This window comes from Podarcis tiliguerta (assembly GCF_965153285.1).
Source record: "Podarcis tiliguerta genome assembly, chromosome: 3".
Lineage (NCBI taxonomy): Eukaryota > Metazoa > Chordata > Lepidosauria > Squamata > Lacertidae > Podarcis > Podarcis tiliguerta.
The window spans coordinates 33,951,216-34,239,573 of record NC_139536.1 but is presented as its reverse complement, the minus strand read 5'-3'; the positions used below and the strand labels follow the sequence as shown (position 1 = coordinate 34,239,573).

The 288,358-nt window shown below is 44.4% G+C and overlaps 3 protein-coding genes and 4 long non-coding RNA genes across 20 annotated transcripts; 3 read left to right on the top strand and 4 right to left on the bottom strand.

Moving 5' to 3' along the window:
* Positions 1-159,635: 159,635 nt before the first annotated feature.
* Positions 159,636-206,179, bottom strand: SUPT7L (SPT7 like, STAGA complex subunit gamma). 7 transcript variants are annotated; one of them, XM_083434528.1, is made up of 7 exons: positions 172,796-173,288; positions 170,621-170,838; positions 169,556-169,864; positions 168,490-169,008; positions 163,974-164,298; positions 161,867-162,104; positions 159,636-160,163 (listed from the first exon to the last, which is right to left on the bottom strand). In XM_083434528.1, the coding sequence occupies exons 4-7, from the start codon at positions 168,900-168,902 to the stop codon at positions 159,901-159,903; spliced, it is 1,239 nt and encodes a 412-aa protein (XP_083290654.1). In that variant the 5' UTR covers positions 168,903-169,008; positions 169,556-169,864; positions 170,621-170,838; positions 172,796-173,288; the 3' UTR covers positions 159,636-159,900. The 7 variants fall into 7 exon arrangements, with proteins under 7 accessions (XP_083290654.1, XP_083290657.1, XP_083290653.1 ...); XM_083434531.1 differs by lacking the exons at positions 169,556-169,864; positions 170,621-170,838; positions 172,796-173,288 and adding exons at positions 191,844-191,968; positions 206,085-206,179; XM_083434527.1 differs by lacking the exon at positions 170,621-170,838 and having other exon boundaries at positions 172,796-172,921.
* Positions 172,915-192,627, top strand: SLC4A1AP (solute carrier family 4 member 1 adaptor protein; the record flags this gene model as incomplete). Of its 3 annotated transcripts, none has more annotated exons than XM_083434471.1 (14): positions 172,915-173,526; positions 174,977-175,166; positions 175,498-175,620; positions 177,707-177,767; positions 181,175-181,314; positions 181,691-181,851; positions 183,149-183,218; positions 183,713-183,902; positions 184,398-184,509; positions 185,033-185,258; positions 186,963-187,061; positions 187,906-187,961; positions 189,900-189,969; positions 192,300-192,627. In XM_083434471.1, the coding sequence occupies 14 exons, from the start codon at positions 172,915-172,917 to the stop codon at positions 192,347-192,349; spliced, it is 2,160 nt and encodes a 719-aa protein (XP_083290597.1). In that variant the 3' UTR covers positions 192,350-192,627. The 3 variants fall into 3 exon arrangements, with proteins under 3 accessions (XP_083290597.1, XP_083290598.1, XP_083290596.1); XM_083434472.1 differs by having other exon boundaries at positions 185,030-185,258; positions 186,963-187,052; XM_083434470.1 differs by having other exon boundaries at positions 185,030-185,258.
* A 156-nt stretch (positions 206,180-206,335) lies between the features above and the next one.
* On the top strand, positions 206,336-218,648 carry LOC310674842. 2 transcript variants are annotated; one of them, XR_014509784.1, is made up of 4 exons: positions 206,336-206,685; positions 213,668-213,756; positions 215,794-215,944; positions 218,491-218,648. It is a non-coding gene; the product is annotated as an uncharacterized lncRNA (long non-coding RNA). The 2 variants fall into 2 exon arrangements; XR_014509785.1 differs by lacking the exons at positions 206,336-206,685; positions 213,668-213,756 and adding exons at positions 208,235-210,636; positions 213,823-214,046.
* On the bottom strand, positions 211,392-212,782 carry LOC310674844. Its single transcript, XR_014509788.1, has 2 exons — positions 212,359-212,782; positions 211,392-211,536 (listed from the first exon to the last, which is right to left on the bottom strand). It is a non-coding gene; the product is annotated as an uncharacterized lncRNA (long non-coding RNA).
* Positions 218,649-220,551: 1,903 nt separating the features above from the next.
* On the bottom strand, positions 220,552-276,902 carry LOC310674818 (uncharacterized protein). Of its 4 annotated transcripts, XM_083434578.1 has the most exons (7): positions 276,029-276,740; positions 266,793-266,871; positions 264,725-264,769; positions 264,590-264,631; positions 263,910-264,398; positions 242,972-243,025; positions 220,552-223,367 (listed from the first exon to the last, which is right to left on the bottom strand). In XM_083434578.1, exons 2-7 carry the CDS (start codon positions 266,850-266,852, stop codon positions 223,239-223,241), a joined length of 819 nt encoding a protein of 272 aa, XP_083290704.1. In that variant the 5' UTR covers positions 266,853-266,871; positions 276,029-276,740; the 3' UTR covers positions 220,552-223,238. The 4 variants fall into 4 exon arrangements, with proteins under 4 accessions (XP_083290704.1, XP_083290702.1, XP_083290705.1 ...); XM_083434576.1 differs by lacking the exons at positions 264,590-264,631; positions 264,725-264,769 and having other exon boundaries at positions 263,910-264,400; positions 276,029-276,902; XM_083434579.1 differs by lacking the exons at positions 264,590-264,631; positions 264,725-264,769 and having other exon boundaries at positions 263,910-264,518; positions 276,029-276,757.
* On the bottom strand, positions 257,108-259,281 carry LOC310674856. The gene is made up of 2 exons (XR_014509803.1): positions 258,572-259,281; positions 257,108-257,265 (listed from the first exon to the last, which is right to left on the bottom strand). It is a non-coding gene; the product is annotated as an uncharacterized lncRNA (long non-coding RNA).
* A 5,675-nt stretch (positions 276,903-282,577) lies between the features above and the next one.
* Positions 282,578-287,669, top strand: LOC310674843. 2 transcript variants are annotated; one of them, XR_014509786.1, is made up of 2 exons: positions 282,578-283,032; positions 287,428-287,669. It is a non-coding gene; the product is annotated as an uncharacterized lncRNA (long non-coding RNA). The 2 variants fall into 2 exon arrangements; XR_014509787.1 differs by lacking the exon at positions 282,578-283,032 and adding an exon at positions 284,501-286,034.
* The last annotated feature ends 689 nt before the right edge of the window (positions 287,670-288,358 follow it).

Below are 288,358 nucleotides of genomic sequence, written 5' to 3'. Positions count from 1 at the left end.
TGTCCAAGGATTATTTATGTATTTGTTTATTTTGCATAGATCACAATACAAAATCTGCAAAGAGGTAGTCATTTTGCCAAGCAATTCTAAATATAGGAAACCACTGGAACTTACACCAGATTCATGCAAACTGGAATGCTCTCCCCAGGGAAGTTCACCTGGCGCCTTCATTATACACCTTTAGGAGCCAGGCAAAAACATTCCTTTTTACCCAGGCCTTTGGTTGATCCAATTTATATCCTATGCCCGTTTAAAATGTGATTTGTTTGGGGGGTGCAATTGGATTGCTGGTTTTATTTTTATTAGGTGTTTTGTGGTATGTTGTTGTTTAGTCGTTTAGTTGTGTCCGATTCTTCATGACCCCATGGACCAGAGCACGCCAGGCACTCCTGTCTTCCACTGCCTCCCGCAGCTTGATCAAACTCATGCTGGTAGCCTCGAGAACACTGTCCAACCATCTTGTCCTCTGTCGTCCCCTTCTCCTTGTGCTCTCCATCTTTCCCAACATCAGGGTCTTTTCCAGGGAGTCTTAAATTCAATGAAGAAGAAGAAGAAGGAGGAGGAGGAGGAGGAGGAGGAGGAGGAGGAGGAGGAGGAGGAGGAGGTACCCCCCATTCCACACTCCATTCAGGAGCTGGGCTGTTACTAGCTAAGCCAGACTAAACCTGGCAGAGGGAAAATGAGCCATTAAAATAGAGTTTGACTTGCACCATGCTTTTAGTTAATGTAAGGAACCGCCAGGTTGGCAAGTCACATGAGCTGAAATAGGTCTGGAAGAGATGTAAGCCTCAGATTAGCCAGGACACCTCAAGGTACACCTGTGGCAAGTTTGCCCAAGTTTGCTGCACTCTGTCACAGCAAAAAGAACAAAGCATCTTATAGCACCTAAAAAGACTAGCATATTCATTTAATTTATTTTCAATATGGCAGAACCTCGGGTTGCGAACATGATCCATGCAGGAGGCACGTTCGCAACCTGCAGCGCCATGTCTGTGCACGCACGGGCTGCGATTTGGTGCTTCTGCACATGCACGAGCGCAGAAACCCAGAAGTAACCCGTTCTGGTACTTCTGGGTTCAGTGCAGTGCGCAGCCCAAAAACATGTAACCTGAAGCATCTGTAACCCGAGGTACCACTGTATTACTAACCCACTCGTCATCTATACAGATACGATGGTGGGGTACAACTCATACATTAATAAATAAATAAACTGTAATACACAATGATAAACCCATTTTTTTATCATTTTCATACCATTTTTTATCATTTTCATACCATTTTCTTCATCAAGCAGAACCAAGCTAAACACCACAAAGCAAACATAAAGCAGCGCCAACTAGTTGACATGCCCGATCAAAGAAACAGATCTTAGCAAGACACTAAAGATGGCACAAGGTTTTATGAACCTAAATTCTCTTCATCAGGTGCATGAAGGTATCTGTGTGTGTGTGTGTGTGTGTGTGTGTGTGTGTGTGTGAGACGAGGTGACCAGAGGTGATCGTGAAGGAACTGGCGCTCTCTAAGATCATCTTTTCCACAGGAAACTTTGCATATGCTCTGAAACCAAGATTCTAGTTATGCAGTTGAAACGTAACTTTCTAAGTTAGCTTAGAAGTCAGCTTTTGATTTCATTTAAAGGCCTGTGCATGGGCTGTTGTTGTCTTGCCTTCCCTTTTTCATCCTCTGACTCCTTTTCCCAAATTAACTTCTTTATATATAATGAAAGTTGGCTTTACCAATTTCAAAAAAGCAATTCTATGGCATTGCTCATAAAAGAAATCTCCCCATGCCTGCTACAGCACAGTTATTATGCTAAGGCTAGTTCACAAGATTCCATAAGATTTGGCATCCTCTGGGCTTTAGGAAATGAAATCTAAAGCTCTTTGCTTTCCTTTACTTTTTAAACTATTTCTTTAGCTGCGGTTACAGGAGGGATCCTTGTCAGAATGCACCCCTCTCCGAATGATCAAATTGCCTGGGGTGTTTTCTTTTTCTTTTTCAGGCTAGGTTCAGTTTGCCAGAGCAGAGAATCTTTTTAGGAAATGCTTACCAGAAGAGAAATGGGGAGCCCACCTGTTAGGAAAAGATTGCAATAGTCCATAGTCCACCTATGGGTTATAAATGATCTATGATGTCTTCAGCAAATCCTAGGAAGGTGGGATTATGAAGAGGTTTGAAATAAATAAACAACGGGCCGACAACAATGCTGGCAAAGGAATAAAGAATGATGTATGAAGTGCCAGACCCACACAGAGTACCTTGAACAAGAGGAACTGAACACCACTAGGCCAGCTTGCTAATGCTGTGGGGATTAAATGCCTTTTGAATTAGTTCAGAAGGGCCTCAGGGGCATGATACCAGGAAGGAGGAACGCTGTGCAGAACGCGATTGTCTGTGCGTGTCTAACAGCATCCGTCTTCCTCGAAGCAAAAGACAAAAGAGATTGGGCCCTGGCTCAATTTCAGTAAATGAGAGCATCCAGTGAGCAGCTTTGGGCATGCTTGAGGCGTCTTCGGTTTCCATCATGCATACACTCACACAAACAAACACACAAAAGCAAATCCTTTCTCTTGAACAAGTGGGGTCTTCATCTGAGAGGCTTGATGTAGCAGCAGAAGGATGTGAGTGGGGTGATTTGAAATACCTGGAATTCAGATCTCTACAATACCACCTGGCCCCCAACATACGTAAACAAGTTTCTCTAGAGCCAAGCAGAGAAGAGCCTCATTGCCTTTGCAAACACAGTTATTTTGCTTAAGTTTCTGGGTCGACACTGCCAATAAAGATGACATTAATGCCACTGCAAGCAGAGGAGGGAGGGGAGCTGTCATCTTAGCAAGGTCATCGTTTGTGGCTGGCATCATCTACAGTCTGTACTGGGCTTCTTGTTTCAGAAAGGGGTTTTTTATTTTTTATTTTTTTAAATTATACTGCTATAGTAGCTAGTAGCTAGCAACTTTTTCTCCAAATATAAAAAAGGAAAGGGTCCCCACACTCCAAGTCAAGATCATATTGTCAAATGGCAGCTACAAGGAAGAAATATAATCATTGCACATTTGAACCTGATCTTTGATTTGGGTGTGTTTCGATAAGCCTTTAAACTTTAAGGACTGGAGCTAGGTGGAGACAGACAATAGTATTTAAGGGAGCTGAAAGTGGTACAAAAGAGGCACTGCTGAACATGATGTACACCATGGGTAGGCAAACTAAGGCCTGGGGGCTGGATCTGGCCCAATCGCCTTCTAAATCCGGCCCACGGATGGTCCGGGAATCAGCATGTTTTTACATGAGTAGAATGTGTGCTTTTATTTAAAATGCATCTCTGAGTTATTTGTGGGGCATAGAAATTCATTCATTTATTTATTTTTCAAAATAAAGTCTGAGGGACAGTGGACCGGCCCCCTGCTGAAGAAGTTTGTTGACCCCTGATGTACACGTTTCTTTGGCCCCACTGTTAAACTGCAGTGAAATTGTTTCAGTGCTTCATTTCAGGTTAAACATGGTGTGCATTTCATTTCTGGTTAAACAGGGCTTGTGGATTCAACCCCCACATTGGGCAAAAGATTTCTGCATTGCAGGAGGTTGTACTAGATGACCCTCATGGTCCCTTCCAACTTTGCAGTTGTGTTATTCTACTTTCCAGCAGGTGAGTTCAGATATTAGCTAGCAGGCCTGCCTCAGTATCTTAAGAAGTCGCAAGCTCTGAAAAGGGTGTAGATAGGCCATCTCTAGGAGCTCAACCAATCAGCAGAAGCTTGTGATGTCACAAACTTGCTCTAAGGTTTGCACAGAATAAGGGGAGGGAAGGAAGTAGATTCCATCCACATTTAAAGGTGAACTTCCCTAATTTGCAAATTCTGAAACAATACAAGAACCAAAACACAACCCTCCTTCAAAATTCACACAGCTGAATTTTGCAATGCTCTTGTCCAGTGTACAAAGCTGCACATAAAGTGTGGATTAAAATTATTTTAGTGAAAATAAAATGTCCTATATTAAGGGAAATTGCCTTGCCCCCCCAAAAATAGCATATAGAAATTTGCATATTAGGCAAAATTTGCACTGAGGCACTGATGAATTTTCATGAAGACAAAGAAAGCACCTCCAATGTGGAGAACTTTAGTGGGAAACGAAAGTTGACATATCAGTCCACCCCAATGCATAATCCTGTGTGCCTTTTTTTAAAGGAAATGTCAAAGCACTGAAAACAATGCCAGTAAGACTTGGCTAGCAAAGCCTTTTTCTTTTAAGAGGGTGAAAGGCATTTTGCTCTCATACTGCCACCTGTTGGCTACTGTTTCTTTATCAGCCTTGAAGATGTGCAGATCTGGTTGTCTATTCAGATTTCTAGAGAAAAGCTCTGAAAAATGCATGAAGGTACATTTTGAAATACATGCTATAAATCAGTTTTTTTAATTATAATTTGAATGTCTATAATGTATGGTTTTCAAGTTCAATATTGAGTGTTTGATCTAGTAATAATTGCTAAAAATAGAATATTTGTATGGTTAATTGCAAATGTTATTCTAGCGGGGGTAGAACTTTAATGTTCATATCTATGAATACTGAGCTGGTGTTTGATAATGTGCACTCATTATTTTATAAATGTGAATTGTTTTACTCAAAAGAGGAGCCCTGTACTTGTGATGAAATTCACAGCACTTAAGGCTTTTGGAGAGAGAAGGAGGGAGAGGGGAGCATGTGTAGGAGAGAAAATGGGTATTCACACATTACATTCAATGAGTGTACAATGTGTGTACACAGCTAGTTGAACTGTACATATCAACAAGTGTGTACTCTTTCATAGTGCTCTTTTTCTAGAAAAAGACATACCAGAACTCACCATGAACACCTCCTTCATTCTCTTATAATGGCAATGGTGCCCACCTGAGAGGTGCTGGAACTGAGTTCCAGTGAGTTCTGGCTGAAAAATGTCCACACAATCTCATGTACATGTGTAGAGACAGCTTGTACAGTGGTACCTCGGGTTGCAGACGCTTCAGGTTACAGACTCCGCTAACCCTGAAATAGTACCTTGGGTTAAGAACTTTGCTTCAGGATGAGAAAAGAAATTGCATGGCGGCAGTGCAGCAGCGGTGGGAGGCCCCATTAGCTAAAGTTGTATCTCAGGTTAAGAACAGTTTCAGGTTAAGAATGGACCTCCAGAACGAATTAAGTTTTTAACCCGAAGTACTATTGTACATATGTTCACTGCAGCATGTGAACAAGCCTAGAGAGAGTACCAATTGTGCATATATACATCAAAGGTGTTCCTCTTAAAGAGGAGAATGTGTCATTCAGGCTGTGTGTTTAAGATTGAAAGCTGAAATTGGTACTAGTGATCAGGAAAGGTTAAGACCAGAATTTCAGTGAGTACAGAAGCAGGGCTGTCTTACCCATAGGCCCTAGGGGTGCAGGGCACCCGGGCACCGGGCTCTCAGGGGCGCCAGACCGAAAGTCCGGGGCCCGAGTGTTGAGTCCGGGGAAGAGCCCATCTGCCTGTCGGTCGGAGCGCCATGGTGGGCTCTTCTGCGGGCAAGTTCAGGGGCGACCGAGCAAGCAAGATGATGAGGTGGCCGGCCAGCTCTGCCCTCCTGCGCACCTGGGACTGGGCAACCTTGGGTGGGTCGCCGGGCGGATCTTTGCACCCCGGTGCCACATATGCTTAGGACAGCCCTGTGCAGAAGGCACGGCTTCACAAGTCCTTTTCAGGCATTGTGTCCCATGTCACCACCAAGGAGAAAGAGTGACTGCCAGCCAGGGATGGGATGTTCAGCATGCAGCCAATCTGAACATGAGAAGAGACTGCTATATCAGGCCAACAGTCCATCTAGCATCCTATTCTTACAGTGGCCAAACAGATGCCTGTGGGAAGCCTGCAAACACAGGAGCAGTCTCCCCTGTTGTGGTTTCCAGCAACTGGTATTCAGAAGCATTTCTGCCTCCAATTGTGGAGGCAGAGCATAGCCATCATGGCTAGTCGCTTCCCAGATGAATGCACAGATCAGAACGTGTTTCGAATCTCATAGTTCCTTGAATTTTGCAAGGCAGTTCTAAGCTCAAGCATTATACCCAAATGCATTAAAATGTTCATTTTAGGATAAATAAATGTGAACGCTGAGATAAAATGCTTTTTTAACTTCTAAAAAAGCATGCATACTTAAAAAATCATCATCATCACTGATTGATGCAAAAAGGAGCCCAACACAAAGCCTGCATAGGCATTTCATATACGAAATTGACCTGCAGCAGAAATAGACTGACGTGTGTGTTTGTTCTGTCAGCAAAACTGCAAGTAAGAGGACTGGAGGGGCTCACTTGAGAGGCGACGAGGAGCTCACAGATTATGGGTCAATTTAGCAACTCCTTTCCCCAAGCATTCTTCAATTTGGCTGGGCCCGATCCAACTCAGCCTTGGTGGAATTTGCCCATCAGCAGACCAGGTGATTCTGTGTGAAATGGCATTTTTCTCTCCTTGTCCCCCCTCCCCCTCACCTGCACATGCTGCCCTTAGAGCTTGAAGATCCAGACAGCCTCTGCCCTTGCCATAGTCCACTGACTGATTATTGCTGCAAACAAGAAGCCTGTACCATCCATTGTCGTTCAGAGCTGAATTGACTTTAATAGCATTTTGATTTTCAACTGTGTCGGTGAGATGGGCAACTTGGAATGAGATTGTTATTAGTCTCTGTTTTGCAGGAAAGACATTAAAAAGCCATTTCAGGAGGAGCGATACACCTGTGTCGAGCAGCATGCTCAAGTTGCAAGGGAGACATTAGCCCGTACAACTTCCCCTCGGCCAAGCTGACAATTTAGTTGCATCAGTCTGTCTTCTATGTTGCTTTACCAGGGGGTGGGGTGGAGGGGAATAGCCTAAACAAGGCCTGAAATGGGACTATATTAGCTGTGACAGAGTAACATGCACTCTCAGGTTCCCAGATTCCATCCAGGCAAGAATTCTTGGCCTTAAATAGCTGTACAGAAGGAAGACGTTTGGTGAATGCTGCTTCTCCCAACAATGGTGGGAATCCCAAGAGCCTATTGCTCAAGCAGATATCATGCAGAAGGTGGGCTCTTGATTCCCTGATTCTCCCCTTTGGCTTCAATTTAAGCCACAAACAGCATGATTCTATTGGCATAGAAGGTCCCCTTGTAGTCAAGGGATGATTTGTTTATTTAAATGGGGATATGGTGGCAGTAAGAATAATGGCAGACCCTCCAAGTGTTCCTATTTTCCAGTGATTTCCCTGATTTAGAGAAGCCATACCGGTTTCTGATTTGATCCCAGAATGTCCCAGTTTTCCTTAGGATGTCCCTATTTCCACTGGAGAAAAGTTGGAGGGTATGGAGTTATCCAGTCTCCATGCCATCTGAAGGCAATCCTGTACAGTCATACCTCGGGTTGAAGTAGCTTCAGGATGAATAATTTCAGGTTGCGCTCTGTGGTGACCCGGAAGTAACTTCCAGGTTTCGCAGCTTGCGCATGTGCAGACGCTCAAAATGACATCACGCGCATGCGCGGAAGTGGCGAATCGCAACCTGCGGACGCTGGTTGCGTTCACTTCAGGATGCGAACGGGTCTCAGGAACAGATCCCGTTCACATCCAGAGGTACCACTGTATAGGGAAGGTGGTTTTTTTAATGTTTAATGTTTTATTATGTTTTTATATATGTTGGAAGCTGCCCAGAGTGCTGGGGCAACCCAATAAGATGTGTGGGGTATAAATAGTAAAATTATCATTATGGAATGGGACGTCCCTATTTTCATTGGAGAAATGTTGGAGCGTATGTAATGGTGGCCAGATCAGAGAGGTTAGCTGCTGATGTAGTCGAGGAAGGACATAAGAACATTATAAGAGCCTGCATCCTGTTCTCACTGTGGCCAACCAGATGCCTGTGGGAAACCGGCAAGCAGGATCCATGCACAAGAGCATACCTCTCTCCTAATGTTTCCAGCAAATGGCAGGGCATTGCAACTACGCCAATTCTGCAAATTGAGCAGAATGGAAGGCGAGAGGTGGAGTGATGAATTTTGGCCTTGCACAGGGCACCACTGAAATTTGAAAGAAAAGACCAAAGTCCGCCCCTGTTCCTGTTATATGGGGCTTCTTAAGCATGGGAAATGTTGGACCCGAGCTGTCTGTTTGCACCTGTGCTGGAGTCTCCTTAATATTTGTGATGTATGTTCAAGAAAGGTATGTCAAATCACGCAAAAGGAGTCTGATTTGTCTTGAATTAGAAGCATCCCCCAGAGGAAATGGGAATGACAAAGAGGCTTACATTCTGTATTGGGAACCTGGCCCTCCAGAACTACCACTTCCAGCAGCCCCAACAAGCATGGCCAATGGCCAGGAATTATGGGATTTGTAGTTCAGCAACATCTGGAGGGCCAAAGTTTCCCTATGTATAATTCCTTTCCGATATCTCCTTTTCTCCATGAGTCTTATTCCTCTGGGAATCTCTCTAAGTCTGTTTGCATGAAGCCGTAATGTTTTTAATAAATCCTTTTACCTGCGCACATGAACCAAAGCAGCATTATTCCATTAGAGACACGTGTTTCTGTATTTAATGTATACTGCAACGATGTTGCCACAACCAGGATGCTGTTGTCTCTCCGGCCGGAGTGAACACAGAAAAGGAATCAAGAACATTTACTGCCTGTGGCTCACTTGCTCCCTGCCAAAGGAGGACGCAATGGTCAATTCTATTGTGACAAGCTATGCATTCATCTTCTTTATAGGACAGAGAAAGGGTCATAAGATGCCCGAGACTGTCAGCCTCTGGCTACAGAGCACATGCACAGTTTATAAGAAGTTAGGCTCTTTTGCTTCGGATCATTCACTAGTTTGTCACAGCTGAAGTCATAAAATGCCACTCCAAACTGCAACCCATTACAAGTCTGGGTCTTTTTCATCTCCAAGTCAGGGTCAGTGCATATAACTGCATTACTCATGCCGGCTGCTTGTTTTCTCTGCCTGCAAGGTAGCATGCACTTCATTTGAGAGAAAGTTTGTGGGGTGCTGTGAGAAGTCCAGATCTCTGGCCATGGCAAATGAGCTGAATACCATCCCAGTTGTCTTACAAAATGTTCTACACAACAGTCAGCTGATCAGAGGTGGTAGAGAGTGGTGTGCAGCACTTTGAAGTCCCAACTATCAGCTGATCATTGGAGCTTCAAAGAACTATGCACAGACATTGTGACATCAGGTGATGGACAGGTAGGTTGCCCTGCCCACTAGTCAAATTTTGCCTGCAGCGGTGCACCAGCTGGGTCCAGTTCCCAACCTTCGGTGAGCATCAAGCAGGCACCGGAAATGCAAGTGATTTTTTTGAGATCCTAACACAGGGGTCAGCAAACTTTTTCAGCAGGGGGCCGGTCCACTGTCCCTCAGACCTTGTGAGGGGCTGGACTATATTTTGAAAAAAATAATGAACGAATTCCTGTGCCCCACAAATAACCCAGAGATGCATTTTAAATAAAAGCACTCATTCTACTCATGTAGAAACACCAGGCAGGCCCCACAAATAACCCAGAAATGCATTTTAAATAGAAAGACACATTCTACTCATGTAAAAACAAGCTGATTCCTGGACTGTCCACAGGCCGGATTTAGAAGGCGATTGGGCCGGATCTGGCCCCCGGGCCTTAGTTTGCCTACCCATGTCCTAACATGTCTAGCAGTGCAATCTGGTGTAACTTTACTCCTAATTTCAGTGGAACGTACTTTTGAGTAAGTGTACATGCAGCCTGAGATTCTTCCTAGCAACAGCTATTTCACTACATCTGCTAGGGCAGGCCCAAGACATTTTGCTGGCTGAGGCAAAGACAAGACAGCACCTTTTCAGACACTTCCTTATATAGAAGTTGACCAGACTGGCAGCTGAATCCTAGCTGGACATTGCCATGACACCCGAGGGCCTCCAGCCAGTTTAAGAGATGCAGGACATGCCCCGTGGCCCACATCTCTGTCCTCCAACACTGCAGGGCCACTCCTCACTGCCTGAGGTGGCTGCCTCACTCTGCCTAATGATAGGGCCAGGTGTGGTATAGTGCCAACGTGGTCCAAAAATGGCTGTCATTGAGGTACTGTGCTCCCTAGCACACATAAATACATTGTGCCTGTGAAGTGGAGTTGTTATTAGCTGGCTCTAGGCTTTCTTTCAAGGCAAGGAGATACATTAGCTCACCAGAAACACATGTGAATCCCATCAGTGGAGGATACAGACATTTCTAAGCCAGTGACCTCCAGATGATGTTGGACTCCAGCTCCTATCAACCCCAGCCACCATATCCAGTGGCAAGGGATGATGGGAGTTGTAGTTCAACAACCCCTGAAGGACCACAGGGTCCCCATCCCTGTTCTAAGGAACAATTGCTGCTGTTGTTATTGTTAGATTAGATTTCTAACCCTCTGTTCCTTGTAAAGTCCCAGGGTGGGTTTAAACCATTTTTTTTTTAAAGGACTGTATTAAAATCCATTAAAACAATTTACAATCAGAAGACTAAGAGGGTGTGTCAGATAGATAGATAGATAGATGATAGATAGACAGACAGACAGACAGATAGATAGATAGATAGATAGATAGATGATAGATAGATAGATGATAAGTAGATAGTCAAAGGCCAGGGCAAATGTGTAGAATGCTCTTCCTTGCCAGTGTATTTGGCCACCCCTGCACTAACAGATTGGTGCTGGCATTGATTATAATGTTTTTGTGCTACATCAGAGCTGGTCTTCAATTTAATCCTCCTATTCCTGTGACTTTTCCAGCAGACCAATTATCAAGGAGCCAGAATGTTGCTTCGTGTGGATTTGATTTATTCTCGTGCATTCATATATAGATGATTTATTCCTCAACAGAGAGGTCCCCATAAGGCCTATGGGTAAAAAAATTTAAATTAAATAAATCCCATCACAAGCACTTTGAAAAGAACCTACGCTGCCCCCCCCCCCCATTTCCCTGGCAATTAACAATATAAAGATGTGTGTAAGCAGAGTGTCTGGGGCTTGGTAACAGAAAGACACTTTGGAGTATTTATAAGTTCTGAAGGCAGGAGCATATGAATTTTTTAATAATTGTGCCATTCATGTTCTCACCACTGCATGATGAACTCGGCTCATTGAGAAGCCAATGATTAATCATTCATTACTGATTGCACTTCACAATAGCTTTCTGTATTGCTCCTGTGCTCGCTGCAGTAAACATGTCATGTCAGCCCATTGTTTCGTATCTGGGAGCCCAGCTCATCAGCTACGTCTAATAGTTCATTATTCACCAAGGAGTGCCACTTTTCCTTTTTATTACTGCACTGGTGCCAAGGCACAAATCTTGATATGTCTATGGCATATTGCTGTTCTGGCAGATTCAGCTGCAATAGTCACTCCTGTGAGTCTAATGGTGCTAACAACCCAACTGCTTGGATTCAACAACATCCCATGCAAAGGACTTTGGGCCTCATCCTGGGGCTATTTTTGATGGTACCTTTGTGCTGAATTACTCCCCCCTCCCCCGTCTGCATAGGACTGGTCTGTATGAAGTCAGCTTACAGATGTGAAATCAAAATGCAGTGTTGATCTCTTGGATGTGCCTCTCCTTCACAGATAATAATAATAATAATAATAATAATAATAATAATAATAATAATAATAATTTATACCCCACCCATCTCCCCAGCCACTCTGGGCGGTTCCCAACAGAATATTAAAACACGATAAAACATCAAACATTAAAAACTTCCCCAAACAGGGCTGTGTTCAGATGTCTTCTAAAAGTCAGATAGTTGTTTGTTTCCTTGACATCTGATGGGAGGGTGTTCCACAGGGCGGGTGCCACCACCAAGAAGGCCCTCCTCTTGGTTCCTTCTCACAGTGAGAAAACCGCCAGAAGGCCCTTGGAGCTGGACCTGGGACTGGGGGGGAGGGAAGCCAACAGCAAGTGAAGCCAGAACCAATGGCAACCAGAGCCAACTAATATGAGTTTTGTCCCCCAAGATCTACAAGGGCAACACTGAGACTAAGAGTGAGGGTGCTGACAGCCAGTGCCATCCTTGGGCCAGCTGTAAGTATGAAGGCAGGCAGAAAGGCTGACCGAAGGCAGGTTAAGGTTGATTGGGCACCAAGCATTTGCCCCACCAACCACCACTGCTGTGGAGGTAATATTGACAAGGAGAAAGGGAGGGGGCATTCTCATTCTTCTCCATAGGATAGGTGAGATCCGCCCAGAGGTATCACCTCCCTCTGAGGCAAAAAGATACCATAATCTGTTATCTTCATAACCATTTTCTTTGGAAGATGAGGTCATGGATCCAGAGGAAGTATCAGAAGAAGAGAGAAAACTGCCCTCACAGCACTGGACACCCCTCCTGCCCTGAAATGTCCACAGAAAGATAAGCTCACGTGCACCTTATGAAAAACTACACCATTGTGGGCTTTTGCTGGCATTTTCACCTTAAATACATAAATGATCACCTTTAAAGGCATCTGTGGGCTGTCATTTCTTCCAGATATACAGCAAACACGACTTTTTATATCTTCAAAATAATTTCTCTCCATTTGACACTTGAAATTTCTTCACGGATCTTTTCCTTATTCTTGTTAATCTACAGAAAATGTCCATCTCTTTTCCCTTCGCGTATGTGAAATCTTTATTAATTCATTTCAGTTCCATGGCAAATTGACAAGAGTTCTTTTCAGAGTCAACGGAGGTTCCTCTAATCGCATCTTAATATGATTGTCCTTCATCCAAAAGACTATTTGATCTGTTATAATGGATTCAGTCAGATCTGTATAATTGCATGCCTTATTTTTACCAGTCTCTGTTTAAGAATAATCCAAAAACACCCACCATTTTCATATCTTCAGCAAAAAACTGTTCTGCTACATTATATCCCAGCAAACAATATGCCTCACACTTAGCAATTATTGGTTCTTAACTTTTCCTACGGAAGCTTAGATTAATTTAAAACATGAATAGCTTCTATTCCAACAATGTTTAGTACTGTTGATTTTTTTGGGTCATTATATTGACTTACTATTGCAAGGAACCCTCCATCATCAATGACACGCAACAGAATTATTTGAAAAGTCAATTATAATCTGTTTAAGGCACCATTTGTTTATATTTCTTGCACTTACCGCTTGTCCTTTTGTTGTTCCCTCAGCTTTTTCAGTACCTTCCTCCTGAGATCATATTTGCTTCATAAGAAAACTACTAGCTAATAAATATTCGGTGAAGAAATAGATACTACGTTTGAACTAAGCCATGGATTAGCTGCAAGAGGTATTGCTTATGTGTCTAGCATTGCAGTCCTAGTTTCGTACTCATTTTTCAATAATTAATAATTACCCTAGCCCTTTGCAGCTGTTCAAAAGCATGTATTTAGCATGCAAAAAGACTCAGAGGGACAAATGTGCTAGATCCAGGTCTATCTACATTCTACTTACCTCCTAAATTGCTTTGATCATCCTGAAAGTTGCCTTCCACAAGTTGGAAGATGATCAGAACGGTAACTGAGCAGCAGGCAGGGGGCAGGGCAGAGCTACTGTGCTTGTTCCCCCTCATATTAAGTAATCGTGCTTTTGAAGAACCACATAGGACTTATTTCAACACAGGGGACCACTCTATCTTACAATGCTCATTCATACCCGCTTCTCCCATCACCATAATAACTGCTTGTTCGGATAAGCCTCATTTGAGGACATTCAATCTTCCTTGGCTTTGCATCTCAGTTTGTCTCATTCACTTCCATTTCAGAGGCCTCCCAAGCAGGGCTTTTCATTCTTCTCCCTACAATGTCTTTAATACCACCATTTTCAGTAAATGATAGCATATATTATCTTGCATTATTTAACTGAAGCACCCCAAGACAGAGCAGATGGCAAGATGAAAGGGGTAATGAACTTGTCTCCTGTTAAAGAGAATCTTGGTCACCGAGACCGAAAGATTATGAATAGCTTATTAGCCGTTGTCTCCCTCATCTACGAAGGTTTTTTGTCCACCCCGACCTCACTCCCCGCCGGCTCATCATCTCTTTGGTGTATCTATTCTAAACATGCCACACAAACAAAAGAACCTTGGAGGACTGGCAGGTAGTTCCTCCTTCATGTTCATGAACTCCATGCAAAATCTTGGCTCACTAGAACATAGCCACGTGACAGGAAACTCAGCAGTTGTGGCAGCGAGGCAGCCATGGATGAACCGTTCAGGGAAACTGAAAATATTGTGTTGGTTAGCATGGTTTCAAGACAGGGATGCAAAATAAGAACTGGGGCTGCATCCATCAAAGTAGCCATCTATCCAAGCTAAGCTAAATCATAAGAACATAAGAAGAGGTCTGCTGGAAAAGGCCAAAACTCCCTCTATTCCAGCACCCTGTTCTCACTGTGGCAGCAACAGGTTGTCCCGTGAGGTCACCAAAAGTGCTATAAAGGCTTCGCAGGGGTCGTGTGCTTTAAAAACGAATGCCTCTGCTTATAAATTTCAGCCTGTTGGTTACCATCTGTTGATCTGGCTTGGAGAGCTTGTTACAGATGACTTAAACTGTGTCTCTGAATGACTCCATTGAAAGTTTGTCTTCCCAGAATCGGGGAGAGAACCTTTAATTAATGAATATTTCCTTTCACATTTTTTTCATTTTTTTTAAATAAAGAACTAGCGCTTTTTCATCATTAAAAAGAAACAATGAAGGAAAATCAGTCATTAAACCCTCCTCACCCCCATCTCTGAAACTTACATTGGAACCATTATTCAAAACTATTCCTTCAACTCAGATCAACAGGAATACATAGGACTTATGGCATACTTTCAGTTAGTATCTGAAAAGGAGATTCCTGCATTGCAGGAACCAGTGAAGGCAGTGAAGGTCCTGTGTGAGTGTCTGGAGGCGGTTGGAGAATGGATAGTGGCTAACAGATTGAGGTTGAATCCTGACAAGAAAGACAGAAGTACTGTTTTGGGGGGACAGGGGCGGGCAGGTGTGGGGGACTGCCTGGTCCTGAATGGGGTAACTGTGCCCCTGAAGGACCAGGTGCACAGCCTGGGAATCATTTTGGACTCACAGCTGTCCATGGAGGCACAGGTCAATTCTGCATCCAGGGCTCCATCTGGTATGCCAGCTGAGACCCTACCTGCCTGCAGACTGTCTCACTAGAGTGGTGCATGCTCTGGTTATCTCCCGTTTGGACTACTGCAATGCGCTCTATGTGGGACTATCTTTGACGGTGACCCAGAGACTACAACTAATCCAGAATGCGGCAGCTAGACTGGTAACTGGGAGTGGCCCCTGGGACCATATAACACTGGTCCTAAAGGATCTTCATTGGCTTCCAGTGAGTTTCCTGGCACAATTCAAAGTATTGGTGCTGACCTTTAAAGCCCTAAATTGCCTCGGCCCAGTGTACCTGAAGGAGCGTCTCCTTCCCCATCATTTAGCCCAGACACTGAAGTCCAGCTCCAAGGGCCTTCTACAAGAAGTGAGGTTACAGGGAAGCAGGCAGAGGGCCTTCTTCGTAGTGTCAAGGTTATAAACAACTATCTGACTTTTAGAAGACACCTGAAGGCAGTCCTGTATCAGGAAGTTTTTAATGTTTGATGTTTTAGTACATACTGATGTATGCTGTGAGCCACCCAGAAAGGCTGGAGGTATACTGTAAATAATAAAATTATTATTATTATTATTATTATTATTATTATTTGGATTAGATGACACTTGGGATCCCTTTCAACTCTACAGTTGTATGAGTCTATGACATTGTTAAGCAGACCTTAAAAGGTAAAGGTAAAGGTACCCCTGCCCGTACGGGCCAGTCTTGACAGACTCTAGGGTTGTGCGCCCATCTCACTCAAAGAGGCCAAGGGCCAGCGCTGTCCGAGGACACTTCCGGGTCACGTGGCCAGCATGACATCACTGCTCTGGCGAGCCAGAGCTGCACACGGAAACGCCGTTTACCTTCCCGCTAGTAAGCGGTCCCTATTTATCTACTTGCACCCAGGAGTGCTTTCGAACTGCTAGGTTGGCAGGCGCTGGGACCGAACAGCGGGAGCGCACCCCGCCGCGGGGATTCGAACCGCCGACCTTTCGATCGGAAAGCGCTAGGCACTGAGGCTTTAACCCACAGCGCCACCCGCGTCAAGCAGACCTTACCTGTGAATAAAAGGACTTGACTGGTGGAGCACTAGCGGATAATCTAGCAGTGCATTATGCTGTGTGGGATTTTATTTAAATCTCACTTCTAGCTAATTGGATATCTATAGATATATAGATATATAGATATATAGATATGCTGCACCAAAGGCATTGCAGTGAGGAGGATCCCAGGCCAATAAAATACCCATGGAGCTTTGCCTGTAAAGTCTTTCCATTCCTGGCAGGAAAAAGAAAAAGAAACTTCTTTGTTCGGTGCAGTCTCTGCAAATTCATCACTTTCAATTTACTGTGAGGATGTAGCATGTGCTAGTGAATGAATGGAGGCAACGGTAAGGAGCAGCTGATGGGCTTAAGAACCTGCCCTATCTGTAAATTCAATCAATCATAGGAAGTGACTCAGGCTCAGAAAGAAAAATGGATATTGAAAATGCAAATGTGTTGACAAAATTCAGAGTATTGATGCAAGCAAAGAGAAGAAAAAACGCACAGAAAACCATATTGGTTTTGCTCCAGTCATAGCACACTTTCTGATCTCTAGGCCTTTATGCTCGCTTTGCTGCTGGGTATGATTCAACAGCAGTGGAATATTGTTAGGACCTAGCTTTAAGAAAGGTAGGACTAGGCACCAATGGGAATACCACCAAAGCAAGTTTATACAATCTTTTACCCAAACAAACCATAGGAGAAAACCCCTAGCTCTGTGGCAGAGCATCTGCCTTGCATGTAGAAGGCCCCAGATTCAATTCCAAGTATGTCCAGGTATGGTTGGGAAGAACTCCTGCCAGCAGGCTTGGAGAGTTGATACCAGTCAGTGTAGGCAGTACTGAGCTAGATTATTAATGGTCCAGAGAATCATAGAGCTGGAAGGGACCCTGAGGGCCATCTAGTCCAACCCCCTGCAATGCAGGAATCTCAGCTAAAGCATCAACAACAGATGGACATCCAACCTCTGCTTAAATACCTCCAAGGAAGAAGAGTCCATAACCTCCCAAGGGAGACTGTGTTAGGATCGTCTTACTCTCGTGTAGGACCCTGGTAGAGACACATGCCCGACTGGCAAGTTCTCGTCCTCCTGGTCTGTCGTTCGGGAGCTTCAAAAGCTTTCTTCAGCCTGAACATCACAGCAACTGATACCAAGAAGCATCAGCACACTTAGGATCCTGCAGAGTATTGGCAGTTCACGTAACAGAACTCAGTAGCACAGCATTTTGACTAATCTACTTTATTTAAATATAATACACTCAGAGCCTTCTGCCTTAGCTCCTTCCTCTTTCTCATCAGACAGCAAAGAGAGAAAGAACAAAGGACAATAGTCCCACTTCATGGAACACAGTAACATAAACATCCTGTCTCTGTCACTTCCCACACTGTGGAATGAAAACATACACCATCATGTGATAGACAACAATCTCATGACTGCAAACACGGAGCGGGAATCCTAACAGACTGTTCCACTGTCGAACAGTTCTTACTGTCAGAAAGTTTTTCAAAATGTTGAGTCAGAATCTCCTTTCTTGTAACTTGAAACCATTGGCTCAAGTCTTACCCTCTAGAGCAGGAGAAAACAATCTTGTTCCCTCTTCCTTGTGACAACCTTTAAGATATTTGAAGATGGCTATCGTATCTCCTCTCAGTTTCCTCTTTTCCAGGCTCAACATACCCAGCTCCTTCAAGCGCTCCTCATAAGGCTTGGTTTCCAAACCCTTGATCATCTTGGTTGCCCTCCTTTGTGCACATTCCAGCTAGTCATCATCCTTCTTAAATTGTGGCACCCAGACTCAGTATAAGGTAGCTTCCTATGTTCAGGAAAGACTAGGAATTCGAACTCTGGTCTCCCAACACTCTAATCTAGTCAATACAGCACACTGGTTCTGTACATACATATGCAATCTCATGACTTCTATCCCACAATTACAGGAGCATGCTAGCAACTAGGCACTCCTCTGGTACATGCAGTACTCACAGCAGTGCTCCATTTGAGGAGTGATGTTACTGAGCAGGAATATAAGGGGTGAGGCGGTCCCTTTGGAGTCACTGCATTGGTGGCAACCCACCAGCTAATCCAGTAAAAAATAAGCCCCTCTGGAATGCATTTATCACACTTCTCAAGGAAACAGGATTTGCACTCACCATGCTGCCGATCTCACATTGTACAAGTTATGGGTAGCAGAAGCAGCAAAGGAGTTTGACTGGAGGTATGGGGAGAGAACAATGGTAAGAGTTCTCTCTTATCCCAGCCAAGATATCTCAGCTACATTGCTACAGATCTCTCTCTGCTGGCTGCAGCTCTAGAGCCCTATTAAGAAATAACTATCGTCCAGTGCCTTAAACAGATTGTGGAAAATATGTTGAAATGAGGAACCTGCACATGAGCCAAATTGAAATAGCATTGCAGGGTAGAGAAACAGCAAGATTCAAGAGCAGCAGAATAGCCTAGCGTCGCTTTGCTTATTGGCTTTCTTAAATCAGACTAGGCATCTCATCTCTGGTTGTTCAATAGATAACAGGGACTTTACTCTCTCTCTCTCTCTCTCTCTCTTTTGTCAAATCAATGTGTTCTATCGATAGCGTGCCTGGATTAACCCTCAAAACCTGGGAGAATTGCTCCCTCTATTAGCAAAGAGTGGCTGAGTACCAACAAGATTGCACCAAAACAGTCTACTGGGAAGCACTGGCACATAGGAAGCTGCGTTATACTGAAATGTTCTATCTAGCATTGTCTACACCAGAGCTTTCCAAACTGTTTGCCACAACACGTATGTGTGTCAGCTGCGGTGTGTAGGTGTGTCCTGGGGCTTGAAAGGGGTTAGTTTAACCTCTGGTTGGCTAATAAAGCTAAATTACTGTGTTGCGAAGTGATGCATTTCTAAAAAGTGTGTCACCAGCATGGAAAGTTCAGAAAGAAGAAGAAGAGAAGAAGAAGAAGAAGAAGAAGAAGAAGAAGAAGAAGAAGAAGAGGAAGAAGAAGAGGAGGAGGAGGAGTTTGGAATTGATATCCTACTTTATCACTACCCTAGGGAGCCTCAAAGCGGCTAACATTCTCCTTTCCGTTCCTCCCCCACAACAAACACTCTGTGAGGTGAGTGTGGTTGAGAGACTTCAAAGAAGTGTGACTAGCCCAAGGTGACCAGCTGCATGTGGAGGAGCGGAGATGCGAACCCGGTTCCCCAGATTACGAGTCTATCAATTAACCACTACACCACACTGGCTCTGGTCTACATCAACTGTAAGTGAGCATCTGCAATGCCAGACTGGGGACCCTCCCAGGACCACGTAGAGATGCCAAGAATTGTTCAAAAACCTCAGAGTAGTGGAGGGATCCAAAACAATCCCATGAGGACTGAACATATTCAGTGGCAACAGGATGCTGTGTTGGGGTGGTGCAGAAATGAAAAACCAGGGGATGGAGAGCAGAAGAGAGTATCTTGGGAAAGGGTGTGGCTGGCTGGAATTCTGACATGAAAGGTTCTACACCCCAGCACACTGCTGCAGCAAGTCCCACTTGTCATTTCTTATTAAGGTTGTTGTTATTGTTATGTCTCACCTATCTGACTGGCTTAGCCAACCAGATGCCTGTGGGAAACCTGAAAGCAGGATTTGACCACCGCAGCGCTCTCTGCTGCTGTGGTTCCAAGCAACTATTCCTCAGAATTGCTGCTGCCTCCTGTTGTAGAGGCACGGCATAGCCATCCTTGATAGTAGCTATAAATAGCCTTTGCCAAATCCTCTTTTAGAGTCATCTAGGCTGGTGGCCAACACTGCTTCTTGTGTGGCGATTTCCTGCTTCCCCCCAGAGAAATAAAGACACAGGACACAAGAATTCAGGTTAATGGGTCGAATTAGGCCACAACTTTGTTGATTACAGGAATTGAGCGGTATTGGCCTTAGGCATTGGTCCTAACTACTAACCGGCTAAAAGCCGGAAGGGTTAATTACCGGGGGGAGGAGTCCTGCTGAGGCACGTCAACTAGGACCTCCCCCGATGTCACCGCATGGGGGCGTGCCGGGGGCCCACACCTCCCTAGGCTTAGGACAAGGCCACTCCCCCCAGAATCCTTTACCGGACTACCATTGTTTGGGGAAGGTGATGGCGCTCCTCCCCCCTTCATCTGCATAACAATAGGTCTGTACCCCGACCAATGCCTAACCGCCAAGACCGAAGAGTTGTGACGGTTTGCTACGAGGTAGGCGAAAACCAAATGGCTGGTGCCAATTTGCCAAGAGAGACCTCTCTCTTTGCTAGTGTTCCTACACTGCTGTTTCTGCTGTTTCAATAAGACACTGTTCTTAATTTAGCAAGAATTCACAAAATGCCTAATCATCATTTTAAAAGCAGCCACTATCCCGTTTGTATCCATAAGAAACTACCCATATGGCGTAACACATAAGGAATGGATCCTGGCATAAAGGCTGCTACAATCCGGAAGACCATTTCCAGCATGGTGACATTACATTGCCATTGATGTAACAAACTAAGAGACACAGGGTACTAATAGATGATTAGCAAAAACAACTGAAAGCTTTGTTCCTGAACCCTACCTGATGGAACGTTCACCCACCAGTGAGAGAAAGCCTGATATTTCCCATTTTCTGATGTTTTTATCTCGCTGTTCGCAGGAGAAAAACAGTATTTAAAAAACACTGCTCAGGCTGAGACTTTCCTTCCCTCCCCTTTGTGGCATAGGAGGAGGTTGTTGTTGCTGAAACACAGACTGAGGGGAGGAGAAGGAAGAAGATGCATCACCTTTTGTTAAGCTGTTCTACTTGCTGGACATCTTTCTGAATATGGAGCCCATATGTGCTTGGATTTAAGTGGCTCATTGAATGGAGGAGCGAGCAATCCACAGCAAAACAATTATTCCCATCTACTGTTTTGTCAAGGCCTTCAAATTATTAACTACAAGCAGCCTGCAGGAGGAGTGGTGGGGAGGGGGTTCTCTTTGCCACAGAGAAATAAAGAGCCCACCTTCGTTCGCAATAAAATACGGGTTGTTCAACTCCTTGGCGTTTGGTTCTTAAAGTGTTGGTGATTTCATTATTGAGAATCTATTAGAGATCACGGGAGACACAAAAACACTTTGGAGCATGTGTGGAGGATATTAGAGCTGCATTGCAAAGCACATGCTTGGGGTGCAGAAAATCATTAGGGTCCAATCCCTTCCCTTGCCTTAAAAAACATAAATTCTCACCTTTGAGATGGCAAAGGCTGATAATAAGTAGCTGAGGGGGTCTGGGCATTAGTGGCAGTCAACAAGAATGGCATTCTGGAGTTTTGTTTTGTTTTTTTTCCCAAGGCAGTTACATCAGCTGCTGGAATGAAAGCCTGCCTTGTTCCTTGTCAGCTCAGGAGCTCTGCCTTAGGAGATGTTCATCTTTATTCCATTTGCAAACCTGTAGATAGGGATGGGGCAGAAAGCTGAACCATCTCGTACCTCATTTGCACTTGCCAGAACAAGACGCAGACTGAAATGCAGCCATTCTTCCAAATTCGCATTTATCTAAATGTTGCAGAGCAGTTCCCCCAGCCTAGTAATTTGTAGGAAAAAATGCATATACAAGGAAAAAGTCTGAACAATATATGTGTGCATGTGTGTGTTAGTTTACCTACAAGATTGCCTTACTCCATATACACCCACTGAACTGCTTCAGTTGGCAGAACAGCGCTGTTACAGACGTCACATAATACTCATTCTGCCTTTGTAAGAAATTGGCGTTTTAGTATGGCAGCACCTACACTTGGGAACTCCCTGCCTATGGATATCAGGCAGGTGTCTTCACTGTACTCTTTTTGATGCCTGCTCAATGCATATTTTTTTTCAATAAGCTTACCCAGATATTTCAAAAGATTATGCAAGGGGTTTTTAAAATTCATTTTCCAAATTATTACAAATCAAACCAAATTACCTTAATTTAATACAATTTCTTAAAATCAGGTTTCCCGCTTCCATTGTGTCATGTGTCCAAGATATTTCTCCATATTTGCCTCATTTCTTATTTAGTCTCTAGTTGACATCACTTCACTTGCCATTAAACCACTCTTTCATCTGCCCCTTGTCACCTTACAAACAGCAACCTCAGTTTCATCGTTTGTATATATAATCCATATTACGTGTGTAGTCCTTTGTTTACATTTTTGTTCCAGACCTAGTGTGTTAAAAGAGTTCAGTTCTGTCTCTCGTCGTTCAATTCTTTGCAGTGTTTGTCTGAGTGGTACAAGGTCACATTTTACTCTGTCCTGCTGTTATCTAACTTGCGAACCACAGCCATATATAACTCACAGAGCGAACTTGCCAGACTTCTGCCATTTAATTCCCCTTTGCAATTCTTTCTCGGAACAAAATCTTTTCTCAGATTCAGCCTCTCCTCGACAACTGTCTAGATGTAGGCCATTTTTTCTTTTTCCCACTGCATTCCTCCAACAACACCCCCGTCCAGAAGTAGTGGCAAATAAAATCCATTCACCCTCGGTCAAGGTGGAGGGGAGGAGCATAGCAAAGCCTTATTAAATTCCTTGTAAAGAATAAATCAAAAGCCCACCTCCCTCTGTTTCGAAGTATCAAACAGAGTAGCAACTACACACGGTGGAGCAAGTTTTAATCTGTTTTTTGTTTATTGTTGTTTTAACTTTTTGTAAATTTTGATTGCAAATTCTTCTTAATGCTAATTTTGTTTTATATTTTTGCAAACTGTCTTGAGGGGGTTTACAATCAAGCGGTATATAAATATCATGAAAAATGAAGAAATAAGAATGACATAGAAAATGTGTTCTATCTGGCAAAACAGCATACAGGTGTGTATTAGGGGAAATCCACACAGAAATGTTTGTATATGTGTTTTAAAAGAATTTTAGACTGATGTGGAAAGGCAGAGAGCTGCGCTTAAGGCTGGGGAAATGAGGAATTAAAATTGCCAGGATTGCCCATCCCTACCTGGAGGAGAATCTTGAGAGTCCCATTGACTGCAAGAAGAACAAACCTATCCATTCTGAAGGAAATCAGCCCTGGGTGCTTACTGGAAGGACAGATCCTGAAGCTGAGGCTCCAGTACTTTGCCCACCTCATGAGAAGAGAAGACTCCCTGGAAAAGACTCTGATGTTGGGAAAGATGGAGGGCACAAGGAGAAGGGGATGACAGAGGACGAGATGGTTGGATAGTGTTCTCAAAACTACCAGCATGAATTTGACCAAACTGCGGGAGGCAGTGGAAGACAGGAGTGCCTGGCGTGCTCTGGTCCATGGGGTCACGAAGAGTCGGACACGACTAAACGACTAAACAACACCACCTGTAGGGGGAGATGGCATGAAGACAGTTACCTTTTAAAGTGCCAGATATACTGTCCATTCCTGGTGTGTATGTATAATATCCACCTCTACATATGTACATTCATTTGTATGCATCTCCCTCCCCCCCCCCCGCCCTTAATGTCTGAACTGTCTCCTATCATTTCTTCTTTTTTTTGCCTTGGTGAGTAGAACTTGTAAAGGAGGGTTTTTTAAAATTTTCATTTTGGCTACTACAATATGCTTTTTCTAAATGCATCTCACAGCCCAAGTCTCTCAACAAATGCAAAGTGGTGTATCTTGTGGCACCATTTGCGCGCTTCCAGCCTGATGGATGAGGCATGCTAATGGAATATAAACCATCAAATTAAAAACGTGCCTATTAGGGATTCCAGCCGTGTTTGCCATACCTGTGAATTGCAGAGGCAGCTTGCCATTTCTCCCTGCTCCTTAATGTGATGCAATATTCCCCCTGCGCGTGTGTTGCTTCTTGAAGAATGGAGAACTTAACATTTTGATCAGCAGGAGTTTTACACCAACTCCTGTACTTGAGCTCCAAGCGGCTTCATTATGCAGTCCAGGAAAGAGACCTATTAGGCTTTAAACACACACACACACACACACACACACACACACGGGAAGTGGGAGGCTTGCTGCAATCTTAACTGCTACTGTGAATTTATACCATACCTTTAATTTTGAAGTATTTCCTCTGGACTTCTTCTGCTGTAAAAGAGGAGGAAGAATTTAGCCCTGAAGTTTCTAATAAGACTGGGGGAGCTAGAACTGGCAGTTCTACAGAGGCTTCCAACCCTTCGCCGTTTCTTTTTGACCGTACGAGTGACACAGAGTCCTTACTCCACATTTGTACAAATTGACATCATTATGCAAATACTGTTGAAATGTCAGGATATCGTATGCATCCCCACAAGCAAGAAAAAATTCAAATCTTTGGCAATTTTGTTAAATCACTTGTCATCAAGGGCTGCGAAGAATTGTGGAAAAGTCAACTATGTACAGATTTGAGGATGGGTGCTGGAATAGAGTGAGTGTGGCTGGACAAAACAGTTTAACACAAGCATGGGCTATCTACTATGAGCAATAGGGAGCACTGAGAGGTAGCGATCCTGATATATGTGGCTTTGGGGGAAACTAGCTCTCGAAGGGGCTACTCATATCATTTATTTATATGTTGCTTCTATGCCAAAATGGCTTCAAAGTGGTTTACAATGACAAAATCAATCCGTACTTTAAAAAATGGAACCTTAATTAAAACATACAATAAAACCAACAGTAAAAAGTATAACAATTCAAACTGTTAAAAGAGTAAAACCAGAAGTTCAGTTCAGGAGAATGTGTGCCTAAACAGGTATGTCTTCAGAAGTTGGTGGAATGCCAACATCATATTTCAGCAGTGACGGCATTCCATAGGACTGGTGCCACCAGGGAAAAAGCCCACCTCTTTGTTGCCACAAGCTGATACTGATCAGGATGTGGCAAAACTCACAGGGGTCCATTAGCTGATCATAGTGCTCATACCAGGCACAGAGAAGGAAGACAGGTGGTTGGTTGTTGTTGTTTTCAGGTAACCTGGTCCAGAGTTATTTTGGGCTTTGTAAGTAGCAGATCCTCAGCAGTGGTCCAAAGGAGCACTACTCACTCCCCTGACCCTTCTGCACCAGCTGCAAGGGAAGCTCAAGAAAAACCACCTTACAACAGTGTAGACAGGAGTTGTGTCGTTGTGACCATATTATCCCTGTCTAGAAAAGGCCCCAGTTGACATACGAGCTGAAGCTGATGACAAGGATGCTTTGCCACAGAGGCCACCTGGGCCTCAATGAACAAATATGGTTACAAGAATACCCCTAAACTGTATGCCTGTTCTTTCAGAGGGAGTGTAGCCCTATCTAGAACAGACTCCCCAGTTTTCAGACCCGAGAACTACGTACCCACAGGATCTCTTTCTTAGCAGGATTCAGATTCAGTCTGTTGGCCACCATCTAGTCCACCACTGCATCCTGGCACTGGTTCAGCTTCTGCACAGTCTCTCCTGACTCAGTTTTATTGGGAAAGTAGAGTGATCAGCATGACTTTTTGTTTATCATTTCCCAAGAGTTTTAAAAATATGTTTGAGTAATTGGATGTGTCAGGGGACTGCCGTTGGAACAGGGGAGGGAGGGAGGGGGATACAGAGAGCCTCTGACGCTTCTGAGGAGCAGCTCCTCGTCCAGCGGTGGGGAAAGCCACACCTCCAGTGGAGAGAAGAGGGAAGGAGCCAGCCAAGCAAGGAGAGGGCTCAAAGATGCTGCTGAAAGCCCAAGCGCCTCACCTAGCCCGGCTGGCCAGGAGGCACACACTGTTTCGTCGCCCAGCTTGCGCAGAGGGGTGAAACGTAAGGAGGGGAGGCGGAGATTTGGGGTGTCTAAGTTCTTATGTTGGGGGTGGACCGGAAGGGGCCACTCCCAGATTCTGCAAGTGACTAAGATGGACATGAACTTTGTGGTTCTGCACTGTAAATAGTTTGCACCAATAAAACCTGTAAAAGACAGGTCGGAGTCCTGCCTGGTTACTCAGAAGCAACCACCAACAGCATCTGACAGGATGCTACTTGTTATGTACTAAACTTGGATCCTAGAACAATAGGCAGGTAGGATCCTAGAATGCAACAACTGATTGGCTTGCAGAAGAAGACCAATCAGGCTCCAGGAGGAAGTTAATCAGCCTATTAGGCTGGTAGGATCCTAGAATGCAACAACTGATTGGCCTGCAGAAGAAGACCAGTCAGGCTCCAGAAGGGAAGCAGAATCAGCCAATCAGACGGGACTCATTGTGTAAATAATGTATATAAAAGCCTGAGGTTTAGGGGGAAATTCAATCACTATTTTACAAGCTGCAACAAAGATCATGAAATCACTGCAGGACTCTGAGTATATTTTACAACTCTTTTCCCTGTTGCTGCTTTCAGTCTGCTGTTTTGCTCAGTTCTTGTTTTAAATGTTATATTCACATTATATTTTGACAGAACACATTGAGGAAGGAAGGAAGGAAGGAAGGAAGGAAGGAAGGAAGGAAGTCATAGGGTTGGACAGAGGATTTTAGTTTTTCAGTTCCTACACATGGTCACATATCCTGCCTGTTAATGGACTAGGTGGGGGGAAATAGCTGGTCATTATAGAAACCTGTGGTGCATTAGGCAACCTGCCACTTTTTGGTCTAGTTTTCATGAAAAAGCATTTGCAGCCCATGGTCCACATCATTAGAATGACAGTACCATTCTCTACTATATAAATTGGAACATGAACACCCAAGTGGAACAAGGAGAAAAATTTACTTGCCTCTTATCACTCTCCTGTGTAATTAGTTTTCAGAAGAGGTTTTCAAACATTGCCACAGTAAGCATTCACAAGATCCCCCAAGGCGCTAAAAAAAAGCAGTCCAAATACTTGAAATAGCAGCTCTCTCTATTATCTGCTGGTCCAGGCTTTGAGATCTGTCGTGGAGGCACGGCTTGTGCTCATGCCAATGGGAGATGCCAGGGAAGAGTCTTCTTGCTGTTGATTCTCTAACTGTCATAGAATGATAGAACTGTAGAGTTGGAAGGGACCCTGAGGGTCGTCTAGTCCAGTCCCCTGCAATGCAGAAATCTCAACTTAAGCATCCATGGCAGGTGGCCATCCAAGCTCTGCTTATACACCTCCAAGGAAGGCAAGTCTGCCACTTTCTGAGGTAGCCCGTTCCACTGTCGAGCAGCTCTTAGCATCAGAAAGTTGTTCCTGATGTTTAGTCTGAATCTCCATTCCTTTAACTTGAATCCATTGTTTTGGGTCCCTCCCTCCAGAGCAGGAGCAAGCAAGCATGTCCCATCTTTCATGTGAAAGTCCCTCCTCCTGGAGTCCTTCCTTACTGAGCCTTTGATGGCATCTTATCAATACATGCGTACCAGCTCTATATACAGCACACTTCTTTCCATTAGCAGTTTTGCAGATTTCAGCTGTTTTGTTGCTAATTTTATTATGTACTGTATGCCACTCAAGAGAGCATTGTGATTAAACAGTCTATTAGTCCTAAACAAACCAATAAAATAGCTTCGCTGTCCCACACTGTCAGATGATCACTATTCAAGCTGTCACCACTAAGCAATACAGAAGCAAGTTTTAGCATCAAAAACCGTCTCCGTTTCCCCTTCATAGCCTGGAACATGCTCACTCAACAGGCATTTTGAGAGCTGCCCCCAAAAGACAAGCCACCAGAAACTTTTACTTAATTATATATTTTTGATGTTTTTTAAAAATTGCACTTCTAAAGTGCCCTGCATTCAAACAAATCCCAGAGTTTAGTTTACAAACAAATCAATGAAATGCAGATACATGAGTATAAACGGTCATTAAAGCAACCATTTAAAACATTAGGACCAAAAAGTAAACTGCAAGTGCAGTTTAAAAATACAGCAGCAGATAATAATATTCCCCAACTTTCTGAAACTTTAGAAATCATATATGATTACTATACCGCATTACCTCCTGTTTATTGGGGCTCCATAATTGTGAAACTGTATCTTAGGATCTGCTAATGTAATCATTAAATGAATAATCACACTGAAGTCGTGACGATATAAAAGGAATCCTTGATTGCTAATGAGGTTAGATTTTGGAATTTCTGCCCATTTCCCTCTTGTGGATGTGTTTTGCTTTTCAGTGCAATATATATAGGTGTGTATACACACACACACAAACACACACACACACACAAATATATATATATATATATATATATATATATATATATATATATCCCTACCTTCATTAAATTCACAATATCAGGGTTCTGAGCTATGCACCACATGCAGGAGATGGAATCTGACATTGAGGAATCATTTAATTGCTCTTAGCCCAGTTTTATCAAGTAGCAGTTGGAAGGGGTCAATGAGGAACTTGCATTGGTCTCAGCAATGGTTTGCACTTCCATGGAGAAGTCCACCTCACACATGAAGCATCCTCTGAGTGCTGGATGTACAAGGCTTTAGCAGCGGCATTCTGTATGTTGCAGATACACACACACACACACACACAGAGAGAGAGAGAGAGAGAGAGAGAGAGAGAGAGAATCCCTTTACAAAGGGGTGGGGCATATTTCCACCAGGGGCCATATTTCCTCAGAGGTAATCTTCTGAGGGCCACATGCTCCTGGTCAGTGGGGGCTGGAGGAAATAGTGGGTGGGGCCAGAGCACTTCCTATTCTCTCTCTTTACCTGCTGCTCCTCCCTCTTGCCGCCTACGTGAAATAAGGCCGAGGGCTCCATGTGGTTCTCAGGACACAAGCGACCCACGGCAGAATATAAATAGATTTTGTGCTAGTGAGGGGAACGAACTAAAGAGGTGGACACCACAAGATAGGATTAAGCAGGGAACAATTTAATGAAAGGAACAGAGTATAAGATGTTAGCAATGTGTGGAGGGGGTGGTAAAATGACCCATATTGTTGATGTATCCAGAGAGTCTGGCCTGAAAAGCTAGCTGAGACGTTTCTCCAACACAGTTCAGCTCAACGTAAATCTGTACCAGAGAAACTGTCAATCAGAGCTGTTTTGTTATAGCTTCCCTTGTTATAGAAGGAACACTGGTGACCCCAAAGCACGTTGGGCATCCTACGCTGATTTGTCTGGATGTGTGTGTTGGGATTTGGCTACGCTTTTGATCAATCTGTTTCTTTGCCGTTCTATAAACTGTTCCTTTGGCTGAACTACATACATGCAATTAATTTCTAAAAACCACTTCAAAGAGAGAAGCCCGATGTCAAGGAGAAGAGATGGTAACAGAAGTTTCTTTGTTACCTGATCGTTCTTCGGCTCTCTTATCCTAGCAGTTTATTACATGAGGAAATGGATAATCAGATTTCAGGCACACTGCTGCCTTTGCTTATGAAAAGGTAAATGAAAGCAGATAATAATGGAACATGAGCACTTTGGTGGGTGGCTGGGTTTTATTGATGAGCAACGCACAAAGGAGAATTGTACTCCAGATTGTTTTTATGGAGTGGTATGTTCTGCGCAAGAGCATTTGAGGGATTAGAGCGCCACAGACTCCACAACGGGGAGAGAAAATAATGGTGCTGGCATGAGGAGGGCTGCCTCGAGGCAGTTGTGCCTTCAGCTGCCACTCAGAATAGCAGTGCAATTTTGTGGAGCTGGGGAGCTAAGTGCAAGATTAATGGAGCTGTTCAAATATTTGATCCTATAAAGGCACTGTCGTGGCATGTCGACAATAAGGCACATGCTTCCCCCTGCATGCTTGCCGAACATTTCTGAGCAGAAGAGAAGGCAGGTTGCTCTACAGAGAGGTCTCAGCGTGGGGCTTTGCTGCAGTTTTGACCAAGTTAGAAGAGTGTGGAAGGACTGTGAACCATGCCCCTGGTGTGAATGCTGCTGCTGTCCCCCATCCCTCTCCCCCCCCCCCCATTTCTTTTCAAAGCTGGATACTGGGTAGGGACTCAAGTCACAATGCATCAGAAATAGAGTTCGGATGTTGAGGATTAAGATTTGTATTTAAAATCCACTTAAAAGCCAAATGATTAACAAACCATGTGCAGTACAAAATTCCTAAAATGCTCATCCAACCAAATAACAGGAAGGACAAGTTTTACTCTATTATTTTTAATAATAATAATAATAATTCCCATACAGCTTTATATCTTTAAGGGGGGGGGATCTCAAAGCTGTTTACAACCTACATTAAAACATCAAATAAAACAACCCAAAATAAAACATCACCTAAGAAAGCCAGCTATAAAGTATACATTCAAAGCAGCTTAATTAACAGGAAACTAAAATCTTATATAAAAAAAAATCAAAATAACTAAAGGTCAACCACAGAATGCACATTTAATTCAGCAAAGCTAACAGAAATAAAAGCATCTTAAACATTTCAAAAGAAAAGGAAGTTTAATATAAAGTGCATATTTAAAACATCATAATTAGCAAGAAAATAAAATATTATAATAAGCAGAATGTATCTGCTGCTGTTGCTGCCAATAGTGGTTCACGGTGGGCAGTGGCTGTGGGAGCTCAGGCTCAATGACCTGTGTCTGTGCTAAGAGAAAGCCAAGATGGTCTCTGGCCTCTTCAGCAGCCTCAGCTTTTGTAGCTGGAGTCAGTCAGGGCCTACCTTCCTAAGCAGGCAGAGAAAGGCCAACAAGACAGGGAGGAGGTCTTCCAAGATTCACAGCCAAGATGGTTTAATCCACAAAGAAATGAGTAGCACAGTAGAACCTGACTTAACTACCAAAGGGCCAGCTAAATAAAGATGCCTTTGCCTGGCACCTAACAACCAACCATGACGGTGCCAGGCACATTTCCCTGGGGAGAGCATTCTACAACCCCTTTAAAAGTATGTTATCATGTTGCCATGAATTGATTGTTTTACCTATGCATCTTTGATCCGTCCGTTTCTGCTGACATTGCAGTTTATTTTCGTTAACTTACAAAACATGTCCCAAGTAACCTTCCAGGACATGGACACGGTCATCGCTGTTGAAGACTGTAGCAAAAGAAGGGCAAAGCCTTCTTAAAAGGAAGATTTTTAAAGAGGAGTAGGGAGTTCTAGAGCCTTAGGAGAGCCACAGAAAAGGTTGTCTCCTCTCTGTAGGTGGGCAGGCTCATACAGGAGATGGCAATCTTCCAGATACTCTGGTCTTAAACCTTTTTAGGACGGGGTAGTCAAGATGATGCTCTCTAGATATGGCTGGACTACAACTCTCAACGTTGTCAGGGGCTGATGGGAGTTGAAGTCCCACAACATATGGAGGGCACTGTAATGTACACATTATCACTTAAGTATCTGGCACATGACACCTTTAAGAGAAACAGCTGTGGCCCAGGAGGCCATCTCCTAGAGAGTTGACTCAGAGATGTGGCCTGGCTGTTGAGGTTAGTTACTCCTCTATGCAGGCTTCCAGGCCTCATGGGTAATAAAGGTTGTTAGCCACTAATCAGATTGTGCTCAGTTTCTGCATGAACACCTGAAGACAGCATAGGCACCTGTCTCCTAGCCCTGAATTGAAACTTGGACGTTCATCACCAGCACTTTTAATTGTTCACAGAAACATGTTGTCTTCATCTTTCATGGCATGAGCTGGAATCAACCCTACTCAGATGATATCCATCCACTTACTCACAAGTAAGGGGAGCCTAGCTCAATCAAAGACTCCATTTTAAAGTTTGTAGCTGTGAAATGAGTGTGTTCAATGTTATTATTCTATTTGGCTTTGCCTTCCCTTTATGTATGTACCCTTTATGTACCTGGAAGGGGTTGGAGAATGGATGGCTGCTAACAGATTGAGGTTGAATCCTGACAAGACAGAAGAACTGTTTTGGGGGGATAGGGGCCGAGCGGGTGTGGAGGACTCCCTGGTCCTGAATGGGGTAACTGTGCCCCTGAAGGACCAAGTGTGCAGCCTGGGAATCATTTTGGACTCACAGCTGTCCATAGAGGCACAGGTCAATTCTGTGTCTACCAGCTCCATCTGGTACGTGGGCTGAGACCCTACCTGCTTGCAGACTGTCCCATCCTGTGGAACACCGTCCCATCAGATGTTAAGGAAACAAGCAACTATCTGAAGGCAGCCCTGTTTAGGTAAGTTTTTAATGTTTGATGTTTTATCATGTTTTTAATATTTTGTTGGGAGCTGTCCAGAGTGGCTGGGGAAACAAAGCCAGATGGGTGGGGTATAAAAATATATGTTGTTGTTGTTGCTATCATCAAGAGATACTTGCTAGAGGCCACACCAGCTTCCCATACATTATTTGAGACACCCCAAGCCCCCAAAGCAGATTCTATGAGGGCAAAGAGGAAAACCAAGGGGGGAAAGCAGTTGCAGATAACAGAAGAAAAAACCTGCAATATCACAAATGGCTTTGCTCCGACCGAAATAACAATGGTGTGGCTGTCATCAGTGTAACAGGAATAATGTACTGTATGAGAAATTCATTGTATGTTTGGACATTATAGGGTACAAAAATACCACAAGTGAAGAGAGTTCAAACTCTCTCTCTCTCTCTCACTCACTCACACACACACACACACACACACAACCTTGTATTAATACTAAGAAAATAAATCCATTCAGGCAGAAATGTTCAGGAAAGCGAGAGGCAGCAGGGGCTTTCCATGAAGGGCAAAGCAAGGACAGCTGATAATAATAATGGATCTCTTCCAGGTGGGCTTATGTATGCCTAGCAAGAAGGCTGTATGCAGTATGGAAAGATAAGGTGCTATGCCTACAGCCTGTTCCAATTTCCCAGGTAATTGATAGCTGGTACTATCCACAGAGGATCAGTAGGGAAGCAGAAACTGGGAAATATAATGGCTACTATATTCATTCCTCTGAGGCTGATTCCTCACTCACACCTATGCAAAGTAACTCGAAGGGAGTCAATGCACAGCGGTCAAATAGCAGGTCCTGCCCCTCCTCCCAGCTCCCCAAAAAATCTGAACTGGGACCTGCATATCCCAACTCTCAGTGAAAGTGCTGTAAGTCCCCTTCTGGCCTGAGCTACATAAATATGTCCAATGGCTGTGAAATAACTGAAAACTTGATTTAACCCTGAGGAAGGAAATGTATGGGCTCCTAGAGCTGTATTTCATGCTTTTCAGAGAGGCTTCCTTGAAAGAGATTTGGAGCGCTGGAGGAGAAAAACAGCTAAACGAATATAAGACTTCACTCCCTTTAAAGGGTGAACACATGGGAAATATTTCCCAAGGGAGAGATGGAAAGAGAGGAGCAGCAGCCCCTGAAGGTCATTTGCTCACTATTCACTAGCCAACTCGTGAATAGTAATTACATAATGCCTTTCAGTCATAATAGCTCTCGAGGCGCATTCTGATGAAATCACATCAAAGCAATTCACAGTAAAAGGAAACCGAGAGGCAAATAGCCTATTCAAACAGCAACAATAGGACGATCTGTACACAGTGTTGGAGTAAATGCAGCAACAAAACTAAAACAAGGCCTCAGGCTATGTGTGGAAGGCGCCAGGAGAAAGGTAAGAGTCTGTTTTATGCTTTAACAGCACCACACCATTCCATGAGTGAGAGGCTTGCAAGGAATTGATGTGAGTGCCCTACCCCATATAAGCCTATTTGACTGCTTCAATTGTCCAAATTTACAACTGCTGCAAAATGTCCACTCCACATTTTCAGGGAGTCAGTCCTTTACTGTGGCAGCCCCTCAACCTTGGAGCTCCCTTGCCTATTGAGGTGTCCTCACTTGTTGGAAACTTTTATTTTGTTTTGGCAAACCTATTCCATCATATTTAGTCACCTATATTTGTTTTCAAAGTTTTGCTGATTGCATTTGTGTTTCGATGATGGTGGTTTTGTGTATATCTGTTTTTATCTGTTTTGTGTTTTCTATACAGTCTTACTTGTATACCCCTTAGAGAGCTCTTTGGTTAAATCTTCTACATAAAGTTAAATCTTCTACAGAAATAAAGTAAAATAACCTTTAGTCAAATTGATCCCACAACTCTCATGAGCCTGGACCTTGAGTCGGATTCAGTCCTACCTATGTGTCAGAAGCGAGTCGGCAGTAAATCACACCGTGCAAGTTGGAGTTAACTATTAGAAAGAACATGGTCTGCACAGACTTGGTGGAGTGTCAGGCCTAATGAGGACAGCAGCTCATGCCCAGTAGGTCTTGCCACATGGATCAGTTGCCAAGACTGAAAGGCCTCACCTCCCCACAACTGTCTAAGTCACCTCCTCTCTATGGTTTTCCCTAAGCAATCGGAGATGATGACTACATGAAGCCAATCTCTCCGCCACCCTCTTCATACCTCTTCTGGTTCTGGGAGACAAGGGGGAGGGAGCTTATCAAAGCAGAAAGGGGGATATACTCGTACCTCTTCACCAGCTTGACTCATCTCTGCCTCTTTGTCTTCTCTCATCCTACTCTCCTGCTTCAGCTTCTGATTCTGATTCTGGAACTTCTCTCTGCCACAGCTCACTGAGCTCTGTTACCTCCTCAGCTTCCAACACCTTCTCTTCTCAGTGTTCTCCTTCTGACCAATCATCTTCATCCCACCACCAGTCCCCCAGGCTCTGAGCCTTCTTCCCTTGGTGGTTCTCCAGCTGGTTCCTCCCACCATTCCTTTGTGTCCAACCAATCCATGACCCTATGTTTATCCAATTTTGTACCACACACTTTGGGCGATTTCTCATGTGAAAAAGGATGGTGCCCACACATTAGCTTGTGGTGGCAGCAAAACATCACAGTGTTGATTCTCGGGTCCTTGTGTGCCATCATAACTTTTAGAAGTCAGTCCACACAAGTTTACAAAAACTGTAAAGGCAGCCGTTGCAGGAAAGCCGTAGAATCTATCCTTGCAGAAATATTTGGCAATATTCATCATCTAAGAAGGGGCCAACAACCCTGCAAATTTCATCCAATTCTTCAAAAAGAAAGAGAAAATTATAGATAATTCCCTTTTTTTTTAAAAAAAAAAAAACCTTCAAAGGTGTCCAACACACACACACAACAAAACTTTGAACTCTTTGCAATTTAACAGTCTTTATCCTTGAAGGAGGGGGACACTATGCCCGCAAATTCCATCCTATTTGTCAATAAGAAAAATATTTTGCTCGATTCTTGTGGCCATGAACACCCATAACCACTAGAGTAGCTCTTTTGATTGAGTTGCAAATTACATTGCTCTGATTCATTTCACAAACAGGTTTTAAACAACTTTATTATGCAAACGTTTGCTTTAATTTAAAAAGAAAAAGTTTGATGAAGTATTTACGCAACCAATTTCATCCATTCCAAGCGCTTTACACATTATCCCTTCAAAGAATATTTCTATGTTGGGCCCATAGCTTGTCTTTCCAGCAGTGGGAATTTGCTGACTCGCTTCTCTGGCTGTGGGAATTTGCTTCATCAAAAATTAGTATGGCCTACTTCTGGAGTATAGCCTGGTTTTGCATCTCTCTCACCTGGATGCAGCAACAATCCTCCGGTGCCAATCTAGGTGAGGCAAAGGAGCAGACGGGCTAACATTTGCCCCTCCCCTACCTTGCCATACATCAAAATACAACAGGCTTCCCCTTTTGTGATCTTTCTTTTATGCTGTAAATATTCCTGTAGGAAGATAAACCTCTGGCAGCTAATAGCAGCAGAGATATTCTTATCTCAACTATTTGGTTTTTTGTTGTTGTTTTTTAATCCTCTTAACCATGTTCAATAATTCAGCTTTTAATCATAAGCCTATTTACGTAGATACTTCGCCCTGCCCCCATCCCCTTCACTAATCTATCTCCAGGCCTCTGAAATACCTTCGTACTTGGCTTAAGTAAATCTCTAACTTCCTAATGACTTCAATCTCTCCTGCTTAGTTTTTTTTAAGAAAAAACGTTATTATTAACTGAGAGGAGAGTTTTGCGCCTGTTCCAATCTGAAACTCTTTTCTTCCAAGCGCCAGTGTACTGGAACTCATTGGTTGTGGAGTAGTTGTTGAAAACACTTCTATAGACCAGTTAAATTGCCTATGCTCTGTGGCTCCTGCAGAAGAGGCTGCAATGTACCCACTCGCCTTCTCTTTTCAAGGTTCCAAAACAGGGATATACTTCTGCATCCAATTGCACAATGCCATACTGCTCCCACCTAGCCATTCTGTTAGAAGATTACATTTTAAATTGTGTGGCATCGCATTCTTTATTCACACTTGCTTAAGGGGCAACAGGGCAGTTCCTCCACAGGGGCTACTGTTCTCTTCTGTATACACGTCAGTCAGAAAACAAATTCCTCTCTGTTTCAGGAGTGCTTCCCACGTTCCATTTTGTGGTGTTATTATAATCATCATTGTCCAATCAACGTACTTTACAGAGTAACATACAGTAAGGCAAAAAGTATGCCCTGTCGGTAGGAGGCAAGAAAGAGAGGGAATAATATGTCTGTATTGCAATGCAAGCTTCTACATGGTATCCACTTTTGGACACAGCTGCTTTTTGAAATTCACACTTCTCTGAATATTGCAATTCAGTTCTCCAGCCAAATAATTGATACAAAAATGCACAATTAAAAACTCTAAGGTATAAAGTGCATATAAATCTGATCCACTTCCCCCCGGGGGTGGGTGACGAAGCCCTGCATCCCTTGGAGGTTCCCAGCCATGTCATTCGCCTGCCAGCCAATCCGCTGGCTGGGGGGCATGGCCGGGCCCCATTTAAACTGATGTGTGAGCCAGAGAGCGTCTTCTTGGCTCACTTCCTTGATCTTATGATGGGGGAGGGGAGGTGTGGCCATCACCTGCCCCTCCAAGCTTAAGGGTATTCCGTTAAAGGAATCCAGGGGTGTGGATATTGACCGAAGTCCGGGGCTGGGCTAGAGCCATGCCACGACCCCATCGGGAACCCAGGGGGAGCTCAAGTTGGTTTGCATTGATGGGGCTCCCCCTACCAGTGGTTGACCCTTACTGGACTCCCTGCGTGACAGGCAGGAGTCACATATAGTTGGGTCAATTCCAGTGCCTAAGCCAATACTTCCCACATTATGTAACCAATGAAGTTGTGGCCTAAATTTGCCCAAGAACATTAACCTGATATCTGTGTCCTTTTGTCTTATTCATCAACGAGGGGGTGGTCTCAGGGTCTCGACACTCAGTAGTGAAGACAACAGACAAAATTGCATTATATTGGGAGAAATTGCTTTGCCAGAAAAGTGTTTTGAAGGAGAAATTTGCAAGGCTGGATCACCACTTTCTGGGGCCAATGGCTCTTAGGAAGATTCTCCAAATTTTTAGCCCAAATTTTATTCACTGAAGTTGCCATACATCAGTCCTAGGCCCGCCCTTTGGAGCAACAGAGACCAAGTCTGCTCCAACGTCTGTGTTGTGACAACCTTTCAGATGTCTGAAGACAGCTATCATGCCCTCCCCTCCATCTTCCCTCCTTCTGAGCTAGGGAGTGCAGCCACCCATTAGGCACACTAATGGCATTCATTGGAGCATTTCTGCACAGCATTCAAAACCATAATGAATGCTCTTGATGAAGTGGGGTATGGTACACACACCCCAATAACAAAATATTTCTATGTAAGTGCCGGGGGGGGGGAGAGAGAGAGAACCGTGATACTCCTACAACAGAAACACTACCCTGAAGGAAGATGTCTGCATCCTGTGCATCAAATGAGTAATTTTAATAGCACCCACAATAGCGTGAAAAGGTATTTAGCTACTCCAAAGCACTGAATGAAAATGCTTGCATTAGCCTTTATAATGTAACTCAGTTCATATTTTAAAAAGGAGCATGATGCTTTTGCTCCTGCAGCTGTTGTCAGGAAACTGCTCTAGGGAAGCAGTTGTTTCATAATTTCCAAATCCTAAAAGAGACACACGAAGTGTGCAAAAGGAACACGTGGACATACATTGCTTTTTATTATTATTCTCAAGGGCATTTTCCAGGCATGTGTACAGCTCCAGTCTCAATCTTGCTTTGTTTGCTGCATTGATCCTTCTAATAAAGCCTGACCGTTATTTGGTATCTAACAATAAGCAAAACAATAAACAAAAATATGTAATGTGTTTCCTCTCAGACTGAACTTGCGAATACAATAATCAGAAAACTGTAGTGATACTCATTTATAACTCTCTTTGATGGAAATCTGGGGTGGTCACCCCTTCAACTTGCCTTGGAGTAAGTGTGCTCCACCCACAAAGAAAGGAGGACATTCAAGGCTTATACCTATGCCCAAGAATTATGCATGTTTTCAGGTCTGGGTGAGATATGCCTTAAAACAGGCGTCAGCAAACTTTTTCAGCAGGGGGCCGGTCCACTGTCCCTTAGACCTTGTGGGGGCCTGAACTATATTTTTTTTGGGGGGGATGAACGAATTCCTATGCCCCACAAATAACCCAGAGATGCATTTTTAATGAAAGGGCACATTCTACTCATGTAAAAACACGCTGATTCCCCGAACCGTCCACGGGCTGGACTTAGAAGGCGATTGGGCTGGATCTTGCCCCTGGGCTTGCCTTTGCCTACCCATGCCTTAAAAAGCAGCTCAGCCCATAGGTGTAGTGGTCTGGGGTCAGGCCCATGACTATTTCTGCAGCAGCGCCCCAGAACGGTGCCTGTCTCTAGCATCCTGGAGCCATCCAATCAGCATGAAAGGGGAGCCAATGAGAAAAAAGTCTTCTTACCTTTTGTGCTGATTAGAGCCAATCAGAGTGAATGGAGATGATTCTGCTATTGAGAATTGACTCCTAGGGTCACTCTGGAGGAGGTGCACAGGAGGAACATGGAGAACGAGTTGTTCCCTATCTCTAAAGCTAACCATTTAGGAACACTGAAAACATAAGGTGCTTCATTTTGTAGGTTATATTTTTGTTTTCTGGTTAGTGTATATTAATAAATAACAGCTCCGTGATGACAGGCAGGCTAGTAATGGGTGTGTGGGAGACCCAGAAAACTGGGACAGAGATTGCAATGTCACAATTTGTTTCCTTAGCTACCTTAATGATACATTTATTGGAAAATATTCCCATGCCAAGCTTGTTTCTTTAACTGGATTGGGTTGCTAGTTTTCCAGTAAGAAAGTAAAACTCTGCAGCCGGTTCAAATTAAGCAAATGTGGATATATTTGCCTATTAAACATAATTTCTTCTGCTTTTGCAAACTATGGGGGCCTTTTGTGAATGAATACGGTTTGTAGCGGCCAGGGCAGAGTGCTTCAGGGTACTGCAGGGTCCCCTCCAATGACTGAGTAAAGAGGCTGGATAAATTATGCAAGATATGCAAATTATCTTTCACGCTTTTTACAGATAATGGCATTCAGCTTTGTTTTGGCATTTGCTTTGAGTTACAGTGCCACTGAATTTACATTTTATTTTTTTATTTCTTTAGTGCCGAAAATCAGATAGGAGGCTTCATTCAAGAAAGGATTTGGAAATCATCAAAGACCCATTTAAACATTACCTCTGTCATGTGAGAGTAGCTTGCCCTTGAAAAGTGCAAAGGGTCGGGGGCAGTGGTGCCAACAGGATTTCCTGGGCCCAGTACACTGTATTTGGATTGGGGCCCCTACACACACACACACACACACACACCAATCTGTTAGCTATAACTGCTGTTTATATACTTATCAGGGACGCATGGTTGGCAGTTCGAATCCCCGCGTCGGGGTGCGCTCCCGTTGCTCGGTACCAGCGCCTGCCAACCTAGCAGTTCGTAAGCACCCCCGGGTGCAAGTAGATAAATAGGGACCGCTTTATAGCGGGAAGGTAAACGGCGTTCCGTGTGCTGCTCTGGTGCCAGAGCAGCTTCGTCACGCTGGCCACGTGACCCAGAAGTGTCTGCGGACAGCGCTGGCTCCCGGCCTTTAGAGTGAGATGAGCGCACAACCCTAGAGTCTGTCAAGACTGGCCCGTACAGGCAGGGGTACCTTTACCTTTACCTTTATATACTTATCTTCATTTAGCCTGGCCTGCCTCACAGGGCTCTTGCAAAGATAAAAGGATGGAGGGATGGGGTAATGTACATAGTCTTCAGCTACTGGGAGGAAACCTTCAGCTCATTGAGGATATGGTGGTTTCTGTTGCTAGCTCATTGTGACTAAGACCATGGAACTGAGATTTCAGCACATGCAAGAAAGACTCACAAGATCAAGCTCTACCCAGTAAGTATCTCCCATATGATTATAGTAATGTTTAAAGGACCCCTTTAAATAATTGTGAAATTATTTCACAAGGACCCCTTCAAATAATTTGTGAAATTATTATTCTTACATTGCTAAGAAATGGGCTTTCATCATTATATTATGCCACAGGCAAACAGTAGGTTGAAACACTTTAAAATGATCTCAGGAACAAACAGAGAGCCACTGGCGATATTTTAGTCTTGGGCTCATATGTTGACTGGTCAGTTCCAGTAAGCGACTGAATCCCCTGCCTTCTTCACTATGCATATGGAGTTGGAATTGTGCCTACCTGAGGTTAGCTCTTTTCTCTTTTTTATGGAAAAGATGATGCTTTATCATTAGCCCCTGCCGCTTTCACTTTGTCAATTCAGCCATCTCTGGTTATTACTTAAGCAAACACTCTTATATATTTTCTGTCACCCTCTGAAAAATATAGGCTAAGCAAGCTGTTGGAAATTCTCCCAGACTGTGACCATTTTGAAAAATGCATAAAGGTGGCAAAAGAACAGATGGACTTTTTAAGTATTATTCAGTACGTTTGCAGACTGCTTTGCCTCAAGGCATCAGCCAAGCTAGGCTCTATCGGGCTGACTAAATCCATATAAAAGATGCCTACGCAGCTCTGCAAACACTTAACTCTTACTTGCTTTTCTGTAGTTTTCATTTCCTGGCAGACTGAGACAGAGATGGGGGGGCAGGAAAATCAGCATAGGGTTAGTATTGATAGTGCTGCTGGGAGGCCAGGGGTGTTTGGTCCAAGTGCCATGTTTATTTCTACAATTGACTGAATTGACTGAATTTGGCACTGAGTACAATACAGCTTGGAACAGGCCCCCCGGGGCATAATCGAAGAAGTTCTCCTGTGCATAATTTACTGAAACCAATTGATGTTGTGCAACAGTACGGTAGTGTACTGAAGTCCTCTTCAGGTGTTATGTGAATGTGTGCAACATCAAGGGAACATGGTCAGCAGGAATATCTGCCTATGAACAGGGAACCTCACTGATAGAAGACATTCCCTGCTGCAGCCAACTTCAAACTCATGGAAGGCAATGAAAATGGGGGTGGAGGTGAAAAAGCTTGTGTGCTCATCCTTGCTACTACCCTTCACATGATGGCTTGCATATTTACATGACGTGTAACATGGCTTCATTTCCAATGCTTTTGTTAGGGATTAGGATAGGAGATGATAACCTCTGTAATAACAAAGCTTGCAAATATCAGATAGGCTTAGGATTTAAATATGTAATGTGATGAATTAATATGTTTAATGCCAAATTTGAAAGAAAGAAAGATGTTAAGCGATTAAGTTAATTTTCTAAGAATATTGGTTTTGGAAAACTGTTACAGTGATATACATTGAAATTCAACCAGGGGGATATGAGGAAGTCACTTAGCAATGTTACTAAGATTGGTTTAAATAAGGCTGAGATTTATGTTTGTTTGTTCATTTGTTTGTGTATCTAAAAAACTTTTTGGAAAATTAATTGAAAAAATAGGAAAAAATAGAATGTCACCCATGTCAATGTATTCTTAAGTTGTTAGAACATTTTGGTTAAGAAGAAGAGACATTTAAGTTAACAGAAGACACAAAAGCTTTTTTATAAAATGTTTAAGGATGGGAAGAGTCAAAACAGTTTAGGAGTCAGGCTTATCCAGTGGAATTGATTGGCAGCAGGTTCCATCATGCATGCTGTGGTGTAAACCTATGTTATCCAATGGTTACAATTGCAGGAGTTCATTCTGGGTAGCTGTGGCTGCATCCATTCAGCCTTTCATGACGTAGCCCCATGTTTCATTATCAATGAGAGTGTGTTTCAGGACACAGTTGTGCTTCCTTGCCTAGAACCAGTGCTTTTTTATTGGGAGCACTCAACGGCACCTCCACCCTGCCCCCCCCCTTGTTAAAAATGTAGCACTTAGTGTAACAACTTCATGGTGAATACTGGCACTGCCTAGAGCAATGTGGTGCCCTCTGGATATTGTTATGTCCAAACTATCTGAAACACGATTTCCTTACACAAACCTGCCCAGGTTCTGAGATCTTCAGGGGAGGCCCTTCTTGTTGCCTTCCCCTGGCAAGTGAAGACCTTCATATTCCAACAGGCTTGTGGGAACTGATTGCTTTTAATGCTGTTTTTATTGTAATTATCTGTATGTTTGTATGTATGTATGTATGTATGTATGTATGTAGATAGATTTAATTTGATTACTGTTTAATTCTTTTTAATGATCCCCTATGTTTTTAGCTTTCTCTATTTTATCCATAAACTGATTTAAGTCCATGTCAGGAGAAAAGGCAGGGTATAAATAAATATATAATAATAATGTTGTTGAAACTACAACTCATATCAGTCCCATCTAGGCCAATGGTCAGGGATGATGGAAGTTGTAATCCAGCAACTGGCCTAAAGGATGTAAGGCATGACCTTCCCTGGAGAACCCAAACCACATGCCTTCCTTCTGAACTTTAGCTGTGGTTTCATTAGTAACTTGAAGCCAGCCACTTAAAGTTAAAAGCAGGTCATCAATTAAACGCAGCGCCCAACCAACAGCATGAAGTTGCCTGCGGTTTCCACCGTATCAGCTCTGGACAGATTTTTCGGCAATCTTAGCACCCGCTGGGGGGAAATGGGATGTTTTTGCTCTTCACTGATACATCAGCCAATCACTGAGAACAGAGTGATTAAATTCAAGCCAATTGCAAGTTCAGAATGCAAGCAAAAGTTTTGTTTTTTTATTTTGTGTGTGTGCTTTTCCTACATAACCGTCAGATTTGCCTTGACATTTATATAGCTGCAGGAGACTATTATCTTGTCAACCATGTTCTATTGCACTGACATTATCTCTTAATTATGCAATTACTTCTCTGTGTACCATAGTATGAGCAATAAAATGTTTGAAGTACTTTAAGCAAAGCTAGGTATAACAGTTTTTCTATTTTTCTTATTCAAAATTATTTGGTAAATTTTTAAAAAAATGTGCTAAGGGAGTGAATTGTACAACGGATTAATAACATTTCACAGCAGCTGTTATACATCTGACCCTTTATCAAGGAGCATATGCCAATGGGCACTAGACGCCTAATCACATCCTATTATGCCAACAGATCGGTCAGTCTGTTTTGGACACACTTTCCTACTGCTGAACTAACAGGGGGATTATATGAAGATCGTTGACAGTGGCAGTTCATGGACCACAGTATACTTACATGAGGAAGGGGGAGAGATTGTAGCTCAGTTGTAGAGCACATGTTCATATGCAAAAAGTTCTGGGCTCAATCTCCAGACAGGGCTGGTAAAGATTTCTGTCTGAAACTTTGGAGAACTGCTGTCAGTCTGAAAATATAGAACCACTTAGGAAGCTGCCTTATACAAAGGCAGACCATTCTAGCTCCATATTGCCTATCTGTGTAATGGCATGTGCCAATCTGGACTTTTTACATGGTTCATTTCAATTTATCACGGCATCAGTGTAGTTGGCATCAGTGGGTATAAAAAGAGACACACACACACCCCATTATGAATTATCTTGACCCTGGTACTAGTCTTCATCTTAGACATGCCCTTGAAGGTATGAGTATCCTGGTCACCTAATATTTAATGTCAAGATCAGCACACTCATCCTCTGTTGCTGACAAAGTTTAATCATCACCTCCTATAAGAAAGAAGTGGGTTCCACATAGTCGACACAATCTTCCTCCAGCAGTAAGCTCGTGATTCAGGAAACATACAGATAACCAGATAGCCATTTCTCACTAGGGTCATGTCCTTCCAAATTGAAACTTTACTTTGCTAAGTTGGATTGTAAATGGAGAGGAACTTGTAGGAAATAAACAATGGCTATGGACACTATGACCCTAGGTATACTTCTCACTCTGTTCTCCAAAAGTAAAATGGGCCTGTCTTTAAAAAAGGGGGGGGGCTTATAAAAATGAATGAGATCAGGATCACAGAGTGCTTCAAACACTCTTAGCTGCTATGCAGCATCCAGCAATAAGTAACAGGTGGGAAATCATTGTGGAGGGTTCCCAGGATTCTTTGGGGGAAGCCGTGACTGCTTAAAGTTGTATGCTACTGTTTTAAAAGTGTAGTGCAGATGGGGCCTAACACAGTCCCTCACTCAGCAATTCATTTTTCTCCAATGCTATTTAACATATGAAGCCTTTAGCAGCAGAAATGCTGATGATACCCTACTCTAATTGTCTATAGCATCTGAATCGGGAATTGCTGTGGAGGTCCTGGCCTGGTGTCAGGATGCAGTGGTTGGCTGGATGGAGGCTAATAAACTAAGCTTGAATCACAGCAGTGGCGTAGCGTGGGGGGTGCAGGGGGGGCCGGCCGCACCAGGCGCAACATCTGGGGGGGGGCGCACTCGCACTCGCAGCTCTCTGCCCCTACCTGGCTCACTCACTCTAGGGGGCGCAAATTACTTGCCTTGCCCCAGGTGCTGACAACCCACGCTACACCACTGAATCACAGTAAGACAGGAGTCTTGTGGGTGATTGGTTCTCAGTTCCAGGAAGTCAGCCACTTGCTTGCCCTGGATGGGGTTGCACTCGCCCTAAAGAAACAGGTGCATAGTCTGGGTATCTAGCTTTGTCGCTGGAGGTGCAACTGTCCTTGGTGACTAGAAGGGTCTTTTACCAGCAGATAAGACAGATGCAACTATTTCTGGATCAAGATAGCTTGTCCACATTTGTCCATACATTGATCAACTCTATTTTTGTTTACTGCAATGCATTCTATGTGAGGATATGCTTGAGGATAGTCCAGAGGCTACAACGTTTGCAGGATGTGATGTCTAGGTTGCATTTGGTGAGCAAACCACCAGCAGCAGCAGCATATAACACATTGTTTGCAGGATTTGCAGTGGCTGCCATCATCTACTAGGTCAAGTTCAAGGATTTGCTACTAAAATATGCAGCTCAGAACCAGGTTACTTGAGAGACCCCTTTTCATGCATATACCTGGTAGGTCCCTGTGTTCTTCAGGAAACTTTCTCTTTAAAGTCCTAAAAACATCAGAAGTCCTCTTCTCAGAAATTCAGAGCAGAGATTTCCATGTGATTACCCCTGTTCTGCGAAACAGTATTATCTATGCAGATGTAACACACACCCATCTGTACTTTTTGGAAACAATTGAAAACATTTTTGCTTTGACAAGCTTTCCCAGGTACGTGATATTATTTCTACCTAATTCAGTCAGCTGGCCTCTCAGACATCCTCTCAGTCACATGCTCATCCGATTCATTAACTTAATCAGCAGAAGCACCGTTCCTGGGGGCTGAGGCACTCCCCCCCCCCAATCTGTTTTGTGGGGGCTGGGCCTCCTCAATGTTCAAAGGGCATTTGGCTCCACTTCCTGGCTTCTCGTAACATTGCATGTGTGATGTCAGTACATTGCATTGACCCCTCTCAATCATCTTGAGAAGATGGCACCTCAACCATTCACTCAGTCAGTTTGTCAGTCACTCAGACATTCACTCTGCTGCTCCCTCAACTGGCCGCTCCTCCAATCAGTCAGCCCCTTGGTTGCTCCCTCTGCCACTTGGACATCCCATTGGTTGCCCACACAGTTGGCTGCTCAGCCACCCATTCCCGCTACTTGGTTGTCCACTAATTTGCTCACTCTACTGCTCAATGGACCGTTCAGAAAACTGCTCAACTGCTCAGTGGGTCAGTCACTTGGTCAGCTACTCTGTTGCTCAGTCAATCTGCGGCTCACTTGGTCAGTCACTCCATCACTTGCTCTGCAACTTAGTTGTTAGTCAGGTATGTGGTGAATTGGACCTCAGTTGGTCAGTCACTCTACTGTTTATTCACCCATGCAGTTGGTTACTCTGCATGTTGGTCACTCATGCCAGTTGGCTGCCTGGCAAGTTGCTCTATCGCTTGTTTGGTCACTCTGTCTGTCAGTCACTCTGCCATTCTGTCAATCAGTGTGCTTGTTTAGTCACTCTGCTGTTCTGTCAGTCTACCACTCATTTGGTTGGTTGCTCAGTCAGACCCCAGTTGGCCAACCCTGGTTGGTTGCCTGGGCACTTGGTCACCACCCCCACCACCCCCTCGCAGTTGGTAATTGGATCACTCTACCTCCCTTGGTTACTTCCTCTCACTAAGTCTCTGACTTGCCTCTAAAAGCTGCTTTTAGTAAAAGCCTTAGGCAGCCCATCCAAAATAGAACATGTCACAATGTAGGATATGTCACAGTTACTTTAGCAAGCTTGCCCAAACTAAATTATTGTTCCATATCAGCTTAGCTTCTATGGCCTTTAATCTGTTAAGCATGTGTGCTACATATGTATTTTACAGGGGTCTACAAGGATTTTGCTGGCCTTGATAGCAAAGCCTATTATCAGTGTTATTCGCTTTTTCAGGAAGGTGAACTCAAAACTTCTTACAAAAGCAAAACATTTTTAAATAAAATGTAAGAACGAGAACAAAAACAACCTAAAATGTTTAGCAATAATATGCATAAAAGAGCAATTCCAGTGTTATTGTTGCTGCCCAAGCTATCCCTTCTTTTCAAGGAAGCCATCCTGCACTAACTTTTGGTAGGGGCTTTTGCTTCTGCTGGGCAAAATGGTTGCTTAGAGGAGAGGTGTGCCAGATGCCAATGTTTTGTGCTTTGAAAATGATTTCTGTGACCTCTGTTGATGTTGGAGTCATGCCCTCCTGCGCCATATGAACCAGGAAGCAAACTCACCATATTGCCGCCAGAATTATTGCCATCGTGATATTCACTTACTACGTGGCTACCATCATTATCATATGTTTGGGGGGGTTTTCCCCACCCCTGGTGGGATTTGAATAAGTCACTTGGGGAACCTTTTTGGCTGAACAGTGGGGTACAAATGCTTTAAATAAATGTGTTTAAAAGAACAGCATTTACATCATACAACAGAGGTAACAATCTTATCTTCTGTCCACCATCCCCCTGGAAGAATCCCCCCTCATCACATTTTAGAAGTGTTTGTGGAATGTTTTGTTGGAAACTCCAGGCACCTGTTTGCTCTTCTGGGGTGGCATTGACAAAGTGCTTCCATTCTTATTAGCAACAGGACCAGAGCTCCATTCATCTTTATTTCTCCTTGGCAAGCCCAGACACCTGTGATTTGCCTGATGGAGAGAAAATGTGGCAAAGACTCTTTAATTCGCATCAGCTTGTGCAGAAGAAAATGGGGTCCTGACAGTCATCCACTACAGGGAACATGCCTGACAGTCATTCTGAATATCTACAGAGGCAGGCATCATAATAAACACAGTACTCTGCAAGCAAATGCTTGTAATTGCTTTCTTAATGGCTGTTTACATTACAAAGCCCCTTTTGACTGCTCAAATGCTCCAGATTTTCTTACAGTTAAAGCCATGATCAAATAAACTATCTTTGGCTTTTCTGCTGAATATTGATGTGAGTGAACAGCTCCACATTCCCAGACCAATATCAAGTTAGTTCACGGTGACCTTTTCTCTCTTTCTTTCTTTCTTTCTTTCTTTCTTTCTTTTTCAACAAAACTGTCACCAGGAAGTTCACCTTGCAATTAAGTTCAAAATCTGTGTGATAGAAAGCCCATCCCCATTGCATGAAACCTTCTTCTGGTGGAAGAATGAAGAGCCTTAACCAAAGAAGGGGAATTGCATCCAACTGTTACATAAAATATCCCAAGAGGTGAGAGATACCCTATTCTTGTTGGCCAGAGCTGAATGGGAGAAGCTTGCAAAGTGTGTACAATTGCCAAACTGGTAGTATCTACAAAAATGCAAGCGCAACACACAGGCTAATAACTGTTAATGAATATATAATCAGTTACGACGTCATTCAAAATATACAAATAAGCCACTTTAAAACAATATATATATCATACAACACATTTCACAAAATATACAAGTGACTACAAGTTGTTATATGTATCAGAGTCAAACAAGAATCAAACAAATCAATGAATCACAAGGAACGCCAAGCCGCCTCTCAAAGGAAGATGTCTCACAAAAGTCTCAAAGGAAGACGTCTCTCAGAAATCTCAAAAGGACAGTATATTCGGAATAGTTCAACTGTTTCGGAATTAAGTCTTCATCAGCTGGAAATTGAATGTAAGGCATTGCAAACGATGAATGACAACTCTGTGACGTAGGTTAGCTTGAGAGGCAGTGACTGGCCCGAGGGCATTCAGTGAGTGGGGCTGAGTGGGGATCTGGACACTAACCACACTGGTTAAATATTGCTAGACATGCGAAAGAAATGGCAGGAGCAACCATTAGCACAGGCTTCAAGAAACAAGATGAAGGTTCGAGGACATATTGGGTAGTGTGATATATAGTGACTGGCTGCACAACTTAAGACCCCGACAGGGGAGTGGAGAGGGCATAGCTAGCACTCCAGAATGCAGGAACAAAATTCCAAGTGACCTTTATGGATTGGGAAAGTGAGGTGAAACTAACAAAAAGAAATTCAACAGACACAAATGTGATGTTCTGCATTTGGGGGGGGGGGAGAATGCAAATGCAAAAGTATATGAAAGAGGATATCTAGCTTGGCAGTTATGCATGTGAAAAGGATCTCATGACAGCTGTCAATCACCTGCTGAACTTGAGTCAACAGTGTGATGCAACTAAAAAAAAGGCTAATTCTAAAAATGTAAAGCATATCTATGAATTGGAAAAGAGAAGAGATAAAAGAAATACAAATAATGATATGCAAAGATAAGAGAAAGAGAATGCAAAGATAAAGGTGGAAATAGAGATTCAAAGAAGTCGAATTGTGGCGGAGGGAAGCTGCGGGTGGGGGAGGAGCATTATATGATAAGTATGTAATATTTGTTTTCAATGTTTTTGGATTGTTTTCAGTCTTTTTTTGTTTCATTTTTGTTGTTGTTTTGTTTTTTCTGTATTATTTAAACAAAAAATAAATAAACATGTACTTGCCTGTAAAAAAAATGCTAATTTGATTTTAGGCTGCATTAATAAAGTTTCTAAGTCATGGGAATTAATCATTCCACTTGATTCCACAGCAGTCAGACTCAGACCTCATCTGGATTTCTGTGACCATACCTGGGAAGCACACTTAGGCAAAGTGGAACAGGTTCAGAGGAAGTCAATGAAGACTGTGAGTTGTACATAAAACACTGCCGAGACTTATTTTCAATATACACATGTGTTGTGCTTTTATCTATTTTCCCCTCTAACTTTTATTGAACATTATTGTTGTTTTTATGTAAGCCTCTTGGAGATTTTTCTTGAATTAAGCAGTATAAAAACTAGTAGTTGGGGGGGGGGTTGTATGTACACAAGTCTTATGAGGAATGGTTGAATGAACTAGGTATGTTTAGCCTGCAGAAAAGACTGGGGGCAAGGTGTCTTCAGATACCAGAAGAAGAAGAAGAAGAAGAAGAAGAAGAAGAAGAAGAAGAAGAAGAAGAAGAAGGAAGGAGGAGGAGGAGGAGTTTGGATTTGATATCCTGCTTTATCACTACCCAAAGGAGTCTCAAAGCGGCTAACATTCTCCTTTCCCTTCCTCCCCCACAACAAACACTCTGTGAGGTGAGTGGGGCTGAGAGACTTCAGAGAAGTGTGACTAACCCAAGGTCACCCAGCAGCTGCAGGTGGAGGAGCGGAGACGCGAACCCAGTTCCCCAGATTACGAGTCTACCACTCTTAACCACTACACCACACTGGCTGTCACATCAGAAGTGCCTGCTGACTCAGGCCAATGGCCCATCTAATGCAGCATCCTGTTTTCACAGTGGCCAACCAGATGCCCACAGGAAGCCCATGAGCAGGATCTGAGCACAAGAGCACACTCACCTCCTGCAGTTTGCAGCAATTGCTATTCAGAAGCATACTGCTTCAACCAGTGGAGGCAGAGCATAGCCATTGTTATCCAATCTTGTTCTAAAACCATCCAAGTTGATGGTCATCACCACCATAGAAGAATGGGGCTTGATCTCGGACACCCCAGAGAGCAGAAATAGATCTAATAGGCTTTATGCTGTAGAAGGATAGATTTCAGTTCAACGCTGTGAGTGATTCATATAGTGTAGATGTGCACTACGTCTGCCATGCCCAGATCTGAACCGTTGGCGAGCCTCTTCATCTGTCACCAAGATATTATATAGCACACACTTTTTAATCAATGCAGAGTTCAAATTCCCACCCAGTTACAATGCACTGCTTTTTAATACCTGCAACTATTTTGTAATCATCATTGACCTGAGTGAGCCACAGGTGCCCTATGGCAGGGAGTATCTTTCAAACAGGAGTTATTTCCTGCAGACGGTCGCAGGATCAGCGATGCAGACTGAGGCACATTATTCCAGTTTATTGAGCAACAAGACATTCCCACTGTTCGTCACAAAGACAGAAGTGGAAGGATTATCCAGCTCTGACTCAATAAACTAAAAAGAACACAATAGCGGCTTTCTTAATATGTGCCACCTGCCTGTATGGGAGCTCCCCAGCGGATTCATTATTTGACATTTCCATTGGCTTTGCTTAGGGATTTCTAAAAAAATAACCAGGCATACCAGGTTTCAACTATAGCTCAATACTGCCACCACTCATACTTAGGTCCATAAGGAAGTGTTTCCTCACCCACAACCCAAGTCCTTTCAAGGCTACATTGCCTGGAACTCAGCTCCCAGGAAAAATATCTGGTTACTCAATAAACTGAATTAGGTATTCATGGTCTTTGCATTTCAGAGCCGATGTTGGCTGTGAATATGAGATGTGAGCCAGGAAGTCCCAAGATAAAAATAATCAGCTTTCATAGCATAATAGTTAATCCACCCCAGCTTCTCACCCTTTCCAATGTTTCTGCTTGATATGGAATTGATTATTGGTTTATTTGTATCCCGCCTTGCCACACACCCAGAATGGTAACTCAACAATTGGTTAAATATAACTAAGAATGATTGGAAAATATGGGGTGAGTGTTGTTCAGGAGTTTTTGTTGGGGATCAAGATGTAATTTTTGGAGATGAGTTATTTTTGCTTTTATTGGCAATCTGTTGTTGTTGGGAAGCAGTTCGGCAGTTTTGAACATAGCTAGGGCAGATCTACTATGAAACTAATGAAGCTTAGTTTGGGGGGCCCTAATCCTGGAGTGGCCCCAGGAAGCAACTTTAGCCATGCATGTTTATAACATTTCCCTAATTTTTAAACATGCACCCGCCATAACTTGAAAGCTGAAAAGCATAGGATTTTTTTTATTCACACCACTGACTTTGATGTATGAGATAATCCAATACAGCAATCTAATCAAAATCTGAGATATAGAAGTTGTTTTTTATTTATTTAAAAAATGTGGTGATCTGCCATGGAACAACCCCACTGAAGAAGATAACAGTGGTTACCCAGAGCTCATTGCTGGTTGTGAAGGGCCCCCCATAACAGTTCAAGCTTCAGGACCCCCAAAATGTAGGTCCACCACTGACCATGAAATAGAAATAGTTCTGAAAATAGCTGACAAGATGGGGCCTTCTGAAACTCCAAGAATATGATGGTACTGGAGGCAGTGGATGGGAGAAACTTTAAAGAGTAGCATAGATCATCCAGATACTTGCTTGTTCTTCTCTGCTCCATAAATTTGACATCTTTAAGTGCCCAAGGCTCTCTCCTTTCAAGGAATCTGCTCCTGGCACTTCCCCAGTAAACACGGAAGCAGGTGGGATCTTGTGGAAATGGGAAAGGTTCAGAAAAGGGCAGCCAAAATGATGAAGGGGGTGGAGCAACACACACACACAGCATGAGGAAAGGTTACAACAGTAGGGGCTTTATGGTTTAGAGAAATGGTAAGTAGGCAAGGACATGAAGGAAGTCATAACATTATCCATGGTGCAGAGAAAAGTGGGCAGGGAGAAGTTTTTTTCCTTTTTCTCCTAATACTAACACTTGAAGTCATCCTGTGAGGCTGAATGTTGGAAGATTCCGGAAATACAAAAGAAAGTATAGTGGTACCTCAGTTCCCAAACACCCCCGTTGTCAAACGTTTTAGAAGCCAAACGCCGAAAACCCGAAAGTAAAAGGCTTCCGTTTTCGAACTTTTTTGGAACCCGAACACGCAGCGCGGCTTCCACTGAGTGCAAGAAGCTCTTCCAACCAATGGGAAGCCGCACCTCAGTTTTTGAACATTTCGGAACGGTTTTCCGGAACGGATTACGTTCAAGAACCGAGGTACCACTATATTCCTTCATGCAGAGCACAGTTGGAACTTGCTTCTGCAAGAGGCAATGATGGCCACCAACTTGGGTGACTTTAAAAGAGGATAAGGCTATCAATAGCTACCAGCCACGAGGACAATGTTCAGTGGCAGAAGCAGTATGTCTCCAAATATCAGTTGCTGCTCATCAAAAGTGGAGAAACTATCACTTCCCTCATATCCTGCTGCTTGTTGGACTTCCCATAGGCCTTTGGTTGGCCACTGTGAAAACAAGATGCTGAACTGGATGGGTCTTTGGCCTGACCCAACAGCGAACTTCTTATGTAGTATAAAAAAAATGCATTCATGCCTGTAATGCATATGATTCAAAGAAGGGTCCCTGTTTGGTAACCTTCTTTAACTGACAACATTCAATGACTATCAGGAACGGAAGCTCTGACTTGAGAAGCAGAAACACTGACAAGTGGCATTTTAGACTGTTCTTTGTCTGGCATGTTGACCATTGACATACACAATCCCTACCTCAAATCAAAGAGACCCAATAAGTGGGTGCTATTTCAGCCAAGAGAATCCTTGCACTTCAGGAGGTGGGGACCTATTTTCCTTGTTCTCCACACCTCTTACAGTCACACGAAGCTTTAGCACAAGTTTCCTGACAGCTACTTCAGACACCAATTTAAAGGCCTTAATGATGTGCATTCATCTTGTTTATTGACCCTCTTGACACAGCCAACTACACTAGTTTGTATTCTACAATCAGAAAATGTTCTGGGTAAAAGAAAGCCAGCCACAGATAATATAGCTAAAGTAATAATAAGAACCGTTGCTGTTGGTCTTGCAGATGAGGGGAGTGGAAATATATGTGGCTGCATGGATATTTCCCTTTTATACATCAGTTCCCAGTTATTGGTATATACTTATGGAAAGGAATAGGACTGCATTCAAACACATAATGTGTAAGTTCAGTGCGCCCATGCTATAACTACAGACGGTAACTGTGACAAACAGTAATTAAATGTGGAGGAAGTAGGCATGAGCAATAGGTTCAGTAGATTCTATGAACTCTAAATGAGGCCGGACCTTTGGTTAGTTTGGAAATTAACCTTTGGTGCCATTACCATCGTTCAAACCCTTTCAGAGAAGCTTGGAGAGATGCATGGCCAAAAGATGTGGCCCAGCTGCTTGCAAAACCTATCATTTATTCTGTTATAGTGTATTAATTTAGTACACATGCAAGATTTATGTCCTTATGTATATTTGAACACTCCCACAGGATTGGTCTCTCCTTACTCGTAACAATAAATAACACAGGACAATTATAGTTCTGTTATTTCCCAACTCAAAAGTCCTGAACTGTAAAATGCATATTGTTATGAGTTTGGGGTGTTGAGTTGGGTGCCAGGGCCCCTAATCCCTGGATCCAGCAAGTGTTAGAATTTAATCAAGGCTTTTAATTCTTGGAAGAGCCAGGTTAGCTTCAGGGTGAAGCGATAGCCTGGGTGATGATCCATTAAGGAGGATTAAGGGGCCTGGTGCAAGATGGAAAATGGTTGGGACCCCTTTCTAGAGTTGATTAACAAACATACAAAAAGGAGAGATTTGGTAGTCATGGGAGACTTCAACCACCCTGATACCTTTTGGAACACAAAATATGCCAAGAATGTAAGGTCCGACAAACTCCTCCTTTTCCTCACTGACAATTTCATTTCACAGAAGGTGAAGAATCCACAATGGGATACTTTATATTGGACCTGGTCCTCGCCAACAGGGAGTAACTTGATCAACTAAGTGGAAGTACTGGGAACCTCAGGAGGAAGTGATCATGTTACAAGCAAGGAGATTCCAACTAAAGGTCAGGAAGAACTTTCTGTCAATAAGAGCTGTTTAGCAGTGGAACAGACTTCCTCAGAAGGTTGTGGCCTCTCCTTCATTGAAGATTTTAAGCAGAGGTTGGATGGCTTCAGTTGAAATTTCTGCATTGCAGACGTTGGACTAGATGAGTCTCCCTTCCAACTCTACAGTCTTATGTTTCTACTTCTTGTTCATCTGGGTAAACACGGTAATGGAATATTTAAATCTCAAAATGCATATACATCCTCGTCGTTATTGTTGTTTAGTCGTTTAGTCGTGTCCGACTCTTCGTGACCCCATGGACCAGAGCACGCCAGGCACTATTGCCCTTCATGGATCACTGCCTTGCTGTGGCGAAGGGGCTTGAATAACTCAGAGAAGCTCTGAGCTATACCGTCCAGGGCCACCCGAGATGGACAGGTCATAGTGGAGAGTTTTGACCAAACGTGATATACATCCTCAGAGACCACTTATTAGGGTTTTTTTTAAAAAAAAAATGATTTTCTCATGTTGATTGATATGAGAGATTAATACTGACATTTTAAAAAGAGAGTGGTATGCTAGCTTTTGTAAATATAAGGAAGAGGAAGTTTTCTGTGCCAGCAGGTAGAAATACACAGCTTTGATCTGCTAAAGTCTAAGATCCACCTCCCGCATGGTTTCCTGCGTGATTTATATTATAATGCTGTTATACAAGTTATACAAGTTTTTAGTGCAACTGCATCTGGAATGCTGTGCACAATTCTGGTTGCCTTACCTTAGAAAGATTCAGCTGGAAAAGGTTCAGAAAATGGCATCCAAAGTGATCGAGGAGATGGAGCTTCCTGCAGCCAATCAGAAGCCACGCTTTGGTTTCCAAATGTTTTTGAAGTTGAATGGGCTTCTGGAATAGATTCCATTCGACTTTCAAGGTACGACTGTAATTCACGCCCACAAGTGTCAGTGATGGCCACCAACTTGGATGGCTTCAAAATTCATGAAGGATAAGGCTATCAATGGCTAATAACCCTGATGGCTATGTTCTGTCTGCACCGTTGGAAGTGGTATGTTTGAGAATACCAGTTCCTAGAAGCTGCGGAAGGGGAAAGTCCCATGGCACTCAGGTCCTGCTTGCAGGCTGGCCACTGTGAAGATAGGATGTTGAGCTAGATGGCCCATGGGACAGATCTAGCAGGCTCTTCTCATGTTGCTATATTCTTACACAGGTGCATGTCCAAAAGAGCCATTTCTAGTAACACAGGAATAACATTTCAGCATCAACATGTTGCCCCGTATGTGCTACTCAGTGGCCTAGCATTGCTTTCATATTGCCAGAAATTGTTCCTTTCCTGATGACACAAGGCACCATGTTCATTGGGAGCAGGGGGGCATAGACTTTGCTGTTACAGTGGAACCCAGTTGGGATCAATGGGGTTTAAGCATGTAGTGAATTACCTACCTTCTCTGGATCGTATTTCTAACGTCAGTAACCACTTCCAACAAAATAGGTCTTTCCATTTGTCATTCAGTATTACAGATGTCTGGCTTCTTTTCTGTTGCACGAACAATCAATCATGTGTCATTTTATGTTAGCCTTGGGGATTTCATGGCCATGAAGGTTTACATTAAGCAATCAAAAGTGTTCGAAACTAAAAAGAATGGAGAAGTATTAGTCAATTTCCTCTCAAGAAATAGAGATTCAAATGACTAAGCAAATCTAAGTGGGCAGGGGAAAGTACTGTATATTCCACCCCCCTGTCTTCTCTCTTATTATTCCATCATCTGTTTACCTTTTGCTGGATCTGCAACTTCATTTCCATTTAGTCCTCTTCCTCTCTCTTGGCCAAATACCAAATTTGTGTGTGTCGACTATTTGCAGTAATCTTTGAAATAACCTTCCCCTCTCTTATTATTCCAGACCTTGATTTGATCAGCTCGACAATTGCTATAGCAACCCTCACAATCAAGTTCTACCTGAAACCACTGGAAAAGTAATATCAACTCTTCTCAAAATTGAGTTTGAAATGCAAAAAGTCTCGGCATTCAGTTTGAAGAGATTGCTCTGCCATAGCAGGCGATACTACGCAGGAACCTGCTTGATAGTCAGAGACATGCTATTCAGCATGGGTTTTGTTATTATTTCCAGTGCTTACGTTTCACACAGAGATCAGCTACTAAACTTATTTGGCATGTCAGAGCTCAGGCCCAGGACAAAAGAGTGTCTGAGGCTGCCCAGAGAGCACAGGTCCCAAACTAGAAATTGTAGAAGTGCCTGGGAATTAGGATTTAGGCAGATGTAGAGAACTGTTGGTCCTTCAGATGTTGCTGAACTACAGCTTCCCTTATTCCTGGCCATTGGCCTTACTTGCTAGGGATGATGGGAATTGTAGTTATGCCACAACTGGAGAACCTAACTCCTAGACTAGGGCAGCATTTTGGGACCTTTGCCAGTCAGCCTAACAGTAACAAAAATCTATTAAGGCTGTGCAATGTTATTAAATTTATTACAATTCTATTCTGGCCTCACTCTATCCCCTCCATGAGGATCACAGGTTCCATGTCAAAGTACTCTTGTGTATCACTTGTTATGAAAAGTTGGACCGCCCTGATCTGAACCCTTATATCCCAGGTTGATGATTGAGGTCCTCTGTAGGAATGTTGCTGATCATCCCTGAATTGGTGAGGCTCATTTGACAATGACTGAGTTTTTAGTGTCATCAGCTCAGTCCTTTGGAATGCTCTCCCAACAGAGATTCAGCTGACATCTTCTATATTAACTTTTAAATATTTGCTAAAAACTTTTCTATGCCATTTTCTGTAATAGTTAGCTGATGTCCTCTGTAATATTAAGTCTTTTTTATTGTATATAATGGTTGTAAACAGCTTTGGGATTTTATTATGAAATTGCAGTATGAAAGTATTTTTCTTAATAAAGGAATAAACTAAAATGTCCATCATAAAGAGACAACCAGAAACCAAGAAAATATAACAAAATGTGTAACTGGAACAAGTTTACATTCTACAGTCAACAGTCATAACTGTACTCTATGCTCAGTTTGAACTGTTTATGGCTGTTGGTGTTACAGGAAAAAATAATTATTTTATTTCATTTTTTAAAAGCAAAACACAGACAGCATTCCACTATGTGGCTCAGAAAGAAGAAATTTGATTCAACTTTCTGTTGACTGTTTTGATCACAGAGGCACTGGGATGGCTGATAAAGGACACTGTGGCTGGCAGGCAGGGGGTTCTAAACCCCTGCTGTGCCTGTAGAATGGAGGTTGAGGCCTTATGGTCTTCTAGATCTTGCTGGACTACAACTCCCATCATTTGTGATCGTTGGCCATACTATCTGGGGCTGAACAAATGTCCGTATAGTTAAAGCTATGGTTTTCCCAGTAGTGATATATGGAAGTGAGAGCTGGACCATAAAGAAGGCTGATTGCCGAAAAATTGATGCTTTTGAATTATGGTGCTGGAGGAGACTCTTGAGAGTCCCATGGACTGCAAGAAGATCAAACCTACCCATTCTTAAGGAAATCAGCCCTGAGTGCTCACTGGAAGGACAGATTCTGAAGCTGAGGCTCCAATACTTTGGCCACCTCATGAGAAGAGAAGACTCCCTGGAAAAGACCCTAATGTTGGGAAAGATGGAGGGCACAAGGAGAAGGGGACAACAGAGGACGAGATGGTTGGACAGTGTTCTCGAAGCTACCAGCATGAGTTTGACCAAACTGCGGGAGGCAGTGGAAGACAGGAATGCCTGGCGTGCTCTGGTCCATGGGGTCACGAAGAGTCGGACACGACTAAATGACTAAACAACAACAACAATTAAGATCCATGTGGAGGGATGACTAAACAACAACAAATCTGGGGCTGATGTCCAACAACACCTGGAGGACCACAGATTCCAAAATCTAGAAGTTCCTTGTGCCATGGATTGGAATCTGGCCATTAACTCCCAACAGAACCCTTGCTCTCCATGTTAAAAATAAAATAAGCTTAGGTTCCTCTGCTAGTCCTTTTATTTTCCCAGCCTTTCATCCTTCCCCACCTCCCACCATGCAACCAAATTAATTAGCACCGCTTCTGATTTTGTGATTAATAGAATGATTAGGCAACAGCAAGTCAGCAACAACCAGCCTGTGTTTCTCTCACCAGCCGTCTCCCGCTGGGCCACTTCATCAAATGCTGTCAGGTTTTTTACCTTCCCCAAAGTTTAGCTAATCACACTCTCCAAGGAGCTCAGGTCTGTCCACTGGTGATGAAGGCATTTAGAGGTGCAAACAAATAAAATCAGGGCAGTGTAAAGAAAAAGGCTTTTTTCTTTCCCTCCTGCTGATTAGTATATGGTCTGCCAGGTAAAAGGACTAGTGTGGAAGAATATGGTTTGCTATGGAAGGAGGAGAAGGTTGGTTTGGATTTTCCTACCTCACAAGAACGTACTGTTGTATGAATCCCAATTTCTGACTGGCAAGAGACTCCAAGGATGCCTGCAGTTTCCCAGGGTTTTGTTTCCTTGGAATGGTTGTCAGTAGAGACTGTGGTGTCTTTTGGATCTTCTTCTTCTTCTTTGGCAATCAATTGTACCCACGTAAAATTGTCTTCCATGAACACAGTCTTAACAATGAGTCTGTAAGTGACTGTGGAGGCCAATTCTGGATCCACACGTCCTTCCACAGTGGGGACATAAGTTTCCAGGCAGGAGTTGACCATGGTGAGGGTTTGCCAAATGTGCCTTCCTCTTAATGTGTTTCTCCCTTTTGTCCTGAATTTGAGTGTCTTCAAAGTCCATGACACCTTTGGTAAAAAGCTGTTCTCCAATTGGAGCACTCCCAGGCCAGTGTTTCCCAGTTGTCAGTGTTTATCCTACTTTTTAAAGATTTGCCTTGAATCTTTAAACCTCTTTTGTTGGCCACCAGCATTACGCTTTCCATTTTTAAGTTCGGAATAGAATAGTTGCTTTGGAAGACGATAATCAGGTATCTGAACAACATGGCCAGTCCAACAAAGTTTATGTTGAAGAATCATTGCTTTGACGCTGGTGATCTTTGTTTCTTCCAGTACACTGGCATTAGTTCACCTGTCTTCCCAAGTGATATGTAACATTTTTTGGAGACACCATTATACAACCTAAAGTTGTATAATGAAGGTGCCAGGCGAACTTCCCTGGGGAGACCATTCCACAGATGGGGAGCCACTGCAGCGAAGGCCCGTTCTCATGTTGCCACCCTCTGAACCTCACGAGGAGGAGGCACACAAAGAAGGGCCTCAGAAGATGATCTCAGGGTCTGGGTAGGTTCATATGGAAAGAGGCACACCCACTTATTTGAATGTTTAGACAGAACTAGTATAAGACAGCTTCTTCTGTGCTGGTGGTGGTGTTTAGTCGTTTAGTCGTGTCCGACTCTTCGTGACCCCATGGACCAGAGCACACCAGGCAGCCCTGTCTTCCACTGCCTCCCACAGTTTGGTCAAACTCATGTTAGTAGCTTCGAGAACACTGTCCAACCATCTCATCCTCTGTCATCCCCTTCTCCTTGTGCCCTCAATCTTTCTCAACATCAGGGTCTTTTCCAGGGAGTCTTCTCTTCTCAGCAGTCATTACATTTTACCACTTACATTTGATGGAGTTCGCAATTATAATAAAGTGCATAATATACCTTATGATTTTATAGGGTACACCTTTTAAACTGTGGGGCCTACTTCTGAGTATTCATGCATAGGCTTATGATGTAGATGCCTTCCAGTTGTGCTACACTTAGGGTGATAAGCCAAGGTGTGGGTGGTGGTGGTTTTTTCCACATTATGCAGTTTCCTGAAATCTCCAGTACTATTGACAAGAAAGCCTTTTCATGACTCAGATTTGCAAACCATTATGTTATCAGCCAGCGCTCTCTCTCTCTCTCTCTCTCTCTCTCTCTCTGTCGCTCTCTTTCTCTTTCAAAAAAAAAGAAGAAAGCGTGGTGGGAGGTGCAATAATAAAGAAACTTGTCAGCATCCAGCTTTTGGACCATGACACAGGTAATACAAAATTAGATTCATTAGTTCCCAAGCTTCAAGTGGGTTCCTGACTACCCTTTTTAGCAGGAAAAATTATGACACCATTATATGATTCCCCCCTCCTCCCCCCCAAAAAATCAATGTTGATTAATAAAAGTAATTTCAGGAAACTGTACCGAAGAATATTCAATTTCGAATTCATTTCCCATGCTTAATTGTCTGAGAATATCTGAGCGGTGATACAGTAATAGGAAAGCTTTCTCATCTAAGGCCTAGGTAGCAAATGGCTCCTCTGTACAATACCTAATTGAGGGCACATGATGGCAAATCAAAAGTGGCTTAAGGGAGACATGTGAAGAAAAGAAAACATGAGAAAACACTGCCTTGGGTGGGTGGGTTTTTTAAAGTGTGTATTAAATTTGTTTAATTTTGACTTACTAAACTTCTCCAGTTGCCAGTGTTTGCTGGATAGAATTAATTCATTTGAGGCAGAGTCAGGGAAACTCTGGTCCTGCAAATATATCTACTCAGCAGAGGAGCCATTTGTGAAAGAGTACCCTATAGAATTCTCCAAAATCTCGAGTTGGAGCTTGTGGGCTTGTGGTGGCACTAAAAAGGCAATATTTTACCAACGTGGAGGATCAAGGGCATCCAAGTAATGGCAATCTTGTATTTGATCTGGGGGACTCTTCTGATCTCGTCACATTGAGTAAGTTTCTAATGTGGATCAAATTGCCAAACTTGAACCACTCAGCCTTCCAGAAACTGGTTGTTTTCCAATGACAAGCCACCTCCAATCTAGCTCCACCTAAGAAAACAATCGAAGCCCTATGCACCAGTTTGCCCTTTGGGATGTCATCATTTATTTGACAAAACAAAGGGAGTCAGTTCATCCATTAGCTTAGCATTCCAGCTGATCATCATTGCTCCTGCTCAGAGGGGGGGTGGGTTCCCTGATCTGTGCTTCTCCATGTTCTCACTCCACCAGACCATTGTTTATAAGATGGTTTAGTTTATCAACCTGCTTTGAGGGTTTTTGATTGTTGTTTTTACAATCAAGTGGTGTATAATTTTTATGAAACAAATAGTAGTAGTAGTTGTAGTTTGGATTTGATATCCCACTTTATCACTACCCTAAAGAGCCTTAAAGCAGCTAACATTCTCCTTTCCCTTCCTCCCCCACAACAAACACTCTGTGAGGTGAGTGGGGCTGAGAGACTTCAGAAAAGTATGACTAGCCCAAGGTCACTGAGCAGCTGCATGTGGAAGAGCGGGGAAGCGAACCCAGTTCACCAGATTATGAGTCCACCACTCTTAACCACTACACCACACTGGCTCTCTGGTAAGATACATTGGTAAACATCCCAAACAATTCTGGCTGAACTATTTCTGAAGGGCAATACATCCATACATCTGATCAAGGCCACTTTCACCCTTCCATACTATACTGCTTTAGATGTGTGGGGTCCAAATCAAGTGTCACTGCTATAAAAATGGAGGGGGAAAACAAATGAGTTGCAGACAGAAGCAGAAGCTGCAATGGAGTGAGTCCACTTCAGTTGTGGAATTAATGTTTAGAAATTCTCCTAATGGAACTACAATTCAAGATAAAATGGAAAGCAGGGTAGAGTAAAGTCAGGGAATAATGAAGGAATAGAACAGGATAAATCAACCTCAGTGTTGCTGCTATCAATGTCTCAGCTGGCATGGGACAACTCGCTCTCAACCCTGTTTCCTAATTGGTAAAATGAGGACTATAATGGCAACCTTTCTATGGTTGCTGTGAGACAAGATGAGATAAAGCCTCTTGACAAATGTGGAATTTGCAATACACATGATTGAGATGGGAAACAAAGAGGCCAGCCAAGTCAATATGAATTTCTGCAGCATCCTTGACACAGAAGAACATAATGTTTCATATGCAAATACAAAAGGAGCTTATCATGAAAGGAAAGAGCAAAGGCAAGTGCTGGGAAGAGAACAGCCAGCAGGGTGAAACAATTCTCAAAATAGCCTTGAAATACCAAGAAACCTGGAGGTGGGAGAGAGGAGAGGCCACGGCCACCATCACAACAGAAGATGAATGGGTGAACAAAAGCAGATGGTTCTGTGTTAAGATGTGAACTATGCTCCATTCTCCTCCTCCTCCTCTTCTTCTTCTTTTATTCCGCCCCCTAAGGATTATTATCTACGTAGTAAAATGCATCCAATGTTTACTCTATTTTTATCTTCAGAATTTCCACCAAAGGGTGGATCTGCCAACTGATGGAGGTGTCAGCTAACAGAAGAGGACAGAGGAGCTGCCTCGCACCCAAGACTGATGGGGCCCGGCACGTGGCACATGTCTGTGACATTGCATCATTGTGAGGAGATAAAGCAGGGAGCCTAGCGTGGCATGGCTTCAGAGGCCGGCGGCTCCTCCTCTCTCATGCTCAGGAGGAGCCTGTGCCATGCTCAGCTCCGTAATCTGCCTCCTCTACCCCCTCGACTTTGAGGGGGCCAGCACCCTGCCAAAAGGGGAGAGAAATCCAATCCCATTCCTATGCAAAGGTAGCCCTATCTAATGTGCACTTTCCAAACCAATCTGCCAACCGAAACACGGCCATCCTTTGAAACTGGCAATTCTCTCTGAATTTTGCAAGGCAGTTTTTCAGTCAAGCATATAAATGAGTACATTAGCAATGACTAACACAAACCTGCATTATATCAGGGTGAATCACTTCGCAAAAATGTGTATATTAGGGGAAATTGCATATAATAATGTATATTATTATTGGGACGCGGGTGGCGCTGTGGGTTAAAGCCTCAGTGCCTAGGGCTTGCCAATCGAAAGGTCGGCGGTTCGAATCCCCGCGGCGGGGTGCGCTCCCGCTGTTCGGTCCCAGCGTCTGCCAACCTAGCAGTTCGAAAGCACCCCTGGGTGCAAGTAGATAAATAGGGACCGCTTACTAGCGGGAAGGTAAACGGCGTTTCCGTGTGCGGCTCTGGCTCGCCAGAGCAGCGATGTCACGCTGGCCACGTGACCCGGAAGTGTCTTCGGACAGTGCTGGCCCTTGGCCTCTTTGAGTGAGATGGGCGCACAACCCTAGAGTCTGTCAAGACTGGCCCGTACGGGCAGGGGTACCTTTACCTTTACCTTTAATGTATATAATGCTGGTGGATTTTCATGAGGATGTTTTTAATTTTTAAAAATCACAAAATGGTGTGGAAATGTGGAGTGCTGAATTTAAGATGGGGAGGGTGATAGGAGAAAACACTGTGCTGAGAATAATTATTGCAGGGTTCTTCTTTTGCAACAAAAGGCAACTATTCAAGGTGGGTGAAGTATCATTTAAATAAAAATAAAAATGCAGAAGTCCCTGGAGAACCTGTCTCAATTTACAGGCCTAGCAAACTGAAGGGTGCTTTACAAATAAAATGTTGGCCTTTTTATTGACAAAGCAGCTTATTCATTTGCAACTGAATCTTCAAGCTCAAAAATACTAGAAAAAGACCTGAATCTGTGGAGATGGGGCTTGGCTCCCCCAAGAGGCATTGCAGGGTAAGCGGAAGCCAAGAAAAGGCATTTGTTATTTTTTCTTCCGGAGATGCAGGTTCATTAATGTGTGTGTCAGTCAAGAAAATGTAGAGGCTCGTTCCACAATTGGCCATGAGCATTGGGTACCTGGAAATTCTGGTCTTTTGCGTAGCAGGTGCCACTGTCTGGTGCAGGCTTTCAAACCCAATGGACATGCAAGCTGATTTGTGACGGCAAATCTCCTGTTCGTGCCACTTCTTGCTTAGATAGATTTCCAAAGAGATTCGGACATCTGTGGGTGTATGAAGAACATATGCTCTTCCAGCGCACCTAAAGCTCTGGAGCTTAAAGGCATCATCTGCAGTTAAAAAGTATTTCCATCCATCTCGGTGATATAATACTACAGAGTTGCCGGGGTGCATTATGTTTTCCAGCTACTCTCTGAAGCATCCATCACCGGGCATTAGCTGGGAGAGATAAGCCACTGTCACTTCTGAGAACTGCAAGGCTCAATTTCCTAAGAAACGGGCAGGTCTGCAGTTGACAATTACACTGAGCAGACAAAAGCCAAACTGTCTGTTAGGTAGTTTAAAGAGATACCCCAGGCTTCAGGCTTAAAAGAACCCTGTGCTACTGGCTGTTGTGACAGCCATATGTACAGGTGGAAGGGAGGTAGCAGCTGAGCTATGAGCCAGGATGCCCCTCATTCAAGATCTCTGCTCTGCCACCAACTTTACGCAAGCTGTCCTTTCTCAGCTTCAGCCTATTCACCCACCACCCTCAACGTGAAGAAAAAAGGATAAAAAAATAGTGTCTGGCTAGAATGGGAAAGGGTTTTCTGCCCAAGCACCATATTTTCTTGTGTGGCATTATATGGCTTGCCAGGGCAATTCCTCTGTTTTATGGTCCAGGTGCAGGGATATAAGATGTACATTAAGGGAGGAATTCAATCTTACCCTAAGGAGATCATACCATCAGGGAGTGCAGGACCAATTGCATAGAGACACAGGGGACACTACAACCGAAAAGGCCTGCTTTCAAGATGTCATAAGCTGGCATTCCACCAGTGGTGGTATGATCAGAAAGGCCTACCAGGAAGATCTCAGAAATCTATCAGGGAGGCAGTCTGCTAGGTATCTTGTCCCAAGTTGTTTAGGGAGATGTTAGCAATAAAACCTTGAGCAAAAGTTGGGAGCAAGGACAAAGATATTTAGAGGCGTGGCAATTGCTGTTCTAAAGGCGCAGCCACAAATGGCTTGAGACCAAGCTACTTGTCTCTGCCTTACTATAACCTTCTTGGCATGTGCCAAGCCCTTTTGATATACACCTGGGAGCAATGCTGGAGAGTCTTTTATTTCCACAGCACCCTGTATGTGGAACTCCCTGCCTCATGAACTTCAATTATATTTTTTGCAGTTTACTGCCATTGTTTGAAACACTTTCATAAGTGTTTCGATTCTGCTGCTCTTCAAGTGTTATGCACTACCTATTGAAGGAATACATAAGTTGTCATTTTTCTTAGGCTGTTTGTGGTTACTGTCGTGTGATGTAGTTTATCATTTTACTGGTGTGGATTTCTGTTTTAATGCTAACTCCTTGCTGGATTCTGCTAGCCACTTTGAGCCCCTCCATAAGCAGGGGGGAAGCGGGGTTTTAATATTTAATATAAATAAAATGGTTGGGGAAATCTCAGCCCTAGAACTGAAACGTGGCCCTCTAGGCTTCCCTATTTGGCCCTTGGGACTCTCCCTAGCCACACCCTCTCTCCAAAAGCCACACCTCCTTTCCACAAACCACACCCCTTGCTGGTCCTGCTTTGCATCTTTCTTGAATGTTGTTGCCTGGCTGTTCCCTTGAACTCTGATACTGCTTCTTGCTGGCCTGGATAGAGAGAGAAGTTGAACTTTGTGTGACGCAGTCTATACCACAAAGGTATCTTTTAATTTCATTGCTCTGCCCACTTTTGCTTCTGACCCTGTCCACCACAGGTAAGAGGCCCCCGTGAGATTAACAAGAAAAGAATCTGGCCCTCAGACTAAAAAAGGTGCACAACATCTTCCGACCCCTCTTTTGGCTTTCCACGGATTCCAAGAGGTGACTGCAATCCTTCCAAACACCAGCCATGCACAGCACTCCCTGAGTCAACATCTTGGTACCATTGCCTTTATGTGAGAAGCTAACATTTTGCATCAGGGAAAGAAGGACAAAAGCCACAATCTCAAGAACATGGTAGACAGTCACTCTGCATGAAAAGAAAACCTAAATCTACCACTGACGCCATAGTTATTTGTTTATATTTATTTTACGCATGAAATCATTTTTATCCTGCACCTTTCATCTCAGTGGGAATCTCAGCATGCTTAACTATTGACAAGTTTGACTCTGAAAGCAGCAACTATTTTGTGGCGAAAAGCATCCTTCGTCCCTAGAGAGTACAGCTCTTTTAGAGAAAACTTGGCAGCCTCCCACAGACACCACTGTTTGCTAGGAAATGCCACCCCCATGATTAAAAAAATTCCAAAGTAGTTTATGTACAAGCATCAACAGATTCTGCTTCATTATTTCTAGGTAGTTTTCCACCTCCTCTCCCCCTGTCCCAACCTTTTTATTTTGTGGTAAACACATAAATCAGCATCATCTATATTCATTAAAATGCATGCCTTCTTCGGTGCAAAATTACCCCTGCTTTGCATGATTTTATCCCTCTTCTGATTAATATAAATGACTTGTTAATTATGTTTCCCTTAATAGAAAAATGTATTTGTCACGCTGTAAAAACATCAATACACATAAACCTATTGATTTTGAAATGGGGCTAGATTTGCAAACAAAACCAAAAGGAGCCTCTTGCCAGCTTTAACAGAGACAATTGTCTAGCTACATCATCTGTGGCAGACAACCGTGTTGTGAATTGCCAAAACACCACAATGAGCAGAATTTATCTTTTGTAAAATGAAAGATGCTTAACCATATAACCAGGGATTCTGTGATTAAAAATCCTTGATTCTGTGCGGGTTAATTGGTTGTATGTATGCTTTTTTTCTTCATTTCTTACATTTAGACTCTCTTGACTCCCCCAGACAGCACAAGGAAACACACACAATGCTCTAAGAGCGTTTTCTGCCTTCATTACCTTCATACCAGTATCTGAGCCTAATTTGTAACCCCCCTTGTTCAGTCTGCGTTCAAATAGCACAATCTACTGTGGTTTGTTTGTTTTTTATCATGATAGGAATGAACCTAACTTCCCCCTGGGCCATGGAATCCCATTTTCTCCTCTGGCTTGAATGTGAGAAGTTCAGAAGCTTTCACTCATGTGTTCAGTTAACCACAGTTTAGCATTGTATGTGGACCCTAAACTGTGGTTAACCTTCACTATGATTAGTTGAAACAAGGCAGCTTCTCAAACTATGATTTGAAGTTGGATTGTTTCAAACAAGCCATAGTTAATGTCAACCATGGTTTCAGTTTCAACCACTGGGTTCAGGTGAACACAGCAAGCTGCAGTTAATTAAAAAAATTTTGAAGTGATCCTTGTGATTGTGTCAGAGCAGGGGAAAACATATGATTCAGGAGGGGAGACTCAACATGTTCTAGTCACAATAAACCATGATGTATTATGATGTCCAAACACAGCCATTGTCTCAAGCTAAGCATCTGTAAACTTTTCCAATGATTTAAAGTTCAGAACCTAGAAAGGCCCTATAAAATGTTGCAAGGAATCTTTGCTCCTGGTGCAAAGGCAAGTCAAATGCAACACAGAAGAGATGAGGAAAGAAAATACTTACTAAGGTTCTACATTAACCAGTGGATAACATCCTTCTTCAGCCCTAGTTATACCACAGGTAGAATTGATACAGAGACATTTTATAACTTAGCTTCAGTAGCATTCAGTGGCTAAAATTCTACTGCAAATATCTGGGTAGAGAAGCTCCTGGTGGAGCAGGTCATGATGGGGAATGGATAGAAAACAGAATTTCCCTTCCTGCAAAGGTTTTATTTATTGGATTCTTCCTAATCAACAGGAAGCTAACTAATGAAAAGCAGAAAGTAACTCATTTCTCTATTGAACACATTCTTAAAAGGGATGAGTGCCTGGTGGTCATTTGTTTGAACTTGTGAATGCACACGAAATATCAAGAGCTTCCAAACAGCAGCAATATTGTCTGCATGATATTCACACAATGCTTTTCCATTATTCAAATGACTCTGCCCACACATCTACAAATAGTCTACCCACTACATCCCAGTGTCAGATGCCTTGTTGATTAACAATCCAAGCCTCGCCTTAAGAAGCTGTTGAGATTTGTCAGAGATAATAAGCCCAATTCTCTGTACTGTGGCACCTGCATTAAGTTGTCAGTTATTGGTATCCCATTGGAGGGGGGGGGGGAGAAGAGAAGTCTACACTGCAGCCAAATATTAAAAAAATGTCCTTCAGCTAAGTTTGTGTAGCCACACTTTCACAGCTAACATCAAGGAAGGACCAGATTCAGTGCTTAATCATAGCCAGCGATATTTCATTTCACATTCTAGTACCTGGCAGTATCCATGGCCACATCAAGATACCTGGCAGTATCCATGGCCACATCCATGGCCACATGGCTGCATTTGGTCCCCAAATATGAGGTTCCCCACCCCATGCTGTAAACAAAAACAAAAACCCAGATTCAGCTACCTTTAGAAGAGAACATATACAGTTGTTGCAATATGTTTACAAATCGGCAAGTGGAGCAAAAATAGAAGCAAGCAAGTCCACTGTCTCCCATCAGAACCCTAGAGAAAGAGACCCTGTACCACAAGGTCCTCCCATCATCGATATCTCTCTGTGTGACTCTCTCTCTCTCTTAAATACATACACACACAGTTTTCCTTAAGTTAGGGTGGGGTGGGGTGGTCTTTTAACTTTCCCCAAGCTCTGATAATTTTATCATAGAGAGAATGCCATATCGAGAAACTATCTTCTAACAATTAGCAATCATAAAGCGATGTGACCATCAGCTGGCCCTGCTAAGCCCTGTAGAGATGCTAACATTTTTCTCTTGAACTCCAAACTCTGATCAGGCATTTGTGAGATATTGAACGTGGTCACCAAACAAGACAAGGAAACCTTGGATATAAGGATAACCCTTTTATTTGTAACGCGTTTGCAAAGGCGGCCCCCCCCGCACTCAAGAGTACGAAGGGGCCCCGAGCAAGCTTCAGGTCGTGACTTTTGTTCCTATTGCTGCCGCCCCTCCCTTAGAGGCTTGGCTTACAATCTACCTATTGCAATTTAACACGATTCTAATACATAGACCAATCTACACTCACTATTTGGGTTTTTCCTAATATGGGAGCTATACATTCTGAAGCTCCTTGTGGTCTTTTGTGGTCTAACTGACAGGAAGCACGCTCAAGCTGCTGACTCTGCCTGCATACAGGGTCTTCTGTAAATTTCCACTGGGTTTGAGGCACAATTGATTACTCCTTCTCACAATCCCCCCTCTTGTTGTACCCTGCCTCAAATTCACATAACAATTCCCAATGTTCTCCTTCTTCGCCCTCCGTAGGCACAGGGGCATACCGCATGGACATTAGCTGGGTTTGGACCTGCCTTTGCGCTAGTAGAGAAAGAGAATTATTGATTGCCCTTACAAATATGGGCAAAACACATGGAATTAACACACACCCAGCAGCTATGAGTCCAATAAGGGCCACTATTGCCTGTAGCCCGGGCAATTTTGGAAACCAGGATCCAAACATATCTTTAAAGTTTAACCCTTCCCATGTTTGCACCGGGACGTGTGCTAGCCTAATCATACGGTCTGCTATATCCTTAACTACTTTTCCACTATCATCTATTTCAATACAACAATTAGTCAGGTTAAATTTACCACAAACCCCTCCTTCCTTGGCCAATAAATAATGAGCGCTAATCTATTTTGCATAATATAAGTGCGGCTCTTGGCACTTTCTTTAGCCAGTTTAGTTCAAGCAGAAGCAGTTTCATTAGTAATTATCTCTACCACAGCTTGTAAGCGTATTATTCGGTTTAGCAAATAAATAGGATCCCGTCCGAATGACCCTGCAGTCCCATCATTAGCCCATGTCGCTGGCCCATAATACTGTATTATTCGTTCTGGGGGCCATTCGGTGTCTTTCCAATTCCCTATATGAGTAGCCCGCTTTTTCCTGGGCCCTATTTCATCGTAGACAGGCATTCCCAATTTGGATTTTACTTCTAAGGGGAGCAAGAAAAAGCTAGGCCGCAAGGTGGCCAACACGCATGATCCTGTCCATTTTAAAGGGAGCCGGTTATATGCATAGGACCCACATGCCCAATAAAATCCATCTGGGGTTGTCCATTCTAAAGTGGTATTTTGGGGGTCCTGCAGAAAGGTCATGTTAGTCATGTTGGCTAAAGGTGAGGGCCACTTTTTGGAGGAATTATCCGAGCTCCACCATTCTTTACCATTCCATTGCCCTAGGCAGGGCATATTCCCTTTGCTATGGCGGTGCATGCATCGAAACATACATGGACTGCTTCCCCTCCCCTCGTTACATTGTGTGCTGTGTACCCCTGCCTGTCTTGGGCTATAGAGAACATTGTCTTCCTTTCCCCCCCTTTGTTTGCAGTTCCCCCTTTGTATCCATATACATATATACTTGAAGTGATCGGCCCCACCGCCAGAGGTTCATAGCATTCTGTCTTATTTTCTTTGGTCTGACACCTATAATACTGAGTTTGATTATATATACACGGTCTTAATTGTGTGAGGCACTCCGGGGCCACATTGTAATACATTAAAGTCCTGGTGACTTTATTCCCTGTCTTTGTGGTCTGAATACACTCTGTACATTCCTGGTCCTGGGTGCCCGAACAAATCCGGGCAATGCCCAGACCCAGGAAAAGGAGCATTAACCCTCTCATGGCTCAGGGAAAATGTCTCGGATCTGGCGTTTTCCTCAAATATCTCAAGGTTAGAGTCACCGTGGGGTCTCTAGTAACTCACAATGGACCACCCCCTGCAGAGTGACTCTACAATATTGAATTATTATGTCCTCTACAAAGACTATAGAGCATTCTTCAGTACAATGCACGCAACAAACACATGCTTCACAGTGAGCGCAGCAACAACATTCGTAGAAACACTTGCAAGTACAAAATAAACACATCAGGAAAGCATTCACTGTCCTTAATCTCCTCCCTGGTTCCTGGTCCCTGATCTGGTGAGTTTCACCTTCAACGGATTGTCTGGGCTCGGTGTTGCCGTCCAACTCTCAGGCGGGGCCCTTTTTACCCGGTGATAGTGAGTCCATCCGTGTTCTCGGGTCCGTACTGCTGACTCAGTGGTGAGCAGGACCTGGAAAGGACCATCCCAACTCGGGCTGAGCTCCTCCGCCTTTCACGTTTTGATCAGGACCAAGTCGCCAGGCTGGGAAAGGTGTTGTTGTTCCAACAACGGGGGTCTTTGTGCCAAGACTCCCTGCCTATGGAGAGATAATAAGGACTGGGACAGTGACTGCAAATATTTCCTCAGAAACAAGTCTTTGAATACTATCTGGGGGTTTCCCAACTGTGTCAAATAAGGCCGTCCCATCATCATTTCAAAAGGGGACAATCCTGTGTCTTTCCTAGGAGCTACCCGCATTCGCAACAAAGCCAGGGGTAGATTTTTCGTCCAAGGTAGTCCATTTTCCAGATATAATTTAGTCAAATGTTTTTTTTAATTTCTGCGTTTGCACGCTCCACCTTCCCGCTACTTTCGGGGTGCCAAGGAGTATGAAAGTCCCATTTTATTCCTACCAACCCCATGACTTCCTGCAGCACCTTTTGGGTAAAATGAGTTCCTCGGTCTGAGTCCAATGTCTCGATCATTCCATACCTAGGAATGAGGCTTTCTAGTATGTTTTTGGTGACTACTTGAGCTGTGGCCTTTCTACTGGGTATGCTTCCACCCATCCCGTCAGGTGGTCTTTAAAGACCAATAAGTACTTCTGCCCTCCCCTCTCCGGTAGTTCAGTGAAGTCTACTTGCACTCGTTGAAAAGGCCATACTGCGAGGGGTCTCCCCCCTCTTTCTGTCTTCTTTGCCCGCGTTTTATTAACCTTCTGACAAATTAAACATTTCCAGGCGATGGCATGAGCCATTGGCCACATGTCACGGCTCCAATACAGGGGCTTAACTAGGTTAATCATTCCTTCAGTCCCAAAATGTCCACTCTCGTGCACTTTCTCCAAGATTCCCATCATAGTTGTTTTGGGGAGTACCATTTGTCCCTCTGGGGTCTCCCAACCACCCTCCTTTTCTATTGGACAACCCAATATACTTAGGTTCGTCCTGGGGGACTGGCTTATATTCCTTCATCAGGGCAATCACCGTAGGATTCATCATCTTTGTCATTAAACGTTATACCATATTTTGCAAGCATTGCAATAAGCAGGGAATACACAAGCAGAGGAGCAAAAGAATTAGCAGGGGCCCTATTAACATTGCAAAGAGTCCCTGAACCCAACCACGTGGTAGGAGTCTGTCCAACCCGGACATGTCCCAGCCCTCCCAGGTCTATTATAGGGATTGTGGGCTCCCCAAACACGCATCTGGTTAGTGAGATTGAGGCCCCATACCAGAGAAGGGGGAACTCCGGCAGCTGTGGGCTCCCCTACTAGAAAAAGCAATAGAACAACTAGGGGAAATAATTGCAGGGCTCTTTCCCCACAAATTCTATGGCGTTCATGCCAGCAGAAATAAATGGCCATCCAGGAGCACAGGGTTCCCACTGCAATTCCCAGCCACCAACCCCAATGACTCCAAGGCTCCTGCATTTGGTCAAGCTCGGGCGTATCCCACCCAAAACACAGCAGGGGGTTGAGATGAACGTACTAGGGTCCCTGAAGGGGTATGTTGGGAGATATTCCGGTCAGCACATGCTGGCTGTAAGTGGTAAGGCTGGCTAAATCAGCCTGCTCCTGATAATTCCACCGTGGAGTGGTGGGGGGGGGGTAGACCTGGTCAAGTTGGCCCCCGTCCACTCCCTGGTTCCTTAAAAAGGCTCTCGCCTCGGCATGTACTCTTCTAGTCTCCTCAGTGGTCAGGATGGAGTCTAGAAGGTACTGCACGTCGTCAAAAGGTGGGGTTATAGGTTTTAAAAATGCCTTCAAACAATTTAATAATTTTTTGCTGAGTTTTCCTCAAAGGATGGATTTTGGTTTCTCCAATTACATACATCAGCACTGGAAAATGGCACATGTTGCACTGTGTAAGTGCACTCAGGGACCACTCCATTGGCGTCTGGCACCCCGGGAGAATCATAAACCACCCTCAAAGGCATGGTTGCCACAGCTTGTTCTCCTGAGCCTCTTCTCTTTCTGCGCTCAAGCTTAATGTGAGAGTGAGCCTGCCTTGCTGCTTTCAGCCACTCCCTTTGGAACTTAGCGGTCTGATTTTGGCCACGTTGCCCTGCTTCCAACAGATGGGGTGCCACGTCCAGTGCGGACTTATAGGGTGACACAAAAGTCTTCCAAGTAGAAATATAGGGGATTTGGTCTGGGTGGATATTAATGATGTTCCTCCAGAGGGGGTTGATTAATTGCAAATCAAGAGTCCCCTCGGAGGGCTATCCTGTCTTCAATTTGAATCCCCAATCATCATTTTTAGTAGCCGCTTTCCAGTTGTTCAGAAAGCATTGTAAAGGGGTGCATTTACTCCCTCCCGACCCCATCTTAATTTTCCTCAACAAAGTAAAAGTAATCCGCTCCTAGAGACAATTTTATTCAGGCAAGCAGCTCTCACTCCAGACTGTGACTTCAAGAAAATGCACAGTCCCACATACGCTTAGCCAAGGGGAAACGCTAAGCCCCGACCACTCAAACATTCATCCTTTCACTGGATTACTTTGGCACACTTCACACACTTTCCTTTTTTTTATTCTAGTTCAAATTAGCTAATTCAGCAAATCCTTTCCCTCTTTCTCAATCCTTGTTCTATAATTTATCTTAACACAGTCTAAGTTTTCCACTTTAGCCCATTAACAGTCAGTTTTTGCTTAATCCTTTATAACATTTTTCAATTTTGCAATATTTCTGTAAATATACTTTATTTTTATTTTTTATTTTTTTCATCGACTCTTCTCCCTGGTCTCAGATTCTGCCAGTCATTTTTGCCATTTCAAACAATACATCAAAACACCAAGAGAAAAAAAAAACAAAAACATCTAAAAACACATCCAATTTCCATATCTTTATCTTTCATTTACTTATTTCCTCGACTTCCTCACATCTCCCTTTCCCTTATTTTCCCAATTTCCTCCCTTCCCTTCTTTGGGCATCGGGTGGGGAGGTTTCCTTGCATTTCCTTACATGCGCAACAGCCTTGTTTATCTCAACTTGCACAGCCCCTTGCACAACAACCCTATCTTGCCCCACCAGTAACTGCTTCACCCGTTACTGACAAGTCAGTCTCTCTTCCCCCTCCCTTCTCAGGAGGCATGCTCCTGGTCACGTACACTCTTTCCTTCAATATGTATCAGTTTCCCCTTCTGGATTCCAATTATAACCTCCCTCAGGTCCTATTGGATATTGGGGCCAAACTACCCTAAAAATTAATCATTTTTACTTTTGACAGGCCCCTGGTATACTGTCTCACCCCATCTTCATCCCATTCTAGTAGGACCTGCCCCAAGGGACTATTCGGATCAATGGGATCCTGCTTTCCTCCATTAGACCCTTTTCTACACGTACTCTGTCCCTTGCCCATTGTTACAATGTCTCACAACCGCTCACTCACAGATTCACGCGGACTCGCCTGGCCGTTTCCCTCGCGGGACCACGGAACCGCAAGCTAATCCTCTCGTCAGGACTAGGTCCTGATCCACACTCACGCGTCCGTATGGAACCTCTCTTTCACTCAGGAGACGAGTCTCTCACCCCCGTCCCTCTTACAAATCCCAGGATTTACTCACCCAATGCAGTTCAGCGCCGTTTCCCACGACTAGTGAACAGGCGGGCGTCCCCGCTGGGTACTCACGGTCCCCGACCGCGATATCTCTCCCTCTCAGTCTCGGATTCAGCTCCCTATATCAGGTTTCCGTCAATCAGCCCTCGTGAACCGTCACAGACACGCCCGGGTCAGGTTTCTCCGAAAAATCGGAGTGGCGCCTACCCGTTCACCGGGGGTCGCTGCACAGCTCGTCGAGGGCCCCACGTTGGGCGCCAATTTGTGAGATATTGAACGTGGTCACCAAACAAGACAAGGAAACCTTGGATATAAGGATAACCCTTTTATTTGTAACGCGTTTGCAAAGGCGGCCCCCCCCCGCACTCAAGAGTACGAAGGGGCCCCGAGCAAGCTTCAGGTCGTGACTTTTGTTCCTATTGCTGCCGCCCCTCCCTTAGAGGCTTGGCTTACAATCTACCTATTGCAATTTAACACGATTCTAATACATAGACCAATCTACACTCACTATTTGGGTTTTTCCTAATATGGGAGCTATACATTCTGAAGCTCCTTGTGGTCTTTTGTGGTCTAACTGACAGGAAGCACGCTCAAGCTGCTGACTCTGCCTGCATACAGGGTCTTCTGTAAATTTCCACTGGGTTTGAGGCACAATTGATTACTCCTTCTCACACATTGCATTAGGGCAAAACCACACCTATCTGCAGTGATCAAACCACAAAACTAGTACCATATGTTTGATAGTGTATGGGCTGAAATCTCAAAGGCTACTAAAGCTGCTAATAACATTTCCAGTTGTTTGGAGCAAAGCTTCAGTACCCTAGATAGCTCCCTGGCCCTACCTCTCACTAGCAAAACATTTCTACTGAGAGAGAAATACAGTTTAAAAAAGCATTAATTAAGCTAAATAAGAACTATGCAAATTTACAGAATTTATCCCGGTTGCAAAATCCAAGTTTTCTCCATGCAGGCAGAATTTTTATTGTCCAGGTACAAAATCTAAAGAATTTGAGCACTGTTATACACATAACCTAGACTGTAACAGAATGCAAAAATACAAAGCTGCATTTATTAAATATGGATACCTCCTGATGGTCACCACTTCACAGGAGGGATTCAAGTGGGAAATTTAAGTCTGCACAATGAAAGTGAAATAAAGCGCTCTGTCTCCCAAGTGCAGCAGTACTATTTTTTTTAAAAAAAGAAATGGATGACTTGTGCTTAGGAAAGTGATGAATAAATGCATTGAAAAGTGTGGTGTGAACCAATGATTAACAGAAAGACATATAAAAGCCCTACAGAAATAAGGGGAAATGCTCATTGTAGAACCTCTCCACTCAATAAAGACTGGATACAGATATAATATAGATGCTCAGCATTATAGCCTGTGAGAGAGAGAGAGAGAGAGAGAGAGAGTGCACAACAATACTTTGGTGTGTAATACTATTCCCTGTTTTGATTTTGCAGACCTCAAACATGAAATCTAGTTCTGGCACCAGAGTCAAACTAACCACTTTGTATGTCATTTGGCAGCCTTTTATCACATATACAAATGAAACAAGACTGAAATACATGCTTTAACCAGTGAATCAGCAAATATGGACGTCCAGACCTACAAAAGAGACTAGTTCATGTTCTTGGGATATCATATAGATTATTGCTGGATTGCAAAATGGACATTCTGCTCTTGTTTAGATGGTAACACCAAACAGGGCAGTACAAATATAGTAATATTAATAAATTAGCATTGGTGTGGGGGGTATACTATATGGCATCTTTGGTTTAAATTGTCTTAGTTTTTTGCCTACATGACAACAAAACGTTTAAACAGATAAAGACCAGATACAATTTAAGCTCCATGTAAGCTTTATGGAAGCAAATCGGGGTAATAGAATCACAGAATTGTCGAGCCGGAAGGGACCCAAAGGGTCATCTAGTCCAACCCTCTGCAATGCAGGATGAAGACTCAATAAACAGATTGTCTGGAGGAGTAGGAGCATTCTGAAGGGCAAGACAGCATTGGCAACCTTAGGAACTGTCCTTGTCCATATGTAACGCTGGATAATAGAGATTATTTTCAAAGTTTGTCAGTCTGACGTGTATTAGGCGCTGTAAATTCATTCAGTGTTAAAGAGGAAGAAGAAGAAGAGTTTGGATTTGATATCCCGTCTTTCACTCCCTTTAAGGAATCTCAAAGCAGCTAACAATCTCCTTTCCCTTCCTCCCCCACAACAAACACTCTGTGAGGTGAGTGGGGCTGAGAGACTTCAAAGAAGTGTGACTGGCCCAAGGTCACCCAGCAGCTGCATGTGGAGGAGCAGAGACGCGAACCCGGTTCCCCAGATTATGAGAGTACCGCTCATAACCACTACACCACACTGGCAGGAAAATAATTGGAAGAGGAAAACTTAATTTAGCCATTCAGAATTGCTAATAAAGAAGGCTGATCGCCGAAGAATTGATGCTTTTGAATTATGGTGCTGGAGGAGACTCTTGAGAGTCCCATGGACTGCAAGAAGATCAAACGCATCCATTCTTAAGGAAATCAGCCCTGAGTGCTCACTGGAAGGACAGACTATGAAGCTGAGGCTCCAATACTTTGGCCACCTCATGAGAAGAGAAGACTCCCTGGAAAAGACCCTGATGCTGGGAAAGATTGAGGGCACAAGGAGAAGGGGACGGCAGAGGATGAGATGGTTGGACAGTGTTCTTGAAGCTACAAACATGAATCTGACCCAACTGCGGGAGGCAGTGGAAGACAGGAGTGCCTGGTGTGCTCTGGTCCATGGGGTCACGAAGAGTCGGACACGACTGAACGACTAAACAACAACAACAATGTCCTCTTGAGTGTGGTACCACAGCAGCAAGCAAAGTAAATGAGCAGAGAGCAGGAAGCTGCCTTCTGGCACCTTGTTCCATATTCCAATACATTATCTGCAGAAAGGGTCCGGGGCGGGGGGGGGGTGGCAATCCGAGAAAGAGGAACCTGAAATTTGTCATCAGAAGCAGAAGCTTGGCTGGTTGTTTTTTATTTTTATTTTTGTTCTTGTTTCCTACAGGGAAAGAAAAAGAAAGGAGAATTGGTGTCAGCAAAAAAAAAAACCCCAACTTGAATCTACTTCAGCTTGAATAGCATAAATGTCATTGCAAAATGAAACGGTGAGGGCAGTGTTTGGGGGAACTGTAAAATCGGAAAGAGACTCTGTTAGTGAGTGCTGTGGGCATCTGTCACCATTAACATCACCCGGCGCTTCGCAATATATGAAATATTCCTGCCTTTAGGGTCATTTGGATGACTTTGTTCCCTCCTCCTTTTGATTTTCTGATCTCCTCCCTCAATAATTTGACTTCTTGGTTCTTCTCTTTTCCTCCAGCTTTTTCTATTTTCAGGGCCAGGCTTGACAGGACGACAGAGATGGATGAATGCATCTCGGGCTCTTTCAACATGAGGCAAAAAGCAGTCCCCAGGTGGAGGTGCAAAGCAATTCAGATCAGGGCCACGGCATCAGGGGAGGGGGTGTTAACTCCTTTCTTCCACCCTGATTCTCTGACGAAAATCCTTATGCCATCCCCCTGCAAAGATGCTATTTTCCCGGAAACAAAAATATGCTTTTGCATGTATTCCTATTGGTAAACGCAGCAGCATTAAGGAGGCAATTTTCATTTGGGGGAAAACAGTGCAGGGGAGAAACGTTAGTCTCATCTCAAGGGTGGAACCCCATGATTGCTATTTCAAAAAACAAAATTACATGTGAGAAGACCAGAGACACACTAGATCACCACACTCCACTTCTTTTGTCAAATCTCCATCACCTGATTTCACTACCTTCCACATGGGAGGCCTGCTGTACTCATGAAGTCTCCCAGAACCTGACAGGAATGTGATTAAGGCAGCAGATCCAGCAAGCATGTCCCAACGTTCTCCTCATTGCATAAACCTTTTAATAGGCCTGCCTTCAGCATTGCATCTCATCTTATTATTATGAGTTACTTGCCCTTCACCCGAAGGTCCCAGGCCAGAATACAACTACTAAAACACAATAATAATAAAAACAATTTAAAGCCACTTACAGAGATGAATCGGTTCTTAAAATATAAACCTCAAGTGTCAAAAGCCTTCCTCAACCAGTTTCCCCAGCCACTCTGGACAGCTCTCAACAGAAAATTAAAAACACGATAAAACATCAAACATTAAAAACTTCCCTAAACAGGGCTGCCTTCAGATGTCTTCTAAAAGTCAGATAGTTGTTTGTTTCCTTGACATCTGATGGGAGGGCGTTCCACAGGGCAGGCGCCACCACCGAGAAGGCCCTCTGCCTGGTTCCCTGTAACTTCACTTCTGGTAGTGAAGGAACCACCAGAAGGCCCTTGGCGCTGGACCTCAGTGTCTGGGCTGAACAATGGTGGTGGAGATGCTTCTTTAGGTATACTGGGCCAAGGCCAATGTAGGAGCTTCTGCAGAGAATGCCTTCCTGGGTCACCACCATCCATGCTTCTGAGGGGCTCCTCTGCCAGTTTTAGCACTTGTGGTCTTTGAGGTCTTTGGGGCTTGAGGCATTTAGGGCTTTGAACACCAATGCAAGCACCTGGAACCAAAGCAGCAAGCAGCACAGCTATTTTAAATGGGGATTAGAATCTCAACTAAAACATCCATGACAGGTGGCCATCCCACTTCTGCTTAGAAACCTCCAAGAAAGGAGAGTCTACAAACTTCATGAGGGAGTCTGCTCCACTGATAACCAGCTCTTACTGTCATAAAGTTCTTACTGATGTTTCTATGAGTTGTACGAGATCTAAACTGAAGCCCAGCTAGCAATCTGGAAGGTTAACAACAAGGCTATGTGGCCCATAGGCTGAAAAATGCCCCCTGTGCCTAGTATAAATAAAACCATGGCACCAAGTTGAAACATAACTCCAGTTAGCATCAGGCCTTGCAGTGGGGGTTGAGGAGACAGAAGTCTGTGGAGACTGCTTATTTGGGAGCCCAAAGTCCCATACAAGTAAAGACAATGGCCAGTTCAAATCATAAGCTCACTGGTTAGCCCTGGGCAGTATGCCTCAATATGCAATATGGCATTATATTAGGGGAAATTGTGTGTGTGTACACACTTTAGTCAAAGCTGCATACAAAAATTCACACTAAAATGGTGGCAGATTTTCATGAGGTGTTTTTCTAAAAGGAAGAAACCCTAGTTGCTGCCAATTATGGAGAGCTGAATTTAAGTATGAAAGAATGAGAACATGAGACAATCAAAAGCAACAGATCCTTCCATCCCTGATAGCAGCCAAGCTGGGAGACATCCGCTTCTTGGCAACAGTTATTTGCCTTTGTTGATTCCTCCACATGCCAAAATAAATCAATAAAAACACCAGCATCTATACAAGAAATGAGGGACCTCACCCCACCAGGTGTTGTTAAGGCACAACTCCCATCCCATCAGTCCCAGGCCACCTAGCCAACATGGCTAATGGTTAGGGGTGATGGGGGAGTTGTAGTCCAAAACTTGTTTCCCATCTCATATTTGTAGCTTCCCTATGCTGTCTATATATCAGCCCATACACAATGAATACTCTGTACTGTGATTAAAATGCATGACTGCACCTCCCCTTTGTGCAAGATCTCACCACAAAACATGAGAATACCTAAGACAATGGGCTTTATTTCCATTCCTTTTTTGTTTTATTAATGACAGCACTGACTCCCTCAGCACAGGGAATGACAGGAAGCAAGCCCTCCATCAGTCAGGTGTTTCAAAAGACATTGTCAACATCATGTTGTATTTCTGATTTTTGTTCCCTTCTCATACTCTCTTAGGCAGAAGCAAACCCTGCAATCCTCTTTCGGTTAAATCCGGGACACTTGTTTCGCATTGTGTGAAAGGAGAACTCGTAGGCTCAATGGCAGAACATCTGATTGGCATCCAGAAGGTTCAGTCCCCAGTATCTCCTGGTAGGGCTGGGAGAGAAGCCTGCCTGAAATCTTGGAGAACCGCTGCCCGCCAGTGTAGACAACACTGTGTTAACTGAACCAATGGTCTGACTCTTGTCAGCTTCCGCTGTTGCCAGTGTGGTGTAGTGGTTAAGAGCGGTGGACTCCTAATCTGGTGAACCGGGTTTGATTCCCCGCTCCTCCACATGCAGCTGCTGGGTGACCTTGGGCTAGTCACACTTTTCTGAAGTCTCTCAGCCCCACTCACCTCACAGAGTGTTTGTTGTGGGGGAGGAAGGGAAAGGAGATTGTTAGCCGCTTTGAGACTCCTTAAGGGTAGTGATAAAGCGGGATATCAAATCCAAACTCCTCCTCCTCCTCTTCTTCTTCTTCTTCTTCTTCTTCCACTAGACATGAAATTGCTACCTGAGCGAGGGCAAAGGGAGTAACAGCCTGGTCTCTTCCTGCACCACCACCAACAGCTTGATCAACAGCAACCTCCCCCCCAACTTGGTATCCTCCAAATGTTTTGGACTACAAGTCCCATGAGCCCTAACAAGCACAGCCAGTGGTCAGGGATGATGGGAGTTGTAGTCCAACAACATCTGGAGGGCACTAGGTTGCAAAAGGCTAATTTACAGGTGAATGCTGCCTAGCACAGAGATAGGTAATGGAAGTTGCACATAATGGCAGGGAACAGGAAAAAACAGTTGGCATTTCTAATTGGGAAATGTGAACAAAACTTTGGTTTATGACTACAGTGGTACCTCGAGTTAAGTACTTAATTTGTTCCAGAGGTCCGTTCTTAACCTGAAATTGTTCTTAACCTGAAGCACCGCTTTAGCTAATGGGGCCTCCTGCTGCCGGTGCGCCGCCAGAGCACGATTTCTGTTCTCATCCTGAAGCAAAGTTCTTAACCCGAGGTACTATTTCTGGGTTAGCGGAGTCTGTAACCTGAAGTGTATGTAACCTGAAGCGTATTTAACCCGAGGTACCACTGTAGTATAAATGGGGAAGCCTTAGACAGCTGTATCTAACACTGGGGGGAGGGGGAGGCAGAGAACATAAACAGATCAATGATGCACACATTTTACACGGAAGAAAACCCTGCTAAATTGGTGGAACCAATTTCTAAGCCTGTCCAGAGTTTCAGTCTTCATTTCATAGTCAGTAAAAATTTAACAATCCTTAAACCTGGCTCCAGAGCAGAAACTGTGGAAATCTACCAGCCTGGTAGCTTCACCTGGATAATGGACTCCAGTGTTAGGTACAAATTGCTACACAACAGTAATTAGTGCACACTATTCAGAAAATAGGTAGTGTATTCTGAAAAGTATGTAGAAGCAATTTCCAGAAGATAATGCCACTACTTATAATCCCAGTAACAGACATGACTGTGTTGTGCTTGTAGATCGAAGGGATGTACTGCATTTCCACAAATAATTGCTACAATGCTGTTCATTCAGTTCTTACCATGAAAGTGGGGACGCTTTAAGAGCTAGTCTGAGGAGGAGATTGTTTTGAGTCCCAATCCCTGGATGCTTTCATGCATTACTTGTGTAATGTCCTTAATTGAGCAAGAGCTGACTCAGTTTAGGATACCTGGTGGCAAGTTCTCTCTCTCTCTCTCTCTCTCTCTCTCTCTCTCTCACACACACACACACACACCCCACATGCTGACCACAACATGAAGGGAAGAGTTGCCCATGGGAAATATTTACTGCACGCAGCTCAGCCTCAAGCATCCCAGGCAGGGCTTATGTTCTCACCCTGCATCACTTCAAACCTAACACTTCTTGTTTTTAAAATGTATTCAGTCCCTCTCCGCTCAGAGACCCAGGGCAATGTGCAAGAATATATATATATATATATATATATATATATATATATATATATGCCTTGGTGCTGGATGAGACTCTTGAGAGTCCCATGGACTGCAAGGAGATCAAACCTCTCCATTCTTAAGGAAATCAGCCCTGAGTGCTCACTGGAAGGACAGATCGTGAAGCTGAGGCTCCAGTACTTTGGCCACCTCATGAGAAGAGAAGACTCCCTGGAAAAGACCCTGATGTTGGGAAAGATGGAGGGCACAAGGAGAAGCGGACGGCAGAGGACGAGATGGTTGGACAGTGTTCTCGAAGATACCAGCATGAGTTTGACCAAACTGCGGGAGGCAGTGGAAGACAGGAGGGCCTGGCATGGGGTGAAGAAGAGTCGGACTCGACTAAACGACTAAACAACAACATATATATGCCTAAAACACATCAAGAAACGGAAGTCAGAAAGCAGGCATTAATTCAAAACAGGAACTGGAGAATGAAGACCTACGTCTTGTCGCGTTTGCTAATTTCTGGACAAGGCTAAATGGCTGGATCTAGATATCTGCCCATGGAAGGTGGTGGGGGTGACTCTCCCTAACAGGTTGGAGGCCCTGCTGAACGGGGCCAGGCTCCGGAGGGGGCTGAGGGGCCAGAAAGAGATAGTGGAAATTGAAGTGCAGGAACCTTCTGTGAGCAGAGCCCACAAAAGATGCCTTCAGCTGATTTCTGCCATTCCCCCTTGCCCCTCAGGGAGCACCCACACCACATCGTATCCCATTTAGCATGGTCTCCCTAACCCCAGGTGAGTCTTGGGGCGTGGGGATGTCAGGGTGAGGATGAGAAAGAAAGTGCCCTTGCCTCCAGCCACTTTGACGTCTCTGGATCCAACCCACTGTGATCTTCATCCTCCATCATTACACTTTCCCCACGACAAAGGATACCTGGTGGCAAGTTCTCTCTCTCTCTCTCTCTCTCTCTCTCTCAGTGTGGTGTAGTGGTTGAGAGCGGTAGTCTTGTAATCTGGGGAACCGGGTTCGCGTCTCCGCTCCTCCACATGCAGCTGCTGGGTGACCTTGGGCTAGTCACACTTCCTTGAAGTCTCTCAGCCCCACTCACCTCACAGAGTGTTTGTTGTGGGGGAGGAAGGGAAAGGAGAATGTTAGCCGCTTTGAGACTCCTTAAAGGGAGTGAAAAGGCGGGATATCAAATCCAAACTCTTCTTCTTCAAAGAGCAAGATAGTTATTTTCCTGGGTAAAGTCATCACAATCAACAACCACCTCAGTTAGTTAGCAACCAGTGTCAATCTCAAGTTTGCAGTCCCCTCCCCTCCTTGCAACTGCCCAATTGCTTGCCTCTCTTTCCAGCTCCATTCGGTACCAGGCTTTTTCCAAAGCGAAGCCAGGCTGAATTTTTACAGCTTTGTGGCTAATGCATCCTGATAAAAATAAAAAAGGCTCAAAGCAGAGTGCTTGGCATAGTGGTCTACAAACACTGACTACACATGACTGACAGACCTCTAGAACTGCTGGAGCAGAGAAAGTCTTTGATTTTCCATCTCTAGTTCAGAAGCACAGTGAGGGGAAATGAGCATGAGAGTGACTTAGCATATATTCTAGGAAAAATGGACTGTGGGGGAGAGAAATTGAGAAAGCAAAAATGAGACAGAAGAATGGGTGTTGGGAATAAATCACACAGAGTAAGTGAAGATAACTCTTTACTAGAAGAAACTGTGCCAGGCCTAATGAGCACATTAACTCTTCTCAGCCAATCTTGCCTGCATGAGGCAGTTGTGGAGCCTAAAGGTGCTTAAGTCTCCTCCTCTCCAGGACCTTTCCCAAGCAATCTGAGTCTCTGCCAGTGTGCCTGTCTTTGCTGCTCCCTCTTCATACCTCTTCTGGTTCTCAGAGATCAGGGGAAGGGGAGCTTATTTCAGCAGGAGGGGGAGACACCCTGGCTTCTTCACCAGCCTGACTCATCTCTGCCTCTCCTGCGTCTGCTTCCAGACTTCTCTCTGCCACAGAATCTCCCTGCTCACTAAACCCTGTTACTTCCTTCAGCTTCTGACACCTCCTCCTCCCAGGCTTCTTGCTCTTCTCTCTCTGACCGCTCATTGTCATCTCACCACCAGTGCCGGGGCTCTGAGCCTTTGTCCCTTTGGGGTTCCCCAGCTGGTGCCTTCCACCTTTCCTCTGTGTCCAGCCAGTCCATAGCATTGACCAGGCTTCCTCAAACTCAGCCCTCCAGATGTTTTGAGACTACAGTTCCCATCATCCCTGACCACTGGTCCTGCTAGCTAGGGATCATGGGAGTTGGAGGCCAAAAACATCTGGAGGGCCAAGTTTGAGGAAGCCTGGCATTGACTATTAAAGTAGTTAAGTTTTTATTTCTTTAGAAAGATTTATCAACCACTGAATCAAAAAGTTCTCTCAGTGATGTGCATAATAACAATTGTAAATAAAACATAGCTAAGATTCACAAAACTATTTTTTAAAATGAAATATACATCAAATAATTACCATTAAAAACAAAATAAAAATCATTAAAACTTTAAAAACAAATATTGTTAACTAAATTGAATATCTAGGTAGACTATAACAATATAAAGAGTACGCTTGCCCAGGTAAGTTATGCCCCTAGAGGTCAGCAGGTGGGTACTTATTATTCACATATCTTCCAGGGATGCTAAGAGTCATCCTGGTTCTAGCAGGTTAGAGTCAACAGCTGCTATAATAAGATAAGGCCTTGCATTGTTTTGGAACCAAAGTTCTCAGAAGCATTGAGTGCCTAATTCCCTCATATGGAGAGCCCTGTGTCCTGGAGTGCCCTCAAGAGCCGATTGAACTCCAAATGCGTCATTTCCTATTGCCTAGTTCTTTGTCGAGCATCCAGTAGCCTCCTAGCAAGAAACAGGTTCTATCAAAATCATTTACCAGGCAGATCGTAAAGCCAGATGCTTTTGCTGGGCAAACAAGTGCAGACATTTCAAAGCTTTCTTTTTAAAGAGATATGCCAGGGGCCTATGGGCCGAGAGTAACTAAAATCTCAAACTGCAGGTATATATCCTCTGATCTACCAGTTTCCTTCTTGCTTTTCCACTGCCAGGCCTCCTCAAAGGAATGCTAGTTATTGTTCTTTTACTGTTGATAAAGGTGAGACACATAGATTTTAGAACAAATGTAAATGCTAAAATATCCTTTTTTAAAGGGGAGGGAGCTGAGGAAATTTCAATGCATAAAATGGCTTTAAAAGAGGATTGGACACATTTGTGAGTGATAATCCACTAACGGAGGCATCGTGCTTCTGAATATACCAGTTGCTGGTAATCACAATTGAGGTGAGTGTTGTTGTGCTCAGGTCCTGCTTATGGGTTTCTGCCAGGTATTTGGTTGGCTGCTGTGAGAAAAGGTTGTAGAACTAAACAGACAACTGGCCTGGTCCAGCAGGCTGTTCCTAACGTACAATAACGTCTAAAACAAATAGTATAGTAATAGGGAACCATGACTGGCCATGTGCCATGTGAATTGCATTTTTATTCTATTTATAGAATTGCCTTTTGGAATCCTCCGTTCTGTCCATTTCTTCCTGTAAACACTAATACAGACACATATTCTCACTCACTCTCACACACAGTGGATAAATTGGTTTAGGGAATAATTTCGGAGGATATTAATTCGAGGAAGGACATTAATTTGATGAAATTAAGAGGAAATTCTTTAGAGGTTATCTGAGGTGGAGGTAATAATGGAGTAATTAATTGAAGGCAACTTGATCTGGAGCAGACTTGGGGAATTTATTTAAGAAAAACTGATTTGGGGTGATCTTGGCAAGGTAATAATTTGGGACAGGGTGTAAATCAGCTGAAAAATGTATTTGAGGTGATGTTAGTGAGGATTGGATAGGGAATTAATTGGGTATTCTGTTGAAGCAGGAAAATGTGGGCTCAAGTGAGTGGTTTGGTGTTTGGGGGGTTCAGATCCCACCTCTGCCTTGTACTCAGTTTTTGGAGAAGTTTAATTGTATGTCAGCCACACCAGTTCAACTTCGGTGGTGTGGGTGTTTTGTTGCAGTAGCTTCTTCTTATTTGGCGATCACTTGTACCCAAGTAAAATTGTCTTCCATGAACACAGTCTTAACAGTAAGTCTGTAAGTGACTGTGTAGGCCAATTCTGGATCCACACGTCCTTCCACAGTGGGGACATGGGTTTCCAGGCAGGAGTTGACCATGGTGAGGGCTTGCCAAATGTGCCTTCCTCTTAGTGTGTTTATCCCTTTTGTCCTGAGTTTGAGTGTCTTCAAAGTCCATGACACCTTTGGTAAAAACTCTTCTCCAATTGGAGCATTACCAAGCCAGTGTTTCCCAGTTGTCAGTGTTTATCCTACTTTTTAAAGATTTGCTTGAATCTTTAAACCTCTTTTGTTGGCCACCAGCATTACGCTTTCCATTTTTAAGTTCGGAGTAGAGTACTTGCTTTGGAAGACGATAATCAGGTATCTGAACAACATGGCCAGTCCAATGAAGCTGATGTTGAAGAATCATTGCTTTGACGCTGGTGATCTTTGTTTCTTCCAGTACACTGGCATTAATTCACCTGTCTTCCCAAGTGATATGTAACATTTTTTGGAGACACTATTGAAGTGGTCCATGTTTCACAAACATACAGTAAGGCTGGTAGTACAATAGCTTTGTAAACAAGCATTTTGGTTTCCCTGTGAATGTCCTGGTCCTCAAACACTATGCACTTCAGTAGGGAGAAAGCTGCACTCACAGAGCTCAGGTGATGTTGGATTTTGGCATCAATGTCGGCCCTTGTGGAAATAAAACTGCCCAGGTAGGAGAAGTGATCAACACACACCATTGAGTTGGATTTGTGGCACTGCCAAAGGGTTGTTTTGTGCTTGTTGGTGCAGCACTTTGGGGGTTTTTGAATGTTGAGCGATAGGCCAAGCTTTTTGAAAGCTTCTGCAAAGATATTTAGGGTGGTTTGGAGGTCATCCTCTGAGCATGCACACACTACGTTGTCATCAGTATATTGAAGCTCTGTGATGGAAGCTATGGTAACCTTACTCTTTGCTTTCAGCCTATTCAAGTTAAAGAGCTTTCCACCTGTTAAACATATGATTTCTACCCTGGTGGAGAATTTTGTTGTGGTAGCAAATGTGGGGTCAACGATGCAAGTTTGGTTTTGAGGTTCAGACCCAGCCTCTGCCTTGTACTTAGCTCATGGTTGCAGGGACTCTTTGCAGTGGCTGGTCAAATGCCTTTGGGAAAGTTTTAAAGAAGCAGGGCATGAAGGCAAGAACATTCCCCACTATTCTGAGCTATATTGTATCTCTATTTAACTTACAGCAAAGTCCTTTCTAAAGTTGCATCTGTGATAGACAGGCCCTAGGCTAGCCTCCAAGTCATCCAGAAACCAATCAAGGCTGGATGGAGTGTCCTCCAGTCTGGTGAGAGAGAGTGAACCTGGCATCCTAACTGTCAAATAGGGCTTGACTGTGAGAGCTGAAATGGGGCTGGCCTGTCAGTGAGCGCTAGTTAGAGCTTGGAAAGCGTCTAGATAAGGATCAGTTTAGAACTTAGAGCTGAATTAAGGGTTAGCTAGGCAAGGCAAGGCAAGCCAGGTTGTTTCCCTGAGGGGAAGGTAAAGATCCTGGAAACGGCCAGGAGAGTGTTTTACTGGCAGTGTAAAGAGCATTTGCCATTCAGAGACAGGTTTAAACAGAGAATTATCTCTCTGCCAAAAAAGCTGAAAAACATCTTCATGTATGCGACAACGGCTGCAAGAGTTTTAATAGCACAAGGATGGAAGACTGAAGAAACCCCAACTAAAGAATCATGGCAAGAAAAATTGACGGACTATGCAGAACTGGCAAAACTGACATACAAGCTACAGGACAAGGATAACTGTGACTTTAAAGATGAATTTCGCAACAAAGCGAACTGGACTCCTTGGCTGGTTTTGAATTCACAAACTTTTTATTGATAATAATCAGCTAAATAGTTTGAGGATCTATACAACTGTGTAACATGCAGAAAACAGCATTTTTAGAGAAATCAAAGACTGGAACTGAGGGAAGTCGGTTTCTGTGGGTGGAGGGAGGGGGGAGGAAAAATGGGGGGCAATAAGGATGATATGTTTCTGGATAATATGTTTTGTTTTAATTTTGAATTTAAAAGTTTTTTTTAAAAAAAAAAAAAAAAAGAGAATTATCTCTGTAAAGAGCATATGTTGGCAACAAAGGGTTGTGCCTTATTAGAGTAACCTTAAGCTATAACCCTCAGTGAGTGTATGTAAATAAAAGTTTAGTTTTGTTCCAAAAGGGTCACATCCTTCCCTTGATCCCTTGTGTGAGGGATGAGCGGTCACAAGTTTCCCTTTTCACACAACTGCCATACTTTGCTGCTAAACAGGTAATCGGCATCCAGGGCATGGCTATTGGTTGCAATCCCATTCAACGCTCTCACATGCCTTGGACAGACCGATTCATGGCATACACTCCACCGACCTGTTCTGAGCTCTGTCTTGTTTCAAATCCTGCCTATGCACCAGTCTAGACAGAACAGTGCTTTCACTTTTGAAGGGCACTTTAACTCTGAGCTCCTTTGTTGCTGCTTTGAAATTGTTTTAATCGAATTTGCCTTTGCTCTGGTTAGATTCACCTAAGCCTTCAGTTCTAAGGCCATGTCTTTCCTGAATGCCTAAGCTAGTTTAACAATCATTCTCTCTTTCTCTCAAGGGAACCCAGTGAACTTCAGTTATGTAAAGATTTCTAACAAGAAAGTATAACCATGTTCGCCAACCTACACTAGGATTCTATCATGGAAATTATGACAGCTAAACTGATTATGACAAAGGTAAACCCTAAGTGTAAACATAACTGTATTATTATTATTATTATTATTATTATTATTATTATTATTATTATTATCTTATACCCCAGCAACTCTAGGTGACTTCCAACATAATAAAAACACAGCAAATGTGTTTTTAAAGAGGTTGTTTTTAAAATAAAAATTACTTAGTAGTATTGGCAATAATGTGAGCTGAGCATTCTAGGGCAAAGCAAAACTCGTTGCTAGACTGTCCCCCGGCAGCTAATTAAAAGAGGCTTTGCAAAACCTGAGCTGCTAGATCAAACGGGACTTCCATAAAAGTTCTTGGCACCTTTGCAAATTAATTTTTGATTAAGATTGATAGATGTGTTTGCTTTGGCTTAAATTTTGCATTCGATACTTGCAAGATTTCCTTCACTCTCTCCATTGCAAACTGAATGGGGTTCTTCACTCTCTCCGTTGTAAATTGAATGGGGTTCTTAAATTAGAATTGACTAGCAAAGTAGAAGCATAGAGAGGTAGTATGGCAGTGGGGCACCATGTAATATACTCGCTCTTAGCATATATTTAGGAAGGAATATAATCCAAAAACAATGTGCAACATTACAAGTCAATTAGAATGCAAGGGTTCTCCAACAATGCTCATAATTGCTGAACCAATTCAAGCTGAGTGGAGTTTGCCTGTAACTAATTAATATATTTACCTTGGTTTTCTTGTATTTTCAGTGCTTTCATCTCTGGTCACGTGGTTGGATAGGAAGGGAGGAAGGAGGCTCCATCCCTTCCTGTGGATTTTAAAAACCTGGCAGGTATAAATACACTATAGGATATCTATGCCCTGAGAAGCTGTCTCACAGAATCTACCACCCTTGACTTCAATCATTCATCAACTGCGCACATAATGGGTATACAAAAAGCCTGCCAATATGCCAATTCCAAGTTAGAAAAATGTTACGATGACCCAGATCAAATGAGCTCCATGCAAAAAAAGGGGGGGTCTCGTAAGGATAAAAACCTTGGAAACAAAATTTGCACCGGGTCATGCTTGTCTAAGCATCATGTTTGATGCTCAACTGAGGAACAAGAGATGATGCTGGGTTCATTTCACTTGCATTGATGAGAGCCAAACCTGTTTCTAACATCAGCAACCACAGTGATGAATTGTCCTAACTAATACAGTATTATTCTAGCTGCTTGTTACCGTATCATTAGGCAAATAGCCCAGAATGCACAACGGACCTCTCTCAGTATGAGAACAAATAGGTAGGAGATGGTAGCTTCCAGTAGCCAAAGATCTTGACTGTTTTGAAAGGGACTCCACTCACTCATACAGCGAAGAGGGAGAGATGTCGGGACAAAATTGCTAAGAGTCTCCCAGTTGCACATTACCAAAAAACAACACAGAGAGAGAATGCTGATTTTTGTAGTATGCTAATTTATACAGAGATGTGAATGTAGAAAAAAATTACTCTTTAAGTTGGCATACATCTCACTGTAGATTGTGATCTGTTGACCTGTGTACCTGATCAGTCTGCTTTCAGGTGCTACTGATAACTGGTGGATAATTAGGCGGATAACTTCAAGATCCTCCTGTGCCCCTTTCTATGGCTTCATCTTTAAACCTGACTTGAAACATGGTGGGAGTGCTCACTGGTAAAATCATTTCAGGCCTAAACAGGTGTTGTCACCTACCCTAGAGACTCCCATACATATAATTCTGTAACTTTCATTTCTAAATATATGGGGTGGTCCTATGCAAAGAACTGGTAATATGACTGCTGGTAGCAGCTGGGTTATCCTTAGCAAAACAAAAACAAAAACCGGAAGACTTTGTAGTTGTAAAAATGTAGAGTCTGGCAATTGCAGAAAAGACAAGCCAGAACAGAAAGGCTTTGAAGATCCAAAACATTTTTATAATGTGTGGCGGGACTCTATATCATTTATATCAGTTATCAATTATTTTGTGGTTTTTATGTTGTAATTTTATGTTGAGAACCACTCTGAGATCTATGGATGAAGGGCAGTATACAAATTTTTAAAAATAAATTAAATTTAAAAATACCAATACAACTAACCACAATGCAAATATTTCCCTAACCTCTGGTTTCATATATAGATTCAGCACCAAACTATGCAGGGTGGCAGGTAAATTCTTTGGTACTACCAATGCAAGAAATATGGACCTTGTAATATTTCCACTAACAGGTGTCTCCTCACACCTTCACACTTGTTTGATGACAAATTAAGAGAATGGTTATGCTGTCCCCTTTGTCATTTCTGATACAGTGGTACCTCAGGTTAAGAACTTAATTCGTTCTGGAGGTCAGTTCTTAACCTGAAACTGTTCTTAACCTGAAGTACCACTTTAGCTAATGGGGCCTCCCACTGCCACTGCGCTACCGCACGATTTCGGTTCTCATCCTGAAGCAAAGTTCTTAATCTGAGGTACTATTTCTGGGTTAGTGGAGTCTGTAACCTGAAGCATCTGTAACCTGAAGCATCTGTAACCTAAAGCTTCTGTAACCCAAGGTACCACTGTATTTCTGTGTTGGTTGTTGTTCTTGTTTGTGTTTCGATCTCATGTATAATGTAATAATAATAAAAATTTTAAAGGAAAAATAACAAAAGAAGAGATCTTGCCCCCAAAGAACTTAACATCTAAACTTAGACAGTTGGTAAAGTGACAGATGGAGAGGAGAGGAGGCTAGCAGGGGATGAATGTGAGCAAATGTGCTTTCAGTTCTGGCCTGTCCTTTGACCAGGCTGTCAAGTTCCAAGCCAGTGAAAGAACTGGTAGATCAAGTAGCTAAAAAATGAGACCGTTTCTTAAAGGCAATTCAGAATCTTATCAGATGATGAATATTAAATTCAGGTGCTACATGGGCAATTTCACATTTGCTGTGAGATAATGCAGATTTATGCTCACACACAACAATGGCTTTTGAATATTCATAGGCTTGCACCTGGACATTATCTGACAGAGCCATGCATATTCATGAATCCATCATCTGCAGGAAAGAAAAAGAGCTTCACCTGAAGTGTGAACCACAGGCATGAGAAATTAATATAATGAGTGGCCACTTATGGTTCAGGCACAGAGTCCCTTTGAAAGATATCAGATTGGGCACGCTTGAAGATGTGGGTTGAAGGGTTATAAAGCAAGTGCCTCTGGCAAAAATAGATAATGCATTCTTTTCCGAGAGGATTTGTGCCATCATCTGCAAGGCACCTGTGTCAGCCAGAGCAAGTGCAGCACCAGCAAATGTGCCAGAAAGGGAATTGCAGCCTGCTGTAATGGGCAGAGCAACTTCTCAGGGCTTGCACCAGCTTCTCAGTCAAACCCAACAGAAGCAAGCTCTGGGGGGTGTCTCAGAAAGAAGCATCAAATGTGTGCAACAACTCAGCCACACTAATGGTGGCTCTCATCTTTGAGATGGATGCTTAAAGACCTTGGCTGCATGCATGCCACACATTAAAAGCACACACATCCCAAAAGAATCTCGGAAACTGGGAACACTACAATTCCCAGCACATATAACAAATGACAGTTCCCAGGATTACTTGGCTGTGAGTACTGCCTGCCTTGCAGGCCTTTATCCGCCTGGCATGGGGGACCCAGGTCCTGACTGACTCCAGCGACAAACGCTGCGACTGCTGAACTTGAGCTGGGGTGTTGCTGTTGTTGGTTTTTTGCATCCTTATTTTGCATCCTCACTGAACGTAGAGATTATGGGGAGTCTGCCCCACCCCCACCCATAGCTGTCAAGCGTCCCTTACTTGGCGGGACAGTCCCTTATCCCAGTGCCATCGCCCGCTGCTGTCCCTTATTGATGATGTCCCTTAAATAAGCTACTGAAGGTAATGGGGCCCTTTCTATGTCCAGCTGTCCTTTGTCAACAACAAATTGTTGCTTTTTTGTGTTGAATATATGCTATATGGTAATTTATGGACCTAATAGGTATCTAAAGCCACTTGCATGCAACAAAATATGTGTTTTATCAAAGTAATTGTTGATCCCTTATTTTGGCTGCTGATCCCTTATTTTCGAGGCTGCTGGTCCCTTATTTTCAAATCTGTAAGTTGACAGCTATGCCCCCACCCCTTAGAAATCTGTGTGTGTGTGTGTGTGTGTTTGTGTGTGTGCGTGCACACACATTTTATTGCATCTGTGATCATGTGGTGAAGGTGCAGGATAAAACTGAATCCCTTAATCCTGCAGAAAAATGAGGTAACCGCCATTTGTCTGGGTAACCATAAGTGGCAGCATGAAATCTGGAAGAATGAGTTACAAAAGGCAAAGAAGTCTTCTCCCAAGAGAGCAAAGGCATTCAGTCTGTACTGTATCTCACAATGAAAACTACTGGTTGACTCCCTCACAGTATTTAAGCCTGCAAAATATGGGCAAAGAGCCAGCTCCTAACTATATGCAGCCAAACAGCAACCAGAAGCCAACAAAATGGCTTCCATTACAAATCTTTTGACCTGTCACTACGAATCACTCTGTTCTAGTGCATAATTTACTAGGACCCTCCTGAGAGTTTTCATCCAGTCTTTAGCAGAAGCTGGTGTCACGACAGCTACCCATTTCTAGGAATTACCAACAGTTGCATGAGTCAAAAAACAAATGCTGAAGACATGTCAGCTTATATTCCCTTATGCTCTATCACCCCACAACCTGCTTTTCAAAAAAAGAATTGGCACAACATGTACTTATGGGGGACCTTAAGTAACCCACCCTCCGGTGCTCTGAGCCTGCCCAACAAGTGTTTCTTTGGGGCCTCAGATAAACTCCACAGCAAACTCTTTGACCTAAATTAATCCAGGCAGATGAAAGCAATGTGTCTATGTAGAAATATCAGAAATACCAAAGGATAACACCTCTTATTCTCTCCCCTAACAATATCTAGTCAAATGGTACTTTTAAGGTACCTGATCCTATACAGGAAAGCAGTATTTGTGTCTATTTTTTGGCCATATTAGACAATGCATAAAACGTGATTGTTTCGCTTCTCTGTTTTGTTGTTGTTAAATAGCAGCCATGGGGACTGGTCATGATTGGGAGGGGGTTAACCCTTTCTGTGATGCTGCTCTTTGCTGCTTTGGGATTCGCCCTTCTGATGTAAAATATGAAACAGGGAATTATGGATTTCACCTAGACTGATTTCCAAACCAGTCCTCTGGTTCTGGTTATTATGCATATCCATAGACACCACACACGCACCCGTTATACATTTACTGATACGTTTTTGGTTTTTAAGTACTCTGGTTTTTGGAATGTACTTATTTTCTTCTTACCTGTCCCCATTGGCCCTTTCCATCTTGCTATATAAGCAGTGGAGAATGCCTGGCCCTGCAGGCCTAACTGAGCCCACCAGGCCTCTCCATTCCACCCATGGGTCTGTTTCAGTGAAGTCACACTCACCTGTCATGCACTCACCTGGCCTACACCTAACATCATATATGACATCAGGTATGGATCAGGTGGGAGTGGGTGGCGCTGTGGGTTAAAGCACAGAGCCTAGGACTTGCCGATCAGAAGGTCAGCGGTTCGAATCCCCACAACGGGGTGAGCTCCCATTGCTCGGTCCCATCTCCAGCCAACATAGCAGTTCGAAAGCACGTCAAAGTGCAAGTAGATAAATAGGTACCACTCTGGCGGGAAGGTAAACGGCGTTTCCGTGCACTGCTCTGGTTCGCCAGAAGCGGCTTAGTCATGCTGGCCACATGACCCGGAAGCTGTACGCCGGCTCCCTCGGCCAATAAAGTGAGATGAGCGCTGCAACCCCAGAGTCGGCCACGAATGGACCTAATGGTCAGGGGTCCCTTTACCTTTACTTATGGATCAGGTAAAAAAGCCAAAAGGTTTGCAAGCCCTGATCATCCATGTGACAAACAAGCACCACTGGATGTCACTGTGATGTCAGGCAAATTGACAGGTGGGTGGCCCCACTCACCTGTCAAACTTGGTCCGCAGGAGGCAAGGGAAATAAGGATCTGGCCTGTTGACTGCCAATTAGCTACTGAGCTAAGTCCAAGGTGCTGGAGCTGGTGCACAAAGCCCTATATAGCTCAGGACCAAGATACTTAAAAGATCATTTCGCACCTTACATACCTAGTCCATCACTGCAATCTGCAGGTGAGGGTCTCCCGCAAATATTTATCAGGAAGATAATTGTGTATGATGTAGGAAACAGACCTTCAGTATGGCGGCACCTACTCTTGGGAATTTCTTTTTCTTTTTTTGTTACTCTTTTTCTTATTTTGCCCCACAAACACACACTAATAAAAAGAAAAAGCACAAAAAAGAAAAAGAAAAAATCAGTATCAAAGGTAAATACAAAAACTTATACTAAACAAATATTAAACAATATGTGTATACCATATTTCAATTCTTCTTTTCCTCTAATTGACTTCCTTCATCCTCAACACAGTTCTATGTCCATCTTTAGTAGACTGTTTGATTTTTACCCCTTTTTCTTTCTGTTTTTAGCTTTTACACCATAATTCGTTTTGCAAAAGTTAATCAAAACAGGTCCAAGTATTAATTTGAGGGCATTGCTTTTTAAGGTATTCTCTATATTTTCCCCATTCTTTTTGGAATTTTTGTTTGGTCTGACCCCTAATTGCATCTGTCATTCTGCCCAATTCTATATAATCAAATAATTTATTTTGCCATTCTTTTTTTGTTGGTGTTACTTTTTCCTCCATTTTTTGGCAATTAATGTTTTCATTGCAACCATGGTGTGAATTTTCCTTCATAATCTCTATAACCAATATCCTTTTCTTGGCAAAATTTTGTTTGAACATTTTCTTTAGTTCTTCATATACCATATCCCAGAAGCCATTGATTTTATCACACGGCCACAACATATGCAAAAGCGTCCCCTCTAATTTGACTGCACCTCCAACATAATTTTGATTTTGTTTTATACATTTTACATATTTTGGTTGATGTTAGATACCATCTGTAAAACATCTTTTTCAAATTTTCTTTTATTGCCTTGCAAGCCGTAAATTTTCAATTCTCCTTCCATAATTTTCCCCATGATGATAGTTGTAATTTCTTCCCATTACATATTAGGCCTTACCGCTGTTGCCTTTTCAGTGCCTTCAATGCATGCCCAAAAGATGCATTTCTGCAAGCAATTTATCTCAATTTTTAAAATGTTGATTTTACTAATATGTGGATTTTTGCGCACACTTTTCCCTAAACTACACATTTTAATATCCATTCTTTGGTTGGAGATCTGCATCACAAAATTATGTGAAGTGCAAATTTTAAAGCCTAGCTGTGTTTTAGTCCACATATCTGTTCAAGGCATGCAATTGAGGTGGGTTCACATAAAAATGCAAACGAAATGAATTCATCTCCAGCACGACACAACACTGTTATATTTCTTGAGACTTGGCTTGGAGCAATGGAAAATGCTTGCAGGCAGAGACGGGGGTCGCCACCCATATTCCATATTCTATTTTCCTCATGGCTAAATTCTACATATGCTTCAGGTTACAGACGCTTCAGGTTACAGATTCCACTAACCCAGAAATAGTACCTCGGGTTAAGAACTTTGCTTCAGGATGAGAACAGAAATTGTGCTCCGGCGGCCCGGCAGCAGCGGGAGGCCCCATTAGCTAAAGTGGTGCTTCAGGTTAAGGACAGTTTCAGGTTAAGAATGGACCTCTGGAACGAATTTAGTTCTTCACCCGAAGTACCACTGTACTGCCAAACGTTAGTGGTCCTACAAGTGGCAAATTACTATAAAGTGGACATCTCTCTAAAAGTGACTCAAAGTCACTGGCATAAGAAAGCAAAGAACAGCTGCAATTATACAGCATCTCATTTAGTCGATGGCGATTTTCACAAACGTGTTTCTGCATCTATTTGAAACAACCAACAACGACAACTATTGCTAAAAGAGGAAGCAGATGCAAAGGAAAGCAAGATTCCTATATGTTGAAGGGGCCTAATTGCCAGCTCCCTCCAAAGTATCTTGTGGCAGATGGTTTATTACACAATGAGGAATATTTACTAGCTAGATTCATCATTCTGAATCATATTTCTTCTTCACAGGGATAAATGGGCACTGTTTTTAACTTGGAGTGAGCATCTCTGTTCTTTGCAGGCCAGGAATTATCAGAGTAAATATATTTTTAAAAACAAACAAGCAAACAAACCTCCCTACCAACTGTCTTCATGTGTGACGGGGTGATGCACATCCTCTTTAGTAATGCTCTCCATTTGGCAGATTCCAAGCGCTATAGCCTTGTGTGTTGCTTTGGGGCTAATCCTCCAACTGGTACAGCGTTAGACGCATGCTATATGGAGACTGCCTTTGATTGTCCAAACCTCAGGCGTTAGGTATGCAAATCATAGAGGATGGTACTGCGATGAGCACACTTGCCACAAAGCCCTCCTGCTTCTTAAGTTGTGCGAACCATATGTCCCTGTCGCTTTCCTTTCTTCCTTTTTTTATTTTTAAATGTATGGAAAAGAATTAGCAGCACTGCAGGCATAATCAGGCTCCATTAGAAACAAGAGGGGAAAATGTTTTAACTCATATGCAACTATTGATTCTACAGGCCTATTTTATAGTTTTGTTTCACGTCTTTTAATTTTTGTCTGTTGTTTGCCAAAAAAGAAACAAGAGGAAAAATGCTCCCTGTTGTGCTCCGAGCCCCAAAACCCATCCCTCATGGAAATAAAGACACAGTGGAGACAGAATTTAGTTTAAATGTTAATGGGCAAATTTTGCCCACAACTTTATTGAATACACAAATGTGACTGGTATTGACTTAGGCATTGGTATCAAAACTATAACTGGCTCCTGCTCCACCCTGCAGGAAGCCTGGAAGGGTAAACAACCAGCAGGGGGATCTCCATCAGTGTATATTGACTGGTGCTCACCCCTGGGGTTCCCGGGGGTCCTGGCATGGCCCTAGCCCCTCTCGGGGCTTCGGACGAGATCCAGACCCCCGGATTCCTTTAACAGAATACCCTATTCATTGGAGGGGCAGGTGATGGCCGCACCTCCCCTCTCCACATTCCCCTAAACCAATGCCTAACCGCCAAACCTTACAAAGTTGTGATGATTGCTAAGTGGTAGGCAAAAACCAAGTGGCCACAGCCAATCTGCCACATTGGGGAAAATTCCTACCCGGCCCCCGTTCCAAAACAGACAAGCAACCGAAGTCCAAAGCAAGGCCAAACACGACCTAATTAATGGGTGGGTGGGCGGCTGTTCAGCAGCATGAAGCAAGAGGACGTCCCTACATCACACTGCCAAATAGATACCCCCAACCTTTGCCATGATGCTGATTGGCTAAAGGCCAGTGGCATAACTGTGGCACCACCGGCTTGGAGTGGGGCAAGCCCCGCCCACAAGCTGGTTGGGGAAGAGTTTCAGGGGCCAAGCACAACATGGACCCTCTGTTAGGAGGATGCAACTTGTGGTAGATTTCTTCAATAAACACTCCACTGTGCTGTTTCAGACAGCTTTACTTGGTCAGAACAGTGGCCACTGAGGAACCCATGAAAGTGAAATCCACAGGCCTATCAATTACACATGGTTATACAAAGGCATTCCCTTGTTTTTGCTTTGCACAGGGATAGAAATTAAGTCATATTTTCAGAGGGAAAGCGTGCCTGGATGTCAGGGACAAAAATAGGGTGCCTACTCTCTATCATACTTGTTCAAGGCTGAGTTTTTCCTGCACAAATATTATTGGCAACAGTCTTAATATACTGTAATTTTCCGTGTACAACGAGGCGTTTTTTAAAAAGAAATTACGTGAAAAATAGGGATTCGTCTTACACATGAATAGTGCATTGGGGGGGGGGGGTGTGGAATTGGTTGCTGCTGTGAGCCTAAGATTCTCAGTGGCTATTTGGCATGTTATTGGTCGCTGCAGCAAGGGCTGATGTTGATTTGGTGTCGCTAATTGGGCGAGGGATGACAGGTGGCTTTTGCTACGGAGTGGCAGCGTAGGTCCGGAGGGTGAGCAATTCTTGACAATTCCCCTTAAAAAAAGCTCAACAATCAACAACTCTGGGCTCTGGACAATCTCCCCCCATTTTCCTAATTTGGAGTCCCCGAAAACAGGAGACATCTTATACACGGGGGCGTCTTATACATGGAAAAATGCGGTAGTTTGTGGAAACATATTCTCCTAACAATATCCTTTCACATACCCTTTTCTGCATCTCTTCACAGGTAGGCTGTCTATCAATACATATACGATGGTGCCCTCTAACAGTGTCATCAAACAGTAGGATCATATAGTTCCCCCTCATCTCTACTGATCACACCCCAAATATATATAAAACCCAAGTAGTAGCACCATTTTAGTGCACCATAGTCCCACTTTCTCCTTTACTCAGATAGCTTCCCCATATTCAAACTTCTCTCTGCTATTTTGGCTTAGAGATCTAATCACTTTTAAAGATTGAGACATGCTAGAGGCAATGAGGAGGAGATCCAGGATGTGGCTTGATCTTTTTTTGCCTGCACTGTCTGGGCGCCATCAGAAGGCATTAATTCCTCCATTTATCATGGTGCTATCATTAGAAACTTCAATTATTTCTCAATACGACACTGGCAAAATGCTTAATTTAGCGAGTTGGTGGTGTTAATCATTTGTGGATGCAAAGAACAATAAAAACTATCTGTGATGAGGGAAGCCCCATGATTCTCTCTCTTTTTATCAGGATGGATATGGAATGGGAGGAAGTAGTAATAAATATTCCAGTCATTTACATAGACATAAAGGTCAAATATCAGTGCAGGGAAATGTATCTCATTCGTCTTTCTCAAGCAGCACACATACCGATCAGGAAGCAAAGCTTTTCAGCACACAATGGTACAGTAGGAAATATCACCAGAGGGCGAAAAGGTGCTTCAGAAATAGATAGTGACCTCTTTAGAGAGAATGCACCCTTTACAGATTTTTCTTCTCCCATTTCTTCCACCTTGTTACATATCTTGAACAAGGAAGAAAATGGTTATTTCCACCCTGGCTGCTTAACCTGGAATTGCCATCCTTTGTTCATTCACTTTGCATGGTCAATCCAGACTGAGATACTGCCTGCCTGTTAAATCTTCTTCTTTGTCTTGTTTTCCTTCCCAATTGACTTGTGGCCATTCCCTGTGTCCCTGCTTAAAATGCAGCTGCAGTGCAAACCTGCCCTTTTTGGACTAGCAAGATGCTATTGAGGCTGAGTGTTGAAGGAGTCCTTCTGGCTAGAAAGAAACCCCTCCCCCAAATACAGGACAGACGTCTTCTGGGCTTCAACTTCCTCTTCCTCCTTGAATAAAGACCCCAAATGCTTAAAGTTCTGCATTCCCCTGCCAATCTTTGTTGAACCTTTTTCCAGCCTACGGGCCAAATTCCATTCTGGGCATATTTTCCAGGGACATCCCTGATTTAGTGAAGCTGTCCCCGTTTCTGATTTGATGTCCCACTTTTCCTTAGGATGTCCTTATTTTCATTGAAGAAACGTTGGAGGGTGTGGAATTATCTGACCCCCCCCCCCAAGCCGTCTGCAGGCAGTCCTGTATAGGGAAGTTTTAAAAAATGTTTTATTATGTTTTTATATGTTTTGGGAGCTGCGCAGCGTAGCTAGGGCAACCCAGTAAGAAGTGTGGGGTATAAATAGTAAAATAAGTACGTTTCCGAGCACAATTCAAAGTGTTGGTGCTGACCTTTAAAGCCCTAAACGGCCTCGGTCCAGTATACCTGAAGGAGCGTCTCCACCCCCATCGCTCTACCCGGACACTGAGGTCCAGCACCGAGAGCCTTCTGGCGGTTCCCTCACTGCGAGAAGCCAAGTTACAGGGAACCAGGCAGAGGGCCTTCTCGGTAGTGGCGCCCTCCCTGTGGAACGCCCTCCCACCAGATGTCAAAGAGAACCACAACTACCAGACTTTTAGAAGACATCTGAAGGCAGCCCTGTTTAGGGAAGCTTTTAATGTTTGATGTATCACAGTATTTTAATATTCTTTTGGAAGCCGCCCAGAGTGGCTGGGGAAACCCAGCCAGATGGGCGGGGTATAAATAATAAATTATTATTATTATTATTATTATTATTATTATTATTATTATTATGGAAAGGGACATCCCTATTTCCATCGGAGAAATGTTGGAGGGTATACATACATATGGTTGCCGGGGTCAGAAGCAAAAGTGGGCAGAGCAAGAAATGTAAATTTCACCTTTGTACAGTAGGCTAGTTTCTACACACATGCTCACACATTCATCTTTATCCTCAATCCATAAGGCATTATCAGAGTTCAAGGATGCATTTTGGCTAGGCAAAAAAGAAGCGGGGAGGTTCTGAGGGCCAGACTGAGAAAGCTGCAAGGCTGCATTCAGCCCCTGAGCTTGAAGTAACCCACCCCTGCTTTAAAGAGTCTGTTCCTGTTACCTAGGTAAAGGTAAAGGGACCCCTGACCATTAGGTCCAGTCGCGGACGACTCTGGGGTTGCGGCGCTCATCTCGCTTTACTGACCAAGGGAGCTGGCATACTCTGGGTCATGTGGTCAGCATGACTAAGCCACTTCTGGCGAACCAGAGCAGTGCACGGAAACATGGTTTACCTTCCCACCAGAGTGGTACCTATTTATCTACTTGCACTTTGACGTGCTTTCGAACTGCTTGGTTGGCAGGAGCAGGGACCGAGCAACAGGAGCTCACCCCTTTGTGGGGATTCAAACCACCAACCTCCCGATAGGCAAGCACTAGGCTCTGTGGTTTAGACCACAGCACCATTCTCACTAATTTCTTTCTTTCTTTGCAAGGTAGTGTTTTGCCTATCTTCCTTTCTAAGGGGAAAAGAGGGCATTTGCTCTGCTCTGAACTCCTGTGAGCTGCAGAAACTGGTTGTGCTTCATGATGACTCCTCTGAGTTTCCCACATTGGAAACCAGGCTATAAAACAAATATATGTAATAATATAGGAAGATGTCCCAGCTCATAAATACCAATTAATTTCAATATAATGCCTCGCCATAAAACACTCTTGTTTTCCGCAAAGTCATCACTAAATATTACGGTATGGCGATATAAATGAAACTCATTAGTTTGTTGACAGTCAATGGCTGCTCAGTGTATAAGAAGCCATCCAGCCCGTTATTGATGTTTTTTAAATAGGACAACATAATTAAGCATTCTTCTTTTTTTTGCACTTAAGATCATTTGAGCTGGATTTTAATAAGTGTGTCATTGGCAATGTAGAAGGTGAATAATATATTTCCTTTTTATAACAATACCTTTATTAAAAAAAGAAAATCGTAATTACATTTTACGGGGCTATTAGCAAGAAGAGCACAGGCAGAAATAATACATATACTTCTCACCTATAATGGTGCCTTTCATCTGTGCAATTCAGATTCCCCTTTTAGCTACAAAAGACAGTGCCCATGAAATTGCTTTGAAAGGGGTTTAGTATATTATGCAACCAGTCCCTCCCAAAAAGCAGGACCAATTTTATTCCCATTTCCCATCCCCTATAGACATGCAATAAATACATGTCCATGATGCATAAACAAAAACAGGACGGCATATTCCACATCTCCCATTCCTACTAAGCTGTTATTACACTTTTAAAGTTCTTTGTAATATATTTGCCTCCCGGTTGGCCATTGCCTCTTGCTTATTCTGCGATGAGCCTTTTAAAAAAAAAAATCTGCACTGAAAGTTCCTGAATAACTGAAAGCTCCTTTTTGAGAGTACATATAGCATTTTTTGTGCCTATGTTCGTTTGTTTTTAAGGAAGAGGTCTGTGTAATATAGAAGAGTTCACACAAATAATTTTCAGAGAGAAAATCTGTAAAGGGATTGGTTTTTTGTCAAATCACAGTTTTATGTGCTATACAAAATGGAAGCAGCAGTTGGGGAGGGCTGTGATTATTGTAATAGGTTTTAGCATTTCTGTTGTGCTAGTAAATTGCTTTGAGTCACTTTTGTGAGTTAAGCGACTAATAATAATAATAATAATATCAAGGGTGCAATCTTATCACCGCTTACCTGGGAGTAAGCTTCATTGAATTCAGTGGAACTTACTTTTGAGTAGACTTGTATGTTTCTATAAAAGGCTTCAGCTTTGCAGAAGCACAGAATCAGAGAAACAAAAGGAAAAGACACAAAATTGTATGTTTTCCCTTGGTTGCTCTTGCTGCTTTGTAAATACACATATTGCTTTTGTCTTGTTCTGTTTGCTAGGGAAGCACAATAAACCATATTATTTGCTTTTCATACTTTCTGGTTGATTTGGAGTGCGGCGTAACTGCAGGCCACTCACCACAGACTGGCATAAAACCCTCCTAGCTGCAAAAAAAAGACTGAACCATTCATAGAACAGACCCCAGCCATCCTCCTTTAGGCCCATGTGGTTTAGCCACAGATTACAGACTCTTTAACACAGCTCCATAATATATAAAGGAACATGTCTAAATTAAACCATTGAAGGCGGTGAAGGTCCTGTGTGAGTGTCGGGAGGTGGTTGGAGGATGGATGGTGGCTAAGAGATTGAGGTTGAATCCTGACAAGACAGTAGTACTGTTTTGGGGGGACAGGGGGCAGGCAGGTGTGGAGGACTTCCTGGTCCTGAATGGGGTAACTGTGCCCCTGAAGGACCAGGTGTGCAGCCTGGGAGTCATTTTGGAATCACAGCTGTCAATGGAGGCGCAGGTTAATTCTGTGTGCAGGGCAGCTGTTTATCAGCTCCATCTGGTACGCAGGCTGAGACCATATCTGCCCACTGACTGCCTTGCCAGAGTGGTGCATGCTCTAGTTATCTCCCGCTTGGACTACAGCAATGCGCTCTATGGGGGCTACCTTTGAAGGTGAACCAGAAACTACAACTAATCCAGAATGCAGCAGCTAGAATGGTGACTGGGAGCGGCCGCCAAGACCACATAACACCGGTCTTAAAAGACCTACATTGGCTCTCAGTATGTTTCCGAGCACAATGCAAAGTGTTGTTGCTGACCTTTAAAGCCCTAAACGACCTTGGTCCAGTATACCTGAGGTCCAGCGCCGAGGGCCTTCTGGTGGTTCCCTCGCTGTGAGAAGCCAAGTTACAGGGAACCAGGCAGAGGGCCTTCTTGGTAGTGGCACCCACTCTGTGAAATGCCCTCCCACCAGATGTGAAAGAGAAAAACAACTACCAGACTTTTAGAAGACATCTGAAGGCAGCCCTCTTTAGGGAAGCTTTTAATGTTTAATAGACTATTGCATTTTAATATTCTGTTGGAAGCCGCCCAGAGTGGCTGGGAAAACCCAGCCAGATGGGCAAGGTATAAATAAATATGTTATTGTTGTTGTTATAAAATCTATCACTTCACTACATATACCCAGACTGCTGCAGATACACGATGGATTGGGACAAATCTTACCCTGACGAATCAGGGTGTTTCAGAGGAATCCTGTGCTTGCACGAGGTGATTCTAGATCTGTCCAAAGTGCCCTGAACCAAAAGAGGGAAGCTGAAATGTCTCATGGTGCCTTGGTGATGCAGACATTAAAAAATAATAATACTGCAGACAAGTGTCTGCTAAAAGTGAAACTAACATTTCTACACTTTCCATATAAGAGAGTGAAGTTGGGGAGGAGGGAGGGGGGGAGTTTAATTGTGACTGAAAGATTTAGTTTGTAAATAGAGGGAATGGTTTCACCAGGGCTCTCCAATCCCAATGCTTTGTAGGAGGCATGTTGAAGTAAATAAATAGATTTGCCCTGCATACACATATAATAACTTCACATACATGTGTAAACAGGAATGCAAGCAGATCTGGCAACAAGTATGAAATCAAAGCGCCATCACTTTGAAACCAATTGCCGCACAAGTAATGGCTTCAAGGCACTGTTTATCATTTGCACTAAGGCAATGCATATTCCTTTTGCAGTACCCAAATAACCACATCATCACCCAAGCAGGAGATGCTGGGCTTCTTTTTTGCTTCGTTTGCTATCCCATTACCCTGACTGGCACACCCCGGTGTTTATTTACTTTACTGATAGAACCTAATTGGCTATAATTGCCATAGCATCTTAATTCTAAATACAGGAATTGATTTGGGGATTAAATGGAATATGATAATTGCGTAATTGAAACGAAGTAGCTGGAGTCCTCACCCGGCTAAATGGATTTCATGATTGTGGCTGATTGCATCAGTCAGAATATAAATCAGATGGATTTGCATGCCTGGCATTGGCTTGTTCCCCTCCTCTTTAGAACTCTGGATTAATATTCCTTAGCAGATCTAACGATTCAAGAAACTCTAGCACATTAGACCTCCCTGGACTTCTCTGTAAGCTCCTAGCCAAAAAAGCTTCCTTTGGGCAGGATGCCAAGGAGGACCACCTCACCATAGGCCACTCCACACCAGATCAGACATTTGCATTTCACAGAGAGACTCTTGCATTGCACAGACCATTCAAAACCTGAAATGGATGCATATGGGGGAGCTCAGGAGAATGGGTTCACAATGTCAGTTCAGATAAATGATGGAATTAGCTACTCACTCCTTCATCTGCAGCCAAGTGGCAATTAGCCCTGTGTGAGAGTGGCAGCACTCTGTTCTTCTTCAGGTCAACACACCACACTTCATTACCTGAAGCCTTATGGTACTGTTGTGAATGGCTCCCCCAGAACTTTGAAATCAGGAGAGCAAGGTGATGCAATTCCAGAGGTGAAAAGTGGGTGAAGCAATGGGTGTAAATGTTGACATTTGTACAGGAGGCTAGTTTCTTTGCACACTGATGCACCCTTCTCATTATCAGGCATTATCAAAGGTTAAGGATACATTCCAGCCAGGTGAAAACACCCAGAAAGCATACAAAACAGGACCAGTAGAGGGTGTGGCCTGAGGAGAGGTCCAAGGGCCAGAGAGAGAGAACAGGATAGATGGATACATTTTGCTGCCGCCACCCTGGGTCTGAGGTTTCCTACTCCTGTTTGATGGTCACAATCCCCAAGTTTTGGCCTCACCATTGTTCAACACATATTAGTCCTTGTCCAAGATGCAGTGGTGGACGTCAACTTGCATAGCTAGCATACTGATTAATTTTTAGTTCAATTATTTCATATAGATGAAATTCCAGAGTCTTTAACCAGTTCGATCTGTGGTAGTCAGAGAAGTCACGAGAAGAAGTCGGCAGATGACCCTACCTCCAAGCTCATCAGTGGAGCTATCCCAGAGGACAGCGACTCCCCTCCAGCCTTTTTCCAAGAACAGCAATTCACAGTAATTATAAAACTCCTGTTATTTGTGCATGGCATGGTCCAAAATAATACAGGTAAGCCACAAGGAAAGAGAAATTCAGCCTGTGGGATTAATTGTGCTGCACTCAATTACACACCGGATTTAATTTCAGTGTTTTGTGTTTATAAGGTTCAGATTGCTCTTTGCAAGGACCAGTATGATGAAAGGGAAGGAGGTAGTAGATACTGAAGATGTAGGAGAAACTGAAGAGCATAAGAAGAGCCTGCTAAATCGAGCCAATGACCCATTTAGTTCAGCATCCTATTCTCATAGTGGCCAATCAGATGCCCATGGGGAACACTCAAAGAGTATTTTAGCACAAGACCCTCCTGTGGTCTCCAGCAATTGGTATTCTGAAGCATTACTGCCTCCAACTGTGGAGTAGTAGTGCATAACCATCATTGCTAGCACATTGACAGCATTATCCTCCACGTATTTGTCCAATCATTTAAAGCTAAGTTGATCGCCTCCTGTGAGACCAAATTCCATAATTTCACATAATGCTGTGTAAAGAAGTACCTTCTTCTGTCTATCCTGGAGATTCCAACCTTCCGCTTCAGCCATGTTTAGCCTTCTTGAATCCTCTCTGCATTGCAAAGGGTTAGAACCTTCCTACCTATGGCAAGTTGCCCAGTAAGTTTGGAGATCTCCCATTAAAAAATTCCATTTAGAAGAGGAACATGCTCCCACATCCCCAGGTTTGTCTATTACTAAGGTCACCAATGCAATGTCCATGGATACAAATGTCTTCCCTGATGTTGCCTCACTGGAAATAGGCTTGAAAGAAGCTTTCTGTTGTAGCTAGCAGAATAGTTGTGATGTGTGTAGGTCGTGCCCATGACAATTTCTCTTGGCTGCAGATGTGCCTGAGTTAGTGATGCCCAGACTAGAACACCACAACTGTCAATGTTCACTATAAATTTGCAGGGACTCAATGGTTGTAAAACACATGCACCGAACCGAAGAGCATCTGAGATAGCTGCTCAGCATAAATGCACTCACTCAGTAGCGCTTTCTGCTCTCATTAAATATGGCCCCAGTTTTTGGATTCAGAAGAGTGCTTAATGGGAAGAGACCAGGCCTGGAGATTCGGTGACACTTCATTTTGCTGACAAAGACAGTAACAAGAACTGAGAATGACACAGCCCTTATCGGTCCCTGTGACAACTTTAACGGCTGCAATGAGAACAGACAATTGAACAGTGCTGTACTTTGGGGCTTGTAAAAGTGTCAGCTCACATCCTTCCTTATGAGCCACGCCAAAGGCAAAGAGATGAAACCACAGCAAGGCTCCAAGGTGTTTATTTTTGTCTTCCAAGTTACAATATGAGACACAGCATTTTTACATGACCAGCATACCTTGGACAATACAACTAATGATCCCACCATGAGTTCTGCTTCCCCTTCAAGGGTTAAAGCCCACTGCCATTATAGTTGACCGTTGAGGTCCCCAAAATACCCCAAATAAGAGCACAATGACACTTGATTTTTGTTTAAGGTTTTTGGCATAATTTTGGCCACAACTTTATTAAAAATATAGCAATGTGAGTGGTTGCTTAGGCATTGGTAGCGACTAACTGACCCCGCACGGGGACAGCTCTGACATTCACACACCCCACAAAGTCAGCAAGGGTAAGTCACCTGGGGAGAGAGACGGGACTGGGAACCATGCCTCACCTCTCCCCAGAATGCTCCCAGGGGCTCTTGCGTGGCCCTAGCCCCTTGCCAGGGGGTTCGGACAAAAGCATGGCAAGCCCCTGGGTTCCTTTAATGGAAAACCCTTGCAGCATTTTGGAGGGGCAGGCACAGCCAAATCCATACCCCTCCACCAACCAATTCCCAAACCAATGCCTAACCGCAACCTAATAAGTGTGACGATTTGCTACGCAGTAGGCAAAAAACAAATGGCACCAGCCAATCAGCCAAATGGACAAAATTCCTACTGGGCCCCTGCCCCAAAGCAGACGACCCCATGACAGGCATAGCAAGGTCAAGCAAACAGCCTAACATTAGGGAGGGAGGGAGGGGGAGCCGAAGCACGCAGCGAAAGAGGAAGCTCGTCACTGTGTGCAGTGTATTTAACAAACAGGGCTGTCAATCAATAAATGGCAACATATAAATCTCCCAGTAACAGCCCGCCCCTGCTTAAAGATGGCCAAACTCTTTTGCCCAGCAACAGTGAGGTGTCTTGCCAGCCCCCACCGCAACACGTGCTCTCCATGAGGGAGAACACACTGTGTAAAGCCAATGAGTGGTTTTCAACTACATTTTACTCAGAGTAGACCCAATTAAATTAATGGCCCTGTTAGTCATGCTTATTCATTTCAGTGGGTCTAATCTGAGTAAAATTTAGTTGACTAGCATCCAGTATGATATCCACTTCATTAAGCTACAGGTGTTTAGAGAATTCCCTGTAGAGAATGCAACTACACAGACTCAGATCAGAGTAGTCTGCCTCATAGTGTGTTCAGCCACTAAAAGGACTTAATGATTTTTAAACCAACAGGGTTTTCAAAGCAAGGCCAGCCTTAGGGCACCTTTATTTATTTAAGACATTTGTATGCTGATTAATTATTTGGATTTCTTAGTGCTGTACATAAAAAAGAATCTACAAACAATGGGACAAGATCGTACTCTGGGTCTTGCAAGAGGCTATTTAGAGTCAGGAGAGAGCGTATTTCATTTCTGCAATGTGGAGCAGGGCATACGATGGATTCATAGGTCAGGGTTTAGCCCTAGGGTGACTGTTGCTGATTCCCTTGCTGATACTAGCTATACTAAACAGTAGCCATGGAGAGAAATAGCACATGGACACATGGCAATGTGCAAATGAGGACGAGTTGAACAGCAAAAATCCCCACAACTTGGCAGGAGCAGGAACCTGTTTTGTACCAAGTCAGACCATTGCTCTATCTAGCTCAGTACCATCTGCATTGACTGGCAGTGGTTCTCCATGGTTTATGCAGATGACATTCCCAGAGCTACCTGAAGATGCAGAACTTTGGACCTTCTGGCTGCAAGGCAAATGCCTTGCTGCTGAGCTATGTCGAGTCCTTCGGAATCGCCTCCGACAATAATTAATGACCTGAGCCTTTGATAAGCCTCAGGCACATTCCCCATTCAGCAGAGTTTCCAGCACAGGGAAGGGACGAGAAGTTTGAGCTATATTGCTAAGAGTTTTATTACTAAGCTACACAGACAGAAAAGAAATACATGCTCTCTCTGTGAGAGCAGAGAGCAACTGAAACAACAAAGGAACAGGAAACCAGTAACATCACATCTGTATCCTGTCTTCCGTGAGACTTCCAACAGTCTGGAATCCCTGGAATGTAAACAGAGTCCTGCCACTCCAAAAGCACTGCACAGTGGCAACAGAAACTAACATGGCCCTCCCCTGATGGATTTCTGCTCCTTGTACTGACCCTTGCATTTTGATATTTAATCATCCCATTGGGAGGCTGCTTGTGAGCACATAACACTGGAGGTTGCTCCATTAGAGTAAATGGGATAATGCCCCTCCCACATTGATCTGCCCTCAGCACATACCCCACCTCCCTGCCTTATTACTGACAAGCGGTCCAGAGGATGATATTGGCTTCCTCCTCCTTAGTCTCAATATTGTCCTTGTAGAAGTCAGCAGAGAGGAAGTTGGAGATAAAGCTAGAATCAACCGGCTCTTGCTGTTGTTGGCTGCGGATGCAGCTGTCATAATCTATGGCTCCACCTGCTGTTGGCTTCCTGCATTACACCCTACCGGTCCCAATGGGTCCCAGTCATTACTAGCACATAGTGATGGGCTTTTCTTACGCTTGCACAGCATACAGCACTAACAAAAATGCCATTTTCTGCAAAACTATTAAGGGTAAGGATCTGATCATCCCAGTGCATCCACAGCAATGATGCAACGTACAGTGAAGCACAGTCTGCAAGCCCAACAACCAAAGATATTCCTTCTGTTTTAAAAAATAAAACAGTAGGGCGGTATGCAAATGTTTCAGAACTCCTTCATAAGGTTGTGCTCCCTCTAGAGGGTTCGCTTTGCAAGGCATTTCTCCACCCCCGTTTTCATCTCCCCAGTTTGCTCACGTCCGCCGTTGTTTCCAAACAACACAAATAATTCCTTCTCCCTGGACTCACCCACACACCAGATCAGGGAGCGATCAAGGCCGTCTGAATGTCAGGATAAATTTACACAGCTGCAGCACAGGCTGATGGCATCTCTTTCAGTTGTTTTCCTAATTAGCTGGTGGAGACATCAGAAGCATCGCCTTGAAAGGGAAGCATAGCAGGCAGGGCACGTATGGGGAGGAGGCCATGGGGAGCAAGAGACCAGTATGTGTGCAGAGAGAAATGCAAATGAGGGGACCAGAGCACTGTGATTGCTTCAAATTAGATGCAAAATGCACGCACACTTTTCATCAGCTTCCAAGGAGAGGGCAATGAATGTACGCCTTTCATTAAGGGAGCTACACACTTAGGAAGCTTAGCTGTAATGGGACAGCTCTATTTTGTTAAAGAGCAAGGGAGGGGTAAAACAAATCTCATTGCATATGACAGGACTGCTAAGTATTCCTTGTAAGCCTATCCCCCTGATTGTACACGAAGCTATTCTTGTCTGATCTACAGGAATCCGCCAAGTAGAAAACACACCACTGAAGCAGGGATGCTCCTCCTGGACCACTGATGCTCCAGGGGCTGGAAAGATGGACTTGGACATGGGCAACCAGCCTTCGAGTCTCTATTGCACAATGAGCTGCATGAGGACAGATACATCTAGACACTTGCCTTCCCACACATGGCCTCCAAGGGTGGCTTGCAAGAAGACTGAAGGAAAACAACACAACAAATAAATAATGCAGCATCAAAACCCGATGATGACCAGCTAGAAATCAACAACCAATCACGTTGGTACTGTGGCTAAAAATCCTGGCAGCTTTTCTCTTTTTTTAAGGATTTTGACTAAACATGAGGGAGAACATTGTGTTTGATAGTGGAACAGCCTGCCTTGGCTGGGGGCGGACTCTCCTTCATTATTTAAGCAAACACTTGATAGCCTCCTATTAGGGATGCTGTAGAATTTTAACTGGCAGAATTTTTAACATGGGAGTGCATTAGGAATGGCATCTCCAACTGCAGCCCACTTTATTGCTAAAAGACTTCCAAGATAGGGTGGGTGGGTGTCTTGCCATACAGAGGGCAATTCTCTGCTCAAAGGGCTTTCAAAGGGCTGTTTTCTATTTGAAGATATTCTCTGTTTGAAGGGTTGTTTGAGTCAAGTCTGGTTTAATGATAAAGAACTATTGGAAGGGAGAGCAGAAAGGGTCTTGAAGTTGCCACCAGCAGTTAGCACCTAGACAGCAGACTAGCAAGGCACACATGAACCACCTGATAACAATCTTCCCCATTGGGGTTTTTATCATTTAGATTAAAGCAACTATTTCTAAGTATGCACTGAGACCTAAAAAAAATAGCATATACAAAATGTATGCAGATCTCTTACCTTTTGGGGGTGCATTTATTATTAATAATAATGATTGCTTTAAAAAGTCTCAAACTGACTTAGCAACGAAAGGAAACACATACAGAGAAAAATGATTAAAATCACATGAAAAAGGACATACAATACCTAGCTGCTAAAATGCCCATCCAACAACTAGTAAAGGTACCCCTGACCATTAGGTCCAGTTGCAGATGACTCTGGGGTTGCACACTCATCTCGCTCTATAGGCCAAGGAAGCTGGTGTTTGTCCGCAGACAGCTTCCGGGTCATGTGGCCAGCATGACTAAGCCGCTTCTGGTGAACCAGAGCAGCACACGGAAACGGCGTTTACCTTCCCGCCAAAGCCATACCTATTTATCTACTTGCACTTTGACATGCTTTCGAACTGCTTGGTTGGCAGGAGCTGGGACCACAATGGGAGCTCACCCCATTGCGAATACAACCATACAATTCCCAATTTTGGGATGATGAACAATCAGGAAATCCATTTCCTAGGTCAGCCCCCAAGCGTGGGCTGTGAGCTTGCTCACAAGAAGGGTTCTCAGGAGTTTAAAAGCAAGCTCTGCCCAAAATTGCATGGGTTATCAGACTCCATGCTGTCGCCGCCTCTGAGTCCTTGAGTCACATCCCAGCGCAGCCTCTTGACTGCAGGGCGAGCAGAACCTCACCGGGAAAAAGCTTTGCTCTGGCAGGCATGAGATGAGCTTCCGTGAAATAGAATATACGAAAATGTTCTCACAAAATCCCAGCCCACTGCTAATAATGAAAGCACCTTGTATTGACAGCTGATATGGCAGCAGGAAATGCCAGCCTGACTATTATCACTTACCTGATGGCAACTCTGACCTTTGCTGTGCCCTGCAGTAATTTGCTTCTGCAGCTGCCATGAAACTGGGTAGCAACCAGGGGAAGTGTCGAGAAATGATGTGTGCCCCAACCCCGCCCCCTCACAGCTTGCAAGGAGATAGGTCTCTCGACTGCTTTGTCTGCCCCGGTTCTTTAGCTACCTGCAGGCTCATTATGGTGACACTGGAAGCAGCTTAAACAGGATTGCTCCTGTCTGAATAGCTGGGCTTTCAATGACACTGGAGGTAGGGGGGCGGGAGCCAGAATGAACCAGCATCCAGGAGCTTATACATTCTATGTATAACTGCATATATATTTTAGATATTGTTAACCTCTGGGTGCATATGGGGTATGAAAGGTTTGCAAGGCCAACCCTTGTTTACAATGATTGCAATTAAAAAAAACCCCCAATCTTCTCTTACCAGACAAATGCCTCTAATTCCCCGTCAAACTTCCCTGTGAAATCGATAAGCATGCAAGAGGAAAACTCCACAGCCCCACTGCCTTCTGTGTTATTAACAGCAGCTTGAAGAATGGTGCTGTGGAGTTAAAGCCAGAGGTGGAGCAGTCAGTTGCTTGTATACACACAGAATAAGCCATATGGCAGTGAATTCCTTGTGTGTCCATCCCTTCCAATCATACGTACGAAGGCATGAGGGTTGGCCCAAGTCATTTTGCCGCCTAAGGCAAAGGATAAGTCCATACCATGCTCAGAAGCCGACTGGACTTGCAGTTGAATCTTACTTTAACTTTGGTGATGGAACAGCATATTGCACTACACCTGAAGGCAGTAGGTTAGGTTAGGTTAGGTTAGGTTAGGTTAGGTTAGGTTAGGTTAGGTTAAGTTAGGATGTGCAGGGCAGGCCACCTGGCACACTCACACACCTCTGTGCTCCAACACCTACCTGATCTTCAGCATCTACCACCTGAAGCAGCTGCCTGATTCTGCCTAATGGTAGGGCAAGCCATGCAAGGCACCTTATGCTGAATCAGGCGACTGGTCTATCTAAATCCAGTACCACCTATTCCGATATTCAAAGTTCCTTGTCAAGGGGGGATGGCAGCAATTGAACCCAGGACCTCCTGCATGCAAAGCATGAGGTCTGCCACTGAGCTATAACTTGGAAGTAAGAAGGACCTTAGCTGAAGTAGCTGCGTTCCTTACAACCCGAGGAAAACAACTTTCTGGGATCTCAGGCTACAAGAAGATGAGCAGGTTCAAGAGAACTAATGGCACAAGGACCTTAAGGAGGATACGTGGATGAGGAAATGAAGAGCAATGGCAATGGGCTTGTGGCAAGAGGGAAACATCGGGGGTTGAGGAGGACACAGAGCAAAATTAATGGGAATAATTGATTTCACATATCGAGGGTTCATTGAATTCAATTTAATGTTCTCTTTTCTTTATTGCTGCTCTTTTAAGTAGGTTCAGAGTGGCTATGCCAAGTTCTCAGATTATAAACCAGGCTTAGATCTGTTATACTGAAGAGATGGAGTGACAACAATCAAGGAATCGTGGTAAAGGAAAGTTAATTTTATAGACAAGGCTTGCTTCAATATGTCTGTTTATATTCCTGTATTTTGGAACTCTACATCTGTAGGTTCTGTTTTTAAAAGTATATATCTCTGCAGGGAAATACAGCATAGTATTAGTCCTAATGGGCAAAAAACAAAGGGCCAGATCAGACAATACCCTTGTCCCTGTCTTAATCATTATGAGGAGGGATGATGGAGATGTCCTGCTCACCCCCACCTCCTCCAGCCCTGGGGGTGGTGATGCAAGATCTAAATATGGTCCAGGCGCATAAACCCTATTACACAGTTGATCCTAGGGAGTGAGCTAGAGAAAAGTAGCTCACATAGGATTTTTTACAATAGATTGTGTCTGATGTTCTAACCCTGCAAGTACCAGGTGGGGGTGAGGGCAGCCACAATCCAACTTCCTTCCACACAATTGGCAAGATGTGGAAGTATCATCCCATCCAACTCCAAGACAGCACAGCAGTGGCATCTAGTGATCTACTCCCTATGAAGATCTACTCCCTATTAGACTTCCTAAGGTGGAGAGAGAGAGAGAGAGAGAGAGAGAGAGAGAGAGAATAGGAGTTAGAAGGCAAAGAGAAAACACATAGTCACACCTTTGGACAGTAATTATGGTAAGGTGGGACATGTTGGTGTATTGCCAAAATAAATCTGAAACAAGCCTTGAAGCACACCCTTGAGGCATGCCTAAAACATCTGCTCAGCAATGGGAATTCTCCCCTGCAACAGGTGTCCTTCTCAGAGCATGTCTGGAGGAGGAGCGAAGCTGTGGGGTGTGAAGCAGTCACTGTTGGTCAGTGGGTCTACCAGAATATGTGAAAGTCTGTGAGCTTGTCTCTCTGGCCGGATGGCTGAAGGGAGCAGAGATCTGCATATAGTTCTGTTTCTTGTTTTATATGTAGACCAGTAGCATTGTGCAACCTGTAAGGTAAATAATTAGGACTTTAGAGAAGAACTGGGCAGGTGAAGTGATTGTTCCTGTCACGGGATTTCACCAAGAGAGGGCTGGACTGCTGCTGCTGCTGTGAAAACACAGGAAGACTTTCTAAGTAACTGCTGAGATGGAGAAAGGAATCCCAAGAGTTGGGACAAACACCTTACCAGGGGCTGGACTGAGAAGGAATGCTGGGAGCCACCCTCCTCTTCTCCTGAACCTTCCCAAGGGCAGGAGGACAGTATTGATTTAGAACAGTGGTTTGCAGAGGGGCATCATCCAGAGGGGGAAAGCTGCGAAATACTGGGTGAGGAACAACTAGAAGAGAAAACGCCAGGAGAGAGACAGCTGGCAGATTCAGAGTCCTTGGAAAGCATTCCTGACCCCCCTTCACCTAAGACTAGACAGGCTTTGAGAGTGATAGAACAGAGAGCTCAGCAGCAACAAGCTCATATTACCCGGCATAGGAGTGACGTAAATTAATGGGGGCTGAAGGGGTAAGCCTTTACTGGGAGCAACGCCATTTCTAGAGAGATATGCATTCCTTTGTCTCTCGCTGTGATTATTCAAGAAACTAACTGGAAAGAATGTTCCTTTCATTTGATCTGCTGATTTACTGCCACCGGGGAAGGGATCCGATTCCCCGAAGCCTGACACACCTCTACCTTTCATGTGAGAAGTCTCACAATGAAATAGAGAAGGGCTGCAGCTCAGTAATAACTGCATCCGTTTTGCATGCGGAAGGTCCCAGGCTCAATGCCTGGTGCCGCAAGGGATGGCTGGAAAATATTCCCCACCTGAAAGCTTGGAGAGCCAGACAATACTGAGCAAAATGGACCAACGGTCTAACTCAGTATAAGTCAGCTTCCTGTGTTCCTAAATGCCTGAAGCAGAAACTGTCATTTTGCATCGTACCCTTTTAAAGTGAGTTGAACAGCCTCTTGCATAAATTGTGACGAATGAGCCTAGCAACCCCCATTTGCAGCAGGCATCAGGTGGTCCCGTGCATCAATCCCGCTCCAGCTTTGTTTGTTAAAGGAAACAATGTTAGGTGCCACTCTTCCTGGGCATGTGGATTAAATATGAAAAATTAACTTGGGTTCCCTGTGGAAGATAAGTTTCCACTGCAGCTCTTTGTTCTGAAAACATTCTCCAGCCTTTTCATAAAGAGATCAATCAACTGCTGCAGAAAACACTCCAGTTCAGAGTTTTTGGTGGCTGTTGCCTCCCCCTGCCCAATTTCCCTGACTTTCTGGATTTGTTTTAAGGCGAAAGCGAGGGAAAATACTTTTGGCAGTTCTTTGCTAGGTATTGCAAAGCTTTAATTCACTCTAGTCTTAGTGAGTTTACCAACCCACCTACCAGCGGAAGATACACAGAGAGGAAGCCTCTTTAATCCCTCTCTCTGCCAGTGGCCTTTTCACCCCTGGTGAGCAGGACAGGCTGAAGTGAAATCTGTATTGATTTGCTGTATGATTAAGAAGCCCAGCTCCCTGGAATACAGAAATGGAGTGGAGCTGTGTTTTAATTGATTGGAGCAGTAGTGTTTGTCAGAGAAGAGAAATGGGGGCAGTGGGTGGATTTCATCAGAACTTTTTTTTAAAGTGGGAGAAAGGTATGTACATATTGAATAATTTCTGAGAGGGTCACTGCAAGAAAGAGAAAAAAAGAATTGCTTTAATCTGCATAGTGCTTATCCACACTTACCTTTCTTCTGCTTTTTCTTTTCAATCAATTTTATTAAAGGCTTTCAACATATAATACAATAAAAACCAAGTAAAACTAATATCTAGAGCAAAATAATAAAAAGGAAAAGGAAAGAGATGGGGGGAAACACACTCACACAAACACAAAATTGTATATTCTATCAATGTTCTATCTTAATCTTCAATTCACAAACAGAGATCCACGTCTTCCCAGCTCCCACCTGAAACAGTTCCAATCTTTCTCAGCCTCAAACCCTGAGAAAAACCACTCTGTTGTGTCTCTCACACAGATCTCTGCTATCAATCTTCTCTCTGCATATATCTTCATATCATATCATTCATATCATACTTATAAGTAATATTACTTCATTTTAATACAAAACTGTCAGCAACTAAAAAAGTCATGGTCCGCACTTTAAGTTCTGTGTTCAAATGTTGTTGTTGTTTTTTGCCCCAGAGCTTTCCCCATGAAAAACCCACTCTTTAAAGCTCAAATGGAGCAAACAGCAATCTGGAAAACCCAAATTGACATTCACTCCAACTGAGCTTTAAAGAGTGAGGTTTTGTAGGGAAAGCTCCTGGGCAAAGAATAAATAAAAATGCTCAGGCACATTGCTTTAAAGCATGGGCCTACGCCTGGAAGTAGCAGGGTAAAAGCTAAGTGTGGATAAGCCCATAGTCACAGTTACTGCACTGTTCCACAGCAGACAACAAATGAGTTAGAGACAGGTAAATGTCTCCTTCTGCAAATCCAGTGAGAGCTGTGTCCTCCTCTCTTGCCAAGCCCTTTTCCTTTGCACTGCATTCACCCCTGCTGTCTGTCAAGCTCCTGGAACTGACAATGAATTGCATCTATAATACACCTCTGCGCAAACACAGAGCCAACAGGGCTAAATTGGCACTGGTTGTTTATACTATTAGCCATGCTGACTCTTGCTCTGCAGAGATGCCATTGGCACCTGTGGAAACACAGAAGAAAAACTGCAACACCTAGCTGTTCTAAGAGCATTTCCAAGTCAAGAAAGAGAAACACACACACACAATTCCTGATATTTTAGCATATATGTATGGGATGGGTAGGGGACCTGTTTGAGCCTGAGGGCCGAAATTCTCTTGTGGACAACTTCCCAGGAGAGACTCAGTTTGGGATACACCACTCCAGAGGAACAAGGGGCAGTAGCTCTAAAAGGAGAAATAATTTATGTTCTGCCTAGCATGAAACATGCTTCTTAGCAGTTATGGTGTGATTCCATTCAATGGGAGTGTCTACCATTTAAAGCAGTTTTATTATTCATTGGCATTTGCTAGTTTGGATGATAAGTGGTTTCACTGCAGCTTCTAAATAAAAGAAAAACTGAACTTCAGCTGAAGTATCCAGAGTATAGATGCGTTCAATTAATTTCATTAGACAAGGGATCTCCCCCAGGCTAAAAGGCTTCAAAGTGGCTGAGGAGATAAATTGTCCTTCCAATTCATTCTCATGGCCAACTGCCACTTGGGAGACTGCTTAGATTATTATTAAATTTTTTCCTCCCTCAGTAACATTGAAGGAGTTCTGCAAATAGATTCACAAACAGGAAACACTTCCAGAATACAAATGCAAAACTTCCCTTGATTGCTTTCGCACTTGACTTTTTGCAACACACAGGGAAATATTCTTCATATTTATCACTATGGGGGACTTGTTTTAAAGGAATGCCACACACCCCCACAGCTTCATAATTGCCTTTGCTTAGATGGATTGCTTTTTGCAGCATGGAAAGTCTGGGGAAGAAGAGGCTGAGAACAGGGATTTTCAGCAGCCTTAACAAAGGGACAGATATAAATGTGCAAAGGGGAGAAAAGTGAACAATCTTTTGGAGGATGACACCAAATGAATCCATAAAAAACAAATTGATTGGAAGTGAGGAAGACAAGGTGGCAGTGCTGTGACAGCCAGTAGAAGTACAGGAAGCAATATTACATTTTTCAAGACAAAGCCAATCCCCTTCGTCTTCTTTTTAGCTCAGACTATTTCCAGTTGTTGTTGTTCTCTCCTGCATATAATTTCAGACAGTAGCAAAGGCCAGGATGATGGAGACTAAAGGAAACACCCCTTTGGATATTTGTTGTTGTTTAGTCATTTAGTCATGTCCGACTCTTTGTGACCCCATGGACCAGAGCACGCCAGGCCCTCCTGTCTTCCACTGCCTCCTGCAGTTTGGTCAAACTCATGTTTGTAGCTTCGAGAACACTATCCAACCATCTCGTCCTCTGTCGTCCCCTTCTCCTTGTGCCCTCCATCTTTCCCAACATCAGGGTCTTTTCCAGGGAGTCTTCTCTTCTCATGAGGTGGCCACAGTATTGGAGCCTCAGCTTCACGATCTGTCCTTCCAGTGAGCACTCAGGGCTGATTTCCTTAAGAATGGATAGGTTTGATCTTCTTGCAGTCCATGGGACTCTCAAGAGTCTCCTCCAGCACCATAATTCAAAAGCATCAATTCTTTGGCGATCAGTCTTCTTTATGGTCCACCTCTCACTTCCATACATCACTACTGGGAAAGCCATAGCTTTAACTATACGGACCTTTGTTGGCAAGGTGATGTTTCTGCTTTTTAAGATGCTGTACCTAGTCACAAAAGTTTAAGAGTATAAAAGTAACACAAGGTAACATCAATAAATGTTAACACAAACAAAAACTATGTGTAAGCTAAATTTAAAATACAATGAGTCCATAAGTGACTGTGGAGGCCCACTCGCTGGATCATCACCTTGTCATGGTGAGTGGGCTTGCATGTTCCTATGACCCTTCTGAGCGAAGCCGTTGGGAATCTCGTACTCCTAGCAGGGTCACCCAAGGCGGTAAGGTCAAAGGGAAGGAGCCAGACAAAGAATGATCCAAGAAGTCCTCAATGGCAAAACAGGCGAATGATAACAAGTGGTATGTTACAACAGCTGTGAAGGTGGATGAAGGCTGCAGCAGATAGGAATCTACCGTTTGTCATGACTACTTCATGCCATCGGAACAGAGCCCTACTGCGAAGACTGTGCGTTGGTCAGCGTGCACTGATCTACACACATAAAACAAATTCATGCACAGGCGTCTTCCAAAAACCCATGAGCATGCAGTCTAAGCTTGAACTGATCAAAACCCAGATGTGTTGCCTGGCCAGCTTTCACATGATGAAAGAGAATGAAGAAAGAAGCTTCACTTCCTCCTTCATTGGAGTTGGGAGACATGACCTAACTAAGTCTAGGAAAACAATTCTGTGTTTTAACCCCTTCATGCATTATCTGCACCTAATCTTTTGTTTGCAATTTCCCACAAGTTCATTGTTTGGAGTTCTCAAGGGCCCGAACCCCACATTTCACATTCCTTTCAGCTATGGCCATCTATCACTTGGTGAACCTAAACCTAATGGAGTAGGTGTTGTCTTGGAAGTCCATCACATCACATGCTGAAAACAAGCTATTTATTTTATGTGGAAGAAGCAGCAAGCCTGCTGATAAGTTCAGGCACCACTGAACACACCTGGAATCCAGTAGATAAATCTACATTACGTGATTTCTTCTGGCTCAGGACCAACATGGAAGAAGGAAGGTGAGATGGACAGAAATGATGTATTGGGCAGAAGCGATGATAATAATCAATTTCCCTAATCTTCCGATACAATGAACTCTTGGAGACCTCTGTTGAGCACTCCCCCAAAATGACACTTCATAAATAAAATTATCAACCTCTATGTTCTCGGTCTGCTTCTTCCTATACTGCTAATGCAGGACTCTAAAAAAATAAATAAATCAATATCCCAGAGTCTAACGCTATCCAGGTGTATCCTGTGTCAAATCTATTTTGCTCTTGGACGGTAAGAAGTCCTGAATTCAGAGGCTGTCATCTTCCACAAACACCAACGTGTGCTTTTGCCTCTTGTCCCACTTTCTCCAGACTCCAAAGCATTTGGACACATGCACACATCCTACTGTAATGATAAGCTACCATGCATTAATAGCACTATTAGTAATATGTAATGGAATTGTCAAACCAGCCCATTGCTAGTGTAATAGGTAATTCTTCATCATTAACAGAAAGTGTCAGAGGAGCAGCCACCAGCGTCCGAATGTTTAATTTTCAAGCTGGAAGAATGCTGAAGTTTACCCCTGGAAGTTAAGCAGGGATGAATCCTCAGGCCTGGTACCTCCTAAAGACATTCACAAGCATTGTGAGTAAGGAGACTGAAAAACTGGCAAAGATTAAGGCTGAACTGATTCAGACCTTTATATGAGTTTTCATTAAGATAGGAAAAATGGGTGAGGGCTGCTTCCAAGAGATGGGTGAGTTTGAAGAACTTTGGGAGTTTTGTTGCTGCTTTGGTTGCCCTCAACAGCCTTACATTTTCACCCTAATAATTTGAGACAGAATACCCCCATAGGAACGAAATTGCATCATGGCATTTTAATTGACATATTGGTGGGGGTGGAATTTTCTCTTCCACTGAGTAGTGAGAATTCACCGGGATTTGATGAAAAGGTGTCAAATGTAACCAACAGTGTCACGTAGATATTGAACAGGATGGGAACAAAATGGATCCCTGTGGTATGCCATTTCATAGCTTTCATGGAGCTTTCATGAAAAGAACCACTGGATGAGGTCTCCAGTACCCATCCCAAATAGCTAACCCAGAAGGACAGCAAAGCTAATAAGTAGTCCATGAAAATGGACTCTCCCTGTCCTTCTCCTGCCATCAGGGTGACCAAAACTTTGTGTGCCAAATCCCAGTCTGAAATGGATCCAGATAATCAGTGTCATCAACTGATGCTTGAGGTGCCTGACCTATTTGAGTTTCTCGTCCAAAAATGGAAAATTTGCAGTTGATAGGTAGCTGGAGAAGTTGTGAGGGCTTTAAAAGCCTTATTTAGTAGTGGCCACAGCTATCCCCTCTTAAATGCAATAAGTGAGGAAGGGAAAGGGTCAAGTAAACACGCAGCAGATTGTTGAGCAATGATCCCCTTGTAGTTTTGACCCTCCTGTGCAGAACTTTCCCTTCTTTACCTCTAACCTTTCTGTGAACTTTTGTTCCTCCTGTACAGAAGAGCCTCTACAACAAAAAGCAACCATTTTACAATAATCAAACCAAACACTAAATGGTGGGACCATTTCATTCCTTCACGGGTAAATACTTCCAAAGAAAACTTTAGGTACAGGGCTCTGCACAAATGCTCTCTTGTCATGTGATAAATGAACAAAGAACACTGAAGGGTGTAACATTGCTCCAGACCCTAGCAGAATGAATAACTGCATTAATCATTTAAGAAAACTGACCCAATACCCACTTCTCTGAAGCTATTCCTCTCCCATTGCATAGAATCATAGAATCATAGAGTTGGAAGAGACCACAAGGGTCATCGAGTCCAACCCCCTGCCAAGCAGGAAACACCATCAGAGCACTCCTGACATATGGTTGTCAAGCCTCTGCTTAAAGACCTCCAAAGAAGGAGACTCCACCACACTCCTTGGCAGCAAATTCCACTGTCGAACAGCTCTTACTGTCAGGAAGTTCTTCCTAATGTTTAGGTGGAATCTTCTTTCTTGTAGTTTGGATCCATTGCTCCGTGTCCGCTTCTCTGGAGCAGCAGAAAACAACCTTTCTCCCTCTTCTATGTGACATCCTTTTATATATTTGAACATGGCTATCATATCACCCCTTAACCTCCTCTTCTCCAGGCTAAACATGCCCAGCTCCCTTAGCCGTTCCTCATAAGGCATCGTTTCCAGGCCTTTGACCATTTTGGTTGCCCTCCTCTGGACACGTTCTAGTTTGTCAGTGTCCTTCTTGAACTGTGGTGCCCAGAACTGGACACAGTACTCCAGGTGAGGTCTGACCAGAGCAGAATACAGTGGCACTATAACTTCCCTTGATCTAGATGCTATACTCCTATTGATGCAGCCCAGAATTGCATTGGCTTTTTTAGCTGCCGCGTCACACTGTTGGCTCATGTCAAGTTTGTGGTCAACCAAGACTCCTAGATCCTTTTCACATGTACTGCTCTCAAGCCAGGTGTCATCCATCTTGTATTTGTGCCTCTAATTTTTTTTTGCCCAAGTGCAATACTTTACATTTCTCCCTGTTAAAATTCATCTTGTTTGTTTTGGCCCAGTTCTCTAATCTGTCAAGGTCATTTTGAAGTGTGATCCTGTCCTCTGGGGTGTTAGCCACCCCTCCCAGTTTGGTGTCATCTGCAAATTTGATCAGGATGCCCTTGAGTCCATCATCCAAGTCGTTGATAAAGATGTTGAATAAGACCGGGCCCAAGACAGAACCCTGTGGCACCCCACTAGTCACTCTTCTCCAGGATGAAGAGGAACCATTGATGAGCACCCTTTGGGTCCGGTCAGTCAGCCAGTTACAAATCCACTGAGTGGTAGCATAGTCAAGACCGCATTTTACCAGCTTCTTTACAAGAATATCATGGGGCACCTTGTCAAATGCCTTGCTGAAATCAAGGTAGACTACATCCACTGCGTTCCCTTCATCTACCAGGCTTGTAATTCTGTCAAAAAATGAGATCAGGTTAGTCTGACATGACTTATTTTTCATAAATCCATGCTGACTATTGGTGATCACAGCATTCCTTTCTAGGTGCTCACAGATTGTTTGCTTAATGATCTGCTCCAGAATCTTCCCTGGTATTGCTGTCAGACTGACTGGGCGGTAATTATTTGGGTCCTCTCTTTTCCCCTTTTTGAAAATAGGGACAACATTTGCCCTCCTCCAGTCTGCCGGGACTTCGCCTGTTCTCCAGGAATTCTCAAAGATGATTGCCAGTGGTTCTGAGATCACATCTGCCAGTTCTTTTAATACTCTTGGATGCAGTTCATCTGGCCCTGGAGACTTGAATACATCTAAACTAGCCAAGTATTCTTGTATTATCTCCTTAGTTATTCTGGGCTGTGTTTTCTCTGCTGAATCATTTGCTCCAAATTCTTCAGGTCGGGCATTGTTTTCTTTATCGGAGAAGACTGAGGCAAAGAAGGCATTGAGGAATTCAGCCCTTTCTGTGTCCCCTGTTTGCATTTCACCATCTTCTCCTCTGAGTGACCCCACTGTTTCTTTGTTCTTCGTTTTGCTACGAACATACCCATAAAAGCCTTTTTTGTTGCTTTTAACCTCTCTAGCAAGCCTGAGTTCATTCTGTGCTTTAGCTTTTCTGACTTTGTGTCTACACGTGCTGGCTATTTGTTTGAATTCCTCTTTGGTGGTTTCCCCCCTTTTCCATTTTTTGTACACATCCTTTTTTAATCTTAACTCAGTTAAAAGTTCTTTAGATAGCCACCCTGGCTTCTTTAGGCACCTTCCATGTTTCCGTCTCATTGGTATTGCCTGAAGTTGTGCTTTTACTATCTCCCTCTTAACAAACTCCCAGCCATCATGAACTCCCTTTCCTTTTAGTATTACTGTCCATGGAATCTCACCCAGCACTTCCCTAAGTTTTATGAAGTCGGATTTCTTAAAGTCAAGAAATTGAGTCCTAGTATGCTTGGCTCCTCCTTTCCGCTCCTTGGGGAACAAGGAGCAAAACCATCTCCCATCTCCTTTCCATCTCCTATTTCTCTCCTTTACCAAATATCTCCCCTCAGGACGAGTGCATATACATCAGGCGAAGCGTACGGAATTGCTCTGTAAAGTGCACTGGCTTTATCCAACTCTTTTCACCGCTAGCAAGGCAGGCCTTTCTTCCCATTCTGCTTAAAATTCCATCCCATCTCCACACAAGGGTGATGGGAGATTGAAAGAGGAAAGAGTTCTGCTCTACTTAACTGTGGTTTTCAGGGTTTGGTTTTGGCTTTTGAAGAAAAGATGATTGCTCACTTGGATACACAGAGGGGATTTTGCTGAGCGCTCACTGAAGACGGCAGACTTAGTTTACTGAGTGCTGCCAACTGGAGGCAATCCAATGGGCCGGGAGTCTCACAAATTTGAATTCAGCCACGCAGGGCCTGACAGAGGGCCAGGTAGAAGATTCTGAAGAGATCCTAGCCTCTCCAGAAGACTAATCCAAGGTCTTCATCAACTTTTAGTGCCTGCTTAGCAGTGAACCCTATATGAAGAAACAGAGGTGGTCAGATTTAGTTGGAAGTACAACCTGTACTGTCTGTCAAGGGACAGACCAATGTATGCTGGCTAAAGGAACTTGAAAATTATCTGCGACTGGTGCATTCTCTGCCTCCCTCACACCTGCCACTTACCCCTCTTCGCAACAAGGGAAGGGATTGAGTATTCAGACCCGCCTTCCTCATATTTACATTTTGATTTCTGGCTTTTTTGCCCGCCCCCCGCCCCCCAATTTTCTCTTTCCCTCTGGCCTCTCCTCACCTACATGAAATTAGACTGAGGGGCACAAGTGTTCCTCATGCTGCTCCAGAGCTAGTTGAAGGACGAAGCCCCCCACGTGGTTCCCTTCTTTCCCTCCCTAACCCCATGCTCTCGCCCACCATATTTAGGGTTGCCGCCTTTTCCCAACAGGGCTCCAATGCCTTTAACAGAACTGAATGTCAGACAAAAACGTAGGGAGAATCAAGCCTGGCCTACTGGGACAGAGCCACATGAGAAGTAGCATTCATACAGCCCTCTTGTTTTTGTTGCTTTTCCCATTTGATCAGCTTGAGCAGGGATGCAGAACTGCCTGTCAAGACGACAGCTGAATGCCAAGCAGAATGTAGAAGGTAAGGCAGACACATATAGGCTGATATGCCTGTCACTGAGTGTTACAGGAGACATTTAAACAAGTCCCCTACACTTTCATTAGCCTGAGGCGCTGTATGTACCTTACACAGCTGCCCATGTAATGGACAAGCCTCAGATGTTCCCAACATGCTGGCTGTCAATCAAAAGGAAGCAGATGTCAGGACGCCACACAAACCTTCCTCTTGGCATAAATCGCTGCCTAGAGCGGAAGCATGCTTTCTCTCTGCCAATAGCTCAGCACTGCTTTCAATTAAGGAGCATCAGGATGTGTTCCACGCATAAAAACCTCTCCCACTGTTACCAGACCTTTGGTCTGTGGGTATATAGGGCAGGGGTTGCCAACCTCTTTAGGCCAGTAGGCATATTTGATTTTTTGAGCAAGTGCCCTCTGGTCACTTCTCTCCTTCTGCCCTGCCCCATCTTTGTGGGTTGGGGGCTGGAGATATTGTTTTACAGCGATTCCTTTCCTATCTACATGGTTCATCTATAGGGATGGGCAAACATGTCAGTTTTCATTTCTATTAGTTTTTAATTTTTCCAGTCTTCGGTTTGGCTCTTCACATTTCTGCAGCAATATCTGATTATTTTAAGGTCCTTGTCATAATTTGTTAGGCTTTTGGTGTGAATTTTTCCCGATAAACACATTATTGTATGCAGTTTTGATTAATATGCACATGTTTGCAAGCATCCCCCCCTCCAGTGTAATGTATTTTTCATTCATGCATGCATTTTTAATGCAAACCTTATCCTAATATAAGGTATACATTTTTGGTTAGAGTACAACAGTATCATAAAATTTGGAGAATTGTGGGTTTTGAAGGAGAGCTATGTGTTGGGTTGTATATTGGTGTGAAGTACAAATGAGGCTTTCCTTATGGCTGCTTCGGAGGGTCATGTGGCTAGCATGACTAAGCCGCTTCTGGCGAACCAGAGCAGTGCATGGAAACACCATTTACCTTCCCACCAGAGTGGTACCTATTTATCTACTTGCACTTTGATGTGCTTTCAAACTGCTAGGTTGGCAGGAGCTGGGACTGAGCAACGGAAGCTCACCCCGTCGCGGGGATTCAAACCACCAACCTTCTGATCGGCAAGTTCTAGGCTCTGTGGCTTAATTTACATATAAATCCCTAAACAACTCTCAACCAAGTTAGCTGGAAGACCATTTAACGCTCCTGTGCCTGGTATGGACATAAATCAGCAATGGAACCTGGTTGGTTTTGCCTTGGTCTGATGATTTTTGGCTTGTGGTAACACAGAAGTGGGCTTCACTGGTAGAACCAGTGTTGTGGACTGCTCTCACAGTTGAAATATGAGAGGCCTCATCAGTATTGACAATCTGAAAGTCCAGCTTTAGACAAACATTCCCCTGATCTGACTTGAACCTCCCGTTTTAATTGTTGTCTTAACTGTTTTAATTGTCATGCTATTTTAATGGTGTCTTATTGTACATTTTCACTGTTTATTTTAATGTTTCGATGGGATTGCTTTATTGTGTATTTAAATTGTGCGTGTGTGTGTGTGTGTGGTTTTATTCTTGTAATAAAAGAAGCCACTCTCCAAATTAAGCAGTATAAATGATGGCGGTAGTGGATGATGGATCACTGTAGCTAAGCTATATACATAAAGAAGCATATTTGCTGCCCAAACCCTTTTCGGCATGGTCTGTACCACCTGCTGCAGGCAGGATTGTAGGAACTATTTAACATCACATGAAATATTCCCACGCTGGAAGCAGCTGCCCAGCAATATGTGACAAATGTGAAGCCTTCCACTTGATTCAGTGGAGGAATGTAGCAAACCATTTATACCTTTACAGCACTTCGCCAAAGCAGGTTTTGGTAGCAGTCGCATCATTGCAGGTGCATGTGAACTGGACCTCAAAAGGATCCTTCAGAATGAAGGGGAAAACAGTATTATGACGAATTGATAATCTTAAATGAATGCAGTACATTACTGAAGGAAGGAAGGAAGGAACACTTTGCTAAACAACATACCGTATTTTTCGCCCTATAAGACGCACTTTTTCGTCTCCAAAAATGAAGGGGAAATGTGTGTGCGTCTTATGGGGCGAATGCAGGCTCATTGGCTTCAGCGATAGCAACGCGAAGCCTCCGAAGCCTGCGCTCCGGAGGCTTTGCGTTGCTTCCGCTGAAGCCAGGAGAGTCTGCTCTTTGAGGCTGGCGGTGGGGGAAAGCAGCGCCTCCTCCATCGCCAGCCCCAGAGCATGGGGGGCAGCGGGAAGGCGCGCAACGCCTTCCTGCTACTCTCCATCCCGGCATTGAGGCTGGCGGGGGGGAAAGCAGCGCTTCCCCCTCGCCAGCCCCAAAGGATGGGGGGCAGCAGGAAGGCGCGCGACGCCTTCCTGCTACTCTCCATCCCGGCATTGAGGCTGGCGGGGGGAAAAGCAGCGGTTCCCCCCTCACCAGCCCCAGAGGATGGGGGGCAGCAGGAAGGCGCGCGACGCCTTCCTGCTACTCTCCATCCCGGCATTGAGGCTGGCGGGGGGGAAAGCAGCGCTTCCCCCTCGCCAGCCCCAAAGGATGGGGGGCAGCAGGAAGGCGCGCGACGCCTTCCTGCTACTCTCCATCCCGGCATTGAGGCTGGCGGGGGGGGGGAGCAGCGCTTCCCCCATGGCCAGCCCCAGAGGATGGGGGGCAGCGGGAAGGCGTGCGACGCCATCCCACTACTCTCCAACCCTCCTGTGGGCTTTTGCGGGAGATGGGGGAATTCCCCCACCTCCCGCAAAAGCAGGCAAAAGCCGCACGCTCTTTACAGGGGCTCTGCGGCTTCTGCTGCCTTTTCTAGGAGGTGGGGGAATTCCCCCACCTCGTAGAAAAGGCAGCAGGAGCTGTGAACCCTTTGAAGAGCGTGCCGCTCTTGGGGGCTTTTCCCCGAGGAGGGAGAAGGGACTGACTGGCTGAGTCCGTCCCTTCTCCCTCCTGTGGGCTTTTGCGGGAGATGGGGGAATTCCCCCACCTCCCGCAAAAGGAGGCAAAAGCCGCACACTCTTTAAAGGGGCTCCCTGGCTTCTGCTGCCTTTTCTAGGAGGTGGGGGAATTCCCCCACCTCGTAGAAAAGGCAGCAGGAGCCACGAACCCTTTGAAGAGCGCGCCGCTCTTGGGGGCTTTTCCCCGAGGAGGGAGAAGGGACTGGCTGGCTGAGTCCGTCCCTTCTCCCTCCTGTGGGCTTTTGCGGGAGATGGGGGAATTCCCCCACCTCCCGCAAAAGGAGGCAAAAGCCGCACACTCTTTAAAGGGGCTCCCTGGCTTCTGCTGCCTTTTCTAGGAGGTGGGGGAATTCCCCCACCTCGTAGAAAAGGCAGCAGGAGCCACGAACCCTTTGAAGAGCGCGCTGCTCTTGGGGGCTTTTCCCCGAGGAGGGAGAAGGGACTGACTGGCCATTTCAGTCCCTTTTCCCTCCTGGTCGAAAAGCCCTTAGGAGTCGCGCACGGCTCCTATGGGCTTTTACGGGAGGTGGGGGAATTCCCCCACCTCCCACAAAAGCAGGGAGAAGGTCTTGGAGTAGCGCACAGGCTGCGTGAAGCCTGTCCGCTGCTCCCAGAGCTGCGGGGGGGGAAATAGTATTTTTTCCCCTGATTTCCCCCCCTGAAAACTAGGTGCGTCCTATGGGCCGGTGCGTCCAATAGGGCGAAAAATACGGTACATTATGTACCTATCAGATGTATCAAGCGCTTTTTGCTAGCACCCAGCTGGCAGAACTTCAGTTCCAAATACCAACAGTGGAAAAAAAGGGGAGAGACCATGTTGACACCAGCAACACACTGCAGTGAACAGAAGGACTTGTAGAGACCTCTCCATCTAGCAGACATGAGGACATGGCTGTAAGCTCTGTTGCTGGAACTCCTTTGTAACTTGCACTTTAACCCTGACCTTGCAGGTTATCACACTTCTTGTTCTGTATCTCTTTAATATCCCCACCTGACTTTGCAGTCTTTGCCATTACTCTTGGGCACGGGTAGGCAACTTAAGGCCCAGGGGCCGGATGCAGCCCAATCGCCTTCGAAATCCGGGCCACGGACGGTCCGGGAATCAGTGTTTTTTTACCTGAGTAGAATGTGTCCTTTTATTTAAATGCATCTCTGGGTTATATGTGGGGCCTGCCTGGTGTTTTTACCTGAGTAGAATGTGTGCTTGTATTTAAAATACATCTCAGGGTTATTTGTGGGGCATAGGAATTTGTTCATATATTTTTTTCAAAATATAGTCTGGCCCACCACATGGTCTGGTGGGACACAGGTGGCGCGGTGGGTTAAACCACAGAGCCTAGAACTTGCCGATCAGAAGGTTGGTGGTTCGAATCCCCGCAACGGGGTGAACTCCCGTTGCTCGGTCCCTGCTCCTGCCAACCTAGCAGTTTGAAAGCATGTCAAAGTGCAAGTAGATAAATAGGAACCGCTCTGGTGGGAAGGTAAACGGCGTTTCCGTGTGCTGCTCTGGTTCACCAGAAGCGGCTTAGTCATGCTGGCCACATGACCCGGAAGCTGTGCCGGCTCCCTTGGCCAATAAAGCAAGATGAGCGCCGCAACCCCAGAGTCAGCCACGACTGGACCTAATGGTCGGGGGTCCCTTTACCTTTACTACATGGTCTGAGGGACGGTGGACCGGCCCACAGCTGAAAAAGGTTGCTGACCCCTGCTCTTGGGGATGAAGTGAAACTGTGTCCCAACAACTAATGTATGTCATGGGCATCAGCACTCACTGATTTCATCCTGTTAAACAACAGCAGTGAAATTACACATGTGTATCCTAAAGCCCAGTGCCCACATGCAGTGTGTCTGGAAGCCCCCCACCCTAGACTGCAGGGTGTTGCAGAGGGAAAGGCAAGCTGAAGAAAAGTTTAATGACTATCACCCATCCCTACCACACCTCAGCTGCTCTTTCTAGGTCCACCTAACAGAAGAACTGGCCATCAGGACTCATACTAGCAGTTGTAACCTGTGCAGGAAATTATTGTGTGGAGTCCATTGCTCATTTAGACTCTGAGCTATGGCATATCCATGACTGCTGATTTCGGGCCACGATCCAAATCATTCCTTACTTTGAAAAAAAATCTCACTGAAATCAATGGAAGTTAATTCTGAATAAGCATGCTTCAGATTAAGTTGCAAACTTATTTTGTGGGTGTGGGTGGGTGTGGGTAGGTGTGTAGCCAGACATACTGAGGAGCTATTTGACAACGCAAATCCACATGGTGTAAAACCTTGAGTCATACCACGGAATTGCTGACAGGACTGATGATTTTTAATAGTGAGTAAAACATCTCACAAGTCACACTAGAGTAAAAAATAAATAAATTACAAGGTTGGAGAGCAACTCTTGACATGGCCTAATTTGAGCACTAGCACCAAACAAGTCTGCATTAGATTGGAAATTTTCTTCACAGTAAAGATCAATAAATGCAATTATTTGGCCTTAAACCTCATGAATTCTGAAGAGGCTCTTGGATTACTTAGAGAATAAATGCTGTTTTATTCTATGTCAAAGCTGATTGGAATAACAGTCACCTCAAGACCATATCAACAAGAATTAAACCTTTCACAAACGCTTCAGGGCTTTGATTTATTTAAAGGGTGCCTCAGAGACAGAAAAAAAGAGTGTTTCCTGAAATAGTGGGTTGTGCTATAACTAAAAGCTTTGTGTGTATGTCAAAAATGGATGGAGGGGGCTGCATGCGCAAAATATTTCTTTTCTTTCTTTAAAAACACACACTGACAACATTTTAAAATAACATGGTCTGAAGGACTGGAAATGAGCCTTGTGCTTGTTTGCTCCCTTTTCTCTTGCCTGGCTTAATGAACCACTTCCCAGTTTGATCAAGCCATAGTTTATCATTATGTGAACTGTGGTTTGAGTGAGCCTTCCAAACCAAGATTGCAAAACCACAGTTCGATCCTAGTTTGCAATTTTTGATTTGGACAGATCCTTGAAACAATAGTTTGCTGACTCTCTTATAACAGTGAACTACAGTTTGATCAAGCAAACATGAAAGTTATTCATTATGATGAACATGCAGGGGGAGCAGAGATGTGGAAAGTGCAGAGGGGAGAAAGGAGCACACAAAGGGAAAGGAGAATACATACCTCCTTTGCTAGACTTTTGAATGTGAGGAGGTGTAATCTTTTCCCCCCAACAACTTTTTATTGAGTTTTATAAACAAGGATCATAGGAATATCATAGGAATGCGGTCTTGAATATGCTACCACTCAGTGGATTTGTAACTGGCTGACTGACCGGACCCAAAGGGTGCTCATCAATGGTTCCTCTTCATCCTGGAGAAGAGTGACTAGTGGGGTGCCACAGGGTTCTGTCTTGGGCCCGGTCTTATTCAACATCTTTATCAACGACTTGGATGATGGACTCAAGGGCATCCTGATCAAATTTGCAGATGACACCAAACTGGGAGGGGTGGCTAACACCCCAGAGGACAGGATCACACTTCAAAACGACCTTGACAGATTAGAGAACTGGGCCAAAACAAACAAGATGAATTTTAACAGGGAGAAATGTAAAGTATTGCACTTGGGCAAAAAAAATGAGAGGCACAAATACAAGATGGGTGACACCTGGCTTGAGAGCAGTACATGTGAAAAGGATCTAGGAGTCTTGGTTGACCACAAACTTGACATGAGCCAACAGTGTGACGCGGCAGCTAAAAAAGCCAATGCAATTCTGGGCTGCATCAATAGGAGTATAGCATCTAGATCAAGGGAAGTTATAGTGCCACTGTATTCTGCTCTGGTCAGACCTCACCTGGAGTACTGTGTCCAGTTCTGGGCACCACAGTTGAAGAAGGACACTGACAAACTGGAACGTGTCCAGAGGAGGGCAACCAAAATGGTCAAAGGCCTGGAAACGATGCCTTATGAGGAACGGCTAAGGGAGCTGGGCATGTTTAGCCTGGAGAAGAGGAGGTTAAGGGGTGATATGATAGCCATGTTCAAATATATAAAAGGATGTCACATAGAGGAGGGAGAAAGGTTGTTTTCTGCTGCTCCAGAGAAGCGGACACGGAGCAATGGATCCAAACTACAAGAAAGAAGATTCCACCTAAACATTAGGAAGAACTTCCTGACAGTAAGAGCTGTTCGACAGTGGAATTTGCTGCCAAGGAGTGTGGTGGAGTCTCCTTCTTTGGAGGTCTTTAAGCAGAGGCTTGACAGCCATATGTCAGGAGTGCTCTGATGGTGTTTCCTGCTTGGCAGGGGGTTGGACTCGATGACCCTTGTGGTCTCTTCCAACTCTATGATTCTATGAATAATAAATGATACATATAAATAGACCAAGTCTTCTTGTGTCATTTGTATATCACAAACCTAGCATAATAAATTTGCAGTAATACCTACAGAATATGGTTCATTATTAGTAGTCCATGTATAAGTTCTTGGTTCGTGAAATGGTTTAAACAAAACAAAAAAAGAGGATAGAACAAAGCTGACAGATAGTATTCAACATCACATAGCTAAAAATTTAATCAGAGTTTAATCAGTTGTGCTTAGATTTTGCATGAGTGTGAGAAGGTGTAATCTGTCTGAGGTTAGTTTTGCTATTTTCGGTTTTTATGTTTATTTTTGTTTGTTTTATTTTTGTTTGTTTTAGTTTATACTGTGTTTATTTTCTATTGATGTTTTAATCAATTTTAGAATATGTATTGATATAAACTGATGTGTGGCATAGTGGTTAGAGTGCCAGACTAGGACCTAGAAGGCCAAGGTTCAAGTTCCGAATTGGTCATGTAGCTGCCTGGGTGACCTTGGGCCAATCACTGCCTTTGATCCTCACCTTACCTCTCAGGGTTGTTGTGGAGATTAAATGAGGGGTAGAACCATGAATGCCACATTGTCTTCCTTGAAGGAAAGGGTGGAAAAGAAAGAGAGAAAGAGAGAAAATAAAGAAAGAAAGAAATGTTATACACCACCTCATGGTTGTATCATGAAGCTTGCTATAGAAATAACACCTGCCAATGATACAATATTATCTCATGAGTTAAAGCTGTGCCCAAGCTGACATTTTGAACGCATGTAGTTCAGCAGTCTCATAATAGGACATTTTTATGACTGTCAGTCAAAACTTGGGACAAGATGTTAACTCATAATACAAGGCAGTACTCCACCCCAGATTAAACAAAACAGAAGAATGGATGGATGGATGGATGGATGGATGGATGGATGGATGGATGGATAGACTGATATTTTCATCAGCAATCAGCCATTGCAATTTGTGTACCAAGTACAAACATATAAACACAACTAAGCAGATAAAATTGTCAAATTTAAAAGCATATGAAGTAAAACTCAGACAGCATTGGTCATGGGCCTTATTTTAACAGCAGCTACTAGACTTTGTGCACAGTGGCGGAGCTTTATGCTCCGGCACTGGAGGACGGAGAGCAGGCGAGGGCATGGCTGGCACGCATCCTGGGGGCATGGCATAGCATAGGCCCAGCGTGGGCGGGGGAGCAGCAGTGATAGCATCCCACCGGGATTGCGCTGCCGGGTGCAATGCTCTCCCCCCACCCCCCTCTTCCTCTGCCAGTGGTTGTGCAGTCTTTGCTGCCACCAGCTTATCTTGGTCAGCAGTAATCGGCTGAATGCACAGGATGAGGTAATAGCATTAATAATAGGGTGACACCACACAATATATAGGGCTACTATATCAAGACTTAAAACAGATAGAAATGTTTTGGTTTGCTTTGCTTTTAGTAGGTCCAGGTTGGCTGAATCTATTTGTACAAAGATAAAACCACTCGGAATTGCATATGAGGTCAAACGCTACTTCATCGCATGAAGCGGTGCCCTTTTAAGACTGCGTCAGCAAAATCTAATCTTTTGCCTGTAGCCATTTTTCTCCCTCTGCCTGTTGCTTCCTGCCATGCACACGGCGATACAGAATGGACACTCTCATTGCTTATGGAAACAGACCCTTCAACTGGCACGTGCAAATTCCTCCCCTTTTGAAGTAACGGGATCAAAGCGTTGACACATGACAGTGCAGAGAGGATGCAGGAGGAATGTAAAATAGGCTCGAGGCACCTGCATCAGGGAAATAGCTTTTAAATGGACACTGGCTCTACGTAAGGTTGTGCGACAGAGCCAGGATGTTACTGTTATCTCTGCTTGTTGTATTAACTCCCCCTCTCACTCGGTAGCATCTTGCCCCCAGATGCATCTGAGGAGTGAAATGTTTATAGATGCTCGGTTCACCTGAGCCATTAAGAATGGGGGAAGATATGTCACTCTGGCTGCAGATACACTATGCATTTAAAGCACAAATACACCCAAAAAAAATATCCTGAGACCTGTAGCCAGTGGCGGAGCTTCATGGTCCAGCATCAGGGGATGGAGAGCAGGCGGGGGGGCATGGCTGGTGCGCATCCCGAGGACATGGTGCAAGTCCCGGTGGTGTGGCATGCCGCCCGCAAGGGCATGGCACACGTCTCAGAGGCATGGTGCGCCACTCACAGGGGCGTGGCGCACCACTGCAGGGGCATGGCGCACGTCCTGGGGGTGTGACGCACCAGCCTGCGGGGGTGTGGTGCCCAGCACAGGCAGGGGAGCAGCCGCGATGGCACCCCACCAGGATCACACTGCCGGGGCCGGTGCGCTCCCCTTGCACCCCCTCTTCCCCCGCCAGTGCCTGTAGCTCTGTGAGGGGTAAACTACAGCTTTGTGGGGAAACATGTGGTTACACCACACAACAAATCTCTCATGCAACATTTGTTGTTGATTTAATTCTAAATTTTTGAGCAGGTAGCTGGATGCAGGGCAAATACTCCTGCTCGTGAAACATAGCATGAAGAGACAAGGGATCACATCCTCTGGAAAGCTGGTGTTACCGTATCTATCACACAGGTCTTCCTGAAAGATGTGTCTGGGCCACTTCACACATTATATTTTTAGTGTACAGTGGTACCTCGGGTTACAGACACTTCAGGTTACAGACGCTTCAGGTTACAGACTCCACTAACCCAGAAATAGTACCTCGGGTTAAGAACTTTCTTCCGGATGAGAACAGAAATCGTGCAGCAGCAGCAGGTTGGCCCCATTAGCTAAAGTGGTACCTCAGGTTAAGAACAGTTACAGGTTAAGAACGGACCTCCGGAATGAATTAAGTTCTTAACCCGAGGTACCACTTTATTCCCAGGAATGGGCATACAGAGCCATACTGTCTCTGACACTGGAAGCTGAACATAGCCATCCTGACTAGTATTGTGGGAGCCTGTCAGGGACTGGGCAGAGAAGGAGAAGGACAATGGAGAGGGGGAGGGGGATGTCAGGGACTGGGCAGAGAAGGAATGGTGGAGGCCACCTCCCCATACTGACCATTCCAGGGAGGTGGAAGAGGAAGACAGTATAGGTTTACAACAGGGGTTTGTGGGAGTTCACAGCTCAGAGGCAGATGAGGTGGAAAGATGGGAAATAATGGGAGAGCCGGAGCAGCAGCTAGCTGACACATTGTCATTAGAAAGTATTCCACACCCACCATCTCCCAGAACCTGGTGAGCCCATAAAGAAGGTGGTGATGATGACGAATGAGGAAGTAGGAGAGACGGGGGTTGGAGATTCACTCAGGATGCCATTATCCAAGAGGCTGGGTTCTATAGCCTCTCTCTGTAAAGTCTGAATTAAAAAAGGACTGTAAGAAACTTTACTTCGTCTTTATACTTTCCTGGGCAACCAGCCAGGAGCCACTGAAAGCATGCTGACGGAACCCTTGGCATGGGGTCTTCTGGAGGTCCACTCACATCAGTGTCTCCCATATTGGTGGGCAGACCCTCCCCTTCTCATCCTAGTTATTGGAAGAAGGTAGGTGGGCAGGCTTTCCAGAACAGGAGGGCAGTCGAAAGAATGGGACCAGTCTGAGGGGTGCCATTATAATAGTATTGCTCCAAGATATCACATCTGATCACAATGGCAACCACTGAGCATACACTGAAACACCAGAAAAAGGTATTCAGTGCACTGGTATCACCAATGGTGGGCCTTAGCAGCTGCCAAGAAGAACCACCTGGTAATACACAACTTGATTTGAGGGTTAAGGTTAGTTAGTGTCACAAGCTACCTGTCTAGCAAAATCACAGCCTCCCAAGAAGTACCTTTGGGCACCTTTCCTTTAAAATTTGCATGTAAACAGTATAAATTCCCATCAGTGTGTCCATTCTAGGGTCTAGGTGTATCTTCTCATGATTTAGACCTGCTTTTCACTGGCCATAAGTTTGGTGTCAGCGTCACGGTGCCATATTTGCGTACAGATTCAGACGCGTAGTACTTCCATCTGTAAATGCAAGACATGGAAGGGGCTCAAGTGAAGCCCCCTGTTATGATCTCACGCCCTTTCTGAGGAGAGAAATTACTCACTTTTATTCGCCCACAGAGACTGAAATCGGAATTCATTGTCTCTTCAGTACTACCCATGCTAGAAAATTGATTTTGCAAAAATCCTAAACTTTACAAGGTGCTCTGTTGTCTACAGTAACCAGCACTAGTGAAGAATGGCGTCTGGGCAGAATATTTTCCCACACCCACCCTCCAAGGATTTTTCTCTATTCTTTTCATCATTTCATTTTTTTTTTCCCCTTCCAAACACGTAAATTGAGTTTTCCAGCAAATAATGACAGAGCATCTTTGGGGGATAGATGTCAGATGCTTCTGTGTCTGCGTGTGCCGTCCTCTTTTTTCTATTATTCCTCCTCTACATCTTCTATTTCAACCTGTCTGCATTACAGACAGATATTGCTTTCTGTTCTATGGAGGTCATTATATTTGTAATTGGAAACCTCACCATTTCCCCCTCCTCCCACCCCCTCCAGATACAACCAACAATAGAAACTTCAGTGTCAGACTCAAACTTCAACGAAAGAAAAGAAGTTATAGTCACAAAGGAAAATGGGTTTTTCCTCCTTTCTCTACATCTTTAAAATAAATTGAAATGCTGCCTAAAGGGGTTGAATTAGATGGCCTAGATGTTAAGACTCTGGTGCAATGAGTTATGAAACCAAAAAGAAGGGTGGGCGTCTTTTAATGCACTGTACCTTTAATGCATAAAGAAGGTGGTCTTCCTGTGGGAAGGGAAAGCTGCTATCTTGTTTTTTCTTCCTTACTTTACATCTCTGAAATAAACTGAAATGCTGGTTAAATGGGATAAATTATTTGGCTTGGATGCTATGATTCTGGTGTCCACCAAGGACAGCTTCCATATGTCTGTGTGTGTGAGTGAGTGAGTGAGTGAGTGAGTGAGTGAGTGATGGGGGGGAATGTAGAGCATAAAACAATATGGATTTTCTGTTATGGTTGGCCATGTGTCCTACTTTGCAGAGTGACAGTCCTCTATCTGAGGGTACGATACAATAATCTTTATTGTCATTGTCCCATACAGAACAACGAAATTGAAAATCTACATCAGATATTCAGAAACCAACAAGCCTACTATCCCAGCTATCCCAGCCTGGTTAGCCCCCTAAAAACTCTGATACCCCATAATTAAATACAATATACTCCCATGGAGGCTACCTTAAAGGTAAAGGTAAAGGTACCCCTGCCCGTACGGGCCAGTCTTGACAGACTCTAGGGTTGTGCGCCCATCTCACTCAAAGAGGCCAAGGGCCAGCGCTGTCCGAAGACACTTCCGGGTCACGTGGCCAGCGTGACATCGCTGCTCTGGCGAGCCAGAGCCGCACACGGAAACGCCGTTTACCTTCCCGCTAGTAAGCGGTCCCTATTTATCTACTTGCACCCGGGAGTGCTTTCGAACTGCTAGGTTGGCAGGCGCTGGGACCGAACAGCGGGAGCGCACCCCGCCGCGGGGATTCGAACCGCCGACCTTTCGATCGGCAAGCCCTAGGCACTGAGGCTTTAACCCACAGCGCCACCCACGTCCCAGAGACTACCTTACACTGTGTTTAAAATCAAAATCGCATTTAATAATAATAACAACAACAACAACAACAACAACAACAATTTATTATTTATACCCCACCCATCTGGCTGGGTTTCCCCAGCCACTCTGGGCGGCTTCCAACAAAACACTAAAATACAATAATCTGTTAAACATTAAAAGCTTCCCTAAACAGGGCTGCCTTTAGATGTCTTCTAAAAGTCTGGTAGTTATTTTTCTCTTTGACATCTGGTGGGTGGGCGTTCCACAGGGCAAGTGCCACTACCAAGAAGGCCCTCTGCCTGGTTCCCTATAACTTGGCTTCTCACAGCGAGGGAAACGCCAGAAGGCCCTCGGCGCTGGACCTCAGTGTCCAGGCAAAACAATGGAGGTGGAGATGTTCCTTCAGGTATACTGGACCGAGGCCGTTTAGGGCTTTAAAGGTCAGCACCGACACTTTGAATTGTGCTCGGAAACATACTGGGAGCCAGTGTAGGTCTTTCAAGACCGGTGTTATATGGTCTCGGCGGCTGCTCCCAGTCACCAGTCTAGCTGCCGCATTTTGGATTAGTTGTAGTTTCCGGGTCACCTTCAAAGGTAGCCCCATATAGAGCACATTGCAGTAGTCCAAGCAAGAGACAACCAGAGCATGCACCACTCTGACGAGACAGTCCGCAGGCAGGTAGGGTCTCAGCCTGCGTACCAGATGGAGCTGATAAACAGCTGCCCTGGACACAGAATTGACCTGTGCCTCCATGGACAGCTGCGAGTCCAGAATGACTCCTAGGCTGCGTACCTGGTCCTTCAGGTGCACAGTTACCCCATTCAGGACCAGGGAGTCCTCCACACCTGCCTGCCTCCTGTCCCCCAAAAACGGTACTTCTGTCTTGTCAGGATTCAACCTCAATCTGTTAGCCGCCATCCCTCCCCCAACCACCTATTCTATTTGAATAGAAACTGTTTCTCAGGCGGCTAGTCCTAGTCTTTATAACTCTGTACCTTCTTCCAGAAGGCAAAAGCTGAAAGAGATCATTTCCGGGGTGTCCACTATCCTGCACTATCTCTGCAGCTTTCTTATGGCACCTGGAAGCATAGATTTGATCCAAGGTAGGGAGCATGCACCCATTTATTCTCTCTGCCATACATCCAGGAAATCCTGGACATGTCCTCTTTTGGGGGGCTACATGTCCCTCGGGGGGGGGGCTGATAAATTTAAATGAAAATGTCTGCGTTTGCATTTTTTAAAAAATAAAAATAAAAATGTGTGCGCTAGTGGCTCGGGTTCAGGCTTGGGCGGCTCAGCATGTGGTGAGTGTGTGATGAGGGTGGTGGACTTTGCCCCCCCAAATCTCAACAACTCAACAAATGTCTGGATTTCTACAGCAGGGGCCTTGGAGTTGCCTGTCAACAGTGAGCGTATAGACAGGAGACTTAGCAGTGACACAGGTCACTTGGTCACAGTCTTCCTGGCCACGGTGAGATGTGTTATTTTATATTATTTTTTATACTTATTCTGCATATGAATTGCTTTCCGTGAGGCATCCCAAAACAATTCACGATATAATAAAAACACCTGTAGAACAATTGCATATATAAAAGCAAGTATGTATGTTTAGTTCAAATCCAGTACAGATATGGGACATGTACAAAAGATATCTAAAAGATTACTGTAATAACACGATATCAATGGCAGGCCTTGAATAACTTTTGTGGTATGATAGATCATTATAAGAGAGTATAATACTGATGGAAATTAACAAAAGAAAATGATAAATAATGCACAAACAGACTAAGTGGTAGATGCATGATGGGGTGGCCGGAAGTTGTTAGAAATCCAAGAAGAACGCAATGTGATGTGATGTAACAAATATTACTCTTTTCTTTCTTCTGGTTAACCCTTTTGTTTGTTATCTCGTTTTAATCTCAATAAAGCATTAAAACAAAAAATAAATCCAGTACAGATACCAGCTGAGGTAAAACTCTCCACTTCCAAGGCTTCTTGAGAGAGGAACCTCTTCAACAGATGCTGAAAGGACAACAGAAGTGTGTGGTATATCTCTTTAAATCAGTGTTTCTCAAGCGGTGGCCTGGGAACCGCCAGTGGGCCTTCCAGGTGGGTCTTCGTATCCTTGCCTGCTCCACCTTCTAGCTGTGCCATATATCCCTTTAGCTGGATCAATGCCAGCACTAGTAATTCCTTACATGCAGAGTGAAGGTGGCAGGGAGATAAAGAAGGAGAGGAGGGAGGGAACGAGAGGGAGAGAGAAAAGCGGAGTCTCCCTCATCTACAGGGAAAGGGCCAGACGAGGAGTTGAAAGAAATTAGAAAGTGAGATAAAGGGATTATTATTATTATTATTCTCATCATCCATCAATTACAGTGGACACTCAGGTTGCGAACATGATCTGTGTGGGATGCACGTTCGTAACCCGCAGCATTCGCAACCTGCAGCAGCACATCTGCGCACGTGTGGGTTGTGATTCGGTGCTTCTGCGCATGCGCAAAGTGCAATTTAGTGCCTCTGCACATGCGCGGCTGCCGAAACTTGGAAGTAACCTGTTCCGGTACTTCCAGGTTTCAGCAGGTGCGTAACCAGAAAAAACGCAACCTGCTGCAGCTGTAACCCAAGGTATGACTGTAATTAAAGGAAAGGCCCCCATTTTGTGACTGGCTCTCACCCTGTTGCTGTGACTGATAGTAAGAAGTTGAGAACCCCTGAGTGAAACTATAGTCATTATTTCTACATATGTACACCTATATATCATAGAACCATAGCATCATAGAGCTGGAAGGTTCCCCAAGGTTCATCGAGTCCGGCCCCCGGCAATGCAGGCATCTCAGCTAAAGCATCCATGAAAGTTGGCCATCCAACCTCTGCTTAAAAAACCTCTGTGGAAGGAGAGGAAGGTCATGCTAATATAATGCTAATATGATATGCTAATATATATGCTGATATAAATTAGCATCTGCAAATATTACACAAAACTGTGTATTTTCTGCTCCTTCTGGTGGCTTCTGAAAGCTACTATAGGCAATCTGCTTCTCCAAGAGGAAAGATGCCAGGAAAAAAAGAATCCCCATTCCAACAGGCAAGAGCACGTGGTTCTTTTCATTACGGCGGTTTATTTGCTGTAAAAGCAGGTGTTAACTTGGCGCAAAAAAATACACACGCATAAAAGCCAGGTTTGGCATTGTTTGCTCCTTGTTAAGATGATCCAGGCCCCTGTGGGCATCTGTTTCCTTAATATCCTGGTGCCGAGAAGCGCAACATTTTCATAATATAAGCTGTTGTAGGAAAGCAATTCCAGCCCCAGATAAAAAAAAGAAGATTACACTTGCCACTCGAGTTACGGCATTAGAACAACCGATTTTTATTTATTTTCATTTCATTTTCCCTGTCAGCCGCTGCTGCACTTCTGCAAAATGTTCTTGGGAGACGTTAATTGTATTTTGCATGCCTGGATCCCCCTAAGAAATGACAAACCTTTTCACTCACAAATTAGATGTCTCTTTTCATTTAAACTCCAGAAAGGGAAGCTATAATTTGGAAAAGGAGAAAGTTGGGGGCTGCCGCCTTCGCAAGGGCCCTTTGCGTACAATGGGAGCTGACAGATGGGTTTAAGCGGTGGAGCTGCACCCTCTCTGCCAATCTCTGAGATCTTCATTTAATTTGGCCCCCAGCTGATGAACTTATTAAAATAAAAGTCACAGCTCATGCCTGTGTGAAAAAGCAATATAACAGAAAGACGGGAATAACAATGACTAAGCTTGGGTTCACGGGGCACTGACAGGCAGATCAGGACCAGAGTTTAAGGGGCTTAGATTTGTTAATGAAACTACCTGTACTTTCCATGAGTAATATAGTTACAGGTGGCTTCCTAAAAAGGAATGGGGGAAGAAATTCGATTCAGTTTGCATTTAAAGGAGAACCCTCCTAACTGGAACCTTCCAAAACAGGACGTGAATCAAAAGATAAGCACCCTTTGAAATTTTCACTCCTCCAAATTTTGCAATGCAGTTATCCAGTCAAGTGCACAAAGATGTGTATACAAGGGTGAAATATGCAAAAATGCATACGATAGAAAAATGCATTATATTAGGGAAAGTTGCCTTGCAAAAAACTGTGTACAATAGGCAAATTTGTATAGAAAATGTACATATTAGGGAAAATTCATACTAAAATGCTGGTGAATTTTCATGGGGACTTGTTTTAAATGCAAACTGTTGTGGGAATGTGGAGAACTGAACTTAAGATTTAAGGGGGAAATGAAAAACAGAGAGAAACCAAAATTCACAGATTCACCCCTCTCTATTTTTCATTATTGTTCTTGGCTTTTCCCTATACGGTGATCTCTTCAAGGATCTTTAAAGTGAGATGCATTGGACTATGTAACATGGGGTAATGTAGAGGTCGGTCCATGTCTCCCCCAGGATGCTTTGCTACCTGAGGTGAAAGACAAGATGATGCCCCTCCAACCGTTCCACATACAGGAGACAATTCAACTGGCCGTTGAATCTTACTTCAATGCTGGTGGCAGGCCCACATCCTCCATTGCACCTGAGGGTAGCAGGCTAGCTTAGAAGGCCAGGTCAAATCACTGGGCATGCACAACTCAGTCCTTCTACAGCTCCCTGCCCTCAGTACCTGTGACGGCTGCCTCACTATTGTAGCACTGGATCAACCTGGTCTGAATTCAAGTTTAATAGCTAATGTAAGGCTATTACTCTAACTTGGAGAACCTGTGTGCAAGGTGGAAGACATTACAGAGAAGGATGACCAGGCTGTGGAGGCGGGCAATAGTGGTACAGTGCTTTTACCCTCATGTCCAGCTTTTGGGCTTCCCACAGGCATCTTGTTGGCCACTATGGAGAAGAGGAAGCTGGAATAGATAGATGTTGAGTCTAATCCAACATGATCTTATGGGGCTTTTTCAGATAATGGATATTGTCTTTCTCAGGTGTAAGGCAAAAGGTAAAGGACCCATGGACAGTTAAGTCCAATCAAAGGTGAATATTGAGTTGCGGCGCTCATCTCGCTGGTGTTTGTCCACAGACCGCTTTCCAGGTCATGTGGCCAGCATGACTAAACCGCTTCTGGCGGAAAGGGACACTGTGATGGAAACTAGAGTGCACAGAAACACCGTTTATCTTCCCGCTGCAGCGGTACCTATTTATCTACTTGCAGTGGCGTGCTTTTGAACTGCTAGGTTAAATAAGAAGAAGAAGAAGAAGAAGAAGAAGAAGAAGAAGAAGAAGAAGAAGAAGAAGAAGGTTGGCAGGAGCTGGGGCAGAGCAATGAGAGCTCACCCAGTCATGTGGATTTGAACCACCAACCTTCTGATTAGCAAGCCCAAGAGGCTCAATGGTTTAGACCACAGGGTCACCTGCTCCCTTCTCAGGTGTGCACAGCACCTGCATGGGGAGGGAGCTCCATGTGGCCCCTTTTCACCCCCACTTCTCACCAGTGCACATCCAGGCCAATCTGAAGAATGAGAGGTTTGTGTGTCCTCCTCCTTGTCTGGTAATGCAAGCTCTGGAGCACCCATTCAGCTTTCAATGGAAAGAAATATATTATTTGTTGTGATTTTCCTAATCAACAAAAATGAGGGTTATACATTTAAAAACAAATTTGTGTGTGTTTGGGTTAACATGAAAGAGTGGCAGCTCTCAAACCCTCTTCTCAGTCTTATACCTTTAAGCGACAAACCCCAAGGTACTCATGTAAGAAGCTCCATCCTTCCTAATTCTCATTCAATAACCCCTTCTGCTGCAGCCAGGTTCTGGATATATAGTGGACGCTCGGGTTGCGAACGTGATCCATGCAGAATGCACGTTCGCAACCCACATCTGCACATGTGTGGGTTGTGATTCGGCTCTTCTGCACATGCGCAAAGCGCGATTTAGCACTTCTGCATATGCGCGACCGCCGAAACCCAGAAGTAACCCATTCCGGTCGTTCCAGGTTTCGGCAGCCCGCAACCCAAAAAAACGCAACCTGGAGAATCTGTAACCCAAGGTATGACTGTACATTTAACTTTTCAGTGCTTTTGTGGATAGTCACCTTTCAATAACTCTCCTTTCTGAGTGTGTAAAAGTCCGTGACCAGAAACAGGCAGGTACTGTGTTCATCAACCAGCTTCACACTGTGAACTCCAAGATGCCGTTCTCAGGCAAGCTGTTCCTGCTTCAGTAACAGACAAATAATCTCACACTATACTTGTTGTGGGGCTCTTTGTATCAATCAAGGCCACCAGAAGGAAGAGCATCTGCTTAGGGGGCTTCCAGAAGGTTGCTACCTCACCCCCAGCATTCTGCTGTGCTAATGTAATAAAATGGAAAGCCAAAAGCTACACTGGGTCTCTGCAAAGATTCTCGCTAGTCCAAACAGCAGGCTAAGCATCCTGAATGCCTCTTACTGGAAACCACAGGAAGAGAAGTACTCTTGTGTTCAAATCTTACTCGCTGCTTATGCAGAGGCGTTTGGTTGGCCACTGTGCGAACAGGATGCTAGACTAGATGGGCCTGATCCAGCAGGCTCTTATATTCTTAGAGAGAAAAAGGGGCCCATTCTCAAACAGTGGCACCAGCTATAGGGGGCAGAAGGGTTTTTGGCATCCTCAATATTTGTGAGGAGAGGGGCGAGACCCCACAATATTGAGGGGGCCCCAAACAGATCAGCCTCCCACCTGCAAACACGACCTCCACATTCCCCATCCCGCGCTGCTGACGCAAGAGCACTGGCGCACCGGGCAGAGGTGGGGCACAGAGTGTGATCTTTACTCTCTGTGCCCTCCAGCCCCTGCTGCCACCAGAGTGCAATGGGGATCTCTACAGGGGGTGCCTGGATCGCTAAACCACACTGGGAATTGTAGCTCTGAGAGGGCAAGGCTAAGGGGGGGCTAAAAACTCTTAGCGCTCTTTTTTTTTTTAATGATATTTTATTGGCTTTTACAATAAGTATAACATAACAAAAAGAAAAACACAATACAACATATAACAGAAAAATACAATATAAACACAAACAACAACAACATATAAAAGAGAAAAGTAAAAACAATTTTTATCTCATTATAATCTTAACATTAACTTGTGTCACCGACCTCCCCAGACCTTCCTTATCTGTATTCCAGATCTTATATTCTATCAGCAAATTCCTTCCCTCTGTCTTAATTTAATTTTGTCATAATTTTAATATCTTAATATAATTGCATTTCCATAAATCATATAATATTGATCTTTCTTAGTCTTTAAAAAGTTTTTTTACTAATAACCTTTTACATTCAAGCGCTCTTAACAAACTACAGCTCCCAGAATTCTTTGGGGCTACCATGAGTGATTAAAATCATATCACACTGCTTTAAATGTATGGTGTGAACATGGCCCTAGAAGGCAGGCGAACCCAAAATCTCACATTCACATACAAAGCTTCCCTTGCTTCCATCTCCCCATTTTCGCTCTTCCTGCAAATAAATATAACAGCACTCTGCTCAGAATGCTGCCCAAGCTATTGGCATGCTTATTGGATGTATCCTTCCAATTTTTAAGTTACTCCCACCAGTAACTTAATTTTTTATATTACTCCAACCAGAGTAATATAATGCTTTTTTTAAAAAAAACAAGGAATGATGGCAGAATCAAACTTGGGTGTTGAAAAGTCTAGCAAAAGAGTTAATTGGTTCCTATCTGCATAAAAAATGCAAACATGTCAAACAGGGAAGTAGCGTATTTGAGCAGAAATGTAAGTCATCACCATTACTATGAATACATTGTTATTATGTTTATTGTTGCTGAAATACATTAGCATTATCTTTTTAAAGAAATTTACATATGCACAATGGAACCCTTTTGTATCTGCCAAGCCATAAAGTAGACCAATTTTAGAAGTGGATGCAAATTAGGTTGTTGGAGGAAATGATGAAATCTTAGCCAGCAAATGTAGTTGTGTGTAAAGCTGCAAACCTCTGCACACTTACATGGGACCAAGTCCCATTGAACTCAGTCGGGCTTATTTCTTTAGTTATTATTACATTTATCATTGCATTTTTATCCCACCTTTTCTCCAAGGAGCCTCAATGTGATATACATGGCTCTGCCTCTCTCTATACAGTGGTACCTCTGGTTATGTACTTAATTCTTTCCAGAGGTCTGTTCTTAACCTGAAACTGTTCTTAACCTGAAGCACCAATTTAGCTAATGGGGCCTCCCGCTGCTGCCATGCCGCTGCCGTGCGATTTCTGTTCTCATCCTGAAGCAAAGTTCTTAACCTGAGGTACTATTTCTGGGTTAGCGGAGTCTGTAACCTGAAGGTACCACTGTACTGTCTTCACAATTGCCCTGTAGGGAAAGTTAGAAAGAGAGAGAGTGAGTTTGGATTTGATATCCCGCTTTATCACTACCTGGAGGAGTCTCAAAGCGGCTAACATTCTCCTTTCCCTTCCTCCCCCACAACAAACACTCTGTGAGGTGAGTGAGGCTGAGAGACTTCAGAGAAGTGTGCCTGGCCCAAGGTCACCCAGCAGCTGCATGTGGAGGAGCGGAGAATCAAACCCGGTTCACCAGATTATGAGTCTACCGCTCTTAACCACTACACCACACTGGCTGGCCAAGAGTTGGCAACCGCACCAAAGTCACCCCAAAGTGGGGATTTAAACCCTGGTCTTCCAGGTCCTAGTCCAACACTCTAACCACCACACTAGCTGCATGTTGTTGTTGTTAATCAGAGGCAAATTTTGCATTTAAAAACAACAATTTATTTTTGTTTATCATGTTTAATAAAAGAGGATGTTTAAAGTATTTTCCCTTTATAGCCTTCGCATGGCACATCTGTTAGCCGCAGATTGGGGGGGGAGAGAATTTAAAAACCTCAAGTGTCATAGTCTTACTGAAATCAGGGGGGTTGCACCTATGAACAAATGAAAACAAATAAAAGCTGCAACAGCAGGTGACACACCAGACATCATGACTAGCTTGTGTAATGCCTTGCTGTGTAATGTGCAAAGCAAGAACTGGCCAAAAATTGTCCATCATGAGACATCTGAAGAGAAGCACCACTTACCTTTTCAATATGAGAGATATGTGACTCATGTCCTCCGTTCTTATTTATTAAACCATGTAAATAGCACTTTACAAAGAATTAGCATGCAGGTCCCTGTTCTGAGGGTTTGACAAGGGAGGCAAAAGCAGAAGAGGAGGGGAAGAGAGGCAGATTAAACAGAGGAAGAATATTTGTCTCTTTCAGTTACATGTACTTAGGTTTAGTGACAATAGGCTTTTGGGACTCTGTTGCCACCTGCTTGTAACATCTAAAGCCTCCGGATTTCTTGCTCAGAACTGAGGAGCAACCAGGCGTTAATTCGAAGGCGCTCAGCCCTAGAATTCTTTTGTCAATACCAAGACCACGTGTGAAGTGGTAACAGAGTACGGTAATTCACAATACTAGACCGAGGACACTAAAGGCTCTATTTCTTATTTTCAAGGGAGCCTCGCCAACTTGGGGAACAACCCACAATGCACTGAGGGTCTCAGTGACTGAAGTGGAATATAGGGGTTCAGGTGATCCCTGAGGTACTCTGGACTTGAGTTGTTCAGGGCTCTGTAAATTCATGCAAGCACCTGTTTTAACAATGGTGTTGCGTATTGTTGGCCAGATTCCCCCATCAGCAGTCTGGCTGCTGCAATCTGCACTAGCTTGAGCTTCCAAACCAGACCCAAGGACAGCCCCACATAAAGTGCATTACAGTAATCCAGCCTTGAGGTTACCAACATTCCTTCTTTGGCGATCACTCGTAGCCAAGTAAGATTGTCTTCCATGAACATGGTACCGTATTTTTCGCTCTATAAGACGCACCAGACCATAAGACGCCCCTAGTTTTTGGAGGAGGAAAACAAGAAAAAAAATATTCTGAATCCCAGAAGCCAGAACAGCAAGAGGGATCTGGCTTCTGGGATAGCCTCTTGCTGTCCTGGCTTATGGGATAGCCGCGCACAGCTTCTCCCGGGCAGGGGGATGAAGGCCCCCCCTGCCCGGAAGAGGCTGTGCGCAGCTAAGGCAGAAGGCTCCCCTAAGAGCCACACTCCCTTTAAAAAGCATGTGGAGCGTGTGTGCAGCTCTTGGGGGCTTTTCCCCAAGGAGGGAGAGGGGCAGCCACACGGCTCTTTAAAGGGAGTGCTGAGAAGAGCCTCCCGCCTGCATTCACTCCATAAGACACACACACATTTCCCCTTACCTTTTAGGAGGCAAAAAGTGAGTCTTATAGAGCGAAAAGTACGGTATTTAAAAGTGAGTCCATAAGTGACTGCGGAGGCCAATTCTGGATCCACATGTCCTTCCACAGTGGAGACACGGGTTTCCGGGTGGGAGTTGATCACAATGAGGGTTTGCCAAGTGTGCCTTCCTCTCAGCGCATTTCTCCCTTTTGTCCTGCATGTGAGTGTCTTCAAAACTCATGACACCTTTGGTAAAGGCTGTTCTCCAATTGGAGCGCTCGCAGGCCAGCGTTTCCCAGTTGTCGTGTTTATACTACAGTGGTACCTTGGGTTACATATGCTTCAGGTTACATATGCTTCATTTACATATGCTTCAGGTTACAGACTCCGCTAACCCAGAAATAGTGCTTCAGGTTAAGAACTTTGCTTCAGGTTGAGAACAGAAATCGTGCTCCGGCGGCGCAGCAGCAGCTGGAGGCCCCATTAGCTAAAGTGGTGCTTCAGGTTAAGAACAGTTTCAGGTTAAGTACGGACCTCCAGAATGAATTAAATACTTAACCCGAGGTACCACTGTACTTTTTCTTTTTTTTTTACCAACACATAGACTGCAGTGGGCAGGCTATCCCTGCCCAGGAATGGTCATACCAGACAAAGTTTGTAAAAGGCCCTTCTAAGCCACTCTTCATTCTTTCTTTTTATTAAACAACACTAGCGCTACCCAGAGTTTAATCTTACCTCTGATATTTTTAACTTGCTTATTTTGAAATGAAAACACTTGACAACACTCTATGGGGTTGCTTCGGCAGTGAGGGCATGCCCTCGGGGTATGACATTCTACTCCTTTGTACCCACTTCACTTTTAAGATGAATGTCGGGAGCTAAAACATGTCACAGAGAGATTAATTTTTACAAATGACTCTGTGTTCACAATATGCGTGCGTTTCATTGCGAATTCCACCCAGCCATCCTGGAAAACCTTTCGCTCAGTCAGAGAAAAATAAGGCACCAGAGGTGGGGAGGAGCGGGTAAGATGCGGTGAATCATCTGAGGCAATAATGCCAGAGTACACATTTCCGAGGTAACTAAAAATGCACATTAACTCAAAGGCGGGATGGAGAAGTTTATTTGCAGTCACAAGTAATAGCTTTTTCCTCCCACCTCACCCTACAAGCATTTATTTGATATCAAAGCAAAACCCGGAAAGTGACTCCCAAGGCTTGTTTCCACAGCTATCCTAAGGAAGACCAAAGCAATCGCGAAGCCTTTCCTCCACAGGAAGAATCCCTCAAAAGAAGCATTTACTAATCAGAGCAAAAGCAAATAAAATAATCCTGTCCCCTCTTCCCCCTCCCTCTGGGATTCTGACTAACCTTGAGTTCAGAGACACTGTTTGGGATCCTGCTTATCCAACTGAGGAGGCAATTTGTTTGTTTTCTTCCATTATAGTGTGAACAATTGTCCTCGGGCCCAGGCAATGAAATTTCAAGGACTGCAGTCGTGACCTCTTCTTTCCTAAAGGATTTGCCAATAGGCTTCATGCTGTGCGCCTAGTTGGACTTGGGGAATCCCAATACGCAGTAATGCTGAAAAACAATAATCTCAGCCATCCTTGTTCTGCGTTTTCTTTCCGTTTCTGGACTGTCGTTTCCCATTATTTCTTTTCTGACATCATCTCCTACTCCATCAATCAACTTTTGCAAATCTCTGAATGCAAGCCTTGTTTCAGATGCCTTAGCACAGTGCTTCTCAAACCCTCCCCCCCACACACACACACATGGACCACTTGAAGAATTGCCCCCCTCCCCTGCCCGTTGTAGCAATTGTAATGTGCTATGCTAGATGCCGCATGATTTTTAATTATATTTTCATTGCTTCTTGTATTTTTTAAATAGATTGTACTTTGTCGTATTCCATAGAATTCAGAATGCAATACAATAATAGACAAGAAATAAAAGAAGCAATAAAAATACAATTAAATATCAATAAGAATATTTAATGTGATGGGTCCCATTTTCATCACCTAAATGATGGTGGTCATGGAGCACTGGTGGTCCATGGACCAGAGTTTGAGAACCCCAGATTCAGCATGCATCATTCTGTGTTTTACTAAATTTGTGACCCCCACTTTGCAATTGTCACTGAGGTGAATAATGACCTCAGTTGGAGGGGCAGGATTTGCTTGCCTGAAAGGTACAGTACCATCATATTATAAAAGGGGAGGGGGCAGTTTCAAACACTCAAAGAAGTACCAACGGTAGGGCTGTCCTGCCCATGAGGTGCAGTGAGGTTGCATCTGGGCAGCAAGGGGTTGCAAGGGGGCCACCACCACACTGACCCTGTTGCATGCCCACTGCTCGGTACTGCCAGGTGCTTGTCACCACCTCCTGCCCCTCTGCTGCTGTGGGCACACACACCATCAAGGCCATGCTCCTCCGCCGTGGCCTGAACGCCACCATGCCTCCTCCACTGACACCTAGCAGTGGCCTGGGTACCCCAGTACACTGGTGGTGGCGGAGGGGGGTACGTGAAGCAGACCGGGGCTCTGTAAGTGTGGCCATGGGTGGATTACTGTGGTGGAGGGCATGGCTGCAGCAATGGAGAAACAAGAGGAGGTAACTGCCCAGTAGTGGCAAGCAGTGGGCACTGGGCAGGGAGAGTCCGGCAGTGATCAGTGGGCATGTGGTAAGGAGCACAAGGGAGTGGCACTGCCAGGGGTTTTGCCTCAGGCAGCAAAATGTCCCAGGCCAGTTCTGACCAACAGAACAATAAAGGGGGGGTGAGCCCTTACCATCATTGCAACCCAAAGATGCAAGACCCTTCTGTTGTTGTTGTTGTTTGTTTGTTTGTTTATATGCCACCCATCTGACTGGGTTTCCCCAGCCACTCTGGGCAGCTTCCAACAAATTATAAAATCCCAGGAAAGCATCAAACATCAGAAACTTCCCTATACAGGGCTGCCTTCAGATGCCTTCTCAAAGTCAGGTGGTTGTTTATTTCCTTGACATCTGACAGGTGGGCATTGCCTTGTTCCCTGTAAACTCAGTTCTCGCAGCAGGCTGGCCTTACACCCTCCCTTCCCCAGCACCAATGCAAGGTGCCCTGTATAGCTGCAGCTCTTAGAGGCAGCTGCTTTTCACAAGGCAGGCGAGGACCTGATATTAATCAGCACCTCTCCTCCTCTTCCAGATAGCTGCCTCCCTTCAACGTACCTCCTTCTGCTGCCGCCTGCCCGATTCAGTTGGTCACCGTGCCAAAAAAAAAGGGGGGGCCTTCTCATGGTGGCCTTGCTGTACAACTCCACTGTGAAGTGATCCCAAAATGATTCCTCTGGCAGATTGCACTTTCTCCTCATCAATGGTAATGATAGCAATCGAGTGCTGAGCAGCTATTGAAGGGGCCTCATCAATATGAATAATAATAACAGGGCAGTTTTCTCATTCTATGGGGAGTTTCCATAGCAACAAATGGCACCACTTCTAATCTCCAGTTTTAAAAACCCCATCGAAAATCACTTCTTCTTTTTTTGTAATTAAAAAAAAAAAAAGACGTGTGAGAAATACCTGTTACAAACACTGGTTTCCATTTGTTTAAATCTGTGCAACCAGCACCACGGTGTGGCCATAGTGGATAATTTCACTCCAGCTTCACAAATAATAGCTCTTAAAAGTAGACATTCCTTGGCATTTAAATATATGTATATATAGGTCCCCTGGGTCTAAGATTAAGGTTCTTTTTCAGGAAACTGAAGAGCTCGTGAGCATGTCCAAATAATAATGAAAGCAATGGACATTTCTTATTTATTGCAGGACATATAAACAGATTTGTTGACAGTGGCCTCATTCGTGTGTCAGTTTAAACCAGAAGTAGGGATATTTTTTTCAGCCCAAGGGCCACATTGCCTCATGCACAACCTTATGGGGGCCACGTGACAGTGGCCGGTGTGGCACCAGATGGGACACTTACATTTGCACAGTAGGCCGCAGCCCAACAATGCAAAAGCCACTGGTTTCTACATGTACATCTCTCCATACAGACAAGCTGGAGGTATGGTTGCAGTTCAAGGATACATTCCAGCTAGGCCAAAAGTAAAATAAAGTAGAGCAGGTCCAGGGAGAGATGTGACCCAAGGAAAGTACAGAAGGCCATAGAGAGAGACCAGGAGGGCAACATTTCACCCCTTGGACCTTAATTAAACCAAGCTATGGTTTGAAGGTGAACATGGCAGTATGCTGTTGCACGCTGCCAAAATCGCCAGCGTTTTGCTCTTCCCTGTGCCTGATGCTGTCGGAAGCTAAGCCATAATGTGGCTTTTTGGCACGTCTGCAACCCAGGATTTATGGTGTGTGTGTAGGTAAAGGACACCTGGACGGTTAAGTCCAGTCAAAGGCAACTATGGGGTTGTGGTGCTCATTTCGCTTTTCAGGCCAAGGGAGCCGGCGTTTGTCCACAGAGTTTTCCGGGTCATGTGGCCAGCATGACTAAACCACTACTGGCGCACGGAGGACCATGACTAGTGCTAGAGTGCATGGAAACACCGTTTACCTTCCTGCTGCAGTGGTACCTATTTATCTCCTTGCACTAGCGTGCTTTCAAACTGCTAGGTTGGCAGGAGCTGGGATAGAGCAGCGGGAGGTTACCCCATCACGGGGATTCGAACTGCCGACCTTCCAATCACAAGCCCAAGAGGCTCAGTGGTTTAGACCACAGGGCCACCCGTGTCTGTCTGTCTGTCTATCTATCTATCTATCTATCCTTCCTTTTCCCCTGAACCAGGACTCACAGCTGCTCAAAAAAAAAATTAAAACAAACATGGATAAAACACAGAAAGCCACAAACATATAAAAGATGATAGTGAGGGGGGGGGATACTTAAATGATACCAGAATTAAAGCAATATAAAAACAAATCTATAAAATCTGGAGCACTTCCACCTACGAAGACAGTTTACATTTGTGATTTTTAAAATTTATTTTAAAAGGGTAAGGGGAGGCACAATACAGGTGTACAAATTTAGGCATAGTGTGGAGAAGGTAAATAGAGATAATTTTGTCTCCTTTGTTAAATCTAGACCCCAATGGCATTCAGTGAAACTGATCAGCAGGAAATTAAGGACAGAGAAAAGGAGGAGATACCTGGGCCTCTTCACTGACTCATCTCTTCCAAGGATTCAGCTGCAAATAAAACGTTTTAAGTGTGTTGTATGGGACGCGGGGGACGCTGTGGGTAAAACCTCAGCGCCTAGGACTTGCCGATCGTATGGTCGGCGGTTCAAATCCCCGCGGCGGGGTGCACTCCCGCTGTTCGGTCCCAGCTCCTGCCAACCTAGCAGTTCGAAAGCACCTCCGGGTGCAAGTAGATAAATAGGGACCGCTTACTAGCGGGAAGGTAAACGGCGTTCCGTGTGCGGCCCTGGCTCGCCAGAGCAGTGATGTCACGCTGGCCACGTGACCCGGAAGTGTCTCCGGACAGCGCTGGCCCCCGGCCTATAGAGTGAGATGGGCGCACAACCCTAGAGTTTGGCAAGACTGGCCCATACGGGCAGGGGTACCTTTACCTTTTTAAAGTGCAATATACAAATGTGACATTAGATGATGGTGAGTTATGGCAAATTCAATATATTTTTCAAAACGTTTTTTAAAAAAGCATTTTCACAGCGTTTTTTTATGTGTGTGTAGATTCCACCTTCACCTCCCTCCTTCCACTCTCCTGCTTCAGCTTCTGATTCCGGACTTCTCTCTGCCACACACTCTCCCAGCTCACTAAGCCCTGCTATCTCTTCAGCATCTGACACCCCCTCTTCAGTCTTCTCCCTCTTCTCCTTCTGACCACTTACTATTGTCCCACCACCACTCCCCAGGCTTTGAGCCTTCTTCCCTTGATGGTTCATCAGCTGCTTCCTTCCACCATTCCTCTGCGTCCAACCAGTCCATGATGGTTTGCAGATCCCACATCTTCCAGTTCATTCATGGGTTTTCAGCTCTTTCACAAAAAATGGTAGGTGTCTAAAATTTTCGGCAGCATTCACCTAACCAGCCCCACCACCAAAATTGACGGGGGTGGTTCATAGAATCATAGAATGATAGCGTTGGAAGAGACCACAAGGGCCATCGAGTCCAACCCCCTGCCAAGCAGGAACCACCATCAGACCACTCCTGACATATGGTTGTCAAGCCTCTGCTTAAAGACCTCCAAAGAAGAGGCTTGACAACCATATGTCAGGAGTGGTTGTTCCAGAACAGCTTGTGAAGATGGAACGCTTGGAAGAATGCAATGTACCACCCTTTGAATTACCTATATAAAGCCAGCTGCCCTGGCCAGTTTATGAAGGAGAAAGATTTCATTTTGATCCATGAGATTTTATAGGGTCAAACTAGTTTGAAAATTTATTCCCCTGTGACCTACTAAATCAGGCTTGAAATGTGCCTTTTGCTTGGAAATGTATGGAACATTACAAGGAATGTTTGAAAGCTTCCCTGTCCAAACACAGAAGCAACACAAAGCAGTACTTAGCAGAGTGGGAGGGAGATTTTTACTTTGCCAGTATTTTAAACAACATACATGCACAGTTGATGCATTTCCACTCTCTCTGCATAAACAGCCCTCTGAAAAAGCGAATCGATATTGCATCTCCCACTTACATTTCTGCTACATTGTGGGATCAATAGAGGTTGAATTTCCCACTTTATTTAAATGTAAACTTTAAAGCATTTGCAGAGTATTGTATGGTGGGAGGAAACACATGCAGAAGAACTTGCCCTAGGTTATATCCACACTGCAGCCTGAAACTAGTGTGACCATCATTTCCTTGTTCCTAGGGAACTAATGGAATTGTAGTTAAGAACATAGGAGCCTCCCGATACAGCATCCTGTTCTCACACTGGCTATTCAGATACCTGTGGGAAACCTACAAGCAGAACCTGAGTGCAAGAACTCTCTTCCCTCCTGTGGTTTTCAGTAAGTCCACTTCACTTCATTGTGGGGAGGAGTTGCGGTGCACCATGTGGCCACCCACTCTCCCCCAGGGGCGGGGGACAAAGTCCCACGTTGCCTGGGGATCCCGGCTGCATCAGCACTCTGCCAGCCAATCTGCTGGCTGGTGGGGGCATGGCCAGGACCTTTTAATCGGAGGCGCAAGCCAGAGGGGTTCCTCTTGGCTCGCTTCCTCAGTCACCCACCCTCCCTCCCTTTTTTGCAGGTTTTCATTGGCCTTGCTATGGACCTTGGTCTGCATCAACAGGGCTCCCCCTTCTGGTGGTTTACACTTACCGGACTCCCTGCGCTACGGGCCGGAGTCCGATATAGCTGGGTCCATTCAATGCCTAAGCTAATACCACTCACAGTCTGTAATCAATAAAGTTGTGGCCAAATTTGCCCAATAACATTAACCTAATATCTGTGTCCTGGTGTGTTCTATTCCTCAACAAGGGGTCGTTGCGGGGTCTTGACATGCAAATGGTATTCAGAACCATACTGCCTCCAAGTCTGGATGCAGTTGTATAACCTCCATCATGGCTGAAAGCCATTGATAGCCTTATCTTCCATGAATTTGTCTAATTCTCTTCTAAAGCCACCCAAGTTGGTGGCCATCATTTCTTCCTGTGGCAGCGAGTTCCATAGTTTAGCTGTGTACTGCCTGAACATGTCTTTCATCTGTCCTGAACCTTCCACTATTCAGCTTAATTGAATGTCCACAACTTCTGACGTTATGAGTGAAGAAGAAAAACTTTCCTCTACCCGCTTTCTCTACGCCATACATAATTCTATACACTTGGAACCTCCTGCTCACCTTGTCTTTAACCTAAAAGTCCCATACGGCAACCTTTCCTTATAAGGGGAGTTATGTATAAGGGGAGTTGATCATTTGGGTTGCCCTTTTCTGAACCTTTTCCAACTCTACAATATCCCTTTTGAGATGAAACGTCCGGAACTGCACACAGTATTCCAAATGCTTTCACACCATAGATTTGTATAATGGCATTATAATATCGGCAGTTTTATTTTCAGCTCCTTTCCTAATGATCCCTAGCATGGGATTTGCCTTTTTCCGCCGCTGCCGCACACTTCATTAAGCTACCCACTACGAACCCAAGGCCTTGTTCCTCATCAGTCAACCACCAGTTCAGACACTGAATGAAATGAAATTAAGGGGTTCTGCACCAACATGCATCACTTTGTTTGCCTTGAATTGCATTTGCCATTTACAACCCATTCACTTGGTTTGGAGAGGTCCTTTTGGAGCTGCTCTTAATCTCAATCTCTCTCTCTCTAACAACAGTGAACAATTTAGTATTGACAGCAAACTTCAGCACTTCATTGCTTAGTGCTAAGCTAGGACTTGCCGATTAGAAGGTCGGCAGTTCGAATCCCCGCTACGGGGTGAGCTCCCATTGCTCTGTCCCAGCTCCTCCCAACCTAGCAGTTCGAAAGCACATCAAAGTGCAAGTAGATAAACAGGTACCACTCCGGCGGGAAGGTAAACGGCGTTTCCGTGCACTGCTCTGGTTCACCAGAAGCGGCTTAGTCATGCTGGCCACATGACCCAGAAGCTGTACGCCGGCTCCCTCGGCCAATAAAGCGAGATGAGTGCCGCAACCCCAGAGTCGGTCACGACTGCACCTAATGGTCAGGGGTCCCTTTACCTTACCTTTAACTCTAGATCAGTTATGAACAAGTTAAAAAGCCCAGGTCCCAATACCTATCCTTGGGGGCTTCTGATTTCTTCATCTTTCCATTCAGAGAACTGTGACTTCTGTGAGCAGAGCCTGGGAATGACTAAACGAATTCTCAGCCAGTGATATATCTTATAAAACTAATTCCCAGAGTTATTTGGAGGACACTATGACAATTAAGTGGCATAAAACAGATCTAAGTTAGTAGTGTGGAGCATAGCAAGTGCTAGGTAAGAAGAGAAAACTCATCTTTTGGTTCCCACATCACAAGCCTTGGAACTCAACATTCAATGAGCAAGTTCTCGATAGCCTAACCTTGCAGAAGAAGTGCCTGGGACACTAGAGCTTTATAATCCAGCTAAGTGGGCCCCATGGAGCTGATTGACCAGATGTAAGAGAGAGTAATGCAGAATGGTCAAAGTAAATTTAAGAGAATATGGAGGAGAGTTAGCTGTCAGGGAACTGCCATCGGAGCTGGAGGCAGAGAGAAGGCTCCAGAGGGATGCCGGAGAGGGTCCCAGCAGGGAGAGCGGCAGCCCATCCGCTGGGGAAGGAAATCAGCGTAACACCAGTGGAGAAGGGGGGCAGATGGGGGAATCGGAGAGGTGGCTCCAGGACTCCTTGCTGGAGACCAGCAGAGAGAGTACGGGTACTCCGCTGCCCACACCCTCCCTGCGCAGAAGACTTCCGCGCAGGGAGAGTAGAAGGAGACTGGGCGTCAAACAGCTTTTATGCTGGAAGAGGTTCAAGAAACGCCCACTGACGGATTCTGCCAGCAACTGAGGCAGCCACGAAACTTGAGGCTGTCCGGACAGAAAGGGTTCAACCAGGTAACCTAGCCAGGAGTGGTGGCAACTTACACACGAGCAACCCCTAGAACCATTACATTAGCAAAATCAAAGACAAAGATATAACTAAACATGGTTTAGCACAGTGGTTCCCAATTAGCTAATTACTGAGGACCCCCTATTTTTCAAAAGCCAAGTGATGCACCCCGTGGTTCAGGAATTCTGGAAACAACCAAAGATTGAAGCCGTGCAACATCATCATTATAAATTTCCTATGGACTCGCTCTCTATGTCTGCACCTTAAATTCTACCTACCCCAGCTAGCGGACCACATTATGTTTTTATTCTAAGATTTCAAATTCAGTAAGGACATTAACACTGCACTCCTGGTATCACAGGGAATATTTATTATTTTTATAAACTAAGATTGCCAGTTCATTTTTTAAAAAATGCACAGCTAGAGAACATGATTACCATTTTTCAAATCTGTTTTTTAACACTAACCACATTTTAAAACATGAGTAGGTAAATGATGGGTCATGTGAAATCTTTAAGGTAGCTTTCTGCAGTCCAAAGGAAGTTTTCTAGAGAACCCTATAATCACACCTCTTATTTAAAGGAAATCTGATGGTAATATATGTAAATGTTTCAGAGAAAGGAGATCTGATTTAAGTAAGGCCAATTACACCTGAACATAGCATGCCAATTTCTGAAGTCCTCCAAGTGTTTCATCTTACAAAGCCATGAACGAAGCTTTTAAATCTGCAGGGTACCATCCAAATTGGCAAAAAAGGTTTAGGTTCCATTCAGTTTTAGCAGAGGTATGTGCAGGACTGGGTGAATTCTGCAATTCTATACAACTGCATGGGGCCCAAAGGTTAGGGCAGGGCTCCAGGCCTCAGAGATTTATTGTTCCTCCATATGACTAGCAGAAGACAAAGAAATATTTTAAAAAGGGGGGGGTACTTAACCTGCATAATTAATAGAGGTCACAGAATTTAGCTTTTTCTGATGCAGAATTTAGGTTATGCTGGTACTCTTTTAAAGGAGAAAGTATACAAAGGCCAGGATGTATGTACATCTTATTTATCCAGCTTCGGCACAATGAAATTGAACCACAATTAGGAATAACAAAAATATTAACAGAAATACAACATCTGGAACTTGTTCTTCCAAAAGATAAAGTTATGGTAGTCCAAAGAACTCCATAAATTTCACTTAGGTTGTCTTACCGATTATGGTTTCCACACAGATTCATACTGAACTCAAGTTTCTTCCAAATTTCCCATTTCTTAAAAAAGTCCATCTCACAGATTCAGTTTAAACATTCTGTCAACTATTTTTTGCAGGGTTTTTTGAAAACAAAAACCCAAAACAATTATTGTCACTCTTCAGGTTACATCACAAATAAATGCAAGCACCAAACAGCTGTCTTGCTTTGTTTTGTTTTATTTTGTTTTGTTTTTAAAAGACACTAGCTGGATTCCATTAGAATTCACTATGGAATGAACCAAATGTTATTGTACTGACATGATTAAAAAAACCAGCTGCCCTGTTCTCCGCATCTGCCATCCAACCTTCTTCTACCAAACCATCCAATGATACCACAATTGAGTTCAGGCTGAGGCTGCTCAGAGTCCTATGTGGCTCCTGGTTCCGATTCAGCAGGTTGTGCTGCCATCGCTTTCAAGCGAAAATTCACATCTTCTTCATCTTTTTCTTGCTGCGTTGGTTAAAGACCGGTGATGATCCCATCAGGCTGTCAGGGGAAGGGGAAGCATAGCTGCTTTCAGAACCGTCTGGGCTCTGCGGCATGCCAGCTTCACTCATGCCTGACATGGGCTCCTCAAACACGTCGCTGCCCAGGACCCCATGGTGCCCATGGACGTGGCCTTCCTCACTCTCTTGTGGCTCTATTTTCACCGGAAGGTTCCAGAGAGGGGAAGTGTTCACTTCGCCACCTAAAAGGCAGTTGGGGGCGGGGTAGAGAAAGAGAGAGACTTTACTCATCAGATGAGCAAAAGATACAAAACATAGATACAGTGGTGCCTCGCAAGACGAAATTAATTCGTTCTGCGAGTTTTTTCGTCTTGTGAATTTTTTCGTCTTGCGAAGCACCACTGTGCATTGACGGTTTCCCATAGGAATGCATTGACGGTTTTAAAAAAAAGCCGCAAGATGTTTTCGTCTTGCGAAGCAAGCCCATAGGGAAATTCGTCTTGCGAAGCATCTCAAAAAATGAAAAACTCTTTTGTCTTGTGAGTTTTTCGTCTTGCGAGGCATTCGTCTTGCGAGGTACCACTGTATGATGAAAACAAGAGACCAGGTAGACTAGCTAGTCTGCATAAAAAACATGTTAAGGAATAGGGAGTTGGCATATAAAAACTGCTAACACTTTACTCATGAAGTCTTATTTTTATATCAGGGTTAGGCAACGTGTGGTTGGACTGCAAATCCCACCTTCCATTGGCCATGCTGGCTGAGGCCGGTGGGGGAGTTGAAGCCCCACAACCTCTGGAGGGTCATCCATAGTATATATGGAAGGTTTCAGAAGTTTTGGTGAATGCTGAGGAGAAAGTGAACTAAGTAAAGAGAAGAGTGAACTGTGCTGAACCAATGTACTCAATGGAGACTGGGCTGCTAATCCTGGAGACAAGGAAACGTCCAACAACAAAGGACAACGTGTTAAAAAGCCATTTTATCATCCTAAGACAGCGTAGCTTTAATGTGCTCGGCAACAGTGGCCACTGGATGCCTGGTGGGACACTCTTCAGCAACTTGGTGAACAGCCTACAGAGCTTGTCAGGGAAAGAGCAGAATAATGGCATTTTTCATTGATAAGCAACAATCCACCATCAGAGAATCACAAGGCATTTTGTATACTTATAGAATGTTAGCCTCTTCCCTCAAGCAGTAAAGCACTAACGTTGAACATTTCAGTGGAATCATTTGCATCCCCAAATGACTTAGGGATCCCTCGCTACATTTCACATTTCAGAGGCCATACACAAGAGCAATGAGCCCCAGCAGAACAAACAGACTTGTGTTTTCAAAGCCCAGTTAAAACAGAGCGGGATATCTAGACTCCTTTAGCTACATATGCAGCTAAGATTAAAGTTAATAGGAGAAAAGACATGAAATGTTTTGAGGGGGTTTAATTGGGTTTCTTAATTGCATGGCACAATGGATTCACACCAATGAAATTAAGTAGGCTTTACAACCATCAAAGATGAAAAATTATAAAGACTATTGCCCTTTGTTTGCTTAGCCTTTACAATGGATTAACATTCCATTTTCAAACTTTATTTTAACTACTGCTAGGAACTTTACTAAATTTTATTGCAAATTTGAAGGCAGAAGGGTAGGGTCCAGTTCATCACCAACAGTTCCCTCGATTGTAGCAACATTTCCCCCCTAGCTTTATTCACCACTTTTTAAAAATCAAGAGGCTCAATAGACAACCAAAAATGTGAAAAATGATGGAACTTCTAAACTAATATCCAAGTATCTCCCTTCTACTAGCACTATTACAAAGGCACTGTCTTCAAATGAGCCACACTTTGTAGCATTTTCCATTTCAAAACAAAGATCAACACAGCACTTAAAAGCATCTCGGCTTCCTCTTTTATGAGTCAAGGGTCTACCACGCAAAGGAACTATGTACCTGAGGTCTGCGGAGACACTTCTGCTTCCAGGTTAGCTGAGAAGCGCTCACTCTGAGCTCCAAGCACTCCCACAGGCAAAGACTGGTCCCCAGATGCCAAATCCCCCTCCAGCTCCTCACTCATGGGAAACGTGATGTCACTAACTGGCTCCTCTTTGATCTTCACGGGTTTCATGTCTTCTGCTGCCTTCTCAGGGTTCACAAGCTTCTCATACTCTTCAGAAAGTTGCTTGCTTACCTGTTGGTAACCACATGGCAGAGATAAGAAGGTGTGGTTTGTGACAGAGGTGCATGGCATCCATCTCCTTCATGACCAGCTCACCCCTACCAAGGTAAGTTGTCTATGATGGAAGATGGAGCCTGGGCTGGGCTATGGTGGAGACAGAAGGCCTTATATTTCTCCCAGCATGGGCTTGCCTCCACCTACACTCCTGCCTGACTGGCTTGGATTGTGCAGAGTGGGGAGGCAATATATCTCTGCGCATGGAGTGCTTGGCTGCATCTACACTGTACATTCAAAGTAGGCCCATGCCACATGCCACTTTAAACAGTCATGGCTTCCCTCAAAGAATCCACAGAACTGTGGTTTGTTAAGGGTGCCGAGTTGCTCGGAGACCCCTATTCCTGTCTGAGACCTAAAATACCCAGGCTTCCCTGCGGAAAAGGATTGACTGTTAAACTATTCTGAAAATTGTTGCCCTGTGAGTAGGTCGCTGAAGAACACTCAGCCCCTTAAAAACAATCAGATCCCAAAATTCTTTGAGGAATCCCCTTGCAGGAATCACATCTGAGAGGCAAGGCAAATGTCTTAAGTCTGTGTCCCAGCATTATCTCAGTAGAAAAGAACATGTGAAGAATAGCCATCTTCCACTCTGGTGGCGCTGTGGTCTAAACCACTGAGCCTCTTGGGCTTGCTGATCGGAAGGTCAGTGGTTGGAATCACCATGAGGGAGTGAGCTCCCATTGCTCTGTCCCAGCTCCTGCTAACCTAGCAGTTCGAAAGCATACCAGTACAAGTAGATAAATAGATACCGCTGCGGTGGGAAGGTAAACGGTGTTTCTGTGCGGTCTGGTTTCTGTCACGGTGTTCCATTACCCCAGAAGCAGTTTAGTCATGCTGGCCACATGACCCGGAAAGCTGTCTGTGGACAAACACCGGCTCCCTTGACCTGAAAGTGAGATGAGCGCCGCAACCCCATAGTCACCTTTGACTGGACTTAACCGTCCAGGGGTCCTTTACCTTTACCGTTTACCAGTAATATAAGAACACCAAGGTCACAGCAGAGGTTCACTGGTGCTGACTGGAATGGTAAGGAGCTCCAAAACTGTGACCTTGAGGTTCTTACAGTGAGGAAGGAGCCTTGGCCCTGTATACCTGAAGGAGCGTCTCTACCTCCATCATCCAGCCCAGACACCAAGGTCCAGCTCTGAGGACCTTCTGGAGGTTTCCTCACTGTGAGACGTGATGCTACAGGGAACCAGGCAGAGGGCTTACTGGGTAGTGGTGCCCACCCCATGGAATGTCCTCCCATCAGATGTCAAACAGATAAACTATTTGACTTTTAGAAGACCTTTGAAGGGAAGTTTTTAATGGTTGAGGTTGTTTGTATTTTTAATATTTTGTTGGGAGCTGCTCAGAGTGGCTGGGGCAACCCAGCCAGATGGGCAGCAAATAAATAATAAAATTATTATTATTATTATTATTATTATTATTATTATTAGCAATATTGCCATGGCTCCTGTAACCCTGGAGAATTATAGGAAGCAGCTTTCAAGCAGCTGTTATTTTCACTCTCCCATTGGCTTCATAAATCTACACCTCTTTAGGAAAACTCCAGGAATCTCTGCAAACAGATATATTGCAATCTGCAGGAACGCACCCATTTGAGATAAAGCAATGGGAAGCCCCTCCAGGCTAGGCATTTTCCCCAACAGAGAGCAATTCTTGCAGGTGTGCAGTGCAATCTATCCCCCAAGCTCCCGGAGCAATGAACAACTTCGCCTTTATCGATAGAGAAAACACATTCACGATTTCCCTGTACTATGAGAACCGTGGGAATTAGCTCTCTTGCCTTGCTGTGAGCATACTGCTTCCTTCTCTTCTCACCTGCAGCATATAGCTATGATAATCCTTGATCCGGTGTTGCCAGAACTTCTGCAGAGAGAGCACACTGCCAATGCCCACTTCGTGGAAGACCTGCTCCATGACATCCGGGAAAGGGCTCTGCCCAAGCCGGGCTTCTCGGTCCACAGCAAAGCGCAGGAGCTTAGTGAACTTCAGGCAGTATTCGTGGGCGATGTCTGTCAAGGTTTCCAAGACACTCTCGTTGGCACACTCAAAGCCCGCGTGGGCCAAAATGGTGGCAATGGACTGGTAGAGAAGCTGGCGGCAAGAGGTCCAACTCAGCTCCATCACTGGCTCTCCTTTGCCTCTGAAAGCAGACAAGGCAGCACCCAAAAGACTTGGTGAAAATGGGGCTCTTCTGGCTAGCGTTGCCTGGGACAAAAATTTCAAGCATGCTTAAAGTTCTAGCTAGCTTGAGATGGCTGGCATAAGACAAAGGAAACTTTTCTCCCCTGAGAAAAACGGTTTGGTGCTACTTCAAAGTTAGATTCTTTGAAGTAAATATATATATAGCAAAGAGAACACGACTGCAAATTTCTCACGAGTTCAAAGTAAAGTGTTTGCTTTGAGGTACGATATGTAACTCCTGCAACTTTACCTCAAGGCAACACATTCATATTAATTACAGTGAGGTTCAAAACACCCTACTTTTTAAGGGGGTCTACACAGCTTAAGAATCTAGAGCTGAATTCTTTGTGACATTTTAATCCATGGATGACTAAATGTTTTGGGGGCAAGGGCTGCATTCACCCATGAGCTGTTTGACAGGAGTGCTACAGCCACCCCACACGCTTACATGCAATCACACGCCCACAGACAACACGCACCAAGCACACACAGGATACAGAGAAACACACACACACACACAAAAAAACAAGCCACCATGAAAACACACCCAGTTCATCAAGTGATCAATTTTATGACTAGGGATGGGATGATCTGCATCCCCAGTAGAGTGTTGGGATAGGCAGAAGTTTGAACAGTGTCTGCTTATTATTATTATTATTATTATTATTATTATTTGCAACTGCTACCCAAAATCACAGTGGTCTTGGGAAGCCAGAAACAAATGCTGTTAGAAGGCCAGTTGGTCCCCCCAACTTAATCCGAAGTATTTCTAGACCAAACCCATTTTAGACTTTCAGCTCTAGTATCTTAACTATTTATTTATTTTATCTATTTATAGAAGCATTTCTATACAGCTATATCATAAAACAGCATGGCAGTGCAAAGCAGTAAAGCCTTAAACACCATCAAAACAATACATGCAATCCTTAAAGTGGCTGGTTCATCCATTTAAACGCCAGCAAAGGCCAGTCGGGATTTTTTCTAAAAAATCCTCAAAGAGACGTCTGAAAGTCAGAAGTGAGGATACCTGCCAAATCTCTGCAGGAAGATGGAACCGGCAACACTAAATACCTGGCTTCTAGTGGAGACCAGCTGGACCTCTGTAACACATGGGACAACTAACAGCACTCCTCTGGATGATCTCAGCGATCGAGCTGGGATGTAAGGGCTCATGTGGTCCTTAAGGTATCCTGGACCCAAGTTGCTCAGAGCTTTGTATATCAACACAATAACCTTCAATCTGGCCCAGTATTTATGTATTCCTCCATGTTTCCACACTAGTGTTGCTAATGATTATGACGCCAGGTCCGGATTTTTTGACATTTTGGCGTGGCAGAGGAAGCCTTCCTGCCTGGCTGAAGTCGGGTACGGACTATTACCTACTCAAGTATTTTTAAAGAAATTCTGTACCATGCAAACTCATGATCTGAAATGAGTTGGGCATCATCCAGGTCTGGCACTAACACATGACATACTGGGGTTCATGGCAGGGCCTACCCATTATGGGGGACAGGAAGTGTGCTGATGGGAGCTGCATTCCATGCTCCCGAAATAGTCAATTTCAAAAAACAATGGGGCTGGGTAATTGGGCAGACAGCCCATAATTCCAGATCAGGCCTGCCACCACGCCAACCCTCCAGTTCTTATTACGGGACACAGTATCTGCAGCAAGGGCTTGGGGAAGATGGTATATGATTGGCATGGACTGGATCCCCCTTGTTCTGCCAACTGAACTGTACCATCCCACATCAGTATATGGGGGAGTGCTGTAGCTCAGTGGTCGAGCATCTTTACATGCAGAAGGTCCAAAGTTCAATCCCCAGCATCTCCAGGTAAGGCTGGCAAAGAATCCCACCTGAGACCCTGGAGAGCCACTGCAAAGTCTGGGTAGACCAGGGGGCTCCCAAACTGTGGTCCATGGACCACCAGTGGTCCGTGGGCTTCATTCAGGTGGTCTGCAACATGTCCATATTCATATTTTTATAGTACAATGGTACCTCAGGTTACATATGCTTCAGGTTACAGACTCTGTTAACCCAGAAATAATACCTCGGGTTAAGAACTTTGCTTCAGGATGAGAACAGAAATCGTGCTCCGGCGGCGGCAGCAGGCCCCATTAGCTAAAGTAGTGCTTCAGGTTAAGAACAGTTTCAGGTTAAGAACGTACCTCCGGAACGAATTAAGTACTTAACCCGAGGTACCACTGTATAGCTGTTGCTTCTCTTATTTCATACACTGTATTTTATGGTTTTGCCATTTGAATTCCATGTAAAGCATGTGCTCTATCGCTGATCAAGTTTTGGCTGGCTGGGGACATTACTGGATTATGGAATTCCGCCATCTTCTCATTCTCATCTGGTTCTAAGATGTATAGACTACCCCCCTCAACAGAGTACAGTGACAAATCTGCCAAGCCTTATAAATCAGAGTTCAGGTTAATGAAGTTTCAGGCATCATAAACTGGGTCATTTTCTGTTTCGATCGCTGAACATGACAGGCAGGCTATCTGTCAAATGCCCCCAGCTGAAGTGATGAGAAGCGTTATTTAACATGAGGCAAGGCCTTCCCTTTTCTAAGTAGAGAGATCCTGTGGCCCATTTCCTGTTTAACCAGCATGTCAAGGTAAAAGAATTTGGTGCATCTGGAAGCGGTGGAGGTTCACGCACATAAAATAATGGGCTGAAGTGATAGGCCTTTCCAAAGATGAGCAGAATGCTCAACTTTAGAAGGCAAAGGTTGCCTTCTTGCAATTGCTTCAATTTTATGAAACATTACACTGCTGAGCTGCATTTTCTAACCAGTGAATTACTGCAGAATTCTGTTATATGACCAAAGTGTCCTTCCAGGTAAAATAAAAGGTGGATGTTTGTGGATTTAAAGCAAGATTGAATTAGTTACTGATCCTGGTGGTGACGGGTGACCTCCAATGATTCAAAAAGATGGGGAGCTTTTTCCTTATTTCCCTTTTCTGATGTTGGCTCAGCTGTGCCAAATTCCCTCCTAATAACGCCTGAATTCTTCTCTGCATTGTGCCCCCCTTCCTTGGCCTGCCAGTGTAAAATAGCAGCAGTTGTCAGCTGGACCTTAACCATCAGCACTAGTGTAAAACTGACAGCCCCTATGAGCGAGTGGTCAACAAGCCTTGCCTTTAACATTGCCACTTTGCAGCTCCATCACCAGACAGGGATGGTGAAATCTGAAGACAAAGTAGCCGTACTCCTCCTACCCGTTCTCCCACCTCACCCTCAAACACCCAGCCAACCACCCTTTCCTTCACATGGGGAGTAGCAGTCCTGGAGTCCTGCTTGTTTCTTCATTTAAAGTCATTCATAGGCTGCTCCTCCTCCCTAAGGAGCTCAGAGGAGCATCCAGTAAAAAAGAAAACACACAGAGGCACTAGAAAACAACAGAACTCGTGAGAGTCCAAATAACCATGAGGGTTCCAAAGCCAAAAGTTTAGCTGCCTTCCTGAACGCTGCATATGCAGATTGCCAAGATGGCTTCAAATGGTGGCGGGTCAGGGCACAACAGTTCAGGGGCAGGCGGCTATCATGTGCAAAACAGGAGGGGTGGTCACAGGATATAACTAACCACCTCCATATCTGAGGCCCTGAGGCTCTAGGTAGGAATGGAACTCTTGGCAGGAAATCTTAACCCAACCCGATTGCCCATACAGAAAATAACTAAGGCTAGATACTTCTGAATAAATGCCCAGGATTATTGTTAATTGTTTAAACCACGATGGGAAAGCTGTAGTGTTCCATGTAGAGTTCTGTAGCCGCCCTGAGCCCAGCCTTGGCTGGGGAGGGCGGGGTATAAATAAATTATAATTATTATTATTATTATTATTATTATTATTATATATATATATTAGCTGCACTTCCCATTACCCATGACCATTGGCATGTGTGCATGATGGGAGCTAGACTCTGACAACATTTGAAAAGTCACAGGTTGGCCATTCCTGGTTTAAAATGTGGAAACACCAACGGCCTTTTCCACTAAACAGAGGGCTCACTCAGCAGTTTAAAAGAAGAAAATATTGAGCAGTGTAGAACGCAATAACAAGAAAGAAACCTCACATTTGTGTGGCTCAAAGCCAAACCTCACATGGCCAACCACCGCCCCCAAAAGACCCCACATCACGCACCTGTAAAAGTCGCTTTCTGGATCGCTGTGCCGCAACTGAAACGGCATCTTGGGAATCTTGCTGTCGAGAGGAAGCAAGTCATCGGGGAGAGGTGGGGAGCCGGGGCAGGTGGGCAAAGGCTCGCTTTCTTCCATCTTGATGCCCTCCGCTTGCTGCTGGCTCTGACTCTGAGCCAGGGCAATGAGGCTGCGCAGCCGTCGGTTGTGCTGCATCAGCTGGATGGTGTGAATGGTGAGGCTGCATGGCTCCGAGGGGATGTCCAGCATGGTGGTGGGCTTGGGCTTGTTGGCAGAAGGCTGGTGCAGCAGGGGATCCTGGACCTCCACAGTGCGGAACTCTCGCTGGAGCAAATCAAAGGAGCTGCGGTTGGCTTGGCTGGACGAGACGGGGATCTCACCCCAGTAGCGCAGCATCTTGCTTGCTACTTAGGACGAAAGCTGTTGAGATCACTTAAGGGACTCTCGCCGGAAGAGCAGCTACTCAGCAGGTCCTTTGCAGAAACAGGGTGGGCATTTTAACCTGGTTCGAAAGACAGGAAGAAAAATCCAAAGGTATGTCATCAAATGTTCTCCTTCACCATCAAAAAGCTCAACTGAGTAATAATGCAGCCTTCATCAGAAGCTGAGCAACATCTTCTTTAGAAAGTTATATACATACCCTAGAAAAATAGAAATTGCTGTGAAAGTAGCCTTACAGAGGATCTATAGATTCCAATCAGCGCTAGAGACGGAGTTGGTAGGAAAGGCTGGGATGAGCTCAGGCTCCCCAATACTAGTGTGATTTTGTATGAGAACCAAACTATAACTGAAAAAGCCATGACTCTGATCACATTTAAAACTCCAGCGGGGGGTCCCTCTAATGGGGTGCCTGCTTTTAACATTAAGAAGGTTTTGGGTAAGAAGCCTAAACCCTGTAGAGAGGGTTTAGGCTCCTTACCCAAAACCCTCTCTACACACTGCTGTTTTAGACACCATGGCTTCCCCCACCCACCTATTTTGATAGTAAAACCATACACTCATTGCTTCATGAGATATGCAAAGTAGACAAGAGAACAAATGTAGCTCACCCATCAAATCTGGTTTGGCCCTGAAACAAAATAGCTGTCAAATGACTGAAGATTGGGAAAATGCTGTGGAAAAAGCTCCTGGGGGGACGGCAGACCCCCAGTACCTCCGAGCATCTCCCGGTAGGCACATCTCTGGAATGGAATGTCACTTCACTCCAAAGTGTCAATCTGAAACACTTCTCTTATGAAAAGTGCACTCAAATCTTCTGGTATCACACAGCAAGAAGATAGAGACATCCGTAGATCTAAACTACGTTTTATTCACAATATATTCAGAGAGTGCATAATCACGTCTGTGCCCTCCAAACTCTGGCAAAAAACAGAAAGCATACAGCCAAAGAGAAAGTACAGTCCAATAACACTCTCAGACAGAAAAGATAAGACAGTCTTCCGTTCCCACACCCTTCTCAGACATCTAATGTGATTTATACTAAACACACTTACCAGCATTGGTTACATAAAATCCTAACATACACCTGTTAAAAGCATGGGATTGGGGAAAGGGGTGGCAGGCTAAAAGTTTGGAGGTGGGATTTCCCCCCATTGTCCAAAATGCTGAGCTGAGTTTCCCCAAGATACTGAGGTGCTTGCAGGATGGAGAGGAGGAGGGGGAAAAAGAGGATTACAGACGCAGCAGCTTCCAAATCTATTGTGCAAATTAAATACTGCAAATCTCTTGTTTCTCAACAGAGTGCAAATTGGATTCAGGTTACACCATCCATGGCTCACAGACTAAAAAAAAGTCTAAAAACAATTGATATGACAGTAGATTTCAATTTATTCATGCTCTATGTAAACTATTCAATTCAAGACATCACCAAGATTAAGTCCCACAAACAGCTTCTGTTATTTAGGTTAAGGCAGAAAAGAACAGAAGAGGAATTTGATTGTGTGTAAATCATTCCTTGGGTGTAGTTACTGAGTCCCTTTGCCAATTCCCCTTACAGGTTTTTTTTTGCCATACCCTGTGGTTTCCTGGCCAAACACATTGCAAAACGCCTTCCAGCTCAATGCTGTGCACACTTCCCTGCATGTTAAGCCCCAATGGAATACAGTAGGACTTACATCTGAATTACAAGGCATAGGATTTCACTGTTAGGCTATCATACAGAGGTTGGTATCAAACAGCTCAAACAAGGCAGAAGTAACTTCTAAGGGTTGTCTCAAGATTTGCAAGTAGGTTTTGTGCATAACTGCAGGATTCTATTGATTTAATTCCGTCACAGCAAACTTCAATCTCCTTCGTATCCAAATTGGGCTGAGGGAGACTCCTGCCTGAAACCCTGAAAAACCAAAGCCAATACAATACTGAGTTGGCTGGACCAGTAGTCAGACTCGGCATAAGCCAGCTTCCTATGTTCCTAGCTTTAATAAATGCTCACAAGCATCTGCTAGTCAATGCAGCCACTGCCAAAGTCATGCTGAATAGCTGAGAGGACGCTCTTTCTATGTTTCATTGGTTTGGAATGTGTGTTTTGCCAAGGTTTTTGGGGGGGCAGTGGTTGGATGCATTTTTGAGCATCACTCCCCCCCCCCCTGTGAAACTGACATTTCATTGTGCTTGATGTAAACAAAATCTGCCCTTTTTCCCTTATGGGGTATCCAAGAGCCCGTATGGGGTCCCTAAGTGGGTTCTCTATCGGTAGGAGAAATTAACAGAAGCCAACCAGAGAATATTGAGAAGCAAAGCGGCTAGTAAGCCTTATCTTTATTAAGCTGTTGCAACAGGGTCCTCACTCACCAGATGCAGGGAGGAGGAACCCAGAACAATGGTGTGCAAGCCCTTATATGGACTTTTGAAAGTGCCAGCCTGTAGCCCAAGACCACTCCCAAAACATCATACATACATCACAGAAAGAGGTGGTCCCCAGCAGAAATACATTGGGGGGGGGGTCTAGAGCAGAATCCTGTCTGGCAGGAAACCTGTTAATGGTCACTGATTGGATTACCTGGGCATCCTAGCCATTCTTTTGTGATGATAAATACTTCATTCCTGAGTCCAGGTCACAGCCTCACCTTATTCACATCTTAAATGTGCCCTTAAGGCAGGATTTGTGAGCACAGAGACAATGGGGATGCTTTCCCATTTCCCCCCTCCTTGCAGAGAAACATTTGGTCTGTTTGGGAAAGTCAAAATGGTTTCAGGACTGTCTTCCTGTACTGTTTCAGGCATGTGGTTTATATATATATGTACGTGTTTGCCTTGTACATTTAATTTATATATTTGAGACCTTAAACTCTTATAATATGCCATTGCCTATTTCCCATTGCCATTTCTTAGATTTCAAAATGTGTCCCCAGGCCCCAAAATGGTGGGGACCCCTGGTTTAGATTGTATGCTTGGGGAACACCAGACAAAAAGAGTAGGTGGGGGCACAGATTCTCCTCAATGGCACATTTACATTTGAAAATGTTGCTGTGCAGCAGCAGGGTGCTTCTTTATTTGAATACATATGTGCTAAAGGCAAGTCGTTTTAAGAACTGCTTCACATATGAGAGCCGGTAAGTAGGTATCTGCACACTTCAAGTATTCACGTGTTGCAAAAGTTGTGTCCTCATTTTAGGGACAGCTGAACAACACATACTAAAGGAGGCTCAGAGGGAAAGTGGGCTGACTTTCTAGTATAGAGGCAGGCTGCAAGAACGCTGAGGGTTCAAACAAAATCAACAACACGTGCAAAGTGAAGCAAACCTGCCCCATGGTGGGAGTTACTCCAGGTGGAAAGGAGAGGTCGCTTGAGCGTGCCCAATAAATTTCCACTCAGGTAAAGGGTGCACAGGTTTCCTGTACACATACAGAGACACACACACGGTCTTTCAAAGGCAGCCGGGAAAGCCTTCTGCCCCCTTCTCAGTCTCTTGGATGACCACCCTCCAAATCATAGAACTGCAGAGTTGGAAGGGTTCTGACGGAGGGGCCATGGAAGGAAACGGGCTTGACCGGGATGCCCACCACCAGGAGTCCTCCGCAAGAGCAGTAAGGAGCCCTGTGGAATCAAGTCAAAGGCCACCGGCGTGTCGGATGCCCCCGAGGGCAGCCCACAAGGGCGACCTGAGTGAAGCGGCGGCGGCGGAGCTCTCTCCCAGCAGCTGGCATCCAGAAGCATGTCGCTTCCGACCCTCCATCCTTCTCTCCCCCTCGCTTGTAATAATAAAAATGCCACATGGCTTTCCAGCTTTTAGGTAGCAGAGCGCGCGCATAGGCACACACGCGAACATGCAAACTCGGGACCCACTTACCCCCGCGGGAGGGCGCGTGCAAAGGCCGAGCCCTCGAAGACGGTGACTCCCTTCCCGGAACCAAAGTGCCAGGGCGGTGGTTTCCGCGGGGGGACGGTTTGAGAACCGGACGCGCTAAAATGGCGGACCCCGCGAAGGAGAGCAGCGAAGGAATGGGCGATTTCAAGAAGCCGACTCTGCCACCTCCCTTGCCGCCTCCGCTGCCGGCGCCGCCTCCAACTGGGGCAGAAGACCCCAAGAAGGCAGCGGTTGCCAAGCCCCCGCGAGGCCCCGCTCCTCGCCCTTGCCCCCCTCCCGACCTCCCGCAGTACCAGGAGCCTCCGTGGGGAGGATGCCCTGCCAAGGAAGAGGAGGCCTCGCCCGGCTACAGCTTGGAAGTGGTGAAAGGCGGCTCCGTGCTGGAAAGCGTCCGCTTGGCAGGCCGCAGCTGGCTGCTGGTGGGCCGCGCGCCGGGCTGCGACCTCTCCCTGGCTCACCCGTGTGTGTCCCGCCACCACGCCGTGCTCCAGCGCCGCCCGCCGCCCGCCGGGGATGAGGAGGAGGAGGAGCGAGGCCAGGTCGGGGAGGAAGGGGAAGAGCAGGGCCCCGAGCCCGGGCTCTACGTCTACGACCTGGACAGCGCACACGGCACCTTCCTCAACAAAGCTCGGATCCCGCCACGCACCTACTGCCGGGTTCGGGTGGGCCACGTCCTGCGCTTCGGGGGCAGCAGCCGCCTCTTCGTCTTGCAGGTAAGGAGAGGGTAATCGTGATGATTTATAAGAATAATTCATTATTTATACTCCGCCTGGTTTCCCCAGCCACTCTGAGCGGCTTCCATCAAAATATTAAAAATAACAATAAAACATCAAGCCTGAAAAACTTCCCTAAACAGGGCTGCCTTCAGATGTCTTCTAAAAGTCTGATAATAATTTCCTTGGCATCTGATGGGAGGGCATTCCACAAAGCGGGCGCCACTACCAAGAAGGCCCTCTACGCCCACCTGTACCTTTGGGTGCAGGTTGTGGCGTTAGTTTCTGTACTGGCCAAGGGGGTATCTGCAGTGCAATCCTACACACGTTTACCCAGAAGTCCCAACTACATTCAGGAAGACTTAGAATTGTAGAGCTTGAAGAGCCCACAAGGGTCATCTAGTCCAACCCTATCTTTTGCCCAACATGGGGCACTTACCCACAACCCTGAGATTAAGAGTCCCATGCTCTACCAACTGAGTCTGCCACTGCCTGGACAGTCTTTTTGTAAGGGAAAGTGAGGGTAGCATGCCAGATTTAAGATGCTGTGAGCACCTTCAAGCAGGGCATCCAACACCTAATTCCTGCCAGTCATCCTCCTTCTCAAGGGAAAGAATGACTGGCGGGGCACCTTCAGACATGGACATATAACACACACACTTGCCTCAGCTCACTATGGCAAGCAGAATAATTGAAGGCTAGATATAGCAAGATCAACTAACACAGAAAATAGGAGTGTCTCTATAGATCAAACGTATTTGCTGTTTTGGTTTGGTTTGGAATTGGAGTTGTTTTTAAGATGTATTTCTTGTTTTATACTTGATTTGCCACCCTGGGCTCATTTTGGACAAAAGGCAGGATATAAATTTAATAATTGAACAAGCGGCTGCATGTTCAAAGAGCAATGCTGTTCACTATCTATTATCCTGTAACAGGTAATGATGCTGAACTGTACTTGCAGATGTCCCAATTCAAGGTGATGCTTTTGACCTATAAAACCTTAAATGGCTCAGGACCACAATACCTCAAGGACCACCTCTCCCCATATGAACTGACCCAGACCTGTGATAATCCTTGGAGGCCCTTCTTTGTGTGCCTCCTCCATGAGAGGTCTGGAGGGTGGTAACATGAGAATGGGCCTTTTGTCTGTGGCTCGCCTTATGTGAAATGCTCCCCCCAGAGAGACTCACATTTTCTAGCTGTTTCACCTTATGGTGTAGAAATGTTCTTGATTTTTCATTTTAGCGGAGGGAGAGGCTCTGTGTTTCACTGCATCCAATTCAAAGAGGAATTAAGAATCTACCTAGCAGCTCATTTACACATATTTACCATTCTATAATAGTTAAGAAACTTGAACTTTAATCCTAACTACATTTGTTAGAGAGTAAATCCCACTGAACTCAACTTTTTAACTGACATTCAATTTTGTATGTTGTAACTTAATCCGCAGGGCCCAGAGGAGGATCAAGAACCAGAATCAGAGCTGACTGTAACCCAGTTGAAAGAACTCCGTAAGCAGCAGCAGGCTAAGTTAGAGAAGACCATGCTGGGCGATGATTCTGATGAAGATCAAAAGGAAAAGGATGAACATAGAAATGAAAATAGTCGGAGTACTGATTTCACTTGTTCCTGGGGACTGGGTAAGTTACAGTATATTACTGGTAGACTCTTAGCGCTTACCTATGCTTCATCTTCCACCACTGAAACTTGTGTGGTGTTATTTCGTGGAGCTTGTTTCTGTCTTCTGTTTTCATTGCAATAAAATTATATGTGAATTCCATGTTTACTGAGGACTGGGATTATTTCCTACCAAAAAGGCTGTTCAAAGGCTTTGTACATGTGGCTTTCTTCCACCTGTAGGTATCTGGGCAAGGTTTATCTTGCCACACTCCTAGATCATAAAATGAGGCTGTATTTTATTCTCTTCTATATCTACTCTCATTTATAATTTTATTTGCATTTGTTTTTCAGGGGAAGATGCAGAGGAAGAGGAGGGTGAAGAAAACCCTATCGCCATCGAGTTTCATGAGGATCAAGAAGCCTTTTATTTGAAAGATCCCAAGAAGGCATTGCAAGGTTTTTTTGACAGAGAAGGTATGTGTGTTACCTGTCATTCTTGTCTACCATGGTAGTGCTGCTTAGCAGAGCCACTCAAGAAGTTAGTGTGTATACATATAATGCACTCCTTTTAGCATAAAAGCCCTCAAAGCAGCTCTCAGCAAAACCATTAAAGCCACAACATATAGAAGAGTGGCAAAAATACTGTACTTCAGATTAAGAAATGAGGAAGTAATTTCTGGGTGATCCGAAAGGGCAAGCAGGTCATTCTTTAAATATCCTCACCCCAGACCAGCAGTTTGAATTGGTCCCAGAAACAAATGGGGAGCCAATGTAGAGAGGCCAGCTGTTGTATAAAATATTTCAAATGAGAGGCCCCAGTCAGCAGCCTGGCTACAGCAGCAGCTGCAGTTTCCAGGCACTCTTCAAAGGCAGGCTACTCTGAACTTGTTGCAGTAGTCTGATTAGCATACACCTAAGTCATTTGATTTTGACAAAATCTGTATTTTCAAGTAAAAGTCACAGCTGGTTCACAGGTCAAAAGCTGATTCTTCAGAGGGAGAACTACACTCCCCCAAACAGCATTCCTACTGTCTAAAAGTACTTTTGTCTCAATTTGTTTGCCCAGTCAGTTACATATCCTAGACTCTGGTTCAGGTGTTCCATTTCCTCTCAGGAATCAGATGGAGTTATAAGCCTCATTATATGTTCCTCACCCGAGGGAAAGGTGGGTCCAAAGCAGCTGTGGGCCCATCCCTCCAGACCTGCCTTTGCCAACACAAAGTTCCTGCCATCTGCACATTAACATGAACATTTGAGGTAGTGAAGCCTTTTGCCAAATCCCTCTGTGCATCCAAGAACCATGCGCAACGCAGGGTTCAGGGTAGGCTATGCATATAGAGGTCTACAACCAAAGGGGTCCCTCTTTCAAATGTCCATGCTTGGATGGCAGGAGTTAGGCCACACGCAAAGCAATACAGACCTTTAGGCATCAAATTCAGGAGTAGAGGGGGGAGGGCTAGCACACTCACTCCTGCACCCTCTACACAGTCCCCCCCCCCCATGTTCAGCTGAACACCTGAATAGAGCTTTACTGTGCTTCTTGATCTTTTAACCTCTTCTGTGTTGCTTACAGTCATCCTGCTTTCTGCAGGAGAAATAAGAAAGAAGCAGATTGGACAGATCTGTATAGCTATATCCTGGTTTAACTTGAAAGTATTAGTCCCTCCGTGGCAATTCTGCTTTGCTCTTGGGGGGTTTTCCACACACATCTTTGTAACCTAGAGTGGTACTAGAAACAAATTAAAGTGATCAACCTATTGTGCTTAAGAACTTCAGGATGCAGAAGAGGATGGCTGCAGTCCCAAACAAACTTACTCGGAATAAGCCCCATGGAACACAGTGGAACTTATTTCTAAGTAAAAATGCATTGGATTGTGCTGGCTATTTGGTTTTAGACTGAGCATGGGATATTACAATTTAATGAAATTCTACTTATTCTATGAGCTACTGCAGCTCATTAAAAATTGTGAGTGCCAATTCATCTTTGGCATTGGTGGGGAGACCACTAATTTCCAACGTTTAAATTACTTTGTCAGCTTAAGCTCCTTTATGGAAACGAAGCTTAACTGCAGCATTATCTTTGATCTGTACAAAGAAATGTCTGAGAAGTTTGTTAAAGCTTTGATCTAGCAGTGATATATTCACCAGTCTAGATTTCTCTAAGTGTGTCTGACTATAGATGTGTCTGAACCACTTACAGATGCAGGAATGTCTGTGGAGTTAGGGTGATGGATCATTTTAAGACCTTATAGCTAATTGATAAATGAATCAATATTAAATATAGCATTGCCTTAGGAAGGATTTTTACAGATACTGTGCAGTTAAATTTTATTCCATGTAATTAAACTGCTCCAGTTGCTGAAATAACAATGATTCCAAATACTTAGCCAGTTAATAGTTTAATACTGTTACCATTCATAAAAAATTAAAATAATTTACAAAGGAGTAAAGAGCAAGAATTTAGGTTAAATGTAGCTCAGGCTATCTATTTCACTACAAAACAAAGCTGCTGATAATGTATGCAAGTAAATCAGCTCCTCTCCCTCTCTTTTCTTCCTAGGTGAAGAGTTAGAGTATGAATTTGATGCACAAGGAACTGGCACTTGGCTCTGTAGGGTGAAGTATGTATGTATTCTATGTAATAATTTTGTATAGTTATGTCTTTCTGTAAGTCAGAGAGGCAGAGAAAGCTGTTACGTCTTGTACATCTAGAATTGGTTTAGAGCAGTTAAATGGAAATGTAAGAATATTGATTCCGATCTCATTTATTGTCTACACCAGAGCTTTCCAAACTGTGTGCCGCCACATGTTAGTGTGTCGGCTGCAATGTGTAGGTGTATTGCACAAATGCACCCCAAGCTCCTTTGGGGCCTGGAAAGGGGTTAGTTTAATGTCTGGTTCGCTAGTAAAACTGACTTACTGTGTCACAAAATGATGCATGTCTAAAAAGTGCATCACCAACATGAAAAGTATGGAAAGCTCTGGTCTACACTGTATTCTTGTCAAACGATGAGTGGTGTCCAACATCAGTCATACCTAGAGTAGACCTATTGAAGTGAATGGATTTAAGTGACTTAACTCAATGGATCTACTCTATGACTAATGTTGGAGGTTTGCCAAATGCCTGTTGATTGCAATGGCTCTTAGGTTGTCTCTGTACTGAGTGTGCTAGAATGGGGAAAATAACTCTGAAAGAAGTGAGTGCTTTGTCTTTCAAATAAGCATAGAAGGGATTTTCACTAAAATATTTGATTGTGGTGATAGAGTTCAGGTGTCAACCCCACAAATACTCGTGCCTTTTTTTCAAAGGTTCACTTGATTGTATTGGGAAACAAGGATGGCAATAGTCACACAAGGGTTGGCTGAAGAGGTCTGTGCCCTCAATTGGAGCACCCTTTCCAGTTCTGTACACCATACTTAGAAAGGATGCAGGCAAATTGCAAAGTGCTCAGAGCTGAGCAGCAAAGGCGAATGGTGTGGAAAACAGATCCAATAAGAAAGGTGGATGGGGAAACCCAGCTAGATGGGTGGGGCATAAATATATTATTATTATTATTATTATTATTACTACTACTACTACAACTACATACTACAATAACTGGGTATTATTATCCTGGAAAAAAGAATTCTGAAAAGGGGCATCATAGCACTTGTCAAATCCCCAATGGGCTGTCACAAAACAGAGGCCAAAACCTTGTTCTGCTACCTGAGATGGCAGGACTAGATCTGATGGCCAAGCCCCAGGAGGGTAGAATTTAGTTAAATTGTGAGAGAAAATTGTAAGAGCAAGTCAACAATACAGTCGTACCTTGGTTTTCGAACAGCTTAGTTCTCAAATGTTGTGGCTCCCAAACGCTGCAAACCCGGAAGTGACTGTCCTTCCGCAGCTTCCTGCAGCCAAGCAGAAGCCACGGTTTGGTTTCCAAACATTTTGGAAGTCGAATGGACTTCCAAAATGGATTCCGTTCGACTTCCGTGGTACGACTGTAATGCCATTTACTTAGAGGTGTGGTAGGTTCCCACTTTCTAGAGGTCTTCAAGTTACACGAGAGTAGATTTCAAGGTGAACATTAAGAAAAGCTCCTTAATAAAAATAGTAGTGTAGGTGATGGAAACAAGCTGGGGGGGGGCTTAAACTCACTGCAGGTTTCCAGAAAGAGGCTGAGCAGCCAGCTCTGGATTTCCTGCATGAAGAAGTGAGTTGGACTAGCTGATGTCTATGATTCTTTATTTATGGCACTTGATAAGGTTATGTGGCCTTCACCTTATGAAAGCAACATGCTTCAAATAGCTGGGAAGATTGCTGTCTTTTAGAAAACTGTTTAAAGGATGAAACTGAAAGGTGATTGGGAGTGGCTGCCTGGACCATATAACACCGGTCCTAAAAGATCTTCACAATTCAAAGTGTTGGTGCTGACAATTAAAGCCCTAATGGCTCAGCCCAGTATACCTGAAGGAGTGTCTCTACCCCCATTGTTCAGCCTGGACACTGAGGTCCTCATCTGAGGGTCTTCTGCTGGTTCCCTCACTGCGAGAAGCGAAGTTACAGGGAACCAGGCAGAGGGCCTTCTTGGTAGCGGCACCCTCCCTATGAAATACCCTCCCTTCAGATGTCAAGAAGATGAAGAACTACATAACTGAACTGGGCCAAAACAAACAAGATGAATTTTTAAAACAAACAAGATGAATTTTAACAGGGAGAAATGTAAAGTATTGCACTTGGGCAAAAAAAATGAGAGGCACAAATACAAGATGGGTGACACCTGGCTTGAGAGCAGTACATGTGAAAAGGATCTAGGAGTCTTGGTTGACCACAAACTTGACATGAGCCGACAGTGTGACGCGGCAGCTAAAAAAGCCAATGCAATTCTGGGCTGCATCAATAGGAGTATAGCATCTAGATCAAGGGAAGTTATAGTGCCACTGTATTCTGCTCTGGTCAGACCTCACCTGGAGTACTGTGTCCAGTTCTGGGCACCACAGTTCAAGAAGGACACTGACAAACTGGAACGTGTCCAGAGGAGGGCAACCAAAATGGTCAAAGGCCTGGAAACGATGCCTTATGAGGAACGGCTAAGGGAGCTGGGCATGTTTAGCCTGGAGAAGAGGAGGTTAAGGGGTGATATGATAGCCATGTTCAAATATATAAAAGGATGTCACATAGAGGAGGGAGAAAGGTTGTTTTCTGCTGCTCCAGAGAAGGGGACACGGAGCAATGGATCCAAACTACAAGAAAGAAGATTCCACCTAAACATTAGGAAGAACTTCCTGACAGTAAGAGCTGTTCGACAGTGGAATTTGCTGCCAAGGAGTGTGGTGGAGTCTCCTTCTTTGGAGGTCTTTAAGCAGAGGCTTGACAGCCATATGTCAGGAGTGCTCTGATGGTGTTTCCTGCTTGGCAGGGGGTTGGACTCGATGACCCTTGTGGTCTCTTCCAACTCTATGATTCTATGATTCTATAACTTTTAGAAGACATCTGAAGGCAGCCCTGTATCAGGAAGTTTTTAATGTTTGATATTTTATTATGTTTTATATATGCTGTAAGCTGCCCAGCGTGGCTGGGACAGGGTATCAATAATAAAATTATTTTTGTTACTGTTATCAAGGAAAAGAGATGAAGCAATGAGATTTCAGTTGAGATTAATAGAAATTGTTACCCATTATCTTCCCGCGAGTGCTCAGTTGATTATATAGTCTATTTCCTATTTTACTATGGGAAGGTCTCCACTGGAACCTGCGTGCTTGGCCTTCTCAAGCTGAAAGTTTAAGGCCTAAAGCACTGAAACAGAATGCGTCCAACTTTCGAAAATTCTCCCTCCAGACTGAGACATAATAAGTGGCCGTGGGTGGAAGGCCGCCTCCAACTCCGATTCTAAACCTTATATAATTAATGTTGAGATGTTTTATAACCAAAGAGGCCAAGGTTATTTGAAAGAACAGTTCTGAGCAGTACACAAGCTGACACTGAGCAGACATGTCAGGCCATTTGTTGATCTTTCCTTGAACTGTAACCTTCTGAATTCAATAGGCTGCCTATAGATGATGCTTCAGGGAAGCAACTTGTGGCAGAGGCTATTCATACAGGGAAGAAAAAGGAAGCAATGATCCAGTGTTCATTGGAAGCCTGCAGGATACTGGATGCTAGGGGTGTGCTGCGGCAAGAGGCAGGTAGGTGGACTAGCCAGAGGCTCTGGCCACACAGAATTCTTTTTGGAAATAGTCTTATAGACAAGAGGTTTGAAGGAATTTAAATCTGTAAAATGTGGTGTAACCCTAAGCATTTTTATCTTATTAACTTATTATACCTCTTATTACCGTGCTTGTATCTTGCTCATCTACAAGGATTGCTGGCATGCCACTGTTTGCATTTTATTTTCACAACTATTGGATGAGGTAACTTCACATCTTTGTGTCCATTTGCATACTTGCTTGTTTTTTGAAATGTGCATTAGATCACCTCTCACTAAATCAGAAGTACAGGTGCGTAACTGGCTTCAAGCTTTTCCAGTTTTCTTCATGTATTTTTGTCTTCATTCTTTCTTAGTATCCCGAAAAAGAAAAGCGAAGAATTGGGAAGAGGAAGACTTTTATGATAGTGACGATGACACATTCCTTGATCGGACAGGAGTTATTGAAAAGAAACGTCTGAGCAGAATGAAGAAAGCAGGAAAGATCGATGAGAAGCCAGAAACCTTTGATTCATTGGTAGGAACAACTTCAGCTAGGGATTCGTGGTAGTTAGTCGAAATTTGTGCCTGCTGCTGACCCTGTCCCTCCAGGCCAAGATATGTGGTATTGACTGATGTTACTGTTGAGTTTTGGAGGTTGGCTGAGCATCTTCAGGGTTCAGAACAACTGCAGGGGCAAGCTTTCCACCTCAATTCTGAGCTGGTGGCAGGGAAGGTGGAGCTGAGAAATCAGAGGGTCATCTTGCTGTTTCTCTAATATCTCTTAAATCCCAGTGAAAGTCCACCTAGAGTCCCCACCTGGAATAGAGAAGACCTCATGCAGAGGCTTGGAATACACCTTTTTGCTTTCTGATTCTTCCCAAAGTCAGTGCAAAGTCTAATAGATACCTCGGCGTTTTCCCAGGCTCAGGAGAAGGGATTGTAGCCAACTCGACCACTGTTCATGCAGAATAACTTCCATGAGCACAATGGCATTTCACTTCTCCCCTGCACTTATCTCTGATCTGCTCCAAAGGATTGGGGGAATCCCCAGTGCAGATTTGGAGGAGTGCGAGGGTAAGTCCCATTGCAATTTCAGAAATCGTCTGGTGTGCACAGTGATTTAGTTGGATAGAAACCAAAGTATCTTGCCAGACTTTAAAAAATGCTGTCACCTGAATTATGCTCTCATAAATAATCATTCCTAAGAGTGTTGCTACAGCGGAATATAAACCACTTTCCACTATCATGTAACTTGTCTAGTATCAAATTTCAGAGGGGTAGCCATGTTGGCATGTTTATTTGTCCAGAAAGAATCATTTTTTGGTCTTCTAAACTGAAGTAGCACAGAAGGAAAACACTTGATTCAGTGTGGCAAAAAAACTTAATAACGAGCCAGTGGCGATTATTTAAAATGTTTTCATACCACTGTATAGCCAAAGATTTCTAGGCATTTTACGTAAGTTCTCGTTCTCTCTCTCTCTCTCTCTCTCTCTCTCACACACACACACACACACACACACCAATTGCAGGTGGAAAAGTCACAGCTAAAAAGCGAAGTTAAAAGACTGAGTTAAAATTTTCAAGATACTTTGAATGCCTGGTTAAATTTCTTTTAAAGGTTTTGCCTGACTTCCATAAGACAAGAAAGTTGCAGCCGGGTCAACCTCCCTCGGGAGAGCATTCTACAGTTGGGTTGTTGTTACACTTCTTTGTATTTCTAGGCTTTTCACTTCGCCAGCATTTGGGAACACAAAAGGCTGCTACATTTTTATTTTAAAGTTTTGAAAAGCTATTACAGATGCACATCACTTTTCAATTGTCTCTCTCTGTAGAGTGCAAAATTAGTCGCAACTGAAAGAGAGCTCTGTGAGATAGCAGAGAAGCTGAAATCTTCAAAGACAAGTAAGGCCACATACTTTATTCAAATTTTGGGGTTGTCTGCGTGGGAATAAGGCATAATTAATTAATTTGTAATATTAAGGATATTTTGTTTCTGTGGAAGACTAAGCCAAGTGTAACAGCATGATTAAAATTATTTAAAATGCCTAATACGTGCCTTTCAAAAGAAGCTGATCAAGTTAAAACTCTCAAATTCAGTTCTGTGGAAAGTATGTTGCTTTTAGTGGAAGGAAAACAAATTTCATTCTGGGATAAGGAGCTTCAATATGGGCAAGTGATAACACACTTTTGGCATAACCTTCAGCTTCCTTCTTGCAAGTCCTTTTCCGATCAGCAGCCCTAGACATGTCCTTGAAAGTTAGCAGTATGCCAAAGGAACCAACTTTATCAGGCCCTTCATCTATTTGTTTAATACTAAGTCAGTTTTTGCACAGATAAACCCTGCATTTTCCTAAATACAGTTACTAGATCAAAGAATTTGTTTGTATTTCCTTTAGCACAATCGCATTCAGCAGCACAAGATTCTTTGGACGAATTCATGACGGAAATAAAATCAGGATGTGCTTTAGACAGTGTGGCACGTAGAAAGCTTCATTTGCGGACTTTTGAACTGAGGAAAGAGCAGCAGCGATTGAAAGGATTGATTAAGATTGTTACACCGGCTACATTGCCGGAGCTGAAATCCGAGTGAGTCTTCATTTTATGGAGTGGTAATAATTTTATATTTTCCTTGTTGAGCTATAGTTCTCTGATGACTACCCAAATGTACATGTAGAGGAGTATGGAGATGGTGGGAAGCAGGTTTTGGCACTGGAACTTTCCAAAGAACTGGTTTCCAAGTCTATTTTGACGTACAACCCTGATGAGCCTTAATTGTGATTAATGGCAGTGCCAACACATAACCTTCAGTCCCCATGGATAGCGGCAGGGGAGAAAGGAATTCTTGTTTGAGAAAGGAGCCTGCAATTCTGTTATCTGTCCCTGATGGGCTTCATTGTCTCTGCACAAGCCCAAGGCCACACCGTGAGGTTTGCAATGAGAAGGAACTTTTTCATGTGGAATCTCCACATGAGAAAGAGTGCACACAGCAATAGTTCTAGGGCTGGTCCTTCAGAATTTGATACTAAAGCTGTGTGTGTGTGTTACTTATTCTCTTCCCCTCCATCCCCAAATGTTCTATAGGCTTGGGAGTCAAGATCCGGAAACTCGGAACAAACCCAAAAAGCTGACTTTACCCATGTTTGGTGCCATGAAAGGAGGAAGCAAATTCAGACTGAAAACTGGTACTGTGGGGGTAAGTAAAGAAAGCAAAAGCTATGGGTTGTATCAAAACGTGTCCTTCAGCTGACAGTAAGGCTTCTTAGCAGAACGGGAAGGGAAGCCATTTTGACCATGTCCCATCTCCCTTCTGCCCCCCAACATTTTGGAGTGTTGAGAGCAGGGGAGGGGGTCAGGGGAAATGGGAAATAGCTGGATATTGCTTCCCTCCCCATTTTGCTGATTTAATTTATTTATTTTGTCTAGTCAAAGCCGTTGCAAAAGATAGGCTCTATTTAGAAGTTGGATCCATTAGGATGGGCATTCAAAGATGGTTGGATCACATCACTTCTGTGGGCACTAGGAGGAACTATTGTAGAAACAGTTCAGCCTTGGGCTTGCTTAGTGAGCCTGTTTATGTTTCTACAAATCTCAGTAACTACTTAATAACTGCTGTTCAAAGGCACATTGCCTCATAGCATGGCATATTCTGTTCCATATATCAGTGGCAGATGATATAACAACTACGTTCATGGCAATTTTTGTTTGCCCCACAGAAGTTGCCTGTCAAGCGTCCAGATATACCTGTAAACCTATTAAAGATGAAAGATGAGGGGCCAGAGGAGGAGGAAGAGGAGGAGGAGGAAGAAGAAGAAATGAAGGTTGTAAATCAAGGAACACAAAACCCAATGACGCAGATACCAGCACAAGAAACAGTTAGACAGCATAAACGGCCTACCAGTTCTTATGATTGCAGCAACGAGGAAATGGAATTTGTTCATGGAGGTTAGTCTAGTGCTGTTCCCCTTCATTTTGAGGCTCTTAAAAGCCGTAGCAGGGACTGTTGGAATGCTTGATATGTACTCCTGCCAACAACAGTTAGGTTAAGCTATGTTCATTTCCTTAAGTGCCTCTGAAAACCCTGCCCTGAATTCTTTTGAAGAAGTATGGACGTCAAGAGCTTAGTACAGAAGTGCACATGGATGGCGTAAATTTCTTCCTTTGGGCTAAATGGTCTTAAGGCCTAGGGATAAATTGTTCTAGAGAACCTGTGGGACACTGCTGTCTGGGAGTATTGGGTGCAGGTCTTTTGGACCAGCTCCCTTCCTCCTCAGCTGGCCAGGAGCTAGCATTTGTATGCTAACCACTGCTGTTGGGACTGTACCCCGGGACTTGCACCTAGTGCACATATCTGTGCAGCTGGTTGCAAAAATGGCTGCCCCCATCTCAACATTTCAGACCATTTCAGAGGACTCTAGTGATGATAGAAAGCATAGGTTGCTCTATTCAGTCTCTCAAGAGCGGTAGATTCGTAATCTGGTGAACCGGGTTCGCGTCTCCGCTCCTCCACATGCACCTGCTGGGCGACCTTGGGCCAGTCACGCTTCTCTGAAGTCTCTCAGCCCCACTCACCTCACAGAGTGTTTGTTGTGGGGGAGGAAGGGAAAGGAGACTGTTAGCCGCTTTGAGACTCCTTTGGGTAGTGATAAAGCGGGATATCAAATCCAAACTCTTATTCTTCTTCTAATGGTATGTGTAGAGCAGGCTTCCTCAACTTTGGCCCTCCAGATGTTTTGAGACTACAGTTCCCATCATCCCTGACCACTGGTCCTGCTAGCGAGGGATCATGGGAGTTGTAGGCCAAAAACATCTGGAGGGCCGAGGTTGAGGAAGCCTGGTGTAGACCGTGAAGAAACCAGAGATATATTAGCAGCATTACTATTTTATAAGTGTTAGGTTCATTTTGAATAGGAATATTTTCCTTGCAAGAGTCTCTTTTTAAATTCAAAGTACCAAATTTCACAGGCATTTCCAAAGACCAGTGAAGCTACAGGAATAATTATTGCATAAATTTCAAGGTAAATTTTCTTAGGCAATGGGGATTTTAGGTTCAGTCTAGTGGGCACAGCACCTTCACACACCACAATATTGTTATGAGGCTTTACAGAGCCCTTACGTTCCTGCCTTAATCCCTCACCCTTTGGGGAATGCACAGGTCCTGCATTAGTTGATTTTGGGAGAAAGGATGAGAAACATGGGCAGATCTTCCGTTTTGCTTAATGGCCTAATACAGTGCCTATGCTCAGAAGGTAGCACGGTTGCTTTGAGTACTGTGTTTTTGCTAGACTGGCTCAGACCTTCTGTGTTTGTGTGTAGCACATTGTACCTGCTTTGATAGCTCAAAGCAAGTGAAGTAGCAGGACTCTGAACATTTCTGATCCTCTGGCATTTTGCAGCATCGTTGCTGTGTAAGCCTGTTTTTAGATAGATAGATCGATAGATCGATAGATAGATAGATAGATAGATAGATATGAAAACTAATTTCATTGGATAAAAGCTGTTATAGTATAGCATGGATCAGCTTTTTAAAAGAAATAAAGGCAGTTTAATTATAAGTTGTCAGAATTTGTTAAGATTTAATCTGCTAGTTCTGTGTTCATTAAAGAATCTGGTTGGCTAAGTCTGCGGGGTTCCATTTTTCTTTTACAGGAGCTCAGCCACAATCAGAGGCTTTGAGCAAAGATACAGTGATGCCAGAGTGCAGCTCCCCACTGAATAAATCACAGAAGAAGCCACAAGGTGAGCCGGGTGAGTAAGAAAGAAAAATGGATGACAGCACGGGTAGATACAATCATATTCTGTTGGTTTGTACAATTGGAGTAAGAAAATATATTTTAATACTTGGAACATCTTGCAATATAAGATAGCAGTTGCTTCAGCTTGTTTTCTGAGCATCTGATCTGTTGTAACAAATAAAACCACAATGCTTAAATAAAATAACAATCCTGATGAGATGCTTTCTTTTTGGCTAAAAGCATAAAGAAATTATTTAAATGATCATTGTGTGAAGTTTCCTAGTGTGTTAAAAATGTTGAGAAAAAGTTTTCTTAATAGTAATCATATTTTTAAAGGATGAATACTTTTCATTCAAAAACAAATAACAACAAAATTTAGAAGGATTGAATTTAGAAGGATTAAAATGTATTAAATTTAAATAAGTAGGATGGATTTGTTAAAATTTGGAAAACTAATAAAAATTACTATATTTTTAAAAATTAGAAGGAGAATGGAGGAACAGCGCATTTGGAATGTCTTCCTTTGTAGTGCTAGGCACATAACTAAAATATTCAAGATTTTCTGGAGAAAGGGGGGAAATAGCAAGCAATACTTGGTTTAATATAGCACTGCTACAGGTATCAAAATTGCTAACCTTTACTTTGTGAGATACACCCCAAAAGCAGTTTTGCTGTCCTGGCTCTGGCTTGTGTGCATTTTGTTGGTGGGGCCTAAGGAGCTGCTGTGCTTAATTTTAACAGCTCCCTGGCCTTTTTTTTTTTTTTTTTCATACATAAATTTGTCTGAAATTTGTTTTGAATAATTTCTCTAAATAGAGTCGGCAGCATTAACATAGTTTTTCTTATTTTTTTCCCAGCACCTGAGACATCTGCAGGAAAGCCCAAGAATAAGAAAACGAACATTGCAAATATGGTGAGTTGGAGGAACTAAAGCATATAAATAGGATGAAGTGCACTGTAACATACTGCATTCCCTGCCTGGTGCATTCACAGAATTGCTTGATGCCGGCATTTATGGGAGATGGTGTCTATAAGAGGATAAGGAAAAGATAAGACAGTGCTAGTGCTGTGTTGTCTGGCACCCGTGCAGTCCTCCTGACTTGTATAGTGGTTAGTATAGTGGTTAGTACTCTGCGTTGTGTGTCTCACGTCAGGCTGTTGGTGCTGACCTTTAAAGCCCTAAACGGCCTTGGTCCAGTATATCTGAAGGAGCATCTCCACCCCCACCGTTCTGCCCGGACACTGAGGTCCAGCGCCGAGGGCCTTCTGGCGGTTCCCTCATTGCAAGAAGCAAAGCTACAGGGAACCAGGCAGAGGGCCTTCTCGGTAGTGGCGCCCGCCCTGTGGAACGCCCTCCCATCAGATGTCAAAGCGATAAACAACTACCTGACATTCAGAAGACATCTGAAGGCAGCCCTGTTCAGGGAAGTTTTTAATATGTGACATTTTAGTGTATTTTTCATCTTTGTTGGAAGCCTCCCAGAGTGGCTGGGGAAACCCAGCCAGATGGGCGGGGTACAAATAAATTATTATTATTATTATTATTATTATTATTATTATATTGTGCTAGTACAGGGACGTCCAACTCCCAAGAGACCGCGATCTCCCAGAATAAAAAGCTGACAGTGATCTACCCTTTTTGGGGAGGGGGAATAAATTTGTTGACCTTTTTTTTTTTAGGGGGGCAAGTCAGAGTTGTTGAGCTTCTTTAAGTGGGGGGCAGGTCGAAATTGTTTAGCTTTTTGTGGGGAGGGCACGTCAAAATGTCACTAGAAGTTTTTGCGACCGTGTGAGAATGAAGGAGGAGGTGGGGAAAGGTGTTCTCCCCACCCCACGCAGAGGAAATAGAGCCCGCAATCGACCGCTAGCTGCTGGGGATCAACCAGTCAATCGCAGTCCACCGGTTGGACATCCCTGTGCTAGTATTACTGCTAGATAAGACACAGTTGTGAAAAGATATAGCTGCTGATTATTTTGGAATGGTAGCACAACTCAAGTTGCAGGAAGCTACGCCACTTAATTATAATGCAAATAATTTTGAGTTTTTTTAATACTAGCATGGCAGTGCTTTAACTTTCTCATCTAACAGAAATCATTGGCAGGGCATTGCAGCCAACACAACTATATGCAGCCAGGCAACAACTGTTGTAGGGGGAGCAGGCTTGTCAACCCCAATTTGCAAGGCTGCAATAATGCTTTTTTCTAGCAGCTTATACTTTCCCGTACTTTGTGCCAACAGTATCGTTCTGTTTTATTGTAAGTAACAGTAGATTCTCCACTATAGCATCAAGTATAACCATATGATGTTTGTGTTTGTTAAACTCTTGTTTGTCTTTTGTCACAAACTATCCTCTTTAGAAAGTCTAAGAAAACCCTCTTTGCATAAAGAAAGTGGGGGAAATGGTTTCAAACTTAACACGTCATTCTTTGGCCCCAATAGCCCCTCAAAGCAGTTTACAATCCAAACATAAAATAGAATCTGTCTAAAGCAATTTGAGTTCATGTTCTCAAGATATTCACACTAAGATATTTCCCCAAGTTTAATAATAATAATTAATAATTTATTATTTATACCCTACCCATCTGGCTGGGTTTCTCCAACCACTCTGGGCAAAATGTTGTTGTTGTTTAGTCATGTCTGACTCTTCATGACCCCATGGACCAGAGCACGCCAGGGCAAAATATTAAAATACATTAATTCATCAAATATTAAAAGCTAGTAGTAATAATAATTTATTATTCAAATAAGTGCTAGTAGAGCCTTTTTAAGGGGGTGCATGAAGTTGTGCAGCAGAAAGAGGGAAGGAAAATGTTAGAATTACAAAGCATCTTTTTTTAATCTATTCTGCAGTCTCAACGCACTCTGTCCTCAGAATATCCAGAAGATGACCCAGACTACTGTGTGTGGATGCCACCAGAAGGTAATTTATAATTTTCCAAAATCATATTTGACCTGATCTATTTGAAGACAATGCAGAATAGGGGACTTGGGTTGCTGGGAAACAGAAGGGGGTGCATGAAGCTGTGCAGCTGAGCAGAAGGCAGCATAGAGACAGCCACTTGAAATGCCTTGTGTATGGAGTAGTCTAAATAATTTTGCACCACAGAGTCTCTAAATCTACTCAGCTTTGTCTTGCTGAAGTATAGGGCAAGCAGGGCGACATCAGGACAAGTCCTGTACACTGATACTACAGTTTCTTTGCTATCCTATGTAATGAGGGCATGGAAGAGCAAGCACAAGCAAATAAAGGATCTAAGCTTGCTCTGTCTGAAGGAAGACTGGCATTGGACCTCAGTCCTCCATATCCCAGAACATTTCTGACTACGTTATTGCTGTTTCTCCCTGCTTGCCTTCCCATCATCCTACTCGGGTCATGCTTTTGCCCTTGGCCCAGCTTGGCCAGAGATAAAGGCAGCAGCAGTAGCACCTGAGGTTTAGGGAAGACAGAAGCATACAAATGTATCCAGTGTGCAGACAGAGAAGCCTGTGCAAGTATGTGCTGCAAAGTTCTGTCCCTAAGTCATGCCGATGTGCCTGCTGGTGGTAGATGTTCCTCAGGCATAGAACGTCCTCCGTCAGGGCTTGAAGTACTGTTTTGGGGGGATGGGGTGGGCAGGTGTGGAGGACCGCCTGGTCCTGAATGTGGTAACTGCCCCTGAAGGACCAGGGGCACAGCCTGGGAGTCATTTTGGACTCACAGCTCTCCATAGAGTCAGGTTAATTCTGTGTCCAGGGTGGCTGTCTACCAGCTCCATCTGGTATGCAAGCTGAGACCCTACCTGCCTGCAGACTGTCTCGCAGGAGTGGTGCATGCTCTAGGTATCTCCCGCTCTACGTGGGGCTACCTTTGAAGGTGACCTGGAAACTACAATTAATCCAGAATGCAGCAGCTAGACTGGTGACTGGGAGTGGCCACCAAGACCATATAACACCAGTCCTGAAAGACCTGCATTGGCTCCCAGTATGTTTCTGTGCACAATTCAAAGTGTTGGTGCTGACCTTTAAAGCCCTAAATGGCCTTGGCCCAGTATACCTGAAGGAGTGTCTCCACCTCCATCATTCAGCCCAGACACTGAGGTCCAGCGCCGAGGGCCTTCTGGCGGTTCCCTCACTGCAAGAAGTGAGGTTACAGGAAACCAGGCAGAGGGCCTTCTCAGTAGTGGCGCCTACCCTTTGGAATGCCCTCCCATCAAATGTCAAGGAAATAAACAACTATTTGACTTTTAGAAGACACCTGAAGGCAGCTCTGTTTAGGGAAGTTTTTAATGTTGATGTTTTGTTGCTTTTTTATTCTGTTGGGAGCCGCCCAGAGTGGCTAGGGAAGCCCAGCCAAATGGGCAGGGTATAAGTAATAATAAAAATTATTATTATTATTATTATTATTACTACTACTACTACTACTACTACTACTACTACTACTACTTAGAATGACTTAAGCGGTCAGGTAGAAAGAGAGGGGAGTTTGTATGTTCCAAGGTCTCCAACTGGAATGCATAGCTATCAAGAATGCTCATCAATCAATTGAAGTAAACAAATGCAACTTAGAATTTTCTTGCCCCAGATGCCCTTGTTTGATACACTACCTACATATAATGTAGATATTACTTGGCTGTACTTAAAAGTAACAGTGCTGCTGAATTCCTCTGATTAGTCTTGTATTGTGAGCAGCCTCCAATCTAAGAGTTATTTTTTGAAATTTCTGCCTTTTGTAGAACAAGATTAAAAGCCAGCTTTATGAACAGGCCGGAACATTGTATAAACCCAGATATTTTTGCATCCCTTGCAGTTCCTTACCTGCCTCCCACAAGTCCAGCCAACCATTTCACTCACTTTTTTGGCTTTGCAAATGTCCTTTTGCTTCTCACATACTTGCTCTGTGTCCCCATGAATACTCCTACACCTTTAGTTACTTCCAACCTCTGCAGAATAATGTAAAAAAACAAAAACAAACCATCTACCATTAGTGGAAGTCACACCTGGATGATGTCTAATATAAGTCCCCATCTCCCTCTCCTTGAAATGGACAGTGACCTGTTGCATAACCAAAATATTGCACCTCTACTGAACCCCATGTCAGGAAAGTTTTACACTGCTTGTGATTGACTTAACACGTTGCCAAGTATGTAGGGTCTAGGTGACTGTGACTTGCCGACTATTTCTGTTTCTCTGTATATTGTTTTCACTCCTGGGCACAAGAGAGTTTTTTGAAAAGGGAAAAAGAAACACTCTAATCTTCCTCTTTTGATGCAGGTCAAAGTGGTGATGGTAGAACTCATCTGAATGCAAAATACGGCTATTAAACTTCAGGTGTTGGCTTTGAGAAGTGAAGGACTATAGTACCGCAATCACTACAGAGTAGAAGACTCCATTTACATGGCAAGCGAAAAACTTTTGCTCATTGTGTTTAAATTCCTTTTAATGATTCCTGAGCCTTGCCACACATGCTTCTTCCCCCACTAAACGTGAATTTGTGTATATTGTGCATCAAAGTGTGTATATAGTAGTGAAAGCTATGTATTTACAAAGCAAACTTATCTATAACAAGGCTGGCTTTTTGTAATAAAAACTAAGAATCCAAGTGCTTTTCTTTCCATTGCAAGTATTGGGGTGGGAAGAAAGAAATCATACACTGGAGAGATCTAGGCTCAAACTTCTGTTTAGCCAAGAAACTCACTATAGGACTGCTTTATTTATTATGGGTTTCCTATGCAGAAGGCAGTCAAGTGATGCTCATTTTGTTGTGTGTGGCAATCCTGCATATGTGTATTTTGTTACATGTACATAGCCTATTTTAGGAGGATTTCTCCCTATTTATTCCAACATAGACCTCTGCTCCGCTTCCAGATTCCCTCAAAAATACAATTGCGAACAGTAGCCTCCAGATGGAGCTGCTCAAAGCCAAACTATGTTTAGTTTTATTCTCCATTTGATAACTTTGGTGTTGGGTTTTTGTGAAGGTTTCTCCCTTTCGCCTCTCATCACCAAGTGAAATGCAAACACATTCATATAATATAACTTTTTTATATTCACAACCTGCAAGGCAGAAATGCCTTCATCATTCGAAGTTTAGACAATTTCAATTTATAAAATGCTCTTTCTTGTTCAGAAGTATATAATTTTCTTATAGTCCACTTTACACACACACCTATTACAAACACACCTATGTTCTTTTTAACTTCTAGTTGCCTAGGAAATGCACTCTTTTTTGTAGAGCTCTTGCGTTTCCCCTAGGGGTAGAGCAGCAAAGACTATGTCTTAGGATATGTAAGTTGAGAGTGTGTGGCTTAGAAACAGTGTATTCCTTTCTGTATAATGTATAATGTCACAGCTTCAATCTTCAGCACATCTAGTAAAATAATATTTATAACCTGGGTGTAGGAGGGGTGACGAAGATATCTGTATGTTTAGGGGTACTCTCATTTTCCTACTCATATTGAAATACTGCCCCTCAATGAGGCCAAACTTAGATTCACAAAATGTTTAGGGATATGCGTACCCCCAGAAAAAAAAGCACTGTGAAAGATGCCTTATCAGTTCTTAAAGGTAGAATCTCGGTACTGTTAGCAGTGGAACTAAGCTGAAGGGAGCTTTCACAAATACATATTTGTCCATCCCCAACTAACCAGTCCAGACCAGTTAAGATTTACAAGATCACTTGCATAGTTTATAGTAACATGCTTCAACCGCCTTAAATGGTAAATCCATATGACATGACCTTGACCAACCCATATATTGGCGGCAGTGCATCTGAATTTCGCACAATATTGGGAATTCCATGTGGTCAGAAATCTTAAGACCTAAGTTAAAAGAACATTCAAAATACGTTGCTTTAGCTTTCCCTCCCCAGTTCCAGTCAAAGCACGGTACGAACATGGCTCACAGAAGATACTCTAGCACTGGTTTAGCGGATTAGACACCCATAGTATTGAAGCAGTTACAATGTGCAGGTGTGATTTGGTATGGGGAAACTGGCTTCGGGTGAAGCATGTCCTCTCGGCCCAATTCTTTAAGTTAGAGGTGAGACAATTGCGGCAATCCAGACATTGGGCTCCAACTCCCATCTGACCCAGCCAGCATGACCAATTGCCAGTGCGGACAGGAGTTTGTAGTTCAGCAGCATTTGGAAGGCCAAAGATTCCCTGCTTCTGCGCTAAGTGAATATCAGACACTGTCTTTTCAGTGCCTCCTGAAGACCCTGTTCTTTCAATAAACCTTGTAAGTTGAGATCTTTGCCTGCCTTTGTCTGTATTGGAATTGTTCTTGAGAAGTTTGATTACTTCTTGTGTGCCCTGCCCTGGACTCATTTGGGAGGAAGGGTGGGATGCAAATGTAATGACTAAATAACACATCCCATTCCTGGGTGGCTTAGCATTCTGTTATGCTCCTGCTTCTCTTACACAACAGGGGCTGTCAGCTACCTTTGTCTTTCTGCCTTCTGTGAGCTCTGCTTCAGCTAACTCGCCCACTTCCAGGCCACAATTGTAGCCGGAAGCTGTGTAACGAGAGCACAGAGTTAAATGAAAAGGAGACGGAGCTCCTGGTCGCCTATAGCTCAACTCTGCACAATATTACTCAGCAACCTCATCCATCAGGAAGGAAATGGAAGCCACCTGGAGCCCCACAGTAAATGAGGAGGAGGAGGAGGAGAAAAAGTTAGTGGCTGAACATTAGCATGGGGTAAGAGGACAAGGACTGAGATTAATCCAGACAGCGGTGTCCCTGGAACAAATAATACCCACTGATCATTCCAGACTTTGTTTACTTAAATATTTATAAAATACTATCCCGTACCAAAGATGATAGATTAGAACTGTGCTTTTGGAAAGGTCCTTTTTAAAATGAGTGCTAGGGAAATTCATGTTTAGGGAAGGAGATACTTGTCGCGAGCCAGAAGGGTTGGATCATTAAAAACAGAGCAAGCAGGAACAGACAAATGTAGCAGACCCCTTTATTTGTGAAGGCACTTAAGTCAATAATGTGTAATCTTGCCTGTTAGTGGCAAATTGCCATCCAGACACTTTTCAGGCCTATTGATACCCTGCTGTAAGTAAAATGGTACTTTGCTATCCATACTAACTGCTACCCATTAAACTCAGATCACATGGGCTTTGTTTGTCCTTTTGCATACAAACTTCTGAAATCTTCTGAAACCTAAAAGTGTGTGTTTCATAGCTCTGTTTTTCCCTCCCATGTGAGTGGGTGGGAAGCTGTTATTTCAGAACCCTTTAAACAACCAGTGTGAATTTCACCCTCATAAATTTTCATCTCCCTCTGTTAATAAAATAAGCATATATTTTTCTTAAAAACAATTTGGCTTTACTGCTTTGACCTTTCCACAAACCATGAAGGATTTATCGTTGACTCAAAACACATCTCCCCAACCCAGAAGGGAAGCTAACTTCTAAAATGCTGTTTTTGTAAGGCTAGGTTTGGAAATGTCAAGTGGGCAACCAAATAGCATGAATCATAGGAACCAGTTCAGCAGGCAGAGAGCAATGTGTGTGCAATTAACACTAAAAGAGGTAGAATTTCATTGTATACTGAACAAATCCTTTTATCAGCTGGCATCTGATCTTCAGTTTAGCTTAGTGTTATTAGGCTTTTATACGTCTGAGTTTAATTCTGCCCTTCCTGTTAAAACTCTGCTGTTCAAAGTATGAAACATATTTTGTACAGCAGTGTGAAGGGCAGCTAGGAGAAGCATGAGCTCATGGCTGACAAGCAACCCTGCCCTGCTGAAGCTCATGTTGGTGTAAGTCTTGATAGGCTAGTTCTACCTTCTGTTGTCCAAATAGAAAGGGCTGCATGCATTTCCATCTTTACAGACTAATGGACTAGTTCAACAATTCCCTGTATGGGAATATACAGGGATATGGGTATATCCCCTCTTCCCAGCAAAGTCACACTTGTGAAACAATGAAGCACCATAATTGACCCATACAACTCCTTTTCCTAAAATAAAAATTTGGTACAAAACTACAAAAATAAATAACAACACTGGAGAGAAAATAATTATCCATAATGTAATCAGGTTCAAAGTTGTATGGAAAGTTCATCAATTGACCTTCATTAAACCCAGAATACTCAGCCACAGTTCTCTGTATGTGACCAGAGGATTTCTAGCATTCCCTTCTTCAGTGGTGTATATAATAAAGGTAAAACGTGGGTGGTGCTGTGGTGTAAACCACTGAGCCTCTTGGGCTTGTCGACAGGGTGAGCTCCTGTTGCTCTGCCCCAGCTCCTTCCAACCTAGCAGTTCAAAAGCATGCCAGTGCAAGTAGATAAATAAGTACTGCAGTGGGAAGGTAAACGGTGTTTCCGTGCGCTTTGGCACTCGTTGCGCCAGAAGCGGTTTAGTCATGCTGGCCACATGATTCGGAGAGCTGTCTGTGGACAAACGCTGGCTCCCTCTGCCTGAAAGCAAGATGAGCGCTGACTCCTATAGTTGTCTTTGACTAGACTTAACCATCCAGGGGTCCTTTACCTTTACCTTTTCTATAATAAAGGTATGTCACGAATCCTGGAAATCCAGGAATTTGTCTGATTCAAAACCTTTCTTTAGTGCCTTGATTCTGTGTGCTCGCTTTTCCATCAGTGCTATATTCCAAACCTCATGATACCAGCCTTGGAAGAGACTGACTGCAGGAGATGTCCAGTTCTTGGTGACCCCAAGTCGTGGAGCAACAAAAAGAAAGGCTGCAAGATCTTTGTAAATTACTGATTTAGGCTGCCCATCAAAGATGAGCAGCAGTGCTATCTGTGGGTCAGAGAGTAGGAGTTGGCAGGTCATTTTATCGATTTCTTGGGAGACATACATCCAAAATGGAGACGTATCTTCACACAACCACCACATGGGGCAAATGGGTCCCACTTCCCACAGTCCCTCCAGCATCATGGTGAGAGCGTATTATTTTTACGGGGAGGGCAAGGAGAATGATGTGATGGCAGTACTTCTTGATAAGGGTGGCTGTTCTTCAATTAATAAGAAAGCAACAGAACTGTGCAGAAGAAAAACTGACCTGACAAACACACACAGCTGCTGTGTTGAAGCAACAATCCATAGGATCAAATATATGGCGCCCAAGTTGTCCTCCAGTGCAGAATCTGACATCTGGCCATTCCAGAGCATTGGTGCCACTTCATCTTCATCTGCATCCCAGATCATGTGTGGTTCTGCTGATGAACTGCACAAAGAACCTTTCTAGCAGAAAGCTAATGGTGTCATATCCATATGACATCCTGTTGGTTAACCCTGTAGCTAGCGGTCCCAGTGCAACTGTGTAGAGGGAATATATGGGACTGAACTGGATATCTTTGCCTGCATTCTGCAAGCAGAATGGCCTGCTTTTGTTACTACAGCACAGATGAAACTGATTGTCCCTGAAGTAGCTAAAGTCAGTCGACAAGGACCAGGGTGCCAAGCTATGGGCTGAAAAAATGAGTTGTTAGAGACCACAGGCTAGGACTGCCATATGTCTGGATTTTCCCAGACATTACTGGTATTTCAAAGGCGGAATTGATGGCTGGGGGGAATTTCCGAAAGGCGGCGCTTTGTCCTGGACTTAGGCAAGTCAATCAAAAAATCACAATTGCTCAATAACTTTCGGGTTTTCCTTTAAATAGCTCAACACGTGGCTTGCTTCTCTTAGGAGAGCACGTTCCTGCTACCTCCAGATAATCTGCCCTGTGTCTGAAGGCTGCCACAAATAAATAACCATGTCAATGTGACATGACAAGAAATTCTCAAAAGGCTGATTTTTAAAAAGGCATAAATTACAGAGCCAATGATTCGCACAGGGTATTTATATCTGGATTCTGAACATGCTTACTGAGAATAAGTTCCATGGATTCCAAAAGAGCAAAGAGCCATCTACCAGAAGCACACAGTGTCCCCCTCGTTTGTGCAAAATACCTTAATGAAGCAGTGAAGTCTGAGTAAGGGAAAGAATTTAGAGTTTGCTGAGAGAGTGAGAGGTGGCAGCTGGACAGTTAAGGAGACAATTGAGGATAGGCATTGCAGAAAGGAAAACCTGGTGAGCCAGGAATGAGGGGGTTTTCCTCATAAATGAATTTAATGAGAAATAAATAATGGGTTTGTATAGCTGATGTATAGAAAGGATGTAAGTTACCTCTGCAAGAACAACTGGATGACCAGTTGATGGAAAAGACTAGTAGGCAACATCCTGTCCAGCTGTGGATATAGGTTTCATCTGACTGCTAATGTCCTGGGCTTTGAGACCTTTGGTAGAGAAAACCAAAAAGAGAAGCTGAGACTTAGAATGCTGTATAATACTGGGTTGTGGGAAGCTTTGTTGTAAACTTACACTGCAGGGTCTGTTATTTTTCACGATGGAGAGATGGATATCAAATTCTGCATCCAAAATGGCAGAATTTTGCGGCATGTGTATCTTGCATGTTTGTAAGCCTAGGAAACCTATTTAACCGTCATGTTAAATCCCACAGAGAGTCCTTATATTGACCTCTCCAAGGTCTCAGATGGAGGAGGGATTTCTTAGTCCTCCTGGCCTGAGACCCTTTTCACTGGGATGGCAGGGCTGGAACCGGAAACCTTCTCCCATGCAAAACATGAGCTCTTCCTCTGCCACTGAGACATAGCTGTCAAATTACAGATTTGAAAATAAGGGACCAGCAGCCTCGAAAATAAGGGATCAGCAGCCAAAATAAGGGGTTTTCCAAACAAAGGATGTTCAACTTCTGAGCCCCTCCAAGCCAAAGGCAGAAAGCCCAGCCATCAGCCAAATGAAGCCTCAAGCGGTGGTTCCCACAGCGCAGCAACCCGGCAAAGGGGATGCAGCAAGGAAAGCCACCGTCACCTCTCCGCTGGGAAGCGCTGAGCAAAGGCGAGTCCCCAGGCAACGCGGCCGATTTGATCGGCACAAGGCATGCAAGCTCCACCCCCCCCCAGTCGTTCTTAGACTCCTTATTGGGTGAGCAATGCAGCCAAGCAACACAGTTGGAGCCTCCCTCCTCCCTGGCCAGCAGGGAGGGAGGGAGAGGAGCTGCTTCTTTTGAAACCAGGGAAATTTAAGTGACATCATCAATAAGGGACAGCAGCGGGACACAGCGCTGGGATAAGGGACTTTCCCACCAAATAAGGGATGGTTGACAGCTATGCACTGAGACCTTCCCCATATGTTAACCCTTCATCATCTGTTTTGTTGCTGTTGTCCAATTAGAAAGGGACAAGTCATAAGGGATGATACTGAAACCCTTGACCACAAACCCTCACAGCTAGAAATCCTAGGCATCCATTCCTGTCTACACTGAGATTTATTTCTTACAGCTCACTACCTGTTCTCTGTTGGTGCACTGTTTAGGGATTCCTGGCCTGGCAAGAAGCTTATTTGGCCAGCAACTGGGACAGAAATAGGGCACTGAACATTTCCTGCCAATCAGGAGAACAGCGAAGGAATCCTGGGTCCTCCGTGTCAGCCCAATGTCAAGTTCAGAATGTGTTAAAGGAAGGGGAAATTCAGTAAGTTTCTACAAGCAGAAGCTGTTGGAGCTACAAGTCTGTTAGCATTTTGCAAAAGCCCCAAAAGGAGCAGCTTGTTGTAAACCAGCTGGTTCCACAACATAACACTCATAAACAAGATGAACACAATCTCTTCTGGTGGGCCTATAAAGTACTTAGGACTCAGCTATACAGCTGCAAATAAAACGTTTTAAATGTGTTGGAAAGTGTGACACTAGATGGCGATAGTGAGCTATGCCAAATTCAATGTATTTTTCACACCAAAAAAAATCCTTAAAAAAGCATTTTCACAGCGTTTTTTAATAGGTATGCAGATTCCGCCTTAGAATTTACTCTGTGTCAAAGTTTTCAGGTTTATCATACTCAGGCAAACATATTCCTTTCATAGTCTTTTTGCCCATACTCCTTGCCAGAATATATACTCTGTTTTGGATTGAAAGCTTAAACCTTTTAAGCCTCTAATCGCTCCTTAGGTGTGTAAACAAATGCAGAGGTTGGAGCAAGGTCAGTGAGGTTGTTGGGAATCTCCGAACAGACCCAAATAAAACCCGCTAATCAAGGGATAAAAATAGAGATGGTCAAGGTAGCAATCGGGGCATATTGCTCCAAGCGTATTTGCTGTTTCTCTCTCCCACTCCTGCCCACTTAGCACACAATGGCTAAGGTGATACACAAGGTGTACAAGAAGAATGGTTGGGGGGAGTTAATATCATGCAATCAAAGGTCAGGCAGAGTAGAAATGAAGGGAGTTTGGGGAGGCAAGAGATAAAGGCAATAGCGAGTCCCCCTTTAGATGGTGGGGGGAGATGGGACAAGAGAGTTTTGCTGATTAAGAAACCATAACAGTTTGTAACGATCTCCAGCTGCAGGAATGAAAGGGCTGCTCTGGGATTCATTAATATGAGGAAAGGCCTCCAGTCCTTTCACGGAAAGCACAGACAAATGCGGAGATCAATTAAAAACCGGGGAGAGGGCACAAGCAGAGGAGATTATTTTAACATCTGGCCTGTGTGAAATACATTCTTTGGAACAATGGCTGGCCCCATCTGACAGCACATGCTCATCGTCTGAGCCTTCTCCACGCCCTGGTTGCTATGTCACAGGCCGAGTTCTTAGAGAGGTAGCAAACCTGTGTCGTACTGCTCCAAACTCTACACGTGTAACTGAACAATAGAGTGCCTCCAATCTGCCAGTATTTTGTGAGAGGGGTTCAAGAGCATACCAGAAGTTTTGATTTGCACGATTGGAGTAGATTATGAAGGAACATTCCCCTTTCTGAATCCCCCCCCCCCAGTCTGATGTGGTACAGTCCAGACACAGGTTTTGCTGCCGCAGAGCAAACCACTTGCTCCCATACAGGGGAGCTCATGTGTAAAGATCCATGTCAGTGGCCTTGCTCGCAATGCTATCTAGAGATATTTGGTGGGTTCTGATCTACCTGTAGTTCCTGACTGAATTTGAAGCCTAGTCTCAGCCATGAAGTTCACTAGGTAGTCATCACGGTGTCCCGTTGCTCCAGAAGTGGTTTAGTCATGCTGTGGACAAACACCAGCTCCCTCGGCCTGAAAGCGAGATGAGCACCACAACCCTATAGTCGCCTTTGACTGGACTTAACCATTCAGAGGTCATTTACCTTTTATTCTCAAATTAATCTACCTTAAAGATGTTGTGAGAATAAAATTGAATGGTCCCACATATGCTACCCAAGAACTCCTTTCAGGAACTGTAGGATACAGATGTGTTGACTGAATTTCTGGTGTCAGCCTAGATGGTGTGGTTCAAGCTTATGACAGTTCCGGATTGTCTCCATGCCTGTAAGGTTTGCATGCATACAATTCAACAAAAGCCCCCCAAGGTTTGAAAGGTAGGGCTTGATAAGAGCTCAGAGGAACCTTGACAAGAAAGCAGGGTCTCAGCACTTTGAAAGGGGCCACATAATTCTTCGGGAACTCCCTTGTTGTCATTTGTACATTCAAGATGCCAAGTGAGTTCATCCGGAGACTTCCTGGAGCCTTGTAGCTGGGTTCAGAACCTCTGCCTGCAGGAATCCTGGCAGATCTCAAGATAGCCCCAAGAAGGGAATGTTAATGCAACTTCGACTGAAATATTTCAAAGGGGAGTTGGCTAAAGAAACATGTCTCCGCTAGGTTGCCTGGGTTTATCGTTTGCATCTCTCATATCTCTGGCCAGAGAGGAAGTTTCCTCTATTTTCTTCACAAACACATATAGCGGTGCCCAGTCTTCATCCGATTGCAAGGCCCCTCACAGACTAAGGTTTATGAGTTGGATCCAGAATCACCCTTCAGTTTGCAGGAGGAACTGACTTCCAGCAGAGGAAGGGGGGGATTATTTTTATTTTACTTATTGCCCTTTCTCCTTGGGCTGCTTTCCATGTTGCTCAAGAGGGTTCCTCCAACTCTCTGGAGGAGCTTTGCAGGGACCTGCAGAAGGAAGGAGCAATCGGCAAAAATCACCTCCTCTCCCTCCCTCTTTCCTCCATGAGGAACATCCCATGGGCAATTATCTAAGTATGGAATGGAGAGAGTTTTTCTGTAGTCTGGAAAGAAAAGCATTGAATCCAATTGTCTCCCGCTGCTGATGGAAAGCTCTGTGATCCACCAGAGGCTTCCATAAGCACTAAGGGGGGGGGGGAGTGATGTTTGCCAAGTCCCTCCTTCTGCAGCTTATTGCAGACCCAAAACATCTGCTGCAGGGGGTGGTGAGATTCTCTGGAGCAGAATGGGAAGTGGTCATAATGGTATGTTTAAACTAAGCCTAAGATACATGAGGACACAGGTGGCGCTGTGGGTTAAACCACAGAGCCTAGGATTTGCCGATCAGAAGGTCGGCGGTTCGAATCCCCGCGACGGGGTGAGCTCCCGTTGCTCAGTCCCTGCTCCTGCCAACCTAGCAGTTCAAAAGCACGTCAAAGTGCAAGTAGATAAATAGGTACCACTCCGGCGGGAAGGTAAACGCTGCTCTGGTTTGCCCGAAGCGGCTTATCATGCTGGCCACATGACCTGGAAGCTGTACGCCAGCTCCCTCGGCCAATAAAGCAAGATGAGCGCCGCAACCCCAGAGTCGGCCACGACTGGACCTAATGGTCAGGGGTGCCTTTACCTTTAAGATACATGAAGCCTGAAAGATGTAAGTAATAGAACCAACACATCCTTGCGGTTATAACTAAATTGTAACTACTTTCAAGACAAGATAGGGAGATGAAGTTTGGCATGTTTTACTTATCTATAGGTACACTGCTGATGGGATTGGTAGGTGGGAGATATAGAATGCCTGAATTTCTAAAGCAGGAAGTGGAAGAAGAATCCACACTCTTCCTCTTAAAAAGAAGGACACTGCTGGGTCAGAGCCAAAGCCCCATCTCGACTAGCATCCTTTTCTTACAGGGGCCAATCAGATGTCTATGGGAAGCTTGCAAGCAGGACCTGAATGCAACTGCACTCTCCCCTGCTGTGTTTTCCAGCAACTGGTATTCAGAAGCATAGTACTTTGAAGGTGGATTATAACCATCATTACTGCTTTAGAAGGAAATGGTAAATATTTAGCAACCATGCTGTGTGTTGTTTTAAACCAATACAGTGGACACTCAGGTTGCGAACATGATCCATGCGGGATGCACGTTCGCAACCTGCAGCATTTGCAACCCACAACTGCACACGCACAGGTTTCTATTCAATGCTTCTGTGCATGCACAAAACACCATTTAGTGCTTCTGCGCACACATGCACAACCACCGAAACCCAGAAATAACCCGTTCCGGTACTTCCAGGTTTCAGTGGTCCATAACCCAAAAAAACCAACCTGAAGCGTCTGTAGCCTGAGGTATGACTGTATATGATTTTTATATTACATACATGTATTGATGGCTGATGTGTTTTGCTTTGTGTTTGTTGTCTGTGCTCCTTTGGAAGAAGTGTGGTCCATAAGTATACCAAATCAAAAAGTAGATTGTGGTTATTAGTAGCTGTCAATAGCCTTCTCCTCCCTAAATTGCTTCTCATCCTGCATCTTAAAAAACCCATAGCAGAGGTTCCTCCAACGAGCTCAAAGTCCAAGGAGGTGCTTTTGTCTGCACCAGACCATTTGAGATATTAAAGATCAAGAAGACCACTACTGTGAACTTTAAAGAATCAGTGATTATTTTTTTAAATGACCAGAGATCAGAGACAGTATCTGCTCTGCATGTGGGCCGTCTCAGGTTCAGTCTTCAGCATCTCATGATAGAGATTAAAGAGATCCTGCCTGAAAACCTAGAGAGCTGCTGCCAGCCAGTGTAGGCAATACTGACCAATGCTCTGATTCAGCTTCCTGTGTTCCACTGCATTCCATTGTCTGCCAAGTCTTGTTGAAAGCAGTTGTATTTTGTGCCTGTTGCAGTTCCTTTTGAAAGGCAGCTCTGCTTCCACTAATCCCATCTAGAGGTCACCAAGGAATGTATCATGTTGGGCCATGCAGTGTGCTCTGGTTAACAAATGCCACTTGGGTATCCAGGAGCCCAAGTTTAGAAGCACTCACCAATATTCTTACTTCACATATTCCAAGGTTGATCCCAGGCTAAGCTCTGATGATCCGCAGGACTCAAATTAAAACCTGGGTGGAGTCCCTTTCAGCTGCAAAGAAATAAACCGCTTGGTGTACTTTTCAAAACTTGATCTTCTCAGTCTTTGGTCTTGGCTCCGGGTTTCAGTAGTTGTTGCTCCCTGAGCATTAAATAATACCAGGGCTTTATTAAAAGCATATTTGCCAAGGTTTTGCAGCAATTGGACACACATGCCTCCCCCATGTGGGAGCTCAGCCTTGATGAATATGGTTTCAATAAATGAGCAGCATTTCATTTACAAGCTATTACTGTGTTGTTAAATTTAAGATGAAAAAGAAACAAAGAATACCTCACTGGGAACGGTCATTCCACACGAAGCGATTACCTTGATAGAAATAGGAAGGTCGAAGCAGAGCGGTTGCAATGGAGAAGTGCTCTTCTCAAACAAATCACTTTGGTTTCACTGAACATCATTTTGACCCACACAGGAAGCAGCGTAAGAAGCTGCAGAGTTGGAAGATCTCTCCTCAATGTTTGTTAGCTAGGCCCTCCCCTCAAAGTGTTTATAAGGTAGAGTAGGGGAGACTCAAGGCTCTCCAGTATTGGATTTAAAATTAAATTCAAAAGGGATGCCAACTCTACTAAAAAGTGCATGAATATTTGCACAGTAGCAGAAGCTGTTGAAGGCTAGATCTCTTCACTCTCAATTTCTGCTGTCTCTCCCTCCCATGCCTGCACAATCACTTGGCTCAGCAATTCCCCCATTCAAAGCTATGGAATGTTCCAAGGCACAGGAAGCAAGACGGTGCAGTTGGTTACTGGTTCCTAGAAAATGAGCTGCAACTCTTCATCTTATTGATCATTCAGCCTTGACTACAATAGCAGTCTTTTTTGGCTAACCGTCCCACAGCTACATATGGATTTGTACTCAGAGAATGAGTTTGCAGGGATGGGAAACCTGTAGTCCTACAGCAGTTGCTAGACTGCAGCTTCCATCGTTCCTGGTATTAGCCATGATGACTGGGGCTGATGAGATTTGGAGTCCAACAACACCTGGAAGGCCACAGGTCCCCCAGCCCTGTGATATACAAGTACAGTCTCTTCCCCTCCACACCCAGTCACCATGCCCCTTTGTGACCTCATAGGTGGTCTGCTGTCAGGAATGAGCTAGCTCCTAGTGGAACCTTACAGCCAGCTGCAGAACAGAGAAGGTTAGATCTAATGCAGATTGAACAGCGGCCAATGCCCAGTGCGACTCCCTCAGACGTTGGAATGCCGGTTGCCAAGGGAACAACTGAAAGTGGGCTGGAACACAGCCAAAGCTCTCAGAAAGCTCAAACAGGCGTGAACAGACACCAAGACAGTTTTTCAGAACAAAGAGAGGCTGGAACTGATCCAATAAGTCCGAAGAGTCGGCGAATGGGAGGGCTGCTAGACAGGAAGCATAACAAGAGATGAAAGGGGCGACGGTTCAATATATTCTGTAGGAACCGGAAGCAGTCTTCAGAAGGGTCATCTTGAATGATAATGTTGGTGGCTTTGTTAGAGCTGCCGAAAGCTATCTGTTTGTTTTTGCAATAAATCCTCCTTTTTAATTACCTACGCTTACCGTGTTATCAAGCTGGGAACCTGGACATCTGCAGCCAAAGGCAATAGCTGGAGAGGCATCAGAACAGCTTTCAGGTTTCATCTGTTCATGAATATCCACCAGTTTCCTTTCAGACATCACAGTCATGCATATGCATACACCATTCACAGTGACCACATTTGAACCCCCCCCCCCCAGCATATGCCAGCTAACATCCATGAAGAACACCAACATACATATTCACTGATAATCCACTCTCCGTTCAGGCCTCGGCTTCAACCCACAAATACCCACCAGCTGATGTCGACCAGCGTCAGCCATTTTACATCCACAAATATCAGCCTGCTTCAGCCTTGTGGCATCCACTGATTTTCAAATATAAATTCCACCTACCAGCATCCAGCATCTTCCATCTTCCACTAGGTCCATCTCTAGATATCAACCAGCTTCTGACCATGGATATCAGCTGCATTCAGGCTGCAATCCTGCTCAGCAGGTGAACTTGCCTTATTAGTGCTCCATAGCATCCCACAACCAGATGGTAGCCTCCATTCATCTGCGAATGGGCCTCCTACAGATGGAAGACTGGGCAATGCTGGATATCACAGCTGTTGCCCACTGTACATTGTTGTTAGGGAAGGGGAAAAGGCCCTTTTATATCCACTCATCTGCCATTACCTATTGTGACATCAGAGGTAGTTCCTAGCCAATGGTTGCTAAGTTTAGTAATTTAGTTCACTGAAATTGTAAATGCTTGTACGCATTACTATGTGTTTAAATCTGATTGGCTGGCAACTGAATTCTAGAAAGTTCTCTCCAGTAGTTCTCATGTGGTTGGCTAACATTGGTCACATGGGAAGTATCTAGTGAAAAAGAGACTCCATTTTATGTGAAGCAAGATGACTGTGTTTTAGAATCCACTGTAAACACTGCTAAGTTCCATAGAGTGTTGGAGTGCTTCTTTGCTTGAAAGAGAGCAAAGCTCCAGGAGAAGGTAAAAGTGGTTATCTCTCAAAGGAGCTGCAAGGCATGGCCTAATTGTGATACAGAAGGCTCAGTGCTGAGCTCTGGAAAAAGAGGAAAATACAGTTGTTTGGAAGTTAGAAAAAGAGACTGTAAGCCCATGCTTGACTGTAAATATGTTTTGAGTCATCTGTAACTATATGTTTCTGTAAGTAAAATTTTTGAATGTTAAAGTCTGGACATAGGTTTAATTTCCAAAGACGGGTTTCGGTCATATACAGTGGACCCTCCAGATACGAATTAAATTCGTTCTGGGAGTCCGCCCACAACCCGAAAAGTCCGTAGGCAGAGGCGCCGCTTCTGCACATGTGCAGTATACACTTCCAGGTTTACCGCGTTCGTAACCCGAAAGTTACGTATCCAGAGGATCTACTAGAGGGTAACTAGAGGGTCCACTGTATATCATTTGAGCTTCTTAGCTGTGATTGTACTGCCCTTACTTCAACAATGGTAACAGTTTGTGACACCTCACAATTGTGGGTGTACCTCAGCAGCGATTTATTTGCGCGCTTGCTTATTCTCTCCACTGTACTGATACTCTCCATCTGTACTGATACCAAGGGGGACCAACCCATAAAACTGTTGTAGGGGACCTTTCCAGCACAAGGGCCGCATTTCCTTGCAGGGAACCTGCCAGGGCCAGTGCAAGCTCTTGCGTTTGTCCAGTGGGCTCCATTGCAGCTGCGCAAAAGCCAGCGGTTTCTACGCTGCTGCCACCCATCAATCTCTCAATCAAGTTCCGCAAGAAGCATCATCACAGTTCAAAGAAACATTCTAACTGGAGAAAATGAGGGAAGTGTGGAGCAAGGCTAGTGAGGGGCATGGTGTGGGGAGCATCCTGGGGTCCAGAGAGAATGGCCTGGAGGGCTGGATTTGGCCAGCAGGCCAAGTCTCTCTTCGAAGAAGGTTGCAAAGATTAGTACTATGTGCTAAGTCCCATTGCACCGAGTGAGGTTTAGTTCCAAGTAAACATGCATATAGCACATTGACCGGACAATTTTGGCTTCTCCATAAGGTGGCAAAACAGGTGCTGGATTTCAACGGAGAGGCAAGGAAAGAAACCACAGCATTTCTGAATCAGGGGAAATAAAAACACAACACATATACCTAACCGTTGACTGCATCCTTAGATATTTAGTCCACTGTGTGGTTTTCTGGCTTTCTTAATCCATCCTTTGTTAATCCACTATGAACAACTCCAGATTTCTGCTGAGACAATGAGTCTGAGGCCCTTTGAAGAGAATGGGCGCTGGTGAAGCAAGCAATATATTTCCTAAAATAAACAGATCAAAGCATCATTCTTCCTTTCATATGTGGCATGAGCCCTTTCCCCCAAGAAATTCTTCCTTCCTGGCCACCATCACACACTTTAATTAACACATTGCAACCTGCTGACCCATGGAGGAGTTAACGCAGTACAGTTCTGGTATGGCACAGGTAAATATCTAACCACATACCAAATAGTAGGCCTGGTAAACATTATTTCACTTGGAATGTCAAGCGCTTGGGAGCTGCAAAATGCCCATATTTATACAACTTTTAACCCTGTTCTTTGATTCATCCTCCTCCCTATCCACTGAATGAAGAATTTCTCACACAAATAAAACAATCCAGTAATTAAATCCCAGAAGAATTGCTGTGTCAGGGGTTGCTTTGGGTTAATATTGCCTGCAGAAGCATGAATGGAAAAAGAGATGCTGTATTGCCTTGTTGCTTTTTAATTTCTTATTCCTTTTTTATCCTACCTTTTCCTCCAAAGAGCTCAAGGTGGTGTATATGGTTCCCCCATCAATGACTGGCAGAGGCTCTCCAGGGTTTCAGACAGAGCTCTCTGGAGATGCTGGGATTGAACTCAGCATCTCAGCAAAGCAGATGCTCAACCACTGAGCTACCCTTCCCCTAAGGCTGTGGGACAGAGATCCCTACATGCCTTCCCTTTCCTCCCAGTTTCCCTGTCTTGGCCTACTGGATCCCAAAACCAAATAAACTTTCTAACACAAGTCAATTTCATACGAATATCTCTGAGGGAGTTTTAAAAACAAACCATGAAACCCAACGCAGGCCAAGTCCTAGCGAGACAGTTTGACAAGTGGAATCCGGAGTGTTCTAATCTGTAGGCCTCAGTGTGAGCTGGAAACGATCATTGCTGAGCTGTTGTTGATTCATCTCGGCAAGCAAAGGAAGGGGGTCTGTGTTTGGACAGATGTAGGTTGTATATCACAGACAGGAGACCTAAACAGTATGCTGAATCCCCAGCTGTCTCTTATGGATTGTTTTTACCTCCCCCATTCTCCATGACAGTTTTTCAGGCTCCTTTTAAACATCTCCAAAGCTCTTTTATTCCAGTTGATGCTCAATGAACACTTTGACTCGCTGAAAGCTGCGTGGATTGAAAATTGTGGTTATAGCCATGCCAGGAAGCCAAAATTGTTGCATCCCATCACGTAACCTTTCCCTTCAGAGTCACATCAAAATAGTATTTTTTTAATGCAGCTTGATCAGACTCACTTGTTGCCATGCACAAATATATAAATATATAAAATATATGATCCTAAGGATGTCATCCTTGGAGAGGCAAAGTAGGTGAAACTGGACTTAAACCAGTAGGTTAGACTGCGTTTATTTTCAGTGGTCAGGACTCTCAGGGACTCAATGAAGGCTGTGTCCTGGCATGGGGTCCACCTCAGGTTCTCCCATTAACATGGGTGCACAGCCTTGAAGCCACTCTGGTGAGACTGTGATCACCTGACACTACCTTGATGTCAGGTAACCCATCTTCAAAAGAAAAACTCTGGAGCGCACTCTTAAGTGCACACTTTCAAGTCCTGAGCCATTTCTGATGAGGCGGCCTTTGCGTGGAAGCTGACGACACCCAGGACAATCATCCAGCGGGTCCTCAGCACCTGATCCAAGGCCAGCTTGGTGATTTCAGGGAGACAGTTCGGTGGGATGGGATGGGCACACCACCAACAGTATTCCCAACTTGTCCCACTAGGGCCAAGTGCAATTTCCAGAGTGGTAGCCATGATAATGATAGTCCATTACACCAAAAGCACCTTAAAGACTCACAGATTTATTTATTGTAGAATAAGCTTTTGTGGACTGAGGCCCACTTTGTCAGTTATGTATGAAGGAACATTTTGCAGACTGACCTGGCATTCCATAGCAGCACCACAAGGCCAGAAGTCACACTGACACAGGGCATCTCAGATTTCCATGGTAGCGGGAGATTACCAGATGTAACACAATTCAAAACCAGGCAGGGAGGAGCTCCCTTGAAATTTGTGATTCATTAAACACCAAGGACTATGTTCTGGCATATGCCTTAAAACCTCTACAAGACATTGCCATGTTGGTAATACAGTGGGATTCAGATACGGCTTATTTTGAAATGAAAGCTCACAATTCTTAATGCACCAAGATGACAACAGCAATGACAAATTCAACGCAATATTGCATAGATGCAAAAGCCTATGCCAGATGAGCAGTGAAATGAAGAAAAATGTGCCGAGGTCCCTCCAGTTTGCCTCCTCCCATGACCAGCTGTAAATATTTATCTGGCAGCCTTTAATGAAAGACATGGTCCGAAACAATGATAGTTTCAACATGGCTGCCCTCCAGGGCTCCAAACTCGAGGGAGTTTGTTCTTCGCCACAGCTTTCTCAGCCGATGGTGCTGTAGGTTCCTGGGCAGTCAAGTGGATGCTTTGGGGGACGGAGGCGGGAGGGTGGGGATTGCGGGAGACCCATATAAAACCGCAAACTCTGAGAGAAAAAGTGTGAGACTGCAATGGAAGCCTGGCTGCCCTGCCTTTTAATGAGCTGGTGCTGTTTTGAAGCTGGAGAAACCTTCCAGGGGCAGGGAAGGAGCTTGCTTGGCAAAGGCATTTTAGAAATCTTTCCCTGCAGCAACAGATTTAATGGTAAATAACTTGCATTCTTTTCCTTCTGAAATGCCTGATTATGTACACCCTCCAGATAAGTTGTCGCCTCTCTAGGGCAGCATGTTTGCTCATTTGTACCGTGTGCTATATAAACTGTTCGGAACAAGAGCTTGAAAAGAACACTTACTTAACACTTTCGGAGGCAGTTGTTAACAGAGTGGGAACACCGGCAGCTGACTTACACCGAGTTAGCTGGGTGTTACTACAGTGCTCTCCACATCTGACTCAGTACTGTCTATACTAAATGGCTGTGGCTCTCCAGGTTTTCCGACGGATGCCTTCCCCAGTCGTACCTGGGGATGCCGGTGTCATAGAGGGGAGGTAGGCAGACTGGGAGCAGGAGCACAGCTGTCAACTTTTCCCTTTTTTTAAGGGAAATTCCCTTATTCCCAATAGGATTCCTCACAAGAAACGGGAAAAGTTGACAGCTATGAGCAGGAGGTGTCAGATGCTGAAGAGGCAACAGGGTTTAGTGAGCTGGAAGAGGCTGTGGTAGACAGCAGTCCAGACTCAGAGGCAGAAGTGGAGGAGGGGGGGGGAGAAGCAGAGATGAGGCAGGTTGCTGAAGAATTCAATGAGTTTCCTCCCCACCCCTGCCCCCCAGACATGTGTCTGCATCATTGTCCCCAGGCACTGATGCACCAGTAGGCTTTTTCTTGTTTGATAAGCCCCTCTGCTCTTTCATCTCCTGCTGATGCAGTTTCCTCCTTTTTTTTTTACAAGAGCAAGGGCAGTTTCAGACAGGTGTTTATTGTGGGATGGGTGCTACTCATCTACGCAAGGTGTTTTGTTTTTTGTTTTGCAGAGCCCACATGATGTCCTTGCCATCAAAACACCAGCCTATATTCCAATCCACTTCAAATCCAATCCAGATTTACCCTGAGAGAAACGCAAAAAGTGCTTTTTAAAAACTGCTGCCAGTGATCCATGTGTGGTACCTGAATGGTCTATTTACAATGCCCTGTTTAGGCAGCCCTGTTTAGGGAAGCTTTTAATGTTTAATAGGTTGTTGTATTTTAGTGTTTTGTTGGAAGCCACCCAGAGTGGCTGGGGAAACCCAGCCAGATGGGTGGGGTATAATAATAAATTATTATTATAATATTATTATTATTAAGCCCTCAGCTGGAAGTGCGTCAGATCTACATCTCAATGGTGCTTTTGGTACTCAGGTTCTAAAGCAACCTAGCTAAAGCTCTGATCCTCAACTTTTAGAAATGAGTATTTTCAGAGGGAAGAATGGCACTCTGCTTTTGCTCAAAGGAACCTTTCCCCATTATGCCAGACTGTTCTTGGAGCAAGGGCTGATCATGGCATTGCAATCTACAAGCAGGGGAAGTAAAAGCAGTGTGTATCTCATGACATGAAGGAAAGCCGCAATGGGTTTGCTCACATCATAACCCCAGAAGTGGAGTGCATAGCAGAAATATGTGTTGGGGTTATGCACAGGGAGATAACCAAAGGGCTGGATTTATTTCCCTTGTCTGCTAGGAATGTGCCCTGCCCACGCCCTGCAGAGTCAAGGCTTGCTCAGCTGTAATTTTCTCATCATTCATTTTGCAACCTCACCTCCAGCAGGTGAGCACAAGGTAGATGGCCCATCTATCATTCTAATGTCCTTTAGGGCCGACTGTTACCACAGTGATCCCATAGACAAGACAGGGTGCACTTAGCCTGGCTGCTGCTTTCATTTCATTTCATTACCTTGCATATCCCGCCTTTCTCTCAGTGCAGGACCTAAGGCAGCTTACAGCATTGCTCCCTTCACTGTAATGTGAGAAACGGCTGCCAATCTGACAGCAGCCAGTTGGAGGCTGTTTTTTCCCCATGATCCCTTTCTTCTCTCCCGCAGCCAAGTGGGTGAAATGCCAGCTTGAGCCGTCACCACTCACACTTGCGGCAGTTCAAGGGCAGCATGCAAGGGGAGACACTGCTATGGCTTTCCGAAGCCAGACGTTGCGCACAATGCTAGCCGAGTGATGCAAACTGCAAATTTCAACAAACAGGCTGGCTGTTTTAAATCTTCTCTTAAGCACTGGGCCTGCAAGAGAAACAAAGAAGATATTTTAATGCACGCTTTTCTAGAACACAGATGAATGATGGAGACTCCTGTGGAATTTGAAAGCTTGAGTTTTTCTGCACATGGAGGCTATCATATTGCCATGGTTCTCAATGGTTTCAGCCATATTCTCAATTTTATCTGGAGATGTAGTGCATCTGCCTTGCATGCAGAAGGTTCCTGGTTCAATCCTGGACATCTCCAGCTAAAACTGAGAATGTCCCCTGGCTGAAACCATGGAGAGCCATTGCCAGTCAGAGTAGACAGTACTGAACTAGATGGACCAGTGATCAGACTTCATATAAGACAGCTCTTATATTCCTGTCTTCCATGATTGCAATGAACAGGGGTCCTGAATTTGGCTACCATATACCCCCAGCAAACAAACTTAATTCAAGTTGCAATATATATTGTGTTATATTGTTGATGGATTGAAGCAGTTAATTTGAGCATGCTTGAGATACCTGTTTTCAAGGATCATAAAGAAATAACTCTCTATCACATGAGTAGTCAACCACTGGAATGAAAGCTAAGGCCATCTCCATGAGCAATTTTTGTGGTCATTCAAATATACCAGGCATAGACAAACTCTGCCCTCCAGATGTTTTGGAACTACAACTCCCTTCATCCCTGACCACCGGTCCTGTTAGCTAAGGATGATGGGAGTTGCAGTCCCAAAACATCTGGAGGGCCAAGTTTGCCTATGCCTGAAATACACCTTTGGCCTTTCCAGCAATTGTCATCATCATCATTATTCTTATTGTTAGCACCTGGCCTATTTATCCATCTAAATCGAGGTTAAGAAATTTGTGCCCTCCCAGAAGCACTTGGACTCCAGCTGTTATCATCCCTAATTAGGCTAGCAAATGATATGGGATGATGGGAGTTGGAGTCCATCAACATTGAGGACTGCCGGCTACCCAACCCTGATTTATGCCATCCATTCCTCTGTAGGGGTATGAATGGCAACTGCTAGACACAGCAACCTTCCAGACTGAACACAGCACTGGAAAGAAGAGGAGAGACAGCTAGAGATCTGTCTGGTATGCATATATCTGAATCCCAATACTCCTTTGTGGTTGTTAAGAGGTTTCTATTATTTCTGTCAGCAGTGAACAAAGACAACTGGCTCCAGCCATCTGTCTGTTCTGTGGATCTGTGCAAGCATGGAATTCTGTGCCGGATAAAAAAATTCTGCATGCTAAGAAGGCCAGCTTTTGCTCTTTCAAGCAAGTTTGAGTTTCTGCAAATATAAGCTTGAAGACATGTGAGCAATGGATGGCAATATATCAGAAGTTGGTCATGGATGAGATCAGAGTCGTACTTCCTGTGGGTGAGTGGTAAGACTGAGGTTCAATATTGTTCCTATCAATAGCAGGATGCATTATGCACACTGAGGGCTCAGCCATACTCCCACTTGTCCTGGGCCTAGAAAGCATGGTTCTAAGCAGTTTTGCCTGTGTCTTGCCGCTTTCCCCTGGAAAACCTGCTCTTTAGTGCTAAATTGGAACAAACAGCAATCTGCAGAAAACCCAATTCCCATTTGTTTCCTGGGGGAAAGTGGCAAGGCAATTGGAAGTTGCGCTGAATATTTTCAATTTTGCTTGATGGCAGTGATTTTTTTCAGATTACAGAAGCTGGATGAAGAATTCAAATACAGGACCTGTTTCTTTCCATCCTTTTCCAAAGCATGGAATGTACACAACTTGGACCATGGGGAATCTACCGTAGATATTTTACCGTACTTTTGACATAAATGTTATACATCAAATATTTCCACAATGCTGCTTTTAACAGTCTCCATTGACAAATACATGCTTGATAAGCTAGATTTGAACCCAGCCAGCAACAGGAAGCCTACTGAATCCTTGCTGGCCCAATCTGATTCCTACATAACCATCAACACATGTTTTGAAGCAGATGTGAACCTGAAGGAAAAAAACAGACAGGTCAACAATAATTCAGTTGCACAATTGTCTGAACTGCTCTTGAGAAACTTTGAGGAACTGGAAGGGGAAAAAAGAACCTTCAGTGATCCAAATCAGGGTGTAGGTGTCTGGGACTCTTTGGCCCAAATGTCAACTGTTGTAATGTTGCAAGTTTCCTAGGCCTGAATCATTTGGTTAGTTTTCATAACACTGAGGCTTTATTTTAATTTCCCAACATCTCATTCAGAGTTTCCATTGCTACAATATCTAAATGCCACAGCTGGCCCAGCCATTGGGCAAGTGGAGCACTTGCTTCCAAGTGCTAGCTCTACAGAGGAGCTGAGCAGAGGGCTGAAGAAGGCAAATGAGAATTGCTTCCAAGAAACACCTGGCAAGTGAAAGAGACTAATCTGGACTTCAATGCATCTTCAGTGATGGTTGCAGCAGTGGTAAGAAGACTACAGAGAGTTCAGGGATGAAGACTCAACAGCCAAAGACAGAATGGAACTCCATTCAGGGCATCGCAAAGCCTGGCCCAAACTGCACTTTGATATATACAGCTTCAAATATAGGATACCTTGTGAAGTCAGTGAGATCCAAGTAGATTCTGTGATGTCCGCCCATTGTTCTTTCAAGGGAAGCTTACCTGGCACCAATTTTGTTGTCCTTCCAATGTCAGACAAATACGGTACATGGTTTTAATACTGAGCACTTTGAAAGTGCCAATGGTTTGGCTTTTGACTTGTAATAATAATAATAATTTACTATTGAATAAGAACAACTACAATATTATGCCACCCATCTGACTGGGTTTCCCCAGCCACTCTGAGCGCCTTACAACATATATAAAATCATAATAAAGCATTACACATTAAAAAGCTTCCCTATACAGGGCTGCTATATAGTTACTCATCTCCTTGGCATCTGATGGGAGGGTGTTCCACAGGGTGGGTGCCACTACTGAGAAGGCCCTCTGCCTGGTTCCCGGTAGCTTCACTTCTCGCTGTGTGAGAACCACCAAAAGGCCCTTGGTGCTGGACCTCAGTGTCAGGGCTGAACAATGTTTAAATTACAGTAATTACATTGAAATATGCATGTATACATATACATTAGCATATGCAAATCTTCCCCTCTTTTGACCTTTTTTACTAGGAACAAATTCTCCTTTTTGGCAATGTGATGGTGGTCACCCTGTGCAGAAGACAGAGACAATTTGACCAACCTGAGCCCAGAAGAAAGGTCAAGAGCTCCTGAAACTTAAGAGGAAGCCACCCTTTCTGGATTTGTTGACAACGCTCCAAAGGTTTGTTTTCCTTACAAAGACTAAATGGGTCTTCAGTATTCCCTACAACTTCACTGGCCTCATAGTCAGAATGGGGTTGCAAGGAACTTCACGTAGCAGACAGATGGCTGCCCAGCCAATTCAGTAATTAGAATACTAAATTAGGCAAATCACAGGCTAAACAGCAACTCCCCAAGTAGCAGGAGCGGATTGGAGGGCTCCAATTGAAAATTAACAGCGTCTCCGAGGAGGGAGAAGCCATTGTGGCTGGGAAGCTGGCACAGCTGGGAAGCTGCAATGCGGCGGGCAATGCATTTGGACGGGACTATTACTGCACGTCAAAGCAGGAGAACACAATGTCTGGGACACGCTAATGACACCAGGGGAAAAAAACAGTAGCATTTTATTGTTCTTGGGTAGTAATTGCTGAAATGATTTGCTGTCGAGTCTAGGAGCGTAAGTGGCTTGATTAGCAGCATTGGATGCAAGAGAGAAAACAGTGACTGCAAGGAGCTGTTGAGTTCTTCAGCAAGTGCAAGGAGGGAGCTCATTAAGAGAGAACACGACAACAAGGAAAGAAATAGAAATGCACTCGCCCCTTTGAAACGTTCGCAAAAGATGTCGATTCTCAGCAACTCTATGGCTGTAAAACCATTCAAGGTATTATCTAAGCCAGGGCTCACTGAGGGTTATCCCTGAGTCTGTTAAGGAGGCCTTAAAACAAAATCTTATGCCACTTGGTAGTCAGCCTCCCTGGCTCCCCAAATTTCAAATTAAAGCTTAGGAGAAGATGTTGTGGGCTAAGTCCTCCTGTGGTGCTTTTGCAGATCAGGAGGTACAGAGAGCTGAAGAGGCTGGGGGATATTTCATAGGGGTGAGGGAAACACCACAAGAAAAGTTTCCAAAAAGGACAAGCAAAATTATCAAGTGGGTGGAGTGACCCCCTTATGAAGACAAGTGGCAGCATTCAAGGCTTTTTTAGTTTAAAGCAGGGGTCAGCAAACTTTTTCAACAGGAGTCCGTTCCACTGTCCCTCAGACCTTGTGGCGGGCCAGACTATATTTTGAAAAAAACATATGAACAAATTCCTATGCCCCACAAATAACCCAGAGATGCATTTTAAATAAAAGCACACATTCTACTCATGTAAAAACACACTGATTCCCAGACCATCCATGGGCTGGATTTAGAAGGCGATTGGGCCGGATCCGGCCTCCAGGCCTTAGTTTGCCTACCTATGGTTTAAAGAAAAGGCGAGGAAGAGGCAACATGATAACAGTTTGTAAAATTATGCACAGCATGGAGGAAAGGGATAAAGGAAAGTTTTTCTCCTGCTCTCATTAACACTAAAACTGGTAAAACATCCAGGACTGCAAGATTCAGGACAGAGGAAATAAATTACTTCTGCACATGGCACATAAACTATAGGACTCGCTTACACAAGAAGCAGTGAAGTCCACCATCTTGATTGGCTTTAACAGAGGCCTGGACAAACACATGGCAAATAAGGCTACTGATATCTACTAGTCATGATAGTTGTGTTCTGCCTCAACAGCCAGGAGTGAGCTCCCATTGCTCTGTCCCGGCTCCTGCCAACCTAGCAGTTCGAAAGCATGCCAGTGCAAGTAGATAAATAGGTATCGCTGTGGTGGAAAGGTAAATGGCGTTTCCATGCGCTCTGGTTTCCATCATGGTGTGCCATTGCGCCAGAAGCGGTTTAGTCATGCTGGCCACATGACCCAGAAAGCTGTCTGTGGACAAACGCCGGCTCCCTCGGCCTGAAAGCGAGATGAGCACCGCACCCCATAGTCGCCTTTGACTGGATGTCTAGGGGTCCTTTACCTCCCCCCACCCCAGAAAATCAATAGCTTTATTGGGACCAACTAATGCTCACAATACCATGTGCAAACTTCTGAGTTATACAGAACTCATCCCCAGGCTGGATGCTGAAGATTTTTTTAAAGGGAAAACAGATGCTTCTCAGTGTGGTGTTAACCACTGAGAGTCAGTGTGGTGTAGTGGTTAAGAGCGGTAGTCTCGTAATCTGGGGAACCGTGTTCACGTCTCCGCTCCTCCACATGCAGCTGCTGGGTGACCTTGGGCTAGTCACACTTCTTTGAAGTCTCTCAGCCCCACTCACCTCACAGATTGTTTGTTGTGGGGGAGGAAGGGAAAGGAGAATGTTAGCCGCTTTGAGACTCCTTAAAGGGAGTGAAAGGCGGGATATCAAATCCAAACTCTCCTTCTTCTTCTTCTTCTTCTTCTTCTTCTTCTTCTTCTTCTTCTTCTTCTTCTTCTTCTTCTTCTTCCTCCTTTACCTTTTTACCTTTTACCTTGATGTCTACTAGCCATGATAGTCATGTTCTGCCTCAACAGTCAGGAGGCAGTAATACTTCTGAATACCAGTTGCTGGAAACAGGAGAGGAGCGCTCTTACGCTGTGGTCCTGCTTGTAGGTTGACCCCTCTGAGAACAGGATGCTGGACTCGATGGGCCATTGGCCTCTGTTTATGTTCTGAGTATCCATCCCCTTTTTGGAATCTAAATAAGCTGCTTTCACCTTTGAAGGGAAACACCTGCACGCCAAGGCAACAGGATGAGGGCTGGGACTCAAATGTTACTGGAACTGCTCTGGCTGTTAACCGCAAGCTCAACCGCCAACCAGCTGTGCTCAGTTTACATCATGAAGCAACCTCTCTGAACAAAAAAGAAGGCATTTAAAACAACTGTCATCCTTTGGGCACACGCAGTAGATTTCATACATATGAGCAGCTGCAAAATTCACTGAACTACAGCTCCTATGTTAGTACCACCCAGACTTCATTCATCCTCTAGCAGTTCAACATTAACAGAGGACTTGCTCGACCCCAACCCAAAGTTGGCATATGAAGCAGCAGCCTTGCACAAGACCTCTTGGGAAACTGACATATGCCACCTTGAGTTCCATCATAGATGGAACTCAGGAGATGAGCAAGATCATACATAAATGCCATCATAGCGAATCACAGTGGGAAGGGTAATCCAAAACTGCAGCCAGCACAACTAGCCTTTAAAATAAATACCAATTTGTTTATTTTTTTTAATTTAGCGTTTTCCAAAAAGCTACCACATTAACTTGGCATTAAAATGATCATGCAGGTTTAGGCCAGATTTTCATGTAGTCCGGCATTCTCTCCAGTATCAGCTGTTCAGCTATACTTGGGACACTCGGACAAAACTATATGTTATTCATGCTTTTTAGAAAGTGTGCTTAACTGGGCCACTTTTATTTTAAAGAAAATGGTGTTGTTGGCAGTCCAGTCTGGGAAGAGTTTCCTATTCCTTTCGATAATGCCCCTCCAGCTGCAAACAGCACCTTGGGGGTAAATAGCAGCTCCTGGGGGGATTTTTGGTGGGATCCTTGTGGCGGATGGGAAAATCAAGAATCTGGTCTCTCCAACGCTGCTGGATGACAATTCCAATTATCCCAGATCCTGACCATTAGCCATGCTGGCTGGGGCTGATGGGAACTGAAGACCAACAACATTTAGAGGGCTATAACTTCCATATGCCTTCTGTAATGTATAGTTTGGCGCTCAGATACAGATCATGGGTACAGGTGATCATGGGTGCAATTCTTGCTGATGACATGCACTACTTCTGGACACAAAGGACTTGGCTAACACCGATCACACTATTCTCCTGAAAAAGGGAGTAATGTATGTATATGAAGAGCTTTCATAATTGTTCAAAGATGTTCACCAAATTTCACAATTGAGGCTTGCAGCTACCGGGTAGTCAAGGACTGATCAACTCCAGGCCAAACTTCTCATGCCTCAGACTGCTTCTGTGTGAATGGGATGGATTACTGTCTCTTGAGTATGAATGACTGGATCTGGGGATGGATGATGAAGGGGGGAGACAGAAAGAGAGAAGAGGGGTGGGCCCATCCAACTTTTGGTTTTGGCCTCACCCACCCTCAGTCACTTCTGCCCAACTCTGGTACATGATCTCCAATTCCTGTCCTCTCACCAAGGGAGTACAGCCCAGGTTGCCACCCTGGCCTATAGACCATAATTCTATTCTCACAGCCATGTCTCTTCCAACTTCCAACAGCAAACTGTTAGCAGACGGCTAATCTTTTCTAAGTATCAGCTGCAGGGAGTCACTTTCTCAGTGCTGTGTGAACCAGTCCTTGCACACACACACACCCCAAATTCCTCACTGCAGGGCAGTGTCCAGTCATTTGCGCGCGCACACACACACAGTCATTTCAGGCTCTTGTTTCGTGCATGCGAGATGTGTAACCTAGTTGCTCACACTGACCTCACAATGCTGTGGAAATACCAAATCTGCTGTTGCGTATAGGGTTGATGACTCCCTCTGGGGGCAGGGCAGAATCATTGCTCATCAAGGCTGACCAGCAAAACGTGGCAAAAGCAGCCTTTTCTTTTATTACAGCAAAAACTGCAAAGGTCAAGCCTGTGCAACTTCCCTGAACTTGCGTGACTGATTCCAGTCAAGCTGCTCGGGTTTCCCTTGTTGTGGGATAAGGAATATTTTAAACATGGGAGTCCCGGGGGCCCTGTCTATTTTGAAATAGTAAACTATTTTCATGTCCTCAGAGACAAAAAAAACCAGCAGTGAATATAGCAGCAGTTAAAATGTAACTTTATTGTTCTGATTGAAAAACCACAGAGAAATGTTACAAAAGTACTAAAGAAAGACAACATTAACAGAGGTTCGTCTCCCCTCCATTCCTTCATCTTGGAGCATCATCTGGGACGGCATATTCTGGGCCAATCAGAAACAGTCATCCTGCTTAGCAAGGGGGGGGGGGGGAGCGCTCTGTAGTGTCTGTGGGACAAGCAGTTGGCTCTAGGCAGGGGAAGTTAGCACCCCAAACCTTTCCCGACCACGATTCATGCTGGCTGTTTGTAGGCCAAACCTAACTTGCAGAAACGGCAAACTAGGTTACATTTGCCCTTGTCATATAGAGAGGCTAAAGCCCATAAAGATTACAAATCCCACCATGCATTGTTGACCATAGAGCCTGCAAAAATAGCAATAAAAGACAAGGAAGCAAATTTCCCCTCTTTTAACTGGAAATGTTTCAAAAAAAGACCTGCCTTATTTCATTCCTCGTTGATTTTGTTCTTATCAGAGCAAGCCAGCGGACAAAAAGCAGCCTGCTTTTTATTTCATTGATGCTGGTGAAAAGAAGGCTGTGCGCACCATCAAATTCTTCTTTCATGGGATGGGGCAGTAAAAAAAACAAAAAACAACCCAAAGCATTGACTCCAATATCACAAACATTCCATCCACTGCCACCTATGTGCAGGGAGGACTTAAGGCAGCAGAGTCAACTCATACTCTTGGAAAGATTCTGGACTTGGGATTCCAAAGGGGATATGAGCAACTGAGGTTGGCTTTTTCTATACAGAATATGTTCTATGGCCAAGATTAAGATCTAAGGCCCAGATTCAATTAACCCAGCATGCTAGCAGGAGCTAGTGCAAAGGCAGTGCAATGGGGCTCCCCCCTCCTCCTCTGCATCTCCCCCAAATCTGCTCTGGGGGGTCAGGAGGAGAACCCCCTAGAACAGTGTGTGGGGTGAAGGGGGTAATTTTGTCTGGCAAGCAGAAAAGCTTGCGCTGATGGAATGATCAGAACAGCACGGCACTTAATTCCTCTCCAAGTTTCAGAGAAGTTGTTCATGCTATGGCAGACTCACATTTCCCAAATATTGTTTTGCATATATGTTTTTCAGAATTAAAAATGGTGATTACACATCAGAAACGTTTGCTCGATTGTACACCATATTATTATAGTACACCAATAAGACAGATGTCTGAGTACACATCTTTGAAATCACAGAACTAGAGAAAACAGTGTAGGCCCAAGAGACACTGTAGATTTCATCTGGGCTGAAGGGGACCCTGTAAATAGAGGCAGCAAATTCTGTGGCCCTCCAGATTTGGCTGGACTACAACTCCCATCCCCCCTAACCATTAGCCAGGCTGGCAGGGACTGATGGCAGTCCAACCTCTCCTGGAGAATCATAGGTTCCCCATCCCTGCTGTAAAATCTGGGCCATTTAACAGCACCAAAAACTAGCCCCTCTTACGTCAATGCAGACAAGCAAGAAGAAAGATAATCAATGTGGAGCAGTGGGGGCTGCAGTCGTGTTAAAGCAGCATTCTGGCCCCCATAAAGAAGCTGTTAGTAAAATATATTTTGTCTTCCTCTTTCTCCCTCACTCAGATCTACAGAGTCAACTGAACAGCCGGCTGAGAGCCGATGTTTGCTCCCAGTGCCTATTATATCTCAACTAGTGCAGTGAATATAAATCAAAGGCAACCCAAGCACACATTATTCTATCCCCTGCAGTGCTAACCCATGCAGCTGCAGGATGTGAGCGGTGTGATCACATGGATGGAGCCAGACACATGGTTGGGAACCCAACCATGCACTTATGGTTTTCATACATATTCCCCAGCCAGATGGGGACGGCGCCCAAGGAAGTGATGCTCTCATGGCTCAATAAGGGTTTTCTAGCCAAAGTGAGAGGAAATTGTGCCTCTTCCAGCCCCACCTTCTTTCCTGAGTACCTTCTGGCTAACATCTGCCCAGACACAGAATATCCTGGGGCTCCATGGCATATTCTAGACTGCACAGGTCAAGAACATGCGACGTTAATGAACTCAGCAGATGAGAAAATCCTTTTGGACGTACTCTAGAAGTGTGTGTTTGTGCCATGTCTCAAGGTGACCCTGGGACTGCACAACCTCAATGTGCTTCTTGTTCCAGCCTTGTAATGTGGTTGCACAAAGAAGATCTGGTCCACCCTCCAGGGGCAGCTAAGCCAGATCCACCTTGACCTTTAGCTGATGAGACCAGAGAGCATTCTAATTCTTGGCAAGGTTCACTGGGCTACAGAGAACAACTCCCATTAGATTTGGGGAGGGAAATGATAGAACCCTGCTTATTCTTCACATTCCACCACATGGATCACTGCTCATTCATTAGGGCAAGATGCCAACTTTTAATTGTAAGAAAAACAGCTTTCTGCGTTATCAGACACCATCTTGATAATTGTACTATGGCTTATGAGCTGAGCTTGCTCAATGCACAGACATTCCCTTTCTGCAAATCTTCAGAAGTTACGACGGCATGAAAAACAGGCAAGAGAAAAGCCACCCATCTCCTGTTACCAACAATCTTGGTGGTTATTGCAAAACAAAACACACACACAAAAAAAACATGCCCTCCCACACCCAGTCCCTGCTGGGAAGTTGGTTGGAATGAGGATTCCTGAGAGTTTGGCGTTATCTCCTTCAGTAGGCACATGATGGTTCTTCAACAGGAGCTATTGGGCTCAGAGGCTTCAAGGTGCTCAGGGATCGGAAGGCGAAGGCCGAGGGGTCGTACACAAAGTGAGGTGGTGGTCGGCTCCCATGGATGTGCTGCGCGGAAACGATAAAGGTGAGAAGGACAGGTATAAAAGCATGTGAGACTAGTGTGCACAAGGGAAGCTGGCAGTGAGCACCCTATTTATTTAAACAAGCACAGAAGAATCAAGGTGGCCCGCCCCCTTCATAATACAAAAGAAAACCAGCGAAGCAGCAATCATAAAAGAGTAAAAATGAAAAAGCAGGGAAGTGCTGAACACCAGCCATAAATCTGGCTGATATTCAGGCAGCACCACTGAAAAATACATCTAAACAAAGGTGCTTTGAACAAAATGTCTATAGGCATAGACAGGGGTTTAGCTGTATTTCCTGTTGCAAGGAGTTCCATAGCCTGAATGCCACCACCAAGAAGGCACCTACCCTCCTTCGATTCCCTCCTGCCACATATTATCCAGGCATAATCTCCACTGTTTTTTTAAGAGCCTACCAGAGACCTTCCTCTTCCAACAACCCTTTTAAGTGGAGCTCTTCATCCCAGTCTGTTGTACTGAAATTATTTTAAACTGTTCTTACACGTGGAGTGGGTCTTAAATGTTTGTACTGTTTTCAATATAAGTCATTGTTTTCCATTGTTTCTACCAAGGCTTTTTTTTCAGCCAGAACTTACCAAAACTCAGTTCCAGCACCTCCATCCTAAGACAACAAGGGAGGCGTTCATGGTGAGTTCTGGCACCTCTTTTTTTAGAGAAGCAGCGCTGGTTACTGCACTAGTGTTTTGGTTGTAACTGTTTCGTTTGTTTTATAACTGCATATTTTATTTTTGTGGTGAAAGGCGGGCAAGAAATCTTACGAAACTAAGTAACGAAATAAATAAATAAATAAATGTGTTGCCATTAGCTGGCATGAGCTCTGCCAAGAAAAGGTGGGCTATACATATTTTAACATGGAAATTGGAAAATAAATAAATGAAAAGGGAAGTGAAGACAACACGTAGGGCTATGCAGGGGATATAGCAAGGCACAGCTTCATCCTCATCTTAATTGTATGCTGCCTTTCCACAAAAAGGATCGTGCTTAGAGCAGCTTACAATGAAGAAGAAAAAAAAATACATCTCCAAATCAGTCACAAGAACGATTCCATAATAATGCGATAAAACAACAACATAAAAGCAAATACAGCAGCATACAGAAAACAACATTTCAGTACAGTGGTACCTCTGGTTAAGTACTTAATTCGTTCCGGAGGTCCGTACTTAACCTGAAACTGTTCTTAACCTGAAGCACCACTTTAGCTAATGGGGCCTCCTGCTGCTGCCGCTGTGCCATTGGAGCACGATTTCTGTTCTCATCCTGAAGCAAAGTTCTTAACCTGAAGCACTATTTCTGGGTTAGTGGAGTCTGTAACCTGAAGCGTTTGTAACCCGAGGTACCACTGTACTATAAATGCAACAGCATTTCCTGGCAACAGCAAAAATAGCAAGGGCGCTTGAGTTTCCCCTTCGTCCTAGAAACACCTTTCCCGTGATGTTGCTCACAGCCCCTCTCCTGCAACAGCTTCTTATAAGGATTCCAAAATGGAGAGGGGGGTAAGGCAACTGGAAACACCTATCCCATAATGTTGCTGCCGTGATGTGACTCTAGACACCCCACTGTTTCTTTTCCTGCTTGCTTGCTTGCTTCCTTCCCTCCCTCCCTTCCACACACCAGTGTTCCTAAATGCTAGCGTTTACTCAACCAACTTGAAGAGACGGCCCTTTTGCTAAGCGTTGGGATTTTTCTTTCCTTTTCCGTAGCGCCAACTAGCAGGTCTTTTATCCTGAAGTGACCTCTGACACTTCATGGCCATGTCTGTCAAGAGGTGGTCACTGTATCCGGAACCCCAGTCTTTGATCCATGCATCTTCCCTAATGGATTCTGACTTACAATCAAACAGTGAAAAGGTCACAGACAGAAAGGTCTTCTCTGTTGCTGACCCTGCCAATAGGGTCAAATCCCTTTGTCAGCAGGGGAAAGGGTCCATTAGATTATCTGGTTCATTCCCTGGTTCTTAACATAGGAAACGGGAGAGGCCCTTGGTTCAATGGAAGACAAAGATTCAGCCTTCTGACAGCACTGCTGTATTCTGCCTCACTGATCTAAACATACAGATTTCTGCATGGGCATTGAGTTAAGAGTTATGAGTCCAGATTTTGTTGCATACACTTTTGGGGGGACCTTTAAGGAAAGAAGACTGGTTAATATCCAATGTGAGTCATTCTCAGAGTAGACCAAGGGGACTCAAATTACTTCAGCTGGTCCATTTTGAAAATGACTTACATTACATGAGACCCATATCACATTTTATTTTTTCACTTGTACAGACTACATTAATAAGCAATATCAAATAGGTAACATCTATAGGGATGAGTAAAAATATATGTAAGAAGCAATGTCTAGGTATACTTACCTATACATTGATGAACAATACACCAATTTTGAAAAAAGGGGTTTTTTCAACACCAATTTTGAAAAAAACAGGGGTTTAGCCCAAAGCCATGCATTTATATGGTTTTGATGCCTTCTCTAGCTCAGGGGTGGCAGATAGTTTGGACTACAACTCCCATTAGCTCCAGACAGCATGACCAATGGCCAGGGATGATGGGAATTGTAGTCCATAACAACAGGAAGGCACCACATTAGCTACTCCTACCGCAGCATCACCTATAGATCCAATATAGCTATTTTATCCATTCCTTTTTGATAATGCATAAAACAAATTGCCAGGACAGAGTTGATATGCGAAGTTGGGCAAAGCAACCATCTTTCTATCTTCCCTGTTCCCCATATCAAAGGGGGGAAAGGACAAATATGTACTTTCTCAATGTATCTTCAGCAACCCTGTTAATGGTATTTTCATTTCTTCCCATATATTTTGGTGCATGAAACAAGCAGAGAAGAGGGTCCTTGCCAGAGTTCAGAAAATTATCCTGCTCAATGAGATGCAATGAGTAAACTTTGGATCTTCACCACATTTACATAAAATCTGAAATCCCAATAATCTCATGCTATCGGGCACTCACACTAGGTAAGAGCCCATATGTCCACACACTATGCAGCATTTTCAGGTCATGCTGCTTGTGAATTCTATGTAACATAATGAGGTTTGTATAACAAGAATTAAAACAATTTCTAAAGTGTTTCCTGCAGGTTTGTGTGGATAGTTGAGGCATTTTGCTGTATTTTTCTTCACTGATCCTCTTCCAAGTGGTCTCTGAAATCTGTAACCTTCAAGCTGCTGCATGTAAAAATAATCTACAGATTCAAGGGAGTAAATCCTTGGAGTTTATAGCTGCAGATTAAGACTTTTTCAGTGGGTATTAAATCTGAAGTAAAAGGGGATTGTGTGTGAAACTGCACCAGAAGGTGGCGCAATTGCAGTAAAGCACACAGTGACTTGAGCACACATGCTTTTAGTGTTGTGGCATAGGGCTCTGGAATTCTGGTCACCACAAGAGAAGTCAGCCCCAACATCGTAAAATTTTTAAGTTTGTTGAAAACTTTTTGTCCCTCCCCTCAAGTCTTCCCAACTTGGCCCATTTTATTTCTGCAGCTTTTAATACTTACTGGCTTTGTTTTATGATTTACGCTATGACTCACTTTCTCTTTTTGTGCACCACTTGGGTATTTTTTAAAAAATATGTACAATGAAATAAATAAATTGAATATATTAATTAAACAGTAACAGTCTCTGTTTCTCTTTGTTAGAACTTGTGGGGATGGAAATTAACTGTTCTTGCTCTAAGAGTCAAAGATGTGCTGCATTTCCTCCCCATTTCCCCATTAAGTAAAACTCAGTTTTCAATCAAAGCAATCCAACGGGAACTATTAAGCAGAGTCTAGGAATTAGTCTATTTCTCTGTAGCACAGGGGCAGCTAACGTGGCAAATTCCCATCATTCCTGTGCTTTGGCTATGCTGGCTTGGGCTGATGGGAGTTGCACTAAAAAATTAAAAATTGGAGGGCCCCACTTTAGTTACCAGCTGCAGCCACCGAAAACTGGTAATCGCAAGATGGTTGAAAGACGTAAGTATTTCCTTCATCCTGTACTACAGCATTCAATAACATCCAGTGGGAGGGTTTTCCTCTTGTACCAGTCATCTCTACTGTGGCTGTACAAACATTTGCAAATAATCAACTATAATTAAAATTTGGGAAGCTGTATAATAACCCAGTCTGGTGGGACAGGCTGACCAACCTTAGATATAGAAGGTTGTAATGAACTTTTCTTTCCCCATCAGGCATAACCAATGTGATGTTGCCAAACATCATTGGCTGATGGTAGCTGGAGTCCGACAATATCTGAAAGCCTTTGCATAAGTTGCCCCAGGTTCTATGTGATTCACCTGCCCATACATATAAAGGTGCTGTTATTCTAAGTTCCAGTTGGACAGGTAGTTCTGCAATGCTTGAAAAAACAACAAGAGTTTTTCCTCTTTTGCAGTTATGTGGACTCAGAAAGAGATTCAAGTGACCAGCCTTTTGAATCCTTCTCTACTGTGACAGCAGCCAGTAGTTAAAAGTTATTAATATCTCTGAACTTTGAGGAAGTCTGACCCTAGGTGCCTCTGGGGTTAAACAGTGAAAGCGTCAGGAAACTTCTTTGAACAGGTGCCATGAACCAGCAGTACTGGCTTTGCAATCCAAAATATTTCCAATTCAAAGATGTTCCCATTTCTGTACCGGGAGGGCAGTAATGGAATAATACCATATCACCTGTGACCCTGCACACTTCTTGGTCCATCTAACTAACGTTTAGGCCTCTGAGGTTAGCATTGTCAGAGAGCTATGACTGAAGATTGCACAGCCACAATGGACTATTTCCGGTGTAGAATTCAACTGGCAGAGATCACTGATGATTAAACACCACCAAACACCCAATTAGGGATAGGGAAGCTGAGGCCCTTCAAATGTGGGACTCCAACTCCCATCAGCCTCAGCCTACTAGGGACAATTGTCATGGGAACTGTAGTCCAACAAGCTCTATATGCAGAATGCCTTGCTTCAGCTGCTCTGAAAAAGCTCTGACCAAACACCAAATTCAAACGATAACAACTCCAACTATCATCATTCAGTCCGACAAAATGTTATCCTAGCATTCACTGACACAATAGCTAGTGGGTGGGTGGATAGATCTACACACAGGGGGGAAATGCTAGAAATCAGTCATAAATTAAATTTTTATAATGGGGGGGGGGAAACGCTATGTAAAATTGCATAGAAACGTTTTGTGCTCTACAGCGCCATCTGCCGTTGCATGTTTATAACACATTCAAAATGCTGTTTTTTTTACTAATGTAGCTGAGTCCGGTGTCGGGAGCCCTCGGCCCAATGGATCACATCTCATGTTCGCTTCCAGTATTGGCAACCAAACAGGAATCTACAACTACACTAAACCTGATTTATCAGAGACTGCAAAAATTTAGCTGACTTGAAAGCACAGTAGTAAATGTCTTTGGATCCTGATTGACAGGGGAATTTGACCTGTAAGTTGATGGACGCACGGAAATCTTCCTCCAGCTTTAGAATCACTATAGGTTTGCACATACAGCAGAAGGAGATGGTTGAATGAATACAGTGGTACCTCTGATTACGTACTTAATTCGTTCCAGAGGTCCATTCTTAACCTGAAACTGTTCTTAACCTGAAGCTCCACTTTAGCTAATGGGGCCTACTGCTGCTGCTGTTGCAACCTGAAGCGTATGTAAACTGAAGCGTATGTAACCCAAGGTACCACTGTAGAGCACTTCAGGTAGCATGGAGTGGCGTGCAATTTTTGGAGCGCTCCTCCACATAGAAACCTCACTGCAAGCAAAAATCTAGCACTACAAAGATAACCTTTTTGGCTCAGCTACTTCCCTATTGACTTCACTTGATAATTTACAGCTTATCTTTTTTAATCATCATCATCATCATCATCATCCCATTCTGCATTCTAAAGCAGTATCACCCATTCCACTGGCAGCCCCAGCCACCACAGCTAATGGTGAGAGGTTTTCTGGTGGCTCACAGGTCCCTGCTTTCAGAAACTAGCGATATCAGCGAGGGTGGCAGTGGGCATCCGGCCTGCTCTTGTCCACGACTGAGCATGGTCAAGCAGCAGCTTTTCATTATAAGGATTCCGATATGAAACCTGCTTTGAGAGAGATCCTCCCAAGCTGGTGTTTTTATGAAGGAAAATCCTAGTGCTGCAATGTCTGACTATCTATAGTTCTGCCCCCCAAAGTCATGCCCAACACCCCCATGCTCACACCCTGTAACCTTGGTGAACAGCAAGAACACAGCAGGAGAGGCACATTTCGAGAGCACTCACCAGCTGCCTGCTGTGGCATTATGGATGGTTGTATGCACTGGCAGGCCTCAGAGTGGGAGGGTAACATAGCAACCTTTATTCAGAGCTAAAGGGGCAGAATTAATCAGACAGATTTGTCCCTCTTCTGAGCAATGAAGCTGCCTGCCAGGAGAGAGAGAGAGATGGAAATGGACAAAGAGGCTGGCACTGCCCTCCATTTTAAAATGCCAACCAATCAGGATCAGTGAACATGCAGCAGCTGGATGTGGGGGTTTTTGTGCTTTTTTTGTTAGTATGGGTGGGGGGGGTTAATTTGCAGGTAGACAATGTAGCTGACAGGCGAGGGAAGGATGACACTTGTTAACTACCGTATGTTTTGCCCTATAGGACGCACCGTCCCATAAGACGCACCTAGGTTTTTTTTTGGGGGGGGGGAAATAAAGGGGAGGGAAATTATTTCCCCCCCAGGCGCGGGGCTGGGGCGGGGGAAGCCCGAGCTTCCCCCGACCCCAGCCCCCAGAACAGGCAACTCTCTGCAAGCCGCGGGAGCCCGGCGCCGGGCATCCACACCTTGTGGAGAGCTGCGCAAAGCCTGGACGCGCTGAACTCAGCACGCCCAGCCTTCGGCATGCAGGCAACTCTCCACAAGCCGCGGGCTCCCACGGCTTGCAGAGAACTACGCGAAGCCTGGAGAGCGAGAGGGGTCGGTGCGCACCGACCCCTCTACTCTCCAGGCTTCAGCGAAAGCCTGCATTCGCCCCATAGGACGCACACACATTTCCCCTTCATTTTTGGAGGGGGGAAAGTGTGTCCTATGGGGCGAAAAATACGGTACTCAAAACTCCAAGACGTAAGGCAGAATAAGGTCTGGAAGCTCTCATGGGGCCCCGATAATGGGAAACAAGTCTTCACAGCAGGAAATCTAATTTGGCAAAAAAATTACATGCATACTGTGGTAAAAAGGGATGGCAAAAGCAAAGGAGAGGCTTCAGCAGAATTTGGCTTGTGATGATAGCCACTTATCAGGCCTCTGCAGTTTCAACTGTTATTTATTTATTTATTTAGCCAATTATCACTTCACCAAGGGCATCACGTTGAAGGTTACCAGGTCTCTCCAGTCTTCTAAACATGGCCACCTGTTTTAACACACCACAATCCCCAGAGGATTTCAAAGGGTATCCCGAACAGGCCATAATAAGATGAAAAATGGAGAGAACCTACGTGAGCCAGGAATCCACAGATTCCCAGATTTCAATTTATTTATTTTTAAGAGTAGGTTTCAATCATTTGTAGACCCTGACATATGTAGCAAAATGCACAGGCACTATTTTACTCCGTTTTGTGTCGTTTTGTAAGGAACTAGCCTGCTCTCCCAGTTTGTGTTTTACTTTGCTACCACCCCCACTCCCAGACGAGGGTGCAACCCTGCATTTTCGTCTGGCAACTACAGCCACAAGCAAGTACACAAACAGGCATTGTGGTGTGTGGTTTCGAAGAGAAGGGCTGTGGCCCCAGGCAAGTGTTTTAGAAAGAAATTCTAGGCTCGGTGACCAATGAAGAAGAATAAGTGGAATTATTTGGGTAGCATAACATCCTAGCTCTCCTAGCCCTCACGCTCTCATTACTGACATTATGCATATTATTCTCCAGCGTACTCTTCCTTTCCCTTCTTGTTTTATATTCTTTGTGATTACACTGCAAGCCCTCTTAACAGAGACCTGTCCTCTCATACTGCAAAGTGCCATACCCGCTGAAGGCACTGTAAGCAAAACCACTTATATAACACAGACAGAGTCCACAGAGAAAAGAAATCATGATAAACACTATACTGAGCAAGACTAAACCAAAGTTGTATATAATATGAGAAACAGGGAGGTTTTGTCTTTCTTACTTTAGGCCTTGTATAAAGCAGGGAGACATTCAATCAAATGTACAGAGGAAAGACTCCCTCAGAACCACACAGCCAATGAGGGTATGTGCTACCTCAGAAAGCAGCATGCCACTCTGGTTGCAAAGCAACGCATCCACCTGTCACCCCCTAGGCTAGCAGAACTTTGACACTAGTAGAATTAATCCTTAAATTACAAACCAAATGATGCATGCTGCAGCACTTGCAACAGGTACAATAAAATTATTATTAATGAAATAGGAGTTGGAAGAATGAATGTAATTAGCAGGGGTATAAATAAGAAAACAAGGAGCAAGACTACAGGCTTTAAATGTAAGAACCAGGGATTTGTGCTAGATGCAGAAGGGAACAAGGAGCTAGGAATGCCAAACTGTGAATGACTACAAAGTCTAAGCAACAACCAGTTGTTGTTTTTTAGAAAGCCAGTATTTCAAAGCAACACCGTACAAAACTAACAGCTGTTTATTTACATATACATACTACTTTTAAAGTTCAAAAAGAAAGTAAAACAATGCCAATTTTCTCCCTGCTCAAGTTCTTTCCTATTAAGGCGTCTCTGAACAAAGTGTCCCATTTTCTTATTCAGCCTTTCATAACCACATTTGGAAAGTTTTGTATGCTGTCAAGTCCACCGCTTGTAGTACCTCCCAGACCTTTGGTAGCCCATTCAGTTTTTAGAGGGTTTAGCTGCCTTTCCCCCAATGTCTTGCAAATACTATTCTCACTGTGACTATTAAAATCAAAACCACAAGTTGGTCATTATCAAGTGGGCATTGTCTTATGTGAAAGTCCCATTTAACTCAGGACTTATTTCCAAGGTAACACGAATGAATAAGATTGTGGCCCACATTAAGTCTATGCAAGACTGCAGCCGTAGAGAACGGATCAGTTGCACATACAACTCTTCATCACATTGAGAGTATTGGTGAAGCAATACTCAAATTTTTGCAATTTCCATGAAGATTGGACCAATTCCCTTTCTTTTAATGACAATGTCAACAACAGCCATTGCTGGTCCAGAATATCTTCTGTAGAATCTAAAGAGTTGGGTGCCATTATATGGCCATGCTAAGGTTTTCTTAGACTGGAATACAGAGAATCTCAGCTCCTTATTAAAACAAAAGTCAAACTCCTTTACAGGCCCTTTGTTGCTTCTTTCTGTCACTTGCACCTCTGCACTTATCACTGATAAACTTAAACAAAGTTTCCTCTTAATTTATTTTTCAAAACTCAAACAGGTGCCTTCAAATACCTGGCTAGTTAAAAATAATAATAAAACAAAACGGTGAAACTATTGGTGAAACAGAAGAAAAACACGATATGGCAGGGATAAGGAACCTGTGCTCATTCTGATATTGAAGATCAGGGTTTCCCAAACTTAGGTCTCCAGCTGCTTTTGGAGTACAACTCCCATCATCCCTAGCTAGTGGTCAGGGATGATGGGAATTGACTTGAACACTCTGAGCAACAGCTCAGTAGGTTTGTCCTGGATGTGCAATATGAGCCCGCAAGAAACGCCTGCTGGATAGGACCAATGGTCCATCTAGTCCAGCATCCTGTTCTCACTTTGGCCAACCAGATGCCTGTGGGAAACCTGAAAGCAAAATTCAAGCAGAACTACAAACTCCTCTCCTGTGGCTTCCAGCAGCTGGTATTCAGGAACATTACTGCTGTCATGGGTCAGCTTTGCCTGCTGAACAGCAGCCTGGAGAAGGCGAACTGATACCACCTGCAGCTGATCAGCCTTCAAGGACACAGAGAAGGCACTGATGACAACCAGCTGGCTCTGGCCTTCTTAAACAGAGCTCTCAGCAGTCGTCAGATGCTGGAAACAATGCCTGTGGTTCCTGGCCCAATCTTGCTGCGTCCTGCTCTCCCACTGGACCCTTGGGCTCTGTGATCATCCGGATTCCCTGACGTCTGGATTGTCTGACTATGCTGATTGCTGCCTGCCCAACCCTCAGAATGGACTTGATTTCAGATGTAGATTCTGCTCTCAGGCCAGTGTTCCTCAGAGACTCCTAGCCCCTGCTTACTCAGAAACGGGACTACAACAGTAGCCATGATGGCTAGTAGCCACTGACAGCCCTCTCCTCTGTGTATTTGTCTAATCCTCTGTTAAAGCCATCTAGGTTGGTGGCCATCACTGCCTACCGGGGGACTGAATTCCATTGTTTAAAGATATGCTCCATGAAAAAGTATTTTATTTCAACTGTCCCGAATCGTCCAACCATCAGCTTCTTTGAACGTCCACAAATTCTAGTGTTATGAGGCAGGAGACTTCTCTCTATCCCATTTTCTCCATGCCATGCTTAATTTTATAATCTGCTATCATGTCACCTCTTACTTGGTTTTTCTCTATTCTAAAAAGTCCCAAATGCTGGCACCTTTCTACACAGGGGAGTCATTCCACCTTCTTGATCATCTCGGTTGCCCTTTTCTGAACCTTTTCCAATTCTATACTATCCTCTTTGAGGTGAGGCAGCTAGAACTGGATGAGATGAAAGCCTGCAGGAAATGGCATAAATGGGAGTCATTAGGAGGGAGCTTTTATGCTGTGACTTTTGTATGCCTTATCACCTTCAGTTCTGGGAGCGCTGACAAGTGATGACTACTCTTGATGTACGTACTTGTCCATTTATAATCGACCCGTTTAAGATCAGTTAATTTTAAGCAGATTCAATTTCTTGAAACTCATGTGCACGAGGAAATAGTTTGAAAGAAAGCATTGCTGTCAGATGATGCACACATGTGTAGTGGCAAGCACAATCTGAGATGAGACGATCCTCGCAAATGCAAGAAGGAATGTTCTTAAGATGGTGTAGTTCAGTGTTTCCCAACCTTGGGTCTCCAGCTGTTTTCAGACTACATTTCCCATCATCCCTAACCACTGGCCTTGCTAGCTAGGGATGGTGGGAGTTGTAGTCCAAAAAACAGCTGGAGACCCAAGGTTGGGAAATACTGGTGTAGTTTTTATAAGTACTAAAACAATCAAAATATATAGACTGCTGACTTCAGAGACACATTATTATTATTATTGTTATTATTATTAAAGATCAACTAATCAGCTAGTCCAAAAAATAAAAAAAAATCCAATACTGTACAAATTGAGAAAATGCTACCAAGGATGATTATGTTTTAAGTACTTTTCTGTATCTGAAACCCCCAATCCATTGATTGGTACTCAACACAACTTCTGCCATAGCTGTTTTAGCATCTTATGACTACTTTTACTGGACTGTCGTTAATGTTCCTTTAGAATGTTATTTGTTTTAACTTCCACCCTGAGCTTGCCTGAAGAATGGGAAGGTATAAAGTAGGTCTAGTAAGCCGAAAGTTATTCCATCCCTAAACTGCACAGCTGGACTTGTTCAGTGTTACACAGAGTGCTTTGCCTCCCTTTCCTGTGGGCAATCTGCGTACCTGCTGATATCGTGGCCCTTCAACTTATTCCTTATCTGAACACTTTCTAAACATTGGCACGCATATTTAAGCTACAACCCAACTCTTCTGGCTCATCCTAGAGTTTAGCATCCCAAGGTCTTTCTGTTCTCGGGTTTGACACCCCAGTGTCTTTTCCTCCTGCTGCCACCTTTAGAAAATTGTTGACGCCAATGCCATAAGCAGAGAACAAATTGCTGCTCAACTCCCCCTTTGTATTTCTGCAATGTTGCTAGGGGGTGGCGCCATCTGAAAAGGTCAAGTAAACATACCAGTGTCCTCGCTATAAGGGGGTGGTGGGGAGAGAAGCACAAGTGTGTTTACAAAGTTGTCAGGTGGCCACTGGCAACTGTACAAAGGGGCAACCAGACAATGTTCAAGCTTCTTTGAAAAGCTCTTCAAAGAGAAGCATTATGCTCAGTTGCACATAACCAGGCATAGTAGGAAATTAGCCAGATCTGGGTTCTCACTGACGCCAACTCATGATAGTCTCATTTCAACCCCTAATGCCCTCTTTCTGGCATGGTGCTTGCATTAATAAAGCACTTCCACTGTCCTATGGTGCAAAAGAAGCTTTTCAAAAGGCCATTTTTTACATGTTTCAGCTAAATAAACCCCATGTGCTGAGCATTTGAAGGCTTACATGCAATAAAAACTGTTTACTTATCTACAGAGCACAGAAGTACAGTGGTACCTCGGGTTTCATACGCTTCAGGTTACAGACTCCGCTAATACAGAAATAGTACCTTGGGTTAAGAACTTTGCTTCAGGATGAGAACAGAAATCGTGCTCCGGCAGCACGGCAGCAGCAGGAGGCCCCATTAGCTAAAGTGGTGCTTCAGGTTAAGAACAGTTTCAGGTTAAGAACGGACCTCCAGAACGAATTAAGTACTTAACCTGAGGTACCACTGTATAGGTGAAGAACACCATTCTAAAAAGTAATTTAGTCATGAATTACTCTGGTTGTTGATAAACAAATTTTCATGCATTGACTTGCATGGAAATCAGAAGGGTTGTGGCCTATCCACTTTCTAATTTTTCCTTACTTGGGGAACGGGGACATTGCTCCTGAAAATAGGCTACACCATCCCTACAGCACTGACCTTGCTTATTTTGTCTCTCCATCTGGCAAGTCTTTATAGATCTCTCAGAAAGCAAGCTCTTGGTACTGCCACACTGGTAGAACGCACAACAATATGGAAGAGCCATAGCTCAGTGGCAGGGAATAAGCTTTGTGCGCAGAAGGCCCCGGGTTCAAACCCCGGCATCTTCAAGTAATACTGGGAGAGATGCCTGCCTGAAAGCTTGGAAAGCCACTGCCAGTCAGAGGAGACAGTACTGAGGTAGATGGACCAATAGCATAAAGCACCACTCAATGTTCCTAAGCTTAAAAATGTAAAGGGACCCCAAACCAATAGGTCCAGTCGTGACCGACTTTGGGGTGGCGGTGCTCATCTCGCTTTATTGACTGAGGGAGCCGGCGTACAGCTTCCGGGTCATGTGGCCAGCATGACTAAGCTGCTTCTGGCGAATCAGAGCAGTGCACGGAAACGCCATTTACCTTCCCGCCGGAATGGTACCTATTTATCTACTTGCACTTTGATGTGCTTTCGAACTGCTAGGTTGGCAGGAGCAGGGACCGAGCAATGGGAGCTCACCCCACTGAGGGGATTAAAACCGCTGACCTTCTGATCGGCAAGCCCTAGGCTCTGTGGTTTAACCCACAGCGTCACCCGCGTCCCTTGTTCCTAAGCTTATTGTGCTTTTAATTGATCGATTCCCCTTCAAAGACTTGCTGCATATGCAACTGGGGCTGCAGTCTTTCTCTCTGTCTTCCTTTCTCCCAACAATTTTTTTTAGTAAAAACACAATACAACATCAAACACTAAAAAAAATTCCCCTGAACAGGACTGCCTTCAGATGTCTTTTAAAAATCACATAGCTGTTTATCTCTTTGACACCTGCTGGTAGGGAATTCCACAGGGTGGGCGCCACTACCGAGAAGGCCCTCTGCCTGGTTCCATGTAACCTCACCTCTTACAATGAGGGAACCACCAGAAGGACCTTGGAGCTGGATCTCAGTCCCTTGGGCTGGAGACACCCCTTCAGGTATACAGGGCAGAAGCCATTTAGAGTTTTAAAGGTCAGCGCCAACACTTTAAATTGTTCTAGGAGCCAACATAGTTCTTTTAAGACAGGTGTTAATGGTCCCTGAGGCCACTCCCAGTCACCAATCTTGCTGCCACATTCTGGATTAGTTGTAGTTTCCAAGCCACCTTCAAATGTAGATCCACACAGAGTGCACTGCAGTAGTCCAAGCAGGAGATAACTAGGGCATGTACCACCCTGGCGAGATAATGCACAGGCAGGTAGGGTCTCAGCCGGTGTACCAGATGGCGCTGCCTTGGATATAGAGCATAGGAACATAAGAAGCTGCCTTACAACAAGTCAAGCCATCTGGCTCTGAACCATCTGTAGGGAGCGGCAGCAATGGAAGAGTTGTCACTCAGTGGCAGAACACATGCAAATCGTCCCCATTTCCATCTCCAGAACCTCCAAGCAGAGCTGGGAAATACTTCCGTTGAAATGCTGGCGATCTGCTGCCAGTCAGCAGAATGACCTTGATCAGTAGTTCGTCTCGCTTAATCTCCAGTTAGGGCTGGAAAAGATCCTGGAGAGCTGGAATACAGACCATCAGCATGTGCCCTCTGCCACTAAGCTACGGCATCTTTGGAAGACCAGTACTCTGCCAACACAGGCACATGTCGCTTTGAACGGGTACTGCTGGTACATGTGCTTGTAAGACTTTATAGCCTTTATGTCTAATGCAAATCAGATGCTAGCCTCGGGATCTGCAATACACGGAATGAATGGCTGCCTTATGGAGTAAATGTGCAGGGGGGGGGGTGGGAGAGAATATATGCAAGCACCCTGTATACACCCTGCAATTTGCATTAGGCTCCAGGCACTGCAGTTGCTCACAGCTAACAAACCCAACACAGGCAATATTATGCATGTAGAAAGAATCAAAACTGAAAAGAACAAAGTGCATCTTTCTCATCTTTCTCTAACCAAGGCTGTTGGCACAGGGACTACACATGCCGACACTAGGCCCTTGCCTCTGGATAAATCACTTCCCTGGCAGAGGCCAAGGATGAGAATCATGGGCACAATGTACAGCAGAAGAATCAATGAAAAGGAGACCTAGGTTCCCACACTCATCAGAAAGAAAGGCAAATATAAGAGATCTGTTGACAGACTATGGTGTGGAAAACTTGTAACCTCCCTGCAACCCAGTCTTTGGGGAGGGGGACCTCCCAAAAATTCATATATATGAATGAGAGCCATTGATTTGACCTACATCTCTTCCTTCCACTCCTACAGCAGCATGACCTTAAATTTTTTACTCTATTCCTACATTTAATTTAATTGTTAACCAGCCCCCAAATGGGACAAATTTCAAAAAGCCTCTGGGCTGACAGATAATGCCAAAATTAAAATAAAAGGCAAGATTCAACTCCCACCCTCCACCCACGTAATGAAATGATCAAAGTCTAATTACCACCTTGCTGGAGAAATAAGCCACGAAGAAATAAGCCTCAAACTCGGAAGAGCAAAGAAGGACACCCAAATATTTGCCCCTTCCATGGAGCATTATCTGATACTGATGGCTCTGTTAGCAAGAGCATTTCAGCTCTTGTACATGAAGTTTCTGCCTCGTATCTAACTTAGCCAGTTGGAGGACTAAGGATTCCATGCTTAGTTAAAGTTGCTCTCTATTCCGAACAGAAAGAACTTAGAACTGGTGCAGAAGAACTATCATTTGCAAAGGCAACCCATGGAACCGCAGGAAGCAGATTGCTATTCTGTGAGAATGAAGAGCTTGAAAGTGAGTGCAGGTCTACAAAACAGAATCCACAGAAGATGAAATGAGTTGCAATAATCTACATCAACTCTCACCAGAGATTAGGCTTATTTTCAGGAAATCCATCAAGGAGATGGCGCTTCTCTTCCTATTTTGCATCCTTCTCGTTCTTGCTTTCAAGCCTCCTTATCTCTTGCCTTATCCATTTGGTCATTTCCAATAACTTTGCTATTTCAGCTCAAACCTGGAATTTTATGGATTACTCAAAATGGCATCCCCTGTTCTCCCTTCCTCCTGCACAAGGCTAGAGCTCCCATCTTGCTACACTATTTTTTCTCCCACATGTGGGTAGTGAAGCCAATGAATTTGTACTGGCATACATTCTGGATAAAATAATACTATGAAAATGTTACATAGATGGTACTATACCCTTTTGCATGCAGAAAAAGTCTCACTAATTTTTTGGAAAGGGTGTGGAAAGAGACCTATATATATTTGGTTAGAATGTCAAGAGGTAGAAAGGTATTGAATAGAGTGTTATGTGAAACATCTAAAACATAAAGCATATGATTGATTTCTTTGAATATAGCACCACACCAGAAGAGTTGGTAAAGTAGCAAAAAAGCTTACCTATCAGATATGTATGATCAAAGGGATCACAAAACCAGAGTAATATTTTGCTGTGTGGAAGGACATTATTTCTTACAGGGGAAAAAGAACAATGAAACACATGCTTCAGTTTGGAAAAATCAAGTGGGAGCAACTTTATAATTTGCAGTTCTTGGTGTCTGCAACAAGGGGCTGGAAAAAGGACCTCTGTTGTTTTTAAACAAGAGATAAAAAAGACGAAATGCTATTTTGTTGTTAAACTGTTGGCCGTTTAGAATTCTGCACTGGAAAGTTTCTTAAAGAAATAATAATCACTTCCTCTCAGAGGATCCTTTGAAACTGCCAAAGATTGTGTACTAAGTTATACTGTTTTAGTTTGCTTAGTGGTTATCAGCCACTTTACAGCTTTATGATCTCTCAGATTATGCCCACAAGCTGTTTAGAGATGAGATTTACATAAATGAGCCACAAACTTCCTGTTTATTTGTCTTGGAGAGTTAGGTCATATCAATCATCTTCCTTATTTCTGTGCTTCAGTCCATATGCAGAGTTAAGAAATTATTTTCTGGTGCCATTTGTGAAAGGGATGCCCACCGCCACCCCCCACAATAAACAGGAGGTACATGCTGGCTAGAACTCCATGAAAAATTACCCAGCTGAAATCTTTTGCCTGGAGAACTCAGCAAAATCAGGGGAATGTTTTGCAAAGTAGCAAATGGGATTTTAAGTTAACTCTTCTCAAAAGCGAGTCAATTACTGAGAAGAATGCTTACAAAATTTAAGGAGGGCTGTACCACACACTGAGAAGATAAAAGAAGCAAAAATCACCAGGTGCAGGAAATAATCTATTGCCAAATCGATTCCCAGCACATTTCAAACATTCATGCTCTTCCTCTTGGGAAAGTGCATGGGAGAAGATTACTTTCACATCTTAGCTCTCGCTTCCCCGCCCTTATCACAATAGGAGGATATTATGTGATGAAAGAAGCATTCCAAGAACACAGCTCTGCTGTGGCATTGCTGGCCACAAAAATGCTACCTCTATAACAAATTATTGTTTTAGTTAAGTGGAAGGGGCTGCAGAAAATATTCTTGCCATCATGACCAACCCAATCTAGTACTTATTTTTTTTAAAGACACTTTTGTGCTTCAGTGAAGGACTTGAAGTAATTATCTGCTCCTCAGCTATTCTCTTCTTTCCTTCTTACCTGCTCTCACGCAGGTATCCACACTGCCTTGAAGAAATGTGTATTAGCTTCCCAACTTCCCTCTCTAACTCACCCTAGCATCCACATGTCCACCCGGCCCTTGCCACCCCCTCCGCTCCATTTTTGGAATTAGATCCCTCCTTCTACCACAGGGGTGAGGAACTGGTTCAGGTGGGGGGACAGACAGTTATCTCCCCCACCCCTCGAAGGCCAAGCATATCAGGTGGGCAAGGTCTCCCACCTACCAATCACCTGACATCAGAATAGCACCAGCTGACCCACTTTTGCCTGCTTGGTTCTATGTCAGACTCTGTGGGTAAAAGCACAGCCCACGAAGCACCAACAATAGGCCAATCAGCACTCGCAGAGTGCTAAAAATGAAGCTTCCTAAGACCTGCTGATCAGTGCACAGAGCTTTGGAGGCACTGTCAATCAGCTGATCAGCAGTGGCTGCAAACCCCATTTCAGTTGAGCTAGGTGAGTGTGGCTTGGCTGAAATGGAAGCTGCATGGTACCAGTTCAGATGATTTGTCCATCTAGTTCAGTATTGCCCACATTGGATGTCAGCAGCTCTCCAAAGTTTCAGAATGGGGACATTCCTAGCCCGGCCTGGAGATGTCAGGGATTGAATGTGAGGCCTTCTCTGCATGTGAATCAGATACTCTACCAATGACCAATTATCCTTATTGCTGAATGAAGTGATAATCATCTATTTCAATTCTTCCTAATGGGCACAACTAATGCGTAACTGATTGTATACACCACATATCTACATATTAAGCAGGCATCCAATGATGAAATGATTAGCACTGATGCTGTGATTAATGCAAACCACCATCTAAGGATATTCAGATGTTATTCCCAACTGGCAATAATAGTAATAGAGTGGCCACATGTTCTTCCATTTGAAGGGCTATCAAAGCCAAGTATGGGTTAAAGGCAAAAAGCCACAATAAGGGACAGCTGGGGCCATGGAAGTTGCCAGTCAGGCGTCAGCAGAACAAACTGAGCAGGCACACAGATCACCTTGTTACAGTCTTCTTCCTACCTGCGATGAGAGGTGTTGCACTTCCATTTAAAATTATAGTCATTATTTCCCTCTTTGTCACTAGTCTCAATAGCTAGCAGTGTGTTTTATCAGCTAGAGCTAGGGTGCCAACTATGTCCATTCTTGGACAGGGATAGCCTGTCGGTGGTGATTCATGCACTTGTGACCACAATGCAATGTGATCTATGTGGGGCTACCTTTGCACCTCATTTGGAAGCTCCACTTGGTGCAAAATACTGCAGTTACAAGTGTTGATAGGGCCAGCCTGTCACCAGCACGTTGCTCTGGGGCTCAAATGCTTGCAGTGGCTGCCCATACTACCAGGCCAGTTTGAAGGTTCTTGTATTGTAAATTGTAAAAGGTTCTTGTATTTGCAAGGACTTTAACAACATGGGTCCAGAATATTTTAAAGACTGCCTAATCCCTAATATCCCAGCCTAATCACTTAGGACTTGGGGGAAGTCTCTGTTGGCGGTCCTCCATGGTTCATAACTACTAGATGCAGTGCATTGGGCATAGTTGGCCCCAAAGGATTAATAGATGTGGATAGAAGAAAGCAACCAAATTATATGAATGTACATGCAAGCCCTTTCTTCCATGGAGGTACATTAAGGCCCTTAACTCAGGTCCCTTCTCCCAATCTCACACATAATTCTGTTGGACAGGGAAAGGCTGGCAATGGTGACTCATGCATCAGAAACTTCAGGATTCCTGCACATGGCTCAGAATATACAGATGAACTCCCTGATGCTCAAGTTCAGCAGTGTCTAGTTTCCGTCTCTGCCTGCAGTCCCCACCCTTGACTCTAGACACAACCCCTTTCTGGAGAAAAAACCATGAAAGTTCTTCTGAGGCAACTGCAACAGATTGAAGATCAAGTTTTCTGCTATTCCAGAAGTGGGCCCAAGGAGAGCACAACATTTTGGATGTCTCCAGCCTGCCAGTGTTTTGTGGGAGTGATTCAGCTGCCTGCCAGGACTTTAGGTTTGCGCAACTGAAGTGGATTGAATGGCCCCCATCATCCGAGCACAACAAATCCACTTTAAAATACACAAGACTTTTGGCAATTTGGAAAGTGCCATGGAAATATAATGAAAAGTGTGAGTTAAGTGAAAGACGTGCAAGGAAATCAGGATGAATGCAAGACGAAGGTCCATTGCTATATTACCATCCCACAAGCAAGGAAACTTCATTGCCCAACCCCAGGAGGAAGAAGACAAAAGTAAGAACTATCAAGCAATAGCCACTTACCCGGATTTTGATGATTCTCGTCTTTGTGCCACAATTCTTCTTAAACAGCATCTTCTGAAAAAGAAGCAGAATCATAGGGTAAGAGGGAGCAGATATGCAAGATATAAGCAGTGTAGCTGCACAATTAATTTGGGTGTTAAATAATGCTGGAGTGCTAGAAGTAAGTTGGAAGTTCAAACAAACATTTAAGAACCACTACTGAGACCCATGGTACCAATTGGGGTTTTCTTCCTATTAATAGGTGGTGGCATTCAATCAGAACAAAGGCTTTAAAAAAATCCTCCCCTTTTTTCTTATGGGGCTTGATGGGGACACACTGGCTATTTTATTCTGCTTTTTAATGAGTTTTGCAATAGCAAACTACACATTCAGTTTAGCCCTTAAATACTTTGCTCTTAAAGGAAGTTCCTGTTTCAGAGCAACTGCATGGCAGGCAGTCATTCCACAGGACAAACTTGCATCACTGCTAAATCTGATGGGGTGGGTTGCGGGGAGAATGCATTTGCTGAATTTCTCCTGGCCATTAACTTTAAGAGGCACAAAGGTTAAGAACCTTGCTTGAGACTTCATAACAGAGAGTTATGGAACAGCAGGCCACCAGAGACAGGTCCCTTCATTACCAGCCAACAGTGATGTCTTTACAAGAGAGTAAGCTACAATTTCCATTTTCATAAACTGGAGGTGGATTGGAATAAAGATGGGTTATTCAAAGAGTCAAAAATAATACAATCCCAAAAAATATGCATTCTCTGTGTATATATAAAGCAGGGGTCAATATGGCACTCTCCAGAAATTGCTTGATTACAATTCACATTATCCCTGACCATGCTGGCCGAGGCCAATGGAAGTTGTAGTCCATCAACACTTTGAGGGCGCCATGTTGTTACAGAAACTGCATGACATGTACTAGGTTCACAAATGCAGCTTCTCCCGTAAGAGTGATGCACAGGGCCTGGAAAGCACCTGATCTGTACCTTCAATGCCCACCACCCAGAGGCACAACACTTTTAAAAAGTGTATTAAAAACTAACATATAGGTAACTGTATTGGTTTCTCCCAAAGAATCCCTGAGAATTTTACTTGGGCAAATGCTGATGTTCCTAGCCCTTTTCACAGTTATTTATCTATTTTTGATCTCCTAATGTACCCATAAATGATCCCAAATGGTTTGGTTCTCAGGGGGAGGAGGATGAACTATTAAACCTGTGCAAATCTATGGCTTTGATATGCTGTAAGAATGAATTAGCAATAATAAAAAGCTGTGTAGGAATTTGTGGAAACACTTTACTGGGGTTTCACTTTAATATATTCACTGAAAACCTATTTAAAATGCCTTTCCAACACTACTGTCATTGAGTCTTTATTTTAGCATTGTAATGATGAAATTCTTAACACATTTGTTTTAATATTTTTATTTCTTTTAACCTAAGGGCTGAACAAGCACCATGGATACTCGAGGCACAGATTGTTCCTTCCCTAGAGCAGGGAACTTGTCTGTTTGATCTGTGGAACCCTAAATGCAGTGTGATCTTGTCTTTTTCATTCTTTGGGACCAACACAACTGCAAGTTCCACTATTGTGAAGTATTCTAATGTAACTTTTGGAACAGCATAATGGGCTGCAAGTGAAACTGAGATGTGTTTAAAAACGATGGACACCGATTCTGCAATGCTGCAATGTGTGAGTGAAATACAGAGCTTGTGGTTATGTTGATCCCATAATGAGAAAGAGAAAAGAAACTCGAGAGATACAAGAAGGGACCAGCAAAACCGCAAACTCTGCTATTAAGAGGTTAACCTACATCTGTCTTTTACCCACACGTTGCCTCTGCTCAGTGTAGCATTACAGAAACAATGAATATATATCCTTTTCAGTTTTATTCTGAGGCCATTACAAAATGGCAGCCCTATTCCAAAAGTGACATCATAACATTTCAGCATGAAACAGAACAGTTTAGTACTGTTCAGCAAAACACTCCAGTACAAATGAGATCCCTCAGAAGCGGCACGCCCAAAACATCCCTACCCAATTAGGATCAAAGCGAGCTGAGCACAAGAGAAAACTCCACAGCCAGAAACCATCAAGTTGTCAAAAGACTCTACTTCAAACTTAAGCAATTCAGCGTTCAGAAGTCTCTTTAATTAGAAGTCTGATCAAGCAAGATTTCTCGAACCAAAACAACAACACTGACAGCCAGAAATGCGAACCACCCAGTATGAATCCCATATTGCATTGCAAAACCAATTATCAGTGTGAACCAAATTAACGAGCATTTGGAACTTTGCCCATCAGTTCTCAAACTTATATCAAGTTATTACCTTAGCAGTGTTCTAAAAGGCAGGGAAGGGTAGATGACAGATTACGCCTCACGAGGCAGTTTCCAGTAAACCACTTACTACTAGCACAAAACATGCGCTCCACCAGTTAGCTCCACCTCCTGATCATCCAATGGAGCATCTCTCCACAAACTCACCAAAACATAGCTTGCTCCTGGACCCAAGCAGGACTGCCAGCTTAATACATCCCTGGCTCTTGTGCCCTTAACAGCTTGATGTGTATGTACAAGCGGAACATGATAATCCCTCTTGCCATACCGTGCAGTGTTTCACCTACGAAAGGCACTGGAGCAAGAACACAGTGGCTTCTTCCCCCTCATCCCAACTTGAGTTCCAAGCCTGTGGGCTAAATTCATCCCCAGAGCTTCCAGGACTAGAAGGGGTTCCCAGGCAAAATACGCCAAGCGGTTGGAGTGCTGTCCCAACCCATGCATGCAACCAGCCAACTCTGAACATAATTTTCCTGGAAATGCCTGTATAAAACAAACTCGGGCTTTGTTTCCAGCGCTGCTGTGAAAAGTATCATCAAGCTGGTATTTACTGGGCAAGCTCAGCGAAAGGAGGGGTTTGTGGGCACAGAGAGGAGGGGCAGAGGCCCTAGTGTAATAAATAAATAATAATAATAATTTTATTATTTATACCCTGCCCATCTGGCTGGGTTTCCCCAGCCACTCTGGGTGGCTTACAGCACATTAAAAATTGTTGTTGTGTGTGTTTATATCTATATGTCTATTTAGTGTGTACACACACACACACACACACACACACATAGTGGAAAAGCTGGTGATTACATAGAATCGAAGAAACTTGACGTTGGCATGTATTGTCTATAGCTGTTCAATGTAAATAAAAAAAGCACCTCCCTCAGTATTAATTTGGCGAGATTCTGAAGAGCCGGAAGCAGATTTCCCCTTACAAAAATGCCAGTACTAATACTATCATCGGGAGAAAAGGTCATCAGGTTTACAATATTTTTTTCTCCTTGCCACAAAACCACGGGCTTGTTTTGAAATTCCCCAGATGAGAAGGCATTTATTTTGTCACTCAAGGGCAAGGCCCAGCGCTCACTCCTGCTTGGCATCTCAAACTCCAGGTGGATACCAGAGACCCAGGCGATGGGGAGAGAGAGAGAGAAACACCTGCATGGCAGTTTCAAGCGTGGGACTCTGAAAGCAAGACAAAATGCTGCTTTTTTAAAAAGAGAGAGAGAGAGGAAACAGCTGCTGGGATCCCTTTACTCGCTCTTGAATGGAGCTCATCAAGCAGCCGCCTCATCCCCCAGCATCTGGCCTTTGGGTCAGTGTCTAAGGGAGACACTGTGAGGTGAGGGGGAAGAGCTAATAAACAACTCTTGCAGCTTTTCAGTTTAGAAAACAGACAAGTAATGGGAACATGACAGAGTGGGCAGGGAGATGTTCGGAACTCAGGGTCATCCAATAAAGCTGATCCACCGACATGAATGTCATTAATGAGAAGGTGACAAATTCAAGGCTATCTGTAGCCATTAGCCTGGAGCCAGTGGCCGAGACTCACAAGTGGGGATTGCGCTCAGGTCCTGCTTGGGGGCTTCCCACAATCATCTGGTTGGCCACTGTGAGAACAGGATGCTGGGCTTCTGGTCTGATCCAGCAGAGCTCTTCTTATCATAGAATCATAGAGTTGGAAGAGACCACAAGGGCCATCGAGTCCAACCCCCTGCCAAGCAGGAAACACCATCAGAGCACTCCTGACATATGGTTGTCAAGCCTCTGCTTAAAGACCTCCAAAGAAGGAGACTCCACCACACTCCTTGGCAGCAAATTCCACTGTCGAACAGCTCTTACTGTCAGGAAGTTCTTCCTAATGTTTAGGTGGAATCTTCTTTCTTGTAGTTTGCATCCATTGCTCCGTGTCCGCTTCTCTGGAGCAGCAGAAAACAACCTTTCTCCCTCCTCTATGTGACATCCTTTTATATATTTGAACATGGCTATCATACCCCCCTTAACCTCCTCTTCTCCAGGCTAAACATGCCCAGCTCCCTCAGCCGTTCCTCATAAGGCATCGTTTCCAGGCCTTTGACCATTTTGGTTGCCCTCCTCTGGACACGTTCCAGTTTGTCAATGTCCTTCTTGAACTGTGGTGCCCAGAACTGGACACAGTACTCCAGGTGAGGTCTGACCAGAGCAGAATACAGTGGCACTATAACTTCCCTTGATCTAGATGCTATACTCCTATTGATGCAGCCCAGAATTGCATTGGCTTTTTTAGCTGCCGCGTCACACTGTTGGCTCATGTCAAGTTTGTGGTCAACCAAGACTCCTAGATCCTTTTCACATGTACTGCTCTCAAGCCAGGTGTCACCCATCTTGTATTTGTGCCTCTCATTTTTTATGCCCAAGTGCAATACTTTACATTTCTCCCTGTTAAAATTCATCTTGTTTGTTTTGGCCCAGTTCTCTAATCTGTCAAGGTCGTTTTGAAGTGTGATCCTGTCCTCTGGGGTGTTAGCCACCCCTCCCAGTTTGGTGTCATCTGCAAATTTGATCAGGATGCCCTTGAGTCCATCATCCAAGTTGTTGATAAAGATGTTGAATAAGACCGGGCCCAAGACAGAACCCTGTGGCACCCCACTAGTCACTCTTCTCCAGGATGAAGAGGAACCATTGATGAGCACCCTTTGGGTCCGGTCAGTCAGCCAGTTACAAATCCACTGAGTGGTAGCATAGTCAAGACCGCATTTTACCAGCTTCTTTACAAGAATATCATGGGGCACCTTGTCAAATGCCTTGCTGAAATCAAGGTAGGCTACATCCACTGCGTTCCCTTCATCTACCAGGCTTGTAATTCTGTCAAAAAACGAGATCAGGTTAGTCTGGCATGACTTATTTTTCAGAAATGCCTGCTGACTATTGGTGATCACAGCATTCCTTTCTAGGTGCTCACAGATTGTTTGCTTGATGATCTGCTCCAGAATCTTCCCTGGTATTGATGTCAGACTGACTGGGCGGTAATTATTTGGGTCCTCTCTTTTCCCCTTTTTGAAAATAGGGACAACATTTGCCCTCCTCCAGTTCTTATGTTCTTATGTTCTTATCCACAAATTCTTGTGTGCAACAGCATGATGCACACTGCCTAGGGTTGCGGTATCTCCAAGTCCCTCAGATCTGGGCAGGTTTTAGGCACATTACTTTCTACTCAATGCAAATCAACTTGCTGCCCAAATTAGCACATATGCTCTCTTTTTCTCATCTGAGCAATAAACCAATCTTTCCTACTTTCTGGTGTGATGTGTTCTTTACCAGCTATGAAGGTGAATTGGGGTGCATTTATTTTAAATGGGCACAAGTTCCGACACGTTTCCATTCCTCTCAGGGTGTAGGTTGGATTCATGTGCATGGTGGACATGTATGTGGATTCTGACATACACCGCCTAACATCCTGCTGTTATCACTGCTTCAACTCCATTTGCCAAATTCACTGTTTGCATCTTAGCATCTACATTAATTAACTGGCTTATAATTTACCCAGAGAGTATGATCTTTACAAGACACAGGAGAAACTGAAATATATGCATCATACTTTGAACTTGACATTTGGCCCCTGCACTTTCCCAATCTTCATTATATAAATGGCATTCTTAATTTCTTCCATCTGTAATGGTTTTGCAAGAATTTCCTTTTGCTTGTGTATTTAAGATGTAGGAGAACCAACTGGGGAAAAAATGCTTTCAAAGTCACACACCATGTAGGATCATTATCCTTCCTATGTAATTTGGAGTAATACTTCTGAAACTCTGAATTTATTTCTTCTGGTACCGAACAGACGGTGTTACACTCACCTCTGACCAACAACATATAGTTCTGACTTTAAAAAAATGAAAAGTCAATTATCCAGTCTCTCACCACTTTCCCAATATATTTGGTGAATACATGTAAATCCAAATTCAGCCCTAATTTAATTTATATTTAGCGTGTTACAGATGTTTTCTATAAATATCTGAGGAAAAGGATGTTGCAAATTGATTTAGAAGAGAAACTTTGCTGTTTTCTGAAAATTCTCTTCCTGCAATGTTCTAATGCATTCCTTATGGAAGCCATATGCTATAATCTTGCTTCAAATGTAGCCCTTACACGCTTCCCATTCAATGTCACGTGAAGAAGTTACAACCCAATTAAGTTCAAAACATTCCTGAAGTCCAACACCTATCTGTATTTTACAATTTTCATTATTCAAAAGTCAAATATTTAAACACCGCAAACCAGAATTTCAAACCCCATCTGTTAGCTGCAGTGCCTAAAGATACTGGAACATGATGTAGAACAAGAATTGTATCACCACACACTATTACTCACTGGGCAAAGAAACAACCAAATTGTGAACCGAAAGCAAATTTGGTGTCCTAATGAGGAAAATGTCATGTTCTTTGGGATTACCGGTATGCCTTCTACCCATGATTTGCATTTGCCCCCAGACCTACATCACAAAAGTTGAAGGTGGCAGCAGAAAGTTCTGACCAGTTGCTCATGTCAGGGAAGAGCTGTCCTTCTCATATGTCCTGCATGCCTTTCTTCTCCAAGTCTCATAAACAGGCTGCTGGGTCCCACCAGTTGTGCTTCTGGTGTTCCTGAATGTAAAAAGAGCCCTGCTTGATCAGAACAAATGGCCACCTAGGCCACATTCTCACCAGATGTTTAAATCACTGTGGTACCACTTTGATGGCACCACTTTGGCTTCTCCCAAGGTATTATGGGAGCTGTGGTTTTTTAAGGGTGCTGAGAGTTGTCAGGAGACCCCTATTCCCCACCCAGAGCTACAATTCTCAGATTTTAGTTTAACAATCAACCCCTCTTCGGGGAACTGCAGTTCTGGGAAGGTAACTGGGCTCTCCTAACAACCCTCAGCACCCTTCACAAACTACACCCCCCAGAATTCCTTGGGGGAATTTAAAGTGGTGTCATCACGGTGCATTAAATATATGGTGCCCTTTATGTGGCCCTAAGTCCCAGCATCCTGTTCTCATGGTCACCAACCAAATGCCCATGTGAAGCCTGTGAGCAAAACGCAAGCACAACAGCACTCTTCTGACCTGTGATTCACAGAATGTAGTATTTCAAGGCATGTTGCCTTCAACAGTGGAAGCAGACCATCACGTCCCAGTTACTAGCTATCCTATAAGTTGGAAAGTTGAAGAAAAGCTCCTCAGTTCAGTTTCCCCCCAAACCATTTCACCACACTGGTTTCCCCCAGCAAATTCTGAAAACAATAGCCCGAAGTCAGGCTGAAAACAAAGCCATAGATTTCCCTCATCCATCCTCGTTGTGCTGTTCACACTTTCTATTTTAAACCAGGTGTTGGAACTGAGTTTTTGACGTTCTGCTCCTGGCGCTGCCACAAGGGCATGTCATTGACGGTTTGACAGGATCCCCGCTGCTATTTCTCCACACGCAAGTCAGGCCGCAACCAAGTTTCCAAGTGCGAGAAATTCCAGAATCCCACTGGCCTCAGCCACAAATAATTTTAGGGGAGCAACCCTAAGAACACTTAATCTGGCAATAAACCCCTTCGAAACGCAGCCAACTTACCTTCCAAGTAAACATGCATAGGCTCTACAGGTCTTAATGCTTAACCAAATCGAGGCTTTTCCAAGGCCTGCAAAGCTGCATCATAAATCTTTCTGTTACCAAAGCAGGCTCTTGTCTGAAACTGCATTCACTTCTTGTCTCTACTTGGACTGGACATAACTTAAAACAGTAGGTGCTGACCCCATTCATTTTTACTGCGTTACAAATCTGCCAAGAGCCCTGGGGAAAAAGGGACGTCCCTTTTTTCCAGACGAGATCGTGGTGGCCATTTTGGGTGATGCGCTCTTGCCCTGAAAAATAACATTTTTTTCTGGGCCAGAGGGAGGCATAGGTCATGCGACTCACCCAGAAGTGCATCCTGGAAGACGCACATCCTGGTTTTGTGTCTCCAAAAGTTGGGCAGAATGCTGTGTGAGGATCCTGCAAGCAAGATTGGAGCAAATATGGGAAGAGAGGCACAAGAGTAGTTTTGCACCTCAAAAGCAGCAGACACAAGTTTTTGCTGGCAAAAATGGTCCCCAGGGAAATCCTCTTGGGTCAAGATGCACTAAGTGCGGCCCTTTACAAACTAGATTCAACTACACTGACATAGATTTGCATCACTTCCCCTGAGCCATTTCAATCCCCAGACAGAGTATTGCCTTTTACAGATTAGCAGTGAGAAGCACACACAGCTTGCCATGCAACTCTGAAGGGCCGCTGCAGCTTGTTCTCTCTTGCCTTTCCAGAGCTTTCTTCAGCTGCTTTCTCCGCTTCTCAGGGAAGCAGCACAGCATTAGTTTATGTGCATGCACACAAATGGCATAGCTGAAACAATATGAATCTCGCAAACTGTGGCACTATATAACTTTTAGAAGGCAGATTTAAGGTTTAATGCTTTATTATGTTTTAAAATATGTTGAAAGCCCCGCAGAGTGACTGGAGCAAGCCACGCAGATGGGCAGGGTACAAATAATAAGTTACTATTATTTATTATTATTAGCTGCAGATGTGGGTAGGACCTGCATTCTTCAACCTGAGTCGCTGAGCTGGCAAGTCTAATACAGTTTTGATCCTACCATGAATTCTTAGTGAGAAGTACAAAGACAGGCGTTATGCCTGAACTGGGAATTCCAGTAATGAGCAGAAGGTGTGGGGAGCTCAGCACCCTGCTTGCCGATGTCCCTGTGGGCAGAAGCTCCAGCTGTTCCCAGGGAAAGAGGAGAAATTAGGGTCATTTTAAAATGTGAACCAAACTCATTTGCACTTCCCAAAACAACGCCAAAACCCAAACACAGGCTGTTTCTGAAATTTACACTTCTCCAACTATTGCAAAGTAAGCTCCCGACCCAAATGTGTACGTTTGTGTCAACGTGTGAAAAATGCGTGTATTGGTGAACATAACAAATATGCATTTTATTAGACAAAACAGCATAGAGAAATATATATTGGCAGAAATGCACACCAGAGATTTTTGTGAGGATTAAAAAAAAATATGAAACAGAAGTGTGGCAAGATGAATTTAAGATTGAAAAAGAAATTTGACAAAATTTTCCATGCCCACCAACTACCCGCAGCCTTCCCAGACTGAACCAAACACACTTTCAACCCCGCTTCAGACCTTCCCACAGTTGCAATGAACACCTGAAGAGAGCTTAGGAGAGGCAGCATTCTATTAAGAGTTACCAACTTTTTTGTGGCATGGCTCTCCGGCTTTTTAACAGGTACAGAAATGCGGCAGACAAAAAAAAAAAATTCTGATAGAGATGCTATAATGGGAAAAGCCACGTCTCAGAATTACGGTAGTAATTGCTGCTAGAAAGAACTGAAGCCCTGTTACAGACCAAAAAGTGAAAAAAAGGACAGGAACCCTCAGTTCTGTTCTGCAAGCTCAGTATGTCAAGCCTAAGTCCATCTCCTGCTTCTAAAATAAAAGAAGCACACAGCACTGAGACAATTTTACGCTAGCACACTTTTAAATTGCTCCCACAGGCTCTTTTCTGTTCACATGAGGAATCTGCTGCCTGGTTATCTTCACACCTGCTGCTACAGCAGCTGCACAGGGCATAGAACATGGAAACCAAGCAAGGGAAATTTTGCCATGCGAGGTGGAAACAGCCTGACTGCCTGTTCACTGTTTTAGAACCTTACCAATCTGTTAAAGCAAAGTTTTTCAGTAAAACCAACCTGCGGCAGTCACTGCCTTTTGGGCAGGAAACCCCGATCCCAACCTCATTGGAGCAATTTTTACATTCTGAAGATACGCTGCTGCTGCACAGGCAGAATGGCTGCAGAATCCAATGGAGGGAAACATAAACCAGAAAAGGCAAAAAATAAAAATAAAAAAGGTAAGCAATGACAGACACATCCTTACATGTTCTTGGGAACGTCACTAGTGCCCACCTATCAGGGATTGCCACCACTCATGGAGGCAAACAATGAATTTCACTGAAGGGGGCATCTCCCCAGCACTACATACACTGCTGAGACACCCCAGTCCTCTAGTCCCAGTAGTACAGCCTGTCAGAGAGACGGGGGCTCAAATACCCCCCCCCCATGTTATTCACACACTGTTTCAGAGCACATCACACACAAAGGATGGAGAAGACACAGCATGGCACCAACATAGGGGCAAGAAGCCTACAGAGAGAACACAAGTCAACGTCTGCTGTACTTGTGCATGAGAAGTCCTTCCCATGACACACTTTTCTCAGCAGCATTGAGAATGTTCTCTCACAGCTATAAGCAGATCTGCCAAGAGGAGAGAGGGAGGAGGCGGGACTCGCAAACTAAGCAAGACTTTTCTGTGTTTCCAGGAGCTCTCAACTTAGTCTTACCCAACATCCCTGCTGGTGACAGTTGTTAGGAACAGAACACAGAGCTAAGCAGTAACACACCCAACCCAAGAAAGGAGAGCCAGTGAAGAACAATAGGAAACAGCTCCTGCCCACCACTCTCCCCATCCCTGTGAAATGTTGTGTCTGGCACACAGCATGCCGGGGGTTAATGCCTGGCTAGGGATGGGAGCAGCTGCAGCGTGGTGGGCAAATGAGGTCAGGCCACCAGACAAAGTGGCTATTGTGAGGCCAGAGGCTTCTGTTTGATGGCCTCCCACCTACCATCTCACCACGTGGCAAACTGAAGCAGGCCAGGGAGCGTGTGCGCAAATATTTGTGTGTCTGTGTGCACACACACACACACATATATATACCGTATTTTTCACTCTATAAGACGCACCAGACCATAAGACGCACCTAGATTTTGGAGGAGGAAAACAAGAAAAAAATATTCTGAATCTCAGAAGCCAGAACAACAAGAGGGATCGCTGCGCAGCAAAAGCAGCAATCCCTCTTGCTGTTCTGGCTTCTGGGATAGCTGCGCAGCCTGCATTCGCTCCATAAGATGCACACACATTTCCCCTTACTTTTTAGGAGGGAAAAAGTGAGTCTTATAGAGCAAAAAATACGGTATATGCATGCACATGCACACGCATGCTCAAAGAAAGAGGGGGCCAAATACATATTATTTGCCTGCAAGCAATTGGCTCAAAGAGGAGAATTCTTTGCTGAGTTTCTCCCTCCCTCCCCCATAGCCAATCCTAAACACAGAAGAACAGCTCCCCACTGTCAGATCCTTTTGCTCCCAGTTACAATTTATGACAGGCATAAGTTGCACAACCTGTTAAGGTGTGACAGAAGAGCTCCTCCCTCTGATCTTTTTTTTTTAACCTACATTTTCATCCCATCTTTCCTTCAAGTTGATCAAGGTGGTGTAAACAGAGCACCACCCCCACCCCCAGCAACCTTGTGGGGCATGCTGGAGACAGCAAATGACCCAAAAGAACTGCATGGCTGAGTGGTGATTCAAACCCTGGTCTCTCAGCTCTTTAGTCCAGCACTCTGGCCATTATGCCAGGCAGAGAGGGCACTTTTTGTGGGTTTGCATTAGTGGCAGTCAGATTTTTTATTTTTTTATTTTTACAGGTGTGCATCTTTTCTTCAAACTGTATGGAATTCACAACAGCAAAACATGCATCTCACAGACAGACAGCCCCAATGCCAGTGAACTAGAGCCCTCTATTTTCTGATTTCTTTTCCTCTAACAGCTGTGTTTGCCACTGAATGTCCATGCCCCAGATTAGGGCTGGCTGAACCCTACCGCCATCATCATAATCATCACAATTTCCTGCTCTTAAAGCAGCTTTAAGTCAACAGTCAATGAAATACACATTAATAAAACAATAAAACAGATACACACAAGGCAGCTGCCATTAAGCAATGTTTCTAAAGGTAAGCAGATTTTTTAAGGTACATTACGGGGCAGGAAATGCGTTCCCCAGGTGGGGGAATTGGATCTGGCTGGGGTGGCCAATTCTTTATCTCTCCCCCATATCCCCGGGGCTAAGCTCGACAGGTGGGCAGGGCAATCTACCTGCCAGACCGCTGACATCACAATGGCATCAGGTGACCCATTTCTTCCCCAAGTCTGTGAAATCAAACAGTGTGGGCGAAGGTATCATGCTTTGCAAACCCTGATAAGCAATCAACGGTTGGGGCTCGCAAAGCACCATGCGAGTGCTGCCAATCGGCTGTGCCTGCAAATTCCCTTTTGGGCCAACCATGTCTTAATTTAATTAATTGCATTTCTATCCCACCTTTTTCTCCATGGAGCTCAAGGTGGACTGTTGTTTTGCTTTTGGTTTAACTATTTATTTTGTGCTTTTATCCTGTATTTTTATCTTGGCGAAGCTCCCCGAGATCTTCAGCTGAAGGGCGGTAAATTTAAAGAAAGAAAGAAATGTTCTCTCCCCTTCTCATTTAACCCCCACAACAACCCTGTGAGGTAGGTTAGGCTGAGTGTGAGCGATTGGCCCAATGTCACCCTTCATGGTGGAGTGGGGATTCAAATCCTGGCCTTCCTGGCCCTTGTCCGGCACCCTAACCACTACACCACACTGGCTTTAGCTTTACAGTGGTTTCCTTTGAAGTGATGGAGGAGCTAGAAGTCTCTTAGCTGTTATGACAAGCCTTGAGCTGAGCTATCTATACCTATCTCATATTCAGAGGCCTATCTCTCAGCATCAGGGCCCAGCTCCACCTTGGAGGGACCCTGGGCAAAGTGTCCTCTCAGTGCCCTGTCCCCTTCTCTGTCAGTGGGTGCTGGTGAGCAATGAAAATCTCTTAAGGAGAATTTATTATCCAGGGGCCACAGTGGCAAAAATGTAGTCTTCCCAAAATTAAGGCGATGTCATTTCATTCATAGGGAACCCTAGTGGTCCCTACCAGAAGATCCTCCCGACAACAGCTACTGCAAAGGGGGATTTTGAATCTTTGTGAGGACTAGCCCATTTATAAAGATAAAGGGACCCCTGACCATTAGGTCCAGTCGTGACCGACTCTGGGGTTGTGGCGCTCATCTCGCTTTATTGACCAAGGGAGCCAGCATTTGTCCACAGACAGGTTCCGGGTCATGTGGCCAGCATGACTAAGCCACTTCTGGCAAACCAGAGCAGCACAGGGAAATGCCGTTTACCTTCCCGCCGGAGCGGTACCTATTTATCTACTTGCACTTTGACGTGCTTTCAAACTGCTAGGTTGGCAGGAGCAGGGACCAAGCAACGGGAGCTCACCCTGTCTCAGGGATTTGAACCGCCGACCTTCTGATCAGCAAGTCCTAGGCTCCTAGGTTTAACCCACAGCGCCACCCACGTCCCTTAGCACACCCACGTCCCTTAGCCAGTGTGGTGTAGTGGTTAAGAGCGGTAGTCTCGTAATCTGGGGAACTGGGTTCGCATCTCCGCTCCTCCACATACAGCTGCTGGGTGACCTTGGGCCAGTCACACTTCTCTGAAGTCTCTCAGCCCCACTCACCTCACAGAGTGTTTGTTGTGGGGGAGGAAGGGAAAGGAGAATGTTAGCCGCTTTGAGACTCCTTAAAGGGAGTGAAAGGCGGGATATCAAATCCAAACTCTTCTTCTTCTTCATTTAGTACATCCCTAATTATTTCCTAAAGCCTCTACCATAACTAATGCAAGCAAATGCTCTTATTCAACAGTAATTAAATTGTGTAAAAAAAAAGGGGGTGTACCCTCCAGCAAGCATTTTCCCCACACAGATTAAATTTATCATTCCTATTCCAGGCCACACCATTGCTATGCTGGCTGGGGATGATGGAGAATTATAGTCCAAAACAGCTGGGGGGCACCAGGTTGGGAAAGGCTGATCCTATAACACAGCAGCATAAATGCCTAAGAGTCAGTAAACCTTCACATGCCGCTATGTTTATTTTTGCCGTATTAGACTCATTTGTATAATATGCAAACAAGTCAGCTTTTTGCATCAATAAGCAGCGTTGTTTGGAACCATCAGCAAAGACGACGAACGGGGTGAAGAGTCTGTTTAATATCATTAGGAGCTTCCTGAGGATGACAGCAGAATAATAATTAATTAGAAAGAGGAAACATCATGGACCATCCCGCCGTTCTCCAGTTTCCATCTCTGCTATCTTGTTCCCACTGAGCATCACGTACATATTGAATGACACACAGGGGCCCACGGGAGCCATGGAGGGGCTAATGGGATAAAGGGATCTCGCTCTCCAGTGATTTGATCCACTGACGCAACATATAATTAAACGGCTGCGATTGGAGAGAGTTTTCTCCCTGATGCTCACCAGCTAATTGCTTGACTGCCTGTACTATGCCTGATGCCAGGTAGCGGGGGGTCAGCTACATACAGTGGTACCTCGGTTTAAGAACAGCCCTGTTTACAAACTGTTCGGTTTACAAAGTCCGCAAAACCGGAAGTAGTGTCCCAGTTTGCAAACTTTACCTCAGTCTAAGAACGGAAGCCGAACGGTGGAAGGGCACCAGTGGCAGGAGGCCTCGTTAGGGAAAGCACGCCTCAGTTTAAGAACGGTTTTGGTTTAAGAATTGACTGCCGGAACGGATTAAGTTCGTAAACCCAGGTACCACTGTATTCGGAGCCTGTTTTACTAGGCCTTAAAAATAGCTTTGGTGTAGCGCTGTGCTTCTCAAAGGAGACAAACTCCAGAAGCTCCTTCAACGGGAGGTTCTGCTGTCACAAATAGATGTGGACTCAATTCAAACTAGGTTTGGCCTTAGCAAGCAACTGCAGAGAACCATCATAAGGAAGCACTCCTTCTGTTAAAGAGTGCCCATATTTGTTGCCCCCATGAGCTCCGAATCTCTTGAAATGGCTGCATTTTCCTCCCTCCAATCATGGCTTTGTGTATGTGCAAGGGATGTTTCAGTCTCTCCCCCCCCCCCCCAAAAAAAGGGCTTCTTATTCCCAAGTCACATTTCGTGTACCGTGGACAAAGGAGAGAGATAAAGTGCATCTTTCAGGAGGAGGAAGGCAGAGCTCGCCCTCCAGCCATTGGTTGCAAGGTTAATTAGAGTAAGTTCTTCTACGGCTTGGGTTAAAAATCAGAATCAAAGAGGAACTCAGGGTCATAATGTTCCTCGCCCATCAAAGGTAAGCATTATGAGTTCTCAAGAATAATAGTCAAACTTGTGATTTATGCACTTCAGTGTCATCTCAACCCCAAATGCTGGGATGGGTGAGCTATGACAGAGTATACCAGAGGAGAGAATCTCTGTCAACGAAACACAGCGGGCATTATAAATTCTGAAAGAAACTGTGCCCCTGAGAAAGGTGAATGGAAATTTTGCCTTCAACATCAGCAAAGCATAGCACTCTTACCAACAATGTTTAGCTGCTCTCACTCTGCGTTTTTTATTTCCCTGTAACAACGGCATCTTCACAAAAGGCTGTATGCTTGGGAAAATAAATGGAAATCTTGCAATGTCTTCAGCACCATCTCCTCTCACACAGAAGTCAGTCATTCAGTGGTAAGTCGACTGCCAAACGCTTGAGGAAATCCCTACATACACACACACACACACACGCCTGCCAAAGTTTCTGTATGTAAATATAAGGAGTCCATTCATTAATTCACATCCACCCAAACTCCTGATGACTTCTATAACAAACACTATAGACGAGCATATTGGAGCCAGATTTCCAGTGTATAAATAGGTTCTTCAACAGACAACAGAAACTTTCCATAGCTGGGTTCAATTCCGTATTAAATATTCCACTCATTTGTAAAGGACCATCTCATTTTAAATTGTGCCTCTTTATCTCAGCTATCAGGGCAGTTCATAGCATTTTAAAACAGCAGCAAGATATAGAACACAACATAATTAAAGACTGGCTCACACTTGACAGGAGCCTTCACACAAACACATTTGAAGTACATAGACTTCACCAGCCAGATACATAGGCACCATTTGTAGGAATCTATCCTGTCTTATGGGGAGTTCTGAGAAATGCATCCAGGGCAGGGATGGGGCACCTATGTCCCTCCAAATGTTGCTGAACTACAACACCCATCAACCCTGATATTGGCCATGTTGGCTGTGGCTGATAGGAGTTGTAGTCCAGCAACATTTGGAGGGCCACAGGTTCCCCATCCTTGATTTAGGGGCCGCCACAGGGTATGATTTGATCCCAAAGTAAGCAGAGTATTGCCATCAACCTTGGAAGAAGCCCAGGATCATGGAGACATCCACAACAAAGCTTATCCTTCATGGATGCACCACTGCTTAGGAAACGTGTTTTGCACAGGTTTTTGTCACATCTTTCTCACTTCCTACACTGACAGATCACAGGAAAACAGAACGGGAAAACTTGCAGGTATATTAAAAAACCAAGCCAAACACCATCTGCCAAGCAAAAAGGGTTTTCTATTTTTTAAAATAATAAAAGTAGTCCTGGAACGCTTCTGTAGGATTCCCCTGAAGATATGGGTTCTGCAGTTGGATGCACATGAAATGTTAGACCTAACATGCCAGAGTGAACATACTACACCAGCCCTACTGGCCCAACTGGGTTGGCCACCAGTAAGATTTAGGAGAGGAAGCTGGGACTCTCCCAAGAATTCATTTGCCAACATATGCTTGAATGATGAAGCAGCCGTTCCCAATTTCTGAAGTCATTGAGATAACCCAATCTCTATCTGCATTCCCCGTGGCTTCAACAAACAGAGCTAACAGCTTGTTTGGCACACAAGCGCACATTCAGTCTAACCCAAGCAGTTGTGGATACTGACATACAAGCACTCCAAAGAATGGGCGCATTGTTTACGTGGATTAAAACAAGGAGCACTGTGTGTGGGGTGGTTTGAGTGAATTGCAGAGCAGGTTGGAGAGTGTTCACACCCTCAAAGTACGGAGGACACACCACTCTGGCACCACCCGGATGCCAGAGTATGTGCAACAAGGGCCGCCAGCGTGACCTTTCCTTCTGGATGACAGCCAGAGCAGCAGCCCAAAACTAATACCCTCTTACCAGGCTGCTGAGCTCAAGAGTCAAAAGGTGGCCACAAACCGGGAAAGATTCCAGTGAGCAGGCCAATTCCATTAAAAACAAAACAAAAAAAACCCCTGATGGCTTCAGCTTCAGAAGTATTATTTATTGCCAGATGCTGGGATTGCTTACAGGACAGTGCTAGCGAGTCAAGACTGCTCTTGTATCATTTTCATGCAATTAACCAATAATTTCCTTCCATCTGACGGGACATCCTTAAAAGTCCCACTTGTTCAGGCCAAAAGCCAATCTAGACCAGCACTATGTTCTCACAGCGGCCAACCAGATCCCCAAAGGAGGCCCACGAGCAGCACCCAAGAACTAGAGCAATTTCCCCACACCTTTGATATATATATATATATGTGTGTGTGTGTGTGTGTGTGCGCGCGCGCGCGCGCATTTTTTGATCCATAAGAAGGTTGTGGGCTCCCTCCAATTTCCCGACCTCCCATGATCCTCTCCTTCAAAATTAAACAGTTTAATCTGCGAGCCTAACCTTTTCTCTTCCTCCTCAACCAACCCAGAAGAGCTCAAGCCAAGCCTGACCTAGGCATGTGGGAGAATGAGGTGGGAAAATACCATTTTTGGATGTTCCTGTTGGAGGAAAGCGAACACAACTTCCTGCCACTAAAGTCTTGCACATTAAGTAGAAAACAGACCAAGCAGACTAGATCTTCTTTGCTTTTTTGTTTGTTTGTTTAAACACATTCAGGTCTTTTCTGTATTCATAATAATAGAAATGTAGAGTTGGAAGGGACCTCAAGAGTCATCTAGTCCAACTTCCTGAAATGCAGGAATCACACCTAAAGGATCCATGACAGATGGCCATCCAACCTCTGCTTAAAAACCTCCAAGAAATGAGAGGCCACCACTTTCTGAGGTGGTCTGTTCCATTGCTCTTGCCATAAGAAAGATATTCCTAATGTTTAGTCACAATCTTCATTCTTGTTATTTGAATCCATTGGTTTGGTTGGCCCAGCTTTTAAGAGTAACCCTGCTGCTGCTCCTGTTAAAAATATGACTGGTGCGGGGAGGGTTACAATTCTGTTAATCTGGCTATGCTACAGCTACCTGTTAAAGGCTCTTGAATCTAACTCTTCTGGCTCCTCTTCATCTGCTTAAACTGCAAGATCAGACCAGCCTACTTCATCTGTTAAGAGCAAGAGCAAGCGCTCACCAGGGCTTCTGTTGAATTTCTGGAATTTTGCTCCTTCCCACTGACCAGATGCCAAGAAGACCATCCTCTTGCAATTTTGAAGAGAGTTGCAACAGCAAAGAGAGATTCCAGCAGGTGACAAAGTTTCTCTTCCCCTGCACCACAAGTTGTGGCTTTCAAAACGTCATCTTCTACACAATTTATTACTTCTTTACTTTTGTTATTATTGATTCCCTTTAATCCCCGCTCTCCACCATCAGGTTCCAGGATGGGTTACTTACACCCATTTGAAATCCAATATTAAAAACATTAAAAACAAATGACAGTCACAGGAATGGGCTGGGTCTTTTAAAAATCTCTCTCTCAGGTGTCAAAGCCCAAGGCAAAGAGGTGCATCTTCAGCATATGATGGAAACTATATACAGTCATACCTTGGCTCCCAAACGCCTTGAGAGTCGAATGTTCTGGCTCCCGAATGATCGGAAACCGGATTGTTCCGATTTTCGAATGTTATTTTGGAAGCCAAACGTCCAACGGGGCTTCCGATTGGCTGCAGGAGTTTCCTGCAGCCAATCAGAAGCCACGGTTTTGATTCCAAACACTTCGGAAGTTGAATGGACTTCTGGAACGGATTCCGTTTGACTTCCGAGGTACGACTGTACTGAAGCTGTAAGATGCACCTCTGTCGAGAGGGAATTGCACAGCCCAGAAGCTGCCACAGAGAATGTTCTCTGCCACCACAACCTGAACTTTTGAGGGTGGTGGAACTACTAAGAGAGCCCTCTCTGCCAGTACCAACACTTGAGAGGGTCTATAGGGAAGGAAATGGTATTTGAGGTGTTTGAGGCCTACACAGTTTAGGACTTTAAACGTTAATGTGAGTACCTTGAATTGGGCCTGGAAAGAAACTGGCAACTATGACAACTACAGGTGCTCTTCCGCCTCTTTGCAACGGCCATCACCTCAAGTCAACCAAAACAAGTTGTCTGATCTCTCTCTCTCACACACACACCATCTGCCTCCTGTCCTACAGCACTTCCCCACAGGCTCCCCTGAAAAGAAGAGTCTGCCCCCTCCATCCAGAAGCAAGCAGCGGCCCTGGGCTTTCTGGGACACGAACACAAAGGCCTCATTAAAATGCATGCGGCTGGCAGCATGTCCCGGGTGTAATTAGGACGTTGCCCAAGGACAGCGATCAAGGGGTGGAAGGAGACCACTGAATACGCTGTAGATGTATCAGTGCCTTTGTACGCAAGCCAAGCTGTTTCAGCCCCATTTGAACAAAAACAAAATGGAAAGGGACCCGAGGTGGGAAGAGAGCCAAATGCAAAGGAACATGCACACTGAAGCAAACGCTCCTCTGCAAAGGCACCACAAGCAGCCTAGCATGACAAGCAGATGGGGCAGCTGCTTTCTCCAACTGATTACAGGCAAACAATACACCACCAAGCCCAATGAGCGAGGCAATGGGACACCGGTGGCCCCCGCCAATGAAACCAACAGGCTGAGAACATGAAGCGTTTCCAGAAAGGAGAGAAGGCCAGAAAAAACGGAACCCCTGGCAAGCGAACACAGGAAGTCAGATTCCATGCAGTGCAGAAGGTAGTTACTAGACCACCAAGAGCTAAAGCAGGGATGGAGAACTTCTGGTGCTCCTCAGATGTTCTTGAGCTCCTCAACTCCCATTAGCCCCAGCTTCCACATCCAAGGATGAGGAACGATAGGATATCTAGTGAAGCTATATCTGGTGAGCCAGAGGTTCCCCATCCCTAGGAATAAAGGCTATTGGGTTCTAGGGAGCAAGGGAGCTCAGGGTAGTCAAAGCAGTTCCAACTGTGCCTCATTCCAGGAGGGAAAGTCTGAGCAATTATTCTACCACATAATTTGTGAGACTACTGGCAGAGAAACTCTGTGCGCCATCTGGGGGTGGCTCTTCCCACCTGCCTCATCCCACCTCCCAGACCCAGGAGCCTTCCTAAGGGAGCCTCAGCCAGGAGGAGGACTGCAAGTGGCCTCCAAGACCTGTTGGGTTTAGGTGCAGAATAAGAAAGTACATATTATGGTTGATTGGCCTATTTGTAAGCTTTTAACGTTCATTTTTTAACATAAATGTAAATTTTAAACAAGAAGTCTTAACGGTTGAATTGCTAGTGGTGTTTCATTTTCTTTTCATTTGTATACCTTTCTATATGTATTACTGTCACAACAGCCTGCTATATTTTCGTGAACTGTGAACTGACTACAAATGGAATCAAATCGGGTAGAACTTTCTGGAGGAAAGAGCTGTTCAGCCGTGGAACGGACTCCCTCCAAAGATAGTGGACTATCCTTCACTGGAGGTTTCTAAGCAAAGGTTGGATGGCCATCTCTTATGGATGCTTTCGTTGAGATTCCTCAACCCAAAGGTTTGGGTTGGATGGCTCTCAGAGGCGCTTCCAGCTCTGCAGATTCTAAATGCATTCGTAGAATAGTTCGTAGACCAGCCAACTGACTATCAACGCAACATGGCCTTACCTGCTGCATTTTTTCCAGGTCAAGGCTGGGCCTTCCGACTTTGTCTCCATAACCTTGCCGGTGCCGCTTACAAGGCATCGCTTGCTCATAGCTGGCTCCGACGCTCGTGAAGATGAGAGGCCGGGACGTCGGGGTCCGTACCAAAGGCTGGAGTCTCTTGGGAGGGGAGGCACTGAAAAGCACTGGGCTAGGGGTGGCATGCAAGCCGTCCGCCGCTTCCGCCACCGGCCGGAACGACATGCCGCACAAGTTCTTCACCTCCTCGTCGCTTGAGGAGGTATTGCAGCTGTCACCGCAGCAGGAGAGCCTGTTGACCTGGGACCACTTTCGCTTCTCAGCAGCAAATTCGCAGCTAATACGTTCCAGCTCCTCTTCAGAGCTGTGGCGGTCCAGGCCAGGAGGAAAATGGGCTCGTACTTTGCAGCACTGGTTTTCTTGGTTCTGCAGCTGATTGGTTGCCAGGGGGGTCAAGGTGCAATTCCGTCTTCTCTCTGCAGAAGTAGATTTTTTAAAAAAGTGACTGAAGAGATCTCGGTCATGGCTGTCACATGATGGGAAACTGACCACGCCAGTATCCCTCCCCATCAAATGACTACTTCACCAGGGACCCTGGAAGGGGAGGTGGGGAAAGATTATTTATTAATTGAATAAATAATAATAATAATAATGTCCGCACACACCCCACTTTGGCCAGAGAGTCCAAGAACCCACTGGTGATTCTCCTGCAAAAGCAACAGCTGTTGAAATCAAGGCTCATTTGTGGAGAAGGAAAGGTCCAGCTGGTTTTCTAGGACCCAGCAACTTGCTCACTATACCTTCAGAGCAGAGCTTTGCAGAGGCAGAAGAAAGTGAGCTGAGCACTAATACAATGAGAGAGAAGAGACAAGAGTTGCGTGTGTTAGTGAAGATACCAAGCCTTTTGAATACTGAGCTTCAACCATTCTGTAATTACGAACCTTAGACTATTCCTTTGGGATCCCTTTTGAATATAATTTTTAATTTAATATTGAGGTTCCCCAAGGCTCTCCACCCAATATACATACAACAGACACATTCTTGTTGCCCCTGAACTTCACTACCCTTACCCATAACCAGGGTGCCTTTAGGGTCCTCATACATTGTTTGAGCTCCTACTTCCCACAGTACATTTAAAGAGCATGGCTGATTCTTGAAAACCACATGCATATCTAAAGTGGAGAGAGAGGTTGGGTAGAGGAAGAAGTCAAGTAGAAACTTGAACACAAGATGGTTATAGCTATTTGTTTTATTTTAGAACTTACATCCTGCCTTCTTTTTACCAACTGAACTTGCAAAATAGCGTAACTTTTCAAGCAACCGCAACCATAAAGGAAACGGTATGAAAAGAATGGCAAATGAAAGGTTCAGTCAAACGCCATTTTGAGCAGTAATGCAACATTCCCCAACTTGGCAGAAATGCATACGGCACAGAATTATTGTTAGAAGAAACTTGGCATTTTATATTTTTTACACGGTGCCAACAAGCGGTACCAGATGTTTTACATCTACCTTGCATTTCCAACATACGGTGCTACAAGGACTCTTTGTACAATGTATTTCCCCTACAAAGTGGCAAAGTACGTGGACTTATATTTCATAACACATGATTGGGCCATCAGTATCTCATGGCCAGGTATCTGCATCAAAGCAATTGCACTATGGGTTGTCAATCACAGACAATATATTCTTGCCACCTTTGATAGATACCTTACAAAGGTAGGTAAAGGTAAAGGACCCCTGGACAGTTAAGTCCAGTCAAAGGCGACTGTGGGGATGTGGCATTCATCTCGCTTTCAGGCTGAGGGAGCTGACATTTGTTCACAGACAGCTTTCCAAGTCATGTGGCCAGCATGACTAAACCACTTCTGGTGCAACAGAACACTGTGACAGAAACCAGAGCGCATGGAAACACTGTTTACCTTCCTGTCACAGGGGTACCTGTTTATCTACTTGCACTGGCATGCTTTCAAACTGCTATATTGGCAGAAGCTGGGACAGAGCAACAGGAACTCACCCTATTGTGGGGATTCGAACCGCTAACCTTCTGGTCAGCAAGCCCAAGGAGCTGAGTGGTTTAGACCACAGCACCACCCCCATCCCATATGATACCTTACAAAACACCACACTGTTCCCTGTAGAGAAATTCAAGCTCCACATATGAAAGAGTAAAGCAAGCAGCTCATCAGCCAGAAGAATCTAAACTAGATCGGCAATGCAGATAGAGGTCTACCATGGTGTGAAAATTCTGGCTTCAGGAGAGCAGATCCCAGCTGCTTTGCTCTTCCTTGCTCATTTTACTGCTGTACTGCACTGAACCAAGCCACAGTTTGGCTTGGTGTGTCGTCTGAACCCCCACTTAGGGTTTACCCTCTCCCAGATGAAGCACGGGCTGTAAGCCATGGGACAAACCTTGGTCACCGCTCATGGTTAGCCTGGAGACAGCTAAACCGCAAGCCTTGTTTTGGATGACACGCTAAGCCGAACCATGGCTTCAGCTTAGCTCAGTGCAGCATTCCAGCAACACAAACAAGGAGAACTGGAAGCTCCACCCAACTATGCAGTTCACTGGGTGAGCCTTGGTCCAACCACCATCATACAGCCCAGGCTACCGCCATTGGTACAAAGATAAAAATGGAGTTACTGCCCTGAGAAATCTATGGGGGTAATAAACAAGCCACACTTTATGTGTTCTTGATGCATTTTGCAGTCTCAGAGCTACCAAACGTGGGAAAGGTTCTGTGTAGTAAGGGGTCAATGGAAGGAGGCGTATATGGTGCAAGTTACATATAACAGAGTTGATAGAGCATGCAGGCATTGCAGATCAATAGTGGATAAGCCCTGCACCCTACGTGCTTCCCAGTTTACCTTTGTCAATCTGAGCAAGTTCCTGGTTCTCTCCCTCAGAGTCATCACTGTCTTCCTCATCACTCGGGGGATAGGAGATCTAGGAGAGAAACACATTAGGAAATAGTTTAATATAAAACAGGCATGCACAGATGAGTGTAATTCTGACCCTGGTCCCTTTCGCATGCATTCTGTCCTCTTTCAGTCGTTTTTTGGTGTGTTTTTAAGGCATGCATCACATTTATATTTGACTTTCTTTTTTCTTAGAACTTTATTAAGCAATTGAAATAGTTTGCAATGAAGCAAAACACAGAATCAGGTGGCAACTTGCTATTATTGGTTGGATATGACAATGGAACATGAAGTGGTTCAATCTAAAGTCAGACAAGGAAATAGGATTATTTTTCTTGAAGGAACAACGAGGGCTAGTAATAGTGGATATGTGTATGTAATCAACACCAAATTAAATCAATGAAAATGTCTCATCCTTAAGCATAACAGCTTTCAACCTGCTGTTCACAGTATTTCTTTATGCTCTTTAGCTTTGTTTTATTTTGATTATTAATAAAAAATAAAATAACTTTCAAAAAACGCTCACCCACCCAAGCATTTTAAATGAATGTTTTATTTCTGCCACTGCTGCTTCAGTTTTGCAAGTCACTTTTATCTATTTTTTTCATTCTTGTGCTGTTGTTTTTATTATGTCATGTCAGCAGCTTGGCAGGGGGTGGAATTTGAAGGACAAGATTTAACATTTGCTTGAACTAAATAATATCTATGCCATCTCCCTGGAGAGCCATGGGAACTGTATGACCTGGGGATAGCCAAGAATTCTATCAACTTCACCAGAATGAATCCCCCAAGAGTCTATAGACAGCCATAAAACAAATAAAACTGCCATAGTGTAATATAGATAAGCTCTTAGCTAAGCTGAATGATTACACCAGAACCCAGAGAATAGTGGTTTTCCAAACAGAGATGCTATTTCAAGAGCTCGGGTCCCCTTAGATCTCACATAATCTATTTTCGAAAACTGCTGCACTGGCCACACGTTCATTTCTGGGTCCAATTCAAGGTGCTCACGTTAATGTCTAAAGTCCAAAGTGACAAAGTCCCCAAATATCTGAAAGGCGGCCTTCTTCACTGCAGACCCCCTCAGGTGTTCAGTTCTATTGGGTGGATAAAAAATTAGTATTACTCTTATACAAAGGCACCCAGAACCTTTAAATAAACATTGCTCAAAGTAGAGAGTGTGCATGCAATTGTTTATATGTGGCCTAGTCAAAGAAAACCAATATATCAAGTGTGCAGACGTACACACTTTTGCACAGAAATGGGAAAGGGGGAAAAATAGGATGGAGGCTGCTTTCCAGAAGCACGCATGTGCTGGATCAGGGATATGCTACTACTGTTCACAGGATTCCCTGAGCTATCGGCTTTGTCTCAGCAGAAAGCTGCAGCTGTGTTTATTTAAGGAAGAAACTTGGACTGTAGCTGGAGGGCTTTGCTGCTGCAGCCTCGTTCACTCCTTGTCTCCGCTCAAGGCTGGAAAATTCCCAGGTTTCCTCCAGTCACAATTTAGGGGTGCCATTTCCCTATAAAAGTACATGTTGGAAAGCCTAGAGGAAAAAAAGGAGTTACAAGCCTAGGGATGCCGAGTTAATTTAAATGTTTAGATCTGGGGTAGCCAAGATGGTACCCTCCAGATGTTACAGACAACAACTCCCATCAGTCCCAGGCAACATAGCCAATGATCAGGGATTATGGGAATTGTAGTCCACAACAGCTGTAAATCTCTGACTGTGTGGCCCAGGCAGGGCCGGATTTAGGTTTGATGAGGCCTTTAGCTACTGAAGGTAATGGGGCCCTTTGTATGTCCAGCTGTCCTTTGTCAACAACAAATTGTCACTGTTTTTTGTGTTGAATATATGCTATATGGTAATTTATGGACCTAATAGGTATGTAAAGCCATTTGCACATAACAAAATATGTTTTTTATCATAGTAACTGTTGAACTGAAATACAATTAAGAAGTATATTAATAGTGAAATACAATTAAGTATATTAATAGTAAAATAATTATTAAGCTCTGACTATGTAAGTTTGATTTTATTTGTTTTTTTTATATATTATATTTAGGAAATGCACATCCAGTGGTTTTTTTCCTTTAAATTTTTTTGGGGCCCCCAAGAGAGTGGGGCCCTAAGCTATAGCTTGTTTAGCTTATACAGTGGTACCTCAGGTTACATACGCTTCAGGTTACAGACTCCGCTAACCCAGAAATAGTGCTTCAGGATGAGAACAGAAATCGTGCTCCGGCGGCACGGCATCAGCAGGAGGCCCCATTAGCTAAAGTGGTGCTTCAGGTTAAGAATAGTTTCAGGTTAAGTACAGACCTCCGGAACGAATTAAGTACTTAACCTGAGGTACCACTGTACATAAATCCAGCACTGGGCCCAGGGAACAGTGGGAAGTCGCTGAAAACCATTGGAAGAGCTGGCCTCTTGCCAAGGGAACATGCTGAGCACAAATATTTATTGAGCAGGTTAAGCTGGTGGTAAGGGTCCTAGGGAGTTCTTGTTTAAGATGCCAGCACCATTGTTTTCTCATGATCAGGCCTCCAATGTAATAAAAACAGCCCTAAGATAACTATCTGGGGCAATTATATTGGCTCTATTCGTTGGGTAGGGCAAATAAAGGGTTTTTTTTTATTTTCATATTAGTTTTCCGCTAACAAAGCTTGCCCATGTGGCCTAAACTGTGAATCAAGACTACCCATGTAGGATCTTTCGCGAGGTGCGCTCAGATTGTGTGGATGGAGCATTGGCAGGTGGGGAACAGCAGGCTTTTGATTCTCATGTTGGGTAAAAGATTCCTGCATTGCAGGTGGTTGGACTATATGACCCCCACCTCTACCATTCTCTGATTCTCTTATTCTATACCCCCTACTTTACATAAGTTCCTACAGATTGAAAAGCAGAACATTAAATGCTTGATGCAGCCATAGACAATTTCTACATACAGTGGTGCCTCGCAAGACGAAAAGAATCCGTTCCGTGAGTCTCTTCGTCTAGCGGTTTTTTTGTCTTGCGAAGCAAGCCCATTAGCGGATTAGCGGTATTAGTGGTTTAGCGGCTATTAAAGGTTTAAGGGATTAGCGGATTAGCTGCTAAAAGGCTATTAGCAGCTAAGTGCCTTAGAAAAAGGGGGTGGGGAGCGGAAAAAAACCCCCAGGAATCGCAAGACATTTTCGTCTTGCGAAGCAAGCCCATAGCAAATTCGTCCTGCGAAGCACCTCCAAAACGGAAAACCCTTTCGTCTAGCAGGTTTTCTGTCTTGCGAGGCATTCGTCTTGCAGGGCACCACTGTATTGCCCAACAAGGGCAATGTGCTCAAAGCACAACGGACTGTTAAAACAGTCAAATATATAGAGTAAATAAAAGTTATAATCACTGCCGTTTAACACCAACCGTTCAACAGTTAACGGTGTGTGAACTGGGCCTTGCCTCCAGTACTGTTTACAGGTAGTGCAATACTAAAATTAGTCCCCAAGTTCGTCCAACAGAAGCAAAGAGGGAGGACGTATTCCTCTTAAGGGAACTCATTTTCTAAAGAGGAGGGGGGTGAGAATAAACTAGAACACAGATGAAGAGCAAAAGGAAGAGGGTGAGAGAAATAGCCTCTCTGGGAGATGGCAGGATGGAAACAAATCCTGTTGAGCAAGACTTTCATCAGCTGAGTGAGAAAGCCCAACGGAAAGATCAAGCAACAACTGCACAACCGACCACAAGAAAATTCTGAATACTCTTGCTTCTCTAAACAATACTCCCAAGCATCCTGTTCAACTCTGCAAATGAACCAAGTAACAAACTGCACAGGAAGGATTGTTCAGCAGACTGGGAATTGGGAGAGACAGGGAGCCAAACTGCTGTAAATGGTTAGAAAGGTCACAGTTTACAGCAAGGGAGTCTCCAAGCTAAGATGTTAACCTTGAAAGTGCTGCCTTCCAAGCTTGTGTCCAATTAGTACCTGGGCAGGAGCCAGTGTTCCAATCATTCCTGACAAAACTATTCCAAATTACGGAGTAGGCCAGGGGTAGCTGATATGGTGCTCTCTGGATGTTGCTGGGATTCTGACTCCCATCAGCCCCAGCCAGGATGGTCACTGATCAGGAATGATGGGTGTTGTGGTCAAAGGACATCTAGAAGGCACCATGTTTGCTATTCAAGTCATGGAACATGCACCTAGTTTCCCACAGGTGGCAGTCACGGCCACCAACTTGGATGGCTTCAAAAGAAGAATGGACAGATTCATTAGACAAGGCTATCTATGGCTACTAGCAGAAATGTTTCTGAATACCAGCTGCTGGAAACTACAGGAAGGCGAGTGTTCATTCTCTGGTCCTGCTTGCAAATTTTCCTACAGGGATCTGGTTGGTCACAGATAGAATAGGATGATGGACTAGATGGGCCACTGGTCTGATCCAGCACTGCTCCTCTTATGGTCATAGACCGTAATTCTCAACTGCTGTCATGGTGAGTTTTATCTGGGTCACCGTGCCAGTGGTGGAAGACACCCTTTCTGAAGGACTGCCATACATGCATATGGCCAGCAGAGCCAATTGAGAAGAAAGTGAAGAGAGATCAGACAAAGGAAGAAAAAGTAAAGGAAGATAAAGGAGTGTGTGTGTTTTTAATGGGTACAGACCAAGAAAACAGATCGTCATGGGAAGTTCTTTTCTGTCACATAGTCAACTGTGGATTGGCATTGGATTTCTTCCTTGTTTGCTCACTCTCATAATTGTAAATTTGCTGTTACTTGCCTAAATCCATAGCATGGAGAAATATTGTTAAACATCTGTAAGACTAGAGAGCAGCTGCCAATCTGTCACTCCCTGTCTACAGCAGAGGTCTGTGCCCATTTGGTTTGGGTGGATTTAACCAGCCAACTTCTGCATTTACACAAGGTGGTTTTAGCAACGGTTGCATATATGATCCCTATCTTGTGAAAAACAAGCACTTGAACTGCACCAAGTACAATTAGACAACAGGCAGCACCCAGAACTCCTGCTTCAGAACTCAGAGGTGGAACCATGCAAGGTTTAAAAAAGGAGGAGCTGTGTCTAGCTCAATAATGTTTGCTCACTGGTCCTCAACCCAACAGTTGACACAAGGGCAGAGGAACATTCTTCCTTCTTGTAAGGATAAGGAAACAGGCTGTCTTCTGGCGCAGTCATGTCACGGATAAGAGTTTACAACTACCCTGGCAACTCTCCCTCCACCTCTTCTCAGGAAAACTCCCTTTACACTGTGATAAACCAGAGCCCTAGGATCAAGGAATCAAACATCCACACCTTAAGATAGCATAGAGATCCAATTATGCCACTTAAGTTCACACAAGGATAACACGGCTGCAGAATGACCTCGCAGGAATGGAGGCACTGATTAATGGGGGTGCTATCTTTAATAAAACCTAAGCCCTCTTAAGGGGTTGCAAGGAGAGCAATGGGATTATGTGAGGGGGGCGGTCTGGATGAGTGCTAGCTCCACCCCTTCCACCACCAACGTCGTCACCTTCCAACTTGTGAACACGAGTGTCTGAGATGGAGAGTGTTCTGTATCCATGGAAAATTGGGGAGCTAAAACATGCAGAGAGCCACTACAGGCACAGCAGGCTCTCTACTGCGATGGAAAGTGGAAAAGCAGTAAGAACATTTATACATATTTCCCCCCTCAAATGCTCTCATTGTCCTCTTTACAACTCTTGGAAGAGGGCTGTATCCTGATGTTTTTAGACTACAGCTCCCAGGTCCAACAGAAATTGTAGTCCAAAACATCTGGACCGTACCAAGTTGGAGAAAGGTAACCTAGATGATTCTAACAACCATTCTGACTGAAAGGGAGCGGCTTTCCTAACACCACCAGCAAGTTTATGGCCAAGTGGAGATTTGGACCACACTTCCAAGCTCCCATTTTGCACTTTTGGGGATCACACAGTCACCCATGCTTCCTGTTTAAGCAGTTGTCTATTAGGACAGAGAAAGAACGAATATACAAAGACAAACATGACTTCAAAACACAAATGCGGGAAAACTTACCTATGGAATTAACCGCTCCAGGATGACGTTTTGGCCAAGTATATAAACATGAATTTCTAAAGAGAGATTTTGAACCATGCATACTTTCTCATGGCTCATGCTTATTATATTTTTCTTTCCCCTATGTGAATACAAGCATGTATTCCCAGGTGTTAGGAGAGGAGGATGGTGGCAGTCTACCCGCCCTCAAGGTTTCAGATTACAAGAGATTATTCCTCAGAGACACACTTCTCTCTCCGGGTATTGGTTTATAGAAAGTTAGTCAAGACATGTTCCTAATGTCTATTACTTTTTTGCAGGTTACATCTTGGAGATATCCAAGACCAGATTGAGGCTGGACAACCAGAAGCGTGTAACAGGCATCAAATAGTCTATCCTCTTGCATAGCAATCAGGTAGCAATACAGCTGCCCCCATGCAAATATACCAGTTGATTCAAGGGTCCTGTCCTTATTTTAAAATCTCACATTGTCAAAAGTTCAGTGTTTCTATAGTTGGGTGTGAAGGAGCACCGATCTTTCTACTCCTCTGGCCGTTCTGGCGACTGCAAACCATTCATTTTTGCAGCTGCTATCAACAAAGCCTGCAACATCATAGCCTAGGCTATGATTCTTTGTGTGATTGCTCAGGTGAGAGACAACCCTATAAACTGACTTTTGTGTACAACTGTAGTTACTTTGGGGCACACCTCCATGAAACAGACCCAATAGAGATTATAGATTCTGTCCCATAACATATATTTAGGTAAAGGTAAAGGGATCCCTGACCATTCGGTCCAGTCGTGGCCAACTCTGGGGTTGCAGTGCTCATCTCGCTTTATTGGCCGAGGGAGCTGGCGTACAGCTTCCGGGTCATGTGGCCAGCGTGACTAAGCCGCTTCTGGCAAACCAGAGCAGTGCACAGAAATGCCGTTTACCTTCCCACCGGAGCGGTACCTATTTATCTACTTGCACTGGCATGCTTTTGAACTGCTAGGTTGGCAGGAGCAGGGACCGAGCAACGGGAGCTCACCCCGTTGCGGAGATTCAAACCGCCAACCTTCTGATCAGCAAGTCCTAGGCTCTGTGGTTTAACCCACAGCACCACCCATGTTCCTTTTGTCCCTTTTGTAAATACAAAATTGTATTTACTACCAGCTAAATCCTTTATCCAAGTGAAACAAAACATATTAACATGCCAGCTAGCCCACAACCACTGGATATGAAGAGACATTTGAACATCAGGCACCATTTTGTTCTCAGAAGTGCATACTTTACTGTGTCCCTTTATGAAGTGGGCAGCATCATTATTTCCATCTGCTTTTTTTTTTTAAGCAAAAGTTACAAATTTCTAGTTGCCTATGTTCAGAAGTTTGTTTCAACACTCCAAGCCCGACATAGTGCTATTAACTAGAAGCTATACTAAGAACCAGAGGCCTACTATATATATTCCCCATTCCAAGACATATTTATCTGGAGGGGGAGGGGAGAGGAGAAAGAAATCAAGTTTGAACAAATGCTGAACTTTTTTCTGTTCTCCAGCTTGTGCAAGTCTCCAACGCCTTTTCCTCTCCAACTGTGTTCTTTTGAGAAGAAGCAGTGGCAGCTTTACAAGAACTTGTGCTAATTCCTTCAGGACAGCTGCTTAAAACCAAAGCTTGGCACAAAAACTTGACAGACGCTGGGTCTAGAAAGCCAATCTAGACCCACACATGCAAGGTATAAGGGCGGACCTCAACACTGCTCAGTATAGGCAGTCACAATTCCACCCCCTGCTAGCTCCTACCCAGACACTGCTCTCCTAGAGATGCCTGGAAACCCTTTGACTTCAGATAGCATGGCCAAGTTCACTGTGGAGTCTGGAAGAGCTTCTCCAACATGGTGCCCTCCAAATGCTTTAGACTACATCTCTCAGCACACCTATGCTGGCTGAGGGTTATCTAGAGCAGTGTTTCCCAACCTTGGGCCTCCAGCTGTTTTTGGACTACAATTCCCATCATCCTTGACCACTGGTCTTGCTAGCGAGGGATGATGGGAGTTGTAGTCCAAAAACAGCTGGAGGCTCAAGGTTGGGAAACACTGATCTAGAGCACCCACAGCTCACTGGGCCCTAATCAAATGTTATATTGGGGGGGGGGGGAGGCAGGAAAAGGAGTCTGGCCCTGCAGACGGGAGGGAGGCCACATTTGAAGCACATGGTCTCCTCCAAAAATTCCTGGGAACTGTCATTTGTTAAGGGTGCTGGGAGTTGTGGCTCTGTGAAGACTAAACTACACTTTCCAGGAATCTTTGGGAGAAGCTTTTGAATAAATGTGTGTGCAATGTGCTACAAGCATATGGTGCAGATGTGTCTGGAGTCCCTAGCCTTTATGAACTCCCTGACAATATCCAGACAGACACAGGCAAGTCCATAAAAATGAATTAACTTGCTCAGTAATCTGCCAACAAAGAGAGCCGTAAGGGGCAGGTAAGAGGTACGGCCTGATCCACTCACGTTTACTCAGAAGTCAGTCCTGCAGAGCTCAGAGGCTTACTCTTAAGCATGCACCAGACTGTAACTATACCATGCAATCCTAAACATGTTTAGCCACAAGTAATTTCCACTGTTTGTTTTATTTTTTTTTTTGGGGGGGGGGGGGAGATATACTTACTCTCAAGTAATTTGGAAATATCTACAAACTTAGAACAGACAAAACCCGTGCCTAGCAAAGCACTTCACCAACTTCTAAATATTTCCCAAATGTTTTATTTATTCATTTTCAGAGTGGCACAGCCCCCTCTCTTTGCAGGAGCCACTATCGAGATCAAAAAAATGTCTCCCTTCAAATATAATCCGCAACACACAAAATATGCACTTTGCTAAGAACCCTTGCATCCACACAGTGCACTTTTCGAGGCTCGAGGCTGTCCAAGGAAGTGCAAGGCCTCCTCCATCCCTTGAGCTGCTGTGTGGACAAAGACAACCTGGCCCTCGAAAGGAACGGGCCTTATTCAAGTGCATACGCAGCTCTCACGGTTAACTCGTGCCACGAGCAGGATGCGAAAGGCAGATAACGAGCCCTGGCCATGCTAACAAGAACAGTATAGAGTTTCTGCAATCAGTACAGCTCAACGCAAAAATAAAAAATGAGACGTGCTTTTGGAATATACAACCAACTGCGCGCTCCCCCTTTTTTTTTTTACCTTTAACTGGAAGGGCTGGATCTCATTCAAACTCTGATTCCTGAGCTTCTTCGTGAGGATCTTGAGCATGGTACAAATCCAGAAAGCCGGGAAAGAGTTAAGCACCCACGCACATCTAGATCGGCTGCCGCTGCCGCCGCCGCCGCCACGCTTGGAGGCACTCAGAATAGCTTGCATTCAGCAACTTCAGGTACACCCAACTTGTAGTTTGAAGAGGGCAGGATCTTGCAGAGAGAAATTCGATCTTGCGCCCCTTTCCTTCCAGACAACAGCCTGGATGGGTCTGGGTTTTGTTGATGAAAAATACTGCCACGCACAGTCTTTGGTTTTTGTTCCCCCCTTCCTTTTCTTCCAACACGTATATAGATATTACACAGCAAATCCTTTCATTTGCTTCGCAGGCTGCAGAGGCAGCCGAGGTAAAGGAGCAGCTATAGCGGGGCTTAGCAAGAGAGGCAAAAGCGGAGCAGCAGCAAGAACTTAGGGAGAGATGAGCGAGCTCTCCCAGCAGAGGCCCGGGGCTCCGCTCATGGCAGCGAGTCTAACGTGCCATGCCGTTCACTCTCTTCCCCGTCGCCGGCAGCCCCTGGCCAGCATCGCTCCTCCTGGGCACACGCGCTCTTCCTCCCTCGCGCACCCGGCCCGGCTCCTTTTTCTCTCTTCCACGCTCCCCTCTCGCTGCCTTCGAGCTGTGTGAAACTTGTAACAAACAGAACACGCATCCGAGGCGCCCATTGGCCCGGCCGAGGAGGACTGTGTCAATTTCAGTGGGCGGGGCTTCCATTTAAAGGGAAACCAAAAGGAAGAAGGGGAAAGTCGCCTTTCACGCGCGCGCGCAACCCTCCCTCCGGGCTGGGAGATCCAGAGGCGCCGGATGCCATAAGCCCTGGCAGCTGCAGATCCTTAAATCCGAAAGGATCCCCTCCCCTCTTGAAACGAGGGCTGGAGATTACTAGTAGCATACAGTGCGTGCGTGTGTGTGTGTATACACGATCTGAAAAGTTTTATTCAGCACTTCAGAAAGTTTGCTCTGGATCCTGGTAAGGTAAAGGGACCCCTGATCATTAGGTCTTGTCGTGGCCGACTCTGGGGTTGTGGCGCTCATCTCGCTTTATTGGCAGAGGGAGCCGGCGTACAGTTTCCTGGTCATGTGGCCAGCATGACTAAGCCACTTCTGGAGAACCAGAGCAGCGCACGGAAACGCCATTTACCTTCCCGCCGGAGTGGTACCTATTTATCTACTTGCACTTTGACATGCTTTCAAACTGCTAGGTTGGCAGGAGCAGGGACTGAGCAATGGGAGCTCACCCCGTCATGGGGATTCGAATCACCGACCTTCTGATCAGCAAGTCCTAGGCTCTGTGGTTTAATCCACAGCGCCACCCACGCTGGATCGTGGTAGGATGCCGTGAATCACTAACGTCGTATATTTATTACAGAGACTAACAAAAAAGAGATTATTTCCAGCACCATGTGAAGGCAGAAGCTGAAATGCTTTGCTAGCAATAACTGATCTATTTTGTTACCCGCTGAGATATGCATAGCACCCATGAATGTGCATACGATGAAGAGCCTTGTGACACCTTCAGAACTAACAAATTCATTATGGCATTAGCTTCAGTGGCCTACACTCCGGCAGAGAATTGTAGGGTTGGAAGAGACCTCCAGAGTCATCTAGTCCAAGCCCTGCAATGAAGGAATCTCAACTTAAAAACCTCCGAGGAAGGAGAGTCCACCACCTTCCCAGGGAGTTTGTTCCACTATCAAACAGCTCCTACCATCAGAAAGTACTTCTGGATGATTAGTAGGAATCTATTTTCTTGTAACTTGAAGCCATTAGATTGGGTCCTACCCTCCAGAGGAGGAGAAAAGAAGCTTACTTCCATCTGACAGCCCTTTAGATACTTGAAGATGCCTTTTGTATCTCCTCTCTGTCTCCACTTTTCCAGGCTAAACATACCCAGCTCCTTCAACTGCTCCTCATAGGGCTTGGGTTCCAGACCCTTGATCACCTTGGTTGCCCTCCTCTTCACAGTACTCCAGGCGTGAGCTGAATGAGCCCTTGGTCACCCTCCTCTGCAAACATTCCAGCTTGTCAATATTATTCTTAAATGGTGGTGCCCAGAACTGGACACAGAACTCCAGGTGTGGCCTGACCAAGGCAGAATAGAGAAGGACTATTACTTCACTTGATTGGGACACTATACTTCCGTTGATGCAGCCTAGAAAAGCATTAGCTTTCTTTTGCTGCTGTCTCACACTGTTGTCTCATGTTAAGCTTGTGGTCTACTAAAACACCTAGATCCTTTTCACATGAAGGACTGGCAAGCCAGATGTCCCACATCTTTTATTTATGCAGCTTGTTCTTCCAGCCTAAGTGCAAAAACTTACATTTGTCCCTATTGTCAGTTCACCAATCTGTTTAAGGTTACATTGAATCTTGATTCTGTCTTCTGCGGCATTAGCTACCCCTCCCAGTTTGGTATCATTTGCAAATGTGATGAGCATCTCTTCAATCCTTTCGTCCAAGTCATTTATAAAGATGTTGACAGACAGTCAGGTTGTACATCCATAGCAGTGACCAGAGGAGGAATGACCTCCCAGACGCCTTTATCTGCCCCAGCTGCAACAAAACATCTCTCTCCCATATCAGTTTCTACAGACACAGCAGGTGTTGTAGCCTTCCAACAGTTTGACTTCACCCCCAAAGGTGCACTCCTCCACTGTCTCCCAAGTAATATGAATTCCAATGAACAACAATGGGCCCAGGAACGAACCCTGCAGCACCCCACTTGTCACTTTCCCCCAGGATGATGGGGAACCCTTAGTGAGCACTCTTTGGGTTGGATCAGTCATCCAACTACATATCCACCTAACAGTTACCTCATCCAGTCCACATTTTACCAGCTGTTCTGTACTGAGGCAGTATACAGATGATAGCTTTTTAGAGACTGGCACCGCAATACTCTATGCATCTTTCCTGAGAAGTAAGCGCCACTGCATTCATCAGAGCTTATTTTCTAGTGCAGGGATAGTCAGCAGGGCACCCTCCAGGTGTTTTGGACGGCAACTGTCATCAGCTAGCATGGCCAATGGGTAGGGCTGGTAGGAGTTGTCAGTGCAAAATATCTGGAGGCCACCATGTTGACTAGCCCAGTAGTGTATTTAGAACTTCACTGCTGGCAGAGTTGTCCCTGGGCATGGTGTCTCGCCATGGTATCTAACTGAACTTATGTTTGGCATGATTTCCCCCTCTCCCTGTCACCCAAAAAAGCCAGAACTACACATAAAGAAGCATGTTTAACTAAATGAAAGGATAAGTAGATTTCTACGTAACTACATATGTGTGCACGTGCTCCTTTTAAAGGCAGGGACAGACTACCATTCTGATCAGAGAACATTGCCACACTCAGTTTGCTTATTCAGGAGACTGGGGCAACCAGCAAGGGAGGAGAAAATCCTCAAAAATTATTGAAAAGCATTAAAAATACTCAATTAACTGAGGTTCTGCCCCCCCCCGTAAAGTCCTCTTTGGGGTGGATTTTTGCCCGTTATCTCCCCCCAAAAGCTCAACAACTTTTGGGGTCGATCTCTCTCAAAAAATGGCTTGCCCTAACAAAAATCCTGGCCATGCCCAAGGGAACCAGCTGCAACTAGGAAGACAGAGCAAGGACATTCTCCTTCCTTGCAACAGGGTTCCACTTGTACCCTTACAGATTGCAAAAGTACAGCAGGCTTAAAAGGGGAAGTTGCACCAGAGAAATGTTTGTCATACACAGCCTTGTGGTGTGTCCTCTTGAAGAACCCAGGCAGGAGCGCCAAAGGAAATTTGCTAATGACCTTGCAGATACTCCCTGAGCACCGTTATTATCTGATGGGTGCTGGGCACTCTGTGCAGAGCGGAGCAGCTCCATGCTATAATTATTATCTCACGGCTGTTCATGTGTCGAGTTCCAGCAGGTCCTGAGCTGAGGTCCTTTGAGCTGAAGAACAAAGGCACTTACAACTGAACTGTTCCAGGAAACCTTGCAGCATATGAAGATCATTCTGTTGTTCAGATCTGGTCTGAAGGCACACAAGGCCATTGCCTTGCTGGAGCTATACTAACCTGGGTCTGGGTAGTGCCTGGATTGGATAACTGTCTAGGAACCATCCTACATTGGATTCCATGATGAAAGGTGGGAAATAATTGTAAGAAAATAAGTAAAGGGCACTGTTGTTCAGGCCTTGGCTGTTTATGAGATTCACATGCTGTTCCTGTTTTTGGAAACACTCCCATGAGCTAGTAGATGGATTGGTATTTCATTTCAAGCGAATATTTTACATTGGCTTTTTAGTTGTTATTACTCACCCTGAGACTTCTGGAGCAGGATGTCTACACACACCCCAATAAATAGAAAATCAAAGGCCTAAATTAAATACTTAGATTTTCTTATGCCTTACAAGTAGGACCATGTCAATGTAAAGTTCATTCAAATATCTGAATATACAATGCTAGATGTTCCCAAAGGCTAATCAGATTTAACCAAATAGCTGACTGTATAAACATTTGAAATTGTAGTGAACTAAGAATCAAAATACAGGCATATGCTATCAACAGTGTATGTTTCCAAACTTAAAAATGGAAAGCGCAGTGCTGGTGGTCAACAAAAGAGGTTTAAAGACTCAAGGCAAATCTTTAAAAAATGTAGTATAAACACAGACAACTGGGAAACACTGACCTGTGAGTGCTTCAGTTGGAGAACAGCCTTTACCAAAGGTGTCATGGGCTTTGAAGATGCTCAAACTCAGGAGGAAAGGGAGAAACATGCTAAGAGGAAGACATGCTTGGCAAACCATCGTCATAATCACCCCCTGCCCATAATCACCTATGACCCCACTGTGGAAGGACGTGTGGAACCAGAATTAGCCTCCACAGTCACTTATGGGGTCACTGTTAAAACCGTGTTTCTGGAAGACAATCTTACTTGGCTATGAGTGATCGCCAAAGAGAGAAGAGATTATTTTCGTGCCATTTTTTTATGAAGAAGGAAAAAAGCCTCTCGCCAAAGAACAGAGAGGGGCATTTAAAATCCAGCTACTAACACTTAACATCCAATCCCTGGCACTTCTAACTAAGCCAGTCACCATGCCACTACAAGAAGCCTCCTAACCTCGTAACAGATGTGTATCAGGAGGTGGTGATTCAAGAAGTGCAGCTTCTTGAAATGTATCCATGCATCACAAAGAACTTGATCATCATGCAAGCCTAATGGAGGGTGGGTGGGAAGAGAAGAGCTCTCATGGAAGAAGGAAAGTCTACTCTGGGGACATCTCCTCCAGATGTTGTTGGACTCGAGCTCCCATTATCCCTGGCCATCAGCCATGCTGGCTGGGTCTGATGGGAGTCTGATGGACTCTAACAGTGTTTGAAGGGATACAATGCTATAGCCACCCATGGTCAGTTCATTCCATTTCATCACTCCTAATTGATTTCCCCTCCCAATCCCAAGGGAAACAAAGGAATTGTGAAATTGAACAAGCATCTTCTGGTCTAGAAAGTTTCACTCCTAAGGGAAGCGGCATTCTTTGTTGCCATTTTAAGGACAAAAAGGGTAAGAGCATCTGTTGATGTATATGAATATATGCAAGCATTTTCATTTGAGAGGGAAAGTAAAATTCAAATCAACTCCCAGCTCTGTTGTGTTGAGGGTTCTTTCCCTCTTTTTTGACTAATCCTTCTCCTCTGCCTTTAGGAAGAGCAAGACAACAACATACATTTTAAAAAGTGATGGGGGGAATTTCTCGATGCTAGAGGGCTCAAGCACCATCTAGCGGCACCATCCATTCATTACATTGTCAATGAACATTGTTCCAAGCGTCAAAATCGGAACCCGTCATGAGCAACAAACCCCACATAAAATACGAATTCAGCTGTGTCTGTGTAACACACAAAAATAAATAAATACACGTTTAAGATAATTAAGACAGGCAATAAACTAGAGATGTGTTTGGACCTAACTGTGGTTTCCAAAAGCTTTTCAAAAAAGTGAAGTAGCAGTTAGGGTGGAGGGTGAATTTGGGCCTGAATTTAACTGTTAATCATCCTGTATATGTTCAAGAGGAGAAGCAAAAACAAAACAAAACAAAAACAACTCTAAGCAGTTTATGCAAAAACAATAAAAATAAAACCACCTTCAATTTTTTAAAAAGTTGTTTTGTCCCCAGCCTCCTCCCTGCCGAGGGCTACAAAGGCCACACTGAGAGCAAGGACCACCCCTTGGGCACTTTTGCCTCAGTCTCCTTCTCCTGGGGCTCTTCCCTCCCACCCCCCCTACTAACTGCCTCTTTCCCCTCAGCCACCATGTCCTTTTATGACATCAGAGGCAGTTTGTAGCTAATGGCAACAGCGCAACCTTCCTAGACCTGACAGTTGTGAGGGCACCACAGCAGTGAGTTGCTTATTATTAAAAAATATTTACAGTTCAACCTTCGTATGTACTGTTACCTATTTGTGCCCCAACTTCAACCCACAAATATCCACCAGTTTTTGTCAACTGACTTCTGAAAGTGAATTTCAACGAGTGTAAATCTACAAACATCCACCTGCTTCAGCCTCATGGCATTTCACTGATATCTGAATGAGAACCCATTGGCTTCCACCCACTAACATCTTCCAGGTTCAGTTAGGTCCATCACTAGATGTAAGCCAGTTTCTGACCGTGGATGCCAGCCACCTTCAAGCCACAACTCTGCTCAGCAAGTGAACTTGCCTTATTATCGCTCCACAGCATCCCACAGCCAGACGATTGCTTCTGTCCGTCTGCTGATTCCCCTTCTCCAAGTGGCAGAGTGAGCGATACTTCCTGTCCCAGCGGTTGCCCACTGTGGTCTGTTGGGAAAGAGGAAAGGGCTCACTTTTATACCCACCCAGTTGCCATGTGCATTTGTGATGTCACAGGTAGTCCGTAGCCAATGGCAACCACTGGGGGTGCATCACCAGAATCTCCTCAGGCCTCACAATGGTAGGTGCACCTCAGCAGCGATTTATTTGCATGCTTGTTTATTATTAGAATCATAGAACTGTAGGGACCCTAGGAGTCATCTACAGGAATCATAACTGAAGAATCTCTGACAGAGGGCCACCCAACCTCTGTTTAGAAACCTCCATTGAGGAGAGTCAGCCACCTTCCAAGGCAGCTCATTCCACAGTCGAACAGCTCTCACTGTCAGAAAATTCCTCCTAGTTTTTAGTCAGAATCTCCTTTCTTGTAATTGTCATCCATTGGCCCAGGTCCACAACAACTCTCTTCCTCTCCCGTGTGACAACATTAGCTGGAAAGGAAAGGGGGGAACCTGGGCTCTTCCTGTTCCCAACAGCCGTGGAGGCAGTGTTGCAACCCATCCTGTATAATACAGGATCGTCCTGTATTTCAGTGTAAAATGCTACATCCTGTATTGATTCATTGCAGGACACAGTTTGCCCCCTATTTCTGTATTCTGCTGCGCACTCTTTCTCTCGGCCAAGTAGGGGATCCTTTCCTCATCCTGCCCCTGAGGAGGACCGAATCAGGGCAAGGCTTTCATGTTGTTGCTTCCAGTTCCCTGCAGTTTTGGCTGAATTAAGGCAGCCATCTGCAGAGCAGCAGCCTGTGAGCTCTGAGCCCCGTCCTTCAGAGAGCAACAGGTTCTGAGGCTCTAGAAGCAAGCTGCTTTGTGTCAGCGTGGCCCAGAAGCCCCGTTTCTGAACAAAGTTATGATATTTGATGTGATATGATAAAGCATGATATTTGAAAGAGGAGGGTGGGGGGTGAAATAGTTCTCCACAAGGATTGCTCTCCACCTAATATTTTCTCTCTCTTTCAGAAATTTAACAAAGCTCATTCCCTCATCAGAATATGCCCTTCCCCATTTATTATTTGCTGTACAAGTGCATATACAGTGGTACCTCAGGTTAAGTACTTAATTCGTTCTGGAGGTCTGTACTTAACCTGAAACTGTTCTTAACCTGAAGCACCACTTTAGCTAATGGGGCCTCCTGCTGCTGCCTCGCCGCTGGAGCACGATTTCTGTTCTCATCCTGAAGCAAAGTTCTTAACTTGAAGCACGATTTCTGGGTTAGCGGAGTCTGTAACCTGAAGCGTCTGTAACCCGAGGTACCACTGTATGTGAAAGGGTACATGAAATGTCATGTATTTAAGCTCTGTGTAGCAAAGCACAGACAGATTTACAAATTCATGTGTATGTGTGTGTGGCAAATTCCAGAGGGGCCACCCTGTTAGGCTGAAATAGATTGTAATGCATTGCTTTGTCTGCACCAGGTGAAAAAAATCCACCAGTGCAGCCCCCCCCCCATATTTTGCCAAACTATGGTAGCAACTCTAAGTGGAAGCTGCTCCACCTCTGGCTTCTTGGCTTCTTACTTACAACTCCAAGGGGCAGCAGCACCGACTGACAGCTTCCTCCTCTTTAGTTTCAGTTTTGCAGAACACAGCAGGGAGGAGGAGGGTCGGGATAGAAGCAGAAGGAGGTGGTTCTGCCTGTCATTGGCTCAGGTGGCACCTACCCTTGGCCTCCCTGCCTTCTGCCCTCTGGAATACCTCCTCTAAAAGTGTAGGCCATAGCTGAAGGACCTGCAAGAGAAGGAAACCGCAGGAGCAAAATGCATATGTTTTTATGCTGGAAAGCTCTCCAGCCAGGTAAATTGCAAGCGTGGAAAGGCAACCCAAACATAAGCCGCCTGTGGTATAGTTCGAGTTTCTGTTATGAGAAGGGCTGAACGGCAAGGGGCAGCATAAGACCTTCACACTCACTCCTAATTTTTGAAATGCGTAATTGTCACCAGAGGGCAGCAAAGGAGCATTAATGCTTGCTGAAGTGCAGCCAGTAGATGTGTTACAAGAGAAAAGGAGCTGAAGAGGGTATGGAGGGCATTCAGAACTGATTTCTTCTGCAAGGTGATGTTACCTGTTGCAGAGCTGGAATCAGGAGTGGAGCAGTCTGCCTCAGAAGGTGGTAGGCTCTCCCCTGTTGCAGTTGTGTAAGCAGAGGCTAGATGACTACATGTCGGAGATGCTGTAGCAGTGAACTTCCTACATGGACAGGGTTGAACTAGATGGCGTTTGAGGTTCCTTCCAACTCTATGATCCTAAAATACCTATTGGCAGCAGGGTTGACTCACCTGTGGCCTGCGAAATGTGATTGGACTTCAAAACCCATCAGCCCTGGCCCCTAGTCAGGGATGATGGGAGTTGAAGTTCCAGCAACATTGGGTGAGAGGGAGACAGGTGAGCCACTCCTGCCCTACAAGGTCAAAGTTCTTTCAGCATCTTTCAATGCACCCTTTTTTTAATGTTCATATTAAACATTAGGTAGAAAAGGCTTGAATTATCCAAAAGCATAGCTGCCTGAGTTCTCTCCATGAAGAAGTTACAGAGCTTCCTTTTACTGAGGACCCCCCCCCCCCAAGTGGTGGCTGGTGTGCATTGCAAAAAGGCATAGCAAAAGGTAGGAGGACCAACACTAGGTGGAACCAGAGCCAATAACAGGCAGAGTCAAGCAATTCTGTCCCCCAGCCAGCTCCCTGCTGAGTTCTATGAGGGCAAAACTGACACCAAGGAAGAGGACGCAGACAAGCAGTGCCACCCCCTGAACTGGCTGCCTGTAAAAAAAAAGAAAGCAGGCAGGTTAGAGCTGGCTGAGAGCAAACTGAGGCTGAGGGGGCAATGCTCCATTTGCCCTAATAAACCAGCCTACACTGGGCTCTCCAGACTGGGTTTTATGTTTGGCTTTCCGTAGGCGTTTCCTGCAAAAAGTCAGTGGTGGATTGATACTGGACTGTCCGCACATCGTTCTGTTTTATTAGTTGTTCTGCGATGTCTCACTAGTGTTCCCATCCAGAGAGGCACTATTCTGCTGCAGCACAACGAAAGCAGGATGAAAAATAAACTGGGACGTTCATGGTGCAGAAAGTTACAGGGGAATGTTTCGGCTCTGGAACACTTGAAGGCACAAACAGTTATCAAAAGTGAGACCCCATATAACTGCCCCTGATACCCTCATGAGGAAATCATCAGGAATGCACAATAAAAAAGTTGTTTGGGAGGGACCCTGAGTCAGACCAGGGGCCATTTAGCTAACTCGCTGCTATCTATCCTGACTGGCAGCAGATCTCCCCAGGTAATGTTCTTTTCCTAGCCCTTCCACCCAAAAGGCTTTTGCTGGCAATGTCAGAGATTGAACTTGGCCTTTCAAACATATGCTCTGCCACTGAGTCATCACCTCCTCTGGGATTATTCCTAACCTTTTCTGGGTTCACCCTGTCAGCTTATCAACTGATACGCCACACGTGAGCTTACCTGCGAAGGGATTGCTTGGGTGCACGTACCCATGCTCTGGTAACCATCCATTTAGACCAGGAGAGGGGATTTCTCCCCCCCGCCCCCGATGTTGCTGAACTCCAATGAGCCCTAGCAAGCATGCCAATAGCCATGGAGGATGGGAGTTGTAGTTCAGCAACATCGGGAGGGCCAAGATTCTCCACACCGGATTTAAAAGTACGTATTGAAAAATGTGTTGCCATTAAAAAAAGACCCAGATGCTACCATTGATCCAGAACAGGGCTGCAAGGTTATTAACCTGGGCAGTTTGATCATATGGTGCCTGTGTTTTGTCAGTTGGGCTGGCTCCATGCCGAATTCTGGTCCCAATTTAAAGTGCTGGGTTAAGCCCTTAAAGATCTCAATGGCTTGGGACCAAGTGGCCTGAAATACTGTTTACCTCTATATTCACTTACCTGGAACTTAAGTTCCTTTCCAGAAGACCTGCTTCAGTGCCTGCACCCAATGGAGGCGGGTCACCGCTAGGGAGAGGGCCTTTTCAGTAGTGGCACCCCGGTTGGGAACAGCCTTCCCTGGGAGGCTGGCTTGGTGCCATCTCTGTGGTCTTTGAGACCTTTCTGTTCATCCAGGCCTTTTAAATAACTTATAGCCAGAGCCACTCAGTGTATCTTGCGGAAGATTGTCAGTACTGTCTATGACACTGACTGGCAGTGTCTCTCTCTCTTTCGGGCAGAGAGTCTTTCCCAGCCCTACCTGGAGATGCCAGACGGGGACTGAAGCTGGGACCTTCTGCATGCCAAGCAGATGCTCTAGTACTAGGCTAGGGCCCTGCCCTGTGTGTGCTGACTTCGGAGTCAGCCCCATTGGCCTCAAGGGGACATACTTCTGAGTCAACATGCATCAGACTGAGCAGTAAAACAGCCCTCACTTAGTGCAATGACCTCTTGCAGGGCTGATCTTGGGGAACAAGAAGTTTTTAAAATGTGGCATACTGAATCCGTTGTCTGTTGAGCAAAGGGTGAGCTTACATCTATATAGAAAGGGAAAGGTGTAATGTTGCTTTATGTGTCCTTGCTTTAGGACAATGGAAGCGGAGAGAGGGTGGAGAGGCTGGTAGGGTTCTGACAAGTGTTGATCTCTGAGCTAACCAAGCCGAAGAGCCACCGCAATGGTACCCTGCTGTGCAAACTGCTGCTTATAGGAGACGTTGTCAATTCAATCTCCTGCCAAGTGTTACCTGATTTAAAGGGAGAGTCGGTGGAAGCACCCGAGGAGCCTTTGGTGCAGAAAGAGATTGATTATGGAATAAAATTATAACATTACAGCTCTGAGCATGTCTTCATATCCAATCTGTAGAAGATGATTGCATCCCAATCAATTTATGGCTACCAGTTTTCAACACACACACACACCCAATCTCCACCCCCACTTTAGCTTCTCTCTGAAAATCTTCAAGGAGGAATGAGTTGGTCCAACATTTTTCTTTGGAGGTTTTTAAAGCCTGTCTTTGCTTTCCACCATGGACAGCTTGACGGTTGCATTTGTGCAAAGCGAGGAAAAGGACAAAAAGCAGCTGCAAGTTAAGGATACAGTGGTACCTCTAGTTACGAACTTAATTCGTTCTGGAAGTCCGTTCTTAATCTGAAACTGTTCGTAACTAGAGGCGTGCTTTTGCTAACGGGGCCTCTTGCTGCCGCTGTGCCACTGGCACACAATTTCCGTTCTCATCCTGGGGCAAAGTTCTCAACTCGAAGTAACTCTTCAGGTTAGCAGAGTTTGTAACCTGAGGCGTTTGTAACCTGAGGCGTTTGTAACTCGAGGTACCACTGTAATGGTGACACTTAATTCTTTGGGCTTGGGTGGGTGGGTGCTGGATGTAAGAAACTGTGTGTATTCTGAGTTGGTAAGACTTGAGCCCACAGCAAATCCTGCCGTAGTACTTTGGGATCCCAGGCAAAGGAAGTCACCTCATTTCAACCCCACAACAACCCTGTGAGGTAGGTTAGCCCAA

Coding starts and splice junctions, on each gene's coding strand:
- LOC310674818 (XM_083434576.1), bottom strand. CDS start 276,205: ATGCAAGCTATTCTGAGTGCCTCCAAGCGTGGCGGCGGCGGCGGCAGC. Junction 266,872..276,028: donor TCCAGCCCTTCCAGTTAAAG/GTAAAAAAAAAA, acceptor TTTCTCTCCTAG/ATCTCCTATCCCCCGAGTGA. Junction 223,368..242,971: donor CGAGAATCATCAAAATCCGG/GTAAGTGGCTAT, acceptor GTTTCCGCGCAG/CACATCCATGGGAGCCGACC.
- SUPT7L (XM_083434531.1), bottom strand. CDS start 168,902: ATGCTGCGCTACTGGGGTGAGATCCCCGTCTCGTCCAGCCAAGCCAAC. Junction 162,105..163,973: donor ATCATAGCTATATGCTGCAG/GTGAGAAGAGAA, acceptor GGTTACCAACAG/GTAAGCAAGCAACTTTCTGA. Junction 160,164..161,866: donor AGTGTCTCCGCAGACCTCAG/GTACATAGTTCC, acceptor ACTGCCTTTTAG/GTGGCGAAGTGAACACTTCC.